The following is a 288358-nucleotide window of genomic DNA, read 5'->3' on the forward strand; positions in this document are numbered from 1 at the left end:
TTTTTTTCTCTAAAGTTATGGATCCAAACCCATGACTGAACTTCCAACTGTGAATTTGTAAACATAGCTAAAAACCCATAAAATATTTATTTTCCTAGGCCGACATGGTAGTAAAGTGTCTATACTTTACATGAAGATGGAAATGTTCCCGGGACACAGTAGAAAATTTGACCCATCTTCTTTAGAAGCGTTTTTGTAAGTAGTATCCAAATCCATGGTCACAATTTTGATATCTTACTCTAGCACAAAGTAAAACTTGAATTTTGTTTTGGTTTGATAAGGGCTTGGCTTGTCAAGTCCTAGATTGAGGAATCAACCTTGAAATTAAAATGTAAAATATAAAAGGAAGAAAGAAAATTTTAATATTCATCTTTCTTGAATAAATCCTTGTCAATAAGGATTTTGCAATGTTTATGATTGACACCAAATGGGTATTTAGAAACAAGAATGTGATTGGCACCAAGAATGTGATTGGCACCAAGTGGGTATTCAGAAACAAGCTAGATGAGAATGGTGAAGTGACAAGAAACAAAGAAAGATTAGTTTGCAAAGGATATGCACAAGAAGAAGGGATTGGCTATGGTGAGACATTTTCCCCTGTTACAAGAATAGAATGAGTAAGAACTCTACTTGTTTATGCTACATACAAAGGTTTCAAAGTTTATCAGATGGATGTTAAATTTGCATTTCTAAATGACATACTAGGAGAGGAAGTCTACATAGAACATCTAGAAGGATTTGTTGATGACAACAATAAGAACATGGTATGTAGACTGCACAAAGCCCTATACGAATTGAAGCAAGCACCAAGAGCATGGTATGAAAGACTTCATACTTATCTTATGAAGATTGGATTTGAAAGGACTCATGATAACAACAATCTGTACATAAAGGGAAAAAAAGACAAAGGTATTTTACTATCTGAAATATTTGTTAATGACATCATATTTGGAGGACAAGATGCTTTATGTAAAGATTTTGCAAACCATATGAAGCAAGAATTTGAAATGTCTATGTTTGGAGAAATCATTTTTTTTGTGGGAATGTAAGTATATCAAATGAAGTATGGTATATACATCACTCAGTCAAAGTATGTCAAAGAGATATTGAAGACATTTGGACTAGAGAATTCCAAACTAATAAGTACACCTATGGTGAGAGGACACAAATTGTTAGAGAATGATGATTCAATTGAGGTGAATCAAACATTGTATAGGTCTATGATTGGCAAATTGCAATATGTAGTACATAGTAGACCTGATATTGCATTAGCTATAGGGATAGTTGCAAGAATCTCTACTAATACCAAGGAAAATCACTTAATGGTTGTGAAAAGGATAATGAGATATTTGAAAGGAACATAAGAGTTTGGTCTATACTATAAGAAGAATGAAAGGTTTGACCTGAGAGCCTACATTGATACTGACTAGGTTGGAAACATTGATGACAGAAAGAGCACTAGTGGAGGAGCATTTTTCTTAGGAAAAAGATTTGTTACATGGACAAGGAAGAAAGAAAGTTGTACTTCCCAATCTACTGTTGAAGCATAATATATTGTTGCTACTATAAACTATATAAACATTGTATGGATCAAACAGTTACTCAAAGCAATGAAGGAAAAAATCACAAAACCAGTGATACTTTATTGTGATAATACAAGTGCTATCAATATATCAAAGAATCCAGTGGTGCACACAAAAACAAAACACATTGCAATCAAGTATCATTATGTAAGAGAGTTAGTTCAAGACAAAAAGGTGAAGATGGAATATGTTAACTCAAAGAAGCAAATTGTTGATATCTTCACAAAACCATTACCTAAGGATGCTCATGAGTATCTAAGAGGTAAACTAGGGGTGATACCCCTATCAAAGGCTATGTAAGAAATAGAAGCAATGCCCTGCATCAAACAAGTTGATGTTCATATAATACAAATTGATGCAGTGGATCTTACTTTAGGAACTGCCTAAAGTAATCATAGAGTTGAAACTTCAAATCATTCACAAGCAAGGTGACAAAGGGAGAAAATGAGGAATCTGCATATTTTAAGGATGACAAATTTTTGGTATAGGTCTTTGGAATTTTTGTCAAAGAGGGAGAAAGTACATTAAACTGATCATCATCAAAAGAAGAATTTTACTGATCAAGTGCAAGAGATAAATGGGAGAAAAGCCTAAATTGTTCTACTAATCAGAGAGCTAGAAAGAAATAGGGAGAAAGCCTAATCTACCATATAAGAGGGAGAAATTCTAATCTACCTAATAAGAGGGAGATACAAGAAGGAACTCAGAGGGAGTTTTAAGGAAGAGATTTGTAACCTAATCAGAAGATTGAAGTTGTTGATAGATGAAGGAATACAAGTTCTTTCTTTGGTATTACCTTACTGTCTTAACCTAATCAGATTGGTTGAACAAGATGTTCATCATTTGATTGACTTGGTTGATTAGTTTGGTTTGCCATCAATGCCAAAGAGGGAGATTGTTGAAATTTGATTGAAAAGATCATTTTTATAGAGATTGTTAAGAAGGAAATTGTTGAAGAAGACTGTGTGTTTCAATGATTGTTTTGTCACTGATGTCAAACCTGCTATTTTTTGCTAAAACAATTGCTTATAAGATTCAAGTACTATCACTTAGTTGATTGATGAGGAGGATTTGATTAACAAGATGTAACAAAAGCACCTAGAGGAAAGGTTGAGTTATGATTATGTAATGAAGTACAAGGATCAGTTAAGGCAGTGATGACATGATGTATTGATGATATACTTAAGGTTACAAAATGGTTGGATACACTTAGAAAGTTTAGAAGAATAAGTTAAATAAAGTTTGTTTGCCAAGCTTGATTGAGTGGATAGTAGGTGCCAAAAAACGTTAGTGCAAGTCGAGCAAAAAGTCAGTTGAAGCCAAGTGAAAGCAAATTCTAGTGAATGCCAAGCAAGGCAGTTGATGTTGAGTAAATTTCAATTGATGCTAAGCACTAGTAAAATGTAGTTGATGCTGAGTGAAACAATATGTGTTGAGCATTGGAAGATTGATAATGTTGAGCTGTTGCATTATGATAAATATCGAAGATTCACCAAATCTAAGCCAACAAGTTTTTTTTCTTGGAACTTTTGAACTAGCAGGAAGATAAAATTGATGAGCTGGTGGCACAGAATTTGATGTAACCTATTTTTAGGTGAATTCAAATGGATTTTAGGAGAAGTTTCTAGAAAAGACAAGATATGGGGTGGATACATTGTATCCTACCTAATCCATCCAAAACTCTAATTTAGATGATGGATAATGAATGGGAAAATATTCTAATTTCCTTTATATAGGAATGTCTGGTCATGAAGCAAAGAGGTTAGAGAGGTTGGTGTCATGTACGAGAACCTAAGGAGGAGAAGGAATTAAGGGTTTTACTTCATCAACTGACCCAAGAGAAGAGTCTGCAATAGTACACCAAGCAAGAAGGCTTAAGGAGATGAATACTTGAAGGGTGAATAAGCTATCAGAGCTACATGGTATGAAAGCTAAGTAGAATTGAATACTAAATGGAGATCTATAATCTATAAGCGAAGTTGTAAGTTGTATTAGATCAAAGCTCTACAGCTACTCTCTAACAATTTTACCAATCTAGGGTAAATCCTTTAGGTTAAGGTTGACCTAACAGTCATTGGAAAATTATTTAATAGGGTGGAATTTCAAGTGAATGGCCTTAAGTCCTCTAACAAGGCTCACTTTTAATAGGCTGATTGAAATCCCTTAACTGGGTCACATTTATCGATGTGTATTATAACCTTTAACAGGGTTGGCCTTTCATAAGGCATCACTTTAGAAGAGTGAAAAGGAGTAGCATGTTGCTAGTGGTTTTTCCCAAATTGGGTTTCCACGCAAATCATTGTGTCAAGTGTGCTGATGAATGTGTTTTGTTTCATGCTTTAAATTTTTGCAAGTTGACTTGACAGTAATATACAAGTTTTAGTAATACACAATGAATGCATGCATGGGTATGAATATTTTATGGGTTCACTGAATTGTGAAGAAGTTTTATTTTATACATATGGACATTGAATAATTGATTCACCCCTCCTCTTAGTTATTCTAAAGTAATTCCAACTGATAGTGTCTGTATGAGCGAGTTTGTATGTAAATGTGCATATGATAAATGCCTCAATGTATATCCCATCCATTGATGACCAAATAAATGCTAGATCTTAAACAAAAAATGATCACAAAGGATCCTTGAATCATGAATGCATTAAATGCTTGATAAAAATCTACTTCCTTGACTGCTTGAGTATTAGAATTTTTACCTTGTAATTGATTGGATGTCTCTTTATGTCTAGTAATGTCTCTTGAATGTGAAATGAGGTTCCTAGGCTTCCTTGTATAGTAGTATTCAGGTGCAAAAAAAAAAATCAAGCTGATTATGTCACCCAAATTTTGAATTTGTAACCCTAAAACTAAATTTGTCCTAAGACCAAGACCTATAGTCCTTGGGAAATAGGTTAACCTGGGTCACCCTATTCCAGAATAGGTCAACCTATATTCTTCTATTATAGGTTGGCCCAGAAGGAGCTAACCTTGAGGTCTCAAAAACTTCATAGATAGAAATGCAAGAAGTGGGACATAATATGAGAAAGAGTTGATTGATAACAAATCCACCCATGGTCCATAAGGTCACTAAAGGGAGTGAGATAAAGTTATTAAATGATGGGTACTTTAATTTTAGAAGGGTACATTTTGCCCCCACTTTAGTGGGAGTATGAGTTCCCTCAAACTCACAGTAAAGTAGATAAAAAAAGAAAAAGTTGATCTCACCATGACTAAGGAGACAAAGAAACCATAAAGCCCCCAATAGACGTGATTCTTCATCATATCCAAATTAAAACAAAATAGATGTCATAGACAAAAGAAAAAGTGTAGCCAACTTGTTCAATAAGGTTTATATTCCTTATTGTGAACTAAAAAAAAAGAAAAGTGTGTTGCAACAAAACATGTCATTGAATGGTCTAGCAAGTGTGTGTTACATGCTAGTCAATCCATTGGAAAAATTCATTCTAAAGGGAATCCAATTTCCCAAAAAAAGAATTGAAAAATGAATCAAGCATAACGAAGTGTGTGTCCTTAAGGGATCAGAAACAAGACTAGGATACCTAAACTATCTATAGTCCAGAGAAGGATAAAAAACAACGATTAGGCCTCCTGGACTATTAGTAATCCAAAGAGGGATCAAAAGTAGGATGGTGTACATCCTTATTTATTATAAACAACATTTATCGAATCATTGATACATACAAACATTTAAGATTATTTCAACTAGGTAATTTATAACAACTTTATAAAACCTAGCAAATTTTTCTTCTTCTATATACCTATATATTGATAACATCATTTATGTACTTTTGCTAACTAAGTATATTATGCAACCTTTGAAAAAAAGAGATACATTATATCAAGTTTTTGATATAATTAGTGGTACTAAATAGAAAACTTAATTTATATTGTTTTGTATCACTAACCAAGTTATCAAAGATTAACAGATTTCTAAATAAATCTTCAAAAAAAAGGGTTGAAACTTCAAAGAAGGATTTTCTTGTTAATTTTCTAAAAAAGAACAACTTTTTAAAATGGTGGATTTTTTATTTTTTATTTTAAATTTGAGGATCAAAAGATAAAAAGATGATATATTAGCAAAGGCATACAAATATGAAAAAGATAGAGTAGAAAGACAACTAGGATAATTTAATACATTAAAGTATATCATGAAAAAATTCATATTTATGTAGATGAATTGAAATCAAGAAAACACTTGTAAATTATTGTAGGTGAAAATACTTTAAAATTTAATTATTTTACCACCATGTCATATTTATAATACTATACTATGCTTGTGCAGGCTCTAGTCTTATCTCCTCTCATGGCTAGGGTTTTTGCTCCACTATAAAACCATGGCAATGTGTGTTGTTTCTAGTCAGACTCCCTACTCATAGGTGTCATAAGCAATGACAAATTATTTATGGAATAGTGGAGAACTCCAATGTTTCTCATCAAGATGTTCACTATTAAAATACATGATGAGTGGAGGGTTTAGGGGTTTGAGAAGGGTAAGGCCTCTATGACCCTTAATAATGGGTCAATGAGCAATATCAAGATTACCCATGAATTATTGGGTTTCAATGGTTTAAAGTTAAAAATTCATTAATGATCACAATATTTGTACTTGTCACTAAGAAGGCATCCATTAAGGGAGAGGAAGATACTAGTTCAAAATGGGTAGAACCCCTTGATGATGGAATCACAATCATGATGGATAAAGAGATTATATAAGGAATAGTAGAAAATAAAAAGTTTTTTTACAAAGTCGATCTTGATTGGTAGGTTTAAGATGTTTTGGCCTAGTCTTGGTGATCTTCGTAAATAGATTTTAGAACATTGGAGTTATTTTCTAGAAGATGTCATTCAAACCTCACATAGGGATTTTTTGTGTCTAGGTTTGATGGTGAGAGGGATATGCAAAAAATTGTGTGTTCATAATGGAGACAAGAATATAAACATATGTTTTTGCTAAAACTATGGCATGTTGCATTTAACTTGACTATTGAATCATTCAATGAAATTCCAATATGGATTATATTACCAATTTTAGACCTCAAAATTTGGTTTAGTTCATGTTTTGAAGCTATCTATGGTAATACCTTAGGTAGATATTTGGAAGTAGATAAGAGTTTTCTAGGATAGTTTTTCACTACCTTGCTTGCATCCTTGTTGGAACAAATATGGAAAAAGATTCCCCAACATAATTATCATTAAAATTGCTAGTGGTATGTTGGTTGAGCCCTTAGACTATGAAAAATTTCATTTAGATGTAGAAGATGCTTCTAGACCAGACATGTTGTGAAATATTACTGAAGAAAAGGGTTCATAAATATGCCTCCTGGTGGAAGGAGATTTCCCTAACATTATAGTAAATAAGTATTAAGGGGAGTGGAGTACCAGAAGATGAGAAATATGACATGGGGTCCAAAGTGACGAGTGCTCTATATGTTGTCAAGAATCAAGGCCTAGGTCTATAAGGTTATATGTAACTTACAATGTGATACTATGAAGGCATTATCAAGGTAAGACATATTAATCCTCAACTATGGATGTGAGTACACAAGAGCATATGACTCTTGACCAAATATGAACCAAATATTGAGCATGTAGGAGAGAAGAGGGACTTCTATTTAGCATTAAAGATATTTTATATCTTTAAGATCTAACGCCAAGGATGTTTGTGGCCTTGTTAGTACTTTTATGGATTGAGGGTGAGGTTGGGCGGTATAATAGTGGTAAAGAGGGCAAGGTCACTTTAAATATCTCACCAAAGTGGACTAAGGAGGATGAAAAACTAGAAGAAGGTTGTCAAGTAGTCAAAAGGAAGAGTGAAAAATAATATAGGAAGGTGGGAGATTTTGAAATGACTCTTGGCTCTCATTTAAAGAGTGGGTGTAGTTTGTAATGCTTATCTGGAAGGTCTATAAAGGGGTCCCATCTCATGAAGGGTTTATTAGGGAGGTGGATCCCCATTTGTATCCACCCTTGACTTGAGTTGAGTCAAAACATTGACTTTAATATAATTATTTTATCATCGATCTAAATTTTTAAAAAACACTATATCAGTCCTTCAAATGACATTTTAACCATAAAACTTAAAACAATGAAAACCAAGCAATACAAAACACACAATTAAATCAAGATACGACTTATATGGTAACTAGAGACATAATGGGTCAAAGTTCCTGCCAATAGTTTTATAAATAGAAAGGAATGATATGAAGAGAAAGGTAAAATAGAGAGTAATATAAGGACAAATAAAGTTTATTGATTGAGATAGTTGGAAGAGAATTAAAGAAGATTAAGTATTCATTTCTACCATTTAAAATATAAATTGAAATATTCACTTTAAAAATTAACTATATTTATTGAAAACTTATAAATTTTGAAATGATTGATTTCCATATTATATGTTATAATTAATTGTTTTAAAATAGAGTTGATAGAAAATAAATAGAGTTAGTTGAATATTTGAATTGTATATATGTTTAAAATGTATATATGTGTAGAGAAGTATATATGTTTAAAAGAAATATATGAAAAAATAGAAAATGAAGAATAGTAATTAAATTATTTTACAACACATCAATAGCACCATTAATTTTAAATTATTTAATAATTAAAAAACTAAAGGAATTGAGGCAAGAGCCTACAACACAATGATTAATATCAAATAATAATAAGATTAATGACAACACATAATGATAATTAAAAATAATAAAAATATGTGTAATAGAAAATTAATAATATCTATTTTTTGTAATAAAATTAATCGATTTTTATTAATATATAGTTTAATTTAGATAAAATTTGTGAAATTAAATATTATATGAATAAATTGTATTTAATTCCAAGAATATGTAAATAGACTTATCAAATGGTATCATGTTGCTCCAATTAATATAATATCCCTTCCTTGACTAGATAGTTAACACCATCATAATATATATACTAATCAAAAAATTTGTAAAGAATAAAAATATAATAATAAATATTTTAAATAAATGTATATAGCATATTTAGGCAAGAACCTACAACACAACGGTAAATTGCGAGACTCTTATGAAGAGATCTTTGGTTCAAATCTACTCATGCTTAATGAATAAATAAATAAAATTAATCATGATAGATAATAATTAATCTTGGCTTTGGCCCATATTAAAACTTTACTGTAAAAAATGCACAAGAGTTTTCCATCATAGTTGTGATTGTTTTTGAAATTAAAAGTGACCAAAACAAGCGGGTCGGTCCATACAAACAAAAAGCTGGTAACCAGCACATTACTAGTAGAAACCACCAGCAGACCAAAGACTAACTAAACATCAACATAGTTCCAAAAGTCTGCAAAAAAAACAATAGAGTTTAAGAGTAACTATGCTAAAACCAAACAGAGATGGCTAGCAAACTACAAAAGTTCAACATAACCAAAATTGGCATAATAGGCCAACTCGAGTCATAATAACAGTTGTCTACCAGCAAAACCTTAACCAATGGTAAAACATAAAAAGTCTTGGATCCAAGGATCCCAGTAAACTAAGAAACATAATTATTTTTTTTCCCCTTTCCTTTCGCGTCCAACAGGATTCGGGCCTAGTCATTCACAAGGAACTTGAAGAGCAACTTGTGGTCCTCCATATCCATACCCGTGTCCTCCTTTTCTTGTGCCAGCAACTAGAGGGTGGTAATCGCAACATGTGTGACTTTGAGGCTAAATTTGGAGAAGGTAAAAAACCCTTCCTCCAAATTTTTAACCCTCCTTTCTAGCTTAGCATACCGGTCTTCCAGCACCTCAGTCCCTTCCTTAGTCTTTGCTTCCACCTTTAATGCTTCCTCCTTAGCTTTATGCACCTGTATATCATCTTGCAAAACCCTTGGGTTATAGAAAACCTTAGAATTATCCTTAACTAGGGAGGAAATAGTTATGGGGGAGGTGTCCATCTTGCGACTCTCTTCACAAAAGGTAATGGGTTTGAGGGAAAAACTAGCAGACACATGGGTGATCTTTGTATTCACAGCATTACCAGCAAATGCCTAAGTCTAAGTATTATCCATTGAATTATCCCCCGAATTAAAACTTTTCTCTCCCTCCTCCTTTCCATCATACTTCTTGGAGTTGGAAATATCTTCCTCCTCCCTTCCATCATTATTGTTTTCAAAACTATCTTCCTCAACCTCCTCAACCAAATCTTTGATGGATTTCTATTTGCACCTAGCTTGAGATTGTGCAAGCCTACCAGATCTCCTCCTAGCCTTACCCCCAGTCTCCTCCTCCGAATCCTCTCCATCAACCACAACTAATTTTTCAATTTTTATCTTCTTTTTTCCCTTTTGTTCCACTATTATATCAATTTTTTTCTTTTTCTTATTTTCCCTACTAGGGGAGGGTTAGGGGGTGTAAATTTTAGTGCCCGTACTAGAGCTTGAGGGAGAATTCTAGCGGTGGCACTGGTTATCCACCACCACCACCCTAGGGGGGCACAAGGTAAGGTGAAATTGATAGAGGCAGAAGATTAAACCTTGATGAATTATGGTAAAATTTAAACCTTTACTCCTTTTTTTCTCTAACATCAACAACCATATCCTCAAGAGAATGCAAAACATAAAAAGGGATAGAAATGAAATCCCTATTCCTAAAATGATTTAGCAAAGGGAAGTGATAGCAATAATAGACATCGAACCTACCCTCCAATATCAAATACCTCATCAGGACCAGGCACACATCATCCCATAGGGCAGGCAGCTTGTCTCTTTTAAACCCTCCTCTATAACAAATCGACTCCTCATCTTCTGCAAAGAAGCTATTCATACTGGCCTCATCAGAAACTTTGGTTACCTTTCTGCATTTTTTCCCTCTCATTAAGAGGCCAGTCGCCATGGCAATCACTTCCTCAGTGACTTGGAAGGTGATTCCATTAATGGTGACTTTTCTATCATTCCATCCATTAACAAACTAGAGTGTGCAGTTCTCATCATACCTCGCCATCGACTGCATGTAGGGCAAAAAACCCCCTTCCTTCAAAAGAACCCAGGTGGCCATCTTACCTTTAAAATTCTCCATTTCCGTGGGTTCCAGCCTATTCAAGTCCCCACCCATCTCTATTTCACCAATTTTCGGCTCCCCTTCTTCAGTAATACACATCTGAACTTTCTCAATTACAATCTCTCTGCAACTACTCTCCGCCTTAAACCCTTGAACAACAAGAAAATAAAATTTGCAAACCCATGCTTGATAAGCTCCAAAATCCCATGTGAGATAATTATGGGATTCATGAATGTATAAAATCATAATTTTTACACCCCGACATTTTTCGACAACCTAATTAATGATATCTTTCTACTTCCAATTGGGAAGTAATTTGAAACTCGTAATGGGTTACCATAATTGTGAAATTACATCTCTCTTAATTCGTAATCACTCTTATTACCATTTGTATGATGATGTCTTCCTTTTATTTCCAAAAATCCATTGTTAAATTTAGCGAACATTATCACCATGTTGCCAAATTTGGCCCTACTTTTAAAATTTATAGTCATCATGATATATTATTCCTGCCTCTTTCTTTGATTATCAATGACTTAATATCATTTTTGAGATCAACCCAATTCCTCTGTCATGCCCAAAATACAGGGCAAAAGCACACACTTTTTAAAAAAAAATTTAAGTAATAATAATTAAGTTCACTAAGGTTTAAAAGTTTGATTCGCAAGAGAAAGTACAGGTTCACTACATTTCACCTTAAGTTTAAAAATCATGAGTAGGAATAAATTGTTAAAATTAATCTCTCGTTATTAAATTGATATTGACATTTGTTTCATTGTTATATTTCTTTTACAACATTATATTTAAAATTATTGAATAAAAATTTAAATGAATATGGGTCTAATTAATTTGAAATGTTAAATCAAAGATCTGATTAAAATAAATGTCACATCTAATCATACACATAAATATACTTTATTAAACTTTATTCAAATCACAATTTTATTTAAGTCTATAATTTTTTTTTTTGAAATTAAACATACCTAATATGATAACAATATAAATTAAACTTATATTTGATCAAATGATTAACAAAACAAATTTTCACTATCTTATAAGTCTGACATATACTAATAAACTTGTTTTAAACATAACAAACTAACTAGTCAAAAACTTTATTTAATTAAAATCTAAATTTAACAATTGCAAACAAAGTACTCTATTAATGCTAACTTAATAAAAAAAGAATATAGTTAACACTAAGATATACTAATCTTTAAATATTAATTAAATTATTAATAAAATTAAAACTAATATTAAGAGATATACAAATTAACATTATTCAAAAATTAAAATTAACTAAGACTAAATCCATACTTAAAAACTACAAAGTGAAACTTTATTTAAAACACTAACCTATACTAACTACTTTAATATAAAAACATTTACTAAACTAAACTAACATACATCCCACTTAACTAAACCAACTAAAAATAATAATTAATTTATTAACAAAATAAAAAAAAACTAACAACATCTAAAACTAACTTAAACACCCTAAACCCTTAAAATCTAAACCTATGTGCTTGAGAAAAAAATGCCTGCCCAAGCCTTCACGTGGGCACCATTCCCCACTTGGGCGCATTCCAAAGCACTAACCAAGTGGGATTGGGGGCTGCACGTTTCACACCAGGCGCCAAGTATACTTTGGTAACAAAAAAAAATGCATGGAGTGGTGGGGAGAATAAAATTAAAGGTCTCGCCAACAAAATTTGAAAGTTAAGACACATGGGCTACCTAGGGTTGTGAAATCCTATGGAAGGGTACATGGGTGATATCACCTATTAAATGCATTGACTTTGGTTAACACTTAAACATGCCCTCTTTAAAAAGCTAGTGCCTAGAAGGATGGAGGGAGGAGTAAATACAAAAAGTTAAATTGGTAGAGATAGATATTTGTATGTTTTATGTGTTATGCCATTTTTTTTTAAACAATTATTTATCCAAAATTTAATTTATGTATTTTATCCAAAGAGGAATAATTAGGAGAATCTTTAAAGATTCTTTGTTTCAAAAGAGGGGATTAATTCCTTCCCCATGCAAAATCCAAAGAGTAATATTGCTCTTGGGGATTTTTTTTTTTTCTAAGTGTTATTTTGCCTAAGTGAAGATTTTTCCAAGCAAAGTGTCTTTTTTTATAACAAGGGAGTTATATATTTTTATAATCTAATAGAACTTGCTAACTACCTAGTTAAACCAAGAAATTGAATGATTCATTTTAACAACAATGCAAGATTGATTTTATTTTCCAATAATCATGACAATGAATCTATGTTCCAAACATAACATAATTTTTTTGCCTTAACATATTTGAACTTGAAATTTGCAAATTTGAACATCATCATTTTATCTCATTTTTGATGCACATACATATAACTTGAAAATATGAAAATCTCATAAGCAAAGATACTACGCAATCATTATTTTATTGACCACCTGATTCAAAGGCTCCGTCGGGAAAGAACTAGGAAGAAAACCCGACATCGTTGCCACTTCCACAATAAGTTTAAATACATTTTACAGAAGATTTCAATCTTGAGGCGAAATCTCCTCAACATAACTAAACTTTAATAACAAGTTGAATTTCCTTCTTGGCCCTTAATAAGGGATCCATTTCAAATTTTGCAATACATCATGGTGATCATGGAGAGAACAAAAACTGACTAGGAGACAACCAATCATAACATAACAACAAAATTAGACATTAATTCCCATACCAGGTTTTCACAATAGATCCAACATTGAACCAAACTAGGGAGAAGGTGGATTTTTCCAATAGGAGACATCAGACACAACACCAAAATAGATGTCCTATCAGGGCTATAACTCAAGAACTTCCGTTCTTCCATTCTTACATGCCAAAGCTCATATATGGTTTGTGCTGACAGGTAGGGTGTTACCCATAACACCCTACCCTCTCTCCCTCTTCTTGTCTTGAGAAGAGACTCTACACTGTTGGAGTCCAACTGAAGACCTTTCCCCATACATGGCCACTTCTGCCCTATCTGAGGATGAGTAATGCCAAAACACCCATTAAAAAAAAACTTCAAAATTCAAAACAAAACACAAAGGAAAGACATTAAACAAAACCTATTTCCAATCCCTCCCAACATACTCAATACACACACATACATACAGAAATAATGAAACTGAAACATGAAGCACAACATGGAACCAAAATGAGGTGAAGTATACCTACCTTCAAAAATTAGGGTATGGAAAATTAACAAGTTTGAGATGAGCTTGCTTTCCTCTCCTTCTCCTTCAATTCAAAAAATCCCTCTAAAACTAGAGGTTGGGTGAACACCCCAAACCTCCTCAAAATTGCCTCTAAATAAGATCCTAAACTCAGCCACCCCAAACAAGCAATAACTCCCCCACTTACCCAAAAGTTCTAGAGGCTTCTAACACAACTAGACCTAAGGCTAACCTCAAGGTGGAGTTAAGGTCATCCAACTCACGATGGGATCAATCAATTTTCACAACAAAGCAAAAAATGGATTTTTGAGTGACCATAAAAGTCAACAAAAGGGGCTAGGCGGGTGGAAAATGCCTCCAACCCATACCCATACCCCTTGGATTAAGATTTCATGTTTTTAGGCCTTAGGGATTAATAAGGGACCTAACAAATGCAAGGAAAATTTAGGACTACTAACTACCTTCAAAATGCAGATTAAACACTAATCTAGATTAGGGGTAATTAATCTCGATAATAAACTAATTAGCAATAAGGTCACTAACCTAGTCTGACTTAGATCTTTGGGTTACTCAGTTAACCCTAACTACCATGCTAGAATGCATAAACAAATCATGAGTGTCAAGCAACACTATAATAACACTGTTACAAACATTAACATTTACTAATTACAAAATGATACATTCATTCAATGCACAATACAAATAAAATATGAACAACGAGGTTTCCACAAGTGGTACATAGGGTTTAGTTTCGTTTCTCTATTAGATTTATCGGCTAAAATATCTTGCACACTCATTACACACATCAGTAGCTCAAGAAAACCACATGCATATATGTATATAATGTATAAGGGAAATCACATAAATTAAAACATCCATTTTCAAATAATCAATTGTTAATCTTGTTCTATTCATATACTAAATCATTAAATTTGCATAATCAAAATGTTAATTCTACATTCACTTTCTACACTACTTCATCGGTTTAAATGTTCATAAAACATTAAATAACGAAATCAAATATCTGAAAGTAATACATCACACAACATATAATAGCACAATAATGTTCAGTGTATCCAATAGTGTCTGGACATATCAAGTCATGAGTATCAAAATAATAATGTATCACTATGCTACGATGGGTTGGGGTGAGGCCTCACATCCTCCAACATGTGATTGCCATAGCATTAAACCCCAAGGTAGCCACTGCGTCTGCCACCTTATTACCTTCCTTGTAGATGTGCTGCAGGTGGACACTTTCCATTCCGTTCAAGACTTGCTTGATGTCCATAATGGTGTTTTGAATATTCCAGCCCAGTTTAGCCACTCTGTTAACCAAGTCAGTGATTAACTTAGAGTCCCCCTCAATGGTTAACTCTTTAATTTGCATTTCCCTAGTCAGCTGAAGGCTCGATAACATCGCCATGGCCTCAACCAAGTTATTGCTTCCATTTCCCACCTTTCCTGCATACACCAACAGCACATCACCATTCTTGTCCCGCAACACTCCTCCCACCGCTCCTAAACCTCCTTTAGAAACTCCATCGATGTTAAGTTTATACTTCATTAAGGTGGGGGGTCTCCATCTCGTCTGCTATCTCATTATCATTTTTGAGTTATCAAAAATGAAAAAATCCTCATGACAACCCCATCTTTTAGCGACTAAGCCTTCATGTCTAATTGGTTCCTCCTTTGGCATTTTACATTTAGCCACTCTTAAATTTTCCTTCAACAATTTGTCCATAATTCAAAAAACCACTTCCTCTGATTTACTCTCCTCCCTAAATAATCAGTTATTTCTTTCTTTCCATATCTGTCGACAAACATATGGTGGAACAATTTTCCATAGAAAAACTAGTCTAGGGTGATAAAAGGGATAGCACCAATTCTCCACAAATTGTCCCAGATTATCTTTCATAACCCAATCTAAGCCAAATCTTTCCTAGTCCTTAGTCCCAATCCCTAAAGCATACTGGCATTCTAAGAAGAGGTGGGAGATACTTTCTTCCTTTTCTTTACAAAGACAACAATGATTTGTTATATAAAAACTCCTTCTTTTCAAGTTGTCCAAAGTTAAGATTTTACCATGCTGAGCTGTCCACCAAAAGAAATTAATTTTAGGAATAAGGTCAGTAATCCAAACCTTATGCCACAATTTTGGGTAGGGGTCCTTAATAAACATGAATGTGTATGCTGATTTGACCGTAAAGTTACCACTTGGAGTTAAGTCCCAAGCCATAGTATCCTCTTGAGGTAGTAAGGGGAGTCGCTATTCCTTTATCAACTATTCAAATTCCTTAAGGAGAAGAATATCCTCTTGGGAGTAATCTTCCTTATAAAGCTTCTTCCACCTTCTCCCTTGATCAATATAGTCTCCAACTTTTCCCCCCACATCTTCTTTAAGCAATTCCACTAATCTTTTGAATTTACTGAAGATCAGTGGTTTCCCTCCCATCCACCTGCCTTCCCAAAATCTAATGTTAAATCCATTCCCCACAATCCACCTCAAATCTTCTCTTAATAAACCTCTATTTCTAACAATATTCTGCTAGATTTTTCAACCTCCCGGAAGGTCATTACTAAATAGATTCCACTTAAAGGAGGTATTAGAAAAATATTTAGTTTTCATGATATTGCCCCAATCCATATTCTCTTTAGCCAGTCTCTAGCCAACTTTCGTGAGGAGAGCTTTGTTAAGATCCTGAAGCCTTCTTACACCCAACCCCCCCTTACTCTTTGGCCCTTACTCTTTGGTTTACACACCTCCTCCCAATTAACTAAGCTCAATTTATTTTTCTCCTCTATCCCTGACCAAAGGAAATTCCTTTGAATTCTCTCAATTTTCTTTTCCATAATTTGATTAATTTTGAAAATGGATAAGAAGTAAATAGGGATTCCCTGAAGAGCAGTAGAGAGCAGTTGTAATTTACCAACATTGCTTAATATCTTCCCTTTCCACCCTGCAAGCTTCCTCTGAATTCTCTCCACTATCATATTCCAGAAGTCATTAGTCACTTGCTTAGTAGTAAGTGGTAATCCAAGATAAGTATCTGAGAGGCTAGCAGATTGGCATTCCAGAATTTTCCTTATCCTCCTTTGTAATGAGACTTTAGTATTAAAGAAATAAATCTTACTCTTGTGATAATTCACTCACTGTCCTCAACTTTCTTCATAATTATGTAATATCATCTTCCAAGCTTCTGCCTCCATTACTAAAGATTCACCAAATAGGAAAGTGTCATCAACAAAATGATGTATGACCTCAGTTTCAATAGTAGTAGTAGGTTTTACCCCTTTGACACAGCTTGTAATCACTAATTTATAGAATGACCTCCCTAAGACTTTAGCAACCATTATAAAGAGGTAAGGGGAAAGAGGATCACCCTGTCTTAACCCTTTCTCCGTAGCAAAGTTTCCCCAGGGGGAACCTGTGATGACCCTTTTTTTGAATTTCTTAAACCTGTGTTCAATTTAGGTATAAATTAGGGAATCATTCATTAAAAAATAAAAATAAAAAAAAATCAAGCAGCCTAAGATCCTTTCTTTTATTGGTTATGCAAGGAGTTTGAGCATTATCATTACTCTATGAATTTTCAAGGAATACTTTTCCTCATAGTGTTAGGTCACCTTTCATCCTGATTATGATCAGTCCGAGATGATAGAATGATGGTGCAGAGGGCACGTGAAACAAGGTCCAAGCATATCCGACAAGTCCTTGAAATTACTTCGTCTTTCCCCCTCACCAACTCCCTATCTCAGGATTTCATAATTCAGGTGAAGGTACAACCTTTACACTATAATTCGGAAAGCATCTTGATGTTATTTAAGTTTTGTAAATACATATAAGTTGATTGTGTTAATATTCTTGATTACCATATTTATTATTATCTTATATATGAATATTCATTTGAGGCCTTGATTACCATGTCTATATATATATATATATATATATATATATATATATATATATATATATATATATATATATATATATATATATATATATATATATATATATATATATATATATATATATATATATATATATATATATATATAAACATGGTAATCTGCACTTATAAATATTACACAAGTTTTAATAACATTAATGACTTATTCTTATTTATAACATTCCTTTTAATGATAATGTTTATGAGTTCATAATGTAATAAATTTCAAGTATATAATAATCCTCCCATGCGAAAACCCAACAACATGAGATAAGGATTATGTATTATTATAATTCCAATTAATAATATCTTTATTCATTAACATTATTATCAAAGACTCCGCTCACATCTATTTCGATACTCTCAAATATTATACACTCAGTGGCTTGAAACGTACAGAGGGTAATCGTTAATACCTGTATTCTCACCGCAGAATGATGGTGTGGCAGTGCCCGCAATATGTAACGTTACCTTGTTGTATCAGTTACAGCATAAGCTTGTGTATATAGAGTTCCGATATCCAACTCCTTATTATATCTTTTATCTCCTCTGTCCTGTTCTTGTTTTAACCTAACCCTAATATGACCTTTTATAGGCTATCCGAGGGTCACGGGTATGACGTCGTATTTTTTTGAATTAATTTGATTATAGTTTTTGTCTTCCTTATTTATGTAATACAAAATGTTCATTATAACTAATAAGTCAGCTTATTAAGCTGCGGTAATCAACTATGAGTTTTAATAATAATGTTAAGTTTTAGGTTTCTTTTCTATTATAGGATGTTTAAATAATCAAATCATTTATAATATTAATAGGATTTATATATTAATATATGGTGAAATAATATATTCATTCACGACGATTTTTTTTTGGAAGCAAATTAAACAATATTTGAAACAATAACAAAAATAATTATTTATGATAATTTGAGTAAAACAATATATTTAAATTTATTAAATTACATTGAAAGAGAAAAAATATATATATTAACCCAGGTTCATCACAGTCCCCCCTTCCAGATCTTGCTTGTCCTCAAGCAATGCTGACTGAGAAAGGACTTCTTTTCCAACCCATGAAGCCTCTTCCCTGGGAAGATTTTCCACTTCACTAGGTATTCTAGAATAGCCCAATTTCTTAATCTTCATTCACGTCTATCAAGAATAATCTCAGGCTCTAATATCAACTTCCCTTCACTGTCTAATGGTGGAAGATCACCACATGGAACTATATGTTTTCCAAGAACCTTTTTAAGCCTGGACACATGGAAGACATTGTGGATCTTATTATTTTCAGGCAATTCGATCTCATATGCTACCTCCCCTATCCTTCTTAGGATCCTGTATGGTCCATAGAAATGTGGCTTTAGTTTTTCTGCTCCATTGTTCTTGAGTGAAGATTGTTTGTAGGGTTGAAGTCTTAAGAATACCAAATCTCCAATCTAGAATGACCTTTCCACCCATTTTCGGTTAGCATATATCTTCTGTTGGTTTTGAGCATGGTGGAGATTATCCTTGAGAGTTTTCATGATGTCTAGTTTTTTTTGGATAACATCTTGGGCTCCAGGTACTCTTGATTCATGAAGAATCTCAGACTATTATGGTCTGTTTTAATGTTGGATCTTCCACATACTAAGTATTGCCTGAATTTTACCAATGCGTGCATGATAGCCAACATTTCCTTATCATAAATGTAGTAGTGTTGCTCTATTTTTGTTAGTTTCCTGCTCTCAAAATCAATAGGGTGTTTGTTTTGCATAAGTACAGCCCTAATTCCTTCACCAGAAGCATCACACTGTAATTCAAAAGGTTGCAAAAAATTAGGAACAGTTAAAACTAGACAAGAACTCATTGTCTCCTTTAATTCTTCAAAAGCTTTTTGTGTTGCCTCATTCCATCTGAAATTTCCTTTTTTTTGTCAAGTCTGTTAAAGGAGTTGCTAATTTGGAGAAGTTCTTCACAAACCGCCTATAATAGCTACACAACCCCAAGAATCCTCTAAGTTGTGTTAGGGTTTTGGGTTTGGCCATTCCTTGATTACTTTGACTTTTTCTTCATCCATGCTTACACCTTTGGCACTGATTTTATGGCCGAGATACAGAATCTCTTCTAATCCAAATTCACATTTTGATGCTTTGGCAAATAATGATTCAGATTCTAATATGCTTAGTACTTCTTCAATATGCTGAAGGTGTTCTTCCCATGTCCTGCTATAGATGAGAAGGTCATCAAAGAAAATAAGGAGGAATTTCCTGAGTTGTTTCCGGAAGATATGATTCATACATGACTGGAAAGTGGCCGGAGCATTAGTGAGACCAAAAGGTAGAACCAAAAATTCAAAATGTCCATAATGGCATCTAAATTCTGTCTTGGGAACATCTTCCTTTCTCATTCTAATCTGGTGGTATCCCGAACGTAAATCAATTTTTGAAAAATATACTGCTCCATGAAGTTCATCAATAAGTTCATCCACCCTAGGAATGGGATACTGATTTTTAAAGTTTTCTTATTTAGTGTTCGATAATCTATACACATTCTCATTGTTCCATCTTTCTTTTTCACTAGTACTACTGGAGATGCAAACGGACTAGAACTCGGTTGAATATGCCCCATGGCTAGGATTTCTTGGATGGATTTTTCAATTTCATCTTTGTACTTTTGAGGATGTCGGTAAGGGGTGGTGATTACTGGTTTAGCATCCTTTTCCAATTCTATAATGTGTTCAAATCCCCTTTTAGGTGGCAATCCCGGTGGAATTTCTTCAAACACCCTTTGATGTTTTTTAAGGATAGGTTCAATATCTATATGGATAGCTGATTCCTGAGGTGCAGATTTATTCAATACTAAACATTGTGCAACCCACTCTCCTCGACCATGCCGTAGTGTTCTTTCTATTCTTTTGCATGAGACCAATTTTGCCGAAACATCGGGTATTCCGTCCAATGTTATTTCTTCCCCCTTGTGCTCAAAGTGGATTTTTAAGTTTGGAAGGTCAAATCTAAAGCATCCCAAAGAAAATATCCATGGACCTCCTAGAATTATATCTGAATCCAGTGGAACCACATGTAGATCTTCTCTGATGGTGTGCTTCCTTCCCAAAGTGATTTCTTGTTGTGGAATTACCTTTGTACATTGTACTAACGATCCTGTGGCTTGAACAGCAGTGAAACCTTTGAAATTCTTGGGTTTTAATTTCATTATGTTGACAAGTTTTTCATCAGTGTAGTTATGGGATGCTCCACTATCAACTAATGCAATGACTTTTTGTCCATTAAGAGTACATCTAATTCTCAAGACTCGATTTTTGGAAGGCTGAGTCATAGTAGCTATTAATCCATATTCTTCTCCCTCTTCTCTATTATCTTGGTCACATTTTGCTTTTTTGTTGACCTCTTCTTCTTCCAGATCTTCTTCCATTCTTTGGATGCGACCTCTCTTTTCACATCTATGTCCTGGTACCCAATCTATTCCACAGTGGCGACAAGCATTTCTTTTTCTGTTACAGTTGTGGCCGGGTTCCCATGGCTTTTGGAATTTAAAGCATACATTTTTCCTTTTAAGTTCTCCTTGATCCTTTGTAGGAATAGGTTTTTTGTGGAATTTATTATTTTTGTGATTTTTCATATTTGGGTTATTCCAAGGTTTGTTATTTGTGGTTGAAACTTCCAACCTTAATGCTATTTCAAAAGCATCATCTAAAGATGAAGGTTTTAAGGCACTTACTAGACCCCTTAATGAATCTTTCAATCCTTCTATGAATAAATATGTAGAGCGATCATCATCTACTCCTGTGACTTGAAGTGAAATCTTTTGGAATTCCTTAATGTAGTCTTCTATTGTTCCTTGCTATCTTATTTGAGTTAGTTTCTTAAAATTTTCTTGAGGATGCTTTCTATCAAATCTCTTAATAAGTTTCTGAGAGAATTCTTCATAGGAAGCAATATTTTGGTGTCCTTGAGTGACAAGACCATGATGCCACTAATCGTGTGTTGTTCCTTCTAAGTGGAGGATTGCAAACTGAAGTGCATCACCTTTAGTCATTGGACTAAGGGTTAGATAGGTGTTTAGTTTTTGCAACCAGGCTCTTGCAGTAAACTTTTTGGATCCATCAAAATTTGGAAGTGTTACTTTGTTTACTTTACTTCTAAAGTCTTGATTTTGAGTACACCTTTCTCTTTTATGTGTTTCTTGTCTGTTGGCTTCACAAAATTCCCTGAATATGATTAATTCTCTGATTTCTGGTTCAAGGTTGGCATAAGCTCTGGCATTCTCAATAGCAGTATTGGTTGTTTGTCCCTCTTCTTCCATTGAGGGGCCTTCCTTGGTTAAGAAGGTGGGTTTGGGTACTTGAGGTGGTGAAGCTCCATTATTTGCTAAATGGTTTGAACTTATGTCCCTTATGCCAGAATTATTATTTTTAAGATTGTTTATGTGTCATGACCCTCCTAAAGAAGATCCTATAATTATAATTGGATAAAATATAATAATAATTCATATACTATTATTGATTATTCCAAAAGAAGTAGTATTAATAAACTATAAATATTTATGATTTATTTATTTTACTTAATTATTTATATTATTATTATTCATATGAATATAATGAAATTATTATTCATATGAATATAATGAAATTATTATTCATATGAATATAATGAAATTATTATTCATAATAATAATAATATATAAGAGTGAATAAATGTTATAATTACAATATAAATCAATAAGACAATAATATGTCCAACTATTATCACATTAAAATACTATTTAAACAAATTGATTACTAAATTTAATATAATATTGTATCTATTAATAAATAGGATAATATATTAAGAATACAATGACACATCTATCAATAAAATAATTAATATAATTTATGCTATGCAATATAATAAATAATTGATACAGTGACTCAGATTTCAATCATATAATCTAATATTTCAAATAAGTTAATACGAATGTCATAGAACCATATGAATTAGTATAAAAGGTATTAAAGTACAAAATCGCATATCTTATATGAAATAAATATTATAATAACATATTAAACTAAATATGAAATATCATAGTATTTATATAAAAAAAACCTAAAATATAACATATATAATATTTAGTGACCAAGAGCCATGACTAGAATGAAAGCAACCCTTCCTCGACATATATGAGCATGTTAGTATTGAATACGGAAGGGTATCAATGGAATAAGGAAACAAACAAAATAAATTACATTTCCTTTCTTCACCAAGTAATAAGACCAGACGGATAAAGGAATGGGAGAAGGAAAGAATCAACGATGAAGTGTAGATTAAAGCAGCTGAAATAAATCAGATGTAGGAAAGCGTAAAGAATAAGACATTTGGCTTAAGTGGCAGCCTAAGCATGAGCAGCATGGACATGAGCAACAAGAACAACCCCAGAGCAGTACTGTTACAGGTACCAACAACGTCAAAAATAGTAATGATATGATTGATACAATAGTAACAGTGAAGCCAAATGCATGTAACAACAACAACAAAACAATTAACAATCTTAAGAAAGAGAGAATATGGGAGCACGAGAGGAAAGAATAGCATCAACTAGGGTCGTTGCAGTAGTGGTGTGAGTGATAGCAATGAAAGCATCTCCAACAGTTTTAGCTGTGCAATTAACAAACATCACAAGGCAAATGGTTAAAGAGAGGGAAGCGGTGGAATGATATATACCAAATAAGAAATAGGCAAAGGAGATCATAATACAAAGCCGCATATACTCTCTGCGCAGTACATGGAATATTCGCTGCGATTATTGAACCCGCAGTAGAGTCTCACACGGTACCGTGGGTCATTCAAAGTATGATAACTTCAGGTACGAAGTCGAAGCGTTGATTACATGTTATTAAGATTGTAAATAAACATTGATGTTCGGTGTTGTCATTATTACTATTAGTTGTTGACACTCGCACTGCGAGTTGGTACTTTACGTATTACGTAAAGTTTAAAGTTGATCCATATATCCATTTAAAGGGATATATATAAAACATAATTGAGATCAATAAAAATATATTATATACATTGTGTGTGTGTGTGTGTGTGTGTGTGTGTGTGTTTACATACACAATTATGAATATCTCATATAACAATAATATCTGAACAATTAGGGTAATAAAGAATTATGGTCACATTATCATTAACAATAATCTTTAAGATGACCTTTCAATCTATAGCTCAGGAAACCTTGTTCTCTTCTAAACTATGACATTTTCAGATAGGGAGTGGGTGGAGGGAGAGGCGGAGTAAATTCGAGCACTTGACGGTATCCTCCAGGGAGCCGCTTGGAGCTTGTTTCACGTGCCCTTTGCACCATCAATCTACCATCTCCAGATAGTCATAGCCGAAGAGAGCAGTCTGCCTGCTGCTATAGAGTGAAACTTTGTAAATCAATTAAATTAATCATATTGCTCAATCCCTCTATTTTGAATAATAATGACCTAAGGCATGTTAACTATAATGACTTCCTAAAATTATACTAAATGTTGAAATACAGGCCAAAGAACAAAAAGGGGTCATTACAATTGGTATCAGAGCCTGATCTTGCCATCCTGTAAAAATAGTAAGTGAGAGGAAAAAATAAAAATAAAAAATGAATGAACAATTATCTAATGAACTTAGGAGTATTATGGAAAAAACACTGTAACACTTTCCCTCCTAGTGTCCTTAGCCAGAGAGAAAGAAAGAGTTTTCCAAGATTCATACAAACGATACTTTGATATAAATTATGTCATCACTTACTCCATAGTTAGATCAAACTCATATAGCTTGTAGTTTGTTCCATGTGACCTTAATGCTGCAACTCTTCTACCTTGTGTAATCTTAGAGGGATGGAGTTTTCTATGATCCTTATAGGAGATATGGGATACACATTTTAAAGAATGTTGCATCCTAGGGAATTTGGATAGAAATTTAGGACACTCCTCGATAATAATGAATTTAATTGCCTTCATGCATCAATATGTATACTTCATGTTTTAATGTGTATACTTTATGTCTTCATACATCAATGTGTATGATTTGTGTTTCAATGTGTCTACCTCATGTCTTTATACAATCACATGTATTCCTCATGTCCTCATATGTTCATATGCATATGTTATGGTTGCAACTTCATGTAGGAGTAACTCATGAGCACATTCCTCATGTATGTTTTGTGTATTGTTCGTGTGCTTCTTTCCTTACGTGTTTGACATATACTTATGTATTTCTTCAGGTCTTAAAAAAATTTGGATGTGTGTTTATATTTCTATCTATGATGTGATCATGTGTACTTATGCACTACTTCGTGTCTTTATGTTGGGTGTGATACTTTGTGCTTCGAGTGTATGGCATATATGTATTGTCTTGTGTGTGTTTATATAGCTTCACGGATGTTCTCTATGTTTTAAAGTATACTTCGAGCTTTATGCACTTAATGTGTTGTGTGTGTGAATAAATATGTTTATTTTGAGCTTAATATATACTCTTTTCATATGTCCACCTCATGCTTATATGTATGTTTCATGCCTTGAATGTATCCTTCACACTCTATGTATATGCCTCTATGAATAATTCATAAAACTCATTTGTATGATTTAATTCTTCATGTTATAGATGTGTCTACATATATACTCAATGACTTAAGTGAAATAATGTGCATGCTTTATTCACATGTATGCTCCTTGACTTATGTAAGTTCGTATGCATGGTATATGCTAAATATATGCCTCATGATTTAAATGGATTCATAAGTATGCTTTGTACATTATGTTATGTACATGCTAGGTGCATTCATTTTCATTGGCCATGTCTTACATGTACTCATGTATTCTTAATTTTTACTTCAAGACTTACATGCATAACATGTACTTATGCTTTACGTGTCTAACATATAGGAGCACTATTCCATGCATTACATGTTTGGTGTGTATTTGAGTGTACTGCTTCATATTTTTGGTGTTCACCATGAATTCATTTCCTTACGTTAGACATTTTTACTCCACGTCTTATATTAAAATTCTTCGCTCCATTCTCAATATGTGATTCATGCTCTATGAGTATTCATGTATCTTTGCACATGATTTATATGTACATATCATAATTTGTATGCTACATGCATTTAATCTATTTATATTTCTACCCTAGGTATTGTGTGTATGCTTCATGAATAAATAAAAACCATGTATATGTTTATGTGTTATATGTACTTCATGATTTGAGTGAATTCATGTTCTATATGCTTCATTGTATTAATGTATATTATGCATGTGCTACATATATGCTTCACGACTTAATTGAATAAATATGTATGTATTGCATACTTCTTGAATTCAGTAAGTTCACGATAATTTCATGATGTGCCTCTTGGCTTGAATAGATTCATGTTCTAAGTACTAAAGCATATTTACATGATAGGTGAATTCATGTGTTGCATGTAAACTATTTGACTTTAGTAAATTTATGCTTTATGAATACAAACTATATGTATGATTTATGCTCCCTATCTTATGTACAATCATGCATATGATTTATGCCCTATGTATTCATATGCTTCTGGTATTAGATATATTAGTGTAGATTCTCTATGTGTATTGGCCATGTTCATATGTATCTGGGTGAATACTTCCTAGTTACCAGTTTGATTCATGTATAAGGTGTTTGCAACATGGTTTCGTAAAGAATGTATGTACCTCACTAATGCATTCAATTCATAATTGTTATGTCTCTAAACAATTTATTCCATGAGTATCTATAAATTGGTCAAGAACAATATTTTGTATTTGAAGGGAGGTCTGTGATGTCCCCATTTTGGAATTTGATTAGATCACAAGAAAATATTCTATACGAAAGATTATCATTATTATAATTGTAATAATATTAAAATTAGTATAATATATACATAATTAATATCTACATATAATTCATATCCTTAATATTTTAAAGCATCTACCTGACTATGGTAAGATAATACTAAACTATAAATCGAATTAGGATTAAGTTACATCTAGGTTATAAGGGTGAAATAAATATAAACATGATTATTGCTTGAGGACAAGCAAATTCAAGAGGGGCAGACTGTCATGACCCTCCTAAAGAAGATCCTATAATTATAATTGGATAAAATATAATAATAATTCATATACTATTATCGATTATTCCAAAAGAAGTAGTATTAATAAACTATAAATATTTATGATTTATTTATTTTACTTAATTATTTATATTATTATTATTCATAATAATAATAATAATATATAAGAGTGAATAAATGTTATAATTACAATATAAATCAATAAGACAATAATATGTCCAACTATTATCACATTAAAATACTATTTAAACAAATTGATTACTAAATTTAATATAATACTATATCTATTAATAAATAGGATAATATATTAAGAATACAATGACACGTCTATCAATAAAATAATTAATATAATTTATGCTATGCAATATAATAAATAATTGATACAGTGACTCAGATTTCAATCATATAATCTAATATTTCAAATAAGTTAATATGAATGTCATAGAACCTTATGAATTAGTATAAAAGGTATTAAAGTGCAAAATCGCATATCTTATGTGAAATAAATATTATAATAACATATTAAACTAAATATGAAATATCATAGTATTTATATATAAAAAACCTAGAACATAACATATATAATATTTAGTGACCAAGAGTCACGACTAGAATGAAAGCAACCCTTCCTCGACATATATAAGCATGTTAGAATTGAATACGGAAGGGTATCAATGGAATAAGGAAACAAACAAAATAAATTACATTTCCTTTCTTCACCAAATAATAAGACCAGACGGATAAAGGAATGGGAGAAGGAAAGAATCAGCAATAGAAGTGTAGATTAAAGCAGCTGAAATAAATCAGATGTAGGAAAGCGTAAAGAATAAGACATTTGGCTTAAGCGGCAGCCTAAGCATGAGCAGCATGGACATGAGCAACAAGAACAACCCCAGAGCAGTACTGTTACAGGTACCAACAACGTCAAAAATAGTAATGATATGATTGATACAATAGTAACAGTGAAGCCAAATGCATGTAACAACAGCAACAAAACAATTAACAATCTTAAGAAAGAGAGAATATGGGAGCATGAGAGGAAAGAATAGCATCAGCTCGTTGCAGTAGTGGTGTGAGTGATAGCAATGAAAGCATCTCCAACAGTTTTAGCGGTGCAATTAACAAACATCACAAGGCAAATGGTTTAAGAGAGGGAAGCGGTGGAATGATATATACCAAATAAGAAATAGGCAAAGGAGATCATAATACAAAGCCGCATATACTCTCTGCGCAGTACACAGAATATTCGCTGCGATTACTGAACCCGCAGTAGAGGCTCACACGGTACCGTGGGTCATTCACAGTATGATAACTTCAGGTACGATGCCGAAGCGTTGATTACATGTTATTAGGATTGTAAATAAACATTGATGTTCGGTGTTGTCATTATTACTATTAGTTGTTGACACTCGCACTGCGAGTTGGTACTTTACGTATTACGTAAAGTTTAAAGCTGCTCCATCTATCCATTTAAAGGGATATATATATATATATATATAACATAATCGAGATCAATAAAAATATATAATATACATTATATGTGTGTGTGTGTGTGTGTGTGTGTGTTTACATACACAATTATGAATATCTCATTTAATAATAATATGTGAACAATTAGGGTAATAAAGAATTATGGTCACATTATCATTAACAATAATCTTTAAGATGACCTTTCAAACTATAGCTCAGGAAACCTTGTTCTCTTCTGAACTATGACATTTTCAGATAGGGAGTGGGTGGAGGGAGAGGCAGAGTAAATTCGAGCACTTGACGGTATCCTCCAGGGAGCCGCTTGGAGCTTGTTTCACGTGCCCTTTGCACCATCAATCTACCATCTCCAGATAGTCATAGCCGAAGAGAGCAGTCTGCCTGGTGCTATAGAGTGAAACTTTGTAAATCAATTAAATTAATTATATTGCTCAATCCCTCTATTTTGAATAATAATAAGGACCTAAGGCATGTTAACTAGAATGACTTCCTAAAATTATACTAAATGTTGAAATACAGGCCAAAGAACAAAAAGGGGTCATTACATTGTGGAATTTCCCATGTTTTGCAAAGCTTGCAGAAGTGCTTGATTTGATCTTTCTATTTGCTCTGCCAAGGTTTGGTTTGTCTGTTCCATAACATATCTAATTTTATTTGATAATTGCTCACTCATTTTTGCTCCTCTTGTTATTTACTATAATTTCCAGGATGGCAGGATCAGACTCTGATACCAATTGTGATGACCCTTTTTTTGAATTTCTTAAACCTATGTTCAATTTAGGTATAAATTAGGGAATCATTCATTTAAAATTTTTTTTAAAAAAAATCAAGTAGCCTAAGATCCTTTCTTTTATTGGTTATGCAAGGAGTTTGAGCATTATCATTACTCTATGGATTTTCAAGGAATACTTTTCCTCATAGTGTTAGGTCACCTTTCATCCTGATTATGATCAGTCTGAGATGATAGAATGATGGTGCAGAGGGCACGTGAAACAAGGTCCAAGCGTATCCGACAAGTCCTCGAAATTACTCTATCTTTCCCCCTCACCAACTCCCTATCTCAGGATTTCATAATTCAGGTGAAGGTACAGCCTTTACACTATAATTCAGAAAGCATCTTGATGTTATTTAAGTTTTGTAAATACATATAAGTTGATTGTGTTAATATTCTTGATTACCATATTTATTATTATCTTATATATGAATATTCATTTGAGGCCTTGATTACCATGTCTATATATATATATATATATATATATATATATATATATATATATATATATATATATATATAAACATGGTAATCTGCATTTATAAATATTACACAAGTTTTAATAACATTAATGACTTATTCTTATTTATAACATTCCTTTTAATGATAATGTTTATGAGTTAATAATGTAATAAATTTCAAGTATATAATAATCCTCCCATGCGAAAGCCCAACAACATGAGATAAGGATTACGTATTATGTAATTCCAATTAATAATATCTTTATTCATTAACGTTATTATCAAAGACTCCGCTCACATCTATTTCGATACTCTCAAATATTATACACTCGGTGGCTTGAAACGTGCAGAGGGTAATCATTAATACCTGTATTCTCACCGCAGAATGATGGTGTGGCAGTGCCCGCACTATGTAACGTTACCTTGTTGTATCAGTTACAACATAAGCTTGTGTATATAGAGTGCCAATATCCAACTCCTTATTATATCTTTTATCTCCTCTGTCTCGTTCTTGTTTTAACCTAACCCTAATATGACCTTTTATAGGCTATCCGAGGGTCACGAGTATGACGTCGTGTTTTTTTGAATTAATTTGATTATAGTTTTTGTCTTCCTTATTTATGTAATACAAAATGTTCATTATAATTAATAAGTCAGCTTATTAAGCTGCGGTAATCAACTATGAGTTTTAATAATAATGGCAAGTTTTAGGTTTCTTTTCTATTATAGGATGTTTAAATAATCAAATCATTTATAATATTAATAGGATTTATATATTAATATATGGAAGCAAATTAAACAATATTTGAAATAATAACAAAAATAATTATTTATGATAATTTGAGTAGAACAATATATTTGAATTTATTACATTACATCGAAAGAGAAAAAATATATATATTAATCCAGGTTCATCACAGAACCATTAAGAAAGACAAAATATTGCACTGAGCCAACCATCATCATGATCAAGTTTATAATCTTATTGTTAAATTCCACTCTTTCCAGCACATCCTACAGGAAGTCCCAATTGACCTTATCATAAGCTTTGGAAATATCCAATTTAAATGACATCCTCGATTTTCTATTTTTCTCCATAGAATGAATAACCTCACATGTGGTTATAGCCGCATCCAATATCTGTCTTCCCAGGACAAATCCTTTCTGAGGAATACCAATAATTTTTTCCAAGAAAGGCTTAATTTAGTTCACCAAAACTTTGGCAAAGATCTTATAAATAGTATTACATAAGCTTATAGGTCTAAAGTCAAGCAAGCTCAAAGGAGTAGGGATTTTAGGAACTAAAGCAATAAAGGTTTTGTTGATCCTCCTTAGCATCTTTCTGATTCTGAAAAAATCCCTAGTGGCCCAAATCAATTCCAATTTAACTACCTCCCAGAAATGCTAGAAAAACACCGGAGGAAATCCATATGGGCCTGGAGCCTTATAAGATTTCATAGAAAACACTGCACTTTTCACCTTCTCCTCAGTGATATTGCCAAGTATCTAGTTATTCTCCTCCACACCAAGTATCTGTGGGATTGAGTTAATCAAGCTTCTTCTAATAACTGGGTTCCCTACAAAGTTGTCTTTAACAAAAGCTTTACTAAAGTGTTCCACCACATGTCTCCCCACCTCCTCCTGCTCTTTTAAGACCCGACCTCCTTCATCATTCAGCCTATTGATTGTGTTTCTTCTTTTATGGTTTGAGGCTGACTTGTGAAAGAAAGTAGTATTCTTATCCCCTTTTTTAAGCCATTGAATTCTTGATCTTTGTTTCCAAAAAAATTCCTCCCTCAATAGGGTATCCTTCCACTTTTTTCTATACTCCTCTTTTCGAGTTGCACTTTCCAGGTTGATCCCTTCTGCAATTTCTCCTTGGAGTTTTTTGAGCTTTTCCTCCACTTTGCCTTTAACTTTGAATAAGTCACCAAATGAATATAGTTGTGATTGTTGGTGTGCTTGATCTATCACAATTGTAAAAAAGAAGAAAGATAAAAGAGTTATTAATGCATGATAGTGTAATTAATAAAAGACAACTTTACATCTTTTCATGTTGGAGAAAAATGTATTTTTTGTTGAGGAAAAATGAATTCTCTCCCTACCAAAAATTGTATAGTCCAATAGAATCAATGAAAAATATAATTTATAAACTTATGAAAAATGAGAAAGGACTGTGGTGGAGTGATTACTATGTCTGTTGTTATCTCCCTTTCATTTATCTATTTTTTTTTTGATGTAGGAGCATCTTGGGTGCAAGAGAAATTTGCATCACCTAAAAATATTTCTGTTTTGTCTTTGTCAATAAGGGTGTTTCAATGCAAAGTTACTATTTGAGCAAACTTACTATTTTTGGTAAGTTGGTCATTCAAGCTCAGAATGTTCTAATTTCACATGTGGAGGTTCATCTTAGATATATCAACCCACCAATTTAGTTTGATTTTTTGGCATGAAGGCTTTAGAGGCTCCAAAACAAGGTCGAACTATGATCAACACCATTTTTTTGTTAGGATGTTGTAGTTCAATTGGTATTGTTATAAAAAAGTGGTTATCATAGTTAGTTGGAGCTACAATTAAAAAGTTATGGTCTTTGAAAGTTGGGGTATTTGAAAATATAAAAATGAAATTATTTGGGGTGACTCTAATGTAATAAAGCATGAAAAATAAAATAAAGTAGGGTTGGTCGGCCTCAAAGGTTAGGGCTAAATTTATAGAACCTTCTTGGGTGTTGGAAAATTGGCTATATAAAGAAGGCACACAAGGTTTTCTAGGACAATATTCAATGGTTATTGTTGGCTTTGGCTTACATAATATTGTAAGGAAAACACCCATGTGGCTTTGTACTTTGTATTTTAAAAATTCATAATTTCATACTTTTGGAGATAATAAGAGGCCCATTTTCTATTCTTGCAAATTGATGTTGTTTCTCTATTTTTGTTATGTGTTTGCAATTTTAAGGGGAATGCCTTTCATCAAGTGGTATCAGAGCGAGAGTTCCCGAGTGTGTAGATAGATTGTCGACAGTAAGGCAGTTTGCACCAGGACCGTGGTTGTGGGTTTCAATGATAAGCACACAATTGCCTCCACAAAATGGAACATGGAAGAAGAGCTAGAGGTGTAACACCCAGGGGTTTATAAACCTCTAAAGACAAATGCAATAATTGCAAGAGGGGATTCACATATGAATGAATATTGTGGTAAGAGATGAAAGTGAGGATGAATTCAAAGAACAATGAAATGTTCGACAAGAAGGAGCAGAAGAAGCTAGGAACCTTAAGGAAAAAATGATTTTCAGGGGCATTTACAAGATTGGGAAAAGACCCAAGATTAGAGTCCCCACGTTTGTGGGAAATCTAATCCCAGAGGAATTGATCAATTGGATCAACTAATTAGAAGAATATTTTGAGTATGAAGATATCGAAGACCCTGATAGGGTCAAGTTCGCGAAGCTCAAACTAAAAGGTCATGCAAAAATTTGGTGGCAAGAGATTCAAATGGAGAAAAATAGAAGAGAAAAAGAGAAAAGTACAAGATGGGATCAAATGGTAGATAAATTGAAGTGACAATTCATTCCCATCTCATGAAGGGTTTATTAGGGAGGTGGATTCCCATTTGTATCCACTCCTGATTTGAGTCAAGTCAAAACATTGACTTTAATACAATTCTTTCATTACTGATCTAAACTAATACAATTCTTTCATTATCGATCTAAACTATATAAAACACTATACTAGTCATTCAAATGACATTTTAACCACAAAACTTAAAAATAATTAAAACCAACCAATACAAGATACACAATCAAATCAAGATATGGCTTGCGTCAATGTTCTTCCAATAGTTTTATAGATAGAAATGAATGATATGAAGAGAAAGGTAAAGTAGAGAGTGATATAAGGACAAATAAAGTTTATTGATAGAGATAGTTGGAGGAGAATTATATAAGACTAAGTATTCATTTCTACCGTTTAAAATATAAATTGAAATATTCAATTTAAAAACTAATTATATTTATTGAAAACTTATTATAAATTTTAAAATGATTGATTTCCATATTATATTTTATAATTAATTATTTTAAAATATAATTGATCAAACATAAATAGAGTTAGTTGATGTTTGAATTATATTTAAAATATAATTGATCAAACATAAATAGAGTTAGTTGAATGTTTGAATTGTATATATGTTTAAAATGTATATAAGTATATAGAAGTATATATATGTTTAAAAGAAATATATGAAAAATAGAATAACAATGAATACTAATTAAATTAAATTTTAAAAATAGGGTAGGTTCAAAAATAAAAAAATAAGGTAAGTTCAAAAATAAATTAAATAATGGAAAATTGACAATATCTATTTTTTTAATAAAGTTATTTGATTTTTACGCTGAGAGGCGTTCTATACAATGGCAGCACGGGAATATGCCAAGATTCCTTGTCAATAAAAAAGATTTGGGAGCAGTTACAAACTTCCAAATTAAATATTAAAAAAGAATTCCCGAAATAATAGCTGGTTGAATAATAGGAAGCCAAATGGAGGCCGAAATAATAGGCCCGAAAAAGTAGGGCCCGAAAATGTAGGACCCGAAAAAATAGGGCCCGAAAAAATAGGGCCCGAAAAAATAGGGGCGAAATAATTTTAATATGATTTTTTTTTTTGTTAAATATAATTTTGCATGCACATTCATGCTTATTTTTTGCGGGGAGTGGGGGAATTTGAAACAAATTCATGGAATGTGAAGAGACGTCTGTTGGGGGATATGAGGAGCCTCTCAGAAGTTATAAAACCAAGGCTCCTCATTTCATTTTCATTTTATGTTTTTGCAGGAAGGAAGAGGTGGAGGTTATTGGAGGATTAGATTGGAGTTTTTGAATAGGAGTAAATTGAAGTTTTGGAGTAACATTTTTGCAGGTGAGATTTCTATTTTTTATTTACATTTTCATTTAGATTTAGATGTAGATGTAAATTGAAATTCAAAATTAATTATAATATTCTACTTTGATTTAGATTTCAATTTTAATTAATTTCAATTTGGTTGGCTCTCCTCCACAACAAACAGTGTATTGTGTATTTAATGGGTGCATTGGAATGCAGATTATCAGCCTAATGGCCAATCTCCAGTTTCCTGAAAATATTCGTGGAATTTCGTGGAATGTGAAGAGACGTCTATATATTACGCCGAGAGTAATCATTCTCACATTCGTGGAAATAATTGTTTTTGGGATGTAGGGTTCGGAGCTATTGGTAAGGGAGGCTCAAAGGTCATTGAGCAAGGAACTGGTGACATTACTCGGTTCCTTAGATAAAATGGAGAAAATAGAAATTATTCTTTTATGTATGTAGAAAAAAATTAGAAAGATTTTATGTATGTAAAAAATTAAAAGAATTCTATATACATCTAGATTTTTTGAAAAGAATTCTATTTACATCTAGATATTTTGATTGAAATAACCATAATGTAAAAACAAAATATAAAATAGAAATGTTAATATATGTATGTAGAAAAAATTAGAAAGATTGCATGCATCTAAAAAAATTCTATTTACATCTAGATTTTTTTAGAATGGAAAAAAATGGATAATAGAAATATCAGTTGCATGTTTGTAGAAATAAATTAGAAAAACATGTATCTAGAAATTAAAAAGATTGTATATGTGTCTAATTTTTAGATTTTACTTTATTCTAAACTAATTATTGATGGATATATATTTAAAAAATATTTATGTAGTTTAAAGTTTAGATTTTAATTAATTTGTATGCAAATAGGAAAAAGAATAAATATTTTATATATATGTAGATTAATTTCTATTTTTAAAATTTACAAGTAAATGAGTACTTTATTCATTTAAAGTAAACAAGTTTTTAAGTAATATATTTTTATTTTAGAAATATATTAATCATAATGTTCATTTATTATTACTTATTTAATACACTTACTCTCAAATCTAAGACAATAGAAATGATATTTTATTAACTTTGAAATAGGGAAGTGTTAAGCAAGTTTGTTTACAAAAATACCAAAAATATATTTGGTCTTTGATCAAATTGGAGTTAATATTAGAAATATAAATATGATCATTAACAATTAAGCTAAATTCAGTTCAAAACAATAATATTATTTAAATTTAAATAATTTTTTTTGAAAAGAATTCTATTTACATCTACATATTTTGATTGAAATAACCATAATGTAAAAACAAAATATAAAATAGAAATGTTAATATATGTATGTAGAAAAAATTAGAAAGATTGCATGCATCTAAAAAAATTCTATTTACATCTAGATTTTTTTAGAATGGAAAAAAATGGATAATAGAAATATCAGTTGCATGTTTGTAGAAATAAATTAGAAAAACATGTATATAGAAATTAAAAAGATTCTATATGTGTCTAATTTTTAGATTTTACTTTATTCTAAACTATTTATTGATGGATATATATTTTAAAAATATTTATGTAGTTTAAAGTTTAGATTTTAATTAATTTGTATGCAAATAGGAAAAAGAATAAATATTTTATATATATGTAGATTAATTTCTATTTTTAAAATTTACAAGTAAATGAGTACTTTATTCATTTAAAGTAAACAAGTTTTTAAGTAATATATTTTTATTTTAGAAATATATTAATCATAATGTTCATTTATTATTACTTATTTAATATACTTACTCTCAAATCTAAGACAATAGAAATGATATTTTATTAACTTTGAAATAGGGAAGTGTTAAGCAAGTTCGTTTACAAAAATACCAAAAATATATTTGGTCTTTGATCAAATTGGAGTTAATATTAGAAATATAAATATGATCATTAACAATTAAGCTAAATTCAATTCAAAACAATAATATTATTTAAATTTAAATAAAATAAGCCATGTTTACTTTGAAACATCAAACAACTAATTAACTAATACAATAATTAAAATAAATAAATCTATTATGACATAGAAAAATATTTTCGAAGTATAATTTCTTTGTTTTTGAATCAATATGAGTTTTTTTTTCTACTTGAAAAGATAAACCATCCTAATTGTCATCCTTAGTTAACCCTAACAACAACCCCTACCTTAGCCCTAGCCCCAACAATGATGTACAATCTAACTATAATCCAACATTAAACTATAATTATAGCACTAAAACATATCCCTATTGATATTCTAAACTCTAATCATAACGAAAATCTTAGCCCAAACCATAATCTAAACCAAAAACCTACACACTAATATTGGTTATAGTCCTAACCCTAAAATCTAACCCTTAACCATAATGTAAAAATAAGCTCCAAAATATTGATCAAAATCCTAAACCTAACTATAGGGATAACCATGATATTAAACTCTAAATCCAGTCCCAAGGTCCTAACCATGGTGTAAACCTATAACCAAACTCTTAAAAAATTTACTAATCCCTGATCCTAATCACATTCCCAACTTTAAACTTGAACCATAAACCATAGTTGTAACCATAATCATAAACTTAAACAAAACCCTAACCCTAAAGGTACAATCATAAAATTAATCATAGCTTAGACCCTAATCCTAACACAAACCACAATCATGACCAAATATAAATCTTCACCTTACCCCTAATCATAATTTCAATGTTAACCCTAACATTAGTTTCAATCCTACCATGATATGAACCCTAATATAGACTTCACCTTGATCCTCACCCTAATCTTAAGTCTAATTAAACCCTGACTAAAACCTAATCTAAATGATATATCTAACTATAATCCTAACTGTAATTATCATACAACCCAATGCTAACCCTCATGTATATTTAATCCATAATCTTAACTCTAAATATTCTATAAACTCTAGAATTGACCTTGATTCTAACCATAACCCTAAAATCTAAATTGTAACCATATCACGAAAGGTGGGGACCCCCGCTACATGGCACAATTCTGGGTCTTGGAGCCTTGCGAAAGCACTATAGAGTGAGGAAATGTTAGAAAGGTGACATGTAGTATCATGATGCAAGTTTGGGCTTTAGAGCATTGCAGAAACAATGCAGCGTAAGGAGGCACTATAATGGAGACTCATGGAAAGAAGAGGAAAGACATTCATGTCGCTGGCAAAAAACTATGAAAAGAGATAACATGATGTCTTAACTTCCCACAAAAAATGAAAGGTTGATCCCAAGGGGGAATTTGGTTTCCCCAAAAATGAATGATGGTCATCGATGAAGGTCTTCCTCTCGGAATAGACGACATAGATGCATCGTGAATCCTCACCAATGAAGGATTAAGTCGTAACCGTCGATGTAGATTCTCCCCTCAAAAAGGATGACTGAAATGCAATGAGGAAACTCCTCCCAATTAAGGATTAAGTCACATTCGTCAATCAAGATTGGCTTTATTTCCAATGGATGACTAAGATGTAGTGAAGAGATTCCTCCCAAAAAATGAAGCAGATAACACAAAAGGTGTGAACCCCCTCCATGTGGCACAATTTTGGGTCTCAAAGACTCATGAAAGCATTGTGGAGTGAGGAAATGTTGGAAAGGCAATGCGTGGTAGCATGATGCAATTTTGGGCTTCAGAGAATTGAAGAAATAATGCAGCATGACGATGCATCAGAATGGAGATGCATGGCAGCATCTTGTGCAATTCTAGGCTTTAGAGTGTTTCGAAGACACTAGCGTATAAAGAAATGTTAGAATGGGAATGCATGACAACATCTTGCACTTTTGGGAAGACGGGAAGATAGCTCACGAAGAAATAAGAGTTATCGAATCTCGCAGCATGAATCAACCTGACCAAGAAAAAATGATCCAACGTGGTCAATGAAGAAACCGAGCCAACACAAAATGTTAGCCGCCAACTTTAGCAATGTTAACCCTCTGCAAAGAACCTATCCCATTTAAGGTCTCTCAGATTAGACATCAGTGATGGGTTGAATAGGGGGAAAAAATAGCACACAATGCCCTCCAAAATGAAATTCTAAATGTAACACTAATAACCATGGTCCTACTTCTTTCCCTAACCTTATCCATGAGCGTGGGAATATACATATTATTATATAGGGCACCTTATATAATAATAAATATAATCTAAAATCCCAACCCTTACTCCCCTCCTAACTATAACTGTGACCATAAGAAAACTTCTAAATATAACCCTTCCTCTAACTCTAACCCTAACCCTAACCCTAACTATAATTGTAACCCTATCCCTACCACTAACTGTAACCCTGAATCTAACTCTACCATAATTGGACTTTAACCCTAACTATAACTGTAACCCTAAACCTAACTCTAACCTTAACCGTAACCATAACTGTAACCCAAAACCTAACCCTAATCGTAGCTAGGATTCTAATACTCTATCTACCCCTAACTCAAACCATAGCCCTAACTATAACTCAAACTCTAACCCTAACTCATATTCTAACCCTAAACCTAACCCTAACCTTGACCCTAAGCCTAACCCTAAGCCTAAGCCTAACCCTTTGTCTACCCCTATCTCTAACCCTAACCCTAACCCTAACCCTACCCCTAACTCTAACCCTAAATCTAACTCTTTCTGTAAATCTAACTCTACCATAATTAGACTCTAACCCTAACCCTAACTTTAATCCTGACTGAAACCCTAACCCTAACCCTAACTCTAACCTTAACCCTGACTGAATCCCCTTACCCTAACCTTAACATTGATATAACTCTCTCTATATATAACCCTAACTCTAAATATAAACCTAACCCTGACCCTAACCCTAACCCTAAATCTAACTCTAACCCTAACTGTACGCGTAACCCTACCCCTACCCATAACTCTAACTGTAAATCTAACTCACCATAATTGGATTTTAATTTTAACTCTAACCCTAACCTTGACTCAAAACTCTAACCCTAACCCTAACTCTAACATTAACCCAACTGTAAAATTAACTCTATTGGTAACTCAAAACCTAAACCTAACCCTAATTCTAACCCTAACTCTAACTCTAGCTCTAGCTCCAACCCTAACTCTAACCATAACTCAAACTCAAACCCTAAACCTAACCCTAATCCTAACCCAAATTATAATGCTCTGTCTACCCCTAACTCAAACTATAACCCTAAACCTAACTCAAACTCTAACCCTAACTCATACTCTAACCCTAAACCTGACCCTAGCCCTAACCCTAACCCAGAACCTTACCCTAACCCTAACCCTAACCCTATCTATAACCCTAATCCTAACCCTAACTCTAATCCTAATCTTAACCCTAATTCTAATCCTAACACTAACCTTAACCCTACCCCTAACTCTAACCATAAATCTAACTCTACCATAATTAGAATCTAACCCTAACCCTAACCTTAACCCTAGCTCAAACCCTTACCCTAACTTTGTCCCTAACCATATATCTACGTATGACTATAACATTTTACATTACAATATCCCAAAAATAAAATATATATATTTATCTAAATTAAACTCCTTGTATTAAGTTTAAAATAATATTTGACTCAAACCTTAACCGTAACCCTAACCTTAACCATGAGCATTACTCTAACCCTAACCTTAACCATATACATAACTCTACACCTAACTCTAACCCTAATTCTAACTCTACCATAATTGGACTCTAATCCTATCCCTAACCCTAACTATAAGCATAACTCTAACCCTAGCCTTAACCATGAGCATAACTCTAACTCTAGATCTGACTCTACCATAATTGGACACTAACCCTAACCCTAACCTTAATTTTGATCCTAACTCAAACCCTAACCCTAACTCTAACCTTAACCTTGATTCAAACCTTAACCCTAACCCTAACCCTAGCCTTACTATAACCCTAACCCTAATCATAACCATAACCATAACTCTAACCCTAACCTTAACCATGACCATAACTCTAACCCTAACCTTAACCATAAACATAACTCTAATTTAAACCTTAACCATAACTCTAATGATAACCATAACCATAATTCTATCCTTGACCTTAACCATAGCTCAAATCCTAACCCTAACTCCAACCCTAACCCTAATGCTAACCCTAACCCTAATTCTATCCCTAAGGTTAACATTCACTGTAATGTTAACTTTGTCCCTAACCATATATCTACGTATGACTATAACATTTTACGTTACAATATCCCAAATTTTTTTTTTTTAATCTAAATTAAATTCCTTATATTAAATTAAAAGATATATTTGACTCAAACCCTAACCCTAACCCTATCCCCACTATAACCCTAACCATAACCATAATGATGACTCTAACCCTAACCTTAACCATGAGCATTACTCTAAAACTAACATTAACCATAAGCATAACTCTACCCCTAACTCTAACCCTAATTCTAACTCTACCATAATTGGATTCTAACCCTATCCCTAACCCTAACTATAAGCATATGTCTAACCCTAGCCTTAACCATGAGCATAACTCTAACTTTGGATTTGACTCTACCATAATTGGACTCTAACCTTAACCCTAACCTTAATTTTGATCCTAACTCAAACCCTAACCCTTTAAACTCTAACCTTAACCTTGACTCAAACCTTAACCCTAACCCTAACGTTAGCCTTACTATAACCCTAACACTAACCCTAATCATAACCATAACCATAACTCTAACCCTAACCTTAACCATGACCATAACATTAACCCTAACCTTAACCATAAACATAACTCTAATCTAAACCTTAACCATAACTCTAACAATAACCATAACCATAACTATATCCCTAACCTTAACCATAGCTCAAACCCTAACCCTAACTCCAACCCTAACTGTAATGCTAACCCTAACCCTAATTCTATCCCTAAGGTTAACATTAACTATAATGGTAACTTTGTCCCTAACCATATATCTATGTATGACTATAACATTTTACATTACAATATCCCAAAAATAAAAAATATTTTTTTAATCTATATTAAACTCCTTATATTAAATTTTTAAAAATATTTTGAAGCATAATTTTATAATAACTTCATACAACTCTAATTAAAAATTAATTAACAATTTTATAGTAACCTTATCAAAATAAAAAATAAAAAGTAAATATTTTTCCTATTGCGCCGCGACTGCCACTAGCTTATATATACCTCTATATATATTACGCCGAGAGTAATCGTTCTTGAGGCGCCTATTTTTATTTTCATTAATCCCAACTTCGATTAAAATAACTTTGGGATTAAATAAAAATAGGCGCCTCGAGAACGATTACTCTCAGCGTAATATATATAGAGGTATATATAAGCTAGTCATTATTACCATTTATTTAGTAATATAAATTCCACCAAATTCACCTTGGGCCTCAACTTTTACATGTCGCGAGCCTTTCACCTTCACCAATAGACCAAGGGCCGTCAATTTAATTAGAAAATTAAATTGCATGAATAGAATAATAGTATCGTGCAAAAGATACAAACTCAAATTATCCATACAAGAGTGTGATCATGCTATTCAATCCATTAATGCAATTTAATATTTGATGGCAAACATGAAATGCTCTCACTTTTATCATTTTATTTAACATTTGATTGCATAAATGAAATGTTCTCACTAAAATCATTTTTAAAAATAAAGATTTTAATTTTTTTCGGAGAGGTTTAATTAAAAAGTGAAATTAAATGAACGTATTAGTATTCTCACTTTTGTAAGAAATTATGATCTATTTTTTGCCTTGTAACTTTAAGCTTTTGTTAGTCTTCACTAGTAGTTTTATTAGTGCAACTTATTTTTTAAATTTCTTTTTATTCAATATATTTAAAAATAATAATTAATCTTAAAAAATAATTTCTAAAAGGAATAATTTTGTTTTGATCTTTTGAATCCATCTATATAGTATGAAGTGAAAAGAATTTGTAGAATTTAAATTATATTCTTGATTTCAATGATTTTTTGATTGTCTTTTCATGTGAGTTGACAATTTAATAATATATATTTTTTTCATTTCTAGGTATTAGCTAAACTCTATGTTGAGATCATCAAGTGTTGAAGCGAAAAAAATAGTCATTTCAAAGTGTCGTCCAATAGTGAGTCAAAGATGCCTCAATAGCCAATCACTCAAATTTGTCGATTGTTGTGATCAAATGCCTTCATAGTGGTGCACAAATGTCCCAATTAATAATTTAAAAGTTAAAAATTATTGTCTATTAGTATATGTATTATTATTATTATTTTAGAACTCCTTTAAAATTAACTAGAAGGTGGAACATGTGTGAAATGACACTTATTAAAATACTTAAGTTGCTAATATTATTTCTTTATATACTTAAAAATAAATAAATTCTTATGCAAATAGGAAAACTGATTTCAGGAAAGGAATTTTTTTAATAAAGATACAGTTTTCAAGGAAGAAAAAGTTATGAAGTCTATCACCTCAATTAATAATATACAAACCCGATAAAATACGCCATAGACCATCAATAAATACGACACCATCAATTTTAGGTTCACACAATCTGTCCACGAGTGACAAAATCTGTTTACTCTTCCTCCGCAGTAGGAAAATGTTTTAGACGAGATCCGTCCCATCTTTTAGATATTTAAATAAGTAAAAATAACATATTCGAAACAAACAAAAGCTGCAACGTTTAACAAAGATTTGAAAAGGAAAAAGATTTCCAGCGCATATTGAAAAAGAATGGGGATGACAGAAATGCTTAACGATGCTAAGTGAATTAAAAAAAGAGGTACCACAAATTTATTACGCGGAACAGCATTTTAAAAAGATAACGAGGGCGGAAATTATATTTAAACGAATACTTTTCATGTCGAATTGGAATTCTTGTTTTATTATTATTTTCAGCTCCCTTCGCCCCTCGTTTTTACCTTGAAAACCCTGCTCTGCATTGCAAAACAGGTTGCGGGAAAATATTTGAGATTCACTGGATTGCTAACAATTTGAAGCTGCTTAATTTTTTTTGGCAGGAAGAGAATTATTTGAATTCTACTGCCGGGGGACTGCGAAATTTGGACTGAAGGCGTTATTTTCGCTTTTCTTTTCTGATCGAAAACGACCGTGTAAAGGAAAGATTAAAAATAGCGGCGTGGTTGACAGTTGAGAATTATTTTAAGTTGTTTTGAAAGGCGTCACGAAAATAGCATGAGGATTAAACAAGAACGATGAGAAAATAGCAAGCTATTGCATTCATTTCCTACACGCATCTCACGTGGACATTACGTCAGGAAAGAGTAAGGCTTTGTTTGTCACTTTAGAAATTAGGGGGAAAAACAGTGGAGAGAACTTTACCTTCTTTTAACTTTGCTTTAAAAACATCTTCTTCCTCTTTGTCTCTATCCTGCGCTCAATACGAACCAGAACATTTCTTATCACATTAAAATATTTTAATTTAACTTAAATTTGCTCTAAATTTGGCTCCATTTCTTTAAAGCTTGGATGGATGAATTTCAAAACGAAATCTGCGAGGAATTCTAGTCAAAATTTGCCTTCCCGTATGTTTCTTTTGACTGAAACGGATTATTTTTCGTAAACGGAAGCATTTGGCGCTTCATGGTGTCATGTTTTGTCCCTTTTCATGAGTCTAGACGAAATCTGTAGTGAAATATTGTATGTTTTCTTGAAATCAGTAGGATTTTAAATTTCTACGGTTGAATCAGAACAATCCGCTTCTGTGGCTCAGATTTCGCCTATTTGTGGTGAAATTTGAAGTTCTGGTGTTTGACTCAGTGAAGTTTAAGTTTTCGTTCTCATGTAAGAGCTATTTAATTTTCCCTGAGTTGATTCACCCCTTATTCATGACTGCGAATAAATTTGTGGTGAAATCTTCGTGCATTGAACCGTTTTGAGCCTGTGCTGCCTTGGCAACGTTGCGTTCTTTTTTCCCTTTGGAAATTGTAGAGGCAAATGCCCTGCGAAGCTTTGCAATTCTGTTCGTCCTGGTTCTTAAGCTTTACAGCTGGGTACGTGAACAACAATCCGCATTGACTCCTTTGAAAAATAACCATTGTTTAAGCGAATAAAGACAGCGATATCTTTATTTTGTTAAATTCCTTTCTATAGTTTTGGCCTCTGGCTTTTATCGGTGTTTGGGTCATTTGGGTAAAAGATAACACAAACAGCATAAGTATCTCAATTGTATTTGCTAATGTAGTATTCTTGACTCTCCGTAAATGACTTCTAAAGTATAACCCATTGTAGCATCTTCCAGTAATATTCTTCAATTTAGATGCCGTTTATTCTACCAGTAATTGGTTTTTTATTTGCCACCTCAGAGAGTGGGATTCTGAGCCTCAAATTTCAAAAATAGATCGAAGGCTTTTTATTGGACGGTAGGAAAGAAAGGGTTGAAGGTCTGAGCATTAGCCCCGAGATGAGATGGTGACGTCTTTAGAAAGAGAGCCGGAGCAGGTAATGAGCCTCAGAGGGGGTGCTGTTCTTGGAAAGAAGACAATATTGAAGAGTGATCATTTCCCTGGATGCCAGAACAAGAGGTTGCGGCCTCAGATCGAAGGTGCTCCCAATTATAGACGGGTATGTATGTTAGCTTCTTTTACATTCTCAAGCTTGTCTTGTAGAACGTTTAGTTTATTTTCTCATTTGAATTCAGTAAGACCAAGAAAACAGATTATACCTTTCTTTAGGGGTGATTTACTGCAGATCTCTCTGGGACTGTGTATTAATGGATGTATTGGTTTCTGCAGTATCTGTTATTGTTAATGCTTGTGTTTTTGATGAATGTGCCTATTGGACTGTTGGAGCTGTCATTCATTAAGTGTCGGGAAATTACAGTAGCCTTCGTTTTTTTTATTAGAGATCAAAAGGTTGTCAAAAGTTTGGCACAACTGTTTGTCGAGGGTCAACACATGAGTTACATTATACTTGATAGATCTCACTAGTTGAATTCTGTTTCAGTTTTTTTGTATATTTATCAGGTTAGTAGTCCATTGTTGTTAATTAGCTTATGCATTGGCTTATAAATATTGGTTTTCCAGCTGATGCCTTGGTGCGGTTTACATATATTAAATCAATACTCATTGTGTTCTTGAATAGCCAATGTGCTCTTCTGATCTATGCTACCTTGAAAAGGGAAACAAAGAAAAGGTGTACGAATAATATATGAATACTGGAAGCACCAAATTCAATTTCTTTGAAAAACAAGGACAGCTATAAGTATAATATTATTATTATTAGATGTTGAAAAGCCGATAAATATTTGAAAAGCCGACACAATTTCTGAAACATTGAATTCTATCAATAAACCAATTCAAAATTGCTAGTTTGAGAATCTAGAAGAGAGAGTATGTACACAACCAAAATTTGTCTTGATGTCCTAGAGTTCAAAAAAAGTGATTATTTATTTCCCTTTTCTGGATTAAACAGTGCTTGAAACTTTTCAAATCGTATTATCTGAAAAGTTTCAAATGATGGTTCATTTAGTATGGTCCAACTCCAAACATTGATGATTGGAAATGTTTGATGATGAAAAGTTTCAAATGATGGATAATGTAGTATGGTCCAAACATTGATGAAAAAATATTTCAGACACAGTTTGATCTAGAAAAATGAAAATACCAACATTATAGGCTGTGGAGATTACATGTCTCACAAAGTGATTATATGATTTGTTAAAGAGAAGATATATTGGTGTGCTTATCGATGATCAAAAGTAAATTCCACTTAAGTGGCTAAAGAAGATTGGATACAAGAGAAAAGAGTTCATCATCAAATTCGTGGCAGTGGTAGAAATTTCGGGGTTTGAAGGTACCCTGCAACAAATTGAGCTTGGTTATAACTTCATACAAGTTATGGTTTCTAAGATTCATGTCTCAGTTTTAAGTAGTTCATAATATGAGGGCAGGATTAAAACCAATGCAGGCAGTTTTCTTTATGCTCAAACCTTGTTATATTTTGCATAGTGTGCAATGCACCAGTCCTCTCAAATGTCAACAAAATAACACAAATGAGATGTGTCTGTAAGCTAATCTGCTGCTGTACCATGAAGGAGGGTATGGCAGTATCATTCCAGTACCAGATCTATTTGATTTTGAACAGGCATAAGTACTACTGAATTTGAAAGAATTTTGTGATGGTTTTGACATTGTTGGACACCAAATTTCCTTATCTTAAAGCCTTTCTATTCCTGTTGCTGCTTATAATGTATTCATTGGCATAATTCCTTTGCTACAGTGCAAAAACTGAAATATATAAGGGTGCCTTGAATTTAATTCACCCTATAGTATAATTTTTTTATCAAAATTGGCGACATTCAAATCCCTATTCTTCTTCTGGATTAAATATTGATATGTTTCTGACCATGATCTTGTTCTCTTTAACATCTCTGAAAGCTTGGCATATATGCCCATTTATCTTTGTTAATATTGGGCTAAGGGAAGCCCATTGTAATTTCAAGTTTTAGTTCACATCCTGTTACATAGAACCATGACCAGTGTGCATATTTGATTTTGTCAACATACCTTATCATAATAAAATTGAATGTGTTGTTGTTGTAGCTATTTTCAACAATCCTAAGATCAAGATCTATTAGAGATGTGCTTTGGCTTATGCCCTTAATTGTTGATATTTTGGCACTGATAAAACTCAATTTCAATGAATGAACTGTGATGGGAATTCCAAAAGATATGTTGATACTTGATACATGTTTTGTCCAAAATTAATACTTAAAGAACAGGATTAATTTATGATGAATTGCACAATAATGGATGATCTAATGCTCTTGATTGCATACATGTGAACTTTGCTCATGAATGTGTATTTCAGTTTCTTACAACGTGATAGTTTGTAAATATGAAATCATTGGTTGTAAATTCCTTTAATGGTTATCAGTGTAAAAATAGAATTCAATGAACATAAAAATCAGTTTATTCCAATCATCTTTGACAAGCAATGTATATACATGACAGAACATTTACTGAATATAATGTGATGATGATGTCTATGAATTCAAATACAAATAGTAAATACACTATGAAAAGATACAACCAAAGCCAGCAAAGCTGAGATCTGTCGGTGAACGTCTTATCAAATCCATAACTGATGCTATCAAGTCTCCACCACTTTGCTTAACTAGTCTGGAAACTACTGTTAAAATACATCTCCATTTGTAAAATAAATAAGTGTTAAAGCTGCCTCATTGGTTTCTACGTTGGGTAATACAGGCAACAAAAAAATGGATGGTAAGCACTACAGAATGGAGTAGATATTCAACAACGTTCAATATACTGGATTGAAGCAATATGTTGTAAAACTCAAGGAGTCAAATTGTAATGGTCCAACCCAGAAATCAATTGCTGATTGGTTGCTAGTTAAATATTTTGATTATTTTTTCCATAATATAGAATTTGATTATCACCACCACAATTAAATGAAAAATATATAAAAACGAAGAGAAAATAAACACAAAGGGTATCGATTGAGAACGAATATTATGTGACTTTGCAATTAAATATTACTGCCAAAGAGGATGAAAACCGTCCAAGGAAATTAAGAGTTAAGGATGCAAGCCCTTGCTTCTCCTATAAAGTTATTGAAGGAAAGCCCATAACTTGTCTAGATATTAAGGACAACTTTCAATGAAAAATAACTGCAAACAGGAAGGAGAGATATTGCAGAAAATTAAGACAAATCTATTTTAAGATTTATGTCAAAGTTTTACATTATCAATTTTGAGTCAAAATTATTGTTTGAAGGCAAAAATAAGTATTGTTCTTGAATGGGACATTGAAATGGTACCAGAGCTGCAATCCTCCTGACATGCAAGGTAAAACTAAAACAACGGATGTATTCTAGTCAGAGACTTGAAGGTCAACAAAGAGGAAGAAGATATGGGCTGTATTGAAAAGTTATTGCACGAACTTGATGTACCCAAAATTATGGGCAGAGCAGCAAAGGTTGTCAGAAGAGTTGAAAGCTACTGTTCTCCTTGATGGGTACTTGGAGGCATTTAGGAGCCATTGTCCTGACAAAAGAGATCCATATGAATACGTTATAAAAATGACCAAGGAGGTGATCCAGGAGCAATATCTAAGAGGACCGTGAATCACAGTAGAAGAGAAGTTACAATCAGAATTACAAGGAGTTCCTAAAACCAGAGAAGAAGAATAGCCAATATTATGTGTTGAAGAGGTGTCAATAGTTGTACATGATGTCCATGAAACATCCATCCAATTTTTAGGTATGGAAATATGATCCATGTAACAATTGTTTGCAAGATATAGAAATGACTTGACCACATAATGATGGTGTGTGAGATATTACTTATGTTTCTTTTTGTATTGAAAAATATATTAGTTATTTTGTTCAGGGGAATGATTTCTCTTAGATTGATCCCCATGAGGAGCAATTGCAAGTTTATCAAGAAAATTCCATGATCATAAATGCCAACTACATGGAGGTTGAGTAGGGGACAAATAAGCTTGTTAATATGGTATTTTGTACTTGTGAGGAAGATACTTTTGGTTTATCTTTTGGAAATACAAATGTGGACATTGAAGAAAAATGAATGTATTCACCATCTTGTCAGTCCAAAATGCTTGAAGTGAAAATAGGCATAGTTACCTTGGGGAGCTTGATGCTAATTAAAGTGAAAGATATAACCTGTGTTAAAGGTAACCCGGATCATTCTAATCAAATACAAATTTGGCTTTCCAGAAAGTAGGATCTTGGTATTCATAACGCTCCCATAATTCATTATGGTGGAAGAGGCAACATCATTTTATCATTTTGTAGTTCAACAGTGACAATCAAGAGTTTGCATTCATTGCCTAGGATCTTGGTAGAAATGAATTGAGAGGGCAGAATATTATGACAGTGTATGATTTCATTCAACGTGATCAAGCCAATATTTCTTAGTCTATGAGGCCAAAATCTAATGCCATACATATCAATACGCAAAAAAGTTATGGCACTTGGGCTAAGTAGAGAATATTGTTTCATGGCAAACACCAAGCACAACCCCTTGAGAGAGCATGGTGTGTAAGAATGGATTTTCTATACAAGGAATAAATTGTGAAAGCTCCCCAGCCACTATGGGAAAGCGCCAAAATCAGTATTTACCATCTTCACATTATTATATTCATTGGATGGAGCTTTTTTAATGTTCCCCCACAAAGCTCACACTAGTACAAGTAAGGTCATATAGAAGAGGGAAGTTAGTTATATTATAATAAGATCAACATATTCCTGCCATCTATCTATGAAAGGACTCTATTGTGAAGTGAAAATATTATTGTTATCTTTGGGACAGGAGAAGAGGAGTTTGCATTTATCGCTATTCCAAGGCAGATGATACCATCTATAATGCTAAAATCTAATGCTCATATGTATTACATTTTGAGTAAGTTGGGAAAGCAATCAATATTTCAACCTGGCTGATTGTAATTTTTCTGTAGGGGTAATAATGACTGTTATTTTCCTTGTTAGAACTGTTGCTAGCTTTTCATCAGTCTTTCTTATACCTTTGGGATAGCCATAAAGAAGTTGAAGATGCATTTTTCACCGTTAGTCCTTGGGGAGGCATTTGGTATTGATGCAACAAGGTTTCCAGCCAACATTTCTTTATTTTCAAGCAAAGAGAATCATGGCAGCCATGACAAAACATTTCAGTTTAGGGTATTATCTTTGAATGGTTTCATAACAACAGAAGGGGTAGCATGGGGTATTATGATCAGCAAATGCAGATTTTTGGATAAAGTCAAAAACATTGATTTGGAAGAGATATTTGTTGACAACTTTATGATGCTGAAGCTTACAAATATGATGATAGGATCATCAAGGAAGCTAGATCAATATGGAGACCAGGATTAGTAAGTATTTCTGCTTAGGCTGTGTATTTGTTGCAGTGCTGAGGATTGATGAGCACATATCCATGAACTGTCTATTTGTTGGAGTGCTGAGGATAGATGAGTAGTACTGCTAAATATGAAGTTTATTTGTTGCAATGCCTAGGATCTATGAGCATGGATCCATGATAGGTTGTCTTGGCACGAAGTGGGTAAATTGCTTTTGGACAAACTCAAAAAATAGACAAAACAGAATACGAAGCTTCTTCAAATAGATTGTTGTTCAATGGAAGGGCATAATATATTCTAGTATTTTTACATGGTGCACTTGGCTAATGATTATTGTACTGGTTAAACATGCTAGTCCGTGAATATGTTTCCCTATTTTTATGTCTTTGGCAGACTCATGCTGCAGAAATGCCTGTTATACTGCTGCTTACTTTCTTTATGGTTTTGCGGTACTCAGTGGAATCCTTCTTTGCTCAATATTTTTTTTTCTGATTTAATGTACTTACCTGCTATGCCACTGCATCCTGGAATTTCCCATTATGTTCAGAATCTGCCAAATTTTCAGGCAAAGAAGAAAAATTGTATGAAAAAGGCTATTGTAGACACTATTTAGGTTATAGTACCGTTGTTAGCAGGTTGGGTAGTATAATAAATAATTTGTCAGTTATCGATGGATGGTGGGCTTAACCAACCCTTGGGTCTATATGTACTCATGACAGAACAAACTTAGGTGGATGTGAGAGACTATTGGTGTAATAACCCCTCTATTGGCTATAGCTTAAACGTCAATTTCCCTTTTTACTAAACAATAGTTTGGCATTTTGTCAAACACTTGACATGTATACTCTTATACCAGTTTGAGCTACTGAATATTTAGGTAATTACTCTGGTCTGAACTTAACAACTGTTGATGAAATTTCAGATAGAAATTAATTTTATTCAATTCCAACTCCAAATTTAGTGAAGAATGAGAAGAGCAATTCCTTTTCACCATAAACTGTCTTTCTCAAAATGCAATTGTAAAAATACACCTCATTTAAATAAGAAACATGGAACCTGGACAAATTCAGCAAATTCCCAATGCTGCATATACTGTCTTCAATGAATAAATCGTTGCCTTCTCCTGACAGCAGTCAACGTCGGCCTTGGAAATCCAATCAGAGGCTCAACTTTTAAACTGCAGGTCCTTCCAGCTTCCTCGCGAGTTTTCCAAACCTGACTACAAGTGTGCTAACTTGATCACAGCCTCTCCGCAAATGAAATGCAGACACACAAAAGGTCGCAGGAGTTATAAAACAGTTTGCAGGCCACAAAGAAGTGATTGCTGGGCCCAAGAAATATAAAATGCTGCCACAGGAGGGAAATCGGCAGCCTCCAAATGTTCACAGTAGTCTCCAGAATTCAATGCAGGATTCATAAATCTGATTAGCAGCCTCCAATAGCTTGTAGATAGCCTTGTGGATAGGTAACACTGCCTTGTAATGATATAGCAGCCACTCAAGAACAGGCCGATTCCCAAAATTACACTGTGAACGCCCAAGCACATGGAACTTTGGAGTTTGATAGCAGATTAAGATTCAGTGCTGAGACTGATGATTTTAGTGCCCAGCTGGGTCAATAGCTACCAGTATAAATGCCCATAATTGCAGATACAATATGTTCAACCTTAGCTGATTTGCAAAAATTCACTCTCAACCTGATTAGTCTCCTTAGCAACAGTAAACACAGATAGAAATTTACAATTTAGCTGGAACAAATCCTCAGAATTAATTCACAATACCTCAGCTGTGAATTAATATGTACTTCTCAGATTCTCAAATGCAAAACTCCACTATACTTCAGCAATCGAGTAATATCTGAGCCTTTAAACCCTTATACCTCAGCAAGGGGATTAAAATCACAAATAAAAAATTCTCACCAAGACAACAAAAGAAAATAGAGAATTGGTTGCTTGTCTCATCTAATGGGCTCATATTTATAATCTCCAAATGACACATGCTTCCCAAATGTAACTCCACTTAAGAAGCTAACTCAACTAACTCAATCAACTGCAAGAGCTCACAAAAAATGTTGACATTACAGTTCTCCCTCCCTGAGATTGCTTGTCCTCAAGCAATCCGACAACGTACTGAAACCTCCACAAGGATCCCATTTGAAGAAGCATGCAACTTCGCAGTCATCACTAACCAACTCCTGTAACATTATCACCAATACAACTGACTGAACGTGCCAAACTAAATCAAACTTGACTGTAAATGTCGCAGGAGTGAACACCTCATAGGAAAGCAACTTAGTAAGCTAACAAAGCTTGTTTCCCCAAACTGCGCAAAGTGAGTTGCCAAACACACTATTTGACACATGCGCAACTGAATTGTGCTGAAAAGGATCATGCGCATGAGAGTCAAAAGAAAAACTATATGTACTCGACGCTGTGTACACATCCCAAAACTCCGCTACGAACCTTGTTTGAAATCCCACTGTGCTAGAAAGATCCCAAATACTGAACTCAACTTCACCACCAACCCCTACAAAAGATGTGGCTATAGGAGAATGGGGTGCAACATGGGGTTCTATGCTATTATCAGCAAATGCACTCATCGCAACAATACTTGTAACTGCAATGGATGTAGCTACATCCTCATCTTAATATGTAGATACAGGATCATCATCAATTGCTGCTATAGGAAACTGAACCGTGTTTGCATATGGTAAAAACTGTGCCTAGCTCTACTTAGGTGAGTGATTTACATCAACCTCAAATAGCAGATTGCCGTAGGACAAAGCCAAATCCATCTCAAGCAAAGGATTGTCCATAAAGTTGATCTCAAGATCTGTACTATAACATGATATTCTCTTTGCATCACTCACCTCAAAATCAATAAAATGTGTATTATCAGCAACACACACCTGAACATCTAAGGTACTGCTGTTACGTACCTCACTGGATGACTCATCTATCATGGAAGTAGTTGTTGATATGACAGTATCATTGTGCGCTCTTATCTCCACTATCAATACATCACCATCAAATGCATGATCCTGGGAACTCATGCCAACAACTGCATCACATCATCTAACTCATCTTGACATGAATTCCAATCACACTCTATATCCCTTGTGTCCAACACTTGAGCACTGACATGTGCTAACTCAAAAGGAATGTTCTGCACATTTGTAGCTTCCTGGTGTAGGAGCACTTCCAATGTCTAAAATTGCAAGCACATTAGGAGGATCAAACACAAAGGGTTAGGATAGAAATTGGATCTAGAATCCAATGCTAGAAATAATGTCCAAGTTGTAAGGCAAGGAGACATTAGGTGTGTTATATCTGATTGTCTACCTTAGTCATTTTATGGACAATTTCTCGGTAGAATGAGGATAAGATAGTCTAGAAGGTTAAATAATGGTTGTTTATTGATTAAAACCTTCTTAGAATCCTGGGCAGGGTCTAGGATTAACGTTAGTAAAGTTTGGAGACATTTGAAAAACTTTTGCAAAAAGTTGTCAAAGTTGCATAATGCAACTTTTGTGCAAAATGCAGTTTTTGAATCCCAATGTTTACAATTACCTTTGTTGTTTGGAACTGTTTGGGAATGGTATAAATAAGGTTGAGAAACCTTTCTCAAGATAGAAGAGAAGAATCTATTGTAATCATTGTTTTGAATCAATAAAATTCAGCTGTTTTCCTATTAAAATTGTCTAAGAAACTACTCGTACAGATTCATATGCAATTCTGAAAGATTGGGAAAGTTGAAGAATGTTCTTATGAAGGATTTGCAAGTGGTTTGAGACTTTGAAGACATACTGGTTAAGAGAAATCAATTTTTGATTGCTTGCTGATCATAGGGAGGCCCAAACTAGGGTTTTGAGAGAAAAATTCTCTTTCCTAGAGATTCCACCATGGGAAAAAGATAAGCCTCGGTGGAAAAAAGGGGGAGAGGATGTACATTAAGATTGTTTGGGTCTCAGAACAAGAAACAAAAGATGTTGGGAGAAAACACTAAACCCCCTGGACAGGCATCTAAATGTGATTGTCCAGATTTGGGTTTTTGAGGCACAACTTGGCCCGGGGGTGGAATAGAACCATAGGAACTTGGACTTAAATGTTTTAACATGTCCTTGAAGTATTCCAATAGGATTGGTTGGAAGATGTTTTGAATTTCTTGTACTTGCTTTCTAAAAGAGACCTAATTAGCCCTATTAGGCCTAGGAGAGTTTTGCAAACAACTTGAGTTGGCAGATTGGTCAAGAGTCCTAACTTGGCAGGGTTTGTTGATTTTAAGGATTGGAGAGTTTGAAGGTTTTTAAGACTTTTTGCGGTGGAATTCCAAGAAGTTGCCTTTACAAACCCTTAGTTTCTCCTTGTAGCCCTATTTGGAGTTTTAGGTGAGTAAGTTGATTTCTGAACTACAAGGTTAATTTTCGAAGTTCATAGTTGATCTTCCGAAGTACATATTGGGGGGGGGAGGGGGGCTTATGTATGAAAACCTTTATAAACTACATCTAAGGTTGGAAGAAGCCCTATTCCATCCCTGAAAACCTCGGCTTGAAGTTTGTGTCTTGCTAGGCCTTAAGGAGGTGTCTTGGACTTTGAATTTGATCTAGTCTAAAGAGTGTGGGTATTGGGAATCACATAGTGGAGTTCGGTCTTATATGGTTGTGAAACATTTGTGCTACCATAAGGGACACACCTTGGGTATATAGAAGGGGACTCTGCTCTAGGTGGTATCAGAGTGACTTAGTAGATCTTTGGAGAAAGACAAGTTGCAACCATGTCAGATGGTGGAGAAGAAAATGAAATGAACTTCCTAACAGAATGACAAATGCTGAACTATTGAGAGTGGTGAAAGAGCATGATGTTGAGAGGAAGCAAATGAAGAGAGATGGAAAGATTAAAAGAACAAGTCAAGAAAGGATTCAGTGGCAACTCTGAGAATGAGGAAGGGAGTGATGAAGAAACCCCTTGGCAGGATGAAGAAGAGATCCCTGCAGAACATAGGCTGTTCCTTAAGACTTCGAAATCCATGGAGAGAAGGACTATGTACACTAAACTTGATCTTCTTGTTTAAAGTGGGAAGATGGATCTCGAAGAAGTGATGGATTGGATTGATGCACTCACTAGTTTTTTCACTGTGAGGAGATACCAGAGCATCAAAAGGTGAAAATAGAAAAATCCAAGTTGAAGGGGTCTGCCTTAACTTGGTGGAACTTCACTCAAGCAGAAAGGGTGAAGACGGACAAAGACCAGATCAGCACATGGAAGAAGATGGTGACCTTGATAAAGGAAGCCTATATGCCTGAGGACTATGAGATTCTACTTCATAAAAAGAGGTAGAGTTTGAGACAAAGGAGATGGATGTCTCTAGTTACATTGAAGAGTTCCACAAACTCACTATGAAGTCCAAATTGGTGGAACCAAAGTGTGTCAAACCTGCTAGGTATATGCAAGGGTTGAGGATGAATATTCGAGACAAAATGAGTCTGTGTTCTCCTAATACAGTCCAAAAATGCTTTCAAATTGCATTGAAGGTGGAGGAAAAGCTTAAGAGGAAACAAGACCAAGGAGGGAAATGAAGAAATCTGAGAGATTTTGGAAATGGAGGAAGAGGAACGAGTGGTGGCAGAGGACAAACTCCTAAAGACTATGGAGAGACTAGTCAAGAAAATTCCTTTAGGGCCTGTTTGGTAGCTGGAATTAGAATGGAATTGGCATTCGGAATTCTAAAAAAATTCTAATCCATTGTTTGGGTTTGCACAATCGGAATTGGAATTGGGAAAAAGTAGAATTTGATATCCCCATTTGATCCCCAAAACAAGAATTCCAAATTCTTCAAAATACTTGTTATTTGGAATTCCCGATTTAATTCCCATTTTTTGAAAATGAGGATTTCAACTAAAGATTCATATGGATTTTGAGTAAGCTAAGCTTAAAGATTCGTACATTGATCATGGTTAGAGGGATTCAGTAATGACAGTCCTTGTGGCGCTCTTTAATTCTGTAGAAAGCGGGAAAGCCCAATTAATGACACACATATGGAATGGAAAATGATTTGAAATCGGTAGCGAGGCTTGAGAAAATTACACGTCTGAAAATCAAAACAGGTCGTTCTTGAGCATTTTCTATGAATTTTAAGCTGCGAATCTCTTGAATTGTGTGTAACGAGGGTTTCCAACATCTCTGCCCACCCCTTCTTTTCATCTCCTCTATTATCATTTCTTCCTCATTTTCGCCCACATCAATGCCCGCGTTGTGAGAGAGAAGAACGATTATGGACTAGGACAATGTTTTCTTCTTCATTAATTCCTAAATTCTACGCATCTCTGACTCGCTTAGCACATACTGTCTTATATTGTCTTTTGATCGTCGTTAAAAAATAAGATGTAGACAAAGAATGGGCAATACAAATTCAATGGCGTTTTCTCAATCTAAAAGTCAAAACTAATCGTTACTGAGCATTTTCTACGAATCTCTTGAATTGTGTGTAACGAGGGCTTCTAGCATCTCGGCCACCCCCTTCTCCTTTTCATCTCCTCTATTATCACTTCTTCCTCATTTACACCCACATCAATGCCCACGTTATGAGAGAGAGAGGAACGATTATGGACTTAATTCTTCTTTCCTCACTCCAACACTCTTCTTTCCACTGAGACGGTCTTCCTCTTCAGCAATGGCAAAATGGTTTAGGAATGTTCAATTTTTTTGGTTTGAACCAAACAACCTAGTAATACCAAATTCGGGATTTCAAATATATTTTTTGATTTGAACCAAATAGTCCCATACTAAATTCCCAAAACCATAACCTAGATTTCAAGTTCCAGAATCCCAAATCTTGGATTCCAAATGCCAATTCTCAAATCATATTCCAGCAACCAAACGGGCCCTTAGTGAGAATAATGCTAGAGGATCCCATAGGGGAAGAAGAGGAGATTCAAGGGGAAGATTTGGAGGAAGATCATGAGGACCTCCAAGATGTTATAGGTGTAACCAACCAGGGCACTTGGCATCCAAGTGTCCTGAAAAGACAAAGAATCAGACTAATAGGAGAGTAAACCTTATCAGGGAAGAGGATAGTCAAGAAGAGGAAAACCAAGGATCTTATGCAACACCTGAGAAGGGAGAAGCCCTTATGATGAGAAGGACACTTCTAAATGCACCAAGCACCCATAAACCGCCTCAGAGGAAGAATTTGTTTAGAACCACATGCAAGCATGGGGACAAAGTTTGCAGACTGTTGATTGACAATGGATCTACTGATAACTTAGTATCTGAGGAGGCAGTAAAGAAGTTAAAATTGAGGAGGGCACCACATCCAAAACCTTATAAGGTGTCTTGGCTCACAAAGAAGCAACAAACCATCATAGAGGAGCAAGCTTGGGTAGAATTCCAGATTGGAAAGTACAAGGACAAGGTTCTCTGTGATATTGTACCAATGGATGCCTGTCATTTGCTATTAGGGAGACCATGGCCATATGATGTGGAGGCACTTCATGATGGTAAGTTGAACACTTCATTAACCATAAAGGTGAAAAATTAACTCTCTTACCCTTTCCAGATTTTGCAGAAGAGCAGAAAGATTCAAAATTTTTGTTTTTAGATGGAAAAAAATTTCTAAAAGTTGTGAAACAGGAAAAGGCTCCATGCTCTGCTCTAGTCATTTTGCCTAAGGATGACAAACCCAAGAAGGTTGTAAAGGAAGTGAAGCCCTTGAGACATGTAGGTCCTAAGGAGGTTGCAAACCTACTGGACCAGTATAAGGACATTATCACCAAAGAATTGCCAAGTGAGTTGCCTCCAATCAGAGATACAAGTCATAACATGGATCTAACCCCAGGAGCAACTTTGCCTAACAAAGCAGCATATAAGTTAACCCCAGAGCAAAATCAGGAGATGGCAAGACAGATACAATAACTCCTAGATAAAACTCCTAGATAAAGGATTGATCTTAAAGAGCCTCAGTCCTTGTGTAGTACCTGCCCTGTTGGCACCCATGAAAGAAGGCACATGGAGATTGTGCACTGATTCTAGAGCAATAAATAGAATCACTATTAGGTATAAATTTCCTATGCCTAGGATAGAAGGCCTATTGGACTAACTAGGGGGAGCAAGATGCTATTCCAAGATAGACCTAAAAAGTGGTTATCACCAAATAAGGATTAGGGATGGTGATGAATGGAAGACTGCTTTTAAAACCAATGATGACTTGTATGAATAGAGAATGATGCCTTTTGGCCTGTCTAATGCTCCAAGCACATTCATGAGACTGATGAATGAGGTGCTGAAAACATTCCTTGGAAAGTTTGTCATAGTTTACCTTGATGACTTCCTTATTTTCAGTAGGAGTAAGGAGGAACATATAAAACATCTTAACTTGGTGTTGAAGAGATTGCATGAAGAAAAGCTTTTTATAAACTTAGACAAGTGTGTTTTTACCAGTGTTACGGGACTTGGACTCACCTCTGACTCGGAAAGTCAAAATCCGACTCAGACTCGGACTCGGCGAGGACTCGGAAAATCATACAAGTATAATAACGAACTTTTGAAGGAAAAAATTGAATAACATAATATAAAGTTGAAGATTTAAGATTCAATCCTTAATAGATTCTTGACATGACACATCATTTTCAGAATTCATATACATTGTAAAAAACATCTTCCGGAAATCTCTATCTTTTAAAAAAAATTTAAATTTAAAGAAAAAAAAAAAAAAATAAAAAAAATCAGAGTCCTGGGCATTGGACTCGCCCAGGACTTGGACTCGGCGAGTCCACGTGGACTCTGCCAGGACTCGGCCGAGTCCGAGTCCAGAGGCAGATTGCCTTGGAAACATGGACTCTGCCTCGGACTCGCAGAGTCCTGGCATGACTCGGCGAGTCCCGTAACACTGGTTTTTACACATGGAGAACTTGATTATTTGGGATTTGTGATCTCTGAAGGTAACATAAAAATGGATCCTGAGAAGGTGGAAGCCATCTTGAGTTGGCCTTCCCCTAGGACCATAACTGAAGTCAGAAGCTTTCATGGACTTGCTTCTTTCTATAGAAGGTTCATTAGAGGTTTTAGTCAGTTGTGTGTTCCTATCCTTGAGATAGTCAAGAGTTGGTAGAAGTTCAAGTTTTTGTGGAACAAGGATGCAGAGGAGGCCTTCCAAATGCTAAAGAAGAAGGTAATGGAGAAACCTATCCTAGTGTTCCTTGATTTTCAGAAAATCTTTACTATAGAATGTGATGCTTCTAACTTGGCTATAGGGGCCGTCTTGAGTCAAGAAGGGAGACCAATAGCCTTTTTTAGTGAGAAACTGAATGAAGCTAAGAGGAAATACTCCTCTTATGACTTGGAACTATATGCCTTAGTCTAGTCATTAAAGAAATGGAGGCACTACCTCCTTGCAAAAGAATTTGTTGTTTTCACAAACAACTAAGCCTTAAGTTTCTTGAATAGCCAGGAGAAACTAAGCCACAAACACACGAAATGGGTAGAATCCATTCAAGTCTACACCTTTCCAATAAAACATAAGACTGGAGTGGCCAATAAGGTGGCAGAGGCACTAAGTAGGAGGATTCTAGTGGTGCAGGAAATCCAACTCCGAAGTGTAGGGATCAATGCCTTGAAAGGCATGTATAAAGACGATAATGATTTTAAGGACATCTATAAGGTGTGCTCTGACTTCTCTGAGGAATATCACACTGAATATGCTGACTACTTGATTTAAAATGGGCTACTATTCAAGGGACATCAAATTTGCATTCCACAATGTTCTATGAGGGAGAACATCATTAGATAAAAACATGCGGGCAACATGGGAGGACATTTTTGATTGGACAAGACCTTGGAACAGGTGAGAAGGTTCTACCATTGGTCAAAATTTCAGACCGAAGTGAGGAAGATTGTGGAAACATGTACAATCTGTTAGGGGGCAAAGGGTACATCCACTAATGCAAGACTATACCAACCTTTGCCTATTCCTATAAGGCCTTGGGAGAGTTGCAACGTGGACTTTGTGATGTGATTGCCTAGATCACAGAAGGGAAATGATAACATATATGTTGTAGTGCATAGATTTAGTAAAATGGCCCACTTCATCCCTTGTAAAAGCACCGATGATGCATCAACAATTGCAAATTTGTTCTTCAAGGAGATTGTCAAAATTCACGGTTTACCTTTAACCATACTATCAGACAAAGATGTGAAATTTATTGGTCACTTTTGGAGGAACTTATGGAAGAAATTGGGAACTAATCTGAGTTTTAGCTCTGCCTAGCATCCACAAATAGATGGGCAAACAGAAGTGGTTAACAAGTCTCTTGGAAACCTACTTAGATGCTTGACAAAGGAGTATGGAGACAAGTGGGAGTGAGTCCTACCACAAGCAGAGTTTGCATTTAATGACTTTGTCAACAGAAGCATAGTGAAGAGCCCTTTTCAAATAGTGTATGGGTAGAATCCAAGAGGTATCCTAGAACTCAGGGAACTACCTTCCAACACTCCAGTTAGTGCTCATGGCGAGGAGTTTGCAGAAAGCATGAAGGAGATTCATGACTCAGTAAGGTTGGCGATTGAGAAGAGTGCAAAGAAGTATAAGCAAGCTAAGGACAAACATAGAAGAGATGTTTAGTTACAGGCTGGAGACTTGGTCTGGGCATACTTGAAGAAGGAGAGGTTACCAAAGGGCAAGCATACCAAACTACTCATGAAGAAAGTAGGACTTTGTCAAATATTGAAGAAGCATGGAATGAATGCTTATGAGGTAGAATTGCTCTCACACCTTGGTATCTCTCCCATATTTAATATTTGTGGTCTAACCCCATATAAAGGTGATGTGAATGCAAGTTTAGAAGTGCAGCTCGAAGAATTGGAAGAATATGTTGTAGGGATACTAGCCCATGAAACAAGAAAACTTGACAAGATCTTGGACACCAAGGTCATCAAACAAACCAGGAAAAATGCATACAAGAAGTATTTGGTTCAATGATAAGGAAATCTTGAGGAGGAGTTTCTATGGATGGATGAACGAGAGATCCAAAAGCATGGCCTCAGTTTACAAGAGCTTATCTCAAGAGGACTTGAGATCAGTGCCCCCTGGGAGTATGGTGTAGGAGCACTTCCAATATCTAACATTGCAAGCACATCAAGAGGATCAAACACAAAGGGTTAGGATAGAAATTGGATCTAGAATCCAATGCTAGAAATAATGTCCAAGTTGTAAGGCAAGGAGACATTAGGCACACTATAAACTTGATTGTCTACCTTGTTATTTTATGGACAATTTCTAGGTAGAATGAGGATAAGATAGTCTACAAATTTAAATAATGGCTGTTTATTGATTAAAACCTTCTTAGAATCCTAGGTAGGGTGTTTGTGCACTTTAATCATTTTGTCTTCAGCATTTAGTCTCTAGCATTTGCTCAATCTAGGTTCTTTCATTTCAGTTTGTAGTTGCAAGAAATCCTCAGTTTCATTCAGCTAGTAAGGGTTTGTTTGTAATGTGCCATGTTGTAATGCTTTGAGTTGAAATTCACATATCATATGTAAAAGTATTTGGTTATCATTGAATGAATATATTGGCACTATTTTACATCAGCTATTTGAGTAGATTTGTTGCACAACAATTTCCTTTATTCAGCATTTTACTTTCAGCAGTGTGTTTAGTTTGCATGTCAAGTGTTTGACGAAATTTCATAGTTCAGTATTAGTGGTTATCAGTGGCCTATTGGTAAGGGCCATTACATGTATGCATACAATAGGATGCCCTTCAACTTGTTGAATGCCCTTGCCACCTTCCAAAGGATCACACCATATTTTTGACAAGATGTCCATGGGGATCTTTAAGACATTCGTGGATGACTGGTCCATTTACACTGGGAAGAAAACTCACTTGATTGTCTTGATCAAGTGGTGTCAGAGGGAATGACTGGTGCTTAACCCAAGGAAGTGTCAATTTATGGTACTATGTGGTAAGCTACTTGGGAATATAGTTTGCAAGGAGGCCTTGAAGACTGATCTTGACAAGGTGAAAGTAATCATTGAGATGGAAAGCCTTGAGGACGTGACATGAGCGAAGTCCTTTCTTAGACATGTTGGCTACTATTGATGGTTCATCAAGGGTTTTGCTGAAATCTCATTACCATTGTAGAAATTCACAAGGAAAGGTGAATCATTTATGTAGCGTACCACACAAGAAACAACATTCAAAGAGTTGAAGACAAGATTGGTAAGTGCGCCGATTCTGGCCTATCTAGACTAGGGCAAAGAATTCCATGTCCATGTAGATGCCTCCAACTATGCCATTGGGGCCACTCGGCACTAGTCGGGACAAGAGGTGTGGACCACGCAATATACTTTGCAAGTGGACTACTGTCAAAAGCATAGGGGAATTATAGTACAATGGAAAGGGAAGCCTTAACTATGATATATGCCATTCAAAATTTTTGACATTCGAGCCTTGATATACTTGGTGAACAAACCCATCAATAAAGGAAGGGTAAGTTGGTGGTTGTTGCTACTTAAGGAATTCAAGTTCACAATCATTGTACGCCTCGAGAAGAGCCATGTCATTAATGACCAATTGTCGAGGATAAAATCTGAAGAACCTACTAATTGGGTGAATAAGGATGTCCCGAATGCCCACCTATTCCAAATAGCAATTCTACCTTCCTTGTACGAACACATTGGCCAATACCTTTTTACTTCTATGTTCCCTCTTGAGGTGCTACTAAGGGAACAAAGGAAGCTAGCACTCAAGAGTAAAACATTCCAATTGGTCATTGGACTACTATACAAGATGGGACCCAACAATGTACTTTGATGGTGCATCATGGAGGACGAAATACCAAGTGTGCTGAGAGAATCTCATAACGACCGACATGAGAGCACATGGGGCTACCATAGTTGAAAATCTCACGATAATATCTCCTGTAGCGTGATATATTGCAAGTCAAACTTGATGAAGATATGATCGTTGTTAATATAGCCAAAAGTTTTTCCCTTTTCGCGTTCTAAAATTATTTGAAAAAATCACGAAAATAACATGATATATTAGAGTTTAAATCGATAGTAGAGTCGACAGACGTGCAACAAATTGTTTTAGGGATTTTTCGTGGTTAATAAAGGGACAAATCATGTTTTTTATGATCATTTTAAATGATGCTTTTGGAGATGAAAATGCCAAACACCATTCTGAAATCGCATTATCATTTGATGTAAGACATTCTCAAATGTAACTCTAGCCTGTGACGCCTTACGCAACTCTCAATGCTCACCTTTGATACCTTCAAACACTAGTCTCACATTTAGAAGGCATACATATGTATGTTGAAAACTTGATTTTATTGCCCCAAAGCAACAATTGAATATTGCGCCTGCATTTTACGATTGTCTAAAGGTCATTTCATGCATTTGATGAACATTTTCCACTTGACTAATAAAAGCTCACATTCATCTCCACCTAGTAAATAAAACTAAGGGATTAACATTTAAAAATGCTAAATTATTATCGGAAAATTTTGAGACTGCCAAGTATTCCTAGACAGAGCTAACTTATCAGAATAAAAATTTAGGAAAACAATTAAACTTAGAAAATAAATTTGCATTGATGTCTGTAGTTGATATAAAATAGTGAAAAAGACATAAAATGAAATTCATAAGACATTTCCACCCTTAGATAAAAGCAAACTAAAAGAAAATGTATCGACATCCATAAGTGAAAAAAACAATCAATTTAACTGGAAGCTACATCAAGAAAAATTAAAAGGGGATAAAGCAATTGCAACCTATTTTAACTCTAGAGAATCAGACTGAAAGCTCACTGTTGTGTAGTTAACTGAAAACTTTGATTAATTTATGTTGAATATCTCAAATCAGTATATATTCTACGGGTATGGTGTATATGAGTGTGTTTTTAAGAATATTTTAAGAAATTTTATTGTGATTTTTTCACTGAGTTTTTGGCAATTCGGAGTTTTCAGAAATTTCGGGCCAACCAAGATATTAATGTGTCCAAGTTTTTCAACTTTGGATACTGCTTGCAAGACTATGGTGGCCAAGGCTGCACATTAATGCCTGGGAGTGGGTACTCGTGTGTGATACTTGCCACAGGGCAGACAAGCCATTGAAACGAGATTTAATGTCATTATTTCCATCACAACCACATGAGTTGTTCGAAACATGGGGCCTAGACTTTATCAGACCACTTAAGGTAAACGCTACATGACACCGCAGGTACATTATGGTAGCCACTTAGTACTTGATGAAATGGGCAGAGGCTAAGCACTTCCTAATAACATTGCCATTAGCACGATCCGATTCTTGGATGAGCTAATAGTCACCTGATTTGACATACCTATATCCATCATTAGCAATTGAGGTGTACATTTTGTTAACCAGGCCATTAGGAGCACGACAATTGAATTTGCATATTCTATAACTGGTCGAGTTCATACTACCCTCAAGCAAATGGACAAGCAAACTCCACAAATAAAGTGTTGGTCTCAATACTGTACAAGACGTAAGGAGTAGAAGAGGGAGATTGGGAAGAAAGGCTTCTAGTCGTGCTCTCGCCATACTAGATTACCTAATAGGCAATGATAGGACACATTATTTAAGCTAATGTACAACTAGGAGGTGGTCGTACCTGTTGAGTACACAAAAGTCAATAAATAGATATGGAGAGTCTCAAGGAATGATTATTCAATTTAATAAGGTTGGATGAGAGGCAATTGGTAGCACAATGGGTGACAAAGGTGGCTCAATGGAAGAGGAAGTTTTGGCATGATAAACACCTTCGACAAATGAAATTCTGATCAGTCCATTTAGTTCTAACAAGTTCAAAGTTTGTTGGCTCTAGCCATATAATGTGAGAGAAGTGGGGAATAGTGGGGCTGCTAAACTTGCAAATTTGGAAGACAAACCTATCAAGGAACCAATGAACAGATCTAAATTGCAAACATACAAGGAGAGGAAGGTGCATACTGCAGAGATCAATATGTTGAGGTATGCAAAGGTTGACTCCACTATTGGTCGAGGAAAGAAGATTGAAGAAGACCTTGCAATAACAAAAGAGCCATACTAGCCAAACTTAGATTGGGTAGAACCCATGATGGCCCTGGAGGAGCGCCTCCCAAGGAAGCACATGAGAGGGTTTTGCCATACCCAGAGTACACAAACATCTTACAAATGCATTAGTCAAACTCTTGGCTCTATGAGTAAGAATAAATGGGAATTGTAGATGGAAGGCCCCTTATAAAGGGTGAAGGGAAGGACTTATTGCCTACGATACTGGTAAGGAGGTTGAAGAACAAAGGAAGAAGGAGAAAGCAACTAGGGAGGAGGACGTGGAAGAAAACTTGGAAGAAGAAATCATTCTAGAACAATACGGTGCCACTTTGGGACCATGGAAGGTGATGGATATGTGGACCACTTAATTGCTAAGTGTGCAACTGGAGGACAAGAAGCACCATATAGTCCGAAGACAAATGCCCTATGGAAAGTGATACCCTACCTTGTACAAAAAATATGAGAAGAGGCAATATCGTACGAAAAATGCGGTGGCAGGTACATTGATGACAGTTATAAGGGGGTTGAATCTGCACCTCTAATGGACAAAATATTCAACGTAGAACACCTTGGAACATGCTGCGAGAAGGAATGTTGTAAAACACCACTAAGAAAATAAATGTGACAATATGCATCGGAAGTTAAACTCAGGACAAATATAGAGCAGAAAGGAACAAAGCAAAAGAGCAGTTCAGAGGAGGATGAGGAAAGCACAAAGCGAGGAAAGGATAATCTAAAGGTGAATACAAAAAAAGAAATCTTCTTTATAAAGTTTATATGCTAATAAAATAATATCTAGGAAATGGAAAAAAGACGACATTTGAAAGAAAGAGTAAAGGAGGAGTTGGAAAAATAAAGGGAGTATCGGAAAAAGAGAAAGAAAAGGATTATGAAAAGGATTACAAACTAAGAAAAGAGAAGGAACTAAAAAGAAAATTAAAATAAAAGGAATATGAAAAAAGAAAAGAATCAACAAGAAATAAAAAGGGAGGAATATGGAATAAGAAAAATAAAACAGAAAGCAAAAATAAAGAGTACAACTCTTAGCAACGATAGGATTTTAGAAAGCACCAATGAAAGCTAAAATTTGGGAAGGAAGGGGTGATAAGCCATTCTTTCTGCCACTAAACGACGTCTGGGAACACCAATTGAATGATCGAAGTTGGAAAAAGTTGGTGGTTTGCTAAAGAATACAAAAATCTGCAACAAGGTGGTTATGGTGGATTATATCTACCACCGTATGCCGCACTTAGACTTACAAATTGTTCTCAAACACTGCACATTGGACTTTGGGAAATTGCATGATGCTCTCTACCTTTGTGATATCTACTATTTGGTAGTGGAGACTATCTACCATTGGGAAGTTGTTGTGTAGTAAACTACGAACTTTGTTAATTGTGGTGGATCATGCTTAGGTGAACGCACTTAAACCGATGGTACCAAATGTCTAACCCTTTCTGCATAGATCTACCACTGAATAGTGTTGGTGGTTATTTTTTGCCTGGCTCTGCCTGTGTACAAGCTCTTCCTCCAAAGAACAATCTTGACTCCTCTCTACCTCTGCACAAGTTGTATTTCATATCCTCCCTAACATTGTACGATACATCGGATTAGCCTCTACCACCGTGCGGCGTGTGGAGTTTAAATATCTTTTCTAGCTTGAGACACATTCTTTGGCTCGCTCTGTGTTGTATCGCACACCATCAATGACAAGGCTAGCAAATGGATCTAGCATATGGGGAGTGGAAGTTATTGTGCACCCACAAAAGAGGTGTAATAGTTTGAAGAATTGGTTACGAAATAATGACAAACTTGCACTACCAGAAAGACAAATGGTGATTGTGAACTTTGGAGACCCAAGATATATATGAAATCATCATACTTCTAAACCAAAGAAAAATTAGAAAATGTTGATAGGGAGTAGTTTGAAGGTAAAGATATCTAAACCAAGGAGCATCTAGCATGAACCGATTACAATGGATAGCTTGACTTGGGAGGACTTGAACGTGATAGGTTCCACACTTGGTAGCAGGAGTCAAATGTTGAGAATGACATGAAACAAGTTTTTGGGCATGCGAAGGTCGACAAAGCAATGTAGATTCCCATAATCAACATTAAGGAATTTGAGTAGGTCCTAAGAACAATGATGACTTGTTATGACTAACACTCTCACCAAGGCACCATTCGTATCATACTATCAATAGAGGATGATGACCATATCCTTTTGAGCTGCTGAGTTTAGTAGGATGTTCGACATACTAAATGAGGGGGCCATAGTACCTAGAAAACCACCAAAGAAGTTACCGACAAAGCAGAAGAAGCACCTCCTCAACCTAGTATGTAGAAAAAAAACTTGTCTGAGAAAGAATGGAACAGTTTGTGGAGCAACACTAGTAGTGGTGGGGTAAAGAAGACATTCTTGGTCATTGCCGCTTGGAAATACATTCTTGATGTTATTAAAAGTTGTCTCATGTGTAGTGCCTGCCCCTAGGTCACATTTTTGTTATCATGGTCGAACTCTATTAGACTAGTTTTGTGTTGATGGTTAGTAGCATTGTTTTGAGATTATCAGATATTGTTTCAAATTCAGTTGATATATGATGAGATTACCTGGTACTTTATAGTTCATGTATATATATGATGATTATTCAGTGATTTCAGCTATTGATGATGATTAGTTAGATGATTTATTATCATATGTGTTTTCTTATGGATACTTACCCCATACTTGCATGTGTATGGTGTGCGTGTTTGTTCTCTTTATGTTTGACGTTTCTAATGTGGTTAAGGAAGGGAGTCATAGTCACCTGCTAGTCGGGATCTACACGATGCACCACTTCCTGCCATTGCCTGTTTAGCTTAGCATATATATATATATTGTATGTACATGCATGGATTTTATGTAGGTTGCAGGTACCGGGTATCGACTCCCCTGAATTGCTAGGATGAGCGTACCCTATCGCACTATCTCAATGGTAAGAGGGGATATAAATTCTCAAGTCCAAATCCTAAACCCTTAAACCAATTGTCTTAGAAGGTAGGACAAGTATCCGAGATATTTTACCCTCCGAATGTGTCGGATGACATAATTCGTGATTTTAACCTTTAGACTGATTTTGCGTGGATTGTTCTATGATGGGTTTTCATATTTTATTTTGGAGGTCTATGGTGAATTCTCTATTAATTAAGTCTAAAATTAAAAGATTTAATTAATAATTTAATTATTTTGGAAAAATTAATATAATATCATGATCTTTAGATATTTTGATTTAATTATTTAAATGGGAATTAATTGAGAGGAAGAATTAAATAAAAGAAATTAAAATTAAAAAAATTGATAATAATAATAAAATAATAAATAAATAATAATAATAGAAATAATAAAAGAATTAAAATAAAAGTCACAAGTCTACCTAGGAGTAAACGCACCTCTTGATTGCACATACGTCTACAACGCAGGAGTTAGCGCATAAATTAAGCACATGGTGTCTACAACCTTGTGACTCATCTAGAAGGTTGGAAAAAGCTCGTGCTTAATTGTCAATGCTTATCTCAACTTCTGGTTGTTTTTAGAGACATTCTAGGTGCTTCCTGAGAGTTCTTTATATTCAGGCACTCCTAGAAGCGCGGAGAGCGATTTTGGAGGACCCAGGAATGTTGGAGAAGGACAGAGCTTGCTCTGCAGTTTCTGAGGAGAAGTGATTTAGCATCATTGTCCAGGTAGACACTCGTGATTTTTGCATATGTCATTTTCACTTCTTGCACTTCCTGTCTTCTGAATCCTTTCTGAGGATTTTCATATGTTGAATATCTTGGTTGCATGCATTTTGTCATGGGTAGTTAAATTTTATATAAGAAATTCACATATGCGTAGATTTGAGGAAACTATGGGGCTAGGGTTTTCAGATGCATATGGACAAACCTATTAGAAAGATTAATGGGTAAATTTAGAGAACAATGTATATTTTCTTTAAAATATATATATATACACGCCGATTGTTATCAAGCACTATAGCGTTTATATAATTAACATATATATATATATATATATTGTTATCAAGCACTACAACGTTTATATAATTAACATATATATATATATATATATATATATATATGCATATAATTAACATATATATATATGCATATAATTAACATATATATATATATATATATATATATATATATATATATATATATATGTTAATTATATAAACGCTGTAGTGCTTGATAACAATAAGCGTGTATATATATATATATATATATATATATATGTTAATTATAAAAATGCTGTAGTGCTTGATAACAATCGGCGTGTATATATATATATATATATATATATATATATATATATATATATATATATATATATATATGTACATGTATTAGCTTTGAAATTCTTTTAAATTGTCGATATTAAATCTTTATGTGGGAAACATTTATTAATAAAAACGTTTATAAAAACAAATTAAAATTAAAAAAAACGATTTTGGGGAGGGACTCCACGTACCCCCTAACTACCGGCGGCGTCCTTGCATGAGTCGCAGAGTACTCGCATGTTCGCAGGGTACTTGCGACCTGCGGGCCGCAAGGCCTTGTTTCAAATATAGTCCGCGGGATATATAAGCCTGCGACCATAATAACAAACGTGGGTACATTTTATATTTAACTTACCATGCTCCCCATTGACGTTAATGTTAGTCCACAATCATGGGTCGCAGGGTACCTGTGCAAGCAATGTACCCGCGACAGTATTTGATATTGAATTTTTACATTTAACAAAAGTTTTAATATTATTTTAAATAAGAACAAAAACATTCATATAAGAATATTATTTAATGATTGTTGTTAAATAATTAATAAATATTTGTATTAATAGAAATTAATAAATAAATCATTAAATTAATATTAATAGGGGCATTATTGAGATAGGAGATTTTTAGTTAAAATTAATTTGTCTAAATTTAATTAATGATGTGTCCGGCTTGAAGATTTAATAGTTATATATTTGCTAATTAATATAATTAAATACAATTTTAATTAAGATTAATTAATTAGTGGAAATATATAATTATTGAATTATTAATAAGATTGTTTTTACCTAAAATCAATAAAGATTATATTAAATTAACAAGTGTATTTAGAGTGTTTTAAGGAAATTGTAATTTCAAAAGTGATAGGTATTATTCCAATTATTTTAGAAAATTGTTCTATGTTTTATTCGAAAAGATAAATGGGTTGACTTGGAGATTAAATGGAGAATCTTATACACTTGAAATGAAAACTGAGACCTCCACACTTAATTCAACTATGTGATTTTAGCAAACCAAAACATGTGCTTGCATTGTGTTTTCTCTATGTTTCTTGTTTTGGGTTTTTGGGTTGACTAGATTGTTGACCAGTTATAGGACGTCTACCAGAGGCTCGAGGGTTATGATTGTGATGTCATGATGATGTCTTTTGATCTCGATCTTTTTAAAACCCAACCACGGTTATGTGATGGCATGCTCTATGGTGTGTGTGGTTTACTGATTGTTATTGTTTTCAGTCTTCTTGTGTAAGCTATGATATATGTAACCTTTTATGAGTTATCGATCAGTTGTATTGGATTATTTTCCAGTTGCCATGATGGGACTAAAGTGTTGATTTATTCTTGATGTTGTAATGTTGTGACATGTTTTGACTCGATCATTTTGGAGTCTTCGATCAGTATTACTTTGAGATACTTTTTGGTTGCTTGTTGAGAACCAATGGATATTGTGATTATCATTGATATTTTCAGTTGCCAATAGAGAATTGTTGTGGTCATGATTATCTATGGATGCTTTTCAGTTGCTCATGGAGATTTGATGCTCTTATTATGGATTATCTTTTGGTATTTTTCCAGTCACTTGTATAGGACTGTGGTGATTTTGTGATTTATGATTCCATGAGCCTAGGGTAGTTATCTACTTGTAGTGTCGGGGAGTGGCTTGCAATGGGGGCCGGGGCCCTAAGAGACTACCGGGGTGTCATGTCCCCAATTTTCGGTGGCAGTCTGATTAATTAATTTGATTAACTTGGTTGTCCAAAATAATGAATATTTTATGAGGACGACTAATTAATCATTTTAATTAAATAAATAAATGATATTAAGTTAATTACTTATAAAGTTATCAAATAAATAAATATTAAAAGATAACTTTATATTTAATTAATTTAATAAAGTGACTTGGATTATAAAAATATTTAATAAAGTCACTTAAGAGATAAGATCAAAAATGTTCTAGAAGTCTCTGGAGAAGATGGAGAGAAAAGAATAAATAGGCACCCCGGGGGCTCCATTCGAATAAGGCAGTTGTTTTATCTCTTTTGATTCTAGATTGTGATTTAATCACAGGAGCATTGTGGAACCTAGGGTTTCTGCAATCGTCACAATTGGCCATTGAGAACGAAAACTCTCAACTGGTGCGCAATTTTGAGGGTGTGAAATATCATCTGAATTATTGCAGATTGGAGGTGACATTCAGTCATTTCATCAGGGCGATAATCTGTGGCTTAAGGCCAATTTGGTGGTTCTTGTATCACTATTTTTGGAGGATTCGATTTAGATCATCAGGACAGAGGCAGAATTGAGGAATTGTAGCGTAGGCGAGTTTCAGTTTCAGTGGGCTTTGAAGGGGTTCGATTGCTGATTAAAGAAGAAAGGTTTTGATATCACTTAACTAGGTGGATCGAATCTTAACTGTCGGGCTCCAATCGCAAGTTGTGAATCATATTAACTTGCTCATAATATCCGGTGGCAGCGACAAACTGATGAGGGCGGATAAAACTGGGATCCATCGGCTCTGAATATTCAAATAAGCAGACCCGATGGATTTTAAGATCAGAGGGCAGAAGGGCATTGGGTTTTTTCCAACCGGCTTTGATCTCTTTTACAACCAGCTGTTTCAACAATTTGGGTGCCTTCGCAAGCCGCGATTTGATCTAACATTATTACAGTATAAGGAGAAGGAGTCGCATCAGTCCAAAGATATCGATCTCAGTTTAAGGTTATTAACTTAGCCGTCTGTATGAATCCGCAGGTGAGATTTGTCTCAATAACAAGCGATCTTGATCAAGTCTTGATGTAATTATGACCTTCAATTTATAAGCCGAACGCGTCGGATTGAAGGGGGTTAGCGAAGCCAGTCATACACAGGAGCATATTTACTTCCGATTTTTGCTAACATCACTGCAGAGAACGGAGTTATCACAGATAATAAATAACAACTACTTTTGCCCTTGCGTCCAGCAACAAGCTCAGACTGAGCATTATTTGGGATTCAACAGCACCATGGGGACACGAATCTGCACGGCAGTTGGATTTCGAATATTAATCTACCAGACCCGTCGGCATTCATCAAAACCATTCATTAACATTGCATCCAAGGTCTGCATTGTGGAAGTCAATAATCAGACTTTGAGTGACTCACGGGATAGCTGGAAACAATCCTCAGACACCATTGTGACTCAGCCGACCAGTTCACCTTTATATCTGGATTGGAGACAGCATTCAGCACGATTTGGTAGAGAGTCGACAGGAACAGACCCAAACCCGTCAACAACTACATCAGCAGGCTTGTAGTCGGACTTGGAGAAGTGCATTCGTTGAAACCTCAGGTTCATGCCATTGATTTCTTGTATAAGATACTATTTGCAGGCTCGCATTCAACCAAGGATGGATCACCAACTGGAGGGAGCCGTGGCTAGGACATAAACAAAACCAGGTTCTCAATAGATCTTTAGAATCAATTAAATTATCAGGCATTGCTATTCTTCCTGTATTACTACCCGTATGGTAAGCTTGTTATTGATACTTGGGTCTGTAATTATTGCACTATTACGAAGAGTTTAATATTACTGGTGTTCCAGTTATCATTGCATTTCTTGTATAATCATCTTTTTTGCAAGTAGTATCAGAGTTGGATTGCAAACTGTTTGACGAAACGTCAAACCCTTGAAGTTTCAGTATTTTTGGTGTTTAAGAAGCAATAATCCTGTCGGGTTATTTCAGTGGTATCAGAGCGATTTTTCCTGCCATCCTGTTGGGCAGGACATCTTATGATATCATTTTCGCAGGAGAACAACACTTAAGGGCAGAGATATGGGTGAAAGACAGTCACAGAGTTCTCCGAGACTTCCCAGAATTGATGCAACCAGAGAATTTTATAGAAACATGACTACCGGACAATATGGAATAGCTTAGTCACTACAGGATTTGACTACCTTAATGGAGATAGTTGTCCAAGATAGAGGTACATCGGATAATAGAAGTGCGGCAGGTGCTCCTAGGTGCAAATCATGGACAGCAAATAGGCCTACTCGCCCCACCTTTCTACAAAAGGAGGGCTATTCAGACGTTCGAGATGAACTCAGGAAAATAAGGCATAACATGTCTGAACTGCTGGTTAAGCACTACCGTATAAATGACAGGCTATCTGACCCAGCTAAGGTGAATAAATCAACAGGATTTCGTTTTGTCAAATCTTCTCACAAAGCATTGACTGATACAATGAGAGATGTTACTAGGAACCTTAATGAGGAGTTCGAGAAACAAGTGTGCAACCGGTCAGAGGCTTCAGTTCGGTCACAGGAAGTAGTGGGAATGGATATTACACCATTGGATAGTAACTGTCAACTTGATACTCAAGTTGAGACAGTTGTATACAGGTTTCCCAAGGGTGATGTCTCCGATACTCAGGGTGGTTTGGTTCCAACAGGCAATGACTATAGAGCAGAAGGTTCAGATGATGATGAGGATGTTGATGGTAAGATACTAGGTAAAGATAAGCAAACACTGAGTATCCATGATTTTGCTGAGAGAGAGTACCAAGCTCAGTTAGATGCTTCGTCACATAAGGATGAAACTGGTAGTACTTCACATGATTGGTCCAGCCAGCTGAAGGTGAGCGAAGATAGTGTTGTGACTTCTTTATCTCATCATGACAGGATGCGGGAGATGATAGAAGAGCACATCCGAATGATTCAGTCACAAGGAAGACATAAGGAAGTTCAGGCAAAATCTTCTTGCTTTGATTTACAGGCTATTAGTGAAGGAATGGGAACAATGAAGTTGAGTTATCTACATCTTCTATCAGATCGTGACCATCTTCTTAGACTTGTCAGAGACTACTCAGATGCCTTGAGAAGGAAGGAGGAAATTGACAAGGTTTCTTGCAAGGTTGAAGACACTCAAGTTTCTCGGGTAAATACTTCATTGGCATTACAGGACGGGAAGAAACATGGGCATGAGCACGACATGGAGCTGAGCTTAAGTTCATCTTGCACTCAGTTTTTGACAGAAGAGGGATCATATGTGGTGGCTGATGATGTTACGAGTTCAACTTGCATTCACATCCAGGATACAAGGACAATGGCAGACAGGTATGTGAAGTTAGTTGGTATTGGTCACATTACTCAGGTAAGGAGTTTTCTTGAGTTACCAGCTGTTTCTTGTTTACGGATATGGTCTCGAGAACGTTTCAGCAACATTTGGGATTGAGTTAACTGGAGATGTTTTAATGGTAGCAATGATTGCTTGGGTGCTATCATGGATTTGATCAGCAGAATACACGGTGTTGTCTTTCCTTGTGCCCGCAGTTTGTCCGATGTTGGTATTAGTTTTTATACACCGGTGTTGGGCTTAGTTCATATTTTCAGATGACCATTTTTGTTGTAAGGTGTTGAAGATTTTTCATATTTGACAGTATGTACAGATAAGTCCCAGGATCGTTTTGGCCTTGATGACATCCAGAAGGATGAAGTGGACAGTTTTGAAGATTCAGCTTCCTTGACAAATTCTTTGGGAACAGAGGAGTTTGACAGCAGTACTACAACTTTTGACATTTTGAATGTTGATATGAGTTTTGGAGAGGATTCGCAAGATATGGATGACAATATTTTAGAAACCAGTAACTTTGAAAATACTCCTTTAGACAATGTGACAGAGGAGGTTTGTGGAAGACAGTTTAGCCAGAGCCATCATGTGACTAGCCAGTTGAAAGTTAGTAAGCGAGACATTGCTATCACTTGTGAGCATTTTGATACTGCTCGTTTTGTTGACCGTTACTGGTTGGGGTACTTCTATGACAAATGAGTCTAGCGGTGGTTACTTTTCTTTGGCAGAGATTCATGCCTTGAGTGAAGCTGTTCGGATTTTGAAGCAGGATTATTTACGATTGGTAGCCGACCGTGATCACTTGGTTGAGTGGGGGAGTACAGCATATGAGGCACTCTTGGATCGTGAAGAGGAGGTGAGTGAGCTTTCCCAGGAGCTCATAGCGACCACTGAGGCGTTAGAGGACACACAACGAGATCTACAAAAGTCACAACTTCAGTTAAAAGAGGTGACCGTGGAGTTGGAGCATTTGCGGTCAAAACCAGCCCCAGACCCAGTTCATTTGACTGTTGAGGTGGATGATGGTAAGTGCACTTCCACAGTTGCTACTAAGGAGCATATTGTTGAGGCTGACACACATATTCAGGATTTGGTAGTAGCTGGTTCTAATGAGTTCGGGATACCGGTAGAGTCAAGTTTCCAGATTGATTCTTCTCAGATAGTTGATAGTGTGGTACAGTTGAGTATGCCACCCTTACAGGAAGATCAGTTGTGGTGTGCAGGGGAGTATGTTGATGCTTCCTCATATAATTTTTACTGCACTGAACCGTTCATGGAGTATTTTCTGAATAGTGCATGTATTCGTCTGGACTCACATAAGGTGACAGAAGGTGTTCTCATCCGAGATACTAGTGTTATTCGCGGATTGGTTGAGAAGATTATAGGGGTCCTTTCTACTATGCTACCTCACAGGGATCTCGAGGAGGGGATTGATGAACAGAATGCACGGGATCCTATCCAACCTACAGTTACTCGGAGCCGGAGATTGGAGCCATCTGTTGATTCCCAATTTAGTGATGATGAGCCAGCAGCAGAGTTTGGAGGTTCTTACCGGTGTTATGCGGTAAGATACGCTCATCATTTTTCTTTTGACCTAGAGATGGAAGATTTGTTTTCATGCAGGTATAGATTGGCTCCAGTTTCTTACCATCCATTAAGGGATAGATTGGCGCCATCTTTTGAAACTAAAATTGGTAGTAGCAAGTTACTCAGCCTGCAGCATCGACACACCCGGAGCAGTTTTTCAGAGTTTGGATTTGATGGCAGTAATTCAGGTACCTATGGCTGTTGTCATTTTGACAAGGGTTTGAGTTTTGATAGAGTTGATGTTTCGGTTGGCTTGAGTTCCGCAGAATGGTTTCTTCTACCGACATCTACAGTTGGTTTCCAGATGATTTCATCAGAATTGTCAGTTGTTTGGGAATTGAGTACAGTTTTTCAGTTATTGGTAATAATGTTTTCTCCACGAGAGTATGGTGCAGATTGGGATGATACACAGATTTACACTTGGGATCCAGGCAGACTGATTGGTTCATGGTTCAGCCATTGCTTGGGGACAAGCAATTTCAGGAAGGGCGGACTGTCATGTCCCCAATTTTCGGTGGCAGTCTGATTAATTAATTTGATTAACTTGGTTGTCCAAAATAATGAATATTTTATGAGGACGACTAATTAATCATTTTAATTAAATAAATAAATGATATTAAGTTAATTACTTATAAAGTTATCAAATAAATAAATATTAAAAGATAACTTTATATTTAATTAATTTAATAAAGTGACTTGGATTATAAAAATATTTAATAAAGTCACTTAAGAGATAAGATCAAAAATGTTCTAGAAGTCTCTGGAGAAGATGGAGAGAAAAGAATAAATAGGCACCCCGGGGGCTCCATTCGAATAAGGCAGTTGTTTTATCTCTTTTGATTCTAGATTGTGATTTAATCACAGGAGCATTGTGGAACCTAGGGTTTCTGCAATCGTCACAATTGGCCATTGAGAACGAAAACTCTCAACTGGTGCGCAATTTTGAGGGTGTGAAATATCATCTGAATTATTGCAGATTGGAGGTGACATTCAGTCATTTCATCAGGGCGATAATCTGTGGCTTAAGGCCAATTTGGTGGTTCTTGTATCACTATTTTTGGAGGATTCGATTTAGATCATCAGGACAGAGGCAGAATTGAGGAATTGTAGCGTAGGCGAGTTTCAGTTTCAGTGGGCTTCGAAGGGGTTCGATTGCTGATTAAAGAAGAAAGGTTTTGATATCACTTAACTAGGTGGATCGAATCTTAACTGTCGGGCTCCAATCGCAAGTTGCGAATCATATTAACTTGCTCATAATATCCGGTGGCAGCGACAAACTGATGAGGGCAGATAAAACTGGGATCCATCGGCTCTGAATATTCAAATAAGCAGACCCGATGGATTTTAAGATCAGAGGGCAGAAGGGCATTGGGTTTTTTCCAACCGGCTTTGATCTCTTTTACAACCAGCTGTTTCAACAATTTGGGTGCCTTCGCAAGCCGCGATTTGATCTAACATTATTATAGTATAAGGAGAAGGAGTCGCATCAGTCCAAAGATATCGATCTCAGTTTAAGGTTATTAACTTAGCCGTCTGTATGAATCCGCGGGTGATATTTGTCTCAATAACAAGCGATCTTGATCAAGTCTTGATGTAATTATGACCTTCAATTTATAAGCCGAACGCGTCGGATTGAAGGGGGTTAGCGGAGCCAGTCATACACAGGAGCATATTTACTTCCGATTTTTGCTAACATCACTGTAGAGAACGGAGTTATCACAGATAATAAATAACAACTACTTTTGCCCTTGCGTCCAGCAACAAGCTCAGACTGAGCATTATTTGGGATTCAACAGCACCATGGGGACACGAATCTGCGCGGCAATTGGATTTCGAATATTAATCTAACAGACTCGTCGGCATTCATCAAAACCATTCATTAACATTGCATCCAAGGTCTGCATTGTGGAAGTCAATAATCAGACTTTGAGTGACTCACGGGATAGCTGGAAACAATCCTCAGACACCATTGTGACTCAGCGGACCAGTTCACCTTTATATTTGGATTGGAGACAGCATTCAGCACGATTTGGTAGAGAGTCGACAGGAACAGACCCAAACCCGTCAACAACTACATCAGCAGGCTTGTAGTCGGACTTGGAGAAGTGCATTCGTTGAAACCTCAGGTTCATGCCATTGATTTCTTGTATAAGATACTATTTGCAGGCTCGCATTCAACCAAGGATGGATCACCAACTGGAGGGAGCCGTGGCTAGGACATAAACAAAACCAGGTTCTCAATAGATCTTTAGAATCAATTAAATTATCAGGCATTGCTATTCTTCCTGTATTACTACCCGTATGGTAAGCTTGTTATTGATACTTGGGTCTGTAATTATTGCACTATTACAAAGAGTTTAATATTACTGGTGTTCCAGTTATCATTGCATTTCTTGTATAATCATCTTTTTTGCAAGTAGTATCAGAGTTGGATTGCAAACTGTTTGACGAAACGTCAAACCCTTGAAGTTTCAGTATTTTTGGTGTTTAAGAAGCAATAATCCTGTCGGGTTATTTCACGGGGTAACTCATTGTAAGTTGTTTTAATAAGTGAAAATATTACACCTATTACTGACTTAAATGAACCTAATAAGATAATTGTTTTGTTCTTGCCCATGCCTCGAGTGCTAGTACAGACTAGGATGGGAGTAGAGAGAATGCTTGGTTGCGACCTTGCATTCCGTAGTATGCCTCGTCTGTATGAGAGGGTACTAGCGGCCGCATAGGGATCACTAGGGGGCTAGGGTCTATTGGGAGACTACCATGGGTAACTCTAGCGTGCTCTGTGCGATGACACTTTCATGCTTGCATAGTAGGTTTCCTACATGTCTTTGTTGTGCCTCTGGGATTAGATGTCGTTTTGTGTTGGAACCTTTGAATTAGTAAACTTTTAGGATTCCTGGACTTAGAAAGTGTTTGTGCTATGTGATTTGATAACCTGTTTGGGACTTGAGATTATCTCCTCAGCGCGGTGGGAGTGGACCATTTAGGTTCCACGCGGTCGGGTGGTAGTGCTTTTCCACTCTTACCATTTGAGATCTGTTTGAGACACCGTTGCTGATGCATTCTTTGTTGGCATCTATCTTCATTCTATTTTTGGATTATGATGGTGGACACGTATCCTTATTTTGATGATTAGCATATGATAGATGATGTTGTTTACTTATCGTATGCCTTACTTTGCATGATTAGATTTCTTTTTGCATATGATGTAGTATGTTTTAGGAGAGACATTCCTACTATGATAATATCGGTGATCTCTTCGGTGATTTGGGATGTTACGCATGGAGGGATGGCTAGGGCCCACGATGGTCTAATGATGCTATTTACGGTTGGGAGGAACCGTGCACTTAGTCAATTATGTTTGATGATATATGGTTAACTTTTATGATGGATGTTTATATCTTCTATGATGATGTTCATGTATGGTATATGGTTTCATTTACTTTATTGCATTTGCATCATGGATTAGAATAGGATGATGTACTTTATTTTCACATATGTATATTCTTTTAAGCCTTTCATACCCTGTGGCATGTACAGTGGACGATTGAGCAATCGGAAATGTAATTTAAGAATGTTGGACTTATCAATATTATTTTATGTGGATGTAGTGTTAGATGGAATCATTAATAATTAATTTAGATGTGATTCTATGTTAAGGGATCCTTAAAGACCGTAACTTGTTATGTATGTTTATGTTTACGTTCAGTTGAATCATGTTATTGCTTTCGCTACTATTTTATGAATGGTTTTACTTTCATGTTTTAAAAAAAAGAAAAAATGCTACCAAACTTAGTGAAACTTTAGGTTAATTCTTTGGATCCCTTGGCGGGGCGTTACATCATGGGTGCTAGTCAGGCATCAAACATAACGACGTGACAAACAAATCTTATAGTAGGAGTACATATAGGAAAAGTGTATACTGTGTAATGATACTTTCATATTTAATAAGAGAGTTTTTGAATCTAGAACATAGGGCCTTTTACATGTCACATCATGCTATCAACCTTTATTTAGATGCCATATAGACACAATTACCAACATAAGAATGGGGTAGATGGGCACCACTTAGCCACCATAAACCTACAATGCCACTAATTTTCTATTGGACCCACATCAACATAATGATAAGAGGTGACCCACCTAGCATAAAAAACCAGGTGAGGAGATGGTGGGGCAGGTGGAAGAATCAATTAACAATAGAAGTGGTGTTTTTAGTGAGTGATGGCTCGAAAAAGGTTACTCGCATGGCTACAAGTGGCAGTGAGGAGGACTTAGATGATGAGATAAATGTAACAAAATATTGACCCACAAGTGGTTGTATTTCAGCCTGCAAGATTGTCGGGATAGACACTCGCGAGAAGGATACCAATAGTTCCAACCAACGATATTTTGACTCACGAAGAAAGGCTACTCTCTCCACTACTTGTTGAGGGAACAACTAAGGGTGATATAGTTGTTGAAGGCATAACCGAGGGTGATTAGGCACCTTCACTAAATGAGGAAGGGGACATACATGCCTCCATAGATAATTGGTTGCATTTACTTGGAGTACTTGTGGATGCGTTTGTAGAGTCTCCTGAGCATACACTTGCACTAGCTGAACAAGCACAAGAAGTTAGCATGATGATAGACACTCCCAACAACGAGAGACAAGAAAGTCGAAAAGAGTTTGCTCATGCCATGAACACACAAACATTCTACAGAACACAAATAAGAAAGGAAGTGTTGAGAGCAGAGGACAATGACATTGTGTTACGATTCCGAAGGCCATATCTTGATGACCTTAAGGCTACCCTCGAGAAATATGGATGACATATGGAAGAGATGTATCGCTTTGTCTTGGATGGGAGCAACTATGAAGGGCATAGGAATTGGCTGAAATAGGGTGATGGTAGAGGTAGAAGAAGGGCTTTTAAAATTTATGAAAGAAGATTGCTGCTAGGAATTTACAAAATGTTTTACAACTAAGGGTTGGCCGCAGGTAGAGAATGAGGGAATGTTGGCAACATGGAAACCTCCACTACCACCAATAGGTAGTCACTATGAAAGAGTCCTCTAGGCACTTCATTGGAGAGAAAGTTGTTTTTGGGGGTTACTACTTGGCCATGATCAAGTCATTGTCGTATTGGAGGAGGCTAACAAATCCCAAGGCAAGGCCATTTAGCAGGTAGACATAGGAAAGCTTATACGAAGGTAGCACAAAAAATCCGCACACAATCGACAAAGCTAGTATCTAGAGCAACTCCCCTATAGGAGGTAGTTAGCCAACTCTAGGAACAAATAGGTCAAAAGAATTCACAACTAATAGAACATGCAATAGAGTTGGAGAATATGAAGAAAGGAATGGCCAAAAAGGACAAAGAATTGGAGAAAGCTAAGAAGTAGCTAACATGGTTCATGTAGTGAGGCAGCTAGAGATGGTAGCCAACCAACTCTTCCAATGTCTGTAACATGGATCAACCCCAACGGCTTCTCCAATTATAGGGACCTCCCCTTGTCTCTCTCAGTAAATAATTTTTCTAGTTTATATCTTTTGGATTGTGTCATCTAGAAGATGATAAATTTTGGGGGGGGGGGGGGGGGGGATGATGTCGACACTATTTAGGTTATAATACTGTTGTTAGTAGGTTGGGTCGTATGATAAATAATTGTTCCGAAATGTTGTTAGTCATCGACAATTGGCATGCTTAACCAACCCTCGGGTCTATATATACTCATGCTGCAACAAAGTTAGGAGGATGTGAGAGACTATTGGGTAATGAATAGACATATCATTCTTCCGATTGCTTGTTGTGTCATTCTATGCTACTTGTGTTTATGATTGTCATATCATTGGTAGAGGATAATGCACTCTTGTTGTATGGTCAATTCTGAGTTTACTGTATAATCCAGTCGAGTTAGGCATCTAACAGCTATTAAACTGATTTGTGAAGAATCTTTAAGCAAACCCTACCTTTGAGATGAGAACTGACAAAATGTTTTTGCTTCAAAACTCAGAAATCCCACCATTAGTTGAGAACCCAAAAGACCCATATGCTAGGAGTTTGAGATGCCTTTCCTTGTTTGCTAATAACTGACAAATTACACTCTCTGTTTGCTAAGCACTATTGGAATTTAGCAGCAGAATATTTTTGATCATTGTTGTTTCAGACTAGAGCATTGCTGAAATTTGTTTTAAAAAATTAAATAATATTGTAAACTTCCAAAACTTGCATCTTATGTTGATAGTTGTGGGAATGTCTCCACGTGGCTTAGCTCTGGATGAATAGGTATAAATAATAACGTTATAACTTTTGATTGATATGAACTTTAAGGTCTTTTAGGCTTTATTGGCATAATAGTTACAATAGTTAATTTTATATTGATAAACTATGTTCGTCATATATTATTAGCCAAACATACAAACAAATTAAATTTTATTAAATGACTAATTTTTGAACAGTTATTTAAAATTATATATATTTCATTTGTTTGCTATTTTTCATTCTATAATGATACAATCTTTTTAGATTTTTTTAAATTTTTGGCTCTTTTTATTTATTATTATTATATCAGTAATTTGAAAATATTTAGTGTTGAATAAAGTTTGAGTATGTTGAATTTAGTTGAGTTTTATCATACCTATGAGCTAATTTTGTTTTTCAAATTCTGATCTCATTGAGTTTAAGCTCAATTTGAGGATAGTCTGTTTGTTCTAGTATTTTTTGGGCAATCCTTTTTGTTCATCGGTGACAGATTAGAGTTTTAAGCTGGTGCTTCTGTCTATTCCTAGTAATAGTTGGAATGCTAAATGCACGTATCTTCCGAACCATGTTTAAGCGTATCTGTTACAAGTTCTCTGTTAGTTTCAAGAACATTTTGCTTTGGGTTAATGACTGTGCTTGCTTTTCTTTCATATACTGGAAAAATGAGTTTGATATGCAGAGCTGATTGATCCTGCAGAGCAACCATAGAAAATGGTTTAGAACAGGCCATATTAAGAAAAGAATCCCACCTTTTCGTGACAATATGCTTGTTGCCACGACCTCATGAATCTCGTCTTTTGCGGCATTCACTCCTCATCAGACATATTTTGAAGTATGAATTATTCATTTTCCTAGTTTCCTACCAATTGATGAATCCCATTCTTGTTTTTGCTCTTCATGTCCAAGAGCAGCTTACCACATATTTCTAAAAAATGTTTTAGTCAGGACTTTGTCGCTACTCAGTAACTAGATCTATTGGGAAATACTGAATGTTTGTGTTTGATGTTACATCTTAAAAATGATTTTGTATTAACCTTAGTGCAAGGACATCCAAGGGCATTTTGAAAGCTTTCGGGCCTAATATGGATGCCTCTGGAAATCTTAAAATATGGCTCCATAACGAATTGCCTAGTCAGATTTCCACTTAACTGTAGATACATTCCTACATATTGTATAGACCCTTCCATGAAGAGTAATGAGGATGTTAGTCATTCCATTATATTTTCATACATATTGAGGCCAACGTTTGCCTTGAACTGTGGTCAACATCAACGTTATTATCTCATCTTCTTTGGCTACAGCTCTTATCTTCTCACAAATATCCACATATTCTGCAAAACACGATATTGAATTTTATGCCCTGTCTGAGGGTTTACCCATTAGGTTGACACCATGGTTAGGATGCTTTTCTATTATTGTGCTATTTTCTTTTAGCATGTAGTTTCCAATTTCTTTGAGTGCTGTAACTTCTGTTTTTAAGACTCCCTTTGCTATTGGCATTGATCTATTTTGGGTGCTATAGTAGACATGTATTTAATTTATTTGTTCCTTTTCTTTATCAAATGGGGAAAACAAAATATACCTTTGTTGAAATTTAAATTTTATTTCACTTTGCATTAGTATTGACTGAGAATGACATAATTTTGCATATTAAAGTATCTCACATTATATCAGTCACTGATCCCACTAAGCACATTCCAAATTGTTGATGTAGCACATAGAATGCATGATGCTTGAAAAATCCAGAAGTTGAGAACTCTAGAAAATTAGTGGTTTTGTCTACAGGCCGGAATTGCTGCATCGGAAGCAAAACCATAATGGAAAATATACAACTGTCGTGGCTAAAACAAAGGTACACCCGTTGACAACTGGTGGTTTCATCATGGCACAGGAGAGGACAAAATTTGAAACAAACCAACTTTTGGCACTTCCAATTCCAAATTTTGGTCTTCTAGTGTACAAGAATGGTTCCCAACATCAATAAAACTATTAAAAAGGTGTCACATAGCCTAACTGCAAGGGTTCGGAGAGTCCTAGAGTATAGTATGTGCAAGATTAAGTAGAATTCCACTGTAGAAGACTGTGTATGTTATAGAGTGATTAAATTAGAAGAGCTAGTTGCATCCCTCATTTAATTTGTGTTGTTCATGTTAGTAATCAATTGGTAGCTTGGTAGTTGATATGGCTATCTCATTTTTCCTTTAAAGGAGGGATTTTCCTGGATAAATTCTTTGTCATGTGTTGTTTTGCAAAGGTTTGGCAAGTTTCTGTGTTCTAACACAGCATTCTTCTTTCATTTAGTGCCATTTGTGATACATCAAGTAGATCAGTAGTTTATTTCAGTGAATTCTTAATTTTCTACTGGTGTTTTGACAAAATTATGGATCACTATGTAAGCAATGGCTATTTTTGAATTAGTAATGTCAGGGATATATACTATCTCTTGAATGCATCATATTTTCTCTGATTTCTGCTTCTTATATTTTGATGTCTTTCACTGAAATGTTCTAAACATTTGTTGCTAGTGATTTTGAGAACGATATCCAAGTTGCATCAAAATCTATGCTGCAACGTTTTGGAAGTTAAATCTTGAACTTCATATTTAGTTGTGCATGATTTTCGTAAATTTTGTTTGTTTGCAGGTTGGTTCTTTGCCTGTTCATGGTGTTGCCATTCCAACTATTCAAGGAATTCGCAATGTGCTTGATCTCATTGGAGCTCTCAAGAATGGGAAAGAGAGACGTGTGCTTTGGCACAATCTTCGAGAAGAGCCAGTGAGTACCCTTTATAATTTATGTGGAATAGCCTTTGAGATGACATGAGAGCTAATCAAATATCTTACAGAGGAACATATTATGAAATATAATGGGATTCTAGCAGTATGCTTCTGATTTAGGTTTTTTCCTTTCTGAAAAGAACCGAATCTAGTCCCCCACAGTATTTACATTTTCCCATTCATTTTATTGTTTAGGCTTATGTTTTTATTCTATTAAATATTTTGTTGTTTCAATAATTACATATTTGTCAATCATAGGGTATTAAAAATGTGTATTAAACTTGAATTTAACCAGAGTTCTGTTTTGACATGGGAAATAACAGGTTGTTTACATTAATGGGAGACCTTTTGTTTTGCGTGAAGTTGAGCGCCCATTTTCCAACCTTGAATACACGGTATGTCTCAACTCTCAAGAGACTAAACATAGGACTTTTCAGTAGTAATTATGAAAGCAACTTGTAGACTAATGTACTTAGTTAATTGAATTATCATTGTTTTATAATGTTTGTGTTCCGTTACTTTGCAATTCAGTAATTGAATTATCATTGTTTTATAATGTTTGTGTTCCGTTACTTTGCAATTCAGCTTAACTTGTATAGATTTACATCCTGTCTAGATACTAGTTACACATTCAGAAGCTGAGTTGTACTGAAGAATCTATTAATCATTTCAATGTGGCCATAGGTCACAGGTCCTACTGTTTCATTCTTAGAAATTACTTTTAACATGTTACACAACCTTATAAAGTTGCTTCTATTGTGTTTGCTGACAGCTGCTTGTTTTCTTATAATTTTAGTGTAGAAATAAGTGGATAAATTATTATCGTTCTCTCATGACCATGAACAAGTAGTTAGACAAATAAAAAAAAATCATGTGGTTCATGATGTAGTCAAGACAATTATAACTAACATTTTAATGGAATTGAATGGGTTTTTTCTTTTTATAATATTGATGCAGAACTCATACTAGAAAAAGGTTAATGAATTTCAAGAGGCTTAAAGTTTCAGGAATACATGATTTATTATGAATATCAGAACATTAAGGATCTAAATGGGCTTAAGTTTTTTGTACAAGAGAATATGATTGCTTATAATATTTTTTTTATATTTGGATTGTTGTCAGTGAAAATCAGATCCACTCCAGAAATGACATTAGGATTAAAACGTAAAGATAGACATTGTAAATAGATATATAAAAGTAATAATTTATTATGTAATGACAGTGTCTTTAGAAACGCCTCTGCCTCTCCGTTGGTGCAGGTATTCCTGTATTAGTGTCCGTATAATATTTGGTTACAGTATGGTATGAACACACATCAAATTCCCTACCCACGTGCCTAAAAATTCTTAATTTTTCAACTATACGAAATACTGTGTGTTTTGATTTAAAAAAATTGACATAAATCTTCATTAATTAAAAACAAACTTCAATCATGCAACTTGTTTAGATGGTATAAAGAAAAACCTGCATCAAATGAGGAAGGCAATGAAATGTTTTTCTATTTCAGGTTCCCATATTTTTAGGTTAGCTTCCAAAGCAACCCTACTATCTTTTAAATATTGTAAATATTTAAAGCAATTTATAATTATATATGTGGCAATTATATGCCTATATTGCTTTTAAAGTGATGAAAAATATCCTGCAATAACTTAGAAAATTGTGAAAAAAATATGTGCATTGTTTTTTATGAATGTCATATCCAACTGTATCCATATCATTTTTGTATATAATACCGTACCCGTGTTTGTATTCACATCCCACATCCATGCAACTCCGTTTAATGGTCAGTTATTGTATATTTGTACGTTTTAGTTTTCTTTAGATGGTTTATAATTTTGTATAGATTAGGATTGTTTCTATAAGAAACATTGTCTTGTAATTGGTTATAAATGCAACCTTCAATTGTTATTAATCAATCATCCATATGGTATTAGAGCAAGATTTGTTTTGTGACTGTTTTTCTAAAATTTGAAGATACCTTTAACTTTGTGGGTCTTTGCCTGATTTGTCGGTGTAAGTTGATTTTTGTGTGTCAAGGGTTCGTGTTTGTTCGAAAATCATTGTTTTTGAAATGCCTTATTACCAATACTTCTTGTGCAACATTAGATTTCACACAATCACAATGTCCTTGTGTAACATGTGCCAACTTTTGCCTTTTCCACATCATGATTATTTGTCATCATTTTTTGTAGGAAGACCATTCATTGGTCACTTTTTTGTTGCTTGAGTTTACTGTGCAATCCCCCACAAACATTTTTTCGTGGTTTACACTACATGTTTTCTTTTGGTGATCAAAGGATTTTCGTGATGGTTGGACAATGTTTTCTTCTTTCGACGTTTTTTTTCTACTTCGATGGGGTTTTGAGGTTTTTTTACACATTTCCTAGGCTTCTACTCATGAATTCTTTGCAATCATTCAATTTTTTTTTTGTTGTTGTGAATTTGGGTTAAAATGCATGAGGGTTTTCTGTATGATTCTATGTGTGTTTTGTGTGGCGAGGGTTTTAGTTTTTGATTGATTTTTGGTATAATATCGTAGTTTTCAGAAATCATCGTTGCATTATTATTTGTACCTCATAGTCTGTGCTAGGGTCTTGTTGTTCTGCTTTGGGAATTGTGCGATCTATTTTTAAGTTATCAAACATCAATACTCTCTTAGCTAGGGAGGATAAACACAAGACAAAGACTACACGATTGGTAATATTAGAAATGACAAACTTTAAGGATATCTTTGATCAGAAGATATTCACCATTTTGATATCACATATGATATCAAGAGTATTGGCCTTCAGAATATCAACATATGATATTCACCAAAACTTTGAGTAATGGTCTCCAGAATATCGACACTTGATATTCATCAAGTACGCATTAAGGCAATGGTCTCCAGAATACCAACACTTGATATTCACCAAGTACGCATTAAGGCAATGGTCACCAGAATACCAACATATGATATTCACCATTTTGATATCACATTTAGACACGAGGAGGGATGAATATAACTAGGGTGAAAGGCACACCTAGCTAGTTAACACAACAAAAACACAACACATAGAACAACAACCAAAGGAGGAAGAAGAGAAGACACTTATCGATTCATCAAATAATCAACATACATGCTCAGCTGTAAGGCCTTGTGGGTTATGACCAAATACAAAATATATTCAAGATCAAAGATCCAACATCAAATTCATACCTGTAGATACATATGCAACAAACTTTCCAAACTTTCGTGTTCTACTTCAGAATCCCTCCAAAAATTGCCCTAACTCTAAGCCTAAACACTATATATACTTGCCAAAACAGCTTACAGATCATTCTAGAACATTACATAAGAGGAAGGCCGACCCAACAACGGTCTGGACACATTCCAAGAAAAGATCTTAACATAAATGTCGTGATTGAAACAAATCCTGCAAGTCAACTCGCAGAAATGACGTCCAAATGCTGACACTCAGCATAAATAGGAAAACCCGGCACATGAAGGGTCACTCGGCATACACTAGGTAACTCAGCACATGAAGTGTCACTCAGCATCATTGGGTAACTCGACACATGAAGGAACACTCGGTCAACACTAGATTGCTATAATAACTCGACATCCATTAGAGCTACAGTAACTCGGCATCCACTAGAGCTACAGTAACTCGGCATCAACATGCAGAATAAACAAAAATTAGCAGGATAACAAGGCAACCCAAGATGCTCCTGCATCAAACAACTGGGGTTGAAAGAAATGATTCTGCTGAATCATTGAGATGTCACAATCTGAGAGCTACAGTAACTCGGCATCCACTAGAGCTACAGTAACTCGGCATCAACATGCAGAATAAACAAAAATTAGCAGGATAACAAGGCAACCCAAGATGCTCCTGCATCAAACAACTGGGGTTGAAAGAAATGATTCTGCTGAATCATTGAGATGTCACAATTTGAGTTGAATCCAACTCAGATTGAGAAATCCATGAAGCATCTTCAATAGGCCTGTTCTTCCACTTCACCAAATATTCATAGTAATCTTTTCCTCTTGTGCTCTTGCCAACTCTCTGATCCAATATTTGTTTAACTTCTTCAATCTGCTTCTTAGGATAATCTTTTGATACAACAACTTCATCATTTGACTCATGATACTTATACAAATCAACAATATTGAATATAGGAGATATATCCATGTCATTAGGTAACTCAACTTCATAAGCATTACCATTGTCAAACTTCTTCAAGATCTTACAAGGTCTAAGTTTCTTCATCTTCAGCGTACTGTATGTTCCAACAGGAAATCTTCCTTTCTTTAAATGAACCCTCACCTCATCACTAACTTCAAAATCATGTCGTCTTTTGGACTTATAAGCATTCTCCTTATACTTCTGATTACTTTGTTCCAACCTCGATTTCACTTCCTTATGCAAAGACTCCATAAAATCATCAAATTCTTTAGAGGTGTTTTGAGGATGTGCTTGGGCCGTTATTTGTTTACGGTAGACATTTGTTGCGGCTTTGTGAGTATTCTGGCTTTGTGATCTTGAAAGCCCTCTCCTGCTTCCCTGGTTCTGAGCTCTTCACTTGTTGGCCTCATTGTGAGGGTGCTAGCGTCGTTGATTATGCTCGTCTATCCCTCCTTCATTCCTTGCATTCATAGTTTTACCATTTTGCGCCTACCTCTTGCGGACCATGCTCTCCTTAGTATTCGTTTCAACCTCTCCCCTCTCATGTCGCCTCATCTTTCATCTGTCACTGCTCGCTCGCCCATTCGCTTCCATTTTCTTGATGTTGATTGTGAACTCTTTCCCACTCATCTTTCGAGACTCCTTAGCCCTTTGTGCTTCTCTGACTCGTGTGAGGCCGCCTCCATGTTTGTCTTACTCACATCGGCTATTCTTAAGTTTGCCACCCTTTCTATTCCTCATTGTCCTTCTTTGCTCCTTTGCGGCAAACGTCGTAATACTTGCCCCATGAACCAATGGTTCGATTCGGACTGCAAATCCTTCCATCGTTTTATGTGCTCTGCTTTTGAGGCTCACTCCATTGACTTTGCCAGTATTCGCTTGTCTTATCTCCGCTTTATTCGGAATAAGAAGCGTAACTTTGCTGCCTCTTAAGTGTAAATCTCTTTGCTCTATGCTGATTTGTAATCCCCAGCTCTTTTGGTGCACTCTTTTCCCCCATAATTCCCCTCCGCCTTCCACCCTCGACTTTCGCTCCCTTACCTTGCACACCATGGCTCTTTATGACATTCTTGGGCAGCCTTCCATTCACCCCCCTTCGCCTCCCTTCATTCGCCTTTTCACCCCTTCCCACATTTACGAGGCAATTAGATCCATGAAGTGTAGTAGAATTGCTGATGAGGAAGGTTTCCAGGCTGAGCTTTTCAAGTTTGGTGCTTCAGTTCTGGGTCACTATCTCTCTATTCTTTGTAATAGAGTGATTCACACTGGGTTTCCGACCTCTTGGTCTAGGCATCTGATTTATCCCATTCACAAGACTGGCTTTGTCTCTGATCAGGGGCACTATAGAACCATTATGATTGGGCACACTTTTTCCAAACCATATGCGACAACTCTTAATGCGTGCTATCTGCGAAGCTCGATAGGATTGGTTGCTCTTGCTAGTGTTAGTCTTGCTGTTGTAATCTTTTAGTCCCATAAACTCTAAACCCTAAGCCCTCCTCTTTTTGGTCTCTTGTTGGACATTAAGATGATTATCTTATCTTATCTCCTGCAACGCTTCTCTTTTCTTCACCAACAACATCTCTCAAATCTAATATACCTCTAGGTTGCATTCCAATAACAATCTCAAAAGGTCTTTTCCCTGTATTCCTATTCACAGAATTGTTATATGCAAATTCAGCTTGTGCCAACACTACTTCCCAATTACTTGGCTTATCTCCAACTAAACATCTCAGCAAATTACCCAAGCTTCTATTCACAACCTCTGTCTGTCCATTTGTTTGTGGATGGAATGTAGAACTAAACTTCAACTCAGTACCCATCTTCTTCCACAATGTCTTCTAAAAATAACCAACAAATTTACTATCTCTGTTAGAAATAATACTTCTTGGTAATCCATGCAATCTCACAATCTCTTTAAAGAAAAGTTCAACAACCTGCTCAGCATCTGATGTCTTCTTACATGGTATGAAATTAGCCATCTTAGAAAATTTGTCTACTACAACAAATATAGAATCATACCCCTTCACTGTCTTAGGTAATCTAAGAACAAAATCCATACTGATGTCACTCCAAGGTTTCTCAGGAACAGTAATAGGTGTATACAAACCAGTATTTTGACTTACTTCTTTTGCAACTTGACAAACTCTACAACTCTTTACAAATTTCAGAACATCCTTATACATTTGTGGCCAATAATACTTCTTTTTCAGCAAACTCAATTTCTTATCAATTCCAAAAATGTCCAACGAATCCACCACTATGCTTTTCCTTAATTAGATTCAACCTCATAGAACTTCTAGGAATACACAACTGAATGCCTTTGAACAACATACCTTCTTGAATGAAATACTCATCATAATTACTGATGTGATCTGTTAGAGTTGGTGCTCTGCACTCTCTCCACGCCTCAGAAAAATCAGGATCAACATCATACAACTCTTTCATTTCATCAAAACCAAGAACGTTAACCTTCATTTCAGTGAACAAAGAACATCTTCTGCTCAATGCATCAGCAACTTTGTTAGTAACTCCATTCTTATGCTTAATGACAGATATGAAACTCTACAAGTACTCAACCCACTTCATATGTCTCTGATTCAATTTATGTCGACTTTCCAAGTATTGTAAAGCTTTATGATCAGTATAAACTCCTTAGGAATAAAATAATGTCTCCACTTTTTCAAGGCTTGAACAATAGCATAAAACTCTTGATCATATAGAATATATTTCCTTTTAGCATCATTCAACTTCTCACTAAAGAAAGCAACAAGTTTGCCTTCTTGACTTAATACAGCTCTTATGGCACTACCACTTGCATCACATTCAACTTGAAATATCTTATTGAAATCAGGTAAAGCCAATACAGGTAACTCAACAACCTTTTGTTTCAAAGTTTCAAAACTCTTATCAGCTCCATGTGTCCACTTAAATTCCTTTTTATCTCCTCTCACTGTCTCAGTCATAGCATTACAAATAGAACTGAAATTCCTTATTACTTTCTGTAAAAACTAGCCAAATCATGAAATGATCTTATCTCACCCACATTCTCAAGTGTAGGCCATTCCAAAATTGCTTTTACCTTCTCAGGATCCATCTTCAGTCCATCAGCTGAAATCCCAAATCCCAAATACACAATCTCCTCTTGCATAAAAGAACACTTTTTCAGATTAATTAGCAACTTTTCCTTTTTCAACCTCTATAATACTTGTCTAATATGCTCAAGATGTACTTCCTTAGTCTTACTGAATATTAGAATATCATCCAAATAAACAATCACAAACTTACCCAAGAATCTTTTCAAAATGTCATTCATGAATCTCATGAAAGTACTAGGTGCATTTGTCAAACCAAAAGGCATAACCAACCATTCATACAGACCATCTTTTGTCTTGAAAGTGGTCTTCCATTCATCACCTTCTCTAATTCTGATTTGATGATAGCCACTCTTCAAATCAATCTAGGTAAAATACTTTGCTCCACTCAAAAAAATCCATTATGTTATCCATCCTCGGCATAGAAACGTATATTTCACTGTGATCTTGTTAATAGCTCTGGAATTAGTACACATTCTCCATTCTCCATTCTTTTTAGGTGCTAATACAGCAGGTACAACACATGGACCGAAGCTTTCTCTGATCAAACCTCTCTGCAACAACTCATGCACTTGTCTATTAAGTTCTTCATTCTCTGTAGGTGTCAATCTATATGGTGCTTTGTTCGGCAAACTAGCTCTAGGAATCAGATCCATACAATGACATACTTCTCATTGGAGGTAAACCATTAGGTATATCCTCTGCAATAATCTCATTATACTCATTCAACAATTCTGCAATTTCTTTTGGTACTCGGTCAATACTATCAGCTGTCACTCGGTCACCACTGACTAGCACTCGGTTAACCCTATTTTCTGGCACGTGGTTACTATTGACACAACTCGGTTTCTTTGGAATTATTGCAAAACAAACTTGATTCTTTTTCATTTCCTTTTCAAATTGTTTCCTATTAACCATGCAATTTTTATAGCAGTACAATTAACCTTATTTGGACTTTCAATTAAAGGCAGCAATATTTGTTTCTTTCCATTCACCCAAAGAGTATATTGATTCAATCTTCCATCATGCATAGCATATCTATCATATTGCCAAGGTCTACCCAACAGAATATGACAACAATCTATAAGCATAATATCACACAAAACTTCATCAAATTAATGTATAATCTTGAACTTTACAAGACATTGCTCACTCACCAATATCTTATGCTCATCTTTGATCTATGAAACATGATAAGGTTTGGGATGTTTCAGCCTCTGCAACTACAACTTTGTAACTAGCTTTTCTGATGCCAAATTTGTTGAACTTCCACTATCAATGATCACTTTGCAACATTTTCTAGCCATCTTACATCTTGTCTTGAAAAGACTTCTCCTTAAAATAGGTTCCTCATCACTTCCCGTATTACACAAGGTTCTCACCATTAGATTTTCTCCAGCTTTAGGTCCACTTGGTGAACCCTCATCATCTCCTTGAATCACAACATTTCTGTTACCTTGCCCACTTTCAGAGGATCTACATTCAAAAGATTTATGTCCCTCTTTATCACATCTAAAACAATTACCATGAGAACCACCTTGAGAATAAGAATTACCTCTTCCTCGGTAAGAATTAGTACCTCCTCGGTAAGAATTACCACTTTTCCATTTGGGCTTGCCTTAGTCATCATTCTTCCACTTAGATTTGCCTTTATCCTGTACAAAATTGTCAGATCTGCCACCTTCACCATAAGATCTACCTCAGCGTCTCTGGAATTTACCACCTCTACCTCTTTGTCTTTGTTCATGCTTCTTTGTCAAGATCTCCTCAACTTTCAAGGCATATTGGTATGCTTCTTCCACATTTTCCAACTTCACAAAACTTATTTCATCTTGTATTCCAGATCTCAATCCATATATGTACCTTGCAATTTTCTCAACATCATCATCCACATGTCTAGATCTGATGTCCAATCTATAGAATTCCTCGGTATACTCTTTCACAGTCATGTTCTTTTGTCTCAAATTTTGCATCTTTCTCAACAAGCTAACTTGGTAATTAGTAGGAAGGAATTTGTTCTTTACCTTGTTCACCATCTTTGGCCAAGTTCTGATCTTCTCCTTTCTTCTCCTTTGCCTATCAGTTTGCAAATGCTTCCACCACAGTGAATCATGACCTTTCAGCCTATTAACTGCAATCTTCACCTTCCTATTATCAAAAGTGTTTTCATATTCAAAGAATTTCTCCATATCAGAGATCCAATCCAACACAACATTGGTATCCAACTTTCCATCATAAGGAACAACTTCTACAACAGGCTTTGTATTTTCCCTAGACAACACTCTCAACAACCTTGCTTCATCTTGGTCTTCTTCAGGTTTTGGATTAGGGTTTGGTGCTACTGCTTCATCATCACTTACATCATCTAGATGTGCTCCTCTCCTCTGGGCTGTCTCCATAGCATCTAATCTGGCTACAATTTGTTTCAATGTATCTAATAATGCATTATCAGCATTTCCTCTACCTCAAACCATCTTTACAAATCAGGTTCCTGCAAGATTGTAATCCTCTGCAAGTTATAGGTCAAATCTGCAGATCTGCAACCTTACAACCCAATTCACTCAGGGTTTTACACAATCTAATCACCACAAGGACGAATCTCAAGCTCTAATACCACCTGACGCAAGGAGGGATGAATATAACTAGGGCCAAAGGCACACCCAGCTATCCAAACCACCGTGCAAGAGTTAACACAACAGAAACACAACACATAGAACAACACGCAAAGGAGGAAGAAGAGAAGGCACTTATTGATTCATCAAATAATTAGCATACATGCTTAGTTATAAGGCCTTATGGGTTACAGCCAGATACAAAATATATTCAAGATCAAAGATCCAACATCAAATTTGCAACTCTAGATACATATGCAACAAACTTTCCAAACTTTCGTGTTCTACTTCAGAATCCCTCCAAAAATTGCCCTAACTCTAAGCCTAAACACTCTATATATATTTGCCAAAACAACTTACAGATCATTCTAGAACATTACATAAGAGGAAGGCCGATCCAACAATGGTCTAGACACATCCGAAGAAAAGATCTTAACATAAATGTGGCGATCGAAATAAGTCTTGCAAGTTGGCTTGCAAAAATTACGTCCAAATGTTGACACTCGGCATAAACAGGAAAACTCGGCACATGAAGGGTCACTCGGCATACACTAGGTAACTCAGCACATGAAGAGTCACTCAGCATACACTGGGTAGCTTGGCACATGAAGGAACACTCGGTCAACACTAGATTGCTACAATAACTCGACATCTATTAGAGCTACAGTAACTCGGCATCCACTAGAGCTACAGTAACTCAACATCCACTAGAGCTACAGTAACTTAGCATCAACATGCAGAATAAACAGAAATGAGTAGGATAACAAGGCAACCCAGGATGCTCCTGGATCACATTTGAGTATTGGTCTCCAGAATAACAATATATGATATTCACCAAATATTCTTTGAGTAATGACCTCCAAAATGAGATGCAAGATATTCACCAAGTACTATGAGTAATGGCCTCTAGAACATCAAGTCGTATGATATTCACCACCTACCCTGTGTAATGGCCTCTAGAACATCAATTTGCATAACATTCACCATATACTCAAAAAATGCTTATAAGGTATGTGCACATGCATTCTCATAAAGCTTACCATATAAACATCCACCATGCAAGGTGATGGAACCTTGAAATTTTTGCAAATTAAAGTTTCCATTTGCAATACTTTACCTAATCATTTACTAAATAAAATGGATTGGAAAGAGTGAGCAGAAGTATAGAAGATTCATTTACCTAATCATTTACGGTGGTAGCCCATGATGAGTGTGAAGAATGATTCCACGTTAAACAACTTCTTTCAAGCAACCCCTATGAAATGGATAGTGTATAGCCATCACTGGGAGTAAAGATAATGGCATCAATTCGATAAGAAATGACGACTCTATTAGCATCAAAGATAATGGTTCAATTCGCAAAATGGTATGAAGAGAATGTTGAAGTGAAGACACAAACTGGTACAAGTGGCCTCCATAAGGCAAATCACGAAAATAAAACAAGAAGCCATCATGAAGTTTTGTATATGCAAAGAACACATACTATGTATCATATCGAGAGCATGTGAAGTCGACAATTAAGAGCAATGGATGTTATTTTACATGGATTATCATCAAACATGGAGGAGTTTCTTTGCATGGATGAAGATATGGAAAAACTGTTGAGAGTCACAACATCTGTCAAAGAATGAATTTGTGAGGTATACACAATAAGAAGCAGAGAATAATATATGTCCCGCACATATATATCTACAGGAGTCCTCTGTGTTGTCGTACCGCCTTTTTTGGTGTTGTTTCATCAATTAGAGCATAAATTGAAGTTTTGTGGACCACTTTTCATCCCTCAGAATGTGAATGAGGATATGTGATTAGAGAAATAGCATCTGTGATGAAACAAGGAATTCAAACTATGTGAATTACTGATTGAAGCACCACATTATATTCAATGAAACTTATTGATCTTACTCATTATAAATGTCTGTCATGTTAATGAAGCCACTAGAATTCATATCTGAAGGCAATATTGAAAGAAAGAAATCAAAGTCTAGCAGTGAATATGAGAATCCCGATAAGTGAAGTGTGAATCTGGAAGAGCCCGATACAATATGCTCAATCATGGAGACTTCAGCGCTCATACCTCACAAGGCCTCCCGAGCATGAGATGCATACAATTTGTTACTAATCACTAATGTCTAACGATTGTTATGTGTTGTTGCAGGATGAAGAAACTAAGGAGGCATTCATATGTCCAAATTCAAGCACGCGTGCAACATCTGTAGTTGTGTCTTTGAAGCGACTACAAACATAGTTGCTGAGATTATCCAAAGGAGAAGAGGAGCATATGCGGATATGGAGCATGGGAATTCATGTTTATTCCAATGTTGAGCAAACTTTTTCAAAGCAAGTTTTGGCACCATTTAAAGAGATAAAGACACGAAATCATAAAACTACTGAATCAAACATATGATTAAAATTTTTGTTATTAAAAGATGTGATGCTTGGAAAAGCAATCGATACCCCTTGCTTATGTATAAATATGAGATGTAAAAAACATAAGGGAGATCATATTCATATTTTATTTTAAAAAGATTTCAAATACATGCTCTATGATGTATTTTATTTTCCAATTGGTGGAGAAATGAATTTTTGAACTAAGCCTGTGGATTTTGATTAGCGAGCAAATTTATATGCGATTTCCAGAATTGAAGCACAATAGATAGATCATCTGTAAGGAGTGTCTTTATTGCGACTTTATTTCCGGCATAGTTATTTATTTTAAATTTTGGAGTTCTAATTTATTATTAAGTTGTGTCCTTTATAAATGTTTCTTATTTATTTTCTATAAACATTTTAATATTCGGATAAGTGGATTGGGTCATTATTGCATTTTAAATTTGATAAACATAAATATTGTGAAATATTTAATTATTTTCGTATTTATGTCTAATTTGTCTCCAGAGGAGTTAAAGTGCATTTTAGACTAGTTTAAATTGCGTTTATATAATTGATCTGTCACGTCAGAATTATTGAAATTGTTTATAGTTTAAGTATATTAAACTTTATAAAGTTGTACACCTCAACTTATAATATTGACTCTGACTGACCATTTAATTAGGCACTGGTCTTTTATTCTTGATTCACAATCCATATGCTGGCAACCTTTTCATTTCTTTCCTTTGAGGAATTAATATATTCATCTGTTGCATTAATTTATAATCATTTTTTATTTGAAACATTGTCACATTTATTATTCTTAAATTTATAATTTGCAATCTTAAAACTTTCCATAATTCTTGCCGTTTTGAAAGCTTTTGTTGCAATCGCGTTCTAATTTATTTGCTATAAGCATCTTGGATTTAAGGTTGTTGTCTAGGATCGGGTACACTTGCCTCAGTTTTGCAGAGCCAGAAGCGCAGGGGATTTGGATCGCGTCAATCAATCCTGTCAAGTTGGCCTTAACCGGTCCGATATCCCAGCATCGAGTAGGCAAGGCTCGTAGGATTCCAATTTGTGGCTTTGTGAACCAACACAATGTATAATCTATCATGATCTGCATAGACATCGTAAGATATCCATCATAATAGAAAATTAAGTTATTGTAAGATCGTCACCTTTCAATAACTTTTGCAAATACAAGTGACATCATTTGGAAGTCGTCACTTCCTCATGATGTACATCGGGGGTAGGCCCATTAAAATCACATAGTCACGAGGTATATTCATGAAGTGTAATCCTCTTGACTGCTACGCTTTATTGATCACTGGAGAATCCATCACAACATAGTTTGCTCTCTCTCAATCAATATGACTGAGATTACCGAAGGTTGATTGAATCACATCCTCTATTTGCTCCCTCTCGTTTAAGGTTGCCTCTAATTAAATGTCAAGCTCCCTCTGAATCTCAATCTTCTGAGCTCCTCATCCAAAGTTGCCTTTGAAGAAGTGTCATAAACTCTCACTGAATTTGATATCAATCTTCCTTTTCCTGTAATAACATTCTTGGAGGAAAAGATCAAGGCAAATAGCTCTTATAGAAATACAAATAAATACTTGTCTACACATCAATGTTTAATCTTTCATTCCTTTATTGTAGCCGAAAACAATTATTTATTACATTAATTATTTCATTATAAGAGATTATATGGTCATGTTAATTCAAGATTATCAATCTCCTCTTGTACTAAAACCATCAACTATTTCCCTCGTGAAATATTCTTTTGTTATAATAAAATCAAATTTAGATGACCATTTACATTGGCCTCTTAACAATTTTTCATAAATGTACATTTATATCTATCCATATAAATGAATTAATAAATAATTAAAAGAACGAATAATTATGATCACACTTCTATGGATTAATATTATTTAGATAATATTGAAATCATACCTTTAGAAGATTGATCAACAACTCCACCAATGTCCTTGTAGGAGTCCTTGGTAATTTATTTAAATTTTAAATGAAACTATGTGCCATGTAATAATTTATTATGCACCCTCGGTAAAGCCGTGGGCTAAGAGATTGTTGCTTTATGAACCACATTCAAAATCTATTGGAGGCTTTTATGCTTTCTTTTACAAACATCCCATTCTTGATCACCATGAACCATTATCATGCACACCTTACTACTTTCATTTGTTTTGTCAAAATTTTCACATGAATTCTTAATGATTATATGTATATACACTAGTGTATTTGCTCTGAAATTTTCTCAATATTTCTATTCCTTACAAATATTGTCATCTTTCTATCGCATGGCATCACATTTCTTCATGACATCCGATAAAACAGTCACGTATTCTATTGGAGCTTTGCACATTGTGCATGCTTTTCTACAAAAGCATTTCCAATTGCTAATTACATTGGTTCTTAGTTTCTTAAAGCTTTAATCACTATTTTTCCTTTCTCATCTTCATAACACAACACAAATGTCATGATTCTGGACATGCCCTGCTACATTCATGTCAACTGCAGTAATTGCACTTATAACAGCAGACCAAAAACAAGAATATATATTCTCCTGAATGTCCATACCAAGAAAGGAATGGTCTCCATGATGGAATATAAGGAGGCAGCTCTTGATTAAATACTAGTCAGATTTTGATTGAATGCTACAGGGAGTTATAGCAGATCGAAATCGTGCTCTGTTGCAAAAATATTGTTGCATAATCTCCTACCGGCAGTCATATTTACAGTATGTGTTGCTATGGATGTATTGGCATATTTTGTATCAGACATGCATTACCGACTTACAAGCCTCTTGCCGTTTTCTTCTTTAGAAGCCTTTTTTAATATCTGTTACGTCCAGTCTTTTTGTTTACTTTCTACATCTGCAACTAGGCTCTGACACCATGTTGAATTTCTAAGTATCGCTGCAGATGCAATAGCACTGGCATTATATCTGGCATCTGTTTTTCAAATGATAGTGATATACTATTAATATTGAGAATAAGCCATGAAGAGACATGTCCCTTAATGGGACATGTTTACTCGTTCATCCTTTAATTAATTAAATAACAAATTTAATCTCTCACATATATATATATCTCTGATATAACAATAAACATATCTCAAATATAATGACACATATAAATTATATCTCATATATAATTATATATAAGTCTATCCGACTGAAGCCATCGAACATCAACACATTTACTTATAGAATGCAGATGCTATAAAATAATATTTTGAACAAACTAAATAAAAATATGTTACCAGATTTCTTTTATAGATTCACACAGGACCAATCTCATTTACAGATGAGTCCTTTACTTCGGAAGAGCACCATGTATTTGCATTCATATCAGAGATAATGATTCAGTATTTATAATCCTCCTCTTCTATACCAGTTTCAAAGCATAAAATTGCCAATTCCAATTTATATTGTCAAGATTACTCTATATCGAATGTGTTTTTTGTTTGCTTTTACATTTTATATTTAGATATGAGTGAAAGGATGTGAATATGAATCATCATGACTTTTCACCGTTTACAGTTATAACTCTTTTAAAAGAGAATTATGATCAAAACTCCTTAAACATATGGTTACTTTGTTTGTAAATCATAAGGATTGTAATATTTGGAATAACAAAGCGGCAGTCTTCAGAATGATGTGACACTACAGGATGGAAGCAGTGCTTAGAAAATTCAACACATTGTCTGACTCTTATCTCATTCCATCACAGTGACTTTGCTAACTTCTTTCTCATAAACATGGCTTTCCTAATAATTTCGCCTCTAACTTAACATGGTTTGCATTTTGCATTCCGTGTCTGGACAAGCATTCTTCCTCACACGTGCATCTCCAGACCTGTAAAGAACATAGTGTCATTAGATATTTGCCTCCGAATAAACTTAGACAGTATCAGGTACCAAAATGACTTGGATCTCTACAGTTCCTATCGAATAGGGAATAGTCCTCATGAATTTCTGAATCTGAACGCAGAGGTGTGTGAGCATCATGACTTCATATATATGTGAGATGCTCGGCAATGAAATTACTACTCAGAGGTGCTCGATAAATATTTTTTATGTTTGATTTTTTCCATCTTGAAAGAATAACTTAATTGCCATCTTTTATAATGAGGTGACTGGCTTTATTTTTCTATTAAATATTTTATAAAACCATTGACCTCGATTACCTGCTGCATGCCATCATGATTTTTGGAATATCGATAAACTATCCTTTATCTTGTATATGATAATTCCTTGATCATTATTCACGTCTTATATCCTTATGCATTATCCTTTGTAGATATTGATCCTTGTTGGGTATTTTCTAAAACGTTCTCTCCTTGTTACAATGCTGGATGCCCCTGATGCTTCTAAGTTTGTGTAACAGATCTTTGTTGGGTATTTTCTAAAATGTTCTCTCCTTGTTACAATGCTGGATGCCCCTGATGCTTCTAGGTTTGTGTAACAGATCATCTATCATTCCTCCGTTACCTCAAACTCAAGTACCTCATGCCATTCGGCGTTCAATGGTTTTAACTTCACTGGGCTAATATGGGTCTTTCTGTTGCAACAAAACGATCACTTGTGCGAGTTTCATCCAACAGAGAGAGACTTTTTCCACTAACCACTGTTACTGTTAAGAGCCATCTAAATTTCAAAAGTTATATTTGCGATGACTGTTCCTTGAAGTATAATAGGTTCGCCCACATCCTTTAATCTCGCATGTCCAATTTATGGATGTGCTTCATAGCAGAACCATTTTTGTCAAGACGAACCTGAACATTATCCCTAACGAACATACTTTCCATGTGTTTGTGCGCTGGATACACACGCGATGACTGTTCCTTGAGGTGTAATAGGTTCGCCCGCATCCTTTAATCTTGCACGTCCAATTTATGGATGAGCTTCATAGCAGAACCATTTTTGTCAAGACGGACCTGAACATTATCCTTAACGGACATACTTTCCATGTGTTTGTGCGCTGGATACACACGTGACGACTGTTCATTGAATTGTAATAGGTTCACCCACATCCGTTAATCTCGCACATCCAATTTATGGATGAGCTTCATAGCAGAACCATTTTTGTCAAGATGAACCTGAACATTATCCTTAACGGACATACTTTTCATGTGTTTGTGCACTGGATACACATGCTGGAATCCTCTGTTGATCCAAACTTCTAACTTGCCATATACTATTAAGCACTTGGAGGTTGCACTTCCAAAATATGCAGCAGGATCAATCCGAGGTAATGATATACAGCTTTCTACTGTTATAGTCTACAGAATGAAATCATAGTCTAAATTAGGCATGATAAAATATTAAGCTCAAGGGAGATGATTATTTGTTTATGAATAGTTTGCAAGAATCCCGAGATCCATTTATCATGAATTTTGAAGCCGAGGATATAGAGAGAAGCTCATCTCAATTGATAATATATGCTACTATGAATATGTGAAATGGAAATACAATACTAATCATATGGTAAGAAAATCAGAGAAGGCGTTCAAATGGAGGTCCCGAATTTGCAAAATTTAGGACTCGATCAGAGTGAACTATGATAATTTGTTGTTGAATTTTAAAGGTACATCTCCCTTCTACAAATATGTAATTAGTATTCACAACTAACTAACAAAGTGAGTATGTTTTTAACCAGAAAGCAGGAAAGGCACTTACAATCGCCCATCACCATGGAATGATTGTGAACAAGAAACATGGAACCATTATAGCAAAACGTGTATCTGAAATTAATTTCCACCACTGATTTCTCACACAGATGAATATGCAATGCTGGTTCTAAATTAACAATTTTTTTTTACTAACAACAATATTGAAATGTACAAGAAGTAAATAGCATCACAAAGAATACCACGACATATCGAGCAAAGCCAAAGTTTTGCTTCAATAACATTTATTCACTCAGCAGCATTTCACCATTCAACAAAGAAAGAAATTTCAGATTATGAACAACAGTAGTCAAAATCTGAGTCTCACTTAGTTGTCAAAGAAACAGAGAAGTTCTGAAACAAATTGCTGATCCCTTGCTTTTTCATGCATTCCAATATAAAATAGTCTTTTCAACTTGCCCAAAGAAACATTTCAAATCCACTTAATTGATGTTTTCCAATACAGTATAAATTGAAGTCTTTAAAACATATCATATCAAAGCATAAGAGAGACAAAAAATAGCAATTAACTGGTAACTATCATGGTGCTCCCACTTCGCCTTACTTGGCAGGTGCTTCTTGACCTGCTTTTTTCCTGTTGTGGGCCTGTAGGGAATTCACAACTGTTGCTATGAATGACTGAATGAAAGATTTTAATAACGTCCATGAGGCCAAAGCAACCTATGGGACACATGGACTTGCACACATCCCCAGACAAGATGTCAAGAAGCTTAAGCCAGTTGTAACCTCTTATTTAGATCTGCTCCTCGACGGTGGAATTTGATAAATCAGGTTTGCAATATTTTTGTGCTTAGGAATAACAATATTTCTATTTCTGAGGGCCTAGAATGCCATGTTTTCCTTTCCTTAACATTAGCAATTAAAGTTTGGTGATGATTAGTACACCACACCGAGATAGCACCAATCCTTGCTAGTTTTTTATACTTCTCGCAGAATATTAGATGGTCATTAATGATATCAATATTATGCTGATATCCTTCTTCAAATCATCTGTGGTGACAATAGCAGAATTGTCTTTCTTTGTAGTTCATAGCCAATGTCTTTAAAAAATTCAACTATTTTCTCTATCATTTCTTTGGCTTCCTTTAATACTTTATTTAATTTTGCTACATATTCCTAAATGCATTCACATTTGTAGACCAAACTAAATATCCATTTGTGAAGGGGTTCATTATGTGACTGTATGAGGCTGAGATTTATGCTACTGTCTTTCCAATATCTGTCACCTCCTTTATTTTCTTCATAATTTGCTTATTTGTCACTCCCTCCATTTTGCTTACTCTAATTTCTGAAAATAATGCTTTTCTAACCAGCACTAGAGCATCATAAGACTTTGTCTACCTGTCAATGAAGGGTAGGACTCTAACTTTTAAATCTCTGAGCCATTCTTTGGTTACTCTTCCCAACTATCTCATTGCAATTGAGAAATTAGTTCTCTGTTCTTGTCTGAAGTGGTGTCCAAGATGGTATCAGAGGAGCTTTCCATTTGGATGGACAAGGGTGTTAATAGTGACCTCAAGCTCTCTGAAAGCCAATTTTACCATGACCTTCAATTGGTGCTTACCCATTTTTGTTTTCTCAGTTTTCTTCTTCACGTTGTTATTCAAGAATTGCTAGATAGCCATGCCCACATCAAATTCTGGGTGACCTATATCTATTCTAGTAATATTTAAATCAGCAGGGGTAGCTATGCTTGGGTTTTTTTAGATAGTGGGGCAACCAATTTCTAAGAACACATGGCCAAACTGATTATCTTCTATAGGGTGACAGGCATTTTTCCATTTCTTTGGATTAGTAGTAGGGGAAGCTTGCAATATTTGAGAAATAGCATCTTTGGGAGGGTATTTATCAACTTCTCATTGCCTCTTCCTCTCTAAGGTATCATCTGAGCATGAAGGGATTGTTAATACTTGGGAGGCAGCCTTTAAAGAATCATGTGACAAAATAAAAGTTCTTTTCACAGGTGTAATGGTAGTGCTTGAAAGTTGAGACTTGTGTGGAAAAAGGAAATAATTTCATTGACTTACCCGGGATTGGAACAAACTGCTGTGAGTCTTGGGCCGACTCTTTCCCCTTTTCTACATTCTTCTAGTATGCTTCTTTCTTTTCCTGATTTCTCGAGTTTTCTTTGTCAGGGACTACATCCACAGTCAGATTAACATTAGGTAAGTGATTTGCTCCACATGTGGGGGTATTTTTGGATCCCTTCTCTAGTGGCTGCTGAATGCCTCCAGTAGTACCTAGGTTGTGCTTGGACCGAAATATTCTGAACTGCTGAGGGTGTTGGATTTGGACTGGGAGCATTAGGAGTGCTTCATGCTGCACCACCCTTCCCTTCTCTTTTCCTAATCAAGCATGCTTTGGTTCTTTTAAGGATGAGTGTTGTCCTCACATCTAGGTCATCCAATTCTGGAACTTCCTAATTGATTGGTTCTAAAGGGCTGTTCTCTACCTTTGCATAAAATGGAGGATCTAAAATATGTGAGTAGTTGTCCATAATTCCAAGGACATTGAGTTGAAGATGGTACCCTCAGATTTGATCAGCAGTCAATCTGGACCAAGACCTTTTCTACCCCTTGTATTTGTTTGTGCAATTTGTCCATAAATCCTCCATTGTAGAGATTTGATGGTATGGCAATCCTAGCTGCAAATTATCTTTAGAAATGTTGCTTGGATCAAACTGCCCCCATATAACGTTGTATGTCTGCATTGAGTATTTACTTGCTACTTTGGTGACATTTATGGCAATGGAGGATGATTGGCATGCGTATACACTTCTAATGGAATAGGGAAGATGATACCTGCCTTGTGCCTTTATGCACATTTCTTATTCACTTCATCAATATGTCTACATAAGTCAACCATAATGATCTTATCATTTGCATAATGAGGCAAATTCAAGGGAAAATCATCAAATGTACATTCTTTGAGACAAGTAATGTTGGGAAACTGAATAAAATAGCTGAAGTAAGTCTGGATTAAAGTGGGGGCTTCATGGGAGATCCTTCTTTTTGGGCATCCCTGTATTACGTGAACCCATTTCATAGTGAAAGTGCCATTTACTTTGCGAATATTTGTGTGAATGTTACGCAATTGTAGGCTGGGACAAAAATCATAAATTTGGATATTTTTGTCAAATTCCTCCACATGGTCCAGGACAGGCTAGTATTGAGTGCAAGCTAGTGCATACACTAGATGCGAAGACATGTAAGGAATTGGTTCAACGAAAAGACAATGATCTCATGATGAATTTAATCACTATCCAATTCTGCCTAGTCTCACTATCCAGAACTAGCACATATCATTTGATTTGAGAAAAACATCCATTCGTTGAGACAATAGTATTCTTATATGCTCCAAGAATGTGCAAGAGCACTATAATATCTGCAATTTCGCCCTTAAATGGATTTTTGAACAATTGTCTTAGGTAGTTTGGATTGACCTTTCTTTGGTGGAAAAAACCACTTTTTTTGCTATTTTGGTCATGCAAGCACATTTCTTCAAGCTAAATTGACTCTTGGAAGAAGCAAAATCTTAATGTGCATAATCAAAAGAAGTTCTGTATCATTTCTTTTTAAAGGATAATGAGCACCGTTTCACCGTGGGTTTTAAATTCTCTTGTATTTGGATTGAGCACCCTTTCATCTTGTTTTTTGATTTCTCTTGTATTTGGATTATATCTATTGATACTCTATGAACAAATCAACATCCTGCACGAGAACAAGTATTTCGACAACTTCTAGCAACCCACTTTGTAATAATTTCTAGGCGAGTGGGTGTCTATTCAGTCATCTGACTCTGTGCCTGAACTCCCGAACATTTATGTGTCCCAATTTAGCATCCCCTATTTCTGACAAGGCACATTCTAATCCATTCAAGTGATTGTAGCTTGGGTGTTTAAACCTCATGTTTACCCCTTTGTTTTTCTTTTAAAATTAACTACAATAATGACTATCCTTCCCATATTAAATCTACCTTCAAACAAATAATGGCAAGAGTTGAACTCTTTGGTATGAGCAACTGGTGTTTGTAGGTTGAATTTGCTTAAATGCCCTAACATTCTACACTATCCCTAGTTTGAAGTCTCTAAACCTAGACAAGTATGTAAAACTTAGGGGGTAATTTGGTGTAGTCGATAAGATGACCATTAAGGGAGGTTATTAAAGTAATATTATATTATTTAATGGTCATTTATTGTATTTTAGTAAGTTTTAGTTTTATTCAGACTACTTGTTTTTTGTAGATTACAATTGTTTCTTTTAGAAATATCGTCCTATAATTAGTTATATATGTAACCTTCAATTTCATTAATCCGTTATGTTACCAAGATACACTTGAAATGATACCAGGCCTTCAATTTTTATGCCTCCAAATTGGCAATCTATTTCTATCTGAATGGCTGGAATTTCATGAGATATCTTGGGCACAACACTCTATCTTGTTAGAACTTAAACTCTTACATACAAAATTCAGTATTAAAGTAAAATCAAACAATAATAATGTCAATAAAAAATGATGCATAAGTAACACAAACAATAACTGAAATTATATTTATAAATTGTTTTCATTGTGGAATTCTCTTGAAAGAGATGAATGTGGTGGTCTATCTCCATTATTCTTTATCAATCTAACTGGCTACATATGGACATATGGTTGTAGAATGCTGCAGAGGGGGAACAATGTTTTAAAGGATGAAGTAGCTGCTCTTCCAGAAGTGGTTTTGTTGGTTTCCCAACTATTGGTGTAAATAAGTATTCACTATTTACACTTTACTTAAGTTTACTTAGGTCAATGCATTATTTTATTATTTATTAGGTTGACACTTAGGAGTTTGTGTACTTTTATGAGTTGTCATGTTGACAACACAAAAGTAAGCAACTCTAATTCAACACATGGTGTCTACAACACTGGAGTTTGCATAATTAACTGAGTTGTTATGTAAACAACGCAGTTTTTTGCACTCTTTATTAAGCACATGGTGTCTACAGCATCATCACACTTACCCCTGTGCTTAATGGAGGATAACCCACACCTGGTGGACATGTGCTTGGTTGTAAGACTTATCATGTTGTTGACTCCTAGACATTTTAGAAGCATTCCAGAGGCCTTTATATACAGGCACTCTTAGTGTACTTGTCCATTGAATTGAATACTATATTGTTATTCTGATCATACTCCTGTCGATTTTGTGCTTGTGTTTGAGTTCCTTAGTCTTGGGTGAATTTTGCCCTAAGGCAAATTCTTACACCAACTTGTGTTCCAACAATTGCTAAACATTTACCTAATTCTTATGCTCAAAGCTGCTGGAAGTTATGGCAACGAACATGAAAAACTTCCAATTGTGTTTCTCTCTACTCTTTAGGCATTGTGAAATCTAGATGGGTTTCCTTTTATGACTTTAAGTACAAGTATGTGACAAATTTGTAGCTCAGTGCCTGGTAGATTGGTTCTTGTATTCTTATGACAAGGTTATGTGAATTAGAACTAAAAATATGCAGATCCTTATAATCAATTTGTTTCAGATACTAGGATTTTAAACAAATACAGAAGAATAATATGTGTAAGATTTAGCCTTGAAAATATCAATTCTAAGGCTATGGGAAAAACTGGACCGATCAGTGCCTCTTTAGGTCGACAAAGTCAATGTGACAGACACATTCACTATTAACAAACAACATACTCCAATGGTCAATCTAGAATTATCGACTTGTAATAGTCCGACTTGTAAAGGGCTAGCAATGTGTTCTTATTTCAAGATTTTTCTTGTAATAGTATCCTTTATTTTCTTCAATCAAAGAAATCACAATGTTGTTTGAACAAAAACTAACAAAGAAAAAACACATGTGCAACAAGTGTGCAATTGTGGACATCACATTACTTGATTATTTTGCTCAAAATAATGCTGAATCACAAACTCGAGACAACGCACTGGGAGTGTGATGTTCCCTATTGGGACTTTCATTTGCTCTAGAATCTCCAAGTAAGGTAGATATCATATTTTTTTTTTCTATAAATATAATGAAACTAAAAACCAGTTACATTGTTTCAAAGTTCCAAGAAGTTTGCAAGTATAAGCTCATATATGAGCTACAAGTATTATACTACCACTTTATACATCATATAATATACAAATATCTTGAACAACTATAGATGAGACTAAAAGAAATATTTTATATTTAAGAAGAATCATTATCAACTTTGAATCAGGTTCTGTAACCAGGTTAGTCATCATTACGAACAATGAATAAACATATAAATTTCCACAATGATAAATATAGAATTGTAATCATCATCATAATAAGCATAATGTAAATGTAGAATTCCTTAAGATCTTCCCCAGTAACCCATTCGCATTATGAAGTATCATGGGAGATCACACAAGGCACCTCCAGCCTATCCATCAATCCTAGGTAGGATGGAACGCTAACCTCTATTCGGCTTCCCAGCGCCACTCAGGGTCTCTCCACTCAAATGGACCTTCAAGCTACTCGCATTCCTTATGTATACCATGTCTCGCTTCCATACTAGATTGACATATTGGTTGTAGTTTTCAAATGAATCTTCATCATCATACATGCCTACTTCACTATTAATTATGCATATATTAGAAGCAATAGAATATCTGCCTATATACACCCCATCAAATGAAAGACATAAAAAATTAGCCAAATCATCAGGTGATGCATTATACTTCATACCACACTATTTGACCAATATATGAACTGATATTTGCTATATTAATTCTGAGTCTTGTAAACTTTTATCTGATCAAATGCTCATTGTTACTTATTTGATGGTTTTGCTTGGTTAAATTTTGAATGAATAATATAGATTGATTGAATCAATGGTTGAATTGATTGCTGGTCTCTTTGGTTGACTCCCAATTGATGTTTGATGGGTGATTGAGTGATTTCCTCTGATATGATGATTTGATATGTACTGAATGATAACTGAATAAATAAGAATTCATAGAGTGATGAGTGATGATTGGGTGAGTGCTGATTTGATAGATTGGTGAGTGATGATAGATAAGTCCCTTGAATGCTTGGAATGACTTTTCTGTGATACTTAATTGGTGAAAAGGTCACCACGTTTCATGAGAATTGAGTCACCACTTTTCTTTGTTGCCTTTGAGAATAATATATTATTGATCCAAATTGATCTCCCTTGAATCCTTCTCAAATGAAACCTTCTCCACTTTATATCTTCCAATGTGAAGGATTAGTCACACCTCTTCATCATGTATGCCCCTTGGCAAGGATCACTCCTTTTCAGAATAACACCCTTCGAAAGAGTTACAACCCTTTGTCATTCTTCCCCTTTGAGAGAGTCGCAACCTTTCATAATTAGATCCCTTTTAAAGAGTCACAACCCTTCAAAACCTTTTCCTTTAGAAGGAGCCACTTCCTTCTTTTCTTCTCTATTGATTCTTTCTTTATTCACACCTACTCTTTTCTCTTCCATCCTCTCCCTCTTTTATATCTCATGTTTGAGGGAGTCTTAATTTTTCATCTCATGCCTTTTGACCATTCATCTAACATAGCTAAATTTTAGTTGTGTTTAATTTTTATTCATTTATATTTATAATTTAAACTTTATTTTTATTCTTATATATTTTAATTTTATTATTATTGTTTATTATTAGACTCTATTTCAAAAAGGGGACCTTATAAAGAGCATGCATTCATATATGCTCAGATCATAATATGTAAAGTTATTACAGAAAACCGCAGTCATTGACTAGGTACCCAGAAAAATAGAACATGGAAAACCAATCAAGTTCTTGCCCAAAGTCTTATCAGATAACTCAGAATGCTTTTCTAGTGTCCTTAAAAATGTTAAATGCCCTTTTAAAGATGAGAATCGAAAGTCAAGCTGCACTGAGAAATTGTCTTGAGATTGAACAGATAACTTTGGTTATGCAATATTAAAATAATAATATTGTAATGTTTCTAGTGGTCATTTTTAGTGAGTTTAGTTTTATTAGTCAGTTTCTATTTTTGTATTCTGTTAATGATTGTTTCACTTAGAAATATTGTCTTGTATTTCTCTATTTAAGGAGATTGAATCTCCATTGTTTGGTATCAAGCTATCCAATTTTATGATATGATATTAGAGTGGGTCTGGGATCTAGCTTTGTCATGCAAGGCCCAAAGGCATGTCGGTTGCATGTTTTTTTTTGAGTGTTACGATACTTGCGTCTGATGTTTTTGTGTGTAGTGTTTTCTTGCTTTATTGTGTGATGAAGTTTGGCTTATTTTTTGGGTATTTTGCCACATGAAGTTTGGTGTTTTGTCACATGGAGGTTTTTGTGATGGGTTGTTTTGTTTTCCACAACTGCAAACTCTTTTTTGCAATGCAAGGTTTTGTATGATTTTGTCCTCAAAATCATGGTGGTGGATTCTCTGAGTTTTTTCAAAATAACTAAAAGCCATGGTGGTAGGTTTCAAGGTTTTTTTTCCACAAAAAATCAGTGATAGGTTTTCTAACTATTTTCCTGAAAAAAATTAGTGTATGAGTTTTCTATTTTTTAGCCATAACAAAACAGTGAAGGGGTTTCCAATTTGTCTTAAAAAAGTTGGTGGGTTTTAATAATTTTGACCCTTTTAAAGAACTTGTGTTGGGTTTAAATAATTTTGTCCTCAAAAATTATATTGAGGGCTTTCATAATTTTGTCTTTAAATTTTTGAGAGGGTTGTATAATTGTCATCCATAAAAAAATATTGTGGGTTTTGTGTGTTTTTGCCTCAAAAAATGATTTATAAAAGCGTTTTAGTGTTTTTTGATTTTCTTAAAAATGAAGTTGTGTCTTGGATTTCATGTCTTGGGGTTTGATTAAATTTTCCTTAAAAATCATGTTTAGTTTTTTTTATTATGTCCTTGAAAATTGTTTTTGAAAATCATGACTGGTGTTGCTAGTCTCAAGTTGTTTCCCCAAAACCATCATTGGAGTGTTTTGGTAGTTTTTCCTCAAAAAATGTGGTTTCTGCAGCTATTTTGGATCACACCTAGAGTTGCTAGGGTAAAGGTCTGAACAAGGGTTTGTCGATTTTCCCGCAAAATTGTGGTTTTAGTTTCATGTCAGTGTCTTTGGCTACATGGAGTGATACCTTTGTTTTCGAACATCATGTTAGATGATTTGTGGATATCTTGGTCATTTCCAGAAGTTTTGTAGATTCTGGGTCTCAGAAACAAGTTCATGAAGCAGTCTTTTGATGAGAAGGGGGCAGCCTTCTATGCATTTGTGACAAATTGTCCCACAAATTGTCTTCTAATGTTCATCTTGTATTTCTCTATTTAAGGATATTAAATCTTCGCTGTTTTATATCAAACTATCTAGTTTTATAACATGCAAAGCTATTAATGCACTTACAGGCTTTGGTTGCAAGATATAGTGTGACATCAAGCGTTGTATGCTTCAAGTTGTATTTCTGGAGTATTATTAGCAATTGTTAGTAGTAAAAAAATGTTTCCCAGAGACATTATGAAAATCTGTGGGGTATTTTTCATTGCGGGAATTCAGGGTTATTTTCATTGCAGAAATTTTGGGGCCATTTTCTACATTGTAGAGATTTAAGGGTTGTTTTTCACAATTGCGTAACTTATACTATTTTGGTTGAAACATCCCCAAAATTGAAACATGACATCCTTGATTCTAGGAAATCTCATGATTGCATAACTTTAATTTTGGTTGGATTTCTTACAAATTTGAAACAAAATCACTCGAGTATTCTAAAGTTTCAATGACGGAACCCTTGATGGCCTTCACATCGTGACAAACATTTGGCTTTTAGTTTGGGTACCTAGGCGGAAAAGTGGGGGATGAATATGATGACTAGAACATTACCCAAACACAACAAACCCATGAAAACTTTCTTGGATCAGTCATATTGTTATATCCCAATTTTTGACCTAGTTTGAAATATAGTTGTTGAGGTTCGCATGAAGTCGGTTGACAATTTAATTTGATATAATCTGGCGAAATGGTAAGTTGGTCATTATGATTTCAAGTGTAGATGACATGTTAGTTGATCGTTAATTGCGAATTCATGAAATTATGATGAAAGGTTAACTGTTATGATCATTTATGATTATATAATTTATAATTTAACTACGGAGAAAATTCTTGTAGGGAGCATGTCGAAGGGGTGGAAGCATTGTCAGAAAAGAATTAGGTAGGGCGTCACCATCACTGGGTAGATAGATGGAGGACCTAGCGACTTGGAACATAATACATCTGTGGAATCGCATGAGTTATTTTAATAAATAGTTTAAATTATAATAATTGAGTTGTTTAATAAATATTTTAATTAAAATAACTAAAATGTATCTTAAAGGATTTTAAATTATCTTTTGTCATAGTATTATAATAATTGTTTATAAATGTTCATTTAAATATAACAATGATTTGGTAGCATTATCATTTAATAATAATGATCGTATTATAATAATTTTATTATTATAATCTTCCAATTCTTCTTTCCAATGTCTTAATTGCTTTTATTCTTTTCTCTTTTCGATTTATCATTTGGGAATTCGAATGGTTTTACATCTTTTATGTTTTGGAAGCCAAGAAGTCATGGGTAGTTCTTTGTATTGGAAGCCGTGGGGTTGGACTTTTGGATTATTTATTTTAGACTCCCGTAATCATTCCAATTAGGCAAACATTTCTTTTATTCCTTTCTCTTTTCATAAGTCGATTTAATAATTTTGGTTATCTTGGATTCGAATAGTTTATTAACCCATTTTGGTAACTGTCGGTAACCAAAGAGACACTGATCTTCCTTGTAGCTGTAGCCGTGGAGGGAAAAGGATATATATATATATATATATATATATATTTTCATCGTGGGCTTTGAGAAGAAGGCGTTTGAATCAAGTGATAACGTTTCAACTGCAGAATAGTGTGTCAAGTAAGAGGCGTCCAGTAATTCTTCCTTTTTCTTTTATATACCTTGCTTAAGATGAGACAGCGGTGAACCCTTTTCTATGTTTTCCATATAATCTTATAACATGCCGTCTCTATTATGTCCCAGATTATTCAAAACTCCTTTTAAGTTTGTCTTGCAACCACGTAGACTGTAATAACACAAATACCTTAGTTGATTATGATTTCTTTTGTCTAAACTAATATTTTCAATTCGGTCTTTTTCCAAATGTATCTATTATTACAGCTTGTTGATTTCTATTGTATTGATTTATGCATATAAAGCTTGCCGTTTTTCCTTAGACATAGCTTCAGCATAGCGGTATTTATGAAAACTGTAAGCTATATAATTATATGTTTGTTTGTAGAAGAATTATTGGTATCTTTTGAATAATTTATTAGTGCTGTGGCAGAGAATATATTGTGAGTATTCAAGATGGATTGTGAGTGCATTAAGTTGTTCTTTTCTAGTTTGCAAGCTGGATATATTATGAGTTCATCTGCTGAATCTGTGTGTTGTATATAAACTCTTTGATCATATACGATTGTTGTGTATTGAGATTTTGTTTTCAAGGATATAGATTTTGAAAATTGATTGAAGATATAAGCGTAGAAGACGAGTTAGAATGTTGCCGAATTTAGAATGACCAGTCGTGTTTTCTTCTAATGCAACTGTTGAATCAAGTGTTCAATGTGTCTCTTTTTCATTAATATAATTGCAGATTGAATCAGGGTGGTCAGTAAAAGATTTCTAGTTCTTGGAAACTGCCTTAAATCATAGATATTTCTTTATTCATAAGGATGTATCAAACATGTATAAAAGATATGGAAATGCAATGAATACTGTGAATAACTAATTCAGTTCAGAATTCATTCATATCCTGCAAGAATGAAATGAAACAAGCACCTGGGAATCATTGGCTTGGAGGCCTGAAGAGGGTGAGGAGGTGTGAGGAAAGATTCATCAATATTATGAACCAGCATTACCAGTTATGACATTTTAGTATATATCATTTAATATGAATTAATAATAGCTCATGCATATTTCTGTTATGGTGATCTCCTGTTGCCAAGTCGTATGGCGTGTTATATATCATGATGCTTGGTGGATGGAATGATGTTCCCTATCAATTTCGGGTAAGGAGGGCTTTTCTCGTTAGAGATCGTGTGGGGATATATATTGTGGTCCGAGGTTGGGTGGTTAAACCCTTGACAATGTTTCACCTCTCTCAAGATGTCGGATATGCGTTTGACAGAGATAAGCCATACATTCAATTGTTTATCGGAAACAGGTATTATCATTTTTGTTTATGAGAAGGTAAGATTAAATTGAAGTATTTCATTGTTATCATCATTTTACTTTCATATAAATGAATATTGAATATAAGTATTTATCTTATCTTGAGAAACTGTCATAGATAAGCAATCGAAAGGAAAGGAAATCCGAAGCCCTAATTGATTGTGTGACAGTTGGAACCTTAATTGATATAGTGGTATTGGAGGCCCTAACTGAATTCGTGGTATCAAAAGCCCTAGTTGAATTCATGGTCGCAGAAGCCCTAAATTGAATCCGTTGTCACGGAAGCCCTAAATTGAATCCGTTGTCGCGGAAGCCCTAGATAAAATCTGTCGTTGCAGAAGCCCTAGGTGGTAAAGTGATATGTGATGCCCTAATTTAAATTATAGTGGTATTTAGTTGTAATCATCAAATGATTTTTGAGATAGTAGTTTTTAGATGATAGTCGACTTGTGAAATTGTTATAGTGTATTTGTGGACTAATCCGAGTGGTTGCAGAGGCATCCTTTGTTGATTTTCAGTCTCAGTTTTTCCAAGGTATGTGATTTTCAATTTTAGAAGTAATTTCATTTAACGGTATTTCAAGTATTTAGTTAAGTAATTTTGTTTAACTGATTTTAACGGTAAAATCTTCTTCACATGAACATGAATGATCTAACTGCCTCTCTATGAAACAAATAAGTAACTGTATTCCTTGAGTAAGTTGAATGATGAATTAGACCCGGGAAATCTGGATGTTACACATATATGATGGGAAACGAGAAAAGGGTATGAAATTTTCCAAGACCTAACTAGTTCTACACATTTTGTTTTAAATGAAGTGTTTAATCTAGCGTTCGGGTCATATTGAAGGCTCTCCCTAGTAAGGACAGTCAGAAATATGCTAATTGTACTTCCTTGTGTCGTATATCGAAGCTTTGTGCTCTGGAATTTTGGATCATAGTTGACCAAGACCATGATTATCCATTGATATAATCATATAACATAGGTAGATTCAAGCTTTCAAAATACTCTTGCACTATTATAATTGTTGGTGCAGTATGTGGTGGAGTGGTCATTAAGACTTGTGTGGGTAGAATTGTTATGTTGGTTGCACAAGTGACTAGAAGGTGATTTTGCATTACAACAGGTCATAGAAGGTGGTTGGCATTACTGATTCGGTAGTATTGCTGTTGATAGTGTTGGAGCGGTCACTAGGAATAATTGGTTTACTCTTTTGAATATATTCTTCTTGATGATTGACACGTCTTTGAAACTTTCCTTACGGAGATGCTTGTGTTGGTGGTCGAGTGACTGTTAGCCTACTTGCACAACTTAATAACATACAAGGGTTGTGAGATATTCTTTTCGTATGATTTTGGTGAAGCTGATTAGCATAATGTAACAAGATATCCTTTTTAAAACTTGCATAGTCAAATGCCAATTAGAGTTTCCTGATTATAATTACCAACTTATGATTGCTATTAAATGAAAATTTTATTATTTTGAGCAATTAAAAATCGACATATTTATGTCCAATATTTGTTCTTCTAGAGTTGTTTGTAATATCCTCATCATAGAATAGATTATTAATCAAATCTTTGTTAGTGGGCCAATTGATGTAAAATATCTCGAACCCATTTTAGTTTTGTTTCTATAGGTAAGTGTAGCTATTGGCTATCTTTGCACACCCTCGAAAAGTTTTCTCCACAGGTATTTAAGCACGGCTTGTAGGTAGTCGTAGGTATGTGATTTTGATTATACTTCTTGTATTGCGAATTCCTGTTGGGATTCTCTTTTGTTCACCATCTCAAAAGTTGAAGATCTTCCCTATTTGGCTTGTTTCCGATTTTGGTGGGATTCAACTCTCATCCTATTTCGTTGCCTGTGATACTTTGCTCGGATTTGGCAAATCGGAGCACCTTCATTTTTGTGAATTGGGTAAGTCATTGTGTTTAATTCGATCAATTATTTGTTGTGTATCTTGTTAATTCAATTTCTTTGTTATCTGCATTTTAACTCTCTTTGTTTCACCACCCTTACCCCTACTTCATTGCCTTCAACTCCGTCCATCAGCCATACGACCTAGGCATTCCCCTTCAGGCACACCGTACAGCCAGGAGTCCCACCCTACGTATGACCTTCCTTGAACTCAATGTACAACCAACTCACCAAGCTACCGTACGGCCCACTTAGTCTCCCACCATACGGCCCACTGTTTCACCGTACAACCATACAACCCCACGACATTGACCTCCCTCTCCGTACACCAATCCATCCATACTGTATGGACTTGTTATTATACCATACGACCTCCCCTCACTACATTGTAGTCACCGTATAGCCATTAGGTACTAGCATACAGTCATCATTGATTGACTTCTCTGGTAAAAGGGTGATAGTCTCCCGGTAGGGTTGTGACATAAAGGCAACGAAACATTACATTGTTGACTTGCATGAAGGCTGCAACAATTTAACATTGGATAAGATAAGATAAGATAAATTATTGATGTCCAACAAGAGCGGTGTTTGAGAATAAGGAAACAAACATAGCAAGAAGCAAAGAAAGAGAAACAAGTTGTTGAATTACATGAAGGCTGCAACAATTTAACATTGGATAAGATCAGATAAATTATTAATGTCCAACAAGAGACCACAAATGGGCCTAAGGGACTAAAGATACAAACAGAGGCCAGAAGGGTAGGACCACCAAATGGTTTTTGAGAATAAGGAAACAAATAGAGCAAGAAGCAAACAAAGAGAAACAACACTACACAAGAGAGACTATGAGATTGTGCAACAACTAGTAGTTCGTAGTCGTCAAAAAGTAGCCCAAAATTGAAGGATAACTATCCGTGTGTGGAGAAGTCCGAACCCGTCGTCAGAGAGAGGGGGACCGCTGTTGCAGATGGTGTATGTGCATATGATCTTTGCACAGTCTCACTGATCTAGTGTCGCAAACAGAGGCCAGAAGGTAGCAAGACCACCAAATGTTGTCTAAGAATAAGGAACCAAAGAAAGTAAGAAGCAAACAAAGAGAAACAACACTACACAACAGAGACTATGAGACCGTGCAACAACTAGTGGTTTGTAGTCATCAAAAAATAGCCCAGAATTGAAGGATAACTAACCATGTGGAGAAGTCCAAACCTGTCGTCTGAGAGAGGGGGACCGTTGTTGCTGAAGGTGTATGTACATATGATCTTTGCGCGGCCTCACCGATTTGGTGTGGGCCCTCCAGTACGCTTGATTCATCTGGGAGAGGTAATTGGAGTGAAGGAGGAAGTGGTAAGTTGGTGAAGTGACACAAACTCTGAGGGGGATAGCTCCTGAAGTGTAAGAACCCGAAGACAAAAGGCCTCCTGGAGATAGAGTGCAAGGCATCACTAATCATCATACCCGAAGAAGGAGAGGGACCTGCACTCTTTGAATAAGCAATGAAACCAATGAATCTCGTATTAAATCGGGCAAAAGACTAGAAAATGAATCTGAGTCTCGGCCACTCACAACACTGACAAATCCGCTCATCTTTGTTTTGTTTGGATACAAAGCTAGTGAGAGTCAACTCTTAAAGAACCTAATTGGATACGTAAGGCATGAGGCCTCCGTCGGGAAGAGTAGTAAGGTTGAACAATGATGCCATCTTGAATGTCAATAAAGCATGTAAAAGACCATACGAGGGCGTCCGCCGACTGGTCGACCCAAGTCACGTGATCAAACCTCCTATAGATGTCCATCCTTGTAATCTCATTCAGCTTCTCCTGCGGGGGGAGGAGATGAGCGAGAGGATCTAGGGAGTACTAAAAGGGAGGAATGTGGTCAATATCCATACCCAGGAGTTGAGGAGACTAGAGACTTGAGACTACTAGCATCTAGGACGACGAGTGGGGTCAAAGGCTGTAATTGAAGATGAGGAATAGTAGGCCAAATAAGAATAATGATATCTTCCATCAACAACGTCTGCAAAGCCCTTGAGTCTGTGAAGTAACCAAACCGAATCAAAGATTGTGTAAAATCTAAAGGGATGAGCACCGTACTCGGCCAAGATAATACTGGTTGGAGTGATCGAATGACAGCGGATGAAGCGACAAAGAAGAGTCTACACCGTCTCCACCGAAGCCTAATCAATGGCCAATAAGGAGGGCCCCCAAATGATAGAGCCATGCAAGATAGTAGGTTTGATCAGGGGGTCTAAGATAGTCATCTTAGATGCGATATCCCGAAAATGGTATTTGAAGCACTGTCTCTTAAGGAAAGTAAGTGAACCAAGCCCCTTGTTGACCAACGATGTCATGGCTGGTCTTAGACTGAAATGTGACTAAGAGAACCTAATGCGCAAATAGGTGCTGAAGTCATCTCGATCTCGGTCCCTCTGAAGAAGTGGAGATGAGAGGTTTTCAAGGAGTTGAAAACCATAACCAGGGTCTTGCCCAAGTTAACCACCAACTATCGAGAATCACAAAAGGAGGCCAGACCATTTGAAAGATGTTGTAACCCATCAACGGAGGAGGAAAATAGTACCCCATTGTTAGCAAAGAGAAGGATGGATATCAAGACTTATTGAAGATAACAGTTGTCCTCGAGAAGCAAAAATCTCCTTGGATAAGTCTGAAGCTCATCAATGTAGATACCAAACAATGTAGGACAAAGAGGGAAGCCCTGCTTGACTCTAATAGAACTAATGAAATTGGAGAATCTTGGAGGAGTCCTGAGACGACCAACAACCCTCTTGTAAAGTCTCATAATAGCCACAAGTAGAACCTCGGAAACCCCAATATCTTTGAGCCGTTGAAATAATGTCAAACAGAGGATAGAATTGAAGGCTTTGCAAAAGTCCACAAAGTAGTAGTAGACTTTTGTTGAGCGGTGCCTAGCCTCAGTAATGGCCCTAAGGGTGACAATATGGTTTGTAGTCTGAAAATCTGCCATGAAGTCAGCTTGGTCTTTGGCACTCTAACCAAATCTATCTAGTTGTCTCATGAGAAAATGTGAAGAACTATGGCATAGAGTTTGGCAAAGGTATGTTTGATCATAATGGTCCTGTAGTTGCCCGGATCAGAGGCCGACCCTGGCTTGTGGATCGGGTGAATAATATGGTGAGGCCAAGATGATAGAAAACCAATACACACCCCTTTGTTGAATAGAGATGTAAAGACCCTTACTATAAAGGCCACTGAAACCCTCAAACTGGACTCAGGAATTTTGTCAAACAGTTGGCATGTAACCAAATAAGGCTGCAATATTACTAATTGTTGTACAACAAAACCTCAATATATGATGCCAATAATGTATGAACAACAATTCCAGATTATAACACTACCAATCTAAGAGATAGATGACAATATGAAACTCAAATATGAAGTCTAATGCAATTCTGATTTTATGACAACAAATAGAACTGATTACAATGAGAGACTGTCACAACTATGCACTTCTAACACATCAAGCTCTTGACAATGCAATGTTATGACATGAACAATAACCCAGTTCAGATTTGGAATGCAAATGACGAAACTTTTACAACAGTTATTAATGACTGGAAATAACTATTTATGCAATGACAATGCTGACTGTTCTAATCCAGAACATGCAATATTTTGGCAATCAAAACTTTAGTTTGTGGACCTGGAATAGCTCCAATTTTGCCGGATATGAATGCTGAATTAATGCCACACGAAGACCTCACAATCTGCCCCAAACCAACTCACAAAATTGCTGCTGCTGCCTAACTGACAGGGCCGTACAGGTACGGCCTGGTACAGCTGCTAGATAAAAATATTGCAGCGTTTTTTGTCACTCCAAAAGCAATAAATCTGGGCGCCTAGGGTTGCTTAATAACCCCCTAAAATATGAAATTCATCCGTCAAGCCAATTAAGAGTTATGAGCAAAAACGTGGGTCCAAACCCTGGACTGACAGTCTGAAAATAATGCACAACTGTGTCTACAAACCCTGTTAATCAATCCACAAATGCTAGGGCACAACTGAAACCCTTATTCCAACCAAAGTAAACCCTTATAACTGAATCTCAATGAAGTCCAAATGAGATGGCTGAATTACCAACTCCTCAAATGCAACAATTCAGGTGATATTTCACACCCTCAAAGTCGCCAATCCAAGGGAGTGATCCGTTCCCAAAGATCAAATAATTTGCAGACCCAAGAGACTACAAATTTGCTCCACAATGGAAGAAGTAGAAGAAATCTCAAATCCAAGCATGTCCAAAATGAGAGGCCCAGCCCTCTATTTATTTACTTTTTTAAGAAGTTGCTAGAACTTCTAGAAACATCCTTTATAAAATCTCATTATAATGCACTTTTTCTAGAACTTGTAGAAGCATCCTTTATAAAATCTCATTATAATGCACTTTTTATAATAAAGTAATTTTATAAAATAAAAAGTGCAACTCAACTTAAAATTATAACATGTAGGCCCCAATAACACATAATAATAAAATATAACCTCTTAACACTTCTTCAAGAGCAAGATATGACCATCTGATCTGCAAAATTGACTCTCTCTCCACACCATTTGCCTACGAGAGTCTGGAATAGGCAAAATCCATGATCAATGTCATGTCGAACTAAAGAGGGGACATTACAAGAGAAGCAAGTGACGAATCAAGAACAAACATTCCCATCTTGAAGAGCTCCGCCTAGAACCTTTCCTCATAACTAGCCTTGCTAAAAATTAGGGCTCTAACGGCCTCAGAAATGGTGGAAATGGAAATGAGTTGGCAATGGGGAGGGAATGTAGAGGGAAGGTTGACCAAGAATGTCGTAAGGAGTGACGATGTGAGAGACAAGGGAGCTGAAATCCAGGTTAGTAGGGAAAGCGAGGAGGTGGGGCAAGAGCATGCATCGAAAGTACTTTGGGGAGAACTGAAGGAAGGGCTGAGACACCTGCCCTACTCAAGGTCGAAGAGACACTCCTAGCGAAAGAAGCTAGTGTAGGAGAGCTTGACACGGGGAAAAGAGAGATACTGATCGGTGAAGGTGGGGCAAACAAGGTAGTGAAAGGATTTGCAGTCGTCATCAAACTAATGCTTCTAGGGATAAGAGCTAGGGTGGGAGGGATGAGCAGCGAGAGGGGTCGAAAAGTGTGGGAAAGGGGATGGTGGCCTCCTAGGTCGTTGTGGAGATGAGGTTGAACATGGTGGAAGCACATGAAAAGAGCGTCTGAGGTGTGTGATGAAGAGGTCATGGTTGGTGTTCGCAAAAAAAGGGTGGTGTGGGTAGATGAGGGTAGTGTAGAGGGGTAAGGGAGAGGGCAGACAGGGGTGGGAGGGGGGTTGAGGAGAGGGGCACAAAAGGTGAGACCGATGAAGGAATGGTTAGCAAACAGAAGGTAGGAAATAAAGAAGCGACTATGAAGGGGATGAAGGAGGTGTAGGCAAGGGTGTAGTCCACAACACTAGCACTACCGCAATGGGGCCAACAATTAAAGAAACCAGAATTGGGAAGTCAAGGGAGCCTGTTAAGAACCACGAGAGCAGAAGACTCACAAAGAAGATGGAGGTGCTTGCCATATCTAGTCAGGGAGGCATTGATGTAATAAGAGGAATGCTGAAAACCAATTGCATCATTGTTAGACTCAAAGGTACATAAGGAGTTAGTCCGTCGATCATGAAAAGGAGTCGTGAGCTTTGGTACGGGCGTTGAAGTCCCTAAAATGACCAGGCTGCCAAAAGAAGAGAATCTGTTAATCAATCTAGTCGGTGAGGTCATCAAAAGGGTCACAATTAGAACTATGAACCGCATACAGAGAAGTAGCTGATGAGAAATAACATACCACAGTGAAAAGATCTCTTTCGAATCTGCCCCTGATATGGACCCACATGAATCTGGCAAGGTTGTTAAAATGCATGATACTCGTCATGCTGATGAGGTGATTGCAGATGAGGCAGGTGATGCCACCTGAACTTGTGACACCATCGAAATAGCTCACCTCATCTCGATGAGCAGAAAGCTACTGATACCTTGGAATCTCGTCAAGGGGAGAGGTCGGGCTCTCATGAGTCTTAGAAACAAGAATTACATCTGTTGTTAATGACATCCATAAAAAGATTAGGCAATGACCAAAGAGTGCCATTACTGTTCCAATAGTGAACAATCAAGGAGTCATTGGACCTCCCTACCTCGTCCACACTAAGTGAGTGTCATTTGGTCTAGGGAACCAATCAGGATTCCCAACTTGGTGGAGGACAATCTCTGATGACCTTAAGGCTTAGTTGCCGATTCGTGACACGAATCCGATTCGGGCACGTGAATCGGATCCGTGGATTCGGGATTTTTTTTTTTTCCCAATTATGATTCGTGGAGGATTCGTGCATATATATATATATATATATATATGCATTATATATACTAAAAAAAAGAGAAATATACATAATTCTAAAACTAAATCATTTCATAGTATGAATCTAGTATACTTGATCAATGACATTGATAATTAATCTATTTTCACGATTATAAAGAAAATCAACACATTCACATTGAATTACTGAAAGTGAAAGCTTGTAACATTCAAAATATAGATCATTAAACTTAAAGTTTATAACATGATTTACTCATAAAAGAGTCAAGAGTCAACACTAAAGTTTTTTATTTAATCATCAAATGGATTTTCAAGAAAATCCGCATCAGAGGGGTACTGGTGAGCTGCAAGTGCTGCATCTGTATTAGTAGAGGAACCCAAACCACTAGTAGTAGAGGGGATTGTCATATCTCGGATGGTCATATCTAAATCAGGAGTCTCGGGTGCTACATCCCAAAGCTTTTCGAGCCCCTTCTTGTACTTAGGATCCTTCCGTGACAACAAGCGCAAATTGTTGTGAATGAACACAAGGTCTTCTGATTTTTTTGGAGCCAACCGGTTGCGTTTGATTGAGTGGATAAAGGAGTAAGTACTCCAATTCCGCTCAGCGGCAGAAGAGCTGGCAACCTAAAGAGAAATTAAAAATTATCAATACAACAATCAAGATAAATAAATTAAATAATAAATTCAAGGAATTGAGAATGTTAACCTTAAGCTTAATTTTACAAACTTACTTGGGATAGGACCTTTATGGCAAGAGGTTGGAGGTACGTGAAGGCTTGCCCATGAAGGTACCACCATTTGATGGCACCCATCCTGCTTTGGTCTGCTATGGCAATAGGGTCGAAATCCTCACCTGAGTTGAAAGCAGCAAATTCACTCCTCACAATTGCCCCAATCTCTGGATCTTGGAATATCTTAGCTAGTGCCCTCTTATACCCATCTGCAACCTCTGCATCTCTAAATGGTGGCACTCTACCTGGAAGGCGAAGTACATCTGCACTATAGTACCTGGGGATAACAAAAGACAATTGAACACTATCAAATATCAATAGCACAAACATTGGATAAAATAAGCACAAACATTTGATAAGAACTACAGTACCTCGGGGATAGAGCATATGCAAGGAGGTGCAAAGGTGTGGTCATCTTGTTCCATCGATGATGAACAATTTTTTCCACCTTCTTGTAAAGGGTGTCCTCAGGATCATTCTCCCTCCTCTGTATGACCTAAGATATGAAATATGAATAATAATTATAATTAGTGAATATGTCAATTTAAACTTTAGAATCTAGATATCTCTCAAATAAAAAATTGTTGTAAAAGAGCGTAAAACTTACCATTTTAATTTTTTCCAGCATACTATCCATGGAATCATAAATATCCCCAAGGCATGGCTCATCACTATTTGCGAAGCGAAGCATTGCCATTATTGGATCGGTGATTTCCAACACATAACTCACAAGACCCCACCAATCCTCATCTAGTATCATTCTTCTCACATTTAAAGCCCTTGCTGTATTGGAATTCTTCCAAATGCCCCATTGGGGGCTAATGACCATATGCTTCAATGCTTCTTTTACCTTCACAAGTCGTCTCAAGACGATTGTGTGAGAGGCAAAGCGGGTTTCAGCAACCTAAGAACATGTTAAACTCAAGTTAGTAAAACATTTAAAAATTAAAACATGTTAATGTAAACAACAACAAAAATTAATAATTGTGGAATCCAATAATATTCAATTATATATTAAATATAAAAATTTACCTTCAATAACTCCAAGTCCGAGAAACTCCTAAAAATTGCTTGTGACGTGGTGATTTTTCACAAACATTTGAATCTCTTCAGCTTCCTCATATATCATTTTCACCCAATCTATTTCGGTGCCAATTGCTTTCATCACTAAATTGAGAGAGTGGACGGTGCATGGTGTCCAAAAGATATGATCATATCTAGACTTTACAATTATCCCTGCAGCCCTGCAAACTTTTGCATTGTCCGTGACCACTTGAACAACATTATCAGGACCCATTGACTCTATGGCATCAATGAGAATGCGTGAAATAAATTCTGCATCTTTCACTTGCCCTTCACAATCAACTGCCTTCAAGAACATTGCCCCCTTAGGGCATACAGCAATAACATTGATCAATGGACGGTTTCTACAATCTTTCCAACCATCCGAAATAATAGACACACCCGATTGAACCCAAAAATCTCTTATTGGTTGAAGTTGAGCCTCTACATTTTTCCTCTCATCATGTAATATGGTAGTGCGCAACTTCTCATAACCAGGCGGTTTGTAACCATGGGGTGCATCATTTATTGCTTCCACCATCTCCCTAAAATAAGGTGATCTAGCAAAATTAAATGAAACACCATTTGCAATTAAACAACGTCCAATTTTGTGATCAGCAATGTCTCTCTTTTCAATTTGGAATGCCCTATCTAGTGGGCCTCTCTTGCGGGTGAGTGGAGATGGGTCTTCATCTTCATCATTTGTAGTTGGCATAGGCAAAAAAGGATGTGTTCTTGTGTTTGTTTGATCAAATGATGGTGTTGGTATATTTGTTTTTTGGGAAGCACCACGTTTTGCTTTTGCAACTGCTCTATCAACATCATCTTGCTCTTTTGCTAATGTTGCTATTTGTGCAGCTGGTAATCCCTTCTTATCACTACCTTGACACATGTGAATTCCTTCACCCGCAGGGCCCAAAAAATGTAGTTTCACTCGGGAATAGGAGCTTCTATGTTGTATGTTGCAAAAATTACATTTCCATATGTATGCCCCACCCCCAGGACATTGTGCAACTCTTGTTGTGTGTCTCCATAAAGGAGACCCCTTATCAATTTTGAAGCTTGGTGATGCAGCCCCACCCCCACCCACTGAGCCTTGACTACTCATTGTTCTATTCTTGCAATCTAGAAAAAGTGAAAGAAAACCATACTTCACACTTGCACAAGAACTTGAAAATTTGGAAAACTAAAAATAAATCAATAATCTATAAAAGAATTCAAGAATATGGTTGAAATGCATACCTTAAACACTTCTTGCAAGGTATTTGAAGCTCCACAACCGATCTCCTTCGAATCCAAGCACTTCACTTCAAACTAGCAAATATGAGAGAGCAAAATGAGAGAGCAAAATAGAGAGCAAATGAACTTGCATTGTGATTTAGAGGGTCGTTTTTAGGGTTTAGGGCCTTTAGGGCAAAAAAAAAACATTAAAAAATGATAATGGGCCCACGTTTTTGCATTCTCCTCCTTCATTGCCGCGGATTCACGCGGATCCGCGCGTGGATCCTCGAGGATCCGGGCAGGATTTGTAATCCTGCCTGTGGATCCGCAAGGATCCGCGGGCCACGGATCCTTACGGATCCACAGGCAGGATTACGAATCCTGCCCGGATCCTCACGGATCCATACGTGGATCCGGATCCGAATCGGACCCGAGCCCGGATCCGGCCTTTTCCAGGCGAATCCGGTAATTAAGCCTTAAGGTTGTAGATAACTGCCCATTTACCCTCAAGGCAGGTTGCAACAACTGAAGTTCGACTATGGTTAAGCTTAGGAACTTGTGACTTGGTGAGATCCTCATCGAGATAGATTTTAGATGGTAGAGGGAAGAGTTTTCTATGAGCCCTTAGAACTCATAGCTTGTCTGATGCGTTAAGAACCTGATAAAAAGTGTGGTCATACCCTATCCATGCCCTATCAATGAGAATCTCAGATAACTCTAGTTGGTTATGAAGGAAAGAAAATGCTTTATCAAGAGCACCAACTGTAGAAGATGGGAGTCCACGAACTTTCAAAGTAAGTTCTTTAGCTCCATGTGACCATTCGTTCAAAAGCTTGGACTAAACGAACTTCTCAGCTCTAGCCAAAGGAAGTTGCTACTGCAAATGCTTCTCGTTATTGCAGAACTTCACTCATGATTTTAATTGTCTCTATGTTGCTGTTTAGCACATTATGGCATCTAAGGAGTTCATCTTGCATCTCCTTTATGTCCTTAATCTTTGTAGCATGAAAAGAGCTCTCATCAAGGTGCTGTTTGATGCTAGGTGCCTCAACATTAATGGCAAAAACTTGGAGTTGAAGAGTTGTGTATTTTTGTGTGAGAGAGAGGATTCTATAATGTCCCTTATTGCGATCTTACGTAATTTGCTTTATAATTCCAGATTTAGGATCCTCTGAATGGCAATCCCTCTATATCCATTCATCTCCAATCTATTTTCGTTTATATATGTGTGGAGATGGAGAAAAATGCCTATTGCTTTAAAGATCACGATTGATAGTTTTAGCCTCTTATTTATGTTAGTTTTATAACAATTTAATAATCGTTTATGATAGGAGATTAATAATCAGTGACTGTAATAGTGTTAATTTTCATGTGGTATCAGAGCAGTGTTGAGGGTAGAAGAGTTTTGCTCTAGGAAAGAAATTAAGGGTTTATATAACCTAGTGTGATCTCTTCACAATTATTATTGCTTTAATCCCTTGAGATGGCTTCAGCTGGTTTGAGAGATTAGGACAGAGTGGATGGTGCCTCAAATTTTGGCGTTTGGAAGGCCAAACTTTCTTTATTGTTGGAAGAGAATGGTATCAAAGATTATGCTACCACTGGTATAGCTATACCTATAGATGCTACACAACTTGCAACATATAAGAAGGACGATGCCAAGGTGAGGAGGATTATCCTTGATGGTGTCAAGGATCATATTGTTCCACATATCTCGGAGGTAGATACAACGAAGAAGATGTGGGATGCCATTATGAATCTATACCAAAATGCTACCACCAAGAGGAAGATGATTCTCAGAGAGAAGCTAAAGAATACTCGGATGAACCAGGGAGAAGACGTTACAAGTTACCTCACCAGGATTAGACTTGTCAAGGACGAGTTAGCAACTGTTGGAGATAGTCCCAGTGATGATGAGCTAGTGAGAATAGCCCTCAATGGGTTTTCTAAACAATGGAGTGTCTTTGTTCAAGTTATCAGTGGACGAGATACCTTACTGAGTTGGGATCGACTATGGACTAATTTCACTCAGGAGGAGTTAAGACTAAGTCTTGTCAATGGGGCCAACAAGAGTTAGAAAAGTGAGGTGGAACAAGAAAATGTTGCCCTAGCAGGAAAAGGGAAAGCAAAGAAGGGGTCTAGCAAAGGATCAAATTCACAAAGTGAGAAGAAGAAGAAGGACCTTTCTAAGGTCAAGTGCTTTGGATGTCATGAGTATGGTCACTATGTCAGTGATTGCCCAGAAAGGAAGAAGGCAAAGAAGTAGGTGGCAACTTCAGCAAGTGTAGATGAACTCTCTAGTAGAATGGAAGATGAGTTTGCACTTATAGCTTGTATGGTGAGCTCAACCTCATAGACTATCTGGTATATAGATAGTGGGGTGTCATTTCATATGACAGGAGTTGGAGAGTACTTATCCAGTTATAAGGAGGAGAACATCAATATCCAAATTTCTATGGGAAACTTGTCCAAACTCAACCTAGTTGGGAAAGGGACTGTTCGGTTTTAGAGGGAGAATGGAAAGATAATTCCAGTTCATGATGTATTGCATGTGCCAGGATTAGGTGTGAATTTGATTTTCGTATCTATTCTTTAGGATAGGGGGTATAATGTACTCTTTAGAGGGACAAATGTGTTGATTAAGCACAAGGATTGGAAATGACCAAGGTTACCAGGAGATTGGGATATTTGGAGACCTTGGAGATTGGTACTGGTACTGGTACGACTAATTTTCAAAAATAAGAGACAGGGGTACTTGGAGACGTTAATTGCTGTTTAATATAATTTAATAATTTCTAGAAAATATCATGACATAGAACTTTGAAAACAAGAATAGTGGTATTATAACGTTAAGTATAGATACACAAAAAGTCAAAAGTCATTGTGTTGAAGGGTGAAAGAATTTAAAACTCAATATATATTTTATATTAGATGCCAAAGGATATGGGATGTGTGACTATGAGAAATTTTGTGTTATTTTGAAATTGGGGAAGGTTCGCATGGATTTGTCCCTGTAAGATACTTGAGAAGGTTGGAGATACCCAGTGGCTTCTATTATTTCCAAAGATTGAGTTGATGTCACGCAAATATCTCTTATTACCATTTATGTGATCTCTTTGAATGAAGAGTTGTTAGTTGATCATAACACTACAAGAAAAGGAAATAATTATACATCATTGATAAATCTTTCTAGAGGCAATTAAGAAAATTGATTGGAAAACTATAGTGGCTATCATTATCATTACTAACATATAAGTAATAACAATTTTTAAGGGGTGATGATAGAGGATAAGATTTAGGAGTTTTTACGATGCCTTATGCTCAATATTTTTGGTGGGAGACATCAATTGTTGGTTGGAGGACTTTGGAGATGGCAACCAAAACCTCGTGCATCCAAACATTTTTGGGGACATCTCCGGTACCTAGAGACGTGTCTCCAGTACTGGGGGTCTCTGAGATGTGTCTCAGGGTGCAGGAGACGAGTCTCCTGGTAACTATGAAAATCACCCATAACTATTGGAGTTAGGAGTGGTTGCCTTTACAAGTTGCAGTTTGACACTCCTAAGACACTCATAAGCAGCTGTAATCCTAGAGATCTTGGAGAGCTATGGCAGAGGAGGATGGGCCATATTCATCATGGAGCACTCAAATTGCTTCGTGAGACGGTCATGGGTGTTCTAGAGGTGAGCACAGAGCATGATGATGTATGCAAAGGATGTGTATTGGGGAAGTTTGCGAAAGCATCTTTTCCAAGGAGTGACACCAAATCTAAAGGTGTTCTTGATCTAGTACATTCAAATGTATGTGGACCGATGTCGACAAAGTCTATCAGAGGATATGAGTACTATGTTACTTTTATCGATAATTTCTCTAGGAAGACCTGGATATACTTCTTGAAGACCAAGGATGTGGTTTTTAGTCAATTCTAAGAGTTCAAAGCTCTAGTGGAGAACTTGACAGGAAGGAAGATAAAGGTTCTTCGGTCAGACAATGGAGGCGAGTACAAAGGAAATAACTTCTAGGAGTTCTGTACCAGGAAGGAATCAAGTGACAGTGGACTGTTCCTTACAATTCACAGTAGAATGGAGTTGCTGAGAGGAAGAATCGTTCTATATTGGAGGCTGCAAGAGCTATGCTACATGACCAGGATATGCCCCGCTACTTATGGGCCAAATCGTGAGAACAACAATCTACATTTAGAACAGGGTTCCACATAAGGTGCTAGGGAGGATGACACCAAAGGAAGCTTTCACAGGAAAGAAGCCTGATGTTAGCCATTTCAAAATATTTGGGAGTTTGGCATATTGCCATATTCCAGGTGATACACATACCAAGTTAGATCAGACTGCAGAGAGGGGGTACTTTGTTGGGTATAGTGAAACCTCAAAGGCATATAAGATTTTATACTCGGGACTAGAAGAATTATTGTCATACGTGATGTTAAGTTCATGGAGGACAAGGCATTTAGAAGGTCAAGAGATTTGCCAGCAGATGATTAGAGTGAGCAGCCAACAGAAGCTTCAAGGGCTAGTCAAGGGCAACAAGGCACAAGTACAGTTACCAGTAAAAGTGTAGGCTCAGGTGGTGAAGATTCATAGAGCATGGAGCAACGGGTGCAACAAGAAATGCATCTAGAAGACTTAGAGGTTGATATTTCATCCTCTATAGTTGGTAGTAGGAACCATGAGGTTCAAGAGACACTAGGGGATACTCAAGAGTTTGTGGGAGCTCATAGGACGAGTACTAGACAATGGAGACAACCGATCGAGTTCAATGACTATGTACATCAAGTATGGAGAGATGCTATGGTTGAGGAATATTCCTCAATAATGCAGAATGATGTGTGGGAGGTAGTTCCTAGACTAACAGATAGGGCAGTAGTTGGATTACACTGGATCTATAAGATAAAGCATGGTGCAGATGGTAGCATCGAGAAATACCAGGCACGGTTTGTGGCCAAGGGGTTCTCTTAGAAGGAGGGAATTGACTATGAGGAAACATTTGCTCTAGTGGCCAGGTATACTTCTAGACGGGCTGTGATCTCATTTGTAGCATAGATGGGATGGCTGATCCATTAGATGGATGTCAAGACAACATTCCTTAATGGTGAGTTGAAGGAGGAGGTATACATAGAACAACCAGAAGGCTTTGTAGCACACAACAAAGAGACCCATGTGTGCAGATTGAAGAAAGCATTGTATGGACTCAAGCAGGCTCCTAGAGTGTGGTATGAGTGCATTGACACATACTTGTTGGAAATGGGCTTTGTGAAGAGTGAAGCGGATGCTAACCTCTACTACTTGGTAGTTGGTGGTGAGATTTTCATTCTTGTTCTTTATGTGGACGATTTGTTTCTTACAGGTTCACTAGGGCTCATAGAAGACTGCAAGAGGAACCTTGCAGAAGAATTTGAGATGAAGGACTTAGGACTCATGCACTACTTTCTAGGCATGGAGGTGTGGCAGACATATGGAGAGATTTTCTTTGTTCAAGGGAAATATTGCATTGAAATCTTGAAGAGATTCGTGATGGAGGATTGCAAAGCCATGTCTACATCTATGATCAAGAATTGGAGGAAGGTAGATACATCTAAGGAGAAGGATGTAGATCCCACCTTATACAAACAGTTGATTGGTTCGCTTATGTATTTGGTCAACACTAGGCCAGATATAGCATTTGCAGTAAACTCTCTTAGTCAGTTCATGGTTGAACCAAAGAGAATGCATTGGATAGCGGCCAAGCATGTATTGCGTTACTTGTGTGGTATAGTTGAGTATGGGATCAAATATATTCGAGGTGAAGGTATCAGGTTGATTGGCTAGACTGATGCAGATTGGACAAGAAGTACAACGGACAAAAGGAGCACTTCAAGGTGTTGTTTTAGTCTGGGATCAGGAGTTGTACCTTGGTTCACTAGGAAGCAGAAATCTGTGGCTCTGAGTTCAACAGAAGCAGAATACATAGCAGCTAGCATGGTGTCATGTGAAGCTATATGGCTTTGGAAGTTGTTAGTAGCCTTGATTGGTTAGAAGGTTGAGACTACTGTGATACAATGCGACAATTAGAGTTGCATCAAGTTGTCTGAGAATCCAGTGTTTCATGATAGGTCTAAACATATAGACATCATATATCAGTTCATTAGAGATTGTGTACAACACGGGGTTGTTTAGCTACAATACATACCTACAGAGGAGCAGGCAACAAACATTTTGACTAAGGCATTGGGGAAGGCGGAATTCATCTTCTTCAAAGATAAATTGGGTGTCATATAGAACAACTTCCTCGCTAAGAGGGAGTGTTAGTTTTAGGTAGGTTGTACAGCTGTTCGTCCATATGTGATTAATTGGCAAATAATTGTTAGAGTCACGACAAATATTTGTTAATTAATTGACTCCTAGATGCCACTAGTAACCTATTGGTTAGGTTGTTTTAATTGAGAAGCAATTAGAAACTTCTTGGTTAGGAAGCAACTAGAAACTTTTTGGTTAAGTTGTCTTGATCAAGGAGCAACTAGAAACCTCTTGGTTAAATAGCATAAAAAGGGGGTCAAGGGGGGCCTTTGGAGAATAGAACAGAACAGAGGAACACAACAAGAGTTGTAGAAGCATTTGCAGTGTTAGCAAATGAGTTTGTAGTGATAGCAAACAAACTTCCAGTGTTAGCAATGCGCAGTGATAGTGTTGGAGATAGTAGTGGGGAATATCCGTAGGAGAAATTAGGAGCTTGTCTAATTTCTGCTAGTGAGAAGCAAGGAATTTTGTATCTCTTGATTGCTGAAGTTAATATATTTTTTATTTGCAGAACTGGTTTTCCCTTAGGGGTTTTTTTAGGGACAATTTGTTCGAAAACATTGTGTTCTTTGTGTTCTGAATTTCTTTCCATATTTTATTGGTGAAGTTGCAGTTGTGTTATTTTTCGATATTAGCTGTGAAATTGTTTTCAACAGTTTAATAATCGTTTATGATAGGAGATTAATAATCAATGACCGCAATAGTGATAATTTTCACAATTTATCATTCTATTAATGATATTTTATATAATATAAATTATGCATGTTATATTTCAATAAATATTTATTACTTGATTTATTATTTATTAACTATTAATTTATATTACAATTATATTATTTTAATTGTAAGTTGAATTATATTTATAATAGGATATGATATAATGTTATGCCCTCTCCTCATTATATCGATAATATGATTAATTTTTTCATACATTATGCTATAACTTATTATTCATTATTATTCATATGTTAAGGTTATAACATATCATCAATTATTTAATCTATTATTATATTAGTTTTTATAAATTGTTAAACATTATTATATAGCATGAATAACGATGTATATTATTTATATATCCATGTTCTATTGTTATTATGAAATGATATTAAATTAATTATTAAATCTTTATTTATATTATGATATAATACTAAATATTGTAGTAGTATTATATCATTTTAATATACTACAATATAATCAATTGAACAATAACTTATATTAATTTATTATTTCAAAAAATAGGGACATCATAGATTCCTGCAAGATTTTGTTTTCCTCCTACAAAGCAGATAACCTTTCAGCAAAATCCATTTTTGCAGACCCCTCACCCCACTCTCCTATGATATGCTAGTTTTAGTTTGGGTGTATCCTCCATATACAGTGGACCCCAGAACAAGATGTGTTCCATTGGTCAATCTTTCCCTCTTGATTATATACTCCATATATTCCTTTCGTGTTGTGCTCCTTCCAACTTTTCTCATCAATACCTTTTCAATGGTATTTGATTATCTCTTAGGATAGTTGTGCTTCACATCTGAATCTACCCACATAGACAAAAGTCTGAGACCCTGCATAAAACATTTGCTCACATCAAATCAGAACAGAAGTGCCTAGACTGTGTTGGTTCCCAAAACCACAGATTGAAATCCTATGAGTCTTGCCAACTCGATGTTGGGATTCCAACTTGTAAAGGGCTAATGTGACGGGATTAATTGATATGATCCGAATCTCCTGCGTGGACACCTTATCCTACGCAAAACGCTAAAATCCAAGGATGTTTACAGTAGATAGCTTATTTACGAATATATTGAAAGTCCTTTCAATTGGCAAGAAACTTAGAAAACTTGATGATGTCTTAGAGAAAATAGGTATATCAAGAAAAGACATTACCTCTCCACGAAGCAAAGAAAACAATGGAGAAAGACAAGAGAGGTGGAGAGAAGAAAGAAGGGAACTTGTTCATGAGGAGACAAATAAGACAAATAAATACAATCCTCCTCATGGGAAAAGCTTAGATTCACAATTTGCTATCAGCCATGTAAATGTTTTGTTTAATCATGAACCAAATAGAAATTCAAATGAGGGTTTCAAAAGATAATATAATGTTAATCAGCATGCTGGAAATTTAGGATGACATAATAGAGGCATCCCAAACAATAATGCAAATTCCGGGCAGCCTTGTGGCGGCAATCAAAACAATAGAAAGATCAACCGAAATAACCAAGATTAATCAACACAAAATCAAGGGATGAGAAATTAGGCTATAAGACAACCTATGGTTATTTAAAGATATCGATAGATCGATTTTGATGGGATGAGCAAAATGTTATGAATCTAAAGAGCACGACTGAAGATTTTGAAGAAGATCATGAGGACATTTTCATGGAACTCTTTGTCTAATCCTTGACAGAAGATACAATAGAATGTTATAGAAGTCTCCCAGACCGATCCATAACTGGGTGGTGCAATTTTGTTGATCAGTTCATAAAACAATTCAGAGATTATAATGATACATCTTTTTCATTGCATGAATTAACAAGCATCAGGAAGAACATCAATGAGTCGGTTTTAGAGTTTAACAAGAGATTTTATAAAGTATTAAACATAATTTCGAGAGACATTAGACCGGTAGATCCATTCTTGATAGACTTTTATCTAAGTGCATTTGATAGCAAAACACATTATGAGATAAGATCTCATAGACTAAGTTCCTTGCCACAGGCTTTCAAAGTAGCCATGACAATAGAGAATAGCAGAAAAGCGACTGACAAAATAAACAAGAGGGATAATGCGAAGTTATATAATCCTAAAGCCCTAAAAAAGATGAAGTAAAAGAGATATATACACTTGTAAGGAGGAATAAGGAGCAAAACATGGCTCTGTAATATAAAATTCAAACAATATTTTAATGATAAATAAAAATCATTTTGTTTTTGTCTAAGGCATGGAGATTTAAATTGCAGTTGATTTGTTCTTTATAATCATTTTAGATTCTGTAAGCAATTTTAAATGTCAGATAAGTGGACAGGGTTGTTTGTGGCATTTTAAACTCGGTCATCATAGATATAGTGAAATATTTAATTTTTTCCGTGTCTGAGTCCAGTTTGTCTCTCAATCTTAGGAATTAAAGTGCAATCTAGACTAGTTTAAAATTGTTTATATATATTTGATCCGTTGCGTCTTGTTCATTAAATTGTTTATTGTTAATGTGCATAGAACTTTATAAAGTTGTACGTGATAATCTTCATTGCAGTTGATTTTGTTGCCCAGATGAGCAGAGGCACTAGTCTTTTTATTACTAAAGTCAAAAAATCTACATCTTCCTTCTTACAAGCATCAAATCCATTATTTACAAATATTAGACAAAACATTCATTCAGTTTAAACATTCAACATTCAACTTTATATTGATCGAGTTCAAGATTTTTGTCAACTGAAGAACTCACAAAAGCTTAAATTGTCTATAGAAAAGCCTTGAATCAAGGAGTTAGAGTTTGAGGTGAAGGTCTACCCACCTGGGTGTAGCAGAGCCTAAAGTGTAGGGGAATTGAAGTCATTCCCGTTCGTTGGCCAAAATTGATTGTGGAATGCTATTGGAGAATCGACAAGCTCTTGGATTTCCAATCTGTGGTTTTGGGTAGTGTTGTCTTACATTTTCTCACCACAAAATGTTGGTAACAACACGAAACTTTTCCAAGCTAGTTTCGTGTCTCTCTAAGTTGAATTTGATATTCAATTATTTGATGCTGATCAATCGATCAATTTCAGTTCGTATATCAAATTGTTTTGTTGAAGGCTTTTGTCAAGTCTTTTTCATTTTGCTTTCTATTGAGCCTTTGCTTGATTTTTGAAGCCTTCATTGTTCTTTTCCTTGCTTTTGAGTTTGCGTTTGTTGGTTTTTAGTCCTTTGGTTTTGCTCATGTCATGCCTTTCGCTTTTCCCTTCGGTTCAGTTTAGCCTAGAGCTCAATCGGAGTTGTCAGTCAAGAGATATGCCCGTTTTAGTATCTCAAAAGTGGACCTTATTGGTGCAACAACACGAATTAAAAATATGATTTTATATTTTTAATTTGACTTCCAGTTTTTGATAAATATAACTTATATTCACTTTTTGTTTTTTTTTAAGTTACTTTAACTTTAAATTTTTCACTTAAAGTGACTATAGTGCACTTTATGTTATAATTTTAAGTTTAGTTACTTTCTAATTTTTCACTTAAAGTGACTATAAAACTATATAGTTCCATTTTAACTTTTGATTTTTATATCAAATGCTCATTTAAATGTTACTTTTTAAATGATGTTTATATGTTATATTTTTAAATATGATATATAGATATTGCTTATGACCCATTTAGTAGCATTTTTATGAAATTAAGTGAATTAAATGACTTTAAGTTATAAAAAGTGGACATTTTATATGCAATTACATGTAAAATCCATCAAAAGTGGACATTTTACATGTCACTGGATATAAAGTTCAACTTGGTGGACCTTTTTGATGTCATTACATCAAAAGGCTATCATAAGTGGACCTTTTTGATGTCCATGCATCAAAAGTTAATTTTTTATGTCTTTACATCCAAAATATGAGATGTAACGTAAAATGTGCATCCTCCTCCAAAAGGTGCAATTTTGCTCGTTTGAACATTTTAAAATATGCTATTGACTCGAAAAGGTCCGATTTGCCTTGTTTGCACATTTTAAAACATGCTATTGACTCCAAAAGGTCCGATTTTAAACTAAAGCATGTTTTAATATGTATATTGGCCTCCAAAAGGTCCAATTTTGAAGAAATACATGTCTTTGCCCTCCAAGAACCCTATTTTGATTATAAATGGAGATTTTCTTGATGAATTTGCATGGGATTTTTTCCATTGGAGGCGTTTTTGATTAGCAATGAGGTTTCTCGCTTTTAAAATAGATCTAACAAGCTCAAAAACATTTTTGGAAGCTCAAAACTAGGGCACGTTTTTGAAGAAATCAACAAATAACTCCATTTTTGATCCATGTTTTTGCTCCAATCCAAATTGATTTGGTTTTATTTGATTATTGTATTGCATGTTGGTGCATGATTTGAGGTTTAAACACCAAATCAATTTTCTCATGCACCATGGTGAAAAATGTTTTTTGCTAAAAATGTCCCAAGCACATGTATTTCAAAACGTTGGCTTTTGGAGCAATCTTAGGGCACGTTTTGGCATCTTTTAACAGCTATTCTTGATTGCTGTCTTATCCCATTCAAATTTGCAAAGGTTGAAAGATTCAAACATTTTTGGAGAATTGTTCAACATTGGAGCATATTTCTCCTTCATTTTTTGCACTTAATCTTCATGTAAGTGGACTTTTTCTTTCTTGCTATTTAATTGTGCTTATCTTGCTGATTTTATGCACATAATTGCTTGATGATTGCCACTTGTTGAAATTTATGCCATGGAAAGTGTATTTTTCCTTTAAAAATGAAGAATTTGTTCATTTTTATGTTTTCAGTTCTTTCCCAAGTTCCAATTTCGAATTTGAGTGTTGAAGTGTTTTGCATCTTGGCATGTTTGAGTCACTTTCCAAAGTTACGCTTTTCTTTTGAGTTTTTGTGTTGTGCTTGCTTGTCGGTTTTCTCTATTTTGGAGGTCACAAGTTCTTTCTCAAGAACTTGTTGCTGCTTCACTTCATGCGAAAGCATCATCACATTCTGCATTTTGTTTTTGTGTCACAACACCTCACCTCTCATTTGACGAATGCGATTACATGTTTTCTATCTCATTCATCATTCACACATGCATGTAATCTCATTTTCCACTTCCATTTTCACTCATCTCACTTTCCACATCCATTCGCACGACACGATTACACAACATGCCTTACGTGTGATTGCATCTCAAAGGTCTGATTTTGATTAAAAGTCACTTTTTGAAAAGTCAAAAAGATGTCATTTTCATCTTTCATGCACTTTGACTCCACCTTTTCGCCTAAGACGACTATAAAGTTCATTTTCCCTCAAACTTCATTCCATTTGGCCTCTCCACATGCATTCGCACCTGCACGAGCAAATACGTGCTTTTACATTTTTCGCATCTTTCCATGCTTTGCATCTCATCTTTCATTCCCTGTTACATGTTGCGGTTGTAATCATTTTTCATGCAATAACGACTTGAAAAGCCTAAGTTACATTTTGGAAATCAACATCTCCATTTGCACACATTCCCATGCACCAAACACTTCAAAAAAAACAGTTAAAGGTGCTGATGGAAAGTTGTTCCGAGTGTACATTTGGACACCATTGAGAAGGTTTTCAAAGTGTCAGAGAATCTAGAATGTGCCAATCTACAAAGGAGAATTCACGACAACTTGAGCAAGAAAAGCTAGATCACATCAAGTTTCCACATGACAGCAGACAATTCATCAAAGGCAGAGGTTATCAAAAGATGCAACACCATGGTTATCAAGGTGAATGCAGCGGTACAAAGTACAAGAACTTCCGATCCTATGATCATCCAGGATTGCATTGTCAAGTACAATCTTTTCCGTCTTCTTTCTTCTTCTTTCATGTTTGTAGTTGAAGAGAATGTATTACATGAAAATGTGTAATTACATGTAATACGACTTACATGTGCAATTACATGTAATGCAAGTTGCACGTGCAGTTGCATCTAACCCTAAAATTTCTCTTCATTAGATCAGGTCAAAGTTGATGTAGTTGCTCCTACTTTTTCCTCCATCTTTTTCTCAACTCCTGTGCCTCTATAAAGGAGTGTCCCCTCATTGTGAAAATCATCTTTTGTTGTATTCAAGAAAGCTCTGCCACATTTGTGCAAGCATAAATTTGATTGTGTAGTACAAAGTTGGGAGAAAAGTGAATAAAAGAAACAATTGGATTCGAAAATTTGACTGGAAGCAATTGTGATAGAGCAAATTAGAAGCTTTGACTGGGAGCAGTTGTGGAAATACAGAGCTAGAAGCTTTGTTTGTAGCGTCTTTCTTAAATTCGCAAAATAGTTAAGTTATTTTTACTTTTAGGAGTCTTTGTGCCCTAATTGGAAAGCTTTTTCATATAGAAGAATAATCGGACTTAGAGCCAAATTGGTACATTTTCAGCTAGCCTTTGAGTCAGTGAAGGTTTATCGGTATCACTATTTTCAGCTCTTGATAGAAGTGTAGTTATAGATTCACCTTGCCCATTACTTGGTCCACGAGTAATTGGATTCTTTCTTGAAAGATAAGAAGAAAGGATATTGGTAACACCCATTTTATAAAAATCTCTCGACTTTTTGCTTACCTTGAGTTGATTCAAGCAACGGTGAGAAGGAGGAGCCTTCCCTTTAAGGTAGGAGAGACTCTGTCTCACACGTTGTGGTTGATCATCCTATTTTGCAACTACATTTTTACCCAAAACTATCCGTTGCAAAATATCCATCCAACAGGTACCAACAAACTGATCACAACACACACACATGAACTCCAGGGAGATCACAACATACCCATGAACTCCCAACACACACATATGAACAAGAACCTGAGGGATGCCTGTGACCAGGTGAAGAACACTTGTGTACAACAAGAGGATCTCGAAAATAACTGTGGTAGAAGGCCATAAACAAGTGCGGCAGAATACCACACTTGCACAAATAACATAAAAAAGCTTGCACTAGATGCCAGAAAAAATAATGCAATAGAAGACCACACCACACAACAGTCACACCACTTGAGAAAAGCCAAGAGAAACATAACAGACCAAGCAAAGAAACAAAACCAAGAGACACCCACACCTGAGCAACAAGCAAACCTATAATGAGGATGCAGAAGGGATACCCACAACAGTAAAAGAAGGCGAGAAGAGCTGCGAAGCAAGCACAAATGAAGATTAGGACGAAATGAAATGATCATGGTAGTGACAGGAGCAAACACAAAGACCTATAAAGCAAACAAAACAAGCATGACCAAGTGCTGCGACAGAAGGCTAGAAACAAGTGCGGCTGTACACCACACTTGCACGAATAGCAGGAAGAGCTTGCACTAGATGCCAAGAAAAAGTGCGGCAAAAGACTACACCACACAACAGTCACACTGCCTGAGAAAAGCCAAGAGAAACATAGCAAACCAAGCAAAGAAACGGAACCAAGAGACAACCACACGTGAGCAACAAGAAAACCTAGAAATGACGATGCAGGAGGGATACCCACAATAGTAAAAGAAGGCGCGAAGAGCTGCAAAGCAAGTACAAACGAAGACTAGGACGAAATAAAATAACCATGCCAGTGACAGGAGCAAACACAAAGACCTACAAAGCAATCAAAACAAGCATGACCAAGACTCGCAAACACAAAGCACTGGCTCTATAGGCAGCCAAGATCGTAGTGACAAAAACGACGAAGGCAATGGGGGTGATTGCCCGAGGAAACTAGTGGGAGTCAACGTAGGGGTTGCCGGTGGGAGTCATTGCGGGAAATCTACTTGAGTCTATTTCTTGTCCACCAACTCTGTGAGGAAAGAAAAGAGTTTTCATCCTTTACTTTTTAAGCTTGGAGGGATTCCCTCTTCAGGCTATTAGAACACAATATTTCTCCACAATAGAAAGAATCATATAAAATTATCTTCAATAATGCCTGTTTATTCAACTTTCTTGACTTCTTTTATGCCTCTTTCTTCTAGAAGATGCTGCCCATCCTTTTTCTTTTAGCAACTATTGAATCTAATTACCTTTCTTCTTCTTCTTAAAACAAATGCTGCTTCTTAGACCCATGATCACTCATAATTTCATTTATATTTTTCTTTGTTTAATAGATTCTCTAAATTAATGGAAAGATGAGTCCTTGAACGCAATTAGTAGGAAATAGAAACCCAACACACATCAAGAAAATGGCTATCCTTACTAAATTTAGCTTTTCCAAGAAATTGAACTTAGCTTTTCCATGCAATCAAGAGGAATAGTTGAGACTTGTTTTATGCATTTTTAGAATGATCTGATATTTTTGGAGCCATGAAATGGGCTAACTCTAGTCATTGGGGTATACTTGTTCTCTCCATGATGTTGGTTATATCAGTCGTAGCTTTATGGAAAAATAAATCATATTGATTCCTTGCTGTATTAGAATATTATAATGTTTCTGTAATGGTCATCTTAGTTAGTCTTTAGTTTATTAGGTAGTTTCTATTTCTGTCTTTAGTTCACATTGTTTCTTTTAGAAACATCATCTTTGTAAATATATATAAGGAGCTTTTATCTCCTTTGTTAACTACAACAACATCAATTTACCATAACATGGTATCAGAGTAGGTCAATAGGTTTTCATAAAATTTGGTGGATTTTTTAAGGAAAATTCGAGCCTCTTCTAATCTAGATTTTTTTCAGATATTTGTTTTTTTGATTTTTAGAAATATAAATTGTTATAGATATTTTATGAAACTTTTGTGGTTTGTATTCGAGGATTTCACTGGAAATTGCAAGCTTGGATAAGGGTTTTGATCCCTCTATTTCTTGGTTGCAGCAAAAGTCTCTGATTGTTGAGGGTTGCATATGCTGCTTTATCATGCAAAGTCTCTTGTTTTGCTGCCCTTAAAAAATTTCTGGTGCAGTTTCATAAATTTTTCCCTTTAAATTTTTTTTGATGGATTTTCATAATATTCTCCTTTGAAAAATTTCTATTTTTGCAATGTGCAAAGTTGCATGGGACTCCTTTGTGGGTCTATAAATTTTTCCTCAAAAATTATTTAGTGGGTTTTATCATTTTTCCTAAAAAGAATGAAGTTTTGTATTGTCTAGTTTTAATTGATTTTTCACCTCAAAAATCATGTTTGGTTTTGATCAATCTTTCACCTCAAAATTTGTGTTGGGTTTTCGTTGTTTTTTCTCCTAAAAAATGTGGCTTTTCGAAGTTTGTTTTGGAGCATCATGCTTATCTACAAAGTTTGGAGGGTTTATTGATTTTTTCTCAAAATCGTGCTAGCTGTTCTCAATGTTTGTCTTTATCTCCAGGGAAGCGAAGTTTCGTTATCCAACATTAGGTTGGATAATTTGTGACGATTTCTAGTCGGATGTTTTGCTGATCTTGGGAGGGTTAGTGGCAAACTCATCTCAGTAGTAGAGTCAGTGACAAGTTCTTGTCTCTTGTTGTAAAGCATTTCTTTTATGGGCAAATTTTGGCTTCTTGGTCATTAACATTTTGTAGATCTAGGAAGGGTCTTAGCCATAGCAAAATGTGTTTACCGCATAGATTAATTGATTAATTGCACACAGACAATGAACAAGAATAGCAACAACAATACTCCTTTATTCACATATGCCAACAGATTACATAACTGATGATAAGATGATTTACAATGATCCCAGACGGGGTATAAATACTTCTCGCCGAACCTTCCTGAAAGGATCTGTCGGCTACATAACAATACTTATCTATCCATCGGCTACAAATCTTTACCGACGACATGAACCCGTCAGCTACAAAATCTTTACCGACGACAACACCCTGTCGGCTACACAATGCAAAATCTACCGACAACAAAATGTTTTGAAGAATTTGTGACCAAAAGATATCAATTAGACAATGACCATTAAGGGAGAGTATTATAATATCATAATGTTTCTTGAATGCTTATCTTAGTTAGTCTTTAGTTTATTAGTTAGTTTCTATTTCTATCTTTAGTTCACAATTGTTTCTTTGAGAAACATTTCTTTATAAATCTATATAAGGAGCATTTATCTCCTTTGTTTAATATGACTACAACAACATTGATTTATGATAACATGCTACACATTTTTAGATAACTAAATTGATGAAGGGATCAGTTCAAACAGTGTTGTACCACATGCTTAGAAGGGAGGAGTTGACTCTTCTATACAAGCATGTTAGGAATTGCCATATAATTACTACTTTAGAATCTTAATTCTCGATCCTTTTTTATGTATATGATTAATTGTGATGCATGAAATATTCATAACCAAATCAGGAATATGCTTTCTCTAAATCCTCTACCTGTTGAAGTGTCTTCATGACACTTGGCCTTTGCACTTTGCAACTTATCATAAAATGATTGTGGTATTATAGTTAGATTTAATCACTTTTCTCATTTGTTGTATGTAAAAACAAGATGATCTCTGTGTTATTTTACCATCTTTTTATTAAATGAGGATATGAAAGGCAGCTTTTAAGAAATAAATTTGTGATGGCTTCTTATAGTTTTCATTTTATGATAATTTGAGCACATGTTCCATGTCTATACATGCATACTTATTGAAGAAATTTTGGGGGGTTTTAATTTGTAATTAGTTAAAAAAAATATCAATATCCTTACTTGCTGAGCATGCAGTTAATAGCGATGGTAGATTTTCAACAGCCCAACATTGCACTAGAGCCCTTTTTCTTGTCTTTGTTAATATTAATTCTAATTGAAAGCTGATTTGCTAATTGATCCTATCTGAATAAAGATGAGCTTGTTATTTTTAGTAAATTTTTGTAGATTTAAACACCTCAGGTGCATTGTCTTAAGAGTGATAATTTTGAAAAGAGGAGAATAGCTGATGCTTTACTGAAACCTTCTTAACAAGTTATTGAATGGCGTGCACTATTGTTTAAGAAGTCTGAGGATTTGTGTGTGGTTAATAGGAAGAAGAAAACATAGTGGAATATGTATGCTGTTGAGTAATGAGGCAAAAGTTGTGATTGCATGCAAAAGCATCTTTCCATACTTCCATTCTTTCTGGTTGCCTTGAAATAGAGGATAAACAAATAAACTGAGAGTCTAAGTGGGTCCTTACCTGTCATATGAGAGTTTCTTCAAGCTATTCCTTGTTCATTTTGCACGATCGCAAATTATTGTCTTTGTTCTTTTCTTAAGATCTATTTGTATTATAGTTTTTTAAGCCCCTCATTTGTTATGCACGTAAGAGACAGAAACTAAGTGTCTTTGAGAGAAAGATATAAGTAAGGTGTTTATGCTATATTCTAATTGACATTATTGGCCATTTTTCCCCTCATCAGGGAATTGATAGAGCTAGAGTTGAAGAAATGGAAGCTCGTTTGAAAGAGGACATACTACACGAAGCTACACGGTAATTTTCTTTTCTTGTGCACACTAAATGAATTCCTTCTGAATCTTATTGCTTTGTATAGCTCTAATGTGTAGTCCTACATGTGAAATTTTTTTGAAAGCTATTTTTTGGGTGCATTTCCTTTGGTTGTTTCCTTGACAGTTATGGAAATAGAATTCTCGTTACGGATGAGTTGCCAGATGGTCAAATGGTGGATCAATGGGAACAAATTAGTGGAGGCTCCGTGCAGACTCCTTTAGAGGTACACATCAATAATGCTTCTTGTATTTGTTGCGTTTGACTTTAACTGATCTCTTTCAATACTTTTTTCAGGTATATTTAGAACTGCAACACGATTATTTTGTTGACTACGAGCGAGTTCCTATCACAGATGAGAAATCACCCAAAGAGCGAGACTTTGACTTGCTGGTATTCTCTTCACCTTTGTGCTGTATCTTGGCTAATCCATAATGAGATAGATGGGTAACCTGTTGTTTACAGTAGTTGTTTAACATCTTGTTCCAGGAGTTACTTGATACTTTTCTATAAATGCATTGGTTTTATAACTTAAGTCAGATCTAAAATATGATTCCACCGTGCATCAGAGGAAGAACAATTATTTATGCTAAATTTATGCAACTGTGCATGGACTTCCTCAAATATAAGATGCGTGCATTTGAAACTTTATTGTAGGTGCACAACTATGTTAGCCCTTTGACTTTTTCGGGTGAGGAATTGCCTTGACCTTTTAAGGGGATTGACATTCCTTGAGATATTTGTGGAAGTGCCATTGGCTCTGGCTGCTCAGTTTCCCTCAATAGGTTCATTCTGTCTAAGAAAGAAACAAAATACTGAATGTACTTCTGAATATCTGCTAGCTAACACTATCTTCACTATAAACCATGTGATATGATGATATTGTTTGACCTAGGTATACATTGTTTACTTTCACTATAAACCATAGTTATAGGACTTTCTTGGACTCACTTAGACTTAACGAGTTCTGAGATAAGCTAGGCCAAACGAGTCCTGGGTACTCAAGATTTGCTCACGAGTCTTATAGAGTTGCAAGACTCAATGAGTCTTGTAGATCAGACTTGGGCAAAATTAAAAAAATAGGGATAATAAGATTTTTTTAAAAATCATTCATCTGACATTCCAATGCTTACAACTTTTCAATGCTTTTTTAGTTTGTGACATGCCTATCTAGAATTTACAGAAAAATTATGAAAATGGTGAGTGCCATGAGACTTTATGTGGTTTTTCAAGTTCTTATTGTGGACTTGTTGGTGAGAGCTCCACCCCCTGATCCTGCCTTGTATAACTACAGAGAACACTGAGGGTGCTGCCTCTGGACCTTTCGAGGGGCATTGCCCTTTGACCTATCTGTGGGTGTTGACCTTAGACCTCCACAAGGGGTGTTGCCCACAAACCCCAATCAAACGATAAGTCTAGGCAAGTAATAGGCCAAATAATGAATCATGATCATAAAATCTACAAAATATATATCCCTTGCAAATCTCCACATCGTCATAGTCATAGCAAAAATTAAGGATTATCTTGTTTCAGATATAGGATAACTTGTTTAGTTTACAAGGACTGCCAGAGGCAAGCTGGCATGCTACAACTGTTGTATTGCTGAATACAAGTAAAGTTAGAGTTGGCAAGAAATGCCATTTTCACAATGCATAAATGTATCATCATGCCCTACACTGAGAACTCATAGAACAAGCCCATCTATTAGCATCTTAGCCATTTGTTATTTGTATTTTTCAATCCTCATATCGCTTGAAGGTGAACTTCTTTGGTGGCTGTTTTGTAAGCATTCTAGCTTTTTCAGATTGAGCTCCATGTAAATGATCACAAGATCTCTGATAGAGTAGTTTCACTATTTCTGATAACAATATATATGACAGAGTCAACGTAGAATAATACTGAAAAGATAAATATATTTATTTGTAACAGTGAACAATTTATTCAAGATTTTGATCAGTGTCAGATCTTATTTCGAACTGACAGACTAAAATATATAGGAAGTACTTCAACCTTCCTTATTGCTGTTTGAACAGAGAATTGATACTGCTGCTGATGTACTTCAAATTGCTGTTGTGATTGATCTAATTTCCATCGCGGCAGAGATATATATGTGAGGGTGGCAGTCATGTCACCTTAAGTTATGACTCTACGTGGCTATTGCCACGTAGGGTCATGTCCCTATGTGACATGGCCAATGGTCTGTATAACCATTCGTGCACGATAGTCTTAAGTGACTAATCGACTTTGACAAAAACTTGTTTAGACAAAGTGATCTGTATTAATAAGAAAGGCAGATACATATTGCATTTAATGAGTTATATATATATAAAAGAATGATATGGCACTATATAGAAATGTTGTATATGTGAATATATGTATTTCATCTATACAAAGTGCATATACAGAAAGAGCAAAGGGTGATCCAATTTGACTGAAGCTACAATCTTTTAACACTCCCTCTTAGCAAGGGAGAAGAGAGTCACCCAAAATTTCTCATATTCTTTTGATATGTGCACTAGTATCAACTTCATTGATACCTATCAGGAGAATAGATTATCTGATTTCCGACACTACAGGACAGCAATTTAAATTAGTCTACCAGATAACAAAAATCACAGTGTCATGAACTCTATCATGATCTTCGGCAGTCTGGGACAACAACTTAATGATGTCTGATCATAATATGCTTGGTATCATGACTTCCAGTTCTCCAGAACAACAATTTAAGTCTGTCACGACAACAAGTCCACCATTTATAAGATTGTCACCTTACAATGGTTACCATCTATTTATATATGTCAATGAAAGATTGTCACCTTTCATGACATACCATATGCAACTATAAGATAATAACATTTTTCATCAAGAACTTATATGAATATACATATATATTACAAAAATTGAGATTTGATTTCAGTAGTTACAATCATAGTTGAACCATCCTAAGTTTACCTTTGAAATACTCCAATTTAAGTTTTGATAGAAGTTTAGTGAGTATATCAGCTGTTTGTTCATTTGTGCTTATGTATTCTAGCTCGAGTACATCTCGATCTACCATATCTCTAACATAATGGTAAGGGATTTCAATATGCTTTGATCGATTGTGGAAAACTGGATTCACAAACAATTTGATGCAACTTTGATTGTTGCAATGCATAACCATTGGCTTCAAAGGTTTCTTGAACAATCCAACTAGCAATTTTCTTAACCATACTGCTTCTTTGACTCCCATGAAAGGAGCTCTGTATTTTGCCTGAGTGGAACTTAAGGCGACTGATGATTGTTTTATGTTGAACCAAGACTCAAACAACATCGTGTCGTACTTTTACAATCAGCAGTGCTCCTAGCCCAAGCAAAATCATAATATCCATGAAGGTTAATCCCAACTTGATTATACTTGAGACCCAGTCAAATTGTACTGCGCAAGTATCGTAAGATGTGCTTGGCTGCCATAAGATGGATCTTCTTTGGTTCGCACATGAATTGACTTAAGGCATTGATTACATACAGATATTAGGACAAGTGCTCACCAAGTAAATTAGTGATCCAATAATTTGCTTGTAGTAAGTGGGATCAATGGGTTCTGATTCAAATCCATCATTCTTCAGTTTGTGTAGATTTGCTTCCATAGGAGTAGTTAAGGGTTTGTAGTCCATCACTCCAAACTTTTTCAGAATGTCAACGATGTATTTTCCTTGATTTAGAAAGATGTAGCTCTTCATTTGCCATACTTCTAGGCCTAGGAAGTAGTTGAGAAGTCCCAGATCTTTCATGTCGAATTCAGCTGCCAGATCCTATTTGCATTTTGCTATAAGATGTTCTTCACTTGTTATTAGTAACTCATCAACATATAATACAAGAATAATCATACCACCATCAACTATTTTGAAATATATGTTAGGATAAGCTTCATTTTTGGAGTATCTTAATTTTGAAAGATAACTGTCTGTGGTGAGAGGGAAAAAATCACTCTGCAACTGCGTACGAAAGCTAGACATCTATGTGCATCGGCTCTCGTACCTTGCAACGTGTTTCTCGACCCTTTTGTCTCACTTCGTGCCTTGCTTTTCATTGTTTTATTTGCTTTTGGTACATGTTTTCTTTGTCTGTGAGCTTTATTGATTATCCCTTAGTGGTTTTGGGGTTGTGTAGTTTGGGCTTCTTTGTTAATAATAGGTAAACCTTACCCCACCATTATTTACCCACCCAGGATCACTCATGAGAGACCAAGGGGAGGCAATCATGATTGATGGTGGAGGAGAGACATTTGAAGAAATGATGAAAGTGGATGAGGATTTGAACAACACCCATGACCAGGATAATTCTCAGGTTTAGCAAAAGGGTTTGCATGAGAAACCTTCGTATAAGGCAGTGGTGGAGAAGATTTCAACTTCTTGCCCACCGTCAGCCTTCTTTTCTAGCAAGATTTGCATAGTCACTGTGGATGGAAACTGAAATGACGAACCCACAACCAATGGAGATAGACTTAGGGATGGAGGCAATTTTGAATTTGGCGACAGTGGAGGAAAGGAGGAAGTTAAGATCCCGCCCCATAAGCTGAAGACCCTCTCTCTCTTGCCGAATGAAGATATGGTAAGAGCTATTAGAACAGAACAATCTTGGTTAAGAAATGTTGTAGTTTTCTTTGCGTGCTTAGATAAAGGGTTCCTAGCTTCCTAAAAGTTTTTTGATGAATGGGTTGTAAATGCTTGGGGTAAGAAACATGGGATTCATGTTACTTTCTGTAGAATGGTTCAAAGAGGGTTCCTTGTCGTATTTGTTAAGACTCATAGTATGCAAGAAAGAATCCTTAACAAGAAATTTTGGAATGTGGGTAAATCTCTATTCAGAGCCTTCCCATGGTCGCCGAATGGGAATGTGGAAGAAGTTTCTGTTAGCGCTTCCCTTAATTGGGTAGAAATTGAGAACTTGAATGTTGAATTTTGGCCCTTTATCCATCAGCTATTGAAGCCTATTGGCTCGGTTTTGCAGATAGAGCAATCTAAGACTACCCTCCCACATTTAAATGCTAGGGTTCTGGTAGCTCTTGAACTTGGAAATGTATTCCCTGATAATATCTCCCTTACTGTTGATTTTGAAGCTTTTTCATGGAAAGTCTCTCGACTTGGTAATCTATGTGTTTGTTTTCACTGGAAAAGGAATTGACAGGCAAGAAATGACTGTCTAGATTTATCTAGAGCCCAAACTGCTAAGTTTGAGATTTCTAAAGATAATGCTAATAAAGCATCTAGTTTTGAAACAGAGAAATCCTCAGCACCATCCTCAGGTAACTTTGGTAACGTTCCGGGGATGGATGAGCCTATGGAGAATGATAAAAATAAAATTTCTAATTCTGTTTTAGAAAAGGAATTTGACACTATTGTTAACCCTCTTTATGATATTGAGCTAATTCCTACTAATGATCCCATCTCTAGTTCTAAGATCATCCCAAGTGGTTCTAACCGGTTAAAATCCTTTACCTGTCCAGAAGAAAGTGTTGATCCAGTGCCATTGTTTGAAACCCCCATTAAACTTAATGCTGAACAACTTGCTCTTAAATCTCTAGCTGAGAGGGCAGAGCTGGTTAAGATTGCCAATCACTCTTTGATTGATAAGAGTATGCAGTTGAATGGTTCAAAGCCTTCAGGGATGGAAATTTCTCCAGACAAGAATAGGACTGAGGCCCCTTTTGTTGAAGTCACCAATAAAAGAAATAAGAAAAGAAAGGGCAATGATAACTAGATATTAACCAATTGTAATGGTTATAAAAATAGACGATGAGATATCATTGATTGCTTTAATAGACTTTATAACAATGGAAAGAACAACTCTAAAAATCATGAACATGATCAGCGTCCATAACTAGAATGTTAGAGGATTGGAGATGAATGATAGAAAATACATTGTTAGAAGATGGTGCAGTAAGCTTACACAAAAAGATTTTAATTGTTTACAAGAGATTAAAGTAGTTGGGTTTTAGTTATTGGCTGGATTATATAGTTAGTAGAGGAGTTTCTCCTTGTCATAGGGCATTGTGGATTGTATTCAGTAAAGATGGTCAGAGTTTTGGGTTGTGTAACTTTTATGCACCTAATGACTATAGAGATAGAGCATCACTATGGGAATGGGCTACAACCATATTTCCTAACACTAGGTGGATCTTTATTGGTGATTTATAATATGGTGGAACATAGGGAGGATAAAATAGGAGGTAACTCTTTCAATTGGAAAGGCAATGAGTTATTCTTCTGGAACAAATTTAATAGGAAGTTTAATGTGTTAGATCCTTTAGAAAAAAGAAAATCTGAATTTCAAGATATTTGGTACACTTGGTGCAATGATCAAAAGGGCTCTCAAAGGGTTTATTGTAGATTGGATAGAATCTATGCAAACTTTGCTCTTTGTTTTTACTCTAATCTTGGTCACTCACCTATCATAGTTACTCCTGCTTCTCTCTCTGATCATTCATTCCCCTATCTCTGCAAGGATTGGGTTGCAAAGTGAGATTCCAGTTTCTAGGGTGATTGTCAACAAGCCCTTTAAACTTAATTTTTCTCTTCTTAGAGACCAGGATACAATTGGTGCTCTCATGCAGGTCACTAGTATTTATAAGATGGTTGGTGGTGGTGTTCAACCAAGAGAAATGTGGGAAGGACTAGTTGTTGTCTAGCAAAAGATTTTTCAGATTATTTGTAAAAAAAAGGTATGGATTTAAATGGTGAAGAAACTAAGGCACGTACTAATCTTAACCTAATAGAGAAAGACCTCTAGATCAAAATTCAGGATTTGGAGTTAGAAGCTGATTTGATTAAGACTAAACACTCCTTAAGGAAGATTCAAAATTATAAGATCCAAGGTCAGAGAGCTAGATCCAAACTGAATTGGAATTTGGAAGGAGATAGGGGGTCTACATACTTCTTCAATATTATCAAGGCGAAGAATAAAAGGGAATTCATTGAACACATTCATATTAATAGTCGAAATTCTTCGGACCCAGAGTTAATACAGTCAACCTTCTTTGATTATTATTCTCAGCGTTTTTCATTTGAGATGTTTGATGCTAATTATGAGGCAGCAAATTTCTTCAATTGATTCGCATAAAAGTGTCAGAAGAAGATAGTAACAGAGTAAATAATCCTATTACTTTGGAAGAAGTTAAGTGGGCTATTAACTCTTTAGCCAATGACAAATCACGAGGATGTGATGGTCTTTCTGCGGAATTCTACAAAACTAACCAATTGATTTATTGGCACTCTATGAAGACTTATTTAGTAGAGGATTCTTGGGTAAAAACATTAATAAAGGCATGATCAAATTGCTCCCAAAGAATGGTGATAAAGCTGAAATAAAAAACTAGAGGCCAATAACATTATTGAACATTTCTTATAAGATCATTGGAAAACAGCTAGCTAAAAGAATTGAATTTTCTCAATAGGTTTATCTCAATTACATAAACATGCTTCATTAAGGGCATATATATATTGGAATATTTAATAACTAGTTGGGAAGCAATGCATTGAGCTAAGGAGAGCAATCAGAATGTGGCTATGTTCTTACGTGATTTTTAAAAAGTCTATGATAGAATTGAATGGCCTTTTGTTATTGGGATATTGCAAGCTTTTGGATTTTTTGATTATTTTTGTTGTTGGATAAAGATATTGTTTATGTCATAGCTGTGAATGGCAATCTTACCAGGCCTATTCCTCTTGGGAGATCAATCAGGTAAGGTTGCCCCATTGCCCCTTCCCTATTTGTGATTGCTGCTGATGCTCTATTTTATCTGCTTAGAGCCCCCCCCTTGGTCCTCCTGTTAAAGGTCTCCTCCTTCCTAACAATGATACTTTACTAAATTCTCAGTTTGCTGATGACATTGCTTTATTCTTAGAACTTGAGGAGATGAATCTTCATAACAACTTGGATAGACTTGACTTCTTCTATTTAGCCTCAGGTGCCAAAATTGCTCCTCATAAATCCTCAGTTCTAGGTTGGTTTGAATCTCGTCCTAATTGGGTACTGTTGATGTCTTGGCAATGGAAAAGCCTTAATGAGATTATCAGATACCTTGGTATTCCTTTTTCTGTTAATCCTTCTACTGAAGTGAGTAGGTCTTTGATAAAATTAAAAAGAAACATGTTAAATGGTTGACTCACTATCTCTTCGTGGCAAGAAGGGTACAAGTTTTTCAGAAAGTTTTGTTATCTCATCATCTTTACTTTGCTTCCGCTTGGTTGATGGCGAATAAAAAAATGGATAAAATTGACTTTTTTTGAGAGACTTTCTATGGTCTGATGGGATGGGAAACAAAAAAAAGACACTGTGTGAATTGGTAGTGGTACTGTAAACCTAAGCAGTATGGTGGACTGGGCTTGAAGGACCTCAAAAACCTTGCTATTGCCCTTGCTTCTAAGTGGATTCTTAAGGCCATTTATGGTAATGAACCTTGGAAAGTCCTAATTAGAAATAACATTCAATGTTCTATTATCTCCAAAGATGAAAGTTGGATGAACATTCCATTCTATGATTTAGTATAGGTGACTTTAAGATCAAGGTTTTTGGCTCTAATGTTTTTGCTACCTTGTGGAAGGCTCAGACCCATTCAAGGATATTCTTACGAGTTAGAGCTGTTGTTGGCTCTTCTCCATCTTATGTTGTCACAGACAAATCAATTTGGTGGGGTCTATACCTAAATGGAAAACCTTTGGCACTTACACAAAGTTTCTTAGCAAAACATTGGAATGTGTTGGGAGTGTCTTTAATCAGTGACTCAATGATTGTTAATCGGATGGGTACATGGGATGAATTTAGAACTAGGTATTGTATCACACAGACTCAGAAGAAAACATATACATCAATTTGCAAGGCACTTGGTACATGTAACTTCTCCAAGGCTATTGACTTTGATAGTTTTTTCAAACAATTGTTGTGGAGAGATGGAACAATGATTAATTGAAGTAACAGTAAAATAGTTATATAATATGCTTGTATCTGATCTAACCTGGAGTCTTTAGGTCGCATTCCTGCTCATTGGAAAGTTTGTGATGTAGTTGAGTCTTTTGAACATGTTTTTTCAGTGTGATTTTGCTATTATGATTTGGTCAATTTTTTTAGGCAATCCCATTGTATGGAATTCAAAACCAGGTCTTTCATGTAGTGAAATTTTAGTTGGATATGTTGAAGCTTTTGACTCTAAGCTTAACTCTTTTTGGTCTGTTCTTACATGTGAGATTTTATGGTTCCTTTGGAAAGTGAGAAATGAAGAGGTCTTTCTGCAGAAGGATAGAGGACTTACTTAGAATAATTGTAAACTCACATATTTTTCCATCATGTCTCAGGTGTCACTTTCGTTGGAAATTTCTATGGTTCAATTTATGACATTGATCAGGGATGGCATGCTACTTATCCATAAAGACGAGGTCAAGTCTTTCAAGTACCTTGACCAATTCAAGGATATGTTGGACCCGAATGATATTAAACATTGAAAGGATGATGGAGGATCTGCACATTTCCACTAGTACCCAACAACCTGTTCCAAATGTTACTGATGGTGAAGAGGTTGAGCTGACTAATGATTTTGTTCTAGCAGGATGGAATGATGAATTGTTTGATGAAGCCTTCTTGCAAGCGTTAGATTCTAATGATGATTGGGGCCCATATATAAATCAATAGCATGTTTGATTTTGATAAACAAAATTATATAAATCATTTTGATATGCAGTGTAAATCTTATACTATTTTGTTTCCTTTTCAAGTGGGTTAAATGGGTTGACTACCCTATTAGTCATGTATAGTGGTGATCTAGTAGTTTTAAAGTATGATACTCTAAAAGTTTCCTTCTCTTTTATGATGAACAGTTCATGATGAACCTATTGTAATCAGTTTTTACACTATTCTAATAAAAAAAATATAACTATCTATTCTTTCGTACCATGCCTTGGGGGCTTGTTTAAGACCATATAGTGCTTTCTTCAGTTTACATACATAGGAATTTTTGTCATGGGTGACAAATCCTTTTGGTGGTTCAATGTATACTTCTTTGATTACACCATTTAGAAATGCAGTTTTAATATCCATTTGGTGTATCTTCCACCCTTTGGAAGATGCAATGGCTATGATGGTTTTGACAGAAGTGTGACGAGCGAATGGAGCAAAGGTTTCTTCGTAATCTATTCCTTCTTTTTGTGAAAATCCGTGAGCTACAAATCTGGCTTTGTATTTTTCAATACTACCATCTAGTGCATGCTTGATTTTGAATAACCATTTGGAGGAGACAACTGATTTATCTTTAGGTCTAGGTACAACATCCCATACATCATTTTTTAGTATGGATTGATATTCTTCAATCATTGAATCTTTCCAAGGTTGACATGATAATGCTTCTTCAACACTTGTAGGTTCCGTTTTGATGAGTTCAGATATCTATTCAACATAGCATGAATGGCTCCTTGTTCTCTTTCTATCTCTGAATACTTCATCAGGTTCTACTTGATTTTCTTCTATAATTTACCTTGTCCAAAGTGGGCTCTTTTTATTGTTAGGGTTTTCAATATTTTCTATATTCAAACTTGGAAATGCATGACTTCTAAATTCATACTCCCTCTGATTTTCCACTGTAGGATTCTCATCTAATTTGGTAGTTGTTTCTGTGTATGATTCATCATCGTTTTTTGAGATATTAAAAGCAATGTCTTCTTCAAATTTTACATCTTTGCTGATTTCAATAGTTCTTTGACCAAAGATGTAAATCCTGTAACCTTTGGATGATTCACTGTATCCTACAAAATGCCTTTCTTCCATGATTGTTCTAGTTTAGTTCTCTTTTCCTTGGGTATATGAATTTATATAGGACATCCAAAGATTCTTGGATGACTTAAGTTTGGCTTCTTTCCTGTGAATACTTCTTTAGGGGTTATTTTCTCTAATATTGAGTGAGGGCATCTATTTTGGATGTAAACTACAGTGTTAGAAGCTTCAACCCAGAATGAGGTGTGGAGATGTTGGTCATGCATCATGGCTTTGTCAGATTCTATAATAGATCTATTTTTCCTTTCTGCAACTCCATTCTGTTGAGGATTATATCGTACATAAAACTCCCTCTTAATCCCAATAGAGATGCATAACTCTTTTAAGTTTTTTGTAATGTGTTCACCCTATCGTCGGATCTTAGAGTTTAGATTTTCTTCCTAGTTTGGTTTTCAACTAGAGCTTTAAACTCTTTGAATTTGGATAATACTTCATTTGATTCCTTAAGTTTAAGGAAGTAAATTCAAGTTTTCCTAGAGAAATCATCTATAAAAATTACATAATATAGACATCCGCTTAGAGAAGGTACAGACATAGGACCACACAGGTTAGTGCAAATAAGTTCAAGTGGAGCTTTGGATCTCCGTTCACTTTTGGGAAAGGACCCTTTTATATTTTTACCTAATGCACATTCTTTGCAAGTTCCAGAGTGATCAGGTTTTAAACTAGGTAACCCGATTACAATTTTTCTTGTGGATAGTATGGCATGAAAATGAAGATGTCCAAGTCTTCTATGCTTGATTTCATTAGTATTTGAGATTTCATGATTTAGGGCTAGATTTTGATGGTTATAGAGATTGTACAATGTTCCATCTCTGAAACTAATGGTTATTGCATTCTTGATGTTGGAGCTCTTGGGCCAGGACAGTACTTTATCTTCATCAAATGTGATTCGATACCCTTAATTTGCAAGGCTAGAGATTGAGACTAAGTTTCTTTTTATGTCGGGTACAAACAATACATTCTTTAGTTGAATAGTGATTCTTGATTTTAGTTCTATTGAGCATGATCCAATTCCTTTAACCAGATATGTAGAATTATCCCCAATAGTTACTTCTTCATAGGAGTATCCTTCAAAGGTTTCAAATTTGTCTTTAAAACCAGTTATATGGAGAGAGGCTCCACTGTCTATTATCCATGTGTTTTTTTTGGAGTTTAGTTCACTTGAGAGGGCTAAATAGAATGCCAAATTTTCATCCTTTTGATTGTTAACTTCTGCTAGGGCTACTTGATTTTTCTTCCCTTCTGGGCAGAATTTATGAGTGTGACTGAATTTGTCACATTTGAAGCATTGTACTTTGGACCAGTCTCTTTTCTTGTATGTTTTGTTGAATTCCTTGTTGTTTTGATGAACTCCCTTTCCTCTTTTTCTTTTGAATTGACCTTTCTTTCCCTTATTAGTGGTATTGGTTTGAAGAGCTTGAATTTCTCCCTCTTGATTTGGACTGATTCCTCTTGTAATTAATCTTGACTCTTCTTGAGTGCAGTTGTTTTTGAGTTGCTCAAAATTGGGTAGTTCAAGTCGAGAGCTTAGTCCACGAATAAAGATTCTTAAGATAAGGGTAGTTATTTCAGGGCTATAATACGGAGTTCTTTATCATCTACCCGATTTCCAATAGATGCGAGTTGATATTTTAACTCTATGATTCTTAAAAATAAGATGTAATAGACTCTCCATTGTTCACTTTTTATGAAAAGTATTAGTTGTTTTAATGTGAGTGGTCTGCTAGTATTATTAATCTCGAATGTTTTTTTGATGGTGGAGAACATCTTATAGGCAGTTTTGAGACTTGATATTAAAGGAAGTATATGGTCTTTGATAGAGTCTATGACGATTTTCATGGGTTTATTATTATGTCTTTTCCATGTTGTTTTGTCTAGATCATTTAAAGGCATAGACTTATTTTCTGCTACGTATTCTTTTAATTCCATTTCTTGAAGAATGATCATGACTCGTATTTTCCATGATGCAGAGTTGGAGGCCCCTTCAAGTCTGTCTTCTAATCTTACATGATTCACCATTGTTTTAGATTGAAGATAATTTAATAGATTTGAAACTGACTGTGATGTTCTATCAGTTAGGCTCTGATACCATGTAAATGATCACAAGATCTCTGATAGAGTAGTTTCACTATTTCTGAAAATAATATATTTGATAGATTCAATGTAGAATAATACTGAAATGATGAATATATGCATTTGTAACAGTGAACAAGTTATTCAAGATTGTGATAAAGTGTCAGATCTTATTTGAACTGACAAACTAAAGTGTATAGCAAGTACTTCAACCTTGCTTATCGCTGTTTGAACAGAGAATTGATACTGCTGCTGATGTACTTCAGATTGCCATTGTGATTGATCTAATTTCCATCGCGGCAGACACACACACACACACACACACACATATATATATATATATATAGAGAGAGAGAGAGAGAGAGAGAGAGAGAGAGAGAGAAGGTGGGGGGGGGGGGGGGGGGGGGTGGCAGTCATGTAATGTAGAGACATGACTCTACGTGGCTATTGACACATAGGGTCATGTCCCTATGTGGCATGGCCAATGGTCTGTATAACCATCTGTGCCCGATAGTCTTAAGTGACTAATAGACTTTGACAAAAACTTGTTTATACAAAGTGATCGGTATTAATAAGGAAGCCTGATACATATTTCATTTAATGAGTTATATATATATGTGTGTGTGTGTGTGTGTGTGTGTGTGTATAAGAATGATGTGGTAGTATATAGAAATGTTGTATATGTGAATATATATATTTAATCTATACAAAGTGCATATACAGAAAGATCTAAGGGTGATCCAATTCAACTGAAGCTACAATCTTTTAACACTCCACTCATGTAATTCTTACATTTGGTGAGAGATACAGAGCAGAATAGAAACTAAAAAATGAAAAGCTCTTGTTGGGAGATAATGTTTGCACAATTCCCATGTTCCATATTCTTTGCAAAACTTTCCTAATAGGTTCCCGAATTTGTTTTATTGGAAAAAGGACATACAATTTTCATTTGGAGAAACTTGTATGCTATGTAGCTTGCTTGTCAATAAAAGAACAAGGTTCAAATATGGTTCTCAAATCACAAGATTATTATGTTATGAATGATGTTTCTTTACCATAGAATTCTTTGCACTTATGTTTTAAACAACTTGCAATATAATTATATATCATTATTTTTGTATTTATTGCAATTTCTAATGTTCTTCTACCTGAAATAGGTGCATAGAGTTTTACAAGCAGATATCAATACAGAAATTATGTTCAATTGTCAAATGGGCCGAGGGCGGACAACTACTGGGATGGTTATTGGCACATTGGTTTACCTCCACCGTAGTGGAGCATCGGGTAAAGATCTGATTCTTCTTTAAAAAATTCCTTTGTAGCAGAAAATGAGTCATGGGACATTTACTCTTGATTTTGTTAGTCTTGTGGCTGTTTTAAATTTTAAGAAATAGTAACAGATTCTGTATTATGGCATAGATACTCTTTTTTGAAAACATGCCATTATATGCAAGAATCAACAAAACCACCGAGTCTATGCAATTGCAAGATTATGCCTAAAACGATTGCTGCTAGACTGTGTTAGAAAAGTTGTGATAAAAACTTTCACAAACATGTGTTGTCCCGTTTTTATCTACACCATAGTATCTGGGTATATGGAATGCAAGCAAATGAACATACCCTCACAAGTTTCTTGAGATAAACAGATCTGCACAGTCTTCATTTCCGTTTTCTCTGCACAAGTAAAGTTTGTAATATGGTGAAGTGCAGTTTTCTTTCCTTTTGAATTAGCCATTTGGCATGATAATAACTGGAATATTAATTATAAAATTACAGATATGAATTTACTCTGCTATTGCTCACAGCAAGAAGCTTTGCGTAAACTGATTTATATTGAAATAGTCAATAAACAATTGTGCACTAGATGTGTAAGGATTGTAATCAAGAATACTTTTATTTATCAAACAAACCTATAGGATTAACAAATTTATAGGTTTTCTAAAATATAAAACTGACTCAAAGACATTTTGTTGTAATGTTAGAATCAGAAATTGTCTTTAACTTATTCGTGAACATGGGGCAACAGTTCTTAATCCACTTTGACACAATTGGTTTATAGCAAAGAAGTCCTGTAGACAAACTTTTGTGAAGTACTTGGGCTTCCTTATTGATGAAGTTGAATCATATGCAGATCTAGATCAAGCAAGGTCAGAAGAGAGTAACCTGCTCACAACACAATAAAGTATTAGTGGCTCGTTGGGGGTAATTATTTAGATGGAGGGCATGCAAGATGTTGTTGATGGTTCTATTGGCAAAATGTTTTGCGGTCCCTTCGGGATTCATGACAAGGCCTTAAATGCCTCTTGTGTACTATAAGTTGAGTGGTTGTATCAGGCTTTGATAGATCAATCTCTTGGGCAACGACAACCCCACTTGAACAAGTGGTATCAAAGCTTGGTCACATGTTTGAATCCTGAGACCCTCAGGTAATGTTGAGCAGAAGATTGTTTGCAAAATGTTCAATGCTTCCCTCAATTTTCGTGACAAGGGCTTAATTGCCTTCTATGCACTATAAGTTGAGTGGTTGTATCGGGCATTGATAGATCTGTCTTTAGTGCAATGACAACTCCACTCTAATAGGTTTATGCAAATATTTGTGGGCCCATGAACTCTCCATCAGTTACAACCTGAAGAAGTTATGGTAGTGATTACATTGAAAAGCTTGCCTTGATCCTACGAACATTTCATTGTGACGCTTAGTACCACTTCTGCTAGCGTTGATCTTAGGTTTCTTGATCTCTACAAAAAGCTTTTGCAATAGGACAGATGGAAGCAATGCTAGTTCATTCTCTACTAACCAAGTGACCTTCTTAGCCAAAGCCTTAGACAAGAATAAATGTAAACCTTAGTCTGCCTAGTAGAAAGGACTAGGCAAATCTTAGGCATCTTCAAAGAAGAAGAGTGTTAAGTGAAATTATTGTTACAAGCTTGATCACACGAAGATAGATTGCAAGAAACAGTTGGTTGGGGGGAATCTTCACTGGGAGGGACTTACAGAGGGCCCAAGAAGCCATGCATTTTGATCAGGAGCGTGCCTCTAGGCTCTTATGCGTTCATGGCCGCATGCCCATTAAATCATGAGAGATTATCAACCTGGTATATTGACTCTGGTGCCTCTTGACATTTCACACATCAGTAGGATTGGTTCATAGAGTTGATGCTTTTCTCTGATTAAGTATTAGTCTTTAGAGGAGGTGAAGAGTATACCGTTGGTAAAGGCACCATTTAGGTTCCAGTTTGTGGGAGGGATTTGGTCTTTGTCAATGTATAATTTGTCCTAGGTATGAAGCCCCAATCCACCTTCAGCTAGTCAAATTATGTTTCATTCTTCCTAGATGGATGTTATTTGCCTCGTTGGGTGATATTCAAAACATAACAAAATGAAAGTAGAATATAATAGTACATATGCATAAAGTATAGAGAACTCACTAATATGTATTAATTGATCACAAGGTTACAATGTATCTCTAAAATAGTCACAATGATAGTACCATAACAATATTGCCACCATATTGATGTCACTAGAAGGTAATTATGATGCTATATATAAAGGTGTCAAAGTGCCAACCATCAACAACAAGTAGCAACTTTTGATTAATTATTTGTTGGTTCCTAAAACTGCAGATTGGAAATCCAAGAGCTTGTTACTTCTCCGATAGGATCTCTCAATCAGTTTTGGCGAACGAACGAGAATTACCTGGATTCCCCTACACTTTACGCCTCGCTACACCTAGGTAGGTAGACCTTCACCTCAAACGCTGACTACTTGGTTCAAGACTTTTATATAGCGGATTTAAGCTTTGGAGAGTTCTTCGGTTGGCAAAGTCCTTGAACTCAATTAAAATGAAACTGAATGTTGAGTGTTTGAATTGAATGAATAGTATAAGGTTTTAACAATGTATTTGAGGTTTGTAAGAATGAAGTTATAGATTTTCTGCCTTCATAGATAAAATCAATACTTCAATGATAAAAGTCCTGTGCTTTAGCTTATTTGAGCAACAAAGTCAACTACAATGAAGATTATAACATACAACTTTATAATGTTCTATGTACATAAACTGTACACAATTTAATGATCAAGACACGACGTATCAAATATATATACGCAATTCTAAACTAGTCCAAATTGCGCTTTAACTCCTTAGGTCAAGGGGACAAACTAGACACAAATTCGGAAACAATAAAAGTTGGTGATAAGATTAGAGCAAAGTCAGGATTGACAAGATTGGTTATATTGGTGCATATGATAGGCCACAACAACTAACTTTTCTGAGATTGGAGGCTAACATGGTCGATAGTGAGATTGAGGTCTCGCCTTTCATAGATGATGTTATGGCACATATTTCTTAGTTGGATGCTCTTTCACAAGGCATCAAGCATAATCTTTACTTTGACAAATTTCTCACACATAAGCGAGAGCATACTAGAGGTAGGCCCTCACCTTAGAGGTAGAGCCCTAGATAATCAGATTTGCTTAAGGCAGCCAGTAAGATGACCTTAGCCCACTTTGATAGCAATAATAAGGTGACAACTCGAGTTTGGGTCATAAGCTTGAGACATTTGGCATTGCATCCTATGACTGAGGAGGATGCCATTAGATTTGGTGTGTTGTATCTTGATGGAGTAACTCATGAGTGGTGGTATCATGGGCTGGTTTCCTTACATCATGATCACATTGTTTCCTCAAGGAGCTCGTGGATAGTTTGATAGAGGACCCCAAGGTATAATTTTAGGAGTTAGCTCAGTTGAGGCAGAGAAGTTTGCTTTGAAGTCTTCTACTTCATCTTATGACAGGGCAGCCCCTAACAAGCAAAAAAAACTCAGATTCCAGGCGTTCTATGGAAGCCCCCTTAGATCAAGAAACTTTGAATGATTTAAGGTGGAGAAAATTGTATTTTATTGCAGGGGACGCTATGATGTTAATCTAGATTTCCCTATGAAGCCTGAGGCCAAGAAGAAGATGATGGAGTGGTTCTATGATGATGTGGATAATTCTGATTTTACAGGACAGCCAGCTGTTTATGCATGATGCACATAGAGCTATACGTAACAATGATGATGAGGTAGATGATTCTAACCTCAAGGTTGCTTACCTTTCTAGCATTAGAAAGGAAGGGGATTTCAAGGTGCACGGACTCTTGATAGGGCAACATGTATGCACTCTTTGATACATGTTCTACACATAACTTCATTGATTCACGTTTGGTTGCTAGGAGGGGGATTTAGACTGAGGATTTTAAGGGTCTTAGACTTCAGGTGGTAGATGGTTATACCCTTAGGTGCAACGAGATGATTTCGAATATTCCAATGAAGCTGAATACTTGTGCCTTTAAGGAAGATTTCTGTCTGGTGGATATGGGGAGTACAAATATAGTTCTTGGCATGGTGTGGTTGCATACATACATCAACATAGAGAGGATGGGGATAGGATTTATCAAAGAAGACAAAGCACAGGTCCTTTAGTCTATTAAGACTGACGATCTTTCACATATTACTTTTAGATGTATGCAACACTTGGTTCATCATGAGGATATGATTGATTGGGCAGCAGAGCGTAGACTGTTGTTGCCTATGATGGATAGTAAAGATAAGCCTGCTTGTCATCTTGACTTTCAACAGTTGAGGACCAAACACTCCTAAGTGTTTAGTGATTTCCCACCTAGAAGACCAACTGATAGAGGGATTGAGCATATCATAGAGTTTGAAAAGGGTGCTAAACCTATTATGATTAGACGTTATCTACACCAAAAGTGGCTGAAGAATGTGATTGAAAAGACTATATAAGAGCTGCTTGCTATGGGACACATTAGGCCGAGTAAGTCTCCTTTGCTTCATTAGTACTCATGGTGAAGAAGGATGGCACAATTAGGATCTGTATTGATTATTGGATACTTAATAAGAGGACTATAAAGTACCAGTTTCCTTTCCCTCAGATTGATGAGCTCATTAATGAGTTGCATGGGGTATAGTACTTCTCCAAGATTGACTTGAGATCAGGGTACCGTCAAATTCGGGCCAAAGAGCAAGATGTGGAGAAGATAATGTATATGTAATTGTGGCCATTTTGAGTTTCTAGTCATGCCCTTTGGCTTGACGAATGCCCTTGCCAGTTTTCAATCTATTATGAACATGGTGTTTCATAGTCAGCTGTAGAAGTTTGTGTTGGTATTCTTTGATGACATCCTTGTTCATAGTAAGACCTAGGACAATCATATAGCACAGCTGGATGTGGTGTTGGATATTCTTGATAGGGCTTCCATGTATGCCCAAGAGTCCATGTGTGTTTTAGGTAGGATGAAGTTGCTATATTTGGGTCCTATTATCAGGGAAGAGGGTGTTTGCATGGACCTTGATAAGGTTTGTGTTATTTTAGATTGGCCTACACTAGAGAACTTGACATGTAAGGGTGCCTTCGAGTGGACTCCTTAGACACAAGAGTTCTTTGAGAAGTTTAAGGAGATTTCGACCTTATGCCTTGTTTTAGCTTTGCTAGATTTTATTAGGTCATTTTGAGTTATAATGTGACGACTCGGGTGAGGGCATTGGAGCAATGTTATCCTAGGATTGTCATCCCATAGCATTTGAGAGTAGAAAGCTATGGGGTCGTGAGAGGTCATTTAGCGTGTATGACAAGGAGATGTTGGCCATCATGCATGCTTTGGCAAAGTTCAGACAGTATTTGGTTGGTGACAAATATTGTATCAAGACAATCACAATAGCATGAAGCATTTCTTGGTTTAGCAAGACCTGAATGAGAGACAATATAAGTGGGTTAATAAATTAAAGTCTTATGATTTTGACATCTCCTACATAAAAGGTACACATAATTTTGTAGTTGATGCCCTTTCCCAAAGACCCCACTTATGCTTGATTACTAAGATTGTAGAAGACTAGAGACACTTGATCATCACTAAGTATGCAAGAGACCAGTTTCAAATTGGCATTGTGGATGACAGTTACTATACAATTAGTTATAGCCTTGCAAATGAGTTGATCATTTACAAGGAGAGGATCTATCCTGTCCCACGATTAGTTGTCAAGGAGATTATTTTTAGGCCTTTCATGATTCATCGTTCGTTGCACATCTTGGGTTTTCCAAAACCTACAGACAAATTCCTGATAAATTCACATGGAAGGATCCGGAGACAGATGTGCAAGAGAATGTCAATGAGTGATTTGTGTGTCAGCGAAACAAACAGGAGCATACCTATCCTGTAGGGCTGTTGTAGCCATTTCCCATTCCTGAGTGGAAGTGGGAGAGTTCATCTATGGACTTCATTGTGGGCTTGCCAATAGCCCAGGGTAGAGATTGTGTTTATGTGGTGCTGGATTGTCTCACCAAATATGCTCTCTTTTTCTCTATCACCACTAAATATTCAGTTGTTCAATTTGCGAAGTTAGTGTTTTGGGAGGTGTTCAATTTGCATTGTTACAACGAACTATAGTGAGCAACTATGATAGCTACTTTATGAGTTATTTCTAGGAGTAATTTAGATTATGTGGGATAGATTTGACATCGAGCACTAGTTACAATCTCCAAACTAACGGCTAGACTGAGATTGTGAATAAGTGGGTGGAGGGCTATTTGTCGAACTATGTTTCTTCATAGTAGTGGGCTTGGGTTAAGTAAATTCATTTTGGTGAGTACTGTTATAATTCCACTCACCCACATGACTATAGAGATGTTACTATTGACAGCTCTGTACGGATACACTCCTAGTTTTATGGACTTTCTTTTCAATGACAACAGATAGCCCAGTGTAGGTGATTTTTTGCGAGGTAGTCAACAAATTATGAGGAATCTGAGTGATAATATGCAAAGGGCATATAATTAGCAGAAGCAATATGCTAATTAGAGGATTGCTAGCTCCTTTCGTGTGGGCGTATGGTTTATTTGATGTTGCAGCCAACAGTGTTCCATCAGGAAGAGTGGACCTGAGAAGCTTGAGCCTCGGTATTATGGTCCCTTCTGCTTAGTAAGGCACATGGGTGAGGTGGCATATGAGTTGAATTTGCCAGAGGACTGCAATGTTCATAATGTGTTCGACGTTTCGCACCTCAAGAAGGCGCTAGGCAGGCATGTATTTCCATCTCCTATCTTAACCTTGTTGGATGATGAGGGTAGGCTTGAGTTGATCACAAAGGCGATTCTTGATACCAAGGAGAGGCAGTTGCAAAGGAGGACTATCAAAGAGTTTTTGGTTAAGTGGTAGGGACTTCTAGATATGGATGCCACTTGGTAGCATGAGGATATACTTTAGCACCCCAGACTGCAATTGCTTGGGGATAAGTCATCTTGGGGAGGGAGGGCTGTAATGTCCCCATTTTAGCAGGTTCTTGGTGCCAGAATTGGTTAGTTCATCATTGCGACCCTCATGAGTTGACAATGAGTTTTGAGGGTTTTTGTGGCAGACTTGCTATTTTTAGTAAGTCTAATTGGGGTGATTGCTATATTTAGGAGGGTAGTGGAAGCATAGGTGGTTGGTCTTCATCTGCAGTAGATCGAACATCTTTATGGAGTTCATACAATAAAGTTGTTACTGTAAGGCCTCATTTATTTAAAGAACTTTATCTTATTGCATATTATAATTTGAAGTTGTGAATGAGAAGCCTCTTAAGTGAAAAGTGTGATGGAGAAGCTGGTTTGCACAATTGAGTTATAAATATGACTCTATTGTGAAGAATTAATCATCTCACTTTGTCTATTGCTTGATATTTTCTTGTAAGGGTTTGGATATGAGTTTGTGCATTCCATCCATTGCTGAGTATAGCAAATTTCATTGAGTTTACAGAGTCTGAAATTGGTGTCTTCCTTTACTGTATTTTCTGTTGCTTGGAAGACGTTTTGGTGTTGTAGTTTGGTGACTATTATTGCTGCTATTGAATGCCCAGTATCTCTGCCATTTGGTGTTCATTCTCTATGCATTTAGGCATCTGATCTATATGCTTTAATATTTATGTTGGAGCGGCGTTGGTTTGCATTGTTGGTGTTTTCTATCACTACTTCTAGGCGTTGCTATATCTCTGCATTTGGATGCCAAACATCTTTGTATTTCGGCGTGCTTTCTTCCTGTACATTGGCGGCTAGTACGATTGCAGATTAGTGTGGATTTATCAGACTTTTTTTGTAAATGGGTGGGATTTTGCATTGGCATAGGAGCTATGTTTGTGATTGCCTAAAAGGCCTATTAACCCTTGTATTCTAACGCCTTTTTAGGTGAGTCCCTGCTACTGTTTGAACCTGTATATTGGTGTCTATCTTTGCTGCTGATTACTTGTGCTTTGGGCATGATGTTGTATGTGCTGGCATGGGCTACCTGACTGGGCCGCCTATGTGATTCGAATCAGGGTTTCAATGTGGAAGCAAGAGAAGGATCTCCCTCAGACGACTGCTGCAAATCGAACAATGATCAGGAGATTACCAAGTTCCTTATACATAATTGTAACTTTCAATATTGTTGAAGCAATAGTTTTCGTAAATTATTAATTGCAAGAATATTCAGTGTTGAAGTTTGATAGCTCCATTCGGATAAACTTATATATAATTATATATGAGATATAATTTATATGTGTCATTAGATTTGAGATATATATTTATTGTTCTACGAGAGAAATATATATATATATATATATATATATATATATATATATATATATATATATATATATATATGAGATTAAATTTGTTATTATATTAATTATATGTTTAATGAATAGACATGTACCATGAAGGGACATGTCTCTTCATGGCTTATTCTCAATATAAATAATATATCGCTGTCATTTGGAAAACGCATACGAGATATTATGGCAGCGCTATTACATCTGCAACGATCCTTAGAAATTCAACATGGTATCACAGACTAGTTGCAGATGTAGAAAGTAAACAAAAAGGCTAGATATAAAAGACTAAATAAAAGGGCTCCTAAAGAAGAAAAGGGCAAGAGGCTTGTAAGTTGGTAATGCATGTTTGATACAAAATATGCCAATATATCCGTTGCAACACATAATGTGAATATGACTTCCCGTAGACGATTGTGCAACATAGCATGATTTCGATCTGGTATAACTTCCTGTAGCATTCTGTAAACATTTGACTAGCATTTGATCAAGAGCTGCCTCCTTATACTCCATCGTGGAGATCATTCCTTTCTTGGGAAGTCTACACTTTGATGAATAAGAAACTAAACAAGGAACTTCAAATCAGGGTATGGACATTCAACAAAATATATATTCTTGTTTTTGGTCTGCTGTTATAATTGCAATTACTGCAATTGACATGAATGTAGCAGGGTATGTCCATAATCATGACATTCGTGTTGCGTTATGAAGATGAGAAAGGAAAAATAGTGATGAAAGCTTTAAGAAACTCAGAACCAATGTATTTAGCAATCGGAAATGCTTTTGTAGAAAAGCATGCACAATGTCAAGCTCCAATAGAGCACATGATTGTGTTATCAAATGTCACGAAGAAATATGATGCCATGTAATACAAAGATGACAAGATTTTTATAGAATAGAGATGTTGAGAAAATTTTGGAGCAAATACATTGGTTGAAGATCATGATAGATTATACCTTGCATGGTGGATGTTTATATGGCAAGCATTATGAGAATGTGTGTGCACATACCTTATGAACCTTTTTTGAGTATATGGTGCATGTTATGCAAATTGATTTTCTAGTGGCCATTACACATGGTATGTGGTGAATATTAGACGACTTGATGTTTTGGAGGCGATTACTTAGTACTTGGTGAATATCTTGCATCTCATTATGAAGGCCATTACTCAATGAGTATTTGGTGAATGTCATATAATGTTATTTTGGAGACCAATACTCAAATCACATGTTGATATTTTGGAGACCATTGCCTTAATGTGTATTTGGTGAATATCAAGTTTTGATATTCTGGAGACAATTACTTAGAGTTTTGGTGAATATCATATGTTTATATTCTGAAGGGCAATACTCTTGATATCATATGTGATATCAAAATGGTAGATATCTTTTGATCAAAGATATTCTTAAATTTTGTCATTTCTAATATTACCAATGATGTAATCTCTGTCTTGTGATTACCCTCCCTAGCTAAGAGGGAGTGTCGATGTTTGATAGCTTTAGTCGGATAAACTTATATATAGTTATATATGAGATATAATTTATGTGTCACTATATTTGAGATATATGTTTATTGTTATATGAGAGAAACATATATATATGAGGGACATGTCCCTTCACGATGATTAATTATATGATTAATGAATAGACATCTCCCATGAAGGGACATGTACCTTCACGGCTTATTCTCAATATAAATAATATATTGTTGTCATTTGGAAAACACATACTAGATATTATGGCAGTGCTATTACATCTGCAACGATCCTTAGAAATTCAACATTTAGAATTTAGTATTTGGAATTATTAGTTGCGAGTCATTACTCTTTTATTAAAGCGTTTGATATATTTCATAAAATAGAAAATAATCATAAACTCTAAAAAGCACAAAAATGCAAAATACACAAATTTCGAAAAGACAATGTCATATCTTCCAACATACTTAGTAAGAGCTGACATGGCTCTTTACAAAGTAGAGTGGATTTGCTCCTAAGAGGAAGATAGTTGATGGTATCATAGTAGTTCATGAGGCTATTCGCTTGGCCAATACTAGTAAACAAAGAAGGATGCTTCTGCAATTAGAAATCAGGAAGGCCTGCTATAGGGTGGACAAAAAATTTCTCATCGAAGTGCTCAGGAGGTTTAGGTTTGCTCAAGATTGAGCATAATGGATCAAAAGGTATTATAAGCCATTACCATGCTTCTATCCTTGTTAATGGTAGCCTAGAAGATTGTTTTGAGACCTCTTGAGGTATACACGAAGGGGATACCATCTCTCCTTTTGTGTTTGTGCTTTTGGCGGAGGTTTTGTGGAGGACTATTTCCAAGAAGGGAGAGCAGGGATTGTGGAAAGGTATTGAGATTGTCAGGAGTTTGGAGCCTACTAGATTAGGTTTTAAAATTGTTTTGTAAATAGTCTAGTTGTTAGGGTAGAAGTAGGCGGTTTTTGGTTTTATGGCTCACCCATAGTTCTCCATTGTGCAAATCATCACGACTTAGAGGAATATGTTAGGGAAGCCATTGAAGGTTGTTTGTGTGAAAGGAGGAGCTCAAAAAAAAAAGGTTGCTATTTTTAGCATCATGCCCTAGGTGAGATTAGTGTGGCCGACTAGGTGCATGACAAAGTAAAATTGATGTGCAAGTGTAGGGGAAAGAGGAAGAGCATGAAACCAAGCATGGGTTTGGAAGCATAATAGTCCTACAGACACCTAGTAGTGAGATTAGGTACTGGCCAATCCATTTATGTAGATTTCCAAATAAAAATGGGAGGACAGCACAAAACTAGCCCTTTTAGCCCTATTAGCCCTACATTTTTGGAATCCACTGTACAAATGATCTAGTAACTTAAGACCTCAAAAATCTTCAAGGTCTCCAAAAAGGTTACATGATATATCAAGTTAGTTTTCGGGGTTATTTGGAAGTTTGGAGAAAGAAGTGGGAAAAACCCACTATCTAGGGCTAATTACACGTATTAGGCCAAAACCATAGCAAATCTTGAACTCGATAGGAAAACCCTAGATACCCTGTTCAAATGGAGTCACCTGGAAGTCAAGTGAATGTTTTAGTGATGGATACACCCCCTGTAGCACTGGTAAAGGTATTATGGTGTAATTATCCTTGGAGATGGTCAAGGAAGAGTGAATGTTTGAAGCACCCTTAATGATAGTTATCCCTTAAGGTGAAGCACAAGGAAACTCACTCATAGAAGTTGTGTTAGGGAAGTCTTAGGCTAGGATTTCCAAGACTTGTAAGGTCCTAGAAGTGAGGTTAGGGTATTGAGATGGCTAGGACTAGTTGAGCCCTAGAGAGCAATTGTGCAAGCACACTGTGGAGAGATTCTATCAACCAACTCTACAATGGCGTGTTTGGAAGGTCTTGGATATGACCTTGCAAAAATACACCAATGTAGTAGCATCTAATAAGCTGATCATGGAAAGGGCCCTCATTTAGTACATGATAGTATCCAACACAACATTGGAGGATCTAATGGACCGCTTCTTAGATTCTCTCATTATGGTGTTCCAAGAAGGGAAAAAGAAACAAAAGAAGAGAAGATAAGCAATCTTGTAATTGGGGAGATAACCCCTATTGTTTCCCTCTACAAAAAGAAAGAATCATGGAGATTTAAATCTAGGAACTCCATAGAATACAATGCTCAGATAAGTTAACATTTGAGAAATTGAATACTACCAAGGATGTGTGTCTTGAGCCTCCTAAAGTGGGACCCCACAGTTATAAATGATCAAAACACTAATAATTAAATAATAATATAGCACCTGACTAAGATATAACTTCTTAGTAACATCATTCTATGAATGACAATACCATTTGAATATAATGTTACCCTAATGAGATAACAAAATCATTAAATATCAAATTATTGATCACAACACCTTTACCATGCTATGAGATGGTTACGTTCCCAAATCATGAGAAAAAGAAAGTCGATAGTAAATGGTTGCTATAATTGAAATGATCAAACATAAGAAAATTGAGAAAATAATATAAATACATATATCTTTATTAGTAACTTATTATTTAAATAAGTTACTTCAAATAATAATACTTCACTATCATTTAAAAACTAACAATAATAATAATTTTAAAGCCGATCACATTAGTATAAGGAGAAATGTCAATCATGTGGCATGCTAATTAATAAACAATTAAATCAATATATTTTTCATTTTTGTTAAGCTAGTAAAGTCCCAAATGGGACAGGGACGGTAGTACAACTTAAAAGGAGTGCTAAATATCAAACCATCGAAGATAATCGAAACTATTGAATAAAGGGCCCTACAACACAAAGGACGCCACCTTTGGACATACCACATGGGGTATGTGTAAAATGGGATCGAGGTATTAATAAACTGTGATCGATTTTGCATAGAAAGGGGATAAGCAAGAAAAGTAAAAAAAAACACAGAAGGATATAAACGAAGTTACGTGTGTGGGAGACTGAGAAAGAGAGAGGAAGGAAAACAAATAACATTGAAGAGGTTTAGAGGTGTTTCAAGCGGCATCACCTAGGCATGAGTGGATAGATTTTATAAGGGATATAAAGAGCTTTTCAAAGCGATATTAAAAGATCGAATAAACAATCAAGAAACTGCCGAGCATTAAGGAGAAGCAATATAAAGGAGTGAGTTTGTAAAGGTGACCGAAAGAATTGGAAAAATTGTAGGGTCAATTAGAAATACTAATAATAAGGACTAGCCCAATAATAAGGGGAGTCAAGTGAAAATATAGTAAGGGAATTAATAGGGGGCAAAAATAAGTATTTTAAAATTAAATTATTAGATTAAGAGAAATTCATACCTTTAAATATGTTTTGTTTGAATATGAAATAATTATTTCTTATATTATTTAAGAGTCGTATACTTTTGAAGTGTGCATAAAATTCAAATGTAAAACATATCTTGGATTATTCATAGTATGATTTACTCCAAACTCCAACATGGGAATTTGAAACTGCTAGAGAATTTTAAAAAAAATGGACTTAATAATGTGATGGTGAAAATAAGAGGCTACTATCAAAGCATACCAACAACTTTGCAAGGAAGAAGCAATATATAAAGCCATTTCTCTCGAGTCTACCCATTCCCAATTGGGAACTTCTCTGCAGTTAAACACACCTTCATCCTCACAACATCACCTTTGCAATTTATTAAGGTCTTCTTTGCTCGACAAAAGCAAATATAGCCATCAACCTTGCCATAGCTGCTCTAATTCTCATTGGTAAGCTCTGAGGCAGACATTGACAATATCTCAACCCTTCACAAATTTCAATTGGGAGATGTTTTGCACCAATTAAGAAGGAGAGCTTGAAACACTATGTGGAAAACTTTGAACAATTGGAAGATCTAGTAAAGAACATCCAAGATATATTTGCGCATTTACAAGAGGACTCCTCTCAATCTCTTGCATTGCGACTTAAAACATTGGTGGAAGGCATCCTACAAGATGCACAACTTTGAAGGAAATCAATGCAACAATATATACTTGTGGAGATACAAAAGTCTAAGACAAATGAAGTTAAGAAAAATGTGTTCCACTCTTCATTCCACTTTTCAATCCCACTTTAGCAAGCTCATGAATATTGAGGGTGACATGGCCTAATCAAATTTTGTTACAGTGGCCAATAATGACAGATCCTCCCAATTTTCCCATGGATCAAGTTGAGGTGCAATTGCAAATACTTATGGAGCTCGAAAAGACAAAGATAAATGAAGAAAGTAAAAAGTTTGCCACTCCCTATTCCACTTTAGAATCCCACTTTGCCATACTCTAGAATACAAAGGGTGACAATTTGCCATACCATTTTTGTTTCTAAAGGTCTATAATGATAGTGCATCTTGATTCTCAGATGGATTAGTTTGAGTTGTAGATACTTTAGAGAGCTAGCACATACGATGCTCTTTAGTATATGGATGACTAATCTTGAGTAGAGATTGAAGCATTATATGTATAGTTTCAACAAAATATATATATATTATTGGTAAACAGATTTGTTCTTTTTTTGATTATATATATATATTGTTGGTAAACAGATTTGTTTTTTTGATTATATATATATATTGTTGGTAAACAGATTTGTTCTTTTTTTGATTATATATATATATTGTTGGTAAACAGATTTGTTCTTTTTTTGATTATTACTCTTGAATGCCCAAATTATGAACAATATCTGATTACAAGCAGTTGAAAAGCTACTTTTGGATAGATTGGCTTTTCTCTAAATTAATAGGTACAGCTACCCATGGTGGATTTGCAATGAATTATGTTTTATTCCTAAAACTAATTGTTGTTCATTTTTCACACATGTTCAAATGAAGGAAAATACATGCTTATTACTTTCAAGTAATTTTTAGAAATTGCATCAAAGAAAGGTATTTTATTCATTTTGAAATAATAGACAATGTTTGCATGGTGGAGCAGATCATGACAAAAAATTATAGGATAAGTTGAAAGTAAATTTCTCCCACACATTTGACTGTGAGAGTAGTCCCTACGTGCTAACATGCACCTATACTCTACTGAAATCAATAACTGCATAGAAGAGTAAAAGGAGAAAAGTTCATGGGCACCAGTCATTGCTTGTAATAACTAGTGATGCGCCATCCAACTGCATCCATCTTCTCGCTGTTCCAGATCTTGCCCGTTCTGTGCTTCCAATTTCTGCATTCGCAAAGGCGAAATGGGTTAGATCCAATGGATCTAAGCAATGCTGATGACTCACTTAATCTCACGTTCACTATCCTACACGCTATTCATCCCAGTGAAATACAGGTACACATCAGCAGATAGAGAGATTGATAGCAGAAAAATAATAAGTATTAAAGGGACAATTCATCTTTGTTTTGAAACCTTTTACTTATTGAGAATTGATGAAAACAAAAAAAAAGGTTGCAGACGGAAGTGATATGCACAGAAATGACAACAAATGAAACATTAAAGGGACAAAATTTTTAAAGTTTTGAAACCTTTTGTTTCATTCATATAGCGAGATTGAAAGCTACAGCAGGAGATCTTCAAAGGAAAAGGAAAAGATGTTACAGAAACGTGCTATTGATGCAAGCAATACTCAAAGATATCACTAAAATCTTTTGTGGCATAGAAATAGGTATACAGCAAACAGACAAACAGAAAATCATGCATGATACATTAGAAAGTATGACAGTCATATACAACTTTCAGCAATGAAAGTAAGAGCTGATAAAGAAAGATCTGGTTTGACAGCTGAAAGAAACTCCCATTATTTTTGTAATATACCAGTTCATACAGCAGCCTAGCATGGAGTAAATGCAAACAGTGTATCATAAATATTACTTTCAGCAGAGAAACCTTTATAAAGAAAATATGACGCATGACAGTTTCTGTAAAGGAGCAAGTAACAGACAAGTTTAGAAATATGGCAAAATAATTGTTTATATCAGTTCTTGCAAATTTCTGAGAAGGGTTAACATACAGTGGTAGATCTATCATAAACCAGATATAGCACAGATTTGAGGAGGAAAAAAACAGTATCCATATACATAATAGTCTACATGGCAAAGGAAACAGAGGGGGAGGGAAAATGTTTAAAATGATACATCAACAACAGAAGATCTCGTTATAGACTACAGATCTGGGGGATTAATGTGCACTCAGGAATATGTAGCAGACATAAACATCAGATATGATGCACATAATAACTTCCAGCACAATGAAAAATAAGGTAATGAGTTCCTAGCAGCTGAAAAATCACAAAGTCTGAGATGATGATGATGCCCAGATTTTATGGCTTTCCAAAACCAAACAAGCAAAATTATCCTCCAAGCATCTAAAAATATAGTCAATTAGCTGCTAAATACAACAATAAGAGGCGCCCAGATTTTATAGATGTAAAAAATTAACCAGCAGACATGTTACTTATTTTTCATGCCCATGATATATGCAAATTTCACAAGGAAATGAAGCAGGAAGACAACTTACAACAGTAAGCAATTGAGTTTCATTTTTGCCTTATTTCCAAGCATGCGAAATAGGTCTCACGGCATCCACTAGAGCCTAGCAAGTAAAAGAGGAAAAACCCACAAAAGGAAAAGAACATTTTCATTTTCAAGCTTTGACAATGAACAGTTGGCTAGAAAGAGGAAAACCCACAAGAGAAGAAATGTGGGTTCAACTTTTAAATGCCAAAGAAAACCACAACTACAGCAAAGCTCCTTTATTTTTCATACCCAATGTGTATCTTTAGCCATGCTGACAGAAAAGGAAGTAAAGGAACTTTAAAGCCACAACAAGAGGAGAGTCGTAACCAAGAAAAAATGCCATTGAAACAATGACTCCCATGCTCAGACTTCGAACAAGCAACAGTCGGCCTCTCAAAAATCTGCATTTTTATGCCCGCAGTCACAGATGCGCCACAACAGAGACCAAAGAAAAGCAAATACACCAGTAAAGGGCATCTAACGGCGGTATGATGCACCGAAAATGGCCTCCGAGCAAGAGGAAGATGCAGATGAAGTTCCATGACGGCTAGGGTTTGTAATAACCCTATTGATGTGTTTCAACTCCAAAAAATATCAAACGTAGATGCATTCGAAATGCCAAAATTGAAACCCTTTTTTACCTCTTAACATTTCCTCAATTATATTTGATAGAATTTCGGGTCCGATTGCATGTTGATGGAAGTGGGAGATTTTTATTTTGGCATACACATGTTAAAGCACATTTTTGCGTTATGTGTTAGCTTTATTTTAAAAAAAAAATTGCATGTATAGTGTTGTAAACCTTATTATTCTTTAGTTGATATAATCGACTAAATAAAGATAATGAATTTTAAAATGCAATTTAAACAATAATGCAAGTAAAGAGGGATTGACTCTTAGTCAAGTCTTTTATTTTTATTTTTTAATTGCATAAATATTTAAAAGGGATTGTAATTATTATTTTTATGATTGATATCTTATAAATCAATTATTAAAATAATAAACATCCATGCAATTAAAAAATAATAAAGAGTTAAGGGAAGTTGGTATTTTTAAATGCCAAAATTCAAGGGGACAGCTGTAGTTGATATATTTAGAGGCGCAGTTTAGACTGAAGTCTTCAGAGTGCATTATGGAGTGATTTTTGGCAGTTTGGGGGTTTTTTTTTTTAAAGACTTTTCTCATGCATGGATGGTGGAACCTCAGTTTGGGATATTTTGAGCATGTTTTTGGAGTTTTTAGTGGTTTTGATAATGAGTTAACTCATTATTTCGACCCAGCTTTTCCTGTTTGGAGACAGTGTATTGTTTATATATACTCTTATTTTTGAGGAAGGGGTTCAGATTTTGGGAGAGGACGCTTATGTGATTTCATCCTTAGTGCCTTTTTCTACATTATTCTGATCCATTATGCAGATGTACTGTTTTTGGGGCCTTTGATTGAAATAAAGTTTTCATTGGAACCAGTTTTGGAGTTGACAGATTTAGTTGTATGCATTAAGGTGATTGATATTATTCAAATTGTGTTTTAATAATAGACTTTTCTGAATGATGTCTTATCTTGTATCTTCTTTATCTAAATATTTGTTCATAGGTTTTGAGTTGTGTTTTCATTATTGATGTATTCGATTGTGATCAAATTCCTTTCGTATATTTTCAAGTTCATAAACCTTCTCTTAAATTACTGATATGAATTAGCGGATCTTCAAATAAGGTTTCTTGTGATTGTCTTGTCAAAAACTTTCATTGTGTCTCAGGTATAGTAGTGCTTTGTGTTATCAATCTTGGTGTATCACCTTATTTCTTTAAGTTTTCCGTGTTTAAGGTTATCTTTTTACCCCTTTCCGTCTAAATTTTTCATTTCTCCATTAGTACAAGTAAGGTATAAGATATATCATACAGGAACCGGCCTAGAATTCGGAGGTTCAGCCAAGTTATAAGTTACCCACAACTTTTGGCTGATCCCATGTTTCTCCAAAATCGCTGAGAGTTTTAGGAGTTGAGGCAAATTTTCAGGGTGCAGATTTTGGAGATAACACTAATATGGGGGTGTATTCTTGACCCGAGAACAGAAGAGGTAAACCGAGCCAAACTTGAACAGGATCTAACTCGGGTAGAAAAAGATTTCTGAAGAATTGATTAAGTTCACGAACCCACACATCCTATGAACTCACAAAGCTTAATGACTTAAAATAGCATAACAAATAATACTGAATTGAATTAACTAGAATCTGAACTACAGTGAAGAAAAAGTTAACTGAAAGGGAAAAAATGCTTAAAAGATTCCTCTTTGAACATGCAATGGCACTACAAATCACATCCATTCGCTGCCTCGGAACAGGGGAATGAAACTTCGTTCTTTCCTTGCTTCAATTCAGATAGAAGAGAAAACATATAACTAACAACTAACAGAAATGGAACATAAAATAGTTGATACAAAATTCCATTCAATCGACTCTGCAACATCAAGTACTTCACACCAAAAAATCGTCGACCTTTTATTAATCTTTCAATTTCATACATATAGGATTCTGAGATGATCGTTACAATAGAAGTTCAATCGGTTCATCTCCTCAAAGAATGACAAATGGCAAGAAACCAGTTTGTTGTATGGCAATAATTACATAAGAAAGTGAAAAGGGGGCAGAATGTGAATCACTTCATCTTCTTCCCCTTTTCTACTTTTGTTCTATAGGCCTTAGCAGCAACTATGATTGGGATTAGCTCTTCATGCCTAGGCATGTGTATGTTGGTGTATCTCAAGAGCCACTTAGAATGCTCCCTGGCCAACTCCTTCACAGCATTCAATTGATTTGGCAATTCCTCCGTGGCCACGTGTATGCATCTGCTGAGTTTATGGACTTCCGCAACTCTATCTTGATTACTGGAAGATACATTAGTGAGACTATCTAAGAATTTGGAGAAATTCTCCTTCATGATGTTTATCCCAATGAGTGCTTTCCCTTGGCCACTAGTCTGTGAATTTGTATGTACTCTCCGCATGAGTTCAAATCCTCTGTCTTGGGTCTTCTTCACTTTATCCTCTATTTCCTTAAACCCTTTTTTTGCTAATAAGATCATTTCTGACTTGAACTGCATGCTTTGAAGCCATTCAAACAGAGGTTCGTCTCCCTTTGGCAAGATTTCTGCTTCAACGGCTTCCTTTGCCTTCATTTGAATGATCATCTTTAGAAGAGAGATACAATCGTCGCTCTTCGCTCTTTCTCTAGCCAAGGTACTGCTATTTGCTAAGATTTTATCCTTCTCTGTTTCTAATTTTAAGATAACATTCCCAATTTGTTCTATAATAGAGACTTCCTCTAATTTGAGCTTCCTAGTCCAGTCTTTACCAATTTGGCCAAAGTGCCTATCTTCCTAAAGTTGAGAGATAAGGGCTTGAACTTCGGCAGCAGTAGGATTTCTTGTTACTGATACTTTGGAGATAGTTGCCGATGGAGTGACCAATTGTCTGATGAATTTGTTCAACTCTTCTATCTCAGCCTTCATACTAACTTTTGACAACTTCAGGTTTTCCAATTGTCCCTCAATTACTTCATTGGTCGACTTCCACAAGCCAACCTTGGTGTCATGTCTAGCCTCTCCAAGGTCCACCGACTGCAGAGTAAAATCATCAATAGTCATATCTTCAATTCTTCCTTCTTTGTTGAGCTTGGCTATCTCCATTGCTAGGTGCCCTTTTTTTGGATTTTGCCCAAGTATAGACAAAGTTTTCTACTTCTTCACCTTGGTTAATGCAGATCCAAAACGAATTGCAAGGGATATGGTATCCTTGGTAGGGGCGCTTTCATCTTTCCTTTTTCTCTTTCTCTCCAGAGTATCCTCTAACCAAGAATCAGTGCCTATCACTTTATAGGCCGTCCCAAGTGAGTCTATGCTTAACATCTTCTTCTTGACTGGAGTGATTGTCATCGTAGTTGAAGAGAAGGGATTCTTTGGGGCCTGAGAAATGAGCTTGGAAGAGCTTTGGCCTTTCTCCACCTTTGAGGTTCTCTTAGTTGCCTCATCAGATTCAGTAGATTCACTGCTACTGCTCTTTCCATCTCCCAAATCTACTATTTGCGCCGGGGAGCCACTTGGTTACAGAAGTGTAGCACTTACTGGCGGAACTGGGCTATGATGAGGTGAGGGAACTGGGGTGACATGAGGAGAGGGGACTGGTGTAAAATGAGGAGAGGGAACTGAGGTAATAGTACTATCGTTTGGCTCCTCCGTCTTCCTCTCCTCAGCATCAGTTTGGGTTTCAATAACTGGGAGGGAGCCATCATGACACGTCTTAGCTATGGGGATGCTCTTGTTTGGAGGTTGGTCTCCTCCTCCCAAAGGTTGAGCTGGTCCTTGAGTGATAGCCAGTGTTACGCTTGGTGTAGCACTCTGGGAGGAAGAGGGACTTGTAGTTGCTGGAGAAGCTTGAGTGGTTGTGCCTTTACTCCGACTTCTTTTGGCTGTCCATTCGACCCATTTCCCAGTTCTTTTGATGATTCGGGCCATCATAGTGTCTAAATCTTCCTTAGCAGCCTCATACAGCTCTGAATTGATAGGAGTGTTTCTTAACTTAGTCAGATATGTATTACTATACATATATTGCCCATCGTCCTTCAATCCTTCAACATTAAGATTGATACTATATGTTTTTATTTGCTCCACTGTGAGCTTGGCGAAAGCATGATCTCGACTTTCAAATTCATCTTTACAATACGCCCAATAATCTTCAAGCATGGTAATGTGTTTGATCACACTCCCAATCTGCAACACCTCCCTAGCATATCCATTCGGATCAAACATAGGTCTCAAGACCTCATACATCTCCAATTTGTATTTCATCTCGAACACTTTGAGCATATTCTTTGCATCAGATTGGGACTCGCAATTGAAAGCTCCTACTTTCATAGGGAACTTATATCCCTTCTTCTTCAAGCTTCTGCTTAGCACATTCACCTGGATCGCTTGCCTCACGATCTCTATTAGCATGATCATGTCGCTCGGATACCTGGGCAGCTTCAAGGGGAATACATCGAAAGCTGCAAGAGGCAAATATGATAAAGATGAGAATTGGATAAAATAGCTTCTGAATTGGCTAATAACTGCCATTGCCTCCGGACTGAATCTCCTCTCTGGGCATCCTTGGAGTTCCCTGCAAATTCTCATTGTGAATGCGTCATTAACTTTGATGTAGTCTGCATAAGTATTTTGCAATTGCAAACATGGATAGAACTCATAACACTTCATATTATTAGGAAAGTTTTCTATTCTTGGAAGGCCTGGCGATAACTGTAGAGATGCTAGCATGTAAATCAAAGAGGAAGACATATAGAAAGTGTTGTAGAACTTCGCGACGTTGAGAGCATTGGAAAGATTTTCACTTACCTCATGAGTCCAATCAATATATTGCGTATCTGAACAAATAACTTGTACCAGAAAGAAATACTCTTCAACGAAATTTAGAGCTTCTACCTCACCTTTCAGTTTGTGCAGGAGAACTAGAATGTCTATAATCTCGGGTTTGAGATTAGTATCAAATAGAGTTTTGGGGACCTTACTCTTGGCGCTCCGCAGCTTTTGAAAGCAAGATTGCATAATTTCCTTCCTCCACACCATCTTCTTTGCGGAGAACTCAGAGACTGGTCCTCCTATTGTCAAGTTTGAAAACTCCTCCCGTTTTGGAACTCGGAGGCAATTCACCACAGTTTGCCTATCAATGGAGATTAATACTGTATGATTAGGTAACACAATTTGTTTGGTATCCGGATTGTAGTGATTTATGCATTCATAAATCAATTCTAGAGCTTGGATTACCACCAGGAAACTAGTTGCCTCTACTAGTCTACATCCTCGGAGCTTCTCAGTTATGGGATGAATCGGCTCCGACTTCAGCCTCCTTTGGAAATCTTGCATATCATAAAAACGGAGTGAAGTATCCATGAAATTCTGCAATATGGACTTGATTCCATTTAGCCCATCAAAACCCGCAAACCTAGTTGCCATTCTGTCTAAGAATGAAGTAAATTGAAATTTCGAATCTAGATGAAGAACAGGATATTGAATTCGCAAATACAAACTATTTGAAAGCGTTGTGCGATTTAATAGAATAACAGTTCAAGAAAAAGCGGTAGTTTGAATAACTATTATGTTTCCATCTATATAGGAGTCTCAATTCATCCGTTGATCTTCAGGATTCGTGCCACACAAATGAATTAAAGGATAAATCTGTTGAAATAGTAAATGCGGGAGCTCTAACGGATATTTCGGTGTCTTTTCACTGTTTTCGTTGGCCCAACGGTAACTTTCCTTTCTTTCATACCTACTTTTTTGTTTCCCATTAAGTTTTGGAGAATTATGAACAGAGTACCCCGTAAGGAAATATCCGCCTAATTGAATTATGCCCAGTATACGTTTCCCGCAATGGTTAGATTGTTTCCATTATCAGCTTAAGATGTTTTGTGTGTAATTTGTGGGCCCAATCTGCTTACAAAGTTGAATTTCTCGAGTGTGGAAAATTGTCCTCATGGGTTGAAAACCCAAGGAGAAAACGATTATCATTTTTCCGCTCAGGCTTACCTCTAAACTTTATCTTTTGAGTTAATATTTCCTTTGGGTTCGGAAACGCTTAAAAGGATTGCGAAAGTCAAAAAGGGGCCCACTTTCTTGTTTCTTTCCTTTACAATTGCCTTTGGCGAAAAACATACTTCATGGGTCAAAAGCCCGTCGAGGAGAAGTCAGTTTTGAGTTTTTCGCCGAAGATGATTCTGAGCGCTATGATGAATCTTGAATGTTTCCCAAGGTAGAATATTGTAGTGAAAATAGGGATTTTCCATTAGATAGCTCATTATCTCCTTACATTGATTCGTGAGCCTCATTTGTTGCTCTTTGCAGGAAATCGCCTTCATGGGTTGAAAACCCACCGAGGAGAAGGCGATGCTTGATTTTTCGCAAGTTTCTTGCTTTCATCAAAAACATGATAAGCTGCGAACAAGCCTAGCTTTGTGAATAACTTTTGCATGTTGCAAGAATCCCCATCGAATTAGGTACTAAGCTTACTCGTAAACTCACAACATCAAGGAAAACCACCCAGCCATGAAATGTGGGAGAAGGGAAAGATGAAAAATCCGATGGAGACTCTTTTCACCTAAGAGGAATTAAAACTAGACCCAGACATATTTAGGCTTAACTGAGACACAAAATTTTCCACTTTTGCAAAATGGTTACAGGGTGAAAAGTTGGGCAACATATATACATATATACATATATATATATATATATATATATATATATATATATATATATATATATATATATATTATAAGGTCAATGAGGTAGATCTAGGAATAAATTCAATCAACTCTAGGAAGGGGTATGTTTGAGGTTGGCAAATATAATTAGAGTACTGTTGTGAAGTTTTCACATCATCGCCCCAAAATTTTTGGGGACCCCCTTTTTTATCGCCTTGGCAAGAATTTTTTGAAGTTGTCCAAAAATTTCTGACTTTAGAAAATTTTACGCCTTGGATGCCTTCAGGTCAAGAGGGAGGAGGTTAAATTTATTTTTCGCCTGGTCTTAGCTCGATTTTCCAGAACAACCAATTTTATCCTTAGGGCAAAAGAAATTTCAAAGAACAACACTTGGGAAGATAATATTGTAAATTTTGTACTTAGTTGATTTTTTTCTTTTGAAAACTTGGATATAATTGTATAAACTTGAGTAATTTTCAAAAAATGAATTTTTTGTTAGATTTGTGTTTTTTGGAAAATCTTGAATATTTTCGGTGAAATTTTTTTTCAATTTTGTGATGGTGAAATCAAATTGGAAAATCGATTTTAGATTCTAGAGAAATAATTTATTTCTATTAAAAAATTAAAATTGCATAGCAAAATCGATTTTGGATTAAATTGCAAAGATTGACGTTAAATGGATTAAATTTGCTTTGAAGATTTTAAAGTCTTTAAAAAAATTAGTAATTTAAAATTGAAAAAATCAATTTTGGCTTGCCAAATCCAATTTTTAATGATATATTACTTACTAAATCGTCATTAAATGAAAACGTTTAGCATTTCCAAGACTTTAATAATTTTATTTATGCAATTTTGGTCTAACCGACAATTTAATAATGCAAATCTCATTGTGGCAAAATCAATTTTTGGCTTATCATTTAATTTGGACTAGATTGTGCACTAATTAATGTTTTTTGTTTTTTTTCCCCTCCTAGGTGCAAATCGGCCAGCTAGGGAAGGCAAGTGAATTGGGTATAAGAAGGCTCTCCTTCCCCTTGTCTCCTCATTCTTCCATCTTGCTCTTCCATGCGTGGAGTACCTCTTTCTTCTTGGATGATTTTTGGCAAAGGGCAGATTTGCATATGGGAGCAGCTTTTCTTTCTTGGCATTTTTTTTATAAGGCAGTTCTTAGCGATTTTCATAAGGCAGATTTGATTTTCCTTGCCCTAGATGATTCTAAGTGATGTCTGATTTCCATAGAGAGCTGCGAATTTTGTGGAGCTACGACCTTTTGTGGAGCCGAAATTTGTGGAAGACAAATTTCTGATTTTCTAGAGGGGCTTTGATTTTCTCCCAGAGATTGGATGATTTTGTTGGTGAAGAAAACAAGTGATAAAGTCTGATTTTTTTGGCACATGCATGGGCAATTTCAAGTGGACAAAATTCTAATTTCTTTAGCTAGGGGCATCAATATTTGCAAAGGGCTTGAAATTCTTAGGTCTGATCCAAAATTCAAAAGAAGACCTGGCCATTGGTAAAGGTAAGTTCAATTCATTTAGAGTTAAAAGTGGTCCTTAAGCGGATTTCGCTTTTTTGTTCTTGTCTAATTTTGCTTCTCTTGGTTTTTCTTGCATTCGTCATCCACCATTTCATCATCCCATCATAGGTTGAAGATTGGAGATTGATAATTGTAGAATCCATGATAAGATATTTGAAGAGGTAGAAATAAGCTAGACCACCCTAGGTTGAAGTTGGGAGATATAAGTGTAGTCCATCCTAAGGTAACGAAGGGGCAGAAACAAGTGGTAGTCCCACCCCTAGTTTGAAGATTGGAGATTGATAAGTGTAGTGATAGGACTTCGCAAGGCAAAAATAAGTGTAGAATCCATCGATATAAAGAAGGTTGGAGATCGATAAGGGTAGCTCATATCACTTAGAACGAAGGGGCAAAAATACGTGTTTAGGATGGTAGATGTTAGTGCAAGTAAGAACCCTAAGGGAACAAATACTAAGAAAGACAAAGAGGATATGATGCCCAAAACAACTTTCCTCTTGAAAATGAGACAAATAACCGATACCAATGTCGGTACAGTAAATATGATACAGGTAAAGGACAAACTAAAGGAAGGACAATTCCCCATGGCAAAGATCTACAAAAGTAGAATTGGCTACACGAAGAAAAGAAAGGAGTCACCAGATCATTGAGGCTCATAGTGGCAGACCTCAAATTAGAATATGGCGATCTCATGGTGCTTCTCAGCTGGATTATGGGCCTAGCTCAAGTTATGCAATTCGAAAACTAGATGTACTTCTTTATTGATGAAATTGCAAATGGAAGGGACAAATTTCATTGGGCTATAATTATAAATGAAAATCTAGAATTACAACTTAGGGCAGTGCAAAACTAGAAGCAATTCCACATGGGGTCCTAGCCCTTCTATTTGATTGGAAGCCGACAAAGGTTGAAGTGTGAGCTCTGGTGAAGAATGAAATTGAGTGAAGGGCGAATTTGATTGAAGATTGAGATTCAAGAAGCTCTGCAATTTCAAGAAAGAGCGGATTAGTAGAAGAGATTTGAAAATATTTGAGGTTAGGCAAGGCTTGGCTATTCGTGCAAGCTAGCTTGGTTGGAGGACCAGGAAGGTTAAGTAAGGCAAGGATAATGGGAGAGGTTAAGTTTGATTTCAAGGTAGTGGCCAAGAGCAAGGCTCTCAAGTTGCAAAGAAGTTCATATCCAAGGAAGCCATCGAGGCCAAGGCAAGATTACCCCAAGTGCATGAAGACCTCATCCTTTCAGTGTCAGAACATCAAGTACAAGCAAGTTTGAGTGGTGATGAGAAAGTTTCTAAAGACAAGCTCAAGTATCCAAGGCTTCACCTTATCTCAAGGATTGAATAAATTTATAAGATAAGGTTGATGAGGTGGCACTTGCATTTGCATGCAATCAAATCATGCCAAGTGTCCTATGTTCTCATTGGTTGACAAATTATTGTAATTTTCTCATTGGCCCACAAAGTTGGTTCCCTCATGTGGTTGAATAATGGTAACCCTAATTAGGGTTTGTAAGATATAATCTTGGCCCTTGATTTTGCCTCTTAATCTCGGCCATTCATTGTAATTTGGAGCCTCTATATAAGGCCATTTTGCTCTCATTTGTGAAGGAGTTATGTTGGAGAATTGTTGCCAAAATACTATCAAAATTGTTCGCTGTTCATTGTTGTGGCTTGCATGGTGGATATACATGATCATTTTGGTGTATTGCATGGTTCTTCTCATCTCTCAAATTAAAAGTAGGATTTCATTTCATGTTGCTAGAGTAGAAGTAGATGGCTAATTGTATGGTGATATTAGTAGATGTTTGATAGGGATCTATAACTAGGCCACTAGCATCCTAGTGGCTTGTTGGGGAAGCCTTCTGTGGTAAACTAGTTCTTTTTCCTTTGAATCATTGCATCTATGAGGGTGGAGCCGCTGGTAAACTTTCATTACATTCGATCCCCATCCATTTGCTAATCTTTCCATTCATAGGAGTAGGAGTAGAATAGCGAGTAGTTGATTAGTCGAGGTTTTGAAGTAGGGTAAGAAAGCATAGGCCATTCGAACACTCACCCTCCATCACCATCAACATCATCTGCCACTCGTACTGAATCACCATTACCATCATCCCAAATTCCAAGTTGTCCTTGAAGGAATAACGTAAGCCTGCCTACTTGATTACCAACAAATCACATCGATATACTGAGTTAGTATCCATAGGTGTAAGGAACATTGGAGTTTTGCTTATGTTTGCATGAGTATTAACTTTTCAAGAGAGGAATTGAAGATTTGATATTCTATATCAAGTGTTCGATTGCTATATGTTATGTAGTGATACAAAACCGACATCAACAAGTACTATAGGATTTCCAACAATTACGTCAAAAAATTTGAAGTCCTAGTACGCTTTTGAAGGGAAAATGCTTACTCATATAGATCTAAATGCAGAGTCAACAATTTTAACACCATTATACAACGAAACAATGATTTTTCCAATTTGAGGGAGATATACAAGGAAATTCTTCTTGTACAATAGAGTTGAGGACAATATAATGTTTTTAAAGAGGGGATGATGCTGGTAGGAAATGAGTAGAAGAGTGGACATAGTCTAGGAAAACCTACCACAATTTATTGTAGAGCTTGAGAACCAAAAGACATCATCTAGGATAGGATTAGAATAGACATGTCTTGTTCCATTTGCTAGATATATTCATCCTAAATATATATGTAACAATATATGTATGTATATGTAGGAACATGAATGAGCACATATAAAATATAGAATCGATAAATGTCTATGGATGAATGTACTTGATAGTAAAAATATACTAAAGTTCTATAAATGCAAGGTTGCATGGGTACTCGTACCCACACCCCTGGTACTCGTACCCACGTACCCAAGTACCGGGTACACGTATCCCACGTACCGGGTACTCGGTGGAGAGCATCATAGCTAAGAACCTTGATTAAGATTCTGAATTTTTTTTTTGGTTTTTGGCTTTTGTATTAGCTTGTTGTTTATCTAACTTAATTCAATATCAAATCAGTTTGAAACTTTGATACTCATTAACAATAAACTTTATCACTGTTCAAGTTAAAAGTTTATCATTTGCAATATGTCATTGTCATATGGTTTAGGATCTTCTTGTTCATGTTTAAAGTCTTCCTTTTTTGTTATGCAACTAAGCATTTATCATGTATTATTATTTCAAACATATAGCAAATCTGAAACTGAAAACAGTACATTACATTTGCAAACTTTATCACTGTTCTTGTTTTGAAAAACCATTGTCATGACTCATAAAATCAGATTTTTTATAAATATAAAAGTGTAATTTTAAAGTGAGTTTGACATACCCAAGTACCTCCGTCCCCAATTATGAAAAATACTTTAAACATTCAGCAATAACACATATATATATATATTTGACTTATGGCTTATATTTTCAAATTTCTTGTTTTGAATGCTAATTGTCATGACTCATGATAGATATTTTGATTTTTATATTTTCTATAAAATATTAATTATATAGAAAAAATTAGGCTTACACACGTACCCCCGTCCCCTATTTTGAAAAATATGCGTACCCGTACCCGCTCCCGTACCCGTTGCCGTTCCCGTACCCACGTACCCATGCAACCTTGTATAAATGTTATATTATATGTTGTCACATTCATATAACTAGTATGTCCTTTGTCTAGAATTAATTCCTTGCTCCCTTTGTATAATTGAGTCCAGGGTATAAATGCAACACACAAAAAGTAATTGGGGCTCAAAAGTTTAGTTTGTGTTTCCCATATTTTTGGTAACAAGACACATAAAGATTGCCTTTCTAAACTAAACCCTAGAGCACAAAATCATTTTTTGGGCAATTTGACCTTCTAGCTCACAACCATGGCATGAACTCCAATCCTCTCATCTTTGGGCAGCGTATTTGATGAAGAATGATTCGTACTGTAGCTCTTGTGAACTTGGAAGGTTGGCCCTTTCTATTTGCAAGACATTTTCTTAGTTCTTTTGAAGGGTTAAAGTTGTAAATGTTATCAATTTGGAGCTATGAACTGGCAAGTTCACAAATGAGGGACCTCATCCCATTGTAATCATTCCTTGATAGCACCTCAAATGGGTTTGAACCTTGTTGACAGAAATGACAACGCAACATAACCATCGTATTGTAACAAATACCAGCAAGACTCTTTAAATCAAAACTGATTGCTCAAGGAGCTTTCTATAGTATTTCCAATTGCTTGATTTTTCTTCACCATTATTTTTTAAAGGATTGATGAATGGGTGCTTATATGATATTGACTTTTCCTTGAATGAATGATATTTGAATGATTGATCTCATCTCCTTGGAAGTTTAGCATGTGCATAAAAAGTTGCAGATGATAGTTGGGTGTATTCTTTCACATCTTGTGATATAATGAAAAACATTGTGATGGCTGTTTTATAGGAATTCCAAGGACGCATTCTATGGGAAGAGTTTTGGACTCTGAATCAGATATAATAGATGACATTCCAGATTCTGAGGAGGCACTGCGAAGAGGTGAATATACTGTTATACGGAGCTTGATTCGAGTATTAGAGGTATACTTTATATCAAGGCTTTGTTTCTAAATATGCATGTGCACCAGTTTTGTATTAGAGATTAATTGTAACATGTTTGTGGAAATGTTTTGTAGGGTGGTGTTGAAGGAAAAAGACAAGTTGATAAAGTTATTGATAAATGTTCTGCCATGCAGGTAAGTACGCGTTTTACTGCAAAGTAAATTGTAAGATTTGCATCGTGAGATAAATAAGATACACAAAATGCATTTCATTTAATTTATTTCTATTCACTGTTTAGTTATATATGTTGTTACCTTTGGTACAGAATTTGCGGGAAGCTATTTTAGCTTATCGGAATAGCATTCAACGGCAACCAGATGAAAAGAAGAGAGAGTCTGCGCTTTCATTTTTCGTTGAATATTTGGAGCGCTACTATTACCTTATTTGCTTTGCCGTGTACATCCATACAGATCGGGCTGCTCTTTGTTCTAATCCATCTAGACAAAGTAGCTTTGCAGATTGGATGAAGGCAAGACCTGAATTATACAGTATCTTACGGAGGTATGTCCCTGAATTGGATGCTTGTTATGTATTGCCAAGAAAATCTGGGTTTGTCTCTGGTTATTTGTTTCATGCTTTGCTGTTTGAAAATTTGTCCAGATTTAATTCATCGGCTAGGTTAATTGACTGGGCTGACAACATAATCTCTAAACCTGGCTCTTCCATACTGCCAGGTGTTATACAAAACTTACCTTTAAAGTCAACATATGACTTACTGATAAGGGGCAAAAAAATGAAAACTGATAAAGTATTAGAAACAATCTGTGTATAATTTGACTGCAACAGCAGATTATTTGACAGTGGAGAATGTGTTGACTGAAATATTTGGGTGAATGCTTTCATTTTCTAGATTGCTAAGACGGGATCCAATGGGTGCCCTAAGCTATGGCACTCTAAAGCCGTCATTAATGAAGAAAATTGCTGCTTCCACTGATGGGCGGCCATCTGACATGGACACTGTAGCTGCCAAAAGAAGTGGAGAGGTTCTTGGAAGGCAAACTGTTCTAAAAAGTGATCATTGCCCTGGTTGTCAAAACATGTTCCTACCTGAGCGTGTTGAGGGTGCACCCAATTTCAGAGAAGTACCTGGGTTTCCAGTTTATGGTGTTGCTAATCCTACTGTAGATGGCATTAGAGCTGTTATTCATCAAATAGGTGGTTGGAAGGGTGGAAGGCCTGTTCTATGGCACAACATGAGAGAAGAACCTGTTATTTATATCAATGGAAAGCCTTTTGTTCTTCGTGAGGTGGAAAGGCCATATAAAAACATGCTGGAATATACGGTGAGTACATTGAAAGTGGCAGGCAGTATAACTTTTGAGATCCATATTTGTTTTCTCCTGGTTCAATTTAATCTGATTTTCTACCTATGATTATGTGTGTGCTTGTAACTACATGCTTGCTTGTCAAAATACGATTGGGTTAATTAGAGCTCTGCACTGGATAATGGACACTTTGAAAAGATCAAGGATTACACATATTTATTATTAATAATTTATTACTGATTCCTTATACAATCTCTATTACTATTTAAAGCTATCATATTATCAAGAGGGTTCAGTTTTACTTTTAAAGTAATAATTTACACTTCTATTTTTTATCCATTTTGATTAGTCATCATTAGTTTATTTATGTATTTTGATAGAAGAAATATTTCTGTGGAAGCTTTGGTCCTGATAACAATCTTGTTGAAAATGGTACGGTGCATGAATTCTACGCTCATCTTCAAATGTTGCCCAATTTGGTCTTAGGGCATTGATCGAGAGAGGGTAGAGCGAATGGAGGCTAGGTTGAAAGAGGATATTTTGAGGGAGGCAGACCGTTACGGGGGTGCTATAATGGTAATCCATGAGGCAGATGATGGCCAAATATATGATGCTTGGGAAACAGTAAATCCACAAGTAGTGCAAACCCCTTTGGAAGTGTTTAAAGGCTTGGAACTTGAAGGATTTCCAATAGAGTACGCTCGAGTACCCATCACAGATGGAAAAGCTCCAAAGAGTTCTGACTTTGATGCCTTGGCCATGAAGATAGCCTCAGCTTCAAAGAACACTGCATTTGTCTTCAATTGTCAAGTGTGATTTTCTCATCTATTTCTTTGGATTTTGTACGAAGATTGTATTAGGTTTTATTTGATTTCTATTGATGTTATTTCTTTGAGTACTATGACATCCTAAATTTGGTCCCTCTTCTCAGATGGGCCGTGGGCGGACCACAACAGGAACTGTGATTGCTTGCCTTGTTAAGATTAGACTTGATTATGGGAAACCACTTAGACTGCCTTCTGCACATACAGCTCTTTCAGAAACAGACAGTGGTTTTACTAGTGGGGAAGAAGCAGGGAATGAGAGTGGCGATGCTTCACCAGAAGCAAAACGGAGGCAGCAAAGTGTATTCACGAGTTTTGGCATAGATGATATTTTACTTATACGGAAAGTTACTACGTTGTTTGATAGTGGTGTAGAGTGCAGGGAAGCGTTAGATGCTGTTATTGATTGCTGTGCAGCACTTCAAAATATACGGCAAGCTGTTCTTCATTATAGGAGGAAGTTCAATCAGCAATACATGGAGCCTAGAGAGAGACGTGTTGCACTAAATCGTGGTTCTGAATATTTGGAGCGGTACTTTATGTTAATTGCATTTGCAGCATATATTGGAAGTGAAGCATTTGATGGTTTCTGTGAATCTGGATCTCCTAGAATCCTGTTTAAGACATGGTTACATAAAAGACCGGAGGTTCAAGAAATGAAATGGAGCATACGGCTTCGACCTGCACGCTTCTTCGCCATTCCTGTAATGTCATTATTTTGATAAACACAAGATCTATAGTTTTTGAAGTGATATTGACACATGCTATGTTTTTAATCTTTCGTGTCAAAGGAATGTGTCTGGTCTCATTATGCAATTTGCAGGTGGATTCAAGGACACATGCCGGATGCCATAATGGTGATGCAGTCATGGAAGCTATTGTGAAGGCTCGTAATGGGTCTATTCTGGGAAAACATTCCATACTTAAAATGTATTTTTTCCCTGGACAGAAAAAGACTTCAAACTACATTGACATTCCAGGTGCCCCTCATGTATACAAGGTAAGGAGGATATATTTTTGGTTTTCTGTATATTTCATTGTGTAAAACATTGCTCAGTTACTTAGTATGACGTCTGTTACATTTATTTTTGGCATTGGTTGTGAATTCATGTGCAAGCATATTATTAGCTTTTGATCAATTTGTGACACTCTTGATTTCTTCATAGTTTTTGAAATTCAGTATTCAGTTTTCTTGCTGACAAATTGTTTTGATGTTGGTGAAAAGAGTTCTTATTCAAACTTAAAGAAGGTAACAAAATCAGCAATCATGGTTTCTCAGTTTAACAGAAAGTATGGACTAGAAGGATAACTATTAAGATAATCCGACAATTACTTACGGAAAACAATGTCTCATGAAAAATATGTTAAATGTGAGTGTTTGTAGAATTATACAAAGTCAAATATTTTTAATACTTATGCTTGGTTCTTCTTTGGACTAGTTTTGGGGAACTGGTATTTCACAGAGAAAACTTGTTGAGCCATAATCTTATCATATATAGAAGAATAGACAGCCTCCAGAGTTTGTTGTATCGTCAACTACTTCGGTTGGTTCTTGTTAATGACCAGAGGCTTCACATAATAATATGTTCGATAAATTTCTAGAAAAAGAAACAGAAGGTCTTGGCTTCTTATATGCTGGTTGATATAATTCATAATCAATTCTTAGTGACATGTAGTGGCCTTTTTTCCTTTCTTGTTGAATTCTTGGAATGGGCAATTCTCCTTGCAAACTAACTAGATGTTGTAAATCAAGCTGACAATCTGAGCATTTTGAAGAGGAAGCTTGGTACCCTGATCAGTTAGAAGTATGAAGAAAGACAGTCATCTTGTCAGTCATGATCTCTGTGATTTCCTTTTAATCAATCACTTGTGTTTGTTAGCATTGTTGTGGACTATTGCATCATAGGTTGAAAGGATGGCCCATTTAAGAACCTGATGATGGATCCTTAGGGGCAAAGTCTGAGATGTTTTCATTCTTTACATGTTATCATTTTCTTGGAAACCTTGACAGACAGTTTATAGTTTAGGAAAATTTTCAGGAAGTGATGCCATAATGTGAGTAGAAACTTGTTGTTTTTAGACAATAGGGAATCATCAAAATGTTGATTTTTGTCTGGTATGTGTGCCAAATCTTGTAGCTGGAGATCGTAGGGATAGGTGGTTGAAGGAAATTTGCAAATAATTAATTTCATATACATTTTGGAATACATTTGTAGCCTTATTGAGTTCAGGACATTGCAGCTCTGAGTGTTGATTGATTTCATATATCCTACACCTTGTTGATAGTGCTGTTTCAGCTAGGAATATCTTGTCTGCCTGCTCGTTTACTGTAGCTGGTTCATATTCCATGTTCTCTTTTGATTTTTATTATTTTTACCATTGATTGCTTGAATGAGCACCACCTTGATAGTTTCCTTCTTGGTTGTTCCTCTGATATCCACCATCTTGATAGTTTCCTTCTTGGTTGTTCCTCTGATATACACCATCTTGATTGCCCCTCTGATAATTGTTTTGTTGGTGACTAGAGTTTTATGTGCTTTTTACTGGTGGGTTGAAATCTTACTATAGTTATTGTCTAACTCTGATGAAACTCATTGAAGATAAGAAAGGCCTTTTTCCATTCTTGAACACGAAAACCTGGAACAGTATATGTCTATACTAGCTACCGTCCAGAGTGCAAACTGCAAATAATTAATTTCTGCTATGTGCAGCTTTCAATTAATGCAACTAATATAAAAAAAATCCATTATTATTAGTGACATGTAGTTGGAGGCATTCTTCTTGTGATAACTTTCACTAGTATTGTAGAAAAGCGTTAATTAAAAATGGTATCAATTTTATATATTTATTCATCACCCTTCTGGTGGGTGCTGTTTAACTTAATTTTAAGGTTTTCGGAGTTATATCCATGTACCAAAATATTGGTGAAATAATTCGGGTTATAGATATGATTGTAAGATTGCTGACTTGTATATATGAGGTGGGAATGTAGCAAATGCACTAATGCACTGAATAAAAGGGACTTATGAATGAAATAGCAGATCCTAGCAAATTTTACCAGCTGATGGTTTTCTGTTTGATATGATCTTTTTTCCAGAATGTCCTTCTACGATACATAGTTTATAAAATAGATACTGCCAGAAAACTTTTCTTTTGCTCTGGTTAGTCTCATTTATGATTTGATAATGAGAAGTTCCATTCCTTTTTGTCTTTTGTTGTGCCAGCATCTGTTTGAGTATTTTGAATTTTTCTTTCTCCTGCATCTCATACAGAGGGTATAGACTTATATTTGAGCTGACTATGGGAAGAGTTTCATTTTTATGCATGCAGCTAATGCAGGGATTTGTTTGGTCTTGCAATAAAAACTATTGTTTCAAGTTTCATCTATTGTGTTTGAATTATCTGTGTATCTATCTGTGTCTCTGATGCATGCAATGTTTCAGGTTGATGGTTTTCCAGTGTACAGCATGGCAACACCAACTATTGATGGAGCAAAAGCATTGCTATCTAGTATGAATGCTGAACCCATATCTGCTGGACAATGCTCACAAAAAGTACTTATCACAGATCTGAGAGAAGAAGTTGTTGTCTATATTTGTGGCAAGCCATTTGTGCTTCGAGAGCTTTATCAGCCAGTAGACACACTCAAGCATGTTGGAATTAAAGGTCATGTGGTGGGTAGTAGTCATGCAATTAAATACAGTAGGACTAGCACAACACCTTTAATATATTTTATCTACGGACAAGTTGATACTAATCTAGTATAGTCAAAATTATTTTAATGGATGCATATGCATTCCATTTACAGGAACTTATTAGTATGTACTCTGTTTGACTGATATCATACATTTATTAGGTTGAACATATGGAGGCTAGACTGAAAGAAGATATCTTGTCCGAGGTAGCACGATCAGGGGGGCGTGTGCTTTTGCATTGTGAGGAGTTGAATCCTATCACAAACCAGTCAGATATCATAGGATACTGGGAGAATATATCACTTGAAGATGTTAAAACACCAGCAGAAATTTATGCTGCACTAAAGGGTGATGGATACAATATTGACTATAAAAGGGTGCCTTTGACAAGAGAAAGAGAAGCTCTTGCCACAGATGTAGATGCTATTCAACGGCAGCTAGATAAGTATGTTCCCTGTGATAGCTGAGTTCCTGCCAATGCATGGTTGTATCAGCAATGTCCATACCTTATTTTTCTTAGATTCCTAGGTCAGATATAATGCTTATGCTTGTCTTTCAGCAGGGAAAAAGGAACACAATGCTTGTTTGTCTCACATACTGGATATGGAGGAATTGCATATGCAATGGCTATCACTTGCCTTAGACTTAATGCACAAGGAGCACTGAGTTGCGAGGGCCCAGGATCTTTGGGATTGACTAATTCTACAGGGATGCTGCCTTCTGGAAACATTCCAGTCACAAATCCTTTGAATGATGAAGAGACATTCAAACAGGGAGACTACAGGGATATTTTAAGTCTTACCAGAGTTCTAGCACATGGCCCCATTAGCAAGGCTGAAGTGGACATTGTTATTGACAAGTATGGATTCTTATCCAGTTATTTAGTCAAGCATTTCGACCAAGTGACTATATTTTGAATTTGCATTCATTAAATTTATGATTGGAATCTCACCTGCTTTCTTTTCTTTCAGTTTGATGAACTAATATTTTGATGCAATTACCTTGTAACTTTTTTGAATAAACATGAACTAGAAAACTATTCTTATGTAGCCAGGGACGAACTCAGAAGTTAGTGAGAACTAGTTTTTCTTTTGCATCATTCGTATGGTTTGCTTTTCTCTTCTGCATGATTACATGAATCAGCAAGGAGGTCTATAATACTGAGATAAATATTATAAGTTGACATAAGCAGATCAGACTTAGTTGACAACTAAGTACAGTTATGTTCATTAATTATGAATACGATCCAAGCGCTACTTGGTGGAGGGCATTCTTGGTGAATTTCATGAATCCAAGTTGAAATTTAGAGAGATATGTTTAATTTTGATGTATCTGCTGCAAAAAATTAAGCACTGACTTATTAGTTATGTGTGTTCCAAATGCAACATCCACCTAGATTTATATGGAGAATAGGCCATTGGACATGTCTATTCATTAATATAATAACAAATGAAATCATACACATACACACACACATATATATTATAGTAGATTATTTTTTCTCATATAACACTAACCTTATTATCTCAAATATAAAGAACTTGTATCTCAAATATAAACAACACACACATATATAAATTATATCTCATATTTATATATAGGTTTATCCGACTGAAGCTATCAAACTTCAACACTCCCTCTTAGCTTAGAGGGATAAACACATAAGAATAAATATTACTTCAATGTAATATTACACATACCCATTTTAAGGATATCTCAAAAGATTTCCACCATTTGATATTGCATTCGATATCATGAGAAATGGTCTTCCAAAATATCAACACATTCGATATTCACCAAGTACTTAAAAGGTTTTGATATCACAACTAATATCAAGAGTATTGGTCTCCCAGAATATCAAGGGTATATACCAAGTACTCAAAAGGTTTTGGTATCACATCTGATATGAAGAATATTGGTCTCCCAGAATATCAATGATATTCACCAAGTACTTGAAAGGTTTGATATCACATTTGATATCATGAATATTGGCCTCCCAAAATATCAATGATATTCACCAAATACTCTTTGAATGATGGCCTTTCAGAATATTGAGATGCAAGATATTCACCAAATATTGTGACTAATGACCTTCTAGAACATCAAGATGCATGATATTCACCAAGTACTCTGTGTAATGGCCTTCTAGAATATCAATATGCATAAAATTCACCATGTACTCAAAAAAAGTTTATATGGTATTTGCACACGCATTCTCATAATGCTTACCATATAAACATCCACTATGCAAATTATAATCTATCATGATCTACATAGACTTTGTAAGATATCCATAATAGAAAATTAAGTTATTGTAAGATTGTCACCTTTCAATAACTTCTGCAAATACAAGTGATGACCATTTGGAAGTCATCACTTCCTCATGATGTACACAGGGGCAGGCCCATTAAAATCACATAGTCACGAGGTATATTCATGAATTATAGTCCTCTTAACTGCTACAATTTATTTATCACTAGAGAATACATCTCAGTTTGGTTCTCCTTCTGAATCAATATGACTGAGAGCACCAGAAGTTGATTGAATCAGATCCTATATCTACTCCCTCTCAAGGTTGCCTCTAATGAAGTGTCAAGCTCCTTCTGAATTTCAATCTCCCTCTTCGTGCAATAATATTCTTGGAGGAAAAGATCAAAGCACATAACTCTTATAGTATGTATTGAAAATACAACTAAATAAGAGAGAGATTACTATAATACTCAAGGATAATGATAATATCTAGTTTTTCTAATAATGATAATGATATTAACAAATAATAATATTGTTGATGTCAGTTTTGTACCACTACATAACATATAGGAATTGAAAACTTGATACGAAATATCAAACACTCAACCCTCTCTTGAAAAGTAAATGCTCATGAAGACATGAGTAAAAACTCCAATGTTCCTTACACCTGTGGATACTAACTCAGTTATATCAATGTGTTTTGCTGGTTAATCACGTAGGCGGCCTTATGTTGTTCATTCAAGGATGTTGGACTCTCGTTGTGATGGTGATGGTGTCTGGCTTTGCAATGTATATGAGCGCCAAATGATGTTGATGGTGATGATGATGGAGGGTATGTTTGCCAACGATGCTTCTCCTTTCTAACTTTCTAAGAATGGACTCCAATTACTAAACTACTTTGTGCTTTACTCCTACTCTTATGAATGGAAAGATTAGCAATTGGACAGGGATTGAATCTGATGAAAGCTAACCAGCGGCTCTACTTCCATAGATGCAATGATTCAAGGGAAAAAGACTAGATTACCACGCAAGGCTTCCTAACAAGCGGCTAGGATGCTAGTGGCCTAGTTTACAGATCCCTATCAAACATCCACTAATATCACCATACAACTATCCATCTATTCTTATTCTTACTTAACAACTTTCTTGAAATAAAATCTACTTTAATAATTTCAATGGAAATTAACTCTAACTATTGGAAGTAGAAACCATGCAATACCACCAAGTGTTCTTAATCACCATGCAAGTCACAACAATGATAAAGAAGCAATTTTGGTATTATCTTAAGTAATAATTTTCTTCAATCCTTTACAAATGAGAGAAAATGGCCTTATATAGGGGCTAAAATTACAACCAGCGGTACAGATTAAGAGGCAAAATCAACAATCCAAATCGAATCCCCAAACCCTAATTGGGGTTGCCACCCTATCGGCCAATGAGAAGACACCACCTCATTAATAGACCAATGAAAAAAAAGGAAAAGTGGCAACCAATGAGAAGGCACCAAAATGGTAGCCAATCAGAATCAGACACCTATCCTACCCAAGAAGAAGGAGAAATTGCCACGTGGGCTTACATCAAATGATCTAATATAAATCTACCTTTTTCTTTCATCTTTTTAGCCAAAGCAATGGACTTGGCTAGCCTGTCGTTGACTTCCTTCATGGGAGGGCAAAGCGTGTGCTTCAACTTACATCAAATGATCTAATATAATTCTATCCTTTTCTTTCATCTTTTTAGCCAAAGCAATGAACTTGGCTAGCCTGTCGTTGACTTCCTTCATGGGAGGGCAAAGTGTGTGCTTCAACTTGAGCTCAACTGAATTCATCATGTTGCTCATTGCTTGCAATGTCTTCTCATGATCCTTCTCATACACTTTCGCATATCGGATAAAAGCATTGAGGGAGGCAAGGGTGCCCAAATGCTTTTTATCGATGGCAACCTTCCCCAACTCATCCAATCTTGATCCAAATTCTGTCTCATTGATGCTTTCCTCTTGTCTACTTGAATTATCCCTTTGGTCTCTAGCCTCAATTATGCTTTGCCTTGACAATGCTGTATTTCGTCTCTTTGTTGGAGGTTCCTGATGTTCTTTACTTTTCTCAACCTCCAAACTTCTCTTCTTGCTCTTAACTACTCTTTGTTGTTGGCTACTGCCTTCACCTCTTTGTCCGACTAACTTTGTTGGACCTTCTTCCTCCAATTTCATCTTCTCATAAGTAAGGTGTACCTTCTGACTTTGTAACTGCCTTAACTTCTCATTGTACCACAACTTGGTGTGTAGATCAACTGTCCTTGTAGCTGCCTTTAAGAAAGGATCCTGATGATCATTCTAATCCACTGGATTCAACTCCGTTCCATCCACTGTATCATAATCTCTCCTTAGCACATTTTCATCATCTTCCAGGTGATCGGGAATATCAAGGCGTCTCTATTTGATTGCCCTCATCATGCTCACTGACAACCTTGAGAAAACTAGCTTCCTCACATGAAAGTCATCCTGTGCATTGGCCCAAAAATCTTGTATAGTAGGAATATGTTTGAATGTATTTCCGTGAGATGCTTTGATAAGACCATTAAGATTGAATCCTTGTCTTGCTCTATGCCATCCTAGATGATACCATTCTAACTCTTTCTCCGCAGTTGCAAAGGCGACAAGATTGGGGCAAGTATCGTTGCCTATTCCAAATGAGAAGGTAATCCCTATCCCACCGTTAAGTTTCATCATTTTGTCATAATGCTCAAGTTGCCTAGGCAACTCCATCAAAACTACCTTGGCAGGTGGGTAACTTGGAAGTCTCTTGGGACAAATTGTACTCCCTGCTACTCTAACATATGTGAATTGCGGAAATTGGATGAACCAACTCCTATACCTCTTAACTTTTGCTTTTGCTTCCATTGAGAGCCTTCTCCTTATAATATACTTACTGTCTTCATGGCAAAGGGGTCATAAAATATTTTATAATCTTTGGTGTTGTGGAAATGAAGCTGTGGATAGCACTCATGCACCAAATATTGCCCCAGCCCATTGCTAATTACTCCTAAGGCGTTAGCCTAGGATTTTCGTCTAGTCTCACAATCAAATAGAAAAGATAGGACCCCATATAGAATTGTTTTTGATTTTGCACTGTTCTAAGTTGCAACTCTAAATTTTCACTTATAATTCTAGCCCAATTGAATTTTCTCTTTCTATTTTCAATTTCATCAATGAAATAATACATCCAATTCTTGAATTGCATACCTTGAGCCACGCTCATGATTCGGCTGAGAAGCACAATAAGATCACCGTACTTTGATATGAAATCTGATTTAGTGAGCTTTGATGACCTGGTAACTCCCTTCTTGCCTTCGTGTAACCAATTCTGCTTTAGATGAATGAAGTAAGCCTCCTGGTTACCCTGAAATAACTTGGCTGCCTGATCCATCATTACCACTATCATGCCTTTATACTGAGGAATATTAAATACTTCTTCGACCACTTGTCCAGCTATGTTGGCTGACACCTTCTTCCCTTTATAAAAAATGATGGACTTGGTAACAATATCAAATTGGGATGCACATTTCATTACCAATTCCGAACAAGGCAAGGTGGGAGGAAAAGCTGCCGCGTGTATAATTCCGCTCTTGTAGATCTTCCTTACCATGGGGGATTGTCCTTCCTTCAATCTATCTTTCAACTGTATCATGTTCACTGTACTGATATTGGTGTCACTTATTCGCCTCACTTTCGAGAAGAAAGTGGTCTTAGGCATCATATCTTCCTTGTCTTTTTTGGTATTCATTCCCTTTGGGTTCTTGCTTGCACTAACATCTACCATCCCAAACACTTATTTCTGCCTCTTCATTCTAAATGATATGGACTACACTTATCAATCTCCAACCTTTTTTGTATCGATGGAATATAGCTTATTTCTGTTTTTCCAAGTCCTATCTCTACACTTATCAATCTCCAACCTTCAACCTAGGGGTGGGACTACCACTTATTTCTGCCTCTTTGTCACCTTAGGATGGACTACACTTATATCTCCCAACTTCAGCCTATCAATAGAATGATGAAGTGGTGGATGATGAGTGCAAGAAGAAAATAAGGGAAATGAACCAAACAAGAACAAGGAATAGAATCCACCTTTAAACCAATCTTCACCTTTAAAAATGAATAGAATTTTACCTTAAATCTGCCTTTACCAATAACGAGGCCCTCTTTAAATTCGGATCAGATTTCATAAATTTCAACCTTCCTTGCAAATAATGATGCCCTAGCAAAAATTAGAATTTTGATGTCCTTGAAATTGCCCACATTTGCCAAAAATTCAAAGCTTAAATCATATAGCCTCTTTGCCAAATAAAATCGCCCAATTCTGAAATTCACTGCCAAAAAATGGAAAAAAAACTACCTTAACAAAATTGCCCTAGCTGGAAAAAATCAGAATTTCTCCAAAATTGCCCAAACAAGGAGAAAAAATGCTGCCAAGAAAAGGAAAATTCTGCCGCTCGAAAAAAATTGCCCAAGTCTGAAATTCGCCTCCCTTTGAAGAAAATCGCATACCCAAGGAGGAGGAAAAAGGAATGAGAAAATAAGAGGAGGGGGAGCCCCTCTTATACCACACTTTTTGCCTCTCCAAGTGGGCTGACCTACTTGGAGGGAAAACAAAATTAAATTAGCCCCTTAATTAATAGCCCAGATTTAAATGCAACATTAAATTTACTTAGCCTATAGTGAAATTGGCCCATTAATTGCTAGTTTTGATAAAAAATTGCAAAATAGAAACAAGGTAAGCCTAGTTTTGATCTCTGGTTATTTTTCCCTTATAAATCTATTGCACATGGAGTGATTGCATTCTTTGTTATCTGCCTTTAAATCTCAAAGGAAACATATGTTGCAAAAAAATATTTCATCATATCAAGAGCCACAACATTTTGAATTCACTATTTTCATGAAAGTTCTCTATTTTGTTGTCGGTAAAAACCATATTGTAGTCGACGGGTTGAATTGGTATTCGAAAGGTCACATGACGGTTGAGTCGCCCATTCGGGAAGTATATGTACATCGCCTGAATGGCTTATGAATCATGATTGTAATTGGAATTGGAAATGTGCTTATATGAATAAAGTATCTGTTTTGTGTTACATTCTAATCTATTAATGTGAAAAGTATTTGTTTAACCTGTATGGTAAACATTTGGTGTTGTTGTCGAGGAACAAACCCGGGTCACCCGCGTGATAGGTGGGAATACTTGCCACTATACTACAACAACCTAACTGCAGAGAGAGAAGCTTGGGAGTTAGAAAGAGTAGCTTGGGATTCCGAGAGGATAGCATTTATGGCTCAGCTAGATGAGGCTAGGTGGGAGAAGAGTCAACTACAACATGAGTCAGCAAAGCTTGGAGAGACTGCCAAGATGATGCAATCAGCCTTGGAGATTTAGATACAGGCAGATTTGGAGATATAGATCAAGCAAGTGCATGAGCTACGAGGACAACTGAACGAGCGTAGAGCAGAGGGGATGTCTACCACACTAGGGATGAACCCCACTGTCTTAGTTGTTTGAATCTTGATGTAATTAGTGGTTGAGTCATATTTTGAGTTTTGATTTATAAATTGTCTCTATTTTGTCGTCTAGAGACAACTTTACTTTTTGGGGGGGGATGATGTTGTCGGTTAAAACCATATTGTAGCCAATGGGTTGAATTGGTTTCCAAAAAGTCGCGTGACGGTTGAGTCAGCCCTTCGGGAAGTATATTTACATTGTCTGAATGGCTTATGAATCATCATTGTAATTGGAATTGCATATGTGCTTATATGAATAAAGTATCTCTTCTGTGTTACATTCTAATCTATTAATGTGATAAGTATTTGTTTACCTTGTACGGTAAACATATTCCACCTTCAATTTTTTAAAAACCTTTACCTCCACCAAAATGTGGAATTCATCATATTCATATGGGTCTGGCTTTATATATATTTCTACTGAACTTGATTGTTTTGGACAATGTATCTATGCTTAATAGTATGCATTTCTGACCTGGCTCTGATAGCATATTGAATTTTCACGGATCTGCTGCACATGTATTAAGCACTACCTTATTTGCACCGAAGGCGTTTCCATATATGAGATGGAAGAGCTAAATTAAGCGATCAACGGTGTTAAGAGCTTGTTAGAGATGGATGACCATTGTTTTCATCTGAATCATTAGATAATAGTTCCTTCTTATTGGTTGTTTTTTCTTTTTCGTTAGTTTCAACTGGAGCCCTCCGATTTATTATATAATATGCATGCTACATCCATTCAATCTCGTCCAACCTTTTGTTGCAACCAGGATGATTGCATATGTGCTGGAAATCATTTACTTCCTTATGAGTCAGTTGGCGCAAAGTTCAGTGGAGTGTGGTTGAGCTCCTGCAGATCTGACTCTTCTATTACCCTCCCTTCCCAATTCCCACATGTTGGTTGATCTCCTCAAAATATGCTAGTGCTGCAAGAGAGCTGCCAGTGCCCATTCGATGGTCATAACAGATGTATTTGTAACTGTGATTATCTTGTTTTGCACAACAAAAACAAAATTTGGGGAGTGCAACAGAGAAATGAATCAATGCCCATTTTTAGAGCTTTTCAAATATTATTTAGAAAGGGGGAAGAAAATAATACAAGGGCGGTGGCCTTAACTACATCATCATTACTGTCAGAATGATTAATGGCTACTGCAGGGATGAGAAGATCAATTAAGTCCTAAGTGCATCCCCTGTTTCTCATAGCGCTCATTCACCAATTTCTACATGAAAGCGTCTCTTGTTTTTTGTGTGGCTTTTTCATGGCAGACATTTCAGATTATGTCTCTAGTCATGCCTTGTCTCTGTTGTTTTCCCTTGGCAAGCACAAGGGCATTTTGTTTCTGCAGAATGAAAACCTTCATATTGGCGTTGAGCAATGACATTATTTGAGAGAACAAATTTATTTTAGAGGCTATAATAGTTTCAAAGTGATAACTTATCATCAAGCCTTTATCACAAAATCTGGGTAAGTCTACATATAGAATGTTTATGAATTTCAAATTAATTGGTTGTTTTCTAATTTTCATGGTCACTGACTGTAAATTATAGATTTTAAATAATTAATGGTGAAACTAGTAATAATTGGATAATTTTTAAATTTTATATAGTTTTAAAGAAGTTCTTATACTTCTTTGAGATTGTAATTTATTAATTAATTTTAATTTAATTAATAATAATAAAATCAAATTAATTTGTTATTACTTTTCATATTTGAAATTTAAATTATTATAGATTAATTACATTTTGAAGATTTATTTTATTGAGATATAGAAATAAAAAAGGACAAATATAAAAACAATCCAATTCTATTGTTAATATTTTTTTAGTATTAATATATATAATAAAAATTTAGTCATACAATATTGTTATATTAAGAATAAAGTTTATATACAATAACAAAAGTAGGTTTGAAATTCATTTTAATACAAAATAGTTTAAAGCTATTTGAATTAATTTTATTTATAACTTTTGCTCCAATCTTTCTTTTGTCTCCCTTATTTCTCTTAATTGTTTCCCAAGCTCTTTGATAGTTAATATGTGCAAAGTATTAATTCATATTAGGAAATTAAAACTTATAATTTTAAGGTTATAAAGGTAGACATAAAAAACATATTTGTAGTCAAATGAGGCAATGTATGTAGAAATGAAGTCTAATAATCTAGTCTTTCTATTGCTGAGAAAGGAGGAAGGGAATGCCATTAATAGTTAGATATAAGAGATGCAAGCATATAGAGAGTGATGATTGAAAGATATAGAGAGGTAGATAAAGCTAGAGAGATATGCCTAGGAAAATATAGAGAGGTAGATAGAGCTAGAGAGGTGTGCCTAGAAAAATATAGAGAAGTAGATAGAACTAGAGAGATATGCCTAGAAAAATATAGAGATTTAGCAATTTAAAACTTAAATAAGACAAGCTTTGAAAAAAAATCTTATCTATAAATATATGTTTTTATGAAAATTCATTTCATTATAGAAATCTTTCCCTTTTTAAATGTTTTATTAAAAGTACCTAAGAGTTAGAGAGAGCAAGATAGAGTAATGTGATTGATCTCTAATTGCCCATCTTCAATATATCTTCGACGTACCTATTGCACACAAAGGTGCGACTGCTAGTAGGTATGTGTTCCAAATGCAAAATCCACTTAGATTTATATTTTAACAAATTAAATCACACATGCACACACACATTATATTAATTTTTCTCATATAACAATAACCTTATATCTCAAATATAAAGAACACACACACACACACAGATATGTATGTATGTATGTGTGTATGTATGTGTGTGTGTGTGTGTGTGTGTGTGTGTATGTATAATTGAAGTTGTCAAACATCAACAAGAGATTGTGATAAGCTTATAGAGACCATATGTATTGTAGTAATATTTTGCCCAGAAATAATGAGAAACAACAATAAATAATAGAACAAAATAGGTACAAAAGATGCAAGACGTTTATCTTGGTAAAGCCCTTAAAGCCCTTCAAGTTGAGGGGAAAAACCTTGTCACAACAGACTAATATCTCTTTTATTTATGATAAAATGTCCAAGTACAATGCTTTCAACTTGATACAACACAATTGTCACAAAAAAATCATATATATATTGAATTGAGAGACTCTTCATATCATAACCGAAGGTCTCTTCAATTTCCAAATGCTAGACTCTTCATATTTTCAAACACGTCTCTTTGCATGACACGTCTCTTCACATAGTAAAATGTCAGATATTTTGGGTGAGACACTTAGCACATGTTGGATGCTACATCACAGTCAGTTAATTATACAAATGTATATGATGGAAACATAATCATAAGTCTCTTCTCTAGATGTTGATGCAATGTAGAGGCATTATTTCAATTTTAACATATAGCAATATCATAGGTAAAGATCTCTATCACAGCTATAATCTTCAACACTCCCTCTTACCAAGAGAGAGGTCTTTAGTATGGTAGGGACACATAGTTGCAACCAAAAGCGTCAATAACAAAGTCTTACCATACATTATCTCAATAAAACATTGTTATCTTAGCATAACACTATTCACCATAGCTACTCCTATAGGGTGAACCATAAAAGCATAAGATTAAAGCCATGGAGTCACACACATGACTCCACCATGCCTACTCGTAGAGGGTGGAATGAGAGCTTTCACCCCAGACTTCTCCTAGAGAAGAATGCATTTCCACCATCCTAGTCGTAGAGGGTGGAATGAGGGCTTTTTTCAGAGTTTTCCTAGAATAGAATGCATTTCTACCCTGCCTGCTTGCAGAGAGTGGATCCACCAGCCCTATTCATAGAGGGTGGAATGAGGGCTTTTACCTCAAACTTCTCTTAGAGAATAATACATTTCCAATATGAATAAGAATGGCTGAGATTTTTTCTCTGAACAAAGACTTTCATTTAGCAAGAGCAACATTCTAACTGCTTTGGTTACCACAATAAGAGAGTTGATTCGAAGTTGACCAAGCAAAGAGCTTTAGCAGTCACACTACCTCATAAGCTTGCAAATAATTAGACATTTCCCTCTGTCATGCAACCTCCCTTTGAATCTTAATAGTCTTCCTCTGAATATCGTTTCCTGTATATGATCTTTCTCTTCTAATGAAGATATGCATCATCGATTTGTTCTGATGACTGCAAGTAGCATCCCCATACAGTCTGCATCACTTTACACAAATCTCTCATCACATTGATCCGTCCTGCAACCAAGAAAGAATAATAAAGACTCATAAAATCAACCTATCACGAATAGAAATATAGAGATAATGCTAAAAAAGACATATATTATTACTAGTAATATAACAAATATTCATGATCTATACTCAAAGGTATAATCATAGGATACTTATCTCTTTGTAGTCCAGTTTTGCTTAGCATGCACACACATATGAATCAATACACAATAATCAGTATTTATATAATTATCACAACATTTGCTCAAAATGCTAGACTAATAAAATGTTGAAAAAATCAACAAGATGATGCAACACTGGAATTTACTTGAGCAACATGCTTGCAATATGCTACACAGCTGTTACAGAAAATATAATATGATATCTAAAGAAATACTAAAATCTATCTCCTAATTGTTTTAATCAGCCTGAGAATCAATAAGCTCACAAGTATCGCTTAACAAAGTTAATACTGAAGCCTAATGAAGTCAATACTAGTCATAGATCAAACACAGATAATAACAATTTATTACAAGTAATCTCAGTATCTGCATATGTTGAAAATTACATACGACATTCAAATTATAGTCTTCTTAAAATTTTATTGGCTTGGAACATATATCATGAACAACAACCTTTGACAGAATGGGAATACAATATACAGTAGCTTTTCTAGCAATCTTGGCACATGATACAGTCAAATTTCAATCACCACAATGAGCCATATTCTTGTAAGAAGGAAAAACATCGCGAATGACATAACTGCCAGCATCCCAAGAGCGAGCTAGAGAAAAATGGTAAAGCATTTGTCATACAATTGTCGCCGTCAACAAGAAAAGATAGTGGGGAGAGATGTAAAAGACTGGTAAACTTATATCAGACTCTATTGATTCTGCTCTCTATAAATATTAGACTCCAGTTATACTGATCTGTCTTTTATTTTGCAGGTAGTAATGAATCACTGCAGATATTAATCAGATAATAATCCAACGTGGAGATAAGTGTTTCTGTGATTCATTCTTGATACACAATCTCGTTATTATGAGAAATGATAGATCTAGTAATTGATTTTGATGTTCTAATCTTTTGCCTTTGTTCATATATATACACCTTCTAAAGGTCACAGTACAGGCGGACATGTCTATTCAGGGTGAAGAGAAACAATGATTTGTTATATCAAAGAGGCCTGATCCTAATTGGGTGTTTATTGTTTAATCAAATAAATATGCAATTGCCCCAATCTTAATTAGGTGTTAATATATATAACAAATGGTCACTTATCTGATTAAGCAAAGATCATAAACACAATCACTGCTAGATTGATCTAGCAAATAATAATGCTCTGTTCAAGAGACTTGATCAGATTCCAGACTTAGCACGGTATGAACAATTTTGGTTAAATGCAAAGATGATTTTTCTGATGGAAAAAATAATAATTCTGACTGACAGTACCATATCTTAACACTCCCTCTTAGTGAGGGAAGCTGTCTAAGTATGAACTGGTTTAGACATCACCTAACACGTGATATCAAGGAGTATACAACATGTCAAGTCACATGACATTTGTATATCCAAGTGATGGTATGTGCACTGACATCACGTCGCATGATATCTACCATAGTGTATCATGGCATGCCCATGGATATTACCTCACATAAATCCACCATGTTTATCTCATAAAGAGCATAATTCGACACATGATGTATACAAAATGAGTGTTATGTTTTGATTTTGTTTTATAATGGTACTATATGCTAAATGCCCAATCTTTTAAATAAGAATAGGAATTTGAGGGAAGAAATTGACAAATTGCAAACTGTGCGTGGTGAAGCCGAACGATGACGGAGAATAAGACAACTCGTCAGGGAACGAACTGAGGGGCAGCCAGAGGAATCACCTAGTGTGGTGGTCATAGCGAGGTTCGTAGGAACCAATGAAGGGTGCCTCAGTTCATCGGAATAGCAAGGACGGAGCAACGAGGGGTTGCTCAAGGAAACACGACATCAATTAGCAGTGCTTGAGGAGACAAAGGAGCAAGTTTTACATTCATCATGTACACCACTACGAGAGGGAACTTGTGAAGTAGGAGAGGAGGCGAGGACGACAGAAAACACCGGGGCAAAAGGAAGTGCCAAAGCGACACTTCACGGTGGTCAAAGTAATCCGCTGGGACCAACTTCTAATAGTTCAGTGAAATGATCTAGTGGTAATCAAAGGGCAAGAAGCACTATCTCAAAAGCAAAAGCTCTCGAAGTTCACAGGCGACGGGAAGGAAGATCTTGTATGACATTGCCGTATGTGTGAAACGATATGGACCGCCAACGCGGTCACGGATGCAGATGAATGATTGCAGCAATTCTCCGCTAGCCTGTGGGGAGTAGCGATGGATTGGTTTTCTGACATGGACAAAGGCAAAGATCTCCACATGGGATGATCTGAAGAAAGAATTCCAAGCAGAATTCCATTTGCTCCAGGATGATAACGAGGTTGTAGTAGAAATCTACAATTGTAAACAAGGGAAGGACACTGTTCGAGCCTACAATCGAAGGCTTAAAGATCTTAGCCAGATGGGTACTCAACCGATGGATGAACTAAAGAAACGCTGGTTTGTGGAAGGCCTTCGTGGGGCATTGAGAAGAAAAATGAAGATAGTTCCGCCACATCATACACTAATGCATACGACCGTGCCCTAAATCTAGAAAGTGAAAGCAAAACAACAAAGAAGAAGAAGAAGAGAAGTAAATCTTCATCCTCCACCAAGAGCAATGAATCCTTTGACGAGGGAAGCAGTGCAGACAGCGAGGAGGAGCCTAGCAAGAAAGTACAAGCACTTGAAAAAGACTTAGGGTGGATGAGAAAGGAATTCAAATCCATGATGGGAACCAGTGGCCGCACGGAGGAAGGAGAAGTCTGGTGTACGAATTGCAAAGAAAAAGGTCATTCAAAGGGAGCGTGCCGCAAAAAGGCAATGTGTGATATCTGTCAGGTCCTAGGTTATTCTACAAAGGAATGCCTGTTCAACATGAAGACTAGAAGCCGACAAATATTGTTCACACCAGAACAACCATCCACTTTTGGCACAAACAATGAGACCCAGGGCAACAATAATGCCACATCTGGTGGCTATTCGAACAACTGCTGAGGAGGACGGGGCAAGAATGACAATAGAAATCGGATACAATATGATTCCAAGGGAAGACCCATAATCCAATGCCGGGCATGTAACCAGTGGGGCCACTTTGCTAGAGAGTTTTCGAAGAATGACGCTCTGTAGAAATTATGTCGATGGTGTGGTCCAGGGGACCACGAAGATGCTAATTGCTCGAAACAAGTAAATTTTATTAATATTGATCGAGAAAAAGTTTTGGTTGTCACTCACAACCAGCCTAAGAAGGCCACCTACCCTGACCCTGCATGGAGAAGCAAAGGTTGCGGGAGGCATAGAAGGACGTAGAAAAAGAAATGAAGGCTATGAAGGATATGAAAGATGCTATTCCTCGGCAACTGGAGGGAGAGAATAACTTGGTCAATCAGATCCTACAAATGGAGGTGCTCGTCAGAGTTCAAGACCTATTACAAGCAGTACCGCAACTAAGGACAACATTACTGAATACCCACACACACTTTGGAGACAAAAGGACAACCAACCGTACTAGGAGGGTTTGCGACATATCCCATGTTGTTGATAGTAAGCAATGACCATTATTCGACGGTGGTCGAGATGGGAATCCTTGGAACCATCTCGACGGACACAATCGTGGATGATGGGTCCAGGGTAAATGTTCTTCCCGAGGAGACGTGGAGGAAATTGGGAAAGCCTACCCTGTGGCTGTCCACATTCAACCTACTAGGCGTCGACTAGTAGGCAATAAAAACCCTGGGGACCTTGGTGGCTCAACAAGCAACTGTCGAGACGTAGCCATTTGTGCTTGATTTCATAGTTATCCCCTTGAAGAAGAAGGGATATGATGCCATTCTTGGAACAGGATGGTTGGTGGCCATGAAAGCAAATCGCAACTGGAAGAAGAATATCTTGTCAATGGAAAGTGGAGGGCGGAAGTTTGCGATTGATCTTTGAACTCAAATGGTGAGTGAAGAAATGGCATCGTCATTAGAGTCCAAGTCAGATGGAGAGCATCAGAGAGATGAAGGAAGAATGAATCCGAATGATGAAGGCATTTTAGATTTGGAGTGTTTAGAAGACGAGACCAGTTCACTGAATGGACTTTTTCAATGGCAGATGGAAGACTATGAACTCTTCCATATGTACATGCTTGGAGTCGAGGAACCCGAAGATGAGGAGGTATTCCCACCACAATTCATGGAGTACATAGGAGATGCACAGATCAATGAGAGTCCCACCCATTGCTCTGAAGGAAAAGAGATAAGATACGAAGAGTTGTCTGTAGAGGTTACTAATCTTGGAGATGCAGAGAATCCAAGGAACATACTTGTGGGAGACGACTGAAACCCGGTATTAAAGGCCACGACATTCAAAAGCTTTTTGTAGTACAAAGATGTATTTGCATGGACTCACAAGGATTTAAAGGGAATCCTGCCAGAGATGTGAGTCCACCGTATACAGTTGGTACCCAGAACCAAACCTGTGCGGAAGCGTTCGTACAAAATGAACGAAAACTACGCAGCTCACAGAGATGAAGAAATACAACGAATGCTGGAAGGACGGGATCAAAATCCGGATATGTGTGGACTTCTGGTGCCTCAATGTAGTCACAGTAAAAGATCCCTTCCCAATTTCGTTCACCAACTTGATTTTGGAAGAAGTGGCCGAACATGAGATGTATTCCTTCATGGATGGATCCTCTGGCTATAACCAGATCTCCATTGCTGAGGAAGACAAATTGAAAATGACTTTTGTGGAGGATGGAGTGTACGCATACAACCGAATGCCTTTCGGATTGTGTAACGCACCTGCTACGTTTCAAAGGCTCATCTTCCACATATTTGACAAAATGTCAGTAGGCAACTTCCGCACATTTTTGGATGATTGGTCCATTCTTAGTGGACAAGACAACCACTTGAAGGCACTTCAACAATGTATGGAGAGGTGTTGACGGGTGAGGCTGGCATTGAATCCAAAGAAATGCGGGTTCATGGTTCCTTGAGGAAAACTACTTGGGCACATTGTTTGCATGACAAGATCAAAGACCGACCCTGATAAAGTAAGGGTGATAGTAGAAATGGAAGCCTCGACGAACATATCTGGAGTCAAGTCCTTTCTCGAGCACATTGGGTGCTGTAGACGATTTATAAAGAATTATGCTTGAATTGCTTTGCCCTTGGACAAGTTGACATGAAAAGGAGAACCATACATCTGGACTTCCAAATAGGAGATTGCCTTCATAGAATTGAAGAATTGATTGTTGGGAGTGCCCATATTGGTGTATCCAAACTGGGATAGGGAGTTCGACGTCCACGTGGACGCATCAAACTTCGCCATGGGTGCAATGTTGGCACAGACTGGTGATCATGGTCTCAATCACCCAATGTATTTTGCAAGTCGGCTATTGTCAAAAGCCGAGAGGAATTATAGCACCATTGAAAGGGAGGCTCTTGGGATGGTATACTCGGTACAAAAGTTTAGACATTACCTATTGGCTACACCATTTACCTTCTACGTGGATCACGAGGTGTTGATGTACCTAGTGAACAAACCAATCATCCAAGGCATAATTAGCAGATGGTTGTTGCTACTATAGGAATTCACCTTCACCATCATTGTGCGATCCGGGAAAAGTCATGTCATTGTTGACCAGCTATCTCGAGTCAGGTCTAGGGCGCTGCCGGAAGGGGTCAATGATGATTTTCTAGATGCACACTTATTCAGAATTGTTGTTCTTCTGGAATGGTACAAGTCTATAGGGGAGTATCTACTATCTATCAATGTCTCAATTTCCAAGAGAGATGTTGCCAGGCGAATGACGGAAGCTAGTTTTAAGAAGCCAGACTTTTTAGCTAATAAATGTCTTCTCTATAAGATGGGTGCTAATCCAGTACTACGCCGATGTGTAATGGAGGAAGAAGTGCAAAGTGTTCTAAGGGAAGCACATGAATGTCCGACAAATGGCCACATGGGACCCAACACAACAGCATGGAAGGTTCTGCTTGCTAGGTTATGGTGGCCCACACTCTGCAACGATGCACGGGAATGGGTGTTGAGCTATGATACATGCCAGAGAGCTGGCAAACCATTGAAGAGGGACTTCATGCCATTAAACTGGTCCCATGCCTAGGAGTTATTTGAACATTGGGGACTAGACTTCGTCGATCCCCTGAAGGCGAGTAGGGCTCGACGCTACCAATACATAGTGGTAGCCACAGAGTATTTAACAAAGTGGGTAGAAGCACGGGCACTACCTGATAATTCTACAATCAATACTGCTAAGTTCTTATATGAACAAATCATCACACGATATGGCATACCTATTCAGTTGACAAGTGATAGAGGAGGTCACTTTGTCAACCACATGATCAGATTATTGACAACAGAATTCAAAAATTTTCATTCGTTGTCAAGTCCCTACTATCCACGAGCCAATGGTTAGGCGGAGGCCACAAATAAAATTTTGGTGGCCATCATATACAAATCATGTAGCGTCGAACAAGCGGACTAGGAGGAAAAGTTGCCTTCAGTGCTGTGGGCCTACCATACCACATTCAAAGTGACAACGGGACAAACGCCGTTCTAGTTGATGTTTGGCCAAGAAGCTGTGGTACCAGCCGAATTTATGGTCTCAAGTTTGCGAATTGCAATTGACAATTGAGTCAGAGATATGGAGAGTTTACGAGAACGCCTATACCAATTGAACAAACTGGATGAACGCAGATTAATAGCGCAATGGGTGACAAAAGTGGCGTAGACTCATTGAAAAGCATGGCACGACAAACATTTGAAAAGGACGAGGTTCTAGCCAGGCCAACTCTTGCTTCGGTACAATGGCTGCAACTAGATAAAACCAGGGAAATTCAAGGTTAAATGACTTGAATCATCATAAAAACAGCTGCATCTATTTCACTGTCCTTGGAATCTTCTTTTGAGCCAATTGATATTGATCAGAAGACTAGATAGGACAACATCAACAAAAGAGCTACAAACAAATTTGTGTAATTGTTTGGAATGACATATGACAGCACCTATAGCACACTGAGTGCTCTTATATTGCCAGAAACATAGTCTAGTAGTTGTTTCGAAATCTACTTTGAGATCTATTTGTGATGTTTCCATGAATGATTATTTTTTTGTATTACTACCAAGGATTTTGTCGTCCTATTTGATGACAAATCTTTTGTACTTTCATTACCTTATTTGCATGTAATGTGTAATCATCTTGTTAATTCTGTCTGTACACGTTTTCATGATGACAAATCCTATAGTTTTACATAATTCTACTAATCAGATCCAATCACATTTTAGCATAGACATGGGGGAATGTGATATCTTTATTGCAATTTGCAACATTGAAGTGGAAATTCAATATATGACATGAAGATTTTTTTTTTTTGAAAATGGAGATTTAATGTTTGATGCAGTGGGTCTACATTCTCTCTCTAAACTGAACCTATTTAATTAAGTTTACATAGGTAAATATGTTACATTCCTATGTAACTAATAACAACATGCATCATCCTTAAGTGAAGTCAATAAGGTGCCACCTTTTCTTTATTATTCCTTTGTTTATGGCAGTCAGGTGCCACCTCTAATTAGAAATAACTCATCTCTTCTTTTAAATTAACTCATCCTGAGCACTTCTGACTGTGATTCATCCATCCAAGAAGCTATAAATAATTGTATATTGTTTTGATTAAAGACTGACAAGGGAGTGAAAATGCCAATTTTTATTTACTTGTGCTGTTTATTTTGCTGTAGTATAGAATGTCTATTGGTAATTAGTTTAAGTGCCAAAGGTCTCGTTTTAATGTTCAATTTTAAAATCTTACAAATAAAAACCCTCATTATTGTTCAAATTCAAACTTGTACAAAACAAATTCAAAGTAAAATTTACGAAACTATTAAAAATGCTTTAGTGCTAATGAAAATCTTTCAGTCTACTACACATTATTTTTCAGCTTCTAAGCATAAGAATGAATGAATAAAAACATAGCCATGTAGAACAGATTATCAGAATCACATTCAAAAACTTAGGAAATGGCACAACATATGGGGGGTCATTATTACGTTGGAGTAATTGAGATTTTTGTTTGTGTTATGCTTCTTTCCTTCAATTTACTACAGCCATTTTGAACACACTAATCTTTACTTTTGCAAGTTCTTATCTAACCTAAATTAGTTATTGCATTTATGTTTTGGTTCCAAGATAAGGTACATTCTTACATTGTAATTTTTATGAGCAATGCACCTTTTATTTTCTTTCATTGCATTGTATTGAAGATTCATATTTTTTAGGTGTGACCCATTTACATCAGTGGTTCAAACATTTTTGGCGAGGCTGCCACCAATATTCAAACCCCTTAGGGCCATTGTGCTCGCAGGCTTCGTGCCTACGCTGGGCCCTTGAGCCTGTGGGTTTGAATTTGTGGAGGTTTTGGCAGCATACAAAGTTATTGTTTATTGATAAAAAAAATGGATTCATATTTCTTAAACTGTGCTTCAAATACTTTTTGATACCAGAATTTTTCTTTTGAAATTGGTTTTCATGAGCTGATCTAAATTTTATGTGATTCAAGGTGTGCCGGTGCGGGACATTTACGAAATGACATATTTTACTATAAAAAGCGGTTAGAGGAATGTATGGATGATGATGATGGGTTGTACCTTTTGGACATGGGAATAAAGGCTTTAAGGTAGGCATTAGTTGCAAAAAATGTCTAATGAGTCTAGTTTCCTATCATTAATTAGCTGTATTGAAAAGCTTTACTGAATTCACAAGTCCATTTGAGCCCTTGCTTACTTTAACTTGTAAGAGGAATTCCATATTAGTATCATCTGTTTTGTCTATAAATGCGGGTTTTGTTTTCTTCATAATTAGCTTTTAATGCATGGAATAGGTAAGAGAGAATTGATAGTTAATTAGGACTGAAATGGTGAAGATGCAAATCAATAATTAAAGCAAAAGGTCCTTTCATTTTATGGCTGACTTGAATATAGTATTTTTGATGCACAATTTAAATTATTTAATGCAATTATTGTAGATGTTCTGAAATGCTTACTTCCTCTTTATCTGTAATCATACAGAATGGGCTGACTTCCCATGTGATTAATGAGGTGTTGAAAATTCCTTCCTAATGCAAGAGGATTTTAGCATCAGAGCATACCTTGCTAACCTGACCTCTTAGCCAGTCTTTGTAGGTGGTGCTAACCTGTCCGGATTGGTCTACTGACAGCACACAGCACCATGAATCTTTATCACAGCAAATGTCTAACATAGCTTTGTAATCCTTCATTAAAGATTTAAGTTGATGCTTTAAGCCTTTAGTCATTAGTGAAGGCTTGAAAGACATGTTCAAATAATTTAGACATTTTCTTAAATAAAGCTTCATGATCTCATGTGCTGTCATTAGGCCAATCTAAACAGATTAGCACAACCTACAAGGAATGGCAAAGGGGGCTGTTGGAGATTAGTTACTTGCATGAGCGTTCCTGTCAGTTTCTTTTCTCAATGAAGATCTGGAATCTAACAAAGCATATTTTTCAGTTTTTATTATAGAAGGTTAACTTACAATCAATTATTTGTATATGAATCCAGTGTCGTATGGTATATGGCATGTTACTTGTCCTGGTTAGAAAATCTGCTTTTTGAGTCACAAATGCAACCTGTATATCAAAAGCATTATTTAAGGTCAAATTAAGTCATTCATTATTAAGTTGAGAAAAACCATTTCAATTAGTTGGTTTGTGGAAGTACTCCAAAGTTACTAATTAGAGTAAAAAGAATGTATGAACTCTTTAACAGTGCAGCCCATGGTGAACAGTAAAACACCAAAATGTGCTTTATTGGTCGTATGTTGTTAATGGACGAGTTTGTGCTAGTCCCAACAGAAATTGTCTTGCAGTTTTCTCACCATTATAATAGTAACTAGCATGCACACTCTCTAAGTGCAGCGAGTGGACCAATGGGAAGATCCAACAGGAGGTTATTAGTATACACTAGACCATAAACTGTAAAATAATTAATCAAAAAAATAAAAGGCTGAGTCTATTCTGCCACCATTTGGCGTGAGCGCTGAAATGTGATTGTAGCCTTCCATTACGTAAAATGTATTTGTCTTTCAGTCAGGATATCTAATCCAAGGAACAACATTCTGTTTTTCTTTTAAAAGAAATCCGTGAAAGAAGCTTGGCAACTCTACAACCTGAGAATTATAATGGAAAGGCTAAGTAGCTGATCCTGATCCTGGTTCGGAATTGGATTCAAGGGTTTGACAATTTTTTTTGGGCTGGATCCTGATTTCGTGGGTATACAGATCGAGATTTTCAGAACACACACACACACACACACTCGCATGCATGCACGCGCATAGGCATGCCCACATGCCAACACACATACACATGCCTTCACGTGCACACACACATGCACAAAGTGGTCCACAGTCACCTCAGCAATGATCAGTACTCTTGGAATGCCAAAGAGCGCACACACACACATACTCAATACTCTTGGAATGCCAAAGAGTCTAAATGGTGTAACTAGGAGGTCCATAAGTGGTTGGGTCCATTCGACCATTTAATTGTAATAAGGTCCATCTTGTTTAAGACCTCTTAGCCATATGGTAACACTAATAAGCCCTTGGTCTTGTCTCGAAGCAAGTATGGAAGGGGTAGCCCGTCCGCACATATGACAGAACCTTCCTCAATTCTTGTGTCCTAGATTGTGCCCTGGATGCTATCCATCAGCCTTGCTCAACCACATCAGTAAGAGAATCAATATATGATAAAAATTCTACATCAGCTAAATCTTATGGTTGCTTCTCTACTGTGGGTACTACTACCTATCCTAGCTCCACCTGTACAGTCTGCCTCATGGCCTTTGCAGTCTCTCTCGAAGGACATCCTTTGGCTACATTGTTTGTTACAACTACCTTCTCCTCCTCGTCATTTGTATCACCCATCTTTGGCATGGCTACCTCTCGCGGTGCGACATTGTCCACTGCCATTGCCTGAGGATGGGGATCCTCCATCATATGAGACTACATAGAGGGTCTGAATGTCATAGGTGTAAGTTGGAACCGCCGCCTCAGGTATTCGTTGACATGACTCATTTCTTGACTTGGCTTCATAGAATGCTCTCCAATTGGGGCATCTAGTAGTGCATCATCAATTGTCACTATGACATTAGAGTCGATTTCTTCCAGCTGGACTTGTGGCTCCTACGGTGTGTTGCCTTCAATCTCTTGTATATCCATCTCCTCGACCTCTTGAGTTATATTTGTAGATGCTCCTACCCCTGGAATTATGTCAACTGAAACTCTATTAGCTAAAACTGTAGGCATCTCAATCTCTCGCTTTAGAACTACCACCAACGCTGCTTCTCCTATAGTCTGTCTCAGTTTCCTTTGGGGGAACTGTCTTTTCTGTTACCATCGGCTAAGTCTCGGCTACCATGAAAACTCTCTCCATTGTTACAACTGGTGGCATCATAATCATTGGTGTCCGATCCTGGCCAAACGCAAGAATGGGGAGCATGCTCGTAGTAGACACCAAGTGTGCTAAAGGAGATAACATAGAGTATTGAGTTCGATTAGATATTTCTTGGAGATTGTTTTGTGGTGTGGTAGGAGTTTGATAAAGTTGATTGCATTCAAATTAGCAAAGGCAGTAGTGCGTGGTATTCAAAACATTGCAGACTAGTCTTGTTTTGGCTTATTCCTTAGGTTTCTGAACAAAAGCTTCTAACTTGACTGCCAACCCTTAGAATTCGATGAGCTTTGGGCAAAAGCAAGTAGAGGCAACAAACTTAATGTTCCATAAAGAATTTTGTAGGCAAACTCTGCTAATGAATTTTGGCACCAAACCCTAATCGAGCATCTTCATGTGATTGACCTATGACAGAGTAAGAAAAAATTAAGAGTGAGTCCAGGGTGGATCCAAGTAAACTAATCATGAGATTGGTGGGTAATCAGTTTGGAAAAACCTCCTAAGTTGCTCTCACATTGGGTTAATCCATTTCGAGGGTTTGATGCATTATAGCCATGTATTAGTCCTAATTAGCCCACTTTAGCCCTCCCAAGTTTTGGCATGTAGTCAAAGGGTCAAGACCTAAAACCTACATATTCTTTTGTATCTTCCAAAAGGGTGTCTGAATCTTTGATTTGTTTGGGAGGTTGTTTGGAGGTTTTGAATTGTATGTCCAAAAAATTGATTAGGTAGACCTAATTCAATTAGGGCTTCCCAATAGGTCAAGTTGGATAAATTGCTTTGTGGGTCTACAAGGGTGTATTTAGTGATTGTGTTGGGTCAAGTTGGACATGAAAAAGGTGTTACGATTCACCCCTATGTGTTAAGCAACCCCAAGATCTCTATAAGGTGCCATTCTACCTAGAGCAGCAAGCATCTCTGGGCTATAATACCTAGGGGAGAGAGCATAAGCTAGGAGATGCAAAGGAGTAGTCATCTTAATCCAATGGTGAAAGACAATTATTTCCACGTTTTTGTATAAGGTATCTGTAGGGTCATTCTCTCTCCTTTGAATGACCTAGGATATGAATAACAAATAATGTTCATGTAAGCTATCTTGATGTAAGTTATGTAAATTAGAACTTTATAAATTTAGCTATATTTTAATAATAATAAGCTTGGGTAGAGGATTGACAATTGTATTATACTTACCACTTTGATGTTCTCCAACATGGTGTCCATGGCATCATATATGTCCCCCAAGCATGGTTGACCCAGGTTGGCAAACCTAAGCATAGCTATGATAGGATAGGTCAATTCTGTTGTGTATTCTACTCAGATTCACCAATCATTATCCGATATTGTTGCCTTGACCTTTTGGGCCCTTGTTGTATTCGGTTGTTTTGAAATGCCCCATAGGTTACTAATGACTATTTGTGACAATGCTTCCCTCACCCTCACAAGTCATCTAAGGAGGATTATGCGTGATGATAAGTGGGTCTCAACCACCTAAAAACATGTTAATAGAAAGTTAACAACACATTCATAAATTGATATTTCATAAAGTAAATTGAACAAATTAAATTTTAAAATTTACCTTCAATAACTCCAATTTGGAGAAACTTTTGAAAATTGCTTGTGACATATGGTGGTTTGTCACAAACATTTGAATCTGCTCACACTCTTCATATAATTGCTTCACTCAATCTATTTGGGTGCCAATGGCTTATATCACCAAATTGAGAGAATGGACGGTGCACAGTATCCAAAAGATGGGATCATATCTAGCCTCTACTAATGCACCCACAGCCCTACAAATTTTTGCATTGTTCGTAACAACTCAAACAACATTATCACTACCCACTGCCTCTATGGAATGAATGAGAATGCAAACAATAAATTCAACATCTTTCACTTGCCCCTCACAATCAACCACCTTCAAACACATTGCCCTTTATGGGGACACAACAATAACATGTATCCTTCCCATGATGCCTTTGAGAGTGAAATCCATTCTCATTATATAGTTTGAAACCAAATAAAGGTATTGTTTGGTTGAGGAGCACTCCTTAATTGCCTCTTTTCATATCTAGAATTGTTAACAACATAATTCTCTCATTATTTATTAGACGATACATATAGTATTTCGGAGGTGTTCAGATGCTCGAAGCACTTTTGGATGCTTTGCAGATGCGTAGAGGAAGCACATCCTGGGCACCTGAATGCTATGTGCTTCCACGATAGTTTGGGTGCCCTGGAAGCGATTCTTGTGTGCATCCGCAGGGCATCCAAAGGCTTTTGTGAGCCCAATGTTCTTTTTGACACTTTTGGGCTATCCAGATCACTTAAAACACAACTTAGCATGTGCAAAATGTAATTTTTGTTCATTTTTTGCTCCTAAACACTAACATGGCCCTAAAAGAGGCCATTGATTGCTTTTTCTTCTCATTTTGTATGCAATTGGGATCTTTTCTCATTTGGTCTCTATTTTTGCATTTTTAAGGCAAGGTGATTATTTTTGAAGAGGACCATTTGTAAGCATTTGATCTCACTTTGGAGTCCTTTTATTGATTTCTTTTTTGAGATTTTGATGATTTTTTTAAAGTTTGGGAAGAATTTTTGTAAGTTTTATTCTATTTTTTAAAGAAATGAAGACAAAAGTTTAGCTATCTATTTTAATATTTTGGTATAATTTTTTGGAACTTGTCTGCTTATATTCATAGCTTATATCTAATTTAAATTTATATATTTTCTTATTAGATTGCATAGTGCAAGAATGACCACTATCTTTAGTCAAAGTTTAGTGGCAAGGCAAGGTGAAGGAAGTGATAACTTTGAAAGTGATGTAGGATCTCCATTATGGAGTCATACCACATGATTATCACAAGTTTCAGGACGTTAGTTATATATTTGGACATGTAATATATGCCATAGTAAACCATTCGATTGTAATGTTCCTATGTAGAGGGGTTTTTGAAGAACTATCCCACACTTAGCAATGTGACGAAACCGTCTATTGGAGGTGTACAACAATGAGGGAAAACTGTACAAATAGTGAGAAAGAGGTTGTATGATGTCTTGGAAGGGTTGTATGGTCTCTTTAGAATGTCCTACGATATGGAGAGAGGAGTGCTATGATTATACCGAGGGGTGTTTAATTAATTGTATACAGTAAGGTAGGTTTGAATTGGCTTATGTTGGTACGGAGGGTGGATGATGGTTTGGAGGTTGGAGGATGATATTGACCATAGGGAAGGAGGAGAGACTTTGTTATTGAACAGAGGATGAAGATAGTGTATGATGTATAAACCAAACCATGCAAAGACGTATTGTGAGATATGATGGTGAGGCAATGGGGATCTTATGACATATGGGGGAGGAGGACAAATGGTCTAGGTGGGTGCAGACTATAGGTTACCTACTGCACTTGTCAAATATACTTTCGTCTATAGTTGCAATAAGAACTAAATATTGTGCCAATATTATTGATGTAAAAGTATTTGCACAAAAACATAACTGATTAGTTGCCAGGGTCAAATATTGCCAATATAATACCAGATCACATACAAAATTTAATAAACTCCAGATTGAATAATCATCCAAGTTGCAAGTTGGAGATAGTTGACTAAATGCCAGCTACACAAAAATTTATTTACAATCCAATGCTTCAATGTTGCATTAGCATTGGACAAGATCTGAGCGGATACAATGAAGTTGCCAAATGACGATTAGCAAATTTGGTGCACATGGTGAGATATCTGAATGATATTTCCAACGACAAAATAGGGTAATAGGGAGGGTCTTCCACCTTCGAAACTACACACGAACTCCTTCAGCCTCTAGCGTTTGGAAATACAAAAGAGAAATCCAATCCAATCCATGATGAATTACAATGACCAACCTTCTCGTTGTAGAGGCCTCTAGGAAGCATCTAGCGATTTACAACAAGCCAACAATATTATATAATTACTTTATTAATTTGTCCACACATTTATTAGTTAATTTAATTTCAAGGACCAAATAATTAATTAATTAAATTAAATTATTGCACTAAAAATTGGGGACATCATATCGATAGTTCATATTCTTGGAGCAAACTTCATTTAAGGGTCCTTGTAAAGGAATGAGAATGTGCAAAGAAAGCAAAGATGGAAATGGGATGTAGTAGGATTTATATGAGAACAAGAAGCTAGTAAAAATTTGGTTAAAAGATCAGAAAAATGTTTTTATCAACCTCTATTCGAATAGAACAAAATGAAATTGCCTGTGATCTAGTTGTATCCTCCAAACATTCATTCTTGCAAGTACATGTACCGAGAGAGGAAGAGGAAGAAGTAGAAGTTATTGCCTGCAAAAGAGGTCAACTGGATACCACATTTGAAATGGATGCAAGAGAACTTGTTGATTAAGCTATTGCATGTTGCCTCTATGCCAATGGTCTTCCTTTTAACTTGGTGAGATCACCATATTGGAAGGAAATGGTGGTAGCCATCAATAAAGCACTGACTGATTACACTAGTTCCGCATATGAAAAGGTGCATACTAGTCTATTGCAAAAAGAGAAGACTTCTAAGAGAAAGCTCTTCAACCAATTAGAACTTCTTGGAAAACTTTGAATATATCATATTTTGTCTGATGGATGGAAAGATACAAGAAACTAACCATTGATTGATCTGATTGCAACGTCCCCCAAAGGGGTAATGTTTTTGAGGGCGGTTAGTTGTGAAGAAGTGAAGGGTTGACAACTCATTACTAGAATTCTTATTGAGGCCATAGAGATGGTTGGTTGTGAGAATGTGGTCCAGCTGGTCACTTACTATGCTAGAAATTGTACGGGTGTAGGTGCTTTGGTTGAGAGTCGACATGACCGTATTTTTTTGACACCATGCACCAAACACTCCCTTAATTTAGTCATGAACAAATTGGCACCCAAATAGATTGGGTGAAGTAAATATACCAAGAGGAAGAGGAGATACAAATGTTTGTGATGAACCACCATATGTCTCAATTGATATTGAGATCATTCTCCAAATTGGAGTTGTGAATAAGTTTTATGTTCATGTTCGATTATCAAATTCTATATATAACTTTGCTTAATATTTATCAACGTATTGTTAACTTTCTTAGGTTACTTGTTAAAACTGTAACTTCGATTATCATGCTGATCTGATTGTACAAATCACACAGATCCAATCTAGCATTAAATATGTATATCTTCCTTTATAGGCATTATCGGTGTCTCTGTAGGGATAGTGGTTATCGAGGATAACCTTAACTAACGTTAGTTAATGTCTTTACAAATCATTATCTTCGTTGAGTGCCGATTATGGGTGTGTTATTATAGGGCCGACCTAGATAGGGTCATATCCCTTCAAGGGACATGCCCTTTGGTTACCTTATATATATGAGATAGAAATGTGGATAATGAACACACAAGTACAAAGAAGTCTGTTCATTAGCATTCTCTGACTCATTTGAATTAGTAGCAGAATATACTTTATCATAGAATTATCATATCGAAAAGAAGGATTAATATTCATCTGCAATTGATCAAGAGCATCTCCAACACTAAATAGGTTATACATTAGTTTGATTTGAAAGCAAAAACTGCAAAAACTTTACATGGTATCAGAGCCTCGTTCTTTCTATAAAGACTAACAGCTTGAAGGCAGATCAAAGGCAACATAATTAAGAGGGGGAGAATATATGTTTCAAAGTAATAGATTGTACTCTCAATATGTTGCGGAGGGAACCAGGTCTACAAGTTTTCCATGTGGGAGAGAAAGACATAAGTAAAGCCATTAATAATATTGTTGAACCAAATAAAGATGAAGCACTAGGCTGTTGATGCACGTCAAGAGATTGATCTAAAGGTTGGAGTTGCAATTACATGATTTCAGACACGTTTTTTTCAAGGCAAATATGGAAACCTTGACTCCGGTGTTATTTCTTATGGGCCCTATCAAAATCCAACTCTTGGGTTTTGTGTACGACATCTGGAAATTACCACATTTAAACCAGAGCCATTTTGGATTGTTCGACCACATATTAACAAGAGTGGTTATCAGCTTCAGTTATTATGGGATCAGAACAAAGTATTTGACCAAGATGTATGCAAAGTCTTTCAGAAATTTGTGATTGATTTTGGCTCAGCCAAGGTTGTAGATGTTTCACAAAAGGAAGAACGCAAAAGTCATCCCTCCGGTTTGAATACTGTAAATTTGCTCAGGTTTCTTCGAGTGACCTAGACCTGGGGCCTCATCATGTTATGGAAATCGCTGAGCAATTGTACACACAAGGTTACATAAGTTACCCCGGAATGGAGAGCACAACCTACCCAACAACATTTGATTTTGAAGGCACCCTTTCTCTCCAATGCAAGAATCCAAATTGGGGCGATTATGTGAAAGGAATTATGCACAGGTACATGCAAGAAGGCAGTTTATTCCTACAGTATTAGGAATCACACTAATCACAGGATATCAGTCCATTGATGCAGATCTGTGCTTGCCAAATATTCAGAGCTTTATAGAGCAGCAAATTACCTTGATTACAAAAGGCCAAGTTGACCATGGTCGTGTGGTTCAACATGCACTAGAACAATTCAGTGCCAAGTATATATATTTTGTTAATCAGTTGCACCAAATTTGTGGCAGTGAGTTTGAGGTTGCAAATGAGAGGTGTGTCTTCTATAGTTGGTGCTCGAATACATTTGAGATGACCTGAAAGACACAATAGTATCAGGAGTTTGATATTTATGATCTATCTTAAGCAAGAAGCTATTATCTGGTGGAACCTTAAAAGCATCGATAATTTGCATTGTGGGGATGTGTATGTGTAGCGAAAAACTATTCCATTTGTCGTTGGGAGTATTGATCAACAGAGAAAGTGAAAACATATCTGAGGCAAACAACCAGAAAGATCTAATTTTGTGGTTGCACCCTATTATTATTTAAAGAAAAGAGAGAGCATTGGAAAGTTCATTGCAGGCCTTTAGCTTTATGCAAAAGGTGTGTAGAGGTGCATAAAGGAAGCCACCAAATGTCAAATGGAATCATTTTCCGAGAGCATTCGAACATTTCTAGGTGCACTCTAAAATAGCAGAATATTTTTCTTTTTAAAGTTGAATGTCAATAGGGATATTACATTATATTCATTTCTATGTATGAGTCAAAGAATTAAAACTTGTATAAACCATTAAATTCTGAGATAAATTTGGACTGATTGACATAAACAAAAAACTCTCATGGTCTGATTATGACTCGTAACCCCTTGAGAAGTTATTCGTAAACTTTGGCTAGATAACAGGAGGGGACCTTTTAGTGTACACATTGAGAGGGAGTCTTACCAAAAGTAGTTAAACCTAAACTTCAGAGGGAGCAGATAGGAAACTTGTAAACTCTTCACTAAGGGAGTAGATCACATTAAGTGTCATGGACCTCAGTTACTTAAATTTGGTTTGACTTAAAATTCTTATGGATAAATTGAGAACTTGCATACGTGGATTAAATCCACCTTAGAGATGCTCATACTTAAGAGAGAGTTTATATATGGGCCCCACTTTCACCAAGTTTTGCATTATAAACTCCTCCTTTGGGATTCTTTTGTATAAGCATTTCTTTTTCAAGACTAATTTTAGCCTAGGCTACATTATTGGTTGTGTTTGTTATAATCATTGGCTATGTTATAGCAAAGACTATAGTTGAGTCTATAATTGGATATTTTGGATGATCATGTATTTGATATGTGAATATAGCATAGAACATATTGGTTGCATATCCGGCTAAATTTATCTATGTGATTATATTTCTTATGATTTGTGGATAGTGGTGATCCATGGTTTGAGTCTTCCTGATTCAAGGATTGAGTACTTGGCAGACTTAATGTCGGGATACTAGTACTCGAAGCACTTGGTGAATATCATGTATTTTATATTCAGATATTAGTACAGGTGACATCATGGATTTGATATCCAATTTAGTACTTGGTGGACTTAATGTCTGGATATCAATACAAGTGACATCTTGGATTTGATGTCGGATATAGTATTATCTAACCAAAACCAAAATAAGTGATTTATCTAAATCAGACTCACCAATGTTTTGAATGCTATCAAACTTACAGCTTGGAAGGTTGCTATGACAGAAGGATACCATTCCATTATTGAGAATGATGTTTGGGAAATTGTCCTAAGGCCTGGAAGGAAATCTGTTGTTTCTTTTAAATGGATATTTAAAATCAAGCATGCTACTGACGGTAGCATAAGCTAGATTCATAGCCAGAGGATTCTCTCAGAAGGAGGGAATTGTTTATGAAGAAACCTTTGCTCCAAGTTGCTAGATACACCTTTGTAAGAACCCTGAAGGATTTGAAACTCATAACCCTAAAATCTTTGTTTGCAGGCTCAAATATGAGAGAATTGACTTGGACCTTCATGGGTACATAGACTCAAATTGGGTTGGAAGCGTTACTAATAGGAAAAGCACTTCAGGATGTTGTTTTAGCAATGATATCTTGGATATGCAGAAAGCAGGCATTAGTAGCACAGAGCTCCACAGAAGCTGAATACATTGCTGCAACAATGGTCTTTCGCAAGGCAATTTGTCTTAGAAAGGTCTTGGTCAACCCATGAATCCTACAATTATTCATTGTGATAATTAGAGTTCCATTAAGCTTTCTGTGAATCTAGTTTTCATGACAGGTCCAAGCATATTGAAATTACTTAACATCATGTAAGAGATATGTTAGATAGGAATCTGTAAAAAATTAGAATACATTTGCACTGTAGATTAGACAATAGATATTCTTACCAAACGTTGCGCTAGAGTGAAGATAGATCACATCAAGAAAAGACTTGGTATGGTTGAATTATTATACATTTGTATTCTTTAATTCTTAATGAAATAACTTTTAAAAATTATTATTGTCAGGCTATTGACTGTTATGGACTTCACCATTTGTGTTCATTATCTAAGAGGTGACGATCTCTTAGATAATGTACTAAACAATAAAGATCTATTGTTAGATCTAGATGAGTTCAAGATCACATTGTGATGTAGACATTATTATGCCTATGAATCACAATTTGGATAAAGGAAGAATTTTATTATTCTCCAGAGTTTATCCTATGTTCTGGTAGATCTTAAGTCAGGATCATGTTGTGATATAGGAATGCCAATACCTATGAGTCACAACTTGGATAAATGAAGAATTTAATTATTCTCCAGATTTTATCTTGTATATTGTATTCTTTGCAATACTGTTATCACTAGTAAAAGTGATATGTCATATCACAGGTATAGTAATATGACATAGTATCATGTGTTCAATGATACCACATGCTAAGAAGATTTAGAGAGATATAGAGTATCATTCTATGCTTATTCATCGTAATTGATGATGATGATGCTAGATATGTTATCTCCTAGTATGATTATCAAGTTAAGAGGGAGTGTTAGAATTGTAACTTCGATTATCATGCTGATCTGATTGTATAGATCACACAGATCTGATCTAGCATTAAATATATATATCTTCCTTTATAGGCATTATTGACGTCTCTGTAGGGATAGTGGTTATTGAGGATAATCTTAACTAAAGTTAGGTAATGTCTTTACAAATCATATTCTTCATTGAGCGCCGATTATGGGAGTTATATTATAGGGCTGACCTAGATAGGGTCATGTCCCTTCATGAACACACAAGTACAAAGAAGTCTGTTCATTAGCATTCTCTGTCTCATTCGAATTAGTAGCAGAATATACTTTATTGCAGAATTATCATATCAAAAAGAAGGATTAATATTCGTCTGCAATTGATTAAGACCATCTCCAACACTATATAGGTTATACATCAGTTTGATTTGGAAGCAGGAACTATAAAAACTTGACATTATTGACACCAGATTTGCATCTAATACTATTGTTATGAGACGACTTGTCAAGGTGCAAGGGGTATTGAGACAAATGTTTATTTCTAGCCAGTGTGGTATATGGAAGGCTTCCAGTTTAGAGAGAGCCCAAATGGTCAAGGCTTTGGTCTTGGATGAAAATTGGTGGTCTTGTGTACAATTTGTATTATAGTTGCGAGCTTATCATGACTATGCTCTACTTTGTTGATACAAATTCACCTTGCTTGGAGGATGTGTATGATGGTAGGGATACCATGGTAGAGAAGGTAAAACTTTTGATACAAACACATGAGAATGACTCCACAGAATGTGAAGCCTTATGGAATAAGGTGGAAGCAACCATTCATCATCATTAGGAAAAGATGACTATCCATTGCACCTCATTGCATTTGCCTTATCTCCAAGGTACTATAGCTAGGAAATACTTGCTATGCCAGATAGAGTTTCACCATATGTGGATGAAGAAGGTCCCAATGGGTGCTACAAAGCATTTGGAAGACTCTTCCAAGATTATGAAATGCACAAGAAGGTGAGGCAAGAATTTGGCTTATTTGCTTCAGGAACAAAACTTACTTCAGATGCAATAAAGGACCAAAATGACATGGGAGCTATCACTTGGTGGCATGTGTATGGTCAACTATACAAGCATCTATAACCTCTTGCAATCAAGATCCTCCAACAAGCAAGTTTTTTCTGTTTTGTTTGCTGCATGTATTTTACAATTTAGTGTTTAACATTCTTTAATCTAATTTCCATTTGTATGTTTAATTTTGTGAACACTTTCTAGGTTACAAGTTCTACTACCGAACAAACTTAGAGTAGACATTCCTCTATCCATTCAATGAAGTGCAACTATTTAAGCTCAAAGAAAGTGGAGGACTTGGCATATATTCATTCCAACTTGCATCTTTTGTCATGTATGTAATGTCCCCGTTATAAAATAAATAATAATTTAATCTGTGTAACGGGCCGATTGATTTATTTTATCTTGGACCCATTTTTTTTTTTTTTTTTGGTAGTTTGTATCGTTGTCGACTATCTTTGTACACCCTCGAAAAGATTTTCTCGATGAGTATTTAAGCACGGCTTGTAGGAAGTTGGTAAACATGCTTTGGATTATATCTCTCTGTACTGTGGATTCTTGTTGGAGTTCGGAATTGTTCGCCATTTTGGAAGTGAAAGACCTTCCCTATTTGGCTTGTGCGGTTTTCGATGGGATTCAACCCTCACCCTATTCCGTCGGTGCTCAACTCGGTTTGTATCTTGCAAAATTGGAATGCTCTCATTATTTGCAAATACTTATCAACCTGTGAATGTTCTTTCATATTGGTACAAGCATTGTTTGATAATTACATTATTGTTTTCCATTAATTAATAATAATAGTTAATGGTTTATGGTGTACGACTCTCTCCATCCTCCACTTGCAAATCACACCTTCTGTATCATTGTTACACAACCTACCTGTATGGCTTCCATATCAGGCAACACCCTTCAATCCCACCTCACTCCGTACTCCTTCCTCATATCCGTACGGATTCCTAGCTACACTGTACAGCTTCAACATTGCATTGGGTAGTCACCGTACGGATTCACCTATGCTATGTACGACCTTGACTCCTTTCACCGTACGGCTTTGACCCCCTCCACCGTATGGCCTTGTCTCTCTTCCACCCGTATGGCCTGCTTTCTCCCATCGTACGACCATTACTTAGCCGCCAAGACACCACCGTACGGCCACAACCTGGCCACCTCCTGTTACCTTACAGATATCCCTTTCTGCTACACTGCATATTGTACCTTTCCTTGTCTTGGCAACCATATACCTTCTCCAGTCCATACGGTCTCTCTGCTATTCGTATAAGACTTCTCCAGTAGGGCATAGAACAGGGGACACTACAGTGGTATTAGAGCTCTTTGATCTTGCCAGCCTGTGGACGGTGAATGCGAGTTTATAGCCGGAAGAGGACGACACATTCTGTTGATCGAATGGCTGACGAACGGGAACCGACTGGTGCTGAACTTGTGGTGCTTCTAAGGGAACTTGCTTGAAATCAGGCATAGATCACTAACATGCAGTGACTCATGGAAGAAACTTTCAAGAAGTTGGCGGAGAACAAAATATCTGGGGAACAGAATGGTCACAGCGTGGACTCAGTATCAGGTAAAGCACACTCTTAGCTAGCATGCTTTCAACCTTCCATGCCAACCTTCATGCCACGAACGGAAGCTCATCACGGAGAGAGACTCCCAACTTTTGAAGAGATAAGAGAGGACTGGAGGAATGCAAATCTCGAAGAGGACATTTCCTACAAAGATTATGCAGATCTGAGAATGAGATACTCGAGAGGCGGAAACAGAGGAGGATACTTTAATGATGATCTTAGGAGAAAATTGAGTAAGGTGAATTTGTCTCCATTTGACAGATCGGGTTCCATTTCAGCACAAGCATGGGTGATGAAAGCAGATACCTACTTCTAGCTCAATCCTATGCCAAAAGAAGCTATCAAATTTGCCGTGTTGCATTTGGAAGGAGTTGCGCACGAATGGTGGCACCACGACACCATCACATTCGGGCATGATCAAATAAAGACCTATGCAGAATTTACAAAGAGATTAATAGAACGATTTGATAGGAAAGACCCTAAGCTCAATTTCAAAGAGCTGGCACAACTGAGGCACACTGGATCGGTAGATCAATTCATTGGGAATTTTAGAGACTTTTTTTGTTGGTCACGGACATCTCTGAAAGAAGGCGGGTCATGCTCTTTATGGACGGATTGGCAGAACCACTGAAGGGTTGGGTAAAGGGATTCAATCCGTCTACCCTATCAGAAGCAATCAGTATGGCACGAAGTATGGCATTGTCGTCGGCATCAACCTCATCCTCTCAAAGTGACTCATCTGAAACGACTGATGTTTCTGAGGGACAAACCTCTGCCCAAGAAGCCGTCATTGGATGAAGCTACCCGACCGGAACTTCGAAGGAAGAAATTGTGTTTCAATTGCAAGGGCCCTTGGGAGCTTGGCCATTGATGCCTTGGGAAGGGAAAGATCCATTACATTGAGGTGGTGTCCGATGATGAGGACGAACACGAACAAGAAGAAATGCCAGTTGAAGATGACCAACCTAATACTGACACCAACATGGCCAGTTTAAACCGTACGGAGAGGATTGCCACCTTGGTATAGCGCGAAGGATCCATTGCATTGCCTGGCAGTCCGAGGTGCACAGTTTTTCGTGTGCTGGGTACCCTTCAAGGACAAAGGGTTACGGTGATGTTGGATAGCGGAGCTACTTTGAATTTCATAAATTCATCCTTGGTAAAGTGAAGAAGTCTCCCTACGGAAGCACACGCAGGCTTTCAGGTCAAGGTTGCCTTAGGGACTTTCCTGCCTTGCACACACCTTGTTCCTCAGCTGAGCATCACAATGGCGAATCACATAGTGATGGAGGACTTTTTTATAGTGGACCTCACTGAGATGGAAGTCATTCTTGGCATACAATGGATGGAGACCCTTGATGAGTACACTCAGAGTTTCAAATGAATGGACTTTACTTTTGTGGTTGATGGAAAGAAGGTTGTCCTCCGAGGGATGGCAAATGAAGGGCTGAAGGAAGTTTTCGCGCATTGGATGGAGGCAATCTTGCGGCACGTTGATGTTGCGTGGGTTGCGCATTGTTTTATCTTGACGAAACCTATAAAGGGGCACCGAACACCTCCACAGGATTAAGAACTCTAGGACATCTTAAGTAGGCATGAAAAGGTTTTCATGGATGTTCCTCATGGCATACCACCTCATCGAGGGTTTGAACACACAATCGAGTTGGAATCAGGGGCAAAACCAGTCATAACCACACCGTACTGCCACCTTAACAAATTCAAGGATGAGATCGAATAGATGATTCAGGAATTGCTTGAGAAAGGATGGATCCATCCTAGTTCTAGCTCGTTCGCGTCATCCATAGTCTTGGTCAAAAAGAAGGACGAAATGATGCACATGTGTGTGGACTATCACACGCTGAACAAAAGAACAATAAAGAACAGGTATCCCATCCCACGGATAGATGAGTTGTTGGATGAACTACATGGTGCGGTCTATTTTTCAAAAATAGATCTCCATTTTGGATACCATCAGATTCAAATGAGGGAAGATGTGGAGAAAACGGCTTTCCATTGCCACTACGGACACTATGAGTTCCTAGTCATGCCGTTTGGATTGACCAACACCTGCTACCTTTCAATCTTGCATGAACCGCATCTTCAACAAATAGTTGCGTATCTATTGGTATTCTTTGATGATCTTCTTATTTATAGCAGGACATGGGAGGAGCACCTGAAGCATCTGAATGAAGTTCTGACTATCATGGAGGAACAGTCCCTATTCACCAAGTACTCCAAATGTGAGTTTGGTATGACAGGGATATTGTACTTAGGATATGTTGTTAGTAAATACGTGGTTCAAGTGCATCAAGAGAAGATTCAGGCTGTCCTCGATTGGCCTCCCCCAAAATCACTCACGGATCTGCGAGGATTCTTCGGACTGTGCAGTTACTACATGAGATTTGTCAAAGAATTTTCTTAGCTCAGCGCACCTCTAATGGATCTGACGAAGAAGGGGGCTTTCCAGTGGAACAAAGAAGCACAACTCACCTTTGATAAGCTAAACGAGGCCATGAGCACTTGCCCGGTTTTTGTACTGCTTGACTTCACCCGACTATTCATTTTGGAATGCGACGCACCCGGGGAGGGCATTAGAGCTGTTCTGATGCAGGATTGACACCCCATCGCCTATGAGAGCAGGAAGCTTACACCAGTAGAACGCTTGTATTCCATTTACGACAAAGATATGTTGGCCATCATACATGCACTAACCAAGTTCTGGCAGTATTTGGTAGGTGCCAAGTTTGTCGTCCGTACGGATCACAACAGTCTGAGATATTTCTTGGAGCAGCGGGACTTGAACGAACGACAACAAAAATGGGTAAGCAAAGTTCAGTCTTTTGATTTCGACATTGAATATGTAAAAGGGAAAAACATTGTTGTTGCAGATGCCTTGTCTAGAAAACCCACCATCTGCTCGCTAGACCAGATCTCAGCTAACTGGAAGGCACAACTGTTAGTAGAATATTTCAAGAATACTTTTGCCTGTGAGATAATGGATGGCCACATCCACGATGATTGATACAGAGTGGTGGATGATATCATCTACTATAAAGAATGGATATACCTGGAGCCAGAATCCAAATTGAAGCAGAAGATCCTGAAGGAAGTGCACAACTCACCTTTGGCTGGACATCTCGGCTTCCTTAAAACTTACAGAAGCATTCGAGAGAGATTTTCATGGAAGGGACTGAAAGGGGACGTGTTGCAACATGTAAGAGAATTTATGGTTTGCCAACAAAATAAGTCTGAACACACTCTTCTTGCTGGCCTACTACAGCCTTTGCCTATTCCTAAACATAAGTGGGAAATTATATCTGTGGACTTCATAATAGGTCTTCCCAAGGTGAACGGAAAGGATTGCATCTTCGTGGTGGTTGATAGATTGAGAAAATATGCTCATTTATTCGCCATCCCTTCGGACCTTCAGGTTGCACAAGTCGCCGATCTATTTTTCAGAGAAGTCTTTCGCCTGCACAAGTTACCTCGAAACATTGTCAGCGATTGGAATGGACGATTTGTCAGTATTTTCTGGACAAAATTGTTTCGGATGGCAGGGACAAAATTATCATTGAGCACGAGTTACCACCCGCAGATAGATGGTCAAACTAAGATTGTGAACAAATGGCTCGAAGGCTACCTTCGAAACTACATCTCGACACAACGAGTGTGGGTAAAATTGATTCATCTCGGGGAGTATTGCTACAATACCACGTATCACATGTCTATCGGGATGGCGCCATTCAAAGCTCTGTACAGGCACGAATCCCTCTCCTTCATTGACATAGTTTTGGGTGACAGTTGCGCTCCAAGGGTGAAGGATTGGCTTCAAGAGGGACAAGACATACTGAGGAGCTTGAAAGAGAACCTACAGTAGGCACAAAATCGACAGAAGGTATACGTCGATAGACATTGAATAGAGAGAAGTTTTGAAGTGGGGGATCTGGTTTATCTCTGGTTTCAGCCATACCAACAGTCTTCATTAAAAGGAACAAGCAAGGAGAAATTGAAGCCACACTTTTATGGTCCCTATTGCGCGATCGGTTGCATTGGTGGGGTAGTGTATGAATTGGAACTTCTGGAGGGTAGCCGCATTCGCAATGTCTTCCATGTTTCCTGTTTGAAGAAGGCTATAGGGAAAAACGTCACTGTCACTATTGACCTTCCGCCACTCAACGAGGAAGGGAAGCTCATTCTGGAACTTGTTGAGATTCTCGAAGTGTGTGAAAAGGTCCTACGGAACTGCACTGTGAAGGAATACTTGGTACGTTGGCAACACCTACCGTTGGATGATGCAACGTGGGAAGGCGAGCACATCCTCCAGCACCCGGCATTGCACTTGCTTGAGGACAAGCAAATTTTGGGACGGGAGGACTGTAATGTCCCCATTATAAAATAAATAATAATTTAATCTTTGTAACAGGCCGATTGATTTATTTTATCTAGGACCCATTTTTTTTTTTTTTTTCATAGTTTGTGTTGCCGTCAGCTATCTTTGTACACCCTTGGAAAGATTTTCCTGATGGGTATTTAAGCACGGCTTGTAGGAGGTCGGTAAGGATGCTTTGGATTATATCTCTCTGTACTGTGGATTCCTGTTGGAGTTCGGAATTGTTTGCCATTTCGGAAGTAAAAGACCTTCCCTATTTGGCTTGTGCGATTTTCGGTGGGATTCAAGTTTTCAACCCTCACCCTATTCCGTCGGTGCTCAACTTGGTTTGTATCCGGAAAAATTGGAGTGCTCTCATTATTTGCAAATACTTATCAATCTGTGAATGTTCTTTCATACTGGTACGGGCATTGTTTGATAATTACATTATTGTTTGCCATTAATTAATAATAATAGTTAATGGTTTATGGTGTACAGCTCTCTCCATCCTCCACCTGCAAATCACACCTTTTGTACCACTGTTACACAACCCATCTGTACAGCTTCCATCTCAGGCAACACCCTTCATTCCCACCTCACTCCGTACTCCTTCCTCATATCCGTACGGATTCCCAGCTACACCATACAGCTTCAACATTGCATTGGGTAGTCACCGTAAGGATTCACCTCTACTACGTACGGCCTTGACTCCTTTCACTGTACGGCTTTGACCCCCTCCACTGTACGACCTTGTCCCTCTTCCACCCGTACGGCCTGCTTTCTCCCACCGTACGGCCATTACTTAGCCACCAAGACACCATTGTACGGCCACAACTTGGCCACTCCCTATTGCCGTACGGATATCCCTTGCTGCTACACTACATATTGTACCTTTCCTTGTCTTGGCAACCATATACCTTCTCTAGTCCGTGTGATCTCTCTACTATCCGTACGACTTCTCTAGTAGGGCATAGAACACGGGGACACTACAATGTAAGGAAGATGAATACAAGGGTCAGCCAAGCTTTGGAATGTAGCCCTTGAATGTGCAAACTTGGATGCAACGTTTCAGGATCTTACTACAATTGCAGATGATGATGATAGCACCATGGTACATGGTGCATCTAGCACAAGTGGAACTTTATTTTGTTCAAATGATCTTGAACTTGTAGCAGTTGGAAATGATGAGAATGTGGATTTTCTTGAGAATCCTTATGGTTCTAAATCTTTGAGTCTTGACTCTTGATTGATCAACATTGAATCATGAACTAAGTTTTGATTTTTTAATTCAAAGTGCATTGTAATCTTGAACATGAGTAATTTGCTAATTGATTATTGAACTTATTTCAATTTGTGTATGTGTGGTTCTGAAGTTTGAAGTTGAACTATCAAATATGAAATATCTTGTATCTTGATTAATTGTGAAGTGTCATACAATGAAAAGATTTATGTTGGTATATTTCTTTGCATATATATGTGTGTGTGTGTGTGTGTGTGTGTGTACACACATCTATGTACATATATAAATGTATAAATGTATGTATGCATGTCTATAGATCTGTGTGTGTGTGTGTGTGTGTGTATGTATGTATGTATGTATGTATATATATTTATGTATGTGTGTGTGTGTATATATATGTATGTAAGTATATGTGTATATAAACTATATATAAACGCATCCACAATCCCCCCCAAAAGAGTTTCGTGCATCTGTGCACCCGATTCTTGCATCCGCACCATTGGCAACTTAGGTTACCAACACTTATTTTGCAGCAGTAGAGGTAAGTATAATCATCTTCTGTTTTATACAAGCTGCTGTTTATTCCTATTGACTTTTACTGATCTATTGGCAACATGCTGTTATCACTAAAGTTCATAACTTATAACCACTCATTGATTAGTCAGTTGATTATTGTTCAGTGTAATTTAAAAGGCGTCATCTCTTCAGTTTACTACTATTGTTCTTAATTAGGATCACTTAATCACTATCTTATTGATCTTTAATATACTGTTGTAGTCAATCTTCATCGATCCATATTGCTAAGCATTATACAAGTTGTTGATTTGATATCTCTTTAAAGTTTATATTATAAGGCAATATCTTATTTTCTTCCATTGATTGTGACATATTCGATCTACTGTTCTTCTACAATTTTCTCCTAGAGACAACAAAACTGAGAATATATTATATTACAATTTGTTAGTTTTATTTTAATTTTAATTTGATTATTGTAATATATTTTTAAAGTATTATTTCAGAAAGGGGAAATTACAAATAAATGCTACCACTTTAAAGCCTATTCATATAACATCTTCAACCCTCCAAATGGGGCATGAAAGGTGGTTATCAAATCTAATTGTTTCTCAAGGTTAAATCCAGGTATTTAATGGGTAAGATAGTGCAGGTTGCCACTATTTCACCCGCCTACTTTATCTGGGCACCTACTTGTTAGTTTTTAACCACCTTCGTTGTTATTGTTTATAGCTGCAAGTTGTATTGTCTTTAATAATAGCCAATTAAAATAATAAAACAAGCTCATAGAAACTGCCATACAAAGTTGAATACCCAAAATAACCTCCTTAAGGATTTCCTTCCAGTATATAGTCAACTTATCACATGAATCACATATATTTAAGCAGGAGTGGTCAAAGTATAAATTTTTGCATTGTGTTCGTGTATGAAAGCCAGTTACTGCTGACGTTGGGTTCAAGGGAAATGGATGCACTTGCAAAATTGAACGTATGCAGGAAGAGAGCTATCATGTTATTTGAAGACGGTTTTATATCATGGCAACTTTTCAAATCAATAGCACAAAATATATTTCTGTTTCCTCCGTTTGTGGAGAGTAATCATTGCTTGTGATTCTTGGAGAGTAATCTCATTTGGGTATTCATCATATGCTAAAATTTTTGTTACTGCTGGGAGCCAATCTTGAGACTCTGGCCTTGGAGGCCTGAGGCAGCACCCAGAGTGGCATTCCAGGCATGTCATAAAGACATGCAGATATGTAAATACATCTGACCACAGGAGATGAATTTCCTCGGGACTACGGTTACATTTATTTTGTAGCTTGGAAATGAATGAGTTTGTGTTGAAGTTTTAATGAATATATGTGTTGAAAAGGTTGAAATTGTATTTATAAAATGCTGCAATTATATTGTGTATGGTCATAGTAATATTATATATCTACTGCTACTAAATTTGAATATCAGAGTTCTGTCTGGTGGTGACCTTAAATACTACCTTTACCTTTATATTTATTCATGCTTGTACAATTTTAAAATTCTAAAGTTTAGACTGCTGAAGATCTCTGACTCTTTGTTCAATATGTGACTAATGCAATATTGAAGACGATCCTGCTCCTTGGCATGACTTTATATTTGCCCGAGTCCCAAGCAAATGTCACAGCCCAGTTTATTTTGATTCTTGTGGATATTGTGAAAACTTCTCTTTTACTTTTCAATATGAATTTTATAACTAATGCCCTTCAATTTTCTGTGGCAGACGATATTTTTTCTTGATTGCGTTCAGATCATACCTGTACAGCCATGTGGCACAACATGGGGCTAAATTCACGGGAGAGACGGGATTTGCTGCTTGGATGCAAGCGAGGCCAGAGCTTGGTCACTTATGTGACAATTTAAAGCTTGATAAGTAATTTATTACTCCCTGTATGCTGATGATGATTTACTTTGAGATGCTTCTGCCCAGATCATAAACGGTTGCTGCTATAGGTGATGCATGTTTATTATCTGCTATGGATGTTCATCTGTTACAGCCTTCTATGTAGTGGTATGGGATTATTATCTCCACTGAATGTTATCCCTAGTGTATTTGATCAATTGAGAATTCATTTGTATGATCAGAACTAGGCTGATAAAAACTGCAAAGTATATGTATTCAGTAGCAATGTAGTGATTTTCAGGGAAATGGCAATGTAAAACTTGTCAATACATAAAGAGAACAGTTTTTGTGCAAGTATCAATGTAATTAATATCTTTCTATATAGATTTTGTGCAGTCAACTGGGAAAGTGCTACACCCATCATGGCAATAAGTCATGTCTCCAAATAAAGTGTTCAGTTCCTCATGGATTGTTGAGGTTCAAGGTTCCTGTACAGGTTGTTTCCAGAAAGAAAGGGTTTTGCAGTATTACAAATTTATTAGTGATGCAAAGTTCACGAGATTAAAATGGATTTGACGTTGTTCACTATTGATCTTTAATGTCGTGCTAAGCAATGGGAAATTTGTCTGGATCAGTGTTTTGATCAATAATTGTTTCTAAAATCTTGTATTGACGAGGACTACTACATTTTTTCCATAAAATAAGCCACTGTCATCATTATAGATACTGCAGCAGATGTACACATTTGCAATCCTTTGGAGCACAACTGTGCTTATGCAATGTTATGAAGATTTGGAATCATAAGGCAAGGATTTATTTACCCTCAACATTTTGCTTTGTAATAAACAATTATTTATTCCAATTGTCTACTGAATTGCATATCTCAGGCAGATTAGATGTTACATTCAACAATTTGACAGCAGCTTCTTGGGTAATAAACATTAATTAGAAGTGCATTCTTGTTTGATTTTGCTATATGAACTATAAGCTAAATGTTTTTTGTCATTTACGTGGTTCCTTTTTCTGGCATTTCATAAAGGAATAGTGTCTGGACTTTGAAATAGAATCTGTCTACACATCATCCTTCAGAAAATACAATTAATTTCACACAAGATGTTCTCAAAGGCTATAACATAGTATTTCACACAAGATGTTCTCAAAGGCCATGACATGATATTTCACACAATATAACACCCAAAGGCTATGACAAAGTATCAACTGATAGAAGACTAACAATTCAAGCTATTACAGGGACAATCCCTAAAAAAAGAGCGAGTGCAAGGGGTATATAGAAAACAATAATAATGAACAGAAATAGAAATCACCAAAGGCTATGACAAAGTATCAACTGATAGAAAGACTAACAATTCAAGCTATTATGGGGACAATCCCTCAAAAAAAAGCGAGTGCAAGGGGTATATAGAAAACAATAATAATGAACAGAAATAGAAATCACTATAAATTGTAGTATCTTTTTTTGATATCATCAGCAGTGGTCATTTATTCTTAAACCTGAGCATTGATGCTATTTTTCATGTCCATATGTAGATGCTCTGCTAATAATAATTCAACATTACAATGAAAAGTTCCTTTGAAGTCAGTCATCAATCTTCTTAGCCATCTTATTGTTATAGATTTATTCAGGAATCACTTCCCCATTAATATTTGAAACATCATAACAAGCAGATCACCTATCAGTATTTTCTTTTGGCCTTAACAGAATCAAATTCCAGCAACCCCCAGGGTGTAGTACATCAACCTTCTTCAGAAATTAGGCCTTTATTCATTAGCTTGGAAAATTCCTTTTTTGGAAGTATTAGTTATTGTGACCAAAGAATAATTAAAGAAGAGCTATGTTCATAGATAATGTCAGCAACCATCCTCACTCTGCCTTGGAACATCTCATTGTTTCTAGCTTTCTAAGTGAGCCTAGTATTTTAGTTGATAAAACCAAGGATGTGAAACTTGCCCAAAAAACTGTTTCAACTCACTAGCAGTCTCAAGACAAAGTGCCAAATGAATTACTTAGGCCAAAAACACTCTAATGAGCTGTTGAAAAACTTTTGGTGATTTATTTGATAAAGCTCACGAGTAAATGCAAAAACTCAGTTTTGTATTAAAAACTCATGCAAATTCATGTAATTTTTTTGTACTTGCAGTTTAGAATCCTGATTTTCATTGGCCGTAAAGGTTTCAAATGCTAAGATGCCCCCAAACCTTGTGAGGGGTGCTGCCCCTTGTCCTTAGTGGGGCCATTGCTCATGGACCAGTATGAGGAGCACTGTCCTCATCTTCATGGGGTCTCCACTTCCAAATCCCCATTATTAATTTGAATCTGTTGAATAAGCAACTTGACTACAATAATGGGGCAATGATGTATTCAGTTACCCTGAGTTGAGGAGCTCCATTAGCTACTTCTGACCATTTGAGTTTAGATTTCATGGCAACATCTTTTGGCTCAATAGTATGGTTCATGACAGCATTAAAAATGGACTTTTAACATTCCAAACTTCTTTATTGAAAGTCTATTCAACATGCCCAAGCTTCTCTAAAAAGAGGCTATATAATCATATTTAAATTTATTAGAAGAATTTTTTAAAAATTTAATAAACAAAGAAAACTGCAATATTTCATAGCCTTTTTAAGCAACACTTTATGAATCATCTTTGGGAGAGATTTTCATGAGTTTCTAGGAGAATGAGGGAACTTACCTTGTCCCTCTTTGCCTTCTATGCTTTTTATTTATTTCTGAAGTAGCAGTTGTTTTCTTCTTCATCGTAACACTTTGTAGAGAAGAAGACATTCTTTGCAATGGTTACTTTGCTCATACAAACTTTGTGCAAAATTTCTTAATACTTTTCTCTTACGAGGATCAATTTTCCCTTCAGAGAATTCATATTTTCAATTCTTTCCCTTCTCCATTTTTGAAATACTCAGAAATTTCTCATTCTCAAGTTTGTGTGCCATAAAATGATGAGCCCAAACTAGCTTCACCATAACTAGGAGATTTCACTTTCCTCAAGACCATACTGTGCAAGTCTACTCCCAATGGTGACTGAATTTACAATTTAAATAGTAATGTGAACTTTGTGGATTCCTTGTCCTTCCACTCATCTTTAGGTTTTCCTTTCTTTCTTTTGACATGAACAATCGTCTTGCATTTAACTTATAATCACCACTTTCCTCAATTTACACTTTTCTTTTGTCTTCTTGTTTAATCCTCCATGTAGGTTGACCTCTTTATGTTTCATTACTTATACTTTATCATTTTGTCCTTTTCAACAGATGGGTCATCCAATCTCCCCAATCCATCTTTATACTTCTTGTACTTAGGAACGTGCCACTCTCCATACCATCTTCTTTCATTTCCCTAATTTCCAACATATTGCATCTAGGGTGGAAGACTTCATAGTCCTCCATGTGCGACTAGAACTACCCATGAGAGAACTTGTTTTGTCTTCTAAGCAAGTTTTTAGTTCCAATAGAACTTCATCATTGGGTACCATCACTCCTTTTGTGTCAAAAGTGTTGCTCGATGGAAAATCTAGATTGTCTACCTAATTTCGTAGGCTAATGACATACTTCCACTTTTCAAATTCAATATAGAGTATGTTCTGTTAATTATGGTATTCTTTTGCTGCGATCAACCAACCTCCTTTGAGGACATCATAGGCCTTATATTCCAATGGAATGACAACAAAATCAAAGCAATGTTTAGTTTTACTAATTACATTCCATGTCACAAGAGTCCCAGTTGGTTTGATGTTGTACTCGTTGGCTCCTACAACTTGAAATGTTTCATTTCTCCTTTGATAATATATTCACAATAGAGGCTTTGTCAATGGTGGTGTTTGTTAGGTTCCGTTCTATCGTCTCCATCTCAACGTCTGCAAGCTTCCTCCCAATGCCTACCATTAGTAGCATTGGGTCAAAGATAAGATTGCATCCTTGTTCCTCCATCGACTTGACATGGTCCTAGCTAGTTGTGAAACTACCAACTACATAGGTAAGGGCCACCCTAATTGTGGCAAAGTCTCTAGGAGATTTGATACTTGCATGGGTATAATGGCTTGCAGCATCCATTTCATGATTACCTTTTCTAACTTTGATCACAAGGGAGTACTTGCAATGTCATGCAAGGTTTTACTTTCTCCATCTCCTATTCAAATTGACCTCGGCTTCTCGAAGTCTTTCCTTCTTCATAAGTCAGGGTATGTTGCTTTCTTTGTCTAGAGTCTAGTGACTGCCAGTACCTCCTTGTCAGGATTTTTAATTTCCAACACAATTACTCTCTTTTGTTTGGCTAGTTAGTGCCCTTATGTTTATGTGGACCACACCATTTGCACAGTAAACTCACGTTTTTTTGATCACGTTGGTAGTTTTTCACAAAGTTGCCCCTCTTGTTACATCTTGAATATAGAATCATGGGTCAACTATTTGTGTCATATTGATAATGCTTCCAAGTGCATTTGTATTGCTATTGTTTCCTTACTAACCATTATAGTACCTATTGAGCAAGGTGTTGGAGTTGGAAGATGGTCTTGATAGTGTGGTTGGCAGGGTCACCTAGTGTCTTTGTGTAAAGGGCACTTATGGGCTTCTTCCTTTCAAATTGTATGAGCATTCCTTAATGGAATGTCTCTACATGATAGATATCACAAAATGATTTATTGAGATAGTTAGCCTTTGTGTGGCCTTCAAATTTGTTGTCAGTGCACCATAGTTCTTTGCCCTCCTTGGCACTTTATTTCTTCACCTTCAACTCATTCATCATTGATGCTATGTCCCATTCCAAGGCCTGTACAAACTTTGGATTCTTTGTTAGTACTTGTTGTTGTCATCAGTGACCTTATTTTTCTCTTGGAAAGTTTTGTTCTCTTTCTCGATGTCCATTGCCTGATTGGAGGTGTTCGCATATGAGGATGTAAGTACCACTTTTGTTTTTTATCCCTATAGAAGTGTTCAACCCTTCAATTAACCATCTATTTTTTTCAACCCATTGGTTGGTTGGTTTTTCAAATTGCCAAACAACTCTCTAAGCCTACGATAATAAACTCTTACATTCTCATTTTCCCTTATTTCATTAATAGATTTTTCCATTATTTCATTATTATCTCATATGTAAATGTTCTAGTAAAATTAGTAGCAGATTGTTATTTACTCAATTATAGAACACTATGTGGGAATCAACAATCACTATGCAACTACTAGTATAGATATCTTAAATAAATCTATCTAAAGAAATGCCAATATATATCCACTACAAAATATTTATAATTTAATTTACTATATCTAAAATAATTTATATTTCCTTTATCTCTATTTATTTAGTTTTTTACTAACTTAAGCTTTTTATTTTAATTTCTTAAAAAATGGATGATTTATATTTCCAAATATTATAATTTAAATGGATATTTTATGTAGTATTTGTTAAATTGTTCTTAAAAGTATATTCTATTTATAATAAGATTTAAACTTTTGACATGTAGATGGTTGTCAATATTAACGTAGAAGAATAAAAGTTAACATTAACACGCTCACACCATCCCACTCCCCATTTTGCCATTGTAGAATGCCTATCAGCATTAATAATATTCAAACTTGAGATGAAATTTTGAAGATGGTGCTTATCTTTCTTCTGATATCCAAGAGCAAAGATAATGCTATTTATTGTTTTCAATGATGCTATCTCTTGTAATCTCATTCGTAAATATAATCCTATGAATTGGTGGTCATGCCTAATCAAATAAGGAGGCATGACAATTCATCATAATTAGTTTCCAAGAGCCTTGATCATAATAAGGTGTTAGTGATTTAACTAGATTTAACACAAGTCACAACAAATCAAAATCCACACACACACACACACACACACACACACGCACGCACACACACACGCGCGCACGCACGCACGCACGCACGCGCGCGCACACACACACACACACACACACACACACACACACACAGAGCTTGATTGATTTGCATGATTTCAAGAGATAATTGAGGTTTCATACTTGTCAAAGATATGTATAGTGAGATCTATGATATAAAGGGTAGTTGATTGGATGATAAATACGATTTTGTGTATACATGTATAGTAGTTCACAAAGTGAACTGGTATAAATGCATGCATACATAGTTATTAGTATCACATCCTTCCATACAAATTGACCTCATCATATTTAACACTCCCTCTTAGCTAGGGAAGACAACAAAGTATGAATACATTTAGATATCACCTAGAACGTGATACCAAGGAGTATACAAAATATCAAGTTAGCATGATACTTATATATCCTAGTTATGGTATGTGAACTAACACCACATCGCATGATGTGTACCATAACATATCATGGCATGTCCATAAACATTATGTCACCTAATGTCCACCATGATTATCTCACTAAGCCCGAATTGATCTACAATCAAGCCACCATGATATCAATCAATAGTTTGAGAGATATTAACTATCAAGACATTCTATGAATATCAAGTTAGCATGATACTCATCATGGTCACTACGCAAATATCATCTTCAAAATTTCACATCTCAAGTTGGAATGTTATATTTGCATAGTGATTGTTGATACTTGCATGACAAGATAATCATATCAATGCTCTAAAATTGAGTAAATAACAATCTTCTACTACGTTTACCATAACACTTACATGGTATCAGAGCCAAGTTAGGAAGATCAAAGGTAAATTTGAGGATTCAAACTACATATGTTGATAAATGTTTGTCACACTTCCATCACCTAGAATGAAAAATCCAATTAGATTTAAGGATTGCTTTGAGGGTGCCAACAACTTCATAGCATGGAAATTAAGAATCATGATGATATTAGATGAGAACAAAGGAGATTCATATGTAAAATATAAAAGGATAGAACCTGAGGATGAACCAAAAAAATCCCAATGGATTGAAAATTACAAGAAAGCTATGAAACTAATAGTGGATTTTGTGAGAGATCAGATAGTACCTATACTGGCAAAGAAGACATTTGAATACCTCATGTTCAATTCTCTAACGAACACCTTAGAGATAAATAATATAGGTAGAACCCTTGCACTCAAAACATTATTGAATCACATAGTTGTATGAACAAAGGAGAATCTGTGTCTGCCTACTTCATCAGAAATTAAGGGATCAACTATCAAATATTAGGTATGAGATAGAAGGCAAAGAATTGCCTATAATAACCCTAAGTGGACTACCCAACTCATGGGAATCATTCAAACAAAGCATATTTGCAAGGTCAAAACTCCCAAAGTTAGACCGCCTAAGGTCCGAACATCTACAAGAAGCTAGATAGTTACCAAAAGGAGTCAAACAAAAATTCATAAACGAAGACTTTAAGGTTCTGAATGCGAAACATCATAAGAAAGGGAAGAATTTTAAAAGGAATAAAATTTTTCATGGAAAGTGTAAGGAAAGGAAAGATGCTTCACAAGTCCAATGTTTCAGATATGATGAATATGGACATTATGCTGCCAAATTCCCCAACAGACTCAAGAAAGAAGCATCCTATGCTAAAGTCAGAAAAAATAATTACAAAAGAGCATCCTGAGAAGTTTCTATTCTATTTAGCACTATCAAATCATGTATCAAATAAAGTCAATAGTTGGGTAATTGATAATGGGTCATCTAGACACATCACTAGATTTTGAGATCATCTAGATACTATGGTTGAAGAAATTAAGGAAGAGGTAACCATTGAAGGTGACCAGAGATCCTATAAAAGAAGTGGTGACATATAATATCAAATTAGATTCGAGCATCACTATTCAATTATAAGATGTAGCATTTGTGCTTAGAATTAAAAGAAACCTAGTATCTTTATATGCTTTAGACGGTAATGGATATAGAGTCATTTTCATGGATGTAAATGTCTTGGTATGACCAAAGAGTGCTACTTTTAGGAAGGCTAAAACAATAGGTGTGAGGCATGGATACCTATACAAGCTCTACACTAAGAACTCATTCATGAAACACATGACTCCAATGATATTTGACATATAAGATTAGGGCATATATATTTTCGAGCCCTAACATCTATGGAAAAATTAGTGACATGACTTCCCAAACTAAACACAATCCATAATGGAACATGTAAGGGATGTGCTTTAGGGAAGAACACTAAAGGATCCTTCCAAAATAGTTTAAGGAAAACTAAAAAATGTACTGGAATTAGTCTACTCGGACTTATGTGGACCTATGACAACCCCATCAATAGGAGGGTCTCTATACTATGTAATTTTTGTGGATGATTTATCCAGAAAGACCTAGATCTATTTCTTGAAATGCAAAGAGTCCAAGGAGATCCTTAAGAAATTCAAAGAATTTAAGGACCTAACAGAAAACTCATTAGGAAAGAAAGTTAAAACCTTGAGAGTGGACAATGGGAAATATTTCACTCTTGAAATATTTAAAGCATTTTGTATTAATGTCAAGATTAAGAGGGAGTTCACTATACCCTATAATCCTTAACAAAATGGGGTAGCTAAGAGGAAAAACATAACCATTGTGAAAGCTACAAAGTCAATGATGTATGACTAGAATCTTGATACTTCATTTTGGTTAGAAGCTTCAAGAATAATTTTCTACATTAAAAAAATAGACGTTGTCATTCATATCTTGATAATAGTACATGAGACTCTACATTTACTGAGACAAAAATTGATATAAGCCATCTTAGGATATTTGAGAGTCCTATATATATACATGTACGTAAAGAGAAAAAAGACAAAATCAGAACCTTTTGGGAGGAAAAGAATTTTTGTGGGTTATCATAAAACCTCTAAAGGCTATAGGATATACCTACTTGATCAAGATCAAATAGAGATGAGTAGAGATGCCACCTTTGAGGAAGACTTTACCTTCAAAAGGTCAAAGAGCTATGATCAGTAAGAAATTCAAGACTCACTTGAGAACATGGAGGAAGGACCTACTTATAAGGCTCAAAGGGAGAAAATAGAAGAAAACCCTAATGAAAATCATACTAATCCTAAAATTGAGAGGGTGAAAAATCATAATGTTAGTAAAAGGAATAACCACTTTGGGCCAGCAAGGTTGTTGAGGAAGCATAAAACTTTGCTGCACCAAAAGGCACTATTAGAGAAAGTAAGAGGCCTAATTTATTATCACACTATGTGGCACTAATGGACGACATTATAAATTCAGAACCTACTACCATAATTGAAGCTCTTAAACATCAAGTATGGAAAGATGCCAAGGTAGAAGAGTATCCGTCCATTCTAAAAAATGATGTGTGTGATGTAGTACCTAGACTTTAAGGGGAATCTATTGTCTCCTCTAAATGGCTCTTCAAAATTAAACATGTTGCAAACGACATCTTAGAGAAACATAAGCACATTTTATTGCAAGAGGTTTCTCATAGAATGAGGGAATTTGATTATGAGGAGATATGTGCACTAGTTACCAGATATACATTTGTTAAAGTATTTATAGCTATTGCTACAACTAAGGGATGAAAGACACACCAGATGGGTGTAAAGGCGACATTTCTAAACAAGACTATTGAAGAGGATCTCTATTTAGAACAACTTGATGGTTTTGTGATTCATGATGTAACATACATGATCCCATGTATGAAAATTGAAGAAAGCCATGTATGGACTCAAATAGGCCCTTGCATGAGAGGAAAAACATAACCATTGTGGAACCTTCAAAGTCAATGATGTATGAGGAAAATATTGATACTTCATTTTGGCTAGAAGCTTCAAGAATAATTTTCTACATAAAAAATAGACGTCATCATTCACATCTTGATAATAGAACACGAGAAGAGGCCTTAACTAAGACAAAACCTTATATAAGCCATCTTAGGATATTTGGGTATCCTATATATATACATGTACCTAAAGAGAAAAAAGACAGAATTAGAACCTTCCAAGAGGAAAGTAATTTTTGTAGGTTATAGTAAAACCCTCAAAGGTTATAGGATATACATACCTTATCAAGACCAAGTAGAGATGAGCAAAGATACCACCTTCAAGGAAGACATTGCCTTCAAAAGGTCAAAGAGTTGAGATCATTTAGAAATTTAGGACTCATTTGAGAACATGGAGGAAGGACCTACTTATAAGGCTCAAAGGGAGACACTAGAAGAAAACCCTAATGAAAACCATACTAATCCTAAAATTGAGAGCGAGAAAAACCATAATTGTTAACAAAAGGAACAACCACTTTGGGACAAAAAGGTTGATGAGGAAGAAAAAAAATTTCTATAGCAAAAGGCACTATTAGAGAAAGTAGGAGGCCTAATTTATTATTACACTACGTGGCACTAATGGACAAGATTATAAATTCAGAACCTACAATCATAACTGAAGCTCTTAAACATCAAGTATGGAAAGATGTCATGGTAGAAGAGTATTCATCCACTCTAAAAATGATGTGTGGGATATAGTGCCTAGACTTTAAGTGGAATCTATTGTCTCCTCTAAGTGGCTCTTCAAAATTAAACATGCTGCAAATGATATTTTAGAGAAACATAAGGCACATCTTGTCACAAGAGGTTTATCATAGAATGAGGGAATTGATTACAAGGAGACATGTGCACTAGTTACCAGATATATTTTTGGTAAAGCATTTATAGCTATTATTGTAGCTAAGGGCTAGAAGACACACCAAATAGGTGTAAAGACAATATTCCTGAACGAGACTATTGAAGAGGATGTCTATCTAAAACAACTTGATGGTTTTATGATTCATGATGCAACATACATGATCCCATGCATGAAAATTGAAGAAAGCCATGTATGAACTCAAATAGGCTCCTAGAGCCTGATGCAAGATAATTGATAGATACCTTAGGAGACTAGGTTTCTCTAAGAATGAAGATGATCCAAATCTCAAATTTTAAGTTATTAAAGGTGACATATTAATATTAATTATATATGTTGATGAATTGCTAATTACACAAGATCACCTCATTCCTCTATGCAATAAGGATTTGACTTTAGAATTTGATATAAAGGATTTAGTTATACTACACTACTTTCTAGTATTGGAAGTCTGGTAGAAACCTAATGTGATGCAGGAGCATCTTGGGTTTCCTTGCAATCCTGCATGTTTGGAGGGATTTTGGTTAAGTGTTGAGGAGCATCGAGCTTGGATTTTGGTCGAGTTATGTTTTCATGGTTAGGGATGTGTTGGAGACACATTGGGGAACCTTTCCTCATTATTGCATAGAGATTGGATGGATTGAGTTGTTTGAACTTTGCTGCTGAAATTGTGTTTTTCTGGTTTCTGGGTGCCTGTTGCAAAGCGTATAACTAATTATCCTTAATGAATGAAAAAATCCACACTTCAAGGTTTGAGGAGGGCCCAAACTAATTATTTGTTTCAAGTGTGAAAGTCCTAATCTATTATAGGTTGGGAGATATGGCAATTCTCCCGAAGTATCAATTTCTAGTAGTTTTGTGTGATAGTCTATTGTGTGTGACTTTCAAGATGGATGCACACTTTTTCTTTGGAAATCAACCTTTGTGTATTTAAGGGGTTGTAGAGGACCTAGATTTCTACCTTTGGTTTGAAGAAGGAGTTCTAATTCAATTGGAGCTAGGAGATATCGCAATTTTACTCGGATATCAATTTTTTGGGCATTTAATTGTTGTTGCAGGTTGACTTGTGGCATTTAATTTGTGTTCTGGTATGACTTGTGGTTTATATTGGTATAAGTAGGGGTTTTGGGGAAGTCTTTTAGTCATAATTCATTTCATGGAATGATTTGTGGGAGTAGCTAAAGGGCGATTTTTCCTGAGTCTGTGGATAGAGTGCCGAATGTGAGGCAATTTACAACATGATTGTGATGGAGTTGTGAATGTGTGGATAGAGCATCGAATGTGAGGTAGTTTACACTTGGATCTTGGATCTTGGAGAAGAGCTAGGGATGTGGCTAGAAAACAAGGAAGTTTCTTGGTGGGCTTGCGAGCACAAGTTTAGATCTCCTTGGTGGTTTCTTCCAGATTGCTGTTATGTTACAGATTTGGGCTAGCTGAGATTGGTTTGTGAGTTGGATCTTCAGGAATCTTGCAGAACTGATTTTGCAATTGCTATTTGTATTTGGCCCTAACCTAGAAGGCCTTACAACCAGGAATATTGCATGTAATCAGTTATATATCTATGAATCAAGAATTGTAATTTGGTATCAAATCTTGCATTGTTGTTTCTTGGTGTTGTGTTTCTGCTGTGTGGTTGTATAGCTGTGAGCTAGGAAATTTCATTTGAGGGTTTTCCTACCTTGCATTGCATTAGGTGGTATCAGAGTGAATGTTTTTCCTAATTGTGTAGATAGATTATTGAAGCTGAGGCAGTTTGCACTAGGAGTTAGGTGGAGAAGTAGATATGATTTGATCTTGATCTAGTGGTGGATTTTCTTTCTGGAGTCCTAGATCTCTTGGTTGCAAGGTGGGAGATTGTGGTTATGAATTGCAATTATAGAGGGCTTGCAGATGGATTGATGGATGCAAAGATGGAAGAATGATCTTATTGAGGCATGATCATAGAGATTTTGTAGATTGTAGATCCATAGTCTTGGACTTGTGATGTGATTCCTGATTGTTCATGCAAGGTGGCAGGTTGTGATCTAACTTGCAAATAATTCAATTTTGTCACAAGGAGCATGGGAAGGATTTTTTTGTAGAGGGTTTATGAAGATCTTGGGAGATGGCTCTAAGAGGATTGTACCTTGAGATGATTGCGAATCTCCATTATGTGGTGGAGAGAAATTTTTCTAAGATGTCTACTTGGTTTGAAGCTAGTTTGGCTAATCGAACTAAGAAGGTGGTTTCTCAATTTGAAACTAGTTTAGATGATCGAGATAAGGATAGGGTGAGGAAGGCATTTTGTAGATGTTTGTGGAGTTGGAGGCTACTGATCCAAAAGAGAGTTGTTTGGCCAGTTAAGAGAGTTGTTCGTGAGAGAAGATGACATGACAAGGTTTAGGTGGAAGAGGTTGGTTTTGTTGATTAGATTATGAAGTTTGATACAAAACTTGCAGAGCAACTGGAGGTTGTTGCTGAAGATATTCCTAACCTTGTTGATGCTAGGATAGACATTGGTTTTCATGATCATTCGGTTGGATTTGACATGGAAATTGTAGAGCACTCAATCATGGATGATATGGTTATTGTTGGTGGTGACTTATATGTTGCAGAGCATCTTGTTGTGAGCAATGAGATTGGTGGTGTTATGAGTTTGGCATGTGTTGATGGAAATCTACATATTGCTGTTGATATGGAGTTTTTTGGTTGCTAGTGTGGATTCACTAGTTGCTGATGTGGATGAGGGTTTGTTGATGAAGCATTATGTTCACTTTGTTCCAGGGAGTGAGCATGCTGATTGGATGGTTGAGATTTTGGTGTTTGACAGAATGATGCAAATGTGGATGATGTGCAGATTGGCTTTCTTGTCCTTGTTGGAGTGGAATCCTTTGGTGAAGCTAAAGATTGATTTTTCCCTTTCTTTGGGCATCAAAGTGTGGGACACACTTTTCTATTTACTTGGGGAGTCTGATGTAGGAGCATCTTGGGTTTACTTGCAATCCTGCACGTTTGGAGGGATTTTGGTTAAGTGTTGAGGAGCATCGAGGTTGGATTTTGGTGGAGTTATGTTTTCATGGTTAGGGATGTGTTGGAGACATGTTAGGGAACATTTCCCCATGATTTCATAGAGATTGGATGGATTGAGTTGAAGTTTGAGTTGTTTGAACCTTGCTGCTGAAACTGTGTTTTTCTGGTTTTTGGGTGCCTGTTGCAGAGCGTATAACTAATTATTCTTAATGAATGAGAAGCTGAAAACTTCAAAGTTTGAGGAGGGCCTAGAGAAATTCTTTTTTTGAAGTGTGAAAATCCTAATTCATTATAGGTTGGAATATATGGCAATTCTCCCAAAGTATCAATTTTTGGCAGTTTTGTGCAATAGTTTGCTGTGTGTGACTTTCAAGATGGATGCACACTTTTCCTTTGGGAATCAGCCTTTTAACATTTAAGGGGTTGTAGAGAACCTAGATTTATACCTTCAATTCGAAGAACGAGTTCTAGTTCAATTAGAGCTAGGAGATATCACGATTTTACTCAAATATCAATTTTTTGGGAATTTAATTGCTGTTGTAGGTTGACTTGTGGCATTTAATTTATGTATTCGTATTTAATTTGTGTTCTGGGCCAACTTTTGGCTTATATTGGTATAAGTAGGTGTTGTGGGGAAGCCTTTTAGTCATTATTCATTTCATGGAATGATTTGTGGGAGTAGCATAAGGATGATTTTTCTTGAGTTTGTGGACAGAGTACCAAATGTGAGGCAGTTTACAACAGAATTGTGATGGAAGTGTGAATGTGTGGACAAAGTGCCAAATGCGAGGCAATTTACACTTGGATCTTGGATCTTGGAGAAGAGCTAGGGCTATGGCTGGAAAACAAGGAGGTTTCTTGGTGGGCTTGCAAGAACAAGTTTAGATCTCCTTGGTGGTTTCTTCTTGATTGCTATTATGTTATAGATCTAGGCTAGCTGAGATTGGTTTGTGAGTTGGATCTTGAGGGATCTTGTAGAATTGATTTTGTAATTGCTGTTTGTATTTGGCCCTAACCCAGAAGGCCTTACAGTTGGGAATATTGCATGTAATTAGTTATATATCTATGAATCAAGAATTGTAATTTGGTATTAGATCTTGCATTGTTGTTTCTTGGTGTTGTGTTTCCACTGTGTGGTTGTACAGCTGGGGGCTATGACATCTCCTTTTGGGATTCTCCTGCCTTGTACTGCATCATGATGGTATCCTTCTAAATCAAGGAAAATATATCGTTGACATCCTAAAAAGATTTGGAATGCTAAAAATATAGGTCTACGTCCACATTCATGGAAAGTAACTTACACAAGATGAAAGAAGAAACTTCTGAATCTAGATTTATAGATCCTACCCTCTATTAACAATTATCAGATCCTTGATGTACTTGGTTAACACACAACCTAAAATTTTCTATGCAATGAATGCATTGAGTCAGTTTATGTGTGAACTAGATTGAATACACCTTGTTTCTAATAATTCCATCTTGAGGTACCTATAGGTTGCTATTGGACATGGCCTCAAATATAAGAATGCTGATCTAGACTTGCATGGATACTAAGATTCAGATTAGGCCAAAAGTGTGACTGATTGAAAGAGAACGTTTGGATGTTGTTTCAACTTGGGATCAGCCATGATCTCTTGGATAAGATAGAAGATGCCTTCCATATCAAAAAGTTCTACCAAAGTAGAATACATTGCAGCAACCATGGGAGCTACAGAAGCAATTTGGCTTCAAAGATTGATTGTGAGACTATTAGGAAAGTTCTTGAAACCTACTGCTATTCATTATAACACTCAAAGTTGCATCAATCTATTAGTTAATCCCATTTTCCATGATTGATCCAAGAATATGGAGATCTCTTACCACTACATGAGGGATATGGTTGAAAGGAAAGAAATTAGTTGGAATATATTTGTAAAAATGACTAAACAATAGATATCCTACTAAGCCTATCTCTAGAGTTAATGCCTTCAGAGTTAATATCTCTTAGACTAATTTATTGATGTCATACATGATAGTAGACATTGAATATCAAGTGAACATGATTCTTGTCAAGATAGTAGATATTGAATATCAAGTCAACATGATACTTGTCATGATCAATATGAAAATATCACCTTCATAATGTCATCTCAAATTTGAATATTATATTTGCATAGTGACTACTAATACTTGCAAGACAAGACAATCATATCAATATTCTAAAATTGAGTAGTTAATAGTCTGCTACTAAGTTTACTAGAATATTTACATCATTGCAATATGAATTCTTCTTTGAATGTCTCTTCAAGTCATTTTGAGTTATTTTGCACCCTCATGGTAAGGCTATGTATCTGTTGATGACTATTCCTCATAATGTGACATGGAATGCCTTCAATCACTAATACTAGTAATCTTTATCATTGGCCTCCCATATTCTCACGCAAGGCTTGCAATGGTGTATGAGGCCTTTTGATTGACCCTTGTAAATTTTGGGATCTTTTCTTCTCTAGGGTGTTCATTGTCTTTCTTGCTTGGTCGACACAATGTTTTCCAAATGATAACAGAGTCTCTTTCTCAACCCTCTTGTACCTTTCTTGCATTTTCTACTACACATTAGCTCAAAACACATTTAATTGCATCATCAAAAGCTCGGTCACTTCCCTCTTGCATGTTCTCCCTTCTTCCCAGAGACACTAGTTTGATCACTCTATCCTTGATTCCTTTTATATGAATAAGTACCAAATACTCAACATAGTGCTCTCAAATGATTCTTCCACTTTTAATGAGACTGGTGTTTCTACTTTTGTTGATGCTATTGAAGATTTGCATGTTTTTGTCCAAAGCTGTCCACTATCTTTTTATTGATTGGCGAAGCTCTTTTCCTCTTGATGCAGAACTACTTGTCCCTATCATAGCTGAATCTAGTAGTTTGGTGGAGCCAATTTTGTGGCAAGTTGAGGCTACCAAGGTTGAAGAAGGATAGATTATTGTTAAGGTATTATAGATGCAGATGCAATAGCATTGCTCGTGATTCCCATGTTTTCCAAAGGTAGTGGTCTCTCTTATATTTATATTATAGACGAGACATGGAGAGACATGCCCCTTCATGGGACATGTCTATTCATTAACACATACACTTTCATGATTAATTATGATTAATAATTATTAGACAATTATTAATTTTACACACAAACACATTCTCCAATGATTACTAATCATAATGATTAACTAGTAATCATTGTTAGAAACTACAATTGGAGTGATTGTTGTTTTGTCATTGATATCAAATCTACTGATGAGACATGTTACTATCTGATCTAAATGTCATATCTATTTTGATTGATGAAGAGAATTTGAGAGATTTCTCATAAAAAAACACTTAGATGAAAGGTTGAGTTATGGAAAGGAAGTTACAATGAACATTTGATTAGTTAGTTTTTGACAAACCAAAGTGATTGTTTATATCATGTTGATGTTCAAGTCTTTATAGTATAAATCAAGATACATCATAATCTTGACTAAGAAATAGAGTGAAAAGATTGAGGATTGTCGAGTGAGGCTAGTGTCAACTGAGCCACAGTTAGTGCCGAGAAAATTTAGTGTTGATCGAGCATCAATATTGATTGAGTGATAGTTGGTGTCAAGCTTTATAGTGAACCAGTAAATTCAGCAATTATTGAGTGCTAGAACTTAATTATGGTTGAGTAAAAATATTTTGAATGTGTAAGAAGAATGATGATTTTCAGCCGACTCGGTTGATTTCTTGGGATATTGAAACTATGTTGAAGATAAGATTGATGAGTTGGATCATTTAATTCAAGGTGAGGATTATCTAAAATATCTAATGAAAGAATTCAAAGAGAAGTGTTTTGAAATTGAGAAGATGGACAAATACAATGTACTTGATGAACAAGATCATAAACCCTCAGATCTAGGGTGATCAAGAAAAATGGAAAAGCCAAAATTACCTATTTAAGAAGGTATAGAGTCAAAGAGAATATGTGTGAGAGTGAAGAAAAAAAAATAGAATGCTTGCACATATGTTGTTGAAGTTGATAAGTGAATTTGAGCAGAAGGCTTAAGTTTGATGTGAAAGAAAGAATTATTGGTTGAAGGGTTGCCAAGCAAATAAGAGACAGAGTTGACAAGGGAGACTTATCAAGGAATCAACACATGAACCGAACAAAGATTTGAAATTGAAAAGTGAGTTGTAATAATATAGATCAAAACCTACAATTTTGTTTCTAATAATTTTAAACAGTTTGTATTAAAATCCTTTTAATCAAAGGTTGACCTAACAATCATTGAAGGACTTAATAGTTTGTGTAAATCCTTTAGCAAGGTGACATTCTAAATGGAATCATCAAAGTCCTCTAACAAGGCCACTCCTAATATGATAATTAAATCCTCAAACTAGGTCACGTTTAACAGTGTGTAGTGTAACCTTTAACAGGGTTGGCTCCTAACATAGCTCACTTCGAAAGAGTGAAAAAGTGGTGACATGTTGTTGGTGGTTTTTCCCAAATTGGGTTTCCATGTAAAATTCTAGTGTCAAACTTGTGTTGAATTTTTTATGGTGTTTTATATTTACATGTTTTCATTCAACAAAGTGTGTTATAATAGGATAATGAACTACTAGTAATTATGATTATTAGTAATCAGTTAGACTAAGCTACAACTAGATAAGCTAAACAGTGAATGTTTAATGTTTTGATTGTTCAAATGGTACTTATGGACCTTGAGTAACTGATTCACACCTCCTCAATTATTTTAAATTTTTTAACAATCATAACAATGTATCTCATGGTCAAATCAATCTAACTGAAGGTGTAACATTAACACTCTCTCTTAGTTAGGGAGGAATGATATAGAATTTGCACACTTTTCCCTCAAGCAATAAAAAGAGATATCATCTCAATATGACATCTCAGAATTAGCGTATTTAAGGATATCAACATATACCCACCAAATTAGATGTTATCTTTCAATAACATTAGAAGTATGATTCAACAAGGAATACTTTCTTGGTATGTGCATTGACATCAAGTCCCATGATTCCTACCAAGAGAATTTATGCACATGGTGTCACCAATATTATGTCTCATAGTATACATCATGCTATATCTCAATACAATAACTTTAAAAATTATCTGTGAGATATACACCATAAAATGTTATGGCATTTACACATAGATCTTGATTTGGAGATATCCACCAAAATTATACCATCGCATGATATTAGGAGTAATGGACTACAAATGTCAAGTCTCATGATATTTACCTATTGGCCTCAAAATATCAAGTTGCATGATATTCAAAAAGTATTCAAATGTTCATAAGGTATGTTCACACATATCACCCAATGATACTTACCATAGGAACATTATAATCATGGTTTGTTTAAGGATGTTAATCCACCATGATATATATCTATAAAATACAACTCATAGATATTTATGAGATGAAATCTATCTCTTTGTTGATTGATGTAAAAAATATAATCTATCATGATTTTCATGGATATCAACCATATGATAGAAGGTTAGACTATTGTTAGATCACCATCTTACTATACTAACCATAAAGAAAAATCAATGAAAGATTTCCACCTTCCACAATGTCAAAGTCATGTTTTAACTCACATGCCATCCACCATGGACATTTCCACATGGTGGAACAAAGGTTTTTATGTCAAACTTATCTCTCACAGAGAAGGATGCATTATAGTACATCTCTGGTAATAATGTTGAGGCTCCCTCTAACTAAAGGCTTTGAAACATTACTTGAAGATTTTCTTCAATAATGTACAAACTTTACTTTGGTAGAAGGCTTGGAGAAAAATATCAGTTGTCACATCTTCTATGATAATGTACTCTAAATGAATAGTATTCTAAGTATTCATCTATGATTTCGGCATTTGAACTTCATCTAATGAATTATAGTCCTTTAACTACTACACCTCTTTGATCACTAGATAATCCATCTCGACATGGTTTACTTCGTCTGAACAATTATGGTCAAGATCCTTAAAGGCCAACTAAAAAGTATCCTCTACTTGGTCCCTTTATCATGAAAGCATACCTTGATTCATAATAGCATGAGTGAATGTAAGGACACTGGCTACGCTATGACTCCCACTCTTGCTTGTGCTTCCACCCAAGGGAAAATTCAAACTACAACTGCTCTTGTTGTTCATTCTATGACTGCTCTTGATGTGGTCTCTTCGATCAGGGATAATGCTACGCTAATTGTGGTGGGGGGTGCTCCTGCTAGGTCTGGTGTTTCTCTTGTGGTGAGTGTTGGGTGTAATGGGTCCGATGCTTCTCCTTCTCCTACAGCTAGGCTTGCCTCAGGCTTCCTAGTGGGTTTAGGGCTAGAGGGGTCAGGGTCTGTTGGTCTTGCTATGTACATAGGTTTTGCTACTTTTGAGGAGGATCTTCACCGGTCTATCCCTTCTATTGGTTATTCTTCAAGATCTTCAAAGGTATGTGAGACTACTCTTGTGTGTGTGACTAAACCCATTCAACTTTTGTTACATTCTGATATAGTAGATGAGATTTTCAAAGATGCTGAGGTTTTCTCCTCCTATGTTGCTATTTTCCAATTTAGGGGTTTTTGGCCCTTCCTTCCTACCCTTCATGATTGGATTGGCAAGTTTTGGAGGCTGATTTTATTTGCTAATCTTTAGATTTACCCTATTGTTAAAGGCTTTTTTATTGTCAAGTTTGATAATGCTGAAGATAGAAGATCTATCTTGTGTGATTACAACTTCTCTTGGGAGGATCATTTCCCCCTAATGGCCAAACCCTGGCATAAGGATTTTGACCCACTTATAGAATTTTTTAATAAGATCCTTGTTTGGGTTAGGCTTCTGAATCTTCCCATGCATCTCTGGTTGGATTATATTTTGGAATCTACTGGGGAGGCTCTTGGGGAGTTTCAAATTATGGATATGATGACCTCTGATGTTAAGCATTCAACTTTTACTCACATCCTAGTTGAGATGGATGTCTCTAAGGGTCTCCCTGAGAAGATTTGCCTAGGTTCTTCATGGGGTCTTTAGATTTAGAGCCTAGATTATGAAGGTCTTCCTTTCTATTGCAGGAAATGTCACATGACTGACCATGTGGCGGCTCGTTGTTTGTCTGTTAAGGAAAGATCTAAGCATATGCCTTCCTAGTGGGCAGGTGCTTCTGATGAGCATTACACTATTTCTAAATCTTCATCTATTCGAGAGAAAGTCCTGAAGGGTCTCTTGCATCTGATGATTTAGGGGATACTACTTCTGATGTTTTGGTTCAACCTATTTTGGAGGAGGTTTCTGCTTCCTAGGATGTTGGTCTTGCTGTCCTGAATGTTGTCCCTTTTCAGTCTGTTGTCTCTAGTCTTACTATTGTCTCTAGACTTGCAGTACATAATGTTTTTGATTTGGGATCTTCCAAAGTGGCCTCTCCTAGGGAGAGTGTTTTGGTGGATGATACTTCTTCTCTGGTCTACCATGTGGACTCCTTTGTTTCTTTTGGGGATTGGCAAAATGATGTGGCTAAGCTAGAGAATGGATGGATAGTGGTAAAAGGAAAGAAATCTAAGTACTCCATCCCTCCTCTGGATAAGAATATGTGGTCCCACAAGGAAGGTTTTAAATCTAAATCTAAATCTTAAGCTCCTTTGTTTTGGGTTGATGTCTGTTGTGGTGGGAATTTGTTGGTTTTTTCCTATCTTTGCTTGGTGATTCACACTACTGTATTTGGGCCTTATATTGTTATATTTTTTGATTTGATGTACAAGGTTTCTATTCCTTTCAAAAACTATTTTTACTTAATCAAAACATGAGTGAATGTGCAAAATTAATAATTTATGCTCATGCTTGGCAATACTAGATATTAAGATTGTTGGTGTTTTGAAACAATACAGTTTCAAATTGCCTTGATGAGAACAAGATACATCTAGGGGTAGCTACTTTCCATCTTCAACATTCCCTTTCAAACACTAGGCCAACTATAAGGCTTGACCCTTCTTCTACTTCAAGCTCTGCAAAACCTAGTTGGGTGTACCTTAGATTCACTTATATGGTACCAGTGCTAAAACATACACTTGAATCTAACAAAGTAGATAAAACCCTTAATCTTGTAAGACTTATGCAAAGATCTTAGACATGGAATAGGTAATAACATGGCCAAAGAAATTTCTAAGCTAAGTGAGGGAATCCTTTTTAGTTCTTCAACAATAAAGGGAAAAATATTTGATTAAATTTGATTTCAACAAAGCCTCAAATATGCAATAGTAAGAACAAGTCAATCCTATAGTCGATCACTGCCTTATCTATTGGACAGTTCCACAAATCACACACATACATCTATGATACCATTGACATATTCCATACATCAAGATATTAGATCTTTCTTATAACTTTGTGAATCAAATATGTGTTCATAAAGACATTATTCTCATGAAATATCCTTCTCAAAATAACAGGCACCCTTGTCAAATACATCAAGCATTTACTTGGCCCTTTGTTCCAATAACAAAATATATCAGACATGCAACCTTAAGGGGATGCAAATGGGTCTCAATTCTTTGTCCCTACACAAGATTGTAGATTACAAAGATAGGATACAAGAATCAAAATAAAACTAAGGGATGCCTACTCATCTGTATTCATTTCTTTGAAACTATACATTCGAATTAATGTAAAACAATTCATAAAACCACTAAGTAGATCAAAACTAGCTATATTATCTTCACTACTGCTATTCATTCAAGAAAAATATGGTGAAGAATGTGGTATCACAGTGATGAAAGCACATCAAAATTGGAACCCTCGTCTCACAAATCTAAGGAAACTCAAGACTGGAACCAACATGGTATCACAACAGTGAGAAATTTCTTCCATAACTAGAACCCTTACAATTAATTAGAAAGAGAGAGATATAGGAGAAGAATTAAATCTCAGATCTGATCTGGAAGTGACATGTGTCCAGTTGAATCTTCATTCTTTGCAATTGTAAAACATCTCTCATCTTTCTACCCTTGAAATTTGATATGATTTTCATCATTATTCTATAACAAAACTAGAAATATCTTTGATAATATTTTGATTCAACTGACTTGGAGGTAAGAAATTTTGACCCTAACTAAATTTTACTACCTTTTATACACATTCAGTTTGTCACCTTGCTAGAAATCACATTTGAACTTCAATACCTAAATGTGCTTGCATAGTGAGAATTTGGGATAAAACCTTATATAACCTGAGTAGATGGCTTCCTATGCAAAAATAAACTCTAGAAATAGAAAGTTCATTCTCTCCTGATTCTGGTGATATGTAATATTGCTATGTTTTCTTGCCAGAGACATGTAAAATACCATTTTGAAAAACATGCCCCCTCGCAAGGGTCTGTAGTCTGCACTTGCCTCTATAAATTTTATCAAAAAATTTTACATTTCCTAAATTTCAAACTTTAGGTTATATCTCCTTTGATTTAAAAAGGTATGCATGTGAATCTATGAGAAAAATCAATTAAAAATCACTTTTTAATTATTTTGATTTTTTTTGCTCATTTATGCATTTTGGGTCAACTGAGTTTGACATTTTTCTCCATGTGGTATCACAACATTGGTTTATGTCTACCATGTCATCATCCACCTAGGTGCCATGTGGCACCTTCTGATAGGTTGACATGTCACCACCATGTGTCAGCATCTCACTAGCTACTCGAACTACCTCGTTAGCGTTGCATCACCATTTGATTGTACCATCACCATGTCACATGCCACATGGCACTGTATCACTAGTTGGAAGTCTACACTACCACATCATAGCTGATGTGGCTTGCTTCCACGTGTTAGCTAGGTGCATTATCACTACTGATTATGCATGTGGGGATGCACCTTTATAACACATGTCTCCCGTGCTATGTCAACATCTTGAAATCTATGCCAAGCTAGAGTCTTCTGCCATTTGTCACATTTGATTCGTTGGCAGCATACCACTTGTCACCTACTGATTTGTTTGGATTCCATGTCATAATCTTATCTAGCATATTGGGTCAAAATTTCTTTATTGTATGATCCAACTGTCATTCACAATAGGTGGTGTCCTCACATGAGGATGGGCTTCCAAATGCTGATGTCCTTAAGACATTTTATTGTAAGAGTGACTTGGCTTTTAAACACATGAAACACTTATTGTGTAGTCAATATGGGATTGAAAACTTTACTATTCTCCATTTACTATGGGTTTTTCATTTTTTAATGGCACTCCTTTGGATGGCATGTCTTTCACCAAGCATCATAATCTCCTCCATTCAAATTTGCATTGATGGACTCACTCTTAAAATTGTAGGTTCAATATAATCCCCTTTCTTCAAGTGTTTTGGATGCTTGTTGGAATTTGTGATATGGGTTGTTGATTAACTTTGATAGAGGATGAGATTGGCTCGATTTTAGTCCTCCTTCACCCTACTCATGACTTGTTTTTTTCCTTCTACCATCTATGCAACTACCTCTCATCTCTTCCACGACTCTCACCTCTCCTTAAGACCGTCAGTACTGCAATCCCTTTCCTTTATGGCTTCTTCACAATGTTCATTCCTTGCATAGTCCTTATCTTGTGTTTTGTTCTATTAATGCTGTTCAATTCAATAACCGCCCTCCAAACTCTTTTTAGGTCATCCCAATCAGTGTCTCTTCCCCCACCAAAAACATTTCTATTACTTGTCTTGTTCCTGCCCAAATCCTCCTTACCATTCTCAACCCAGGCCTTAATATTACCATTCCCCAATTCCTCTTGCAATCATCTCTCCCACTGGAAGAATAATGTTTTGTAAACTTTCGTGCATCCTCATTGGAACCTTTGTCAAAACCTAGATTAGACTGGGGATTAGACAATGATGAACTAGAAGATGAGGAATGCTCATGCTCATTCATGAAAGTGTGTGATCCTCCCAATCTTGGTTTCCTCGATGACTCTAACCACTTCTTCCTAAAAACATCCACTCTTTCTCCATTCTCCATGCTCATAGATAATTGAACAATAGAAAAAATCCCTAAATCTCCTTTCAATTCATGATCTAATTCTGCAAACCACGAAAGCCCTTAACAAATTTCCCAATTTCACACCCACATTATGCCATTAGCCCCATTTGAAATGAAAATCTAACTCTTGAATCCTTTGCAAATCACGGTCCAGATCCCACACCCCCTATCACAAATTATCCAATTTTATCTGAACATATACACCATCAACCCTCTTATAAGCGAGTAGTCTTATGAGCAAACCCCCTCAACCCAATTGGGGATTGAATGAGTAAATGTATGAACTATGTTCTTGGTTATTTTGCACATAAAAATATTAAGTTGTCAGGAGTGAGAGGACTTGTTGGTTCTCCTCTTTGAAAACATATTCTATCTTCTCAACTCTTATCAATCTGGTGAAAATAGTTGGCCCCAAAGTGGGTCCAGGTAAAAACAATTTTGTTTTCAAACAATTGACATGTCAAAACAATCTGATGAACATATTACACTGATTTGAAGTCAAATTTGACCATTGAATAAGACTTTCAAATTCAATTCACCTTACTTATGCAATTTATCAATTTCATGCCGAGGGATCCTTTGACTGGCTTTAAAAATTGACAAAAACACTTGACTGGGCTCTGAAATCAAACATATTGATTCTCTGTTCCACATTCTTTCACCCTGCCAAAGATTGTCTGATGACGGATTATCATTCAAAAGATATTGACCGTCAAAGTTTCCTTCTCAGAACTGCTTGCAAGAAAACATGTTAGAAAATAATAAATCACGTTTGGATTCAACTTTGAAAATAGGTCAAATTGACACTTGGGCGTATGAAAACTGGGGCATTGGTTCACTGTCATGAGGAGAATATGAGTCTGTGATTTGGGGTCACGACGAATAATAGGAAAAATTGGTGAGCGGTCAAAGTGGGCTACTCAGATTTGTAGGATTGGAAACAATGGTATAAAAGCATTTTTTGTAAATGGAATGGACTTAGGAAAGTGTGCAGATAGATTCGTCAAGACTTGAAAATTAACAAACTTAAAGAATTTTTAGAATAGAACATAATGGTACAATCCTTTCAATCTTACCTATCATAGATGTAGATTTATGACATCCTAAATAGGGGTACCGACCAATCTGCATTTTATGACATTAGTAATACTTTAAAAATTGCATTTGGAATCACATTAAAAAAGTGACAAAACGGATTCTTCATAAGCTCAAATCAGAAAAATAACAAGTCTCTAACCTCTAGAACACAATGCAAAATAAATTTTCTCATTTCAATTAACTAGGTCAAAGTTATAACAAGTCAAACATGGCCTCTTAGAATTCTGAACAATTCATATAAGCATGATAACAATAAATAACCAACATTGAGGGATTTAAAACCTAATCAAAACATAACGAAACGATTCAAAATCTGAAACATAGGTTTCCTCGTGTGGATACTAAAAACTCCCAAAGTAGTAAGTCATGAAACGTTATTGGGTGTGAGATATTCAATTGCAAACAAGGCAGGACCCCTATTTGACACTTCAACAAAAATGCAAATTTGGACATTGTTCAAAATGAAACTTTACAAAATGACTTGAAATGACAATTTATCTTCATGGGACAAGTGGATATGCTAAATGCAAGGTGTTAGAAACATTAAACACCTCTTAGACCTCAAATGGATAGCCGGTTAAATGTGCATTAAAAAATGCTTATAGGGCTTAGTTTTTTGAATGGTACTCAAAATAAGAGCTTCAATTTTGAGTCTCAACAAAGATAATAAGTTTCTCTAAGTAGATGCATTAACCTACTAACTCTCTATCAAAGGTTGCTTCTAATGAAATTTTAGGATTCCAATTGATATAGAAAGATACTCATAATATCAATCATCAAATATATTTGTTTCAAGAGACTCAATTTATTTAGCATAATTATCAAATGACCAATGAATCCTAGATCAAAACTTCTTTAGAGCTATTGTCATAAGATTGAGTCCTACAAAATATTTTCATGCTTAGTGTACCAATGTTCTTTTCTTGGAAGAACATCCATGCACATTCTTGATGGTGTCTCTTTTGTGGTATCTCCCCTTTAAGGATAAGTTCAAATGAGAATGGAACATTGTGTAATATATTGCTATTTGACATTCCTTAGTAAATTGTGATGTATAATTTGATTTTCTAATTGTTATATTATAGTAATAATATTATGTATTATATTAATTTCTTGGGTTGTTCCACTACACAAGTAAAAAAAAGAGGAAGACACATCCTACAATACAATGTTAAATATAGATTACACAAAAGGAACCCAAGAGAAGAGGTAAAAACTAATGATATTTTTATTTACGATGAGGGTATTATGCTTGCATGTGACCTAGTTGAATTATTAATGTTAATTACTAATTGTTGTTAACCATGAATTATAAGAAGTGTAGTTGACTAGATGGGTTGCAATTTGGTATTTTCTTTTACTATTTCTTGCAATGTTTTAGTTTTGGTTATCATCTCCATAACCTGTTGGTCGGTTCTAAGAAATTTACGTTATCATATTCAAATTATCTATAAGTAACTCTAGTAGACATTTGGTTTTGAGAATGAAAATAAAAATCTCCAGCTCGACCTAGTAGAAGAAAGTTGGGATTTGTGATTTTTCTCATTTGTGAAGACTCAACAATATTGGTTCGTCACTCCTCAATAATAATCTTCCCATACCTATAGGCCACGTTGGATTTAACTGAGGCATAAGAGGTGTGTAAAATTCCTTTCACCATATTTAACTATTTTCCCACTTGAAGACCCACTAAGGTTGATGAGAGGAATTAACAGACCAAGGAGGAGGGGTAGATGAGGGATTTGAGATGCCTTGATAAAATGTTTGGAAAACTTGAAACTAGTTGAGGCTAAATCTGATGTAATAGATATCCTCATCATAGACATATGATTATTTGTTCAATGATCACAAAATTATTCACATGAGAACTTTCTTGTATATAAATTTACTTATTTGATCCCATAGTAACATGAATGTAATAAGTTGTAGATATATCCCCAAGCTTGACTTCATTAGAGCCTCCTTAGTTTGGAGGTTTGCAAAAGTATCAACTAGTATGCTTCATATACTTATGTGATCTCAAGTCAATCAATAGAAGGGAGATTCAACATCCATATATCCTTTGATTATGTCATTCACAAAAATTTGTTTCTTTAACATCCCATATCGATACCATGGGTATATATACTATTTGATCCCATTACCACCCACACTCTTAAAAATAACCAATTAAAAAGATGCTAATAATAAAAACAACATCACAATTAGAAATCAATTTGACATCCCAATATTGATTCTGTATAAGTGAAATGTGATCCTATCACCTTTCTTCTCAAGGATAAAGTTGATACTGCAATAATGCACTAATTTCTATACCACCCATTGTAATAACTACTAGTAATTCAAAGAATTGATTGAACACTACCTTCTTTCTATTACTTTAGTGATTCTCATTTATTTTAGAGTGGTAAGTCACACAAGGGAGATTTTAATATAAAATTAGTAATTTAATTTTCTTTTGATGAATAGTCCTTTTCTATTAATAAATAATATACTAAGTTACAATTCACAAAAAAAGGGTTGGGGGATACAAGATCGCCCTGCAAAAGTTCACATGACCAAAGACGAAATCAACATCTATTGATAAAAAAACATATAAGAGGCAACCCTCAGGCAACTAAAGTAGTTTCATCTAAGGGGGGTGGCTCATCTTGATCATGAAATCCCTAGTCATCCTTGAGACTAGTAGGCAGACTGGAAATAGTCCAGCCATTAGTAGCATCATCAGGGGCCTAGTTAGCATCCTTGTTATCAGGTTGTAGAGGTGACATGGCCAATTCCAGGCGAAAGGGCCACTTTCTAGAAACAACTTGCTGAGCATGAGGAGGGGGAGCCACTAGTCCCAAGGACTAGCTCATGCCACCATAGGGTAGAGAAACTGAGTGGCATTGCCAACTACCATTGAAATTGCTGGGAGAGTGGTGGTGGGAAGCCTATGAATGTGGTATATGTGAGCAGTGACTCGAAGTGCTGCACCCCCAGTGGTGGCCCCTGGGTGGCATGGTATCAACTAAGGCATCATGAGGCACTCTAGCAATTGTATAAGGGGCATAACTCCATTGATTGAGAAGCTTCTAAAGGTGGGCCACCTCCAAAGCCACCTTGTTGGCTTGCACTTGGATTTGCACCATTACATTATTACAAATGCATGCTTTAGTGTAATAGAGACATTTATTTCAAAAAAACTATTAGTGAAAAGAACAAAATTTCTATCATTCCACAGAGTGAAAAAAATCTCCATCCTGAAAGTATGCTAGATCTGGGTAAATTTTCTAGGGAACTTGGGGGAATCACCCAAAATAACCATATTCCAAGAAAAGGGTTCAGGTCGAAACAACTTAAAGAAGTCATGAATTCAGTGCCAATAATTTTGAGCATGTATATAGAACCAAAAAATATGCAAGAAAGACTTTGGTTTCCTACAAAATGGACACTGAGGATCTAGGACCCCAATATGCTTAAGTTGAGGCCCAAGGGTAAGACCTTGAAAAGCTAGGCACCAAGAAAAATATGCAATCTTAGGTTATGTAATGACACTCCAAATAATGTTGAAGTGCTTTCTCTATTGAGAAAGGGAAGACTACAAATGCCAACACTGATTGATTGTGTCCACCATCAGAAAATGAGGAGAAAGCCATCAATATTCCAAAATTGGCTTGTAGTTGGTAAAGGAACTGGTAGGATACTGCTTCCAGTTAGTCCACTAAGGTCAAACAAACTAAATACCCACCTTGTGGATTAAGTGACCTAGAATTGTAGAAAGCAACAAGTCAAAAGTCTATCGATCTAAATGGGCAAGATCGAACTAGACTTGCATATCTTTCCAAGAACTAAGACTCATGGAGACCCTAGAGAAAAGGTGTTTAGGAGTCTGATGCCATGTTTGAAAAAATATAGAGCACTAGCACCTTGAGTCTTGGCTAGTTGAATACCTTGGATGGCAAGCAGAGGAGACCACCAAATGTTTTGCTAGTTCAAAGAAAGCCCATCATGAAACTCATCACTAGATCAGTGAAGCCAAGGCTTGATAGCTTCCCAAGATTTCCATATGCTCTTGATAAAAAAAGAGCCCTATATGTGTATGGGTTTGTGCATTATAAGAAGGGTTTGAAAGCCAATCAGGTTTGTTAATAGGAAACCTAGAGGAAATGCAATGCCAATGTAGAATCTTCCAAGCTTTATCTTTATTGATGACACAAATAATCCATTTCACACAAAGAGTGAGGCCTTGCTACTATGTGGAGAGAAGGCCAACACCTCCAGACTCATTGGGGGGACAACAAGAATCCCAAGCAACTTTGTGAAAGCCATGATGGTTGGAACTAGAAGCCCAAAGAAAATCACAATGCAATTGCTCTAATTTTTGATAGGAGGCTTTGGAAGGAGCCCAACAGGAAGAATAATAAAATGTGTAGCTTCAAGAACTTTAGAGAAAATTTGGAATTTTCCCACAAGAGAAAGAGGTTTCATAAGCCAATAGTCTAGCTTCTTTGCAATCTTGACAAGCACAACATTCCACAGATTAACTAGAAAATATTGAAAGGCAAAAGTAATGCCTAGAAAGTGGAAAATCTCCCCATGCATAATCCATTTCCATTCAAGCCCGATTAAGCCATGGTGGAGCGAGCAAAAAAGCTTGGCAATAATAGAGCATTTTATGCCATTGAATAGTGGAGCTAGAGTCTTGACAAAAAGTGTTAAGGAAATTCAAGGCATTAGTGGTGTTTTCTTCATCCTCCAAATGAGTGAGAAAGGAATCATCAACAAAATGACCATTGACCAACTAGAAAGAGGAATCTAGTAAGGAAATGCCTTGAACCAAACCTGAAGAGACAGAGTGGGCTAGAAAGTAACCAAACCCTTCAATAGCAAGAACATATAACATCGAGGCCAGAGGGAAACCCTTCCTAATAGAATGAAAGAGCTCAAAGGCTTCACATTGGGAGCTATTGATAGTAATAAAAGCATTAGCATCTCCAAAATGCATCTCCATAGACTGAAGAAAATTGGGACCAAAACCAAGAGCCTGGAGCATTGTCAAATGAAAGGCCTTTCAATTTGGTCATAGGGTTTAGCAAAATCAAGTTTCAAAAAAATAGACAGTTGATTGGACTTGCAAGCCCACTCCATGCCTTCCTAGACAACAATGATGTTGTCAAGAATATATTTGAATTTGATAAAGATAGTTTTTTTTGGCCACAAAATTAAAGGAAGGAGATGACAAATTTTAAGAGAAAGTATCTTAGAAATAATCTTATAGGACACATTAAGCAGGGTAATGAGCTGCTAGTTACAAATATCCTCAAGATCACCAGCTTTAGGTATGAATTTGATGTTTCCTTTGTTGATAATAGCTCCTAAGCTTTTAGAATGGTAGGCTTCAAGATAAATGTTGTGCAGGTTGGGACCAATATACTCCTAGAGGCATTTGTAAAATTCACAAGGAAACCCATCACATCTGGGGGACTTGTCATCAACCATGGAAAAAAATTACCTCTTTAAGGTCTCCGATGGTGAGAAGCTGCTCATAGAAAGCACGTTGCTCAAGTGTTAGGTGGTTTACAGTAACATAAATACACTTTTTGAGGGCTTCTTCTCGAGAAACTAAATTTCCCTATGAAGCAAACACATTTTTGTAATAGTGAACAAAATCTTGTAGGATGTCATGGAGACTAGAAAGAATAGAAGTGCCTTTTTTGATTTTTTTAATCCCAAAATTGGTATGACATGCTTGAAGAGCCTGAAAAAATTCCTTTGAAGTCTTATTGCCAACCTCCAACCAATGGAGGAAAGATTTGATTTGGGCCCCTTGAGTAGCATAATTATCTACAACCTACTTCTCATGGCACAGTTTGGCAAGCTAAATTTGTAAATCAACATTGAAAGGGTTAACAATGAGAGCCTTAGAAGGTTTCTTGAGAGCAGTGGTAGTGGACTCAGAAGACTGTCTTTTGAAAGCTACCAACTGCTACCCATAGATGCATAAAAATCAAGCAATTCTAGTAATGTGATCATTCCACCATTGAATCCACCCTGTCTAAGAATGTAGACGTTTAGACACATAGGATATGAGAAATAATGGAAGCATGCATCAACACTGACATATTAAGGAAAAACTGAGTCTTGACAACCCACTAGACAATTGTATAACATGAAATAGAGAAATAAATGGAAAATAACTTGCAAAATTTTGTCTTTGTTAGAGGCTAGCTCAACCATATTGAAGTCACCACACATAACCCAAGTAGCTGGAGGCAATTTTTCATCTATCCAACCCCACAATTGAGATCTTTCCACAACATCATTAGAAGCATAAACATTAACTACTCCAAAGGAATGATTGTTGATAGAAAGGAAAAGCCAAATCATTTTGTGCATGGGGTCAGAACCATGTGAAATAATAGAAAAATGAAGCTGAGGTGATAGAAGAGTAACTACACCACCTTTGCCAGAATCATTCTAAGAGGAAAACATAATGCCATCCAACCAAATGACACAACATGTAGAGGAAAGCATGAAACTAGAGATATTAACTTCTTGCATATAGAGAAAATCTAAATTACCTAGTTTACAATGGGTATCCCTAACATAGTACTTTTTGGAGAGGTTTGTAAGACCTTGTACATTTCATGATAAAAAATCATGAAAATTCTTCCATATCTTCCTCATCCTTGAGAGAGGAGTAGCTATTCTACAAGAATGTTGAAACTTGGTTAAAGCTAGAAGGAAAATCCTCTAGACTAATGGTCTGATGTTTCTCCTCTAGTTTGTCAGCATGTGTGGGAGGATTGCAAGAATGCTACACATTCTAGGTCGCAATGGAGGAAGCAACAAGAGGAGTGTGAATCACAACTAAGGTGTTAGCCTTGGAGGCTACCTTGATCCCCTATGAGCCACGGTTTGAAAGCTGTGAAACACCAAGGTTTGGCTCTGAAAAACCACTTGCATTCCTATACTGGCTAGGGTTGCACTCTCATTGAAATATGAGGAATTGAAACAACAATTGCATATGACTGTTTAGGGCCAAGGGAGCCTTGCCTTTGCACCCAAAAATGGTCCATTCTTCTTTTTGCATCCCTTCTACTAGTTTATAGGGGCCTCTTTAGGTGGGGGTTTAACCCTAGGCACAACCAAAGGGAAATCATTAATCTTGTGTTTCGATAACTGGCACCTATAATAGGTATTAGGAAGGTTCAAGTAAAGAACTTGTCGAGAGAAGGTTTAGAACCAATTTGTATCTCCACAAAATCCTTAAGATCCTTGGAGAGATCAACCTTAATACATACACATTTATGAGGACAAGCATTGAAAAAAATTTCATATTCCTTTGTAATAACTTTGCCAATAGTATTGGAAATGGACTCAATAAAAGGCCAACATGGCAAAGGTAAAATCGGGACCTCTACCCATATAGGAACCCTAATATTTTTTTGTTAGAGACATTGAAATCTCTTGACCATCTTTGAAAAACTAGCAGGGAAGAATTCACTGACCAAGGACCATTACTAAAAATTGTGTCTACCTTTGATGGGTTGGCAAAGTGAAATAAAAGAAACTCCTTAGTAAGGTTTTGCACAACGTCAAGGAAGACTCCATGAGGATTCCATCTCTTTTCAACCCATTCTTGGAGCATAGCTTTAGGAGTAGTCCTACCCACAAAATACCCTATTAAGATATGTTGTTCTAACCAATCACACGCAGCATCAAATTCTTGGAAAGGAAGGATAATATCATGATTACCTCATGAAAAACCTTTGGGATGAACTTGTGAGGACATTTATTATATTGAGGTGCCATGGCTTTCTAAAGTAGCAATGTGAACACTAGTATCAATAATTGGGTCACCATTGGCCAGGGCCATTATAAACTAGCCTAAAAACTCCCATAGTAAATGTGGTTTGACAGGTGAAAAACATAGAAGGAATGCTTAGACAAAGACCCACACATAAGGAAATTCAAAGATCACATGAAACCCTAGTAGAGAAAAAAAAACTCCCACCTTGCAACACTTTCATTCAAAATTATTAATTTTGGAGCAACTATCATTTTCCATTCATCCGTAGCAAAGACACTTTACAGAAACAATCACAAGGACCCATAAAAACACTATTCCCCTTCTAAAAAATAATAATGTCAAATGCTAGTAGGGTGCTTAGGATTGCCAGTGACATAGTAATGACATCCTTGACAGAGGGTTCTAGTGCCTATATGTGCTCTTCTACCACTATATACTATGCCAAGGTACCCATGTCAAAATTCTTAGAATTGAGCACAATTGCACAACTTTGATAAAGAAATTCTTGAGACCTAAGGTTGGAAGTTATATTTCATGAAATTCATTGACATCTACAAAGCTATACACCTTGTAAAACTATGGCTTCACCATTTTGGTTGACTACTTCAATCCAATTTTTTTTATTTTACCAAGTTTTGGTTTATTTTTGTATGCCATAATAGCCAGTTTGTATATGTCTTGTTTCATCCATTACATTACAGAGTGAATATTCTTATGTGCTTTGGTCCTTATTTTTGTTGACTTTATTCAAGAGTACACATTGATTCTTTCCATATGGTAGTCCTGTAGTTATGTGATGTATGCTTTGATTCATATGCACAATTATAAGTTTCTCTATAGGTCAGTTAGCCTGAACAACCAACCACATGAATGTTACAATACCTAACACTAAGAAATTATTGTGAGTTACATGTTCAGTTTGGATGGATTCAACTAAAGCTACATTAATTTCCAATGAGTTCAAACTTCCAAATTGCATTAGAACTTGTTATTAGATTCATCTTCAATCTAGATAGAGTCAATTGAGAGGTGCATTAATTTCCAATGAGTTCAAACTTCCAAATCTCATTTTCCACCGCATTAATTTATTATGAGTTCAAACTTTGAAATCACATTTTCCACTTCACCTTTATTTAGAGTTATTCAATCCAAGCACAAGGCACACAATATTCTATAGGTTATAAAATAGGAATGTGACACATTGAATTTTAAAGGGTTGAAATCAAGAGCACTTATGCCAAGATGAGCTTGCTTGTAGAGATGGTAGAGGGCCACACCAAGCTTTGATAGACTATTTCTACTTTGTATAAAACCAAGGAGGAGCATTCTATGACCTCCACATGGGATAGGGGTTGATCATTTCCATGAGAAGGAACATAAACATTTCAAACTAAAGTATTCAAACTATCTCATATCTTCTTATGATCACTAGATCATGAACCTACTGTCATAGCATGTTAGGGTAATATAGTTGTAAATGTAATAGCAATACCTACAATTTATGTGTTTCTCAAATGAAAGAATATCTCTTATATTTATATTATCACCTTCTTTGTCTTGGGTTCATAGATCTATTAAAATTATGTTATCACTTAAATAAAAAATATAGTTTTCTCAAATGTTTCAACTACCTCACTCTTGAGCATCTCTCTTCATTGTCTTTGTCATATGTGGAGTGCATTGACATATAATTTTGTATGGAGTTAGATAATGAATTTGTATTTCTCATTATTGATCGCACAAATAGATTATTTTCCTAGTCAGTAGGATCCTCAGATACTATGTCATGAAGTGGTAGTTTTTTTGGCAATCTTCTCCCATTTGTGCCATTTTTTTCCTTCCCTTTTGTTTGGCTCACACCCTTCTCTACTCTAGCTTTGACTTGAACCTTTTTTTTAAAGTATGGATTTGAAAATCCTTGACAATTCCTTTGTAATCATCATCACCTTTCACTTTGCTCCTTGATTTAGAGAGATATTCTAATTGATGTCCCCCCATCTCTCTTTCTACCTCCTGCTATGTCTTCTTTCTTTGTTTGGAAGAAGGGGCATTAATTGTAAAAATTGCAAGAGGTACAAGATATATTTGTATCACACTCTGCTTCCTTCCTTTGGTTGATTTCCTCATACCATTGTAATATTTTCTACTAACATTGCTCCTATTGCTTCTCCTCATGTGTTTCTCATAATTCAATCAACTAGTGAGTCAAAAATGTTCAAAGACTTCCCAATTGATCATAGATTGCACTTTGCACCATGAGTTCATCATGTATCATGGTTATAGAGATTTTTATCTCTTGAGCCTCCATCTGCACATATTGATTGACCAAAGCTTCCCACACACCATGTGGACTCCATTAAAGTATTCTCTTAGGTTTCTTTGCTATTGTTCTCAATGAATTAGTTAATAACATGTGTTCAAATGTGTGACCCATTATTTCATAATCTCACCCCATTGGCCTTGTTTCAAATCTCTAGGTTTGACCAAACAATGACACCAATATTTTTATTCCCTAAGGTGGGTGAATTTTTAGAGTAAATAGTAATGTAAGTATAACACAATTAACACAATAACTAACATAAAAAACATAGAATTGAGTAAAACATATAACTTTTTATTCCATGTAATATGTGTACAATGGTAGCCCTTATTGCGAGTACCAAACGAAGAAATAAAGAAGTTGATAGTTGGTTAAGAGTGCCAACAATTAGTTTCCTAGAACTTCTTGAAAATTTATTTTTCATTACATTTTCCTTTCACTAACAAAACATAAATATTATATTTGGAAAAACTATCACCAAAAATGCACTTAAACCTCTTACACACATGAACACTATAGACAAAAATAAGAAACAAAAAAAGACATGAAAGTACAAAAGATCAATTAAAGAAGTTAGAACTTAAAGCCATAAATGACCTAGGAGACAAAGCCTATAAATTGTATTTGATTATGATAAATGAGAGGATAACTAAAGATGTCAAGAGAGGATGAATTTTCTCCTTCCTCAATTAGCACCAAGGCTCTCCTTAACCTTTGTTGTCTACACAACATGTTTCCAATAAATGATGTTACAAATATATTGAATGCTTTTGTTTACAATTATCCAAAGAATTTTGGGAATTAAATTTTTTTTTAACATGGTCACATTAACAACATTTATTTTTTATATATTTGGTAGATGCCCATGACATTAAACCTAAGTTACTAGATTCATACCCATATGCCTAAAAATGGGTCGAGAACAAACTTGGTATGGTTGAATCTATAGGTACTTATTGAATATTGTTAGAACTTGATATGGGTTATTCAAATATTTTTAAACTATAAATTGACATTTAATACTTATTTATTATATTTAGCATTAATTTATAATCAAGTCACATATTATGACATGATTTAGTTTTATAGTTTTGTAAATATAATACATACACACATATAAAAATAAATCATTTCATAGAATGATACTTGATAATTCATTAATAGTAAATGAAATAGACACACTTACATATACACCCACATACACATATAAACATATGTATGTATGCACATACATACATACATACATACATACATACATACATACATACATACATATGTATGCATTGTTAGAAAGAAGAGTCCACCAAGATAATTGACAGGGGGGAGGGAGGAGTGATTCAATTATTCCTTTAAAACACCTCTCAATATCTTTATTAATTAAGAAACATGTAAATAGTAGATGCAAAAACCATAGAAAGATAATCATGCACAATAGTTCACTAGTTATGTTAACTAGGGAAACCTTTGATCAGAGGGAAAATTCCAATGGAAACAATGCCCACAAGATGATGTACTAATATAAAAATTCATTGTGAAAGGATAATTCCTCTTAGGAGTCAATAAAATATAATTAGTACATATGAGTCCCTGTTAGGAGACTTTGAATCCTTGTTAGGAGATTCCAACCTTGTTAGGAGTTGATAAGAGGACAATTAAACCCATTGTCTAAATAGACTCAGTACTATTCTTCCTAAATAATAAAAAGTGAAATAAAAATTGTTCAACCAACAACTTAGCTTGCCAAATAAGCTCCTTCCAAGCTCAATGTGCACCAACCACACAAATCTCTTCTCTTATCAAAAAAATTCACATATAAGTTCTCTCATAAAATAACTATCCACACTAGATCTCACATAACCAAAAAATCATTTTTTTAACCACAAAAAAAATAATCATCCCTTCACAAGGAAATAATATTTCTCTTATACCAAGTCCTAAAGAATAAGAATTGAGTTGGCCTCAAGGCTTTCCCAATTTACAATAATAATATAGGACTGTCAATAAAGATATTACAATTTTGTACTTTATCCAAGATTACAATCAAACTAGTGGCTCATAGTATTCATAACTTTCCACTCGATGATCTCCCAACCTTTGAAGCAAGGCATCTTTGACATGTATTCAACCTCTGTCTTAGTTTCTCAAGTTAATTCCATCTCTATGAGGAGATAGAATCAAAGAAATAATACCCACTTTCCATAAATTTTGTTTGAAGGATGCCTTCAATAAAATCCTCATAATTCTGTGTAGTCTTCATATTTTTGTGTGCACACTTAGTTGTAACATCTTTGACATACTATAGAACATAATCCTAGGTGCACATAAGCTGATCTTTAATCTACAAATTATGCCAAATATTTCTTTTTCTATAGTTTTTCTATTCTTCACAAAATAACCAATATGTTGACATCAATGAAAAAAGTATCATGAATGCAACATATAAGCACTGAATAATGTCTCTAAAAACACTAATATAACCCCCATAGGAATATCATTAACATTCATGCTAACAATCTCCCCCTTTGGCATTGATGGAAACATAGATACAAAAAATCTAACTTCCATGAATACCAAATATGCTTCTTCCTCATCTATCTTTTCTCCTAGATCGTGAACATATATATCAGTCTTAGACAAGTTGTAAAGATTTTTTCATGTTTAGAATACAACCATATAGTATTCAACCATCAATATCAACAACTAATATGCACAAGGAAGGTGTTAATCTCTGCCATACATCAACATCATTTTTCCAAAGGATAATATCTCTCCTAAAGGATGTTTTCCATGTACATATCTTTCCCCCATTAAAATCAATGATAAAGGTATCATTATGCCAATTCTCAAAGTTCAACCATTTCCAAAATAATCTGTTCAAAGTCTAGTGTCCAAAGACACTTTTAAATACCAATACCAAGAGTCCTTAATGACTCATTTCAAACATAGATAATCTTCCATAGGAGAAGCATCAAGCATTGAGTCTAGATAAAAAAAATAGTGCTCTACTACCAACTAAATGATGCAATCTCCACATAAACTACTCTGAAGTAGTAGGTCAGGGCATAACCCCAAGCACACCTCTCAAATACTCAAATGTGTCCTTAGCCAAAGGTTTTATAAATATATCTATTATTTTCTCCTTTGTGCTGGCATATTCCAATTTGATCTCTTTTTCTACAAATTTCTCTCTCTATAAGTGATACTTAATAGATATATGCTTTTTTTTTTAATGTAATACATGATTCTTTGACATGCTTGCAGTACTTGTGTTATCACAATGTATGCTAATAGGCTTAGTGAACTCTATCCCAATGTGTAGTTTTATCATCTACTTCATCCAAATAATCTGATTACAATTATTTGTTATTACTACATAGTGTATTTCTATTTTACTCTATGGAATGCAATCATATTTCTTTCTCAGCCAAGAGAAAAATCTTCCTCCCAAGAAGAATGCTGCACCATTGGTGCTCTTTTTGTCATCTACAGTTCCTACCCAATCAACATCATTGTAATCACATAGAGTGGAATCATGTGATCTTTCATATCATAATCCATAATCATGTGTTCCTTTCAAATATCTAAAAGTTCTTTTTATTGCTATATAATGTGTCTCTTTAGGATTTTCCTAAAATCTTGCCATAATTCCAATTGCATTAGCTATATCAGGTCTAGTATGTGTCATGCAACCCACTAATCATAGATATGTATTTCTTCTATTTAACACTAGGGGATTCATCTTTTCTAGATAGTTTGTAACCAACTACTATAGGTGTTCCAATAGGTTTACAACTTTCCAATCCAAATCTTCTCAATAAATCTTTAAGATACTTTATTTGAGATATAACAATGCCATCTTTATTTTGTACAATCTGCAATCCCAAGAAGTATTTCATCTCTCCAATCATACTCATCTCAAATTATTTCTTTATTTCTTCTAAAAATGCTTCACTTGCTTCATCATTACCTCCAAAAATAATGCCATCCAGAAATACTACAAAAATTTGTAAACCTTTATCATTCTTTTCTAGATAATTGTTAGCATTACCTTTCACAAAACCCAAAATTTCAAGTGTTTATCCACTCTTACATACCAAGCTCTAGGTGCTTGTTTCAATCCATACAATTCCTTATTCAATATACAAACCATAACCTCTTTATCTGTCAAAGGAAAACCCTTAGGCTATTCAATGTATACCTCTTCTTTAAATTCCCCATTAAAAAAAGTTGATTTGACATCCATTTTATAAAGTTCTTATTAGTTGAATATGCCAAAACAAATCTTATTGCTTCTAATCTAGTAATAGGTAATTAAGTTCCTTCGAAATCAATTCCTCTTCTTGTGAATATCCTTTGCATACCAATCTTACTTTGTTTCTCACAACTTCAAATTTTTCATTCATCTTGTTTCTAAATACCCATTTGGTTCTAATAACATTCTCATCTTTATATGTAGGAACCAATTACCAAGTCTTGTTCTATTCAATCTGATGATTCCTCTTTCATAGATTTCATCCAATAATCATCTTTACAAGCTTCATCAATCTTCTTAGGTTAAACTTGAGAAATTAAACATAAATATTCATGTACATTGTTCCTGGCCATTGTAGGAGTTGAGAATCCGACTCTGATAATGCACCAAGATCACCTACAATGCAAATAGCTTGCTGAAGAGAAACCTAGGGAGCAAAGAGCTTGAAGCAAATATTGCACAAGAGAATATTTCACAATAGAAAATTAGAATTTCTATGTGAAAATGGAATGAATTTACAATGAGTGAGAGACCAAATAAAAAGGCCTCATGAAAGCTTGTAGAACAAGCTGGAATGAGGTAGGAGATAAGGTTGACAACTAAGCACACATCCATAAGAGGTGGAAAAGATAAATATGCTAAAGGGAACAAACTCCTGTGTTGTCAACAACTAACCTCAACTACATGCATTAACCTAAGTAAGCTTAAGTAATAGAATAAATAATTAACAATTAATTAATTATTTACTCTAACAGTCATAACTTCTTTGTCCTTAATCCCAATGATATATTCAAAAGGATGATTCTTTGTCACATTTATGTTAGATGTTACTTGTTCAAATCTAATTTCTTCTCACTATTCTTCTCTTTGTAATTTAGTTTGCAAATCAGTGTAAGTTTCATAAAATAATTTCCACTCAACATTCTTCTTGTTTGTTCTTTGATTATTTTCTTCATCTAAATTATAATAAAGTATCCTTTCTTGAATTCTAAACTTTTCATCAATTCTCACATTACAAATTTCAACTATAGTCTTCAATCTCTAATTAAAACATCTATTTTCTTTTCTTTTCAACAAATATCCAAGATAATTCCTTCATCATTTCTAGAATCAAACTTTCCAATATCATCATCTATTTTAATATATCATTTACTTCCAAAGGTTCTAAAATACTTCGTAGTAGGTACATGTCTAAACCAAAGTTCATAAGGGGTCTTACTAGTGCCTTGTTTGATCTGCACTCTATTCATAATATATACTACTACATTTACTACTTCTTTCCAAAAGATATGTGATACATTATTTTCTATATTTTTTTTGTTTCTTTAGTCATTGATCTATTTCTCCTTCCTCCTATTCCATTCTAGACTAGTTTCTTAGGGACTTGAATATGTGTCTTTATGTCATTATCTTCACAAAAAATGTTAAACTCATTTGAAATAAATTCTCCTCTATTAGATCCCAAAAATTTAATCTTCAAACAAGATTCATTCTCAACTCTACGATTAAATTATCTTGAATTTCTCAAAAGCTTCATATTTATCGCTAGGAAATTTAACCCACATCATTCTAGTGAAATCGTCAATAAGTAGCATAAATACCTTTCACCATAGAATGCTCTAGTCCTTGTAGGACCACTCAAAAATTTATGAACAATCTCAAACTTTGCTAAAGCAGTGAACTTTTTGCTTAGAAATAACTTTTCTTCTATTTTGCAAAGACACATTCTTTGTAGTTTACATTAGTAGGTTTCACAATCTTAGGCAATTCTCTACGTACATATTTAGTACTAATTTTTGCAATGTTATCAAAGTTGATATGAAAAAATCTCTTATGCCATACCTAATTGTCATCCACCTTAGTAACTAAACATGCCATTTTAGTAGGATTCAACTGAAATACATTATCTCTTATTCTTGTACTAGTATCAATCAATGTGTCATTTGTATCTTTTATAATACAAGTCTTGTCTATGAACTACAAATGATACTCCTTATTAAAAAGTTGTCCAACACTCAAAAGATTATGTTTCAAACCATCCATAAAGTAAACATTTTTAATGTTAGTCTTTCCATAAATGTTATCCTTTCCATCAAGTGTAATAGATTCTTTTCCTTCTATGTGACACATTGCATTATTTCCAACTGTAACTATTCCACCATCATAACTATTGAATTCAAAAAAATTGTTCATGTCTCTTGTCATATGATGGGAACAACCACTATCTATAATCTAATCTGACTTTTTCTTTTCAACTTGTGATACTAATGCTATTTCTTCTTTTTTAGGGCTCTCTTCTTTAATAGAAACAAATGCAATTTCACCATCTTCATCATCACTATCATTCAAAAAATCTACCATTTTGAAATCAAATTCACCATCCTCATTAACATAAAAGCAATCCTTAGGTACTCTTAATTTATAAAGCTTGTTAGGCTTAAACTTCTCATCTCTTTTAGGACATACAAAAAATAATGACAAAATTCTTTACCTATCCAACAATAAAAAAATTGTTACCTTTAGGTTATCTCTTCAAAAGCATGGAAATTTCTTCAATATTCTTGTCTTCTTAATCTTTTTTTTGGAAACTACTAGTGTAGTCTCCACTTGTAGTTGCATTTCTTGTCAAAGTAGGTTTGTCTCTTTGTACATTGAAAGTAATCTCTACTCTAGGAAATTCCCCACTTCATTTCATCTGCATTTCAAATGTTTGCAATCCTTCAAGAAGAGTCTCTCTTGTAAAGTTAGGGTTGCAAGAGATAACTTGTTTAATGATATGTGTTGTCTATTTATAAGAATGTATCAAGGTCTTCAATATTTTCCATACAATTTCATCTTCTAACTTTTATCCTCCATAATTCTTTATTCCTGTGATAGTATCTGAGATTTTAGTAAAATATCCTCTTACAATTTCATATTTCAACATCTTATCATCTTGAAATAAACATATCTAGCTCTATAATCTAGCCTTTGTAGCATGTTTATCACACACAAATGTATTTTGTAAAGCATCCCAAATCTCATTAGAAAGTCTTAAAACTTTTACCTCTCCATATTTGGTCTTAGGAAGACCTAATAACAATTCTTCTCTGGAAAGCATAATTTTGTGTGAATAGATCTTTTTCTTCTTCCTCACAATCCTCAAGCTTGTCTTCTTCAATCACAAATTTAGTATTTGTAGTAACCAACCAAACTTAAGGACCCATTTATGGTAGGTATGTCTCCATCTTTTCTTTCCACCTATCATGGTTAACATCATCAAACTTTAGGCTATCTTTCCTAAAATGTGCCATAGATCTCCTTAAGTTGTTTATCTTTTCCTTCAAGGCCCTAATAAAACATGTAAAAGGTATATGAAACAAGTATATAAAGATAATCATTCACAATAACATCAGATATGTTAACTAGGGAAATCTTTGATTAGAGGGAAAACCATGGTGGGAATGATACCCACAAGATAATGTACTAATATAAAAGTTTCTTGTGAAAGGATAGAAATTGCTAGGAGTCAATAAAATACAATAAATACATATGAGTCCCTATTAGTAAAATTTTAATCCTTGCTAGGATTTGATAAGAGGACAACTGAACTTGTTGTCCAAACAACCTTAGTAGTATTCTTCTTGAATAATAAAATATGAAGTAACAACTGTTAGACCAATTCTCTTTATAAGCTCACCATGCATCAAACACACAAATATATCCTCTTATCAAAATAAATTCACATTTAGGATCTCTAAAACAATAAATATCTGCACTAGATCTCACACAAATATCTACACTAGATCTCACACAACTAAGAAATGATCTTGTTGATCACAAAAAACATAACCATCTCTTCATAAGGAAATAATATTTCCTTTATACAAAGTCCCAAAGAATAAGAATTAATTTGGCCCTGAGGTTTTCCTAGTTTACAATAATAATATAAGACCATCTTAAGATATTACAAACATGTTATATTATAATTTTATAGTTTATCCAAGATTACAATCAAACTATTAGCTCATAGTATTCACAACTTTCCACTTGCTGATCTTGTGATTATGCCCTCTAAGCTAAGGCATATCTAACATGTCTTCAATCTTTGTCTTAGTTCACTCAAGCCAATTCCATCTTTGTAAGGAAATAGAATCAAAACAACAATACCCACTTTCTAGAAATACCTTATGAAAGATGCTTTCACTAAAATCCCCATAACTCTATCCAATCTTCCTATTTATGTGTGCAAGCTTATCTGTAACATATAGACATATTGTAGAACATAATCCCAAGTGAAAATAAGCTGATCTTCAATCCATAAATCATGCCAAATTCTTTTTCCTTTGTAATTTTGTTAGGCTTCACATAATAAGCAATATGGTCACATCAATGAAAAAAAGTATCACAAACACAACATATAACCATCGAATCATGTCTCTAGATATGCTAATATACTCACCCATAGTAATATTATTGATATTCATGCTAATGCACACACACACAATGATACACACATATAGATACATATCTACATATACATATCCATGTACATATACATATACATGTACATATACATATACATATACATATACATATACATATACATATACATATACATATACATATACATATACATATATACATATACATACATACATGCATATATACATACATACATACATACATATATACACACATACACACAAATATATATACACATGTCTGTTGTGCATGTCTATATATATTAAGTTGTAATAAAGTCATTAAGGTAATTAATATAGTTGTTACAAAATCATATGTACCAAGAGTCACAATGGTTGGTTCTCATAACCACCATGAGAACTATATGTAGGGATCATTGAGAATCGTATGGGAATATTGGAACATTGGTATACTGGTAATTGAATTCCTTGGTACAAACAATAAAGTGATAATTTGTCAAACCTATGAAATGTGTATGTTTTGGTTATTGTTATAAGTATTATAATTGCATTAGTAGCTAGGTTTTGTATGTGGCTTCCATACTTGGTGTTGAAACCTCTCCACCTCTTGCATATAAAATTTTTCATACTTGGTACAACCTTCTACCATATTTAGAAAATAACATTCCTAGCATATTTCCTAGTACAACCCTGAGGTCTAAGTAGATAAGGGGAAGATTGAAACATAATGGGCCAACATTTTGAGTAGCAAACATTTAGGAAGATAAATTTATGAGGGAGGATTAAATGACATAATATCTTTTTTTAATGTGTGGGAAATGGTGATATAATAGCACGTGAATGGCAGGAGGAGGATAATTTGGCTCTCCCCACTAGTAAGGTACATGTTGATCTCATGGTAATTGAATTTGTGTACAATATCCTTGGGAGTCTTCAAAGGGTCCTCATATGGAGGCTGGTAGAAGTGGAGGAAGAAATAGAGGCTATCCAAAGGGAGAAAAGAAGGAAACAAGCACTACAATAGTTTTACAAAAGGACTCACAAAGAGGAGGAACTAGAGACACAAGTAAACACAAAACCAACCCTTAATAGAGGAACCAAGAATAAATCCCTAATCCAAAAATTAATCCCCCTCCTTTCTAATAAATATAAAAGATGTCAAAGTGCAACACATTTTGAGGATAGTGAAGAGGAGGAAAGGTGATCCCTACTAATACAAAAAAAAGTGGAAATGAAACAAACATTGGAAAATCTTGCCCAACAAGCCCAACAAGACTATAGGAAATATAAGATGAGTAATTAAGAGGGTAGGGGTGAATCAGTTACTACAAAAATAAATCCCAAATCCCATAGATGTCAAATCAAAACTTTGATTAAACTGTGTTCTATTGTAACTTGGCAAACACACATGTACTTGGTTTACTCTAGCAAATATTGTAACTTGGCAATAACAACAATAACTTGAAAAATGCATATCATAAGATGTTTTATGTGATTAGAATTATTTAACTTAGTTTCATACATATAAAAGAAATAGCATGAACATAAGTGATACCAAGATTTAACATGGAAATCCAATTTGGAAAAAACCACCAATTGCAACTAGTTATTGATTTTCACTCTTCTGAAGTGAGCCCTGTTAGGAGCCAACCTTCTTAAAGGTCACAAAAATATTTTTAGGTGTGACACTATTAAAGGATTTAATTACCCTATTACGAGTGGCCTTTTAAGAGGTCTTTAGATACTTCAAATAGAAATGCCACCTTGTTAGAGGATTTACAAATAGCTATTAAGCCAACTCGGTTAAGAGATATAGATCATTGCTACAATGGTAAGAAAGTAATAATGAAATAAACTAATCTATGATACAACTAAATTACTAATTACAGATCTCAATTCTAGCTTTTATACTTGATCCTTCTTGATTGAATGCATCTTTGCATCTCAACAATGATATTTTGCCTATCCTTCTAATTTTCTTCCTTTAAGCATCATCAAATCTTCTCTTCTCTCCCACACATTCAATTCTCACTTGACCTTATATTTATATCTTACACATTGTCAAGTTGGCTTGAATACAACTTAGAGCACTCAATATTCATCTTCTTAGTCAGCTAGAACCAACAAACTAAATCAATTTAACTCAATATGCCAAAATAAGAAAATTCTTCATTAGTCAACCATGCTCAATAGACACTAACTCATAAATAATTTTCTTGTGTTAACCAAGTGAGCTCGATTAATACCGCATATTCACAAAGTTCTTTCGGTAACCAAGTGAGCTCAATTAACACTAGTTCCATCTAACATTTTCTTCATCAACCAAGTAAGCTCGATTAGCACTCAACTTCTACAAGCTTGCCTTTGATGACCAAGTGAACTTAGTAAACACTGTCTTTTGAACTAGGTAAACTTTGGAATACTTGGTAGACATAGGAAACTATCTTCATCACTTGAGTGAGCTTGACATACACTGATTGGCAATGATATGACATTTTGTGTAACATCAAAGATAATACACAATTAATCAATTGCTTTCATCAATCTCCCTCTTTGACATTGATGACAACTCAACATGTGATAATACAATGAATTTTTTTAGAGAAAGAAAAAATTAAGGAACATATTCGTAGTTTCATTCTGATTCTCATCCACAAGAACTCACTCTATCAGTGTGAACCCCCTCTGTCTTTAGTTTCTCCCCTTTTAGAAAAAAATCATCTTCAACATCTTTTTATGATAAAAAACTCTCCGTCTTTGATATCAAACCAAGTTCTTCCTCTTTGACATTTCCAAACAAAATTCTATGATATGACAACCAAACTCTCTCTCTTTGACATCTCATTCCAATGACAATATTCAATGAATATCAATGTACCTCATGTACTAATTCATTTGCAATGTGGCTTTTAAATACTACATCAACTATTTGATCTTCAACATGCTCTAGTTGATGCATCACTAAATTGTATTTATTGAGCTTTAGCTAGGGGAATGACCCCTAAATTACCCCTTAGATACAAAAATGCATCCTTAGGTAATGGCTTAGTGAATATATTTGCAATTTTCTCTTTAGTATTCACATATTCCAGTCTTACCTCTTTATCTTGTATCATTTCTTTAAAAAAATGATATTTTATAGCAATGTGCTTGGTTTTGATATGCATCATAGGAATTTTTGGATATACTAATTGCACTAGTGTTATCGCAAAAGATAACCACTGGATCCTTGATCTCTATCTTTATACCTACCAATAGTTTCTTGAACCAAACAACATTAGAACAATTCACTATTCTTTCCATATACTTTACTTTTGCTATGGATTGAGAAATATAATTCTGCTTCTTGCTTGTCCAAGAAACTAGTCTTTTATAAAGAAAGAATGCTCCACCTCTTGTGATGTATCTATCATCAAAACTTCCTTCCCAATCAATATCTGTGAATGATTTCAAATCCAAATTTCCTTTTTTTTTGTACCATAATCCATAGTCTTTAGTACCTTTCAAATATCTTATGATTCTTTTGATTTCCATCACGTGAGTTTCTTTGGGATTTGCTAAGAATTTTGCCACCATACCAACTGATTATGCAATATTAGGCCATATGTGCACTATATACTACAATTTTCCAATCATTGATCTATATGTGGTTTGATCTACCTCTTTGGAATCATCATTTTTGGAAAGCTTATGTCTAGTAGACATAGGTGTTCCAATAGGTTTTAAGTCTTCCATTTCAAAATTCTTCAAAATCTCCTCATTATATTTGGATTGAGTAATATAGATGCCATATTTCTTCTACTAAATCTACAATCCAACAACAAATTTTATCTCTCCAAACATGGACATCTCAAATTATTTACTCATCTCTTCTAAAAATGCCTTGCTTAAGTCATCATTTCTTGTAAATAAAGTGTCTTCCACAAATATATCTGCCAATACAATCCTCTTATCTAGTCCTTCTTTGATATACATGCTATTGTTATCATTGGTTTTATCATTTGTTCTTTGAAAACCAATCTTTATCAAGTAGTTATGAAGTCCTTGATACCAAGCTCTAGGAGCTTGCTTGAGATCATACAATACTTTGTGTAATTTGTAGGCCATATCTCTTTTGCTAGGATCCACAAAACCTTCAAGTCATTCTATATAAACTTCCTCATCAAGAATTCCATTCAAGAATGTAGATTTTACATCCATTTGATAAAATTTATATCCTCTACATGCTGCATATGCTAGTAAAGTCCTAACACCTTCTAATCTTGCATAGAAGAAAAAGTTTCACTGTAATCATACCTTCTTCTTGAGAATAACCTTTACAAACTAACCTTGCTTTGTTTCTTGAAATTTCTCCATCTTCATTTAGCTTATTTCTAAATATACGCTTTGTAAAAATTATATTTTTATCCTTGGGTCTAGGAAAAAGAGTCCAAGTCTTATTCTTCTTTATTTGTTCTATTTCTTCATTCATAGCTTCAATCCAAGTTTCATTATCCAAAGCATCTTTAAAAATTTTAGGTTTAAATTCAGCAAGAAAACATGTACCTTTCAATTTATTTCTTATCATTGCTCCATTTGACTTATCTCCAATGATCTGATTAGGTGCATGGTGATTTATGACATATCTTTCTAACATAGGTACTTTAGATTTAGAACATGTTGCATTAACCTCTTCATGATCTTTTATATCAAGCTTGGGTCCCACTATCTATGACTTGGATCCATCTAACTCGATTTGTTCTAGCACTAGCTTGGTAGTTTCTAACTATGACTTAGGTCCTATAGACTATGACTCAGGTTGCATTGGATGCAACTCGATAGCTTTTGGAGATTTTGGGGACTTGGGAGGTGAGACCTCCTAACTTCCAAATAGATCTTGCATGGTATCAAGTTCATAATAAACAAACTTTCTATAATACTTGGGTTCTTTGCTACTTTCCTCTTCACTCTTTTCTCAAAATTCATTAATTTTCACATGTGCATTTTCTATGATCTTATGAGTAGTTAGATTCAAAAAATTTTATGCTTTACTTTTGTAGGAGTATCCTAGGAATATGCCTTCATCACCTTTGACATCAAATTTACCTTTCCTAGATTCTTTTAAGATATAACATTTTCTACCAAATACTTTCAAGTAGCTTACATTGGGTTTATGATACCAATTGTTGGAAATATAAGTGGAGTTTGATTTGAGTATTTCTTCAACTACACTCTATTCAAGGTATGCACTACAATACTAATTTCTTCCTTCAAGTATTTGATTGCAACACTTTTTTCTATCATTAAGGTTCTTGCACAATCCATGATGGATCTATTCCTTCTTTTAGCTATACAATTCTATTGAGGTGTAGTAGGTGCTAA

At 35.7% G+C, this 288358-nt stretch overlaps 2 protein-coding genes across 5 annotated transcripts; one reads left to right on the forward strand and one right to left on the reverse strand.

Moving 5' to 3' along the window:
- Positions 1 to 44328: 44328 nt before the first annotated feature.
- Positions 44329 to 239449, forward strand: LOC149561136 (metal ion-binding protein). Of its 4 annotated transcripts, none has more exons than XR_016363776.1 (21): positions 44329 to 44469; positions 44782 to 45040; positions 85261 to 85392; positions 85718 to 85789; positions 145150 to 145220; positions 145362 to 145461; positions 145533 to 145628; positions 159269 to 159395; positions 188920 to 189053; positions 189149 to 189208; positions 189340 to 189575; positions 189925 to 190357; positions 190826 to 191149; positions 191271 to 191867; positions 191987 to 192163; positions 194607 to 194837; positions 195020 to 195303; positions 195418 to 195717; positions 215540 to 215656; positions 238374 to 238661; positions 238879 to 239449. XR_016363776.1 is itself a non-coding variant. In XM_089824984.1 (21 exons), exons 2-21 carry the CDS (start codon positions 44885 to 44887, stop codon positions 238940 to 238942), a joined length of 3861 nt encoding a protein of 1286 aa, XP_089681110.1. In that variant the 5' UTR covers positions 44329 to 44469; positions 44782 to 44884; the 3' UTR covers positions 238943 to 239449. The 4 variants fall into 4 exon arrangements, 3 of the variants coding, with proteins under 3 accessions (XP_089681110.1, XP_089681111.1, XP_089681113.1); XM_089824984.1 differs by having other exon boundaries at positions 238374 to 238523; XM_089824985.1 differs by having other exon boundaries at positions 195421 to 195717; positions 238374 to 238523.
- Positions 124059 to 125439, reverse strand: LOC149561137 (uncharacterized). The gene is made up of 4 exons (XM_089824983.1): positions 125217 to 125439; positions 124981 to 125105; positions 124610 to 124886; positions 124059 to 124502 (listed from the first exon to the last, which is right to left on the reverse strand). The coding sequence occupies exons 1-4, from the start codon at positions 125436 to 125438 to the stop codon at positions 124167 to 124169; spliced, it is 960 nt and encodes a 319-aa protein (XP_089681109.1). The 5' UTR covers position 125439; the 3' UTR covers positions 124059 to 124166.
- Positions 239450 to 288358: the final 48909 nt, after the last annotated feature.

Source organism: Cupressus sempervirens, chromosome 4 (genome assembly GCF_028749045.1).
Source record: "Cupressus sempervirens isolate cs-2001-9-10 chromosome 4, ASM2874904v1, whole genome shotgun sequence".
Classification (NCBI taxonomy): domain Eukaryota; kingdom Viridiplantae; phylum Streptophyta; class Pinopsida; order Cupressales; family Cupressaceae; genus Cupressus; species Cupressus sempervirens.

Excerpts from the sequence above, each read along its gene's own strand:
- LOC149561136 (XM_089824984.1), top strand. The coding sequence starts at position 44,885 with ATGGTGACGTCTTTAGAAAGAGAGCCGGAGCAGGTAATGAGCCTCAGA. Across the intron at positions 189,054-189,148 it reads GCTTGATTCGAGTATTAGAG|GGTGGTGTTGAAGGAAAAAG; the intron begins GTATACTTTATA and ends AATGTTTTGTAG. Across the intron at positions 194,838-195,019 it reads TTGGAATTAAAGGTCATGTG|GTTGAACATATGGAGGCTAG; the intron begins GTGGGTAGTAGT and ends TACATTTATTAG.
- LOC149561137 (XM_089824983.1), bottom strand. The coding sequence starts at position 125,438 with ATGGTCATTAGCCCCCAATGGGGCATTTGGAAGAATTCCAATACAGCA. Across the intron at positions 125,106-125,216 it reads TGCTGGAAAAAATTAAAATG|GTCATACAGAGGAGGGAGAA; the intron begins GTAAGTTTTACG and ends TTCATATCTTAG. Across the intron at positions 124,503-124,609 it reads CCATAAAGGTCCTATCCCAA|GTTGCCAGCTCTTCTGCCGC; the intron begins GTAAGTTTGTAA and ends ATTTCTCTTTAG.